Genomic DNA, 249,752 nt, shown 5'->3' with positions numbered 1-249,752 from the left:
TTGTGTTGTAAATCTACAGTATATTAAATATTTAAGTATACCAAGTTTTGGTTTAACCTGCTTGGTTAAGAGGACGAAGAGACTTGGATGAAAATACTTGGACCCCCCTTCAGAGACTGGACTTAACCAAGAGATAGCTGGAAGGTGGAGATGGGATGGAGGAGGAGTGCATGCAAAATGTAAAAAGAGGTGTTTGAGAGAGATCCTTCTTTAAACAAACACTTAAAAATATTCACTAAAAGGAGTGATACATATCTACCGTATTTGTGCTGCAAGAGTTAACCACCTACTAATACAAGCTCCATGGATGTAACTTGTTCTTCCATTTTATTCTTCTCCCCTCTCTCTGTTGTCATTTTAACTATTGCAACAAATTTTGGTGGCAGTGGTCTTAGGAAGGACAGGTTGGGGAGACAAGTTGACTTGCTGACCATTTTACTGCCTTTATCATCACACCAGGGCTAGTCACAGAGCAAGTAAAGTTAAGAAGGTAGAAAAAGCAGCCATCCTCTGGATGAGGACTGTTCCTTGGTGAAATGGAGGAAAATTGCAGGAAAGGGTGAACCTGAGGTAAAAGAGGAGAGGTCATGGAGACAGTCCAACACCAAGGAATGCAGACTGCTGCACAGCTCCTGCCTCCTCCCCTCAAGTCCCTAGTCTCTGAGGGAAACTTTGAAATTCTGGAGTTGAACTAATTGTAAACTGAAGAGGTCAGTGGTGCTGTACATAAATAAATAAATGTCATCTCCATGTTTTCAAGTATTTCAATTAACAACATTTACAATAAATATGACTTTACCATATACAATTCTGATAAAATTACATTATAGTATTTTTTTTATAAACTATAGTTTTTATATTTTGTATAAGCAATGCAAAATTTCCAGTCGTTCTAATTTTCTTTTATATGATGCCTGTTTCATTGGAGTTGTTAATAAATCTGGAGAGCACTGTAAATTCAAGTAAATAATTGCCAATAATATTATCACTTATTTTTATCATACATTTGTTAGAACACTATAGAGTTAAGAACGAATAAGATTGAAAACAATTCCCATTTAATTAATTGCATCCTATAAACCTTTATTCACCTAACAGATTTTGATTAATTATTATACAGCTTATATTGCTTTATTATTTTCTATTGAAAACCACTGTCTTTCAACCTTCAAACTTTCTTTCAACCTTCCTGCCATCATGTTGAATATATTTCAACAGTTTGGGGCAAAATGGGAAGTAACCTGAGTGTGCATTTGCAGATTTCATGGTTTATACAGTATGGGATAAGAAGCACTTGAAGATAGTGAGGATCCTGGCAGCAGCACTAGTATCTTGTAGCCTGATCTTGTAAAATCTCAGAAGTTAAGGCTGGGAATGCTCTGTAGGGTGACCTCTTAGGAAAACCTGGTTGCTGTTGCAAGTAGTGTTGATTAGTCAGTAGATGGCACTCTTTTTACTCTACACTAGAATTTCCAAGAAAACAATGCCTCAGTATGGTGGGGCTCTGTTCTGTACAAGGTGTCAATTTGATTTTAATAGATTCAACACAATTCCAAATACTTTATTCATCCCTAAGGGGAGTAATTTAAACTGCATGGAGTGCATATACAACATGTTCTAAATAAAACTAGAAAACAAAAAAATAGTAACAACATGTCTAAGAAAAAAAAACATTAACAGCAAAAGTCCAATGAAATGATTACAAATGTAAAGTGTAATTTTGCATTGTAAGGACTCTGTCCTATACTGCAAAATAAAATAATAGTGAATTCTTTATACATTTAAGAAACTATTTATGTACATGTACATTTGTAGAGATGTCACTATATTAAAGTGATCATTATTGATAAAGGTTCTTTGCAGTCATTGTTTATGAGCCTGCTGGCCTTTGGAACAAAGCTAAATTTTGTAGACACACTATAGACAACGAAAACGTCTATCTAAAGGCAATAGATCATAAAACTGATGAAGAATATGAGATAATTCTTCTGTCACGATTGTCATCCCTCCTCTAGATATTTCTAGATATTTTCATTTCTAAGTTTCTTTACATAACAATGATTTACTCTGCCTAGTTTACTTTATTAAAACTTGTCAGATAGCCTTTTCCAAGAAGTGTGTATGTTTACAACACGGAAATCTTTTGGGGTGTGTCTTATTATTCTCATCATAATTACAAAGACACATAAATGACTTATTACTAACAATGTTTGTTCTGAAAAACACTAGGAAATCCTGCATCCTGTCCTACAACGGTTTTTTCAAAGTTATCACTGAAACACTTAAAGGGGAACTGCAACACTATTTTTTATTTTGGGGTTAGAAAGAATTGGCATTGATGAGTGCATTTCATACCACAATGAAAGTAAAATGTACACAGTAACATGTACAGTAAAGCCTCCAATTTACATCACAAAAAAGACAAAAATGTCCAAGATTGTGCAGCTCCATATTCTGCTGTTCAGAATGTGGCAACAATTGAGAATGTACCAGTAGCCATATCACCCTGCAACTCATAACTGGCAACCCACTGAAGCTAAGCAGGTGTGAGCCTGGTCAGTACCTGAATGGGAGATTTCCTGGGAAAAACTAATGTTGTTGTTTTGTTGCTGGAAGTAGTGTTAGTGGGAGCAGTAGGGGGTGCTCAACCTGTAGTCTGGGTGGGTTCCAATGCCCTAGTATAGTGAGAGGGACACTATACTGTAAAAAGGTGCCGTCTTTCTGATGAGATATAAAACCGTTGTCATTAAAAATTCCAATGCATTTCTCAAAAAGAGTAGAGGTAGTACCCCTCAAGGAAAATCAAATTACTTGTAAACTCTGTATCCAGATCATGTTTGAACATTTCCATTGTGAAATGTCTGCAGCACAACCAGTACCTATCTGCTTGCACATTGCATTACATTAGACAGTGACAGTGACTAAAGAGAGGAAGAGCCACTTCACATCACATCCAAACTCTTGTTCTTCCCCCTGTTGAGACCGAGGGTTTTCGACAACATAGTGACTATTCTGTACTTTCACAAAAATTATGATTTTGTGCTTAATTCGGAATTTGTAAAATTCTGCGATACCGTCAATTAATTTAATAACCAGTCTAAGAAATTGGAACTGCAGTTCCCCTTTAACATTTTCTCCTTAAAAAACTACATTACACAATCAAAAAAAGCTGTGTTGATGTACTTGAAATACTTTATTCCATGTTAACATATTAAAAAATTTAATTTAGGGTTATCCGATGCTGTGATGAGAACTATTGATTTACTAAGAAACAAGATTGACAGTTAGACACATCTAAAAACCTCCGATTCTATCATCATCCATATGAGTGAAGACCAGCATTGCTGGAGGTAATCCTGTGATACAATGGCGTCCCATCCATTGGAGGATTCACAGTCCCTTAGAACACTTATTATTAGTAACCAGGATGAGCTCTGGCACATGAGCCAATGTGCTCTGCTATGGAATTTGCATGTTTTCTTTAGTTTTTCAGATAACAATTTTAATATTGACTTACTATACGTTACTACAAGGTGTCCATAACAATATGAAATAAAATTGGTCAAAACAGAACAAAAATATTCAGTACCTCCCAGAATTTTTCATACCCCTCTATGAATGTATTGATTTTGTTAATTTAAAGTAACCTATTGAAGTAAAAATTAAAGACACAGTGTAATTGACATTCAGTGTGAAACCATTCCACAGGTGAAAAAGAGCATGTTTGATTGGCTCTGTGGATAATTGGCCACTGTCCTGGATTAATTAAAAATGGTGTACTGTATATTGGAAACCAGGAGGACAATTTAACATCTGGCAGGAGTAGATGAGATTGAGTTTTTAGAATGGACTGTAAAGAGTCTAGATAACTCAAATGTGGTCTTTCAGGTCCTGTCTTTTACCACAAGCAGAGAGGCTTGTATTTTGTGTGTCAGAGAGGGTCTAATAGAAGTGAAAGTGTGAGGGAAAGGTTGATTTGAAGAGTGGAAGAATTAAAGTGAGCGTGCTACTGAATGGTTCTGAAGAATGAATGACTAAACAGTGGACTGCACATGCTTCGTCAAAAGGGGACAACTGGTACATACAGGAGCCTGGAGTGGGTTCTGTCCACAAGACTGTGACATACAGTAACACACTTCAATGTGTTAAGGTGATGACATGGAGTTACATTTTCTGGTTTGTGGTGCTTCACTCTGAGCTGACACTCATTAAATAGGAACAACCAATAACATGCTGTAGCAGAATGCAAGATTGCATTATTTGTCCATCCATCACATTTTTAACTGCTTTATCAAATACAAGGTAATGGGGAAGATAGACCCTATACCAGCAAGCAACGGGAGCAAGCAACTCAGGATACACCCAGTGTCCGTGAGTGCCAGTCCATTGCAGGGCACAGACAGACACACACACACTCACTCATATAAGGACCAGTTTCCCCAGAAGCCAATTAATCTGTTAGGTTATTTTAATGTATTTTAACTGTGGGATAAAACCCATGTGAAAATTGAAAGAACATACAAACACCACACTTGTGGCACTTCAGGAATTGAACCCAGTGCAGCAATGCTGTGAGGTAGTAATGCTATCCACTGTGCCACAGTGCCTGGATGTCTTATTTAAAAATATATCTGTTAGTCTGTAATTATTATAGCATATCGCAGAGTACACTTGTTTTAAACAATCAAGTTCAAGTTCAAGGAAAATCATTTTTGCAATAAACAACTACCTTCCAAAAAACAAGACCGTGTTACATTTACTCACACCTGTACAAATCCTTTCAGATAATATACAAAAAAAACAAACAAGTAAAAAAGCCTCTGGAACCACAGTGTAAATAAAAAGTCTAGAAAGTCTAGAAAGTCAAGTTAGTAGCCTAACAGCCTGAAACCATTATTCATTATTTAATTTATCTTTCTCTATTTAATGCTGAAGCCCCACTTCAACAGCATTATGAAAAGACATTTCATAATGTCCAACAGTTACTGAAGTGAGCAGCACCAAGAGTGCACAAAACCATTTCAAGTTTATTTCATATGCTTATAATTACATCAAACAACCATATCAGTTTAATTCTGTCAGTTACACGCATCTTGGTTTGTTGGTCTTGGTTGTTTAGATTTTAAATCTGTAAGCAAAGAAAAATGTGCACATTTAACAAAATTGTTTCTTCTTACATTTTGTAGCAATAACAGTGTTGTATCAATAGTAGTATACTGTACAACCAAATATATTTACAAAAGGTACCAGGTGTAGTTTGTGATCCAGCAACATTCTTAATGGAACACACTGGTCTTTGATCAGACAATGTCTGTAAAGTAAAATACTGTACACAAAAGTCAGCAGTGACTCATAAAAGAAAATGTAAACAAAGTATTTCAAAGTTCCATGAAATAAATGACAATAAAAGTGCATACTTTATGTCCATTTTCCAGGTATGCTGCTGAATCTGTTTCCCAGAAAACAGAAAAGACATGAAATGGAAAAGCCTGTATGTCCTCAACTGGCACATATAAAATCTGTGCCCCCCCCCCAAACTAGAAGCTAAGAGTTGTGAGGGGTGAACCCCACACACCTCAGAAACAATAAAGTTGTAAATGAGACCAATTTTTCACTTTAGGAAAATACCACATATCAATAATCTATACTAGAAATAAAAACAGAAGAAAAACTCATTGCTTATTTGAAAAATAAAGATGATCACACAAAACAGTACAGTCTGGAAAAAAATACTGATTAAATCTACAGCACCAGAATTTCATTAGTAGTCTCATTATTTACATGACACAGTTCATATGTTGTATGTGTCATGATTGTGGTCCTGCTGCATCTCTAGGCTAGCAGTTGCCCTGGGAAACCCTCAAATTCTCGCAAGGGCTCATGGTTTTCTAGGGCTTGCTGCACATATTGGATCTCTTTCTGGTGATCCACCTTAATTACCAATTATCCCATTACTTAATTTCTCTTTCTCTATCTAATTCAGAAGCCCCAATTCAATGGGGCATTGTCATTAGAAATTTCACCCATCATGTTAGCACCACTGCTTCCTGATCTCCTGTTCTCCAGGCAGGTGCCTCAGTGGCTTTTCTGGGTGCTCATCTCACCCTGGAATGCTAAGCCCATTTTGCAACCCTTTCCTTGGTTCTCAACACAAGTATTCCACTACAAAGTCAAATACCCATTATCCCTTGGGACTCAGAAACTGGATTTTGCTCCAAGACCCAGATTCCCAAACATCCTCCTTTTGTCTGGGAGTTTGGCACTAGATTCCGCTCCAAAGCCGAGGCTGTTCAGTTCCTGTCAAAGGGCCGATTGAGGTTGAGATCTCCAGGCTTGACACTGACCACCCTTGCTTCTCCTCTGAAGGAGTCTGTTCTGACTCAAGTCCAGGATTTCACGTCATTCTGTACTGCAGCACTCCGTTCCAGTCTGCCTCGACTCCAGTGCAGGACTTCAATCTGCACTGCAGGTCCTGTACCTGACTACACAGTGGCTCCTGGGCTGTGCTCTGGAACCCTGGACTCTTTTCAGCTGACCTCTTTCTCCTGCGGTTCTGTCCCAGTTCCAGGAGGCAACTTCCATCATCCATCAGGACTCCAGAGCTCTCCCCATACTGCCTTTTTTTCCTATGCCTAGCAGCTCCATTTTTGTTCTATAGGGTCATATCCTCACACTTTAGTTTTATTCTGTTCTCTTTCTGATGACTTTCCAGCTTCTCTTGAGGAGGCTTTTTCTCCTTTTTCAGGGCTCTTTCCTTTTCCTCACACCTTTGTTTTAGGCTGTCTGGGTATTTTCTTTCTCTTTTTCCCCAGTCATGTTCCAGCTTCCCACCAGAGCCTTGTGTTCCTTCCTAGGAAGCCAGGAATCCTGTTTCCACTCTGATACTTTCAGAACATCACTCCATTAGCCTGAGCTCCCTGAGGACTCTTAGATCTCGTACTCTGACCGGGACTACTCCCTGCAGCTATCCTGACCCAGGGCTCTGAGAATTGAAAGGGAATTTAGGACAGGTCCATTGCCTCCCATCCTTCACAGATATGTCCTCCAGTTGGTCCAGAGAGCACCTAGGTATCCAATTCTATTCACGCCTGGATGCCTCCATCAGAGAGTTGAACGTGGGAGACCGAGCTGACAGGGCATGCCTGGCTTGGTCTCGAAGGAGAGCCTCTATAAGGGCGTGTGCCTTTAATTACCAGCTCCTGGGCCCTCTGACTGGACCACTGAGTAGGGGTTTCCTGCCTTGCCAGTTTTTAGTGAGAAACCTCCTCTCAGTTAAACATACGGGGCAAAGCACAGCTCTGCTCTGAGGAGTCTCCTTTTCTTTTCCTTATTGCGCGCGTCAACCTGTGGGCTTGCCAGCCTGCATCTGTGGTAGCTTAGAGGGCTGTCTCCGGGAGCTGTGCGGCCCCCTTCCTTCTTGGGGCTTGGTGATTGGTTACATCCAGAAGCCAAGGGTCCAAGATTCCGGTCAGCGTGCTGGAATGAGCAGTTTAACTTGGGGCTGGCACTTTATCGTGTCAACTTGTCTCTTTAGTCACCAGGGATGCAGCATCTCCCAGACCATCACGACTCACTTGTTTTCTTTTCTTGCTGACCTGCTGGGGCAATTCTTGTTTTGTTGACCAGCTGTTTTAGTTTTCTATTTTCCATTTTCCTCAAGGGTGGTATGGTGGCTCTGTGGCCAAGGATCTGCACCTGTGGCTGGAAGGTTTTACAGTATATACATCTGACAAAGTTATGTCTAAAACAATATTAGGACTGAAGAGGTAAATGTTACAGACATTAGAAGAACTTAAATAAATCTTCAGAGCCTGATGGTATTTAATCAATGGTGCTTAAGGATGTAAAATATATCACTCAACATTTACTCAGGAAAAGAGTACTGCACTAACAGGAAAATTGCTAGTGTTAACACCCATTTATAAATCAGTAAACTAATTAATTAGAGACAACAAGACAGTAAGATAATAAATCTTAATTCTATTAAATGTAAGATTATGGAAACAATAATTAAAATCAATCTATAGAATCATCTTTATGGCAACAGAATTCTTAACTAACTTCTTTGAAAAACAACAGAACAAACAACATCAGAACATGACATAATAACTTTAGATTTTCAGATGCTTGAATTAAAATTCTAAAATTGCTGTCTGTTGGCATCGAATGAAATGCAGTCAATCGTTTTGAGAAATGATCAATGGATAGATAAGGGCTGAATACTGGGATGGCACAATTAGTAGTATACTAAAGGGATAATTTAGAACTCTTCCTATTTTTTTATAAAAATGAATATAAATCCTAGTATTTTTTTTATTTTGAAAATCTCCAGAACATCACAACAGGGAAAACCCATATTTTAATAGAATAAAAAAGATGCCAATAGAAAACTCCACAAAATCCAAATCATCAGTTTGTTTGGCTCTTTAATTTTCCGTTCTCATATTATTTAGCATATACATTTCAAATAGTAAAAAACTTTAAATGTTAAACTGTTGTTTATTTGCAATTGGATGCTCAAGACACATTTCTTCTTAATGGAAATGTCTTCTCATTAAGGTTGAGAGTGAGATTTATGCACATTACTACAGTACCTTACCTAGGGAATGCTGTAGAGATATGAAATTTAGAACCTTAGACAGACCACGAAAGGTATTAAGGTTATTTAAAGCTATAAAAGCTTCTTATTAGCATATAATTATTATCATGATTCTGAGAGCATTTAATAGATATCAAGAAGTTTCTTACAGATCACTTGGACTGTCTTTTTTTGCATGAGGTGCCTTGTGAATGGTGTACAGTATGCCTTTTCACCCTTTGCCTGTGTGGCCTTTGTCTGGGTTTCTTTCCACCTCTCAGAATGGCTATTCTAAGTTTGAATATGGTTCAGTGATGTGCCCTGAAACTCTCTGTACATTCTTGCTTCCTTTGTTTCAAGGACAGGCTTTTGGTTCCTCACCATTACATGTGGCTTTTAGATGCTGATTGTATGCAAGATGCAAGATGCAAAATGTTTAATTCTCCACATCAGCTCCCACTGTAATTTACTCTCTTTGTTCTGTTGAATTTCATATTGTGTCATACTGTATGTGGTCTCTTTCTAGTGTTTACATATTATTTATTCTGCCCAGTTTACTTTATAAACTTTCAATTAGCCTTTGTTTACCAGTAACTATACTAGTGCTAAAAAAGACCAGGAAAGCTGCATCCTTAAATACAATGTTTATTTCAAAGTTATTGTGAAAACATTTAACTATGTTTTCTTCTAAAACAACTATGTTACACAATGCTAAGATAAACAAAAGCTCTGATGATGTACTTTAAAGACTCTATTCCACATTGGCATATTAAAATATTAAAAAATAAATCTCAGGCTACCTGACATTTTGACAAGAGCTATAATAATTAAAATACAATAATTCAAAATAAGTGACAATAGACTCATCTAAAAACCTCCAATTCTATTATCATCTGTATAAGTGGAGACCAGCATTGCTGATGGTAATCCCTGTTATAGAGAGGCTTCCCATCCAGTGGGGGTTTCACAGTCTTTCAAGCCACGTAATGCTACAGTAACCAGGTGCTCATGAGTTCAGGCACATGAGCCACTGTGCTCTGGTATGGAATTAATACAGTTCAGCTTTGCATGACTGAGAAGTGACTCCTAGATTTTAGATAAAGTATGTGACACTGGGAAAAGGAAACACTTCTAACTTGAAAGCAAAGAGGATGTTTGCTGAGGTCTGGGGGGTCAGTGAGCAGAAACAATAGTAATGTTTATCTTGGTATGCCTAGGCAAGTTCCTGATTAGGGTGCATCTTATAGATAGGGATATAGGCTCCCATTTATTTTATGGCATCCAGGGTGCAGAGAGAGAGATTTAACTGTAGGTTGCTTTGTATTTAGTTAGAAGGCAGCTCATCTCTTGTGTGGCCTCTGTAGGCATATTAACAGTTTAGTGTTTAGTAGCAGTTTGGGGTTTTCTGGGTGACCAGAATGTTAGGCCACTGAAACGCCTTGTCTATAAATACTGTATATAATGTAACTTTGTGTGTTGTGTGTAGTGTAGTTTGTGTTTTGTGATTGTAATAAATATTTGTTTAACTATGTGTGCCTGGGTTATTATTTGTGTACATGTCAGAAATCCAAAGGTTTGTGCAATGGTGTGACAACAATAGCCTAATTTTGAATGTTAATAAAGCAAAAGAAATAGTTTTTCATCCCAGAGCAGTTTGTGATCACTCACACATAGTAATCCACAACAAATCACTCAGGTTGATTCATATACGTATTTAGGAGTACACATAGACAGTAACCTGTGCTGGACTACTCATGTTGAGAGTGTTTGCTCCAAAGTTCAGCAGCGCTTATATTTCTTATATAAGACTAAGAGTGTTTGGGGTTCTACAGGAAATAATGCTACTCTTTTACCATACTGTAAATGAGAGCATTATCAGATATGGTATAACAGTGTGGTTTGGTATTTTATCAGTTCAATTAAGATCGCAATTTACCCATCTCATCCAAACAGCTTTGAAGGACATGGGTGTGAAACAGCACCCCTCCCTGCAGATAATTTTTGAAAAAGCCATAATCAAACAGGCAGAAAAAATTATTTCAGATCATTCAAACATGTTTCTTCTTTGAAAAACAAAAATGATCACAAAAACTATTGAAAACTATAGCCTGAACAAAAATGCTGATTAAAATCTAAAGTGCATACTGGCCTTACTGTTATTTAAATTACATTTAATTTGCTACATATAAGGTATACCAAAATTCTACATAAAAATGCCTTAGGATATAAATAATTACCTCTTCAATCGAAGAGTGTCATTCTAATTTTTTCCTGAATTGTCTCATCTCAGAATGCTTCTGCAAGCTTTGCACTTCAAGAGGAAAGTTCTAGTTCCAGATGGACACAACAGATTTTTAATTTTCTAAATCAGGAAATGTACTCTAGAATTTACATTAGAAGAACTACATACTGTAACTACACTTTGACAGAAAAATTGCTAATTCTAACACCCATCCATAAAACCACCACAAAATTACAGACAACAAGACAAAAAGATAACAAATCTTACTTCTATAACACATAAAGTTATGGAAACAATAATTAGAATAAAAATATGGAATAATTTTAGAGCAATAGAACTAATCAACATTAATTTAGAAAAGCCAGAATCAAAATGACTATTATTAAGTGAAGTGGGACATGTATACATCTCACTTATCCAGCATCACAATATCACCACTTAAGCACATTGTTACGTCCCAGTGTGTGTTCTGTGTGTGTTTTTTCTGTTATGTCCACACTGCTGACCCTTGATTGTTCTCCCTTCCCCTTTGGCCCACCATTACACCACACTTTCAGTATGACGTCATCATCAATTAGCTCTCAGCCAATCAGAACACATCTTATTTAGCATATAACAGGGAGGTTTTCAGCAAGAAGAGGCCTTTCGTTTGACTTCGGTCCTGTTTGGTTTTGGTTATTGCTTCGCTTCACTTTTGGTTATTGCTTCGGCTTCATTGGTTTGTTTTGCTTTGTGTGTGTGTATTTTCGTATAGCTTTGGCTTTGTTGTTTTGTTGGTTTTCTGTTTCTTTGTACTTTCGTTTGTGTGTTTATCCTTGTTTTGCCATTACCTTGCCCTAACGTGCTACATGTTCAACCTTTGTGTTCTTTTGTACCCTGTTCCTGTTGATTACTCTTGTTTTCCCTTATTTGTATTCCTGGTTCACTTGTGTTTTTGTGTGAACTTTTGTATATAAGGTTAGTTTAGGTTGTTGGGTACACTTAATACACTTACAGATGCAGCCATTCAAAGTGCGCGGCACAGACACGTACCGGGGGTTATTGGCTACGGCCTCTCGCACCGTGACGCGCGATGACGGAAAATACCGCGGTACGTGATTGGTTGACCAACAGGGGCACTCGTGGTGCGTTGGTCGGTCGTAGAAAGATTTAAATGTCTTTACTGTGCCCATTTTAGTATTTAATATTTATATGGAATTTTACCACTGAAGGGAAATCTTAGTAGCTGAGCATAAAAAGAATAGGAGCATACTGTAACGCGTGTGAAGGCCATAAACAATATTAATTTTGGAACATAAACATACAGTATATGGCTGGTCTCGGTACTTTAAAGAAAACATACACACCAGTATTCCATTTCTCCCTAAACATTTTAAGCATCGAAGTCTTTAACTAACCTGACACCAGAGTCAACAAGCATACTTTTAGAATTTGATTAAAAGGGAATATAATATGGAATCGCGTATCTAAAGAAATTAATAACGATATAATTATATTCATGTACCGCAACACAAGAATTGTACACACTGTACGACGTCTGTTGATAATGTTTTGTAGGGCTTTTTCAACACTCCTCATGTGACCTCACCAGAGGCGCTGTGGGTTAGATTCCTGACTCCCACGTCACACGCTGGGTGTTCGAATCCTGCTGGAGCCATGACTTTTTTTTTAACAAACATTTCTTTGAAAAAATAAAACGTTTCCCTGGCTCAGAGATTAAATAAAACTTCACTCGCACCAAACAAATTTATATTTCTAAATATCACAACATGATCGAATTTAAGTCATTTTAATAACAATGAATAGTCACCTAGGCGTTACAATATAAACATTTATATTGATTTAAATCGCGTTTAAATCGCCTTTATTTAAAACCCATAAATAAAGCTGATACTGTTTAGACTTTTAATGATTTAAAACTGTATTACAGCAGCACAATGCACAATGCAACATAAATCGCTATCTTTGTCTTCTGCTTAATAATGTTCACCTCTCTGTCCAGCAAATTAACAATAGTAATAATAATGAACTTTATTGTATATGGCGCCTTTAAAGGTGGCTCCTCAAAGCGCTTTACAGGATAAAACAATAACAACAATACTGTTAGGCTGGCCAACGATTTTTTTTTTTTAAAGAAATACAAAATGAGATATAATGATGTGTTCCGGCTTAGACATTAACGAAGAGCATAACACGTGGGCGGCGTAGCGGTCGGCTCTGGCTTTCCCATCTATACCGATGCACTGCAAGTACAACCCCCCTCTCTGCGGGAGTGCTGGCTGTGACGAATTAAACCGGTTTCACAGGTATTTTCAAAGTAGAAGGGGGCGAGATTTCCAGCGAAAGACACCTCCCCCCCTCCAAAACCACCCAGTAAGTACAGTACTTACTAGTTAAGAAAGCTAGGCTCCTCAATGAAATCGCTTTAACATGCTAATGCGTTGGTGTAACAGTCCGGGCGTGGCAAGCTTCTAATGTCAACCCAACTACGGCGAAAGGAACCCTTCTTTCATTGGAAGACAATGAACATATTCTAGCCCTAAATTAATTAATAGCAAACATGGTTTACATAAAAGACATTTTTCCAAGAAAGTTTAGCCTTTGTCACTAATGAAACCACTAAATAAAGACATAAATATAGAAATCTTAAGATTTTTAAAATACATGACTTTGCTAAAATTTATTTAAAAATAAAAACGATTACAAATGCCAGCGGAGAGAGAGAACAGGGGAGGGATGTTGGTTTTGCATAAGGGGCGGGGCTATGGAAATGGGGTCTATTTGGGAATGTGGAGTTACATGTTCTGGCTGTTTGTGAATTATCGTTGTTGAGTATGGAGTGTTGAGGTATTGATTTTGTGTAATGCTTTATAATGAAAATTGAGGTGGATTTTGTTTATGATAAAGAGGATAAACTGGGATGGGAGGAGGGTTTGGTTTTGCATAAGGGGCGGGATTATGATAATTGGAGGAATTTGAGAGAGTTTGCGGGCTATTTTTGGTTTGTATTACGAATAATTCGTACAAGATATTGAGATTTGTTGATAATTGGAGGACGGTTTTGCTTTAATGGTTAGATATATTTGATTTTGTATTGTGGTTGTTATCTATGTTTTTGGTTGGTATTATGTTTATATGGTTGTTTTTGTTGGTTGGTCGTTATTATGGTTATTATGTTTATTGTGTCATTTTTGATTATTGGATGTATTAATCAAAAGAGAGAGAGAGAGAGTGAGTGCCTTCTTTTTACTTTTGTAGCCAAAGGGCCTTGCAGATCAGATTCCCTTCCCCTACGGAAAGACAGACACATGTTTTCACAGTTTAGAAGCCACTCTTCAGACGCAGGCGAGCGAGCAGCCCCTAGATAAAACATCAACTTTATTTAAACTCCAACGAAAGTATTAATGGTTTTTAATTACCGTACTCTTATGGAACATGCCACCAGCCATCTGCATTGAACGATTAAAAATAAAAACGATTACGATTGGCACTCCTGTAGCTTTTTCACGAAACCTCCTTTTTCACGAAACTTCCAACAGAGCTGTTCAACCGGTTTTTATCAGGCACCTCTTATGTCAGGCGTAAGCGATAAATATACAGTATTTAGCTGAAAAGCTGTACAACGCAAGACATTTCGTTACTCTAGGAGGTTTCGTGAAAAAGCACATTGTGCTGCTGTAATAGTTTTAAAAAAAGTCTAAACAGTATCAGCTTATTTATGAGTTGTAATTTTTTAAAAAATCCAAAACCGCACTCAAAATGCAATTTAGCGCTTTCTGGCAAGAGGAGACCCCCAAATTAATAATGTAACATTATTACTATTGTTTGTGCATGAACATAGTTACTGTATACTGTTATTTCTTTAGATACGCGATTCCATGTTATTTTTTAATCCCTGGCGGGACCGGGAGTCCATAAGAATCGAGTAATAGGTTTTATTGCGCTTTGACAGACTGTCTTTAAATCAATTATTGATTTAAAGGTTGACAGTAAATGTTTATATTGTAACGCATACTGTACAGCCTCTATTTCTCTATAAAAATCTAAAAGATCGTTTGCGCAGCCTAAGAGAGAGGCGAATGCACTACAATAGATTAGCATACTGTAGAGGAACACAGTATAGGCATCGTTGATATGAGGACTTTTGAAACCAAATTTCCCAAATGTAATATGTGCTTTTCTATATTTATTGTCAATTGATTGTCCATAATATTGCTATTCTAAGCAAGGAGCGCTTCACCCTACCTGCTGTGGGAAGAGTTGGCTTATTCCTTCCCTGCCTTGTCGAGGGCAGACCCTGCCAGGCCCTCGTCGACACCAGTTCGACCATCACCCTGCTGCGGCCTGGTGTCCTGCTGGGCACCGAGGCAGCCGGACCCCCAGGGCGCTCACCGTGCACTTTGGGGCTGCGAGGGTGAAACACCCCTTCTACCTTGCCCCAGTCCGTGTGGACTGTATCCTGGGATTGGACTGGTTGCAGCAGGTGGGTGGTTGCCTCGACTTGGGTGTGAGGGACGGGGTGCTGCGCCGGGGGTGGCGGGTACCCTCCAGCGGCGAGGTCAGGTGGCAGTTTGTGGTGTTGCAGTTGCTCTGTGGGGCAGTTCTCCAAGCGGTGCACGGCCAGCTGGAGGCTGCCAAGCAGTGACCTCGCCGCTGGAGGGCACCTGCCACCCCCGGCGCAGCACCTCGTCCCTCACCTCCAAGGCCTCCCAAAGTGCACAGAGTGCCTTACAGACCGGGTAGGGGCAAGCTTATCTCACCATACTGGGAGTCAGCTCTGGCACGCTCGCCCCGACACCTGCGGCTCCGGCAGGCCCAGGCGACGCACGCCGCTGCCACCTCCGCTTCCCGCTCCGGTCATCCCACACACCCCGGACACCTCCCACCCCGCCCACCGCGAAACTGATTCGTTACCCCTGCCCCACCAACTCTCGCCAGCCCAAGTCAAGGCAACCACCCACCTGCTGCAACCAGTCCAACCCCAGGATACAGTCCTCACGGACTGGGGCAAGGTACTGTAGAAGGGGTGTTTCACCCTCGCAGCCCCAAAGTGCACGGTGAGCGCCCTGGGGGTCCGGCTGCCTTGGTGTCCGGCATGATACCAGGCCACAGCAGGGTGATGGTCGAACCGGTGTCGACAAGGGCCTGGCAGGGTCTGCCCTCGATGAGGTAGGGAAAAAATAAGCCCCGGCTGTGGCCAACCCTTCCCACGGCAGCAGGTGGGGTGAAGCGCTCCTTCTGGCTTTCTGGAGTGGGGGTAGAGTCGCTCAAGGGCGGCCTTCCCCTCTTTAGGCCACCCCACTCCCGTTTCCCAATGGCCTCTGGAGTCCCCGGGGCTCCAGCGCCCGGTACTCCCGTGCGATGTGTCCCCTCTCCCCACAGTGGTGGCAGATGACCAGCCATCGTCGCTCCCCCAGCATCGCCACGCTGGACGTCTCCTCCTCCCCATCTGATTCCCCGTGCGCCCCTCCGTTGGTGCCCACCGGTCTCCCCGAATACAGCATCAGCCTGCTCAGCCAAAGCCAGGGCCTGCTCCAAGAGGACCGGCGTGGCCAGCATCACGTGGCACTGCACCTCAGTCGTCGCCAGGGCCCAGAGGAACGCCTGGAGCGCTATCTCCCGGTGGGCCTCCTCCGGGAGAGTAGGGTAACCCTGGCGGGCTAAGTAGGCCACGTCTGCGGCTGTTACCTTCACTGTTACCTGGATACCTCTTTATTTAGAACTCACTCTTCCCCCTGCCTGTCTGGCTTCTTTTAATCCTTCTGTGCCCGGATTGCAGCGGGTAAGATATTTTTCCAAGAAAAAAAGAGAAATTAAAAAAAGAGAAATTTCACCAGAGCCCCTTCTCGTGTCTAATTTTTAGTTTAGAAGGATTCAAGCAGGATTTTGGATGAAAGGCAGCGACCTTAATCAAGCCCAAATCATAACTGAACCCATTCAGAGCCTACATTACATTTTAGCGTTTCATTCTGAGCAAAAGACCCTCACACCTGAAGAAGGCTTGCGTTTTCTCCTCTTTTAAGCATGTGTACAATGCTGTAATACAATTTAAAATAATTAAAAGTTTAAACAGTATCAACTAAACTCCATTAATATAAGTATCGAGTGGTATTAAATAAATACAGCTTTTTAGTATAGATTACACTTTTCTAAAATGTATTTAAAAAATAAAAGCGATTACTAATCTAATCTTTCCACGTTTGATCCCAAAATCCCAAGAAAAATAAATCTAAACGAGGAGAAAGCTATGCTGAAAGTTTATTAATATACTTAGAAGACAAAGATAACAATTTATGTTGCATTTGTCTGATTGTGAATCAAAAAATACATTTAATTAACTGCTCTCAGTGACAGCTGACAATCCTCCATACACTAAAGTGAAAAATTAGTAATGCCAATATAAACATCGTATTTACAATTTGTTGATAATAGAAATATTACGTTCTCTAAAGCTTTGTGAGGCAGCAAAAGGCAGCAAAAGATTCGAACACCCTATATTGTAATGAGCTGCTGAGCTGAGAATGGGTTATGTTCCTGCTGTCAGAGGGGATGGAAAGTGCCCTCGGTCATTTAATTAGTATTACAATTCGCACTGATTCCCTTGCGAAGATATGGACATAAGAATATTCGTGCGTGGTCAAAAAATGGCATTAAGCACTTAAAATTAATACGGTTAATAAGAGTAAACTGTAACATGCTGTAACAAGATCGGCTAAACTGTGATCTATCGCTTACGCCTGAAATTGGAGTCGCAGTGAATAGCGACTAATAAGACTAATAAGACTGTTGCTTACCAAGATAGGCTCTGCCCCTCCCCGGATAATGTGGTTGCAAAATGGATGGATGGAAAATAAAATTAAAACTGAATTCAATTAATAGAGCAGAGAGTCAGCAGCTGGCTCAGTCACATTAATTGTGGGCAAATGCAGCTGAAACTAAACTACATAGAAACTATGTATCAGAGACATACTGTATTCGAGTCATTCCCCTCAGAGATCTGGACATAAAGAAAACACATCATGCACATCAAGTTATCCTTTCCTAATCAGTAGCAATCTTTGAAAGAAATGCATAAATTCACCACTTCAGGTACTGTATATGTTATTTTAGCAGATCTCCAGCTAACTCTGAAGGATTTTCAAAATTTGAAACAAAAGTTGTTTGGTATTGATTAAAGATCTTTATTTTACATCTTAAATATACAAAAACATTCCAGTCTCCAAATAAAAATGAGATAATCCACATTCAAAAAAGTTAAATCAAGATTGAAAAGTCAGACTGGTTTGAAGAGAGCATGATGAGAGAAAATAAAGTAATTGGATCCTAAACTATTCAGTGCTTTAAATGTTATTAATAGATTTCTGAATTTTTCAGTGGGATGTGGGTGTGTAAGCAAAGTACTTCAGACACTTTACTTCAGTAATGGGTTGGGTTGGCACTGCTGCTTTATTTGGTGCCCTACTGGTTTCATTGTAAAAGGATAACATTTAAATTAATTTAGTCAAGCTCCAGGAATCTTCTAATAAGACTATACAAAAACAAAATTGTTGGCTGTAACTGCTGAAATGGTAGAAAGGCCTGTCACTTGTTGAAGGTATCATTTCTACATGCACGTTAAATATGCAATTGTCTGGTTTTGTAAGGATATGCTTATGCACTCACTAACAACCAATAAATAGTAAGTATTTAGTGCTACAAATAATAAATATTTATTTCAATTACCTACAGAAGAAACACCTTAACAATGATAAACCACAGTAACTATTTAAAAAGGCCTTTAGAGTAGACATTTAAACAAGTATAATATTTTAAGGACATAACATCTGTATACTCCAGCTATCTCTGAAGGTGTGTAGGAAAATGCTGAAAATGTGAAAAAAAATCAAAAAGTCCTGTATAGAACAATAAACCAAAAAACATGATAGAACAAAACACGGCAATAAAAAAAACTCAATGATCTATACATCAGCTTGTTTGGCACTTTTCATTTCCTGCTGGCCTCTTTTTTAGGGAGTTGTTGTGTGTGTGAGATTTCCATTTCAACAAGTGTGATATTGCAAATCGTTAAATTGCAACAGGATACTTCAAACACAATTCTAAATGGAATTGTCTCCTCATAAATTTTAAAAGCGAGATTTGTGTACATTACTAACTTACCTAGGGAAAGATTTAGACATACAGTATGTGATTTAAAATCTTAAACAGATTAAAATTATTTAAAGATATACAGAGTCCTTATCAGGACATAATCATTCTCATGATTCTGAGAGCACAGTATGTTCATAGGTAATAAGAAGTGAAGGGTGCCTTCTGTGTGGAGTGTAGTAGGCCTTTGTCACCTTCTGCTATGTGTAGGCTTTGTCTGAGTGCCCTGGTTTCTTCCCATGTTCCAGACTGGCTACTGTAAGTTTCACTATGGGCCAGCGATGTGTTCAGAATCTGCTCTTGTTAATTCTTGCTTCCTTTGCTTCAAGAACAGCCTTTTGCTTCCTATAACACTCACCAATACACAAGGTTTTCAGATGCTGGCTATACATACTATAGGCAGTAAAGATGATTTAATTTTTCACATCAGCTCCCAGTGCATTTCACCTTCATTCGTTTGTTGAATTCTGTACTGTATCATATTATAATAATTCCTTACACTCATATAACTCTCTTCTGGACACTCCATTCTCAATTCAGAGCACTTTACAGGTAATGGGTTCTCCCCTCCACCACCACTAATGTGCAGTATCCATTTGGGTGATGCAACGGCAGACATATTGCGCCAGAACGCTCACCACACATCAGCTATCAGTGGGGAGGAGAAACAGAGTGATGAAGCCAATTCAGAGAATGGGGATTATTAGGAGGCCATGATTGGTAAAGGCCACTGGGAAATTTGGCCAGGATGCCAGGGTTACACCCTACTCTTTTCGAGAAACACCCTGGGATTTTTAATTTTAAGACCCCTACAGACAGCCACAATACAAATAGCCATTTCCAGTTATTAATACATAAAATTTAAAAGAACACAGAAAATAAGAAAAACATTGAATTAAGTCCATCTGTTATGCAAGAGAAAAACACAACCAGAGTACACAAAATAATTTCAAGTTTATTACATATGCATATAATTAAGTTGAATAAGTATATAGGGTATAATCTGTCAGTGATATGCAACTCAGTTTTCCTTTAGATTTTAAACGCTTAAGCAAGGAAAAATGTGTACATTCAATAAAATTGTCCCTTTTTACATTTTGTAGCACTAACAGTCTTACTTCAAGAATAGCATAAATCTAAATACATTTACAAAAAGTACCAGCTGTACTGTGTGAAACATTATTAATGGTACACACCGCTCTTGTCCCCAGACAAATTCTGCAAAAAAAACACAAAAAGGTCAGCAATAACCAATAACAGAAAATGTATAGAAAGTATTTAAAAAATAGACATATACTGTATAATGAGAGGAAAGTAATAAAAACACATTATGTCTATTTTCCTGATGCGTCACGTATTCATCCAATACTTCAGAAAGTGCTAAGTCTCTCCCCCAGAAATAAAAAATGACATGAAAGGAAAAAGTCTCTGAAAAAATCTGTGAAGTCCCCCAAACTAGTTGTGATTGAGAAGCTTTGACACCTCAGAAATAACAAACCTGTGAGGGAGACCCCTAGACAAAAACAAAAAAAATGTGACTGTCCCATTTTTCAGCTTAAGAAAATATTACTATACTGGAAATAAAAACAAAAGAAAAAATGTGTCTTATTAGAAAAAAAAATCTCAAAAAGACGTTGAAAAGACACAAGACACAAATGCTGATTAAATCTAAGGTGCTAGTATTTCCTTAGCAACCTTACTGCTATTTACATTAAACTGTTCATTTGCTGCGTGTCTAAAGGATATAACATAATTCTATAAATTAAATGCTTTAGGATATAAATAATTACCTCTTGGTTCAATCAAAGGGTGTCATTCTCATTTTTTCTGCAATTTCTTGTCTCATCTCACAATGTTTCTGCAAACTTTGCACTTCAAGAGGAAGGTTCTGGTTCCAAATGTACATAACAGATTTTTCATTCTCTAAATCAGGAAAACATTAAAAAGAACTCTCATATACTCTGGAATTTATATTAGAAGAACTATATACTGTATATACATAAATACACCTTGACAGGAAAAATACTAATACTATCCATAAAACTTAACCACAAAATTACAGACAATAGATACAGATAACAGATAAAGACAATAAGATAAAAATACTACTTTAGGTGTAATGAATCATGGTGTGCATTTACTTTTTCACAAATGTTGGCTGATTTTTTTGTTCAATAAATAATGCCAAAGTAAAATTTGTGTGTGTTTTGTGTGTGTCACATTAAGTTAGATTTATCTACTTTTAGGACTTTTAGACTAGGTGAAAATCAGATATGTCTTAATATGTAAAACCACAGAATCTTAAGAGGGTGAACTTTCTTTTTCACATCAGTGTATATCACTAATAATAGTGTATTCAGTTTTGGTCACCACACAACACAAACAATACAATAGGTAACGATAATTCTTAGTCTGATATCTCAGAAATGTGTCTTATAACCTGAGAAAGAGTATAAGGAATAACATCAGGGATCCAAATGTTCCTGGTTTTAGGGGATTTATTCAGGTTACAGGACTTGAATCCCTTCAGTCTGAACAAAGAGATTGAGAGGAGTTTTGATCCAAGTATATAAAGTTCTAAGTGATATAGATGGGGTGAACCTAAGGGGCTACTTGACTTCTTCCGACTTAGAAATACAAACTCATTGGCAAAGAAAATCCATAGAGAATAAGGAATGCTTCTTTACACAAAGAGTTCTGGGTATTTGAAATGGGCTTCCCAGCCAATGTTTGAGGCAAAAATTGCTGGATAACATTTTAAGATCATTCTAGCTTGCAATCTTTCTTATATCTGTATGTTCTAAACAATTAAGTTCCAAAGAATTTTTGGTTTTCCTACCATGTTGATGCTTGAATTGTGCTGGAGATGTTTCATAAGGTCTTCCCAAAACTAACACTATGCTTCTGGGATTCATCTTATCTGTGGAAAATAAGAAAGCTTTGTTACTTTTGGCAATACTTTTGAAATATTTCTTTCTAAATACATTAATAATTCTACCCACACCATGTTAGTTTCAGTCAGCCCCCCTATTCAGAGTACTTTATATTGTTGGTAAAGAAATTCATATAAATCTAGAATGATGACAAAGTTTCTCCCCTCACTCCTTTTTCAAATAATTCCTTTCTGCTTAAGTCATTGTTTAATGGTAATTTTTCAAACCTGTAATAAATAAGGACATTATTATATATGCCCATAATTTTCAAAATAGTTATAAAGGCCACAAGACTTTACTATAGGCATTTGGGAAATTATCTTATTATGAAAAGGGATGGGACGGGTGGAATACAAGATTGTATAATTCTAAAGAATTAACAGGTATAATCTCTTCGTGCTCTGCAAATGTAGTGAGAACTACAGTATGCAATTCCAAGAAATGAAATAGAAAACTACTTCTGTGATGACAGTCATAAATATTTACATTTGTGTGTTATGTCATCACAATCTATCACATAGGGGTTGCTTGCTTTTGGTGGTTGTGTGAGCAAGATAAAAACAAATTCTTGGTTTCTAATGACACAGGGAAGATGAACACTTTAAAAACACTTTTTTTTGTCGTTACTTAGTTCAACATTGACAATATACAAAACGTCATTCTGCAAATCAAATGACTTAAACTGAGCAAAATTAGATTAAAAAAAAACAATAAAAGAGCAAAACAATTAACCAAAGGTTTTCTTATCATGTAAATAGCAAGCAGCCAGTATTCCTCTGTATAAATGTATACTGGTCACAAACAGCACTCTCCTAAAATGCAAAGATGACATCACTGTGAAGTTAATTCTCAATGTTAAAGAATATTTAGTTGCCTCAATAAATGATTGAATATGTCATAAAATCTTTGTTCAGAATATTAACTAAGAATTTAGATTTTTTTTTCTTTTATTACTTATATTAGCTTGTATACAGAGCATGTTAGCACAGTGGTTAGCATTGCTGCCTCACCGTGCTGGGGCCCTTTGTTCAAAACTCTAGTTTCCTTCCACAGTCCAAAGATATACTGGTGTGTTTGTGTCTGCATGTGCTCTGTGATGGACTGCCATAGATAGTAGATGGGTTATTTCAAGGACGAAAACAAGTCATGCATCTCCAGTAAGACACTGAGATTTCCAACTGTGAGCAACAGCAAGATAAAAAACCTAACTGGAAGCAATGAGAAACTCCAAATTTTAGAAGTGGGGTAAAGTATTATAACTTTAGACCTTGGCAGCACATCACTCCAACACTTAGGTCTCTACATATGCCTATAAGGTCACAAATTCAATATAACATCATAACTGACTTTCAAGGCTCTAAATAATCTGGCTCCATCATACTGCATAATTCTGAACTCCTGAACTATGTTTACACTTCCGTTGCCTCCGTTCAGCTGAGGATGGTCCTTTGCTCACTGTACCTAGGACTAAATCTCTGACTTTTATGACTGTTCCTTTTCTGTTGCTGCTCCATTGTGTTATGGAATGCCCTTCCTCTGACTCTTAGAAAGACATTTTTTTTTACTTTCTTCAGATCACCAAATTACCTTTAACCAAGGCCTATGTCTGTTTTACCTACATTCTATCTCTATGAGCATGTATGCTCTTGTTTATTTCTTTTTCTTGTACTTTTTTAGTCTTTTTCCTTGTCACTAAGTACAGCATCATTCAGTTTTGAAAGGCATTTTATGACTAAAATATTCTCATTCTTACTCATCTGGGTCTGAAATGACAATAAAACCTGAAGAACTGACTTTGTGTTTGGGTTTTTTATCACAGAATATGAGAACAGTAATATACAGACATGTAAACAGTAGTAGAGGAAGCCATTATGCTGAATTGTGGTGAAGATAATAATTTAGACAAAATGTCTAATCACATACCAATCTGAGCCATTGCCATGCTTCTTATAGATTCACATAAGTCAGGAATCACTCTGATAGGCTGGCGTGTGGATAGGTCCACAAGAATCATATGTCCTCCCCTCGTTCCAATCCACAAAGTGATGTTTTGCTGTAGCAACAGTGTTTTCACTCTCACAGAAAACAGATCTTCAGCAGTGAATTTCTTATGAGGTCTTTTAGTTGATCCTTGTCTGCAGAAAAAAAGATAACCCATTGTAAAATTCAGTGGTAAATAAGACACATCATTTGAAATAAAATAAGAATACAAAACACCCACTTTTAATGATGTCCATGGAGTGTTTGTACTCCTTGTTCATAAGATGCATGAACCTACAGTAAGCAACAAACAGATGACCTGCACTGCAATATGGAACTGATAGAACTTTGGGAGTTATATAACAAGCCCCATTCAGAGTTTGTGTGCACAACATGATGGGAACCTTCAGACCAGATAAAAATGTGTTCAACGGGCCACATGAAAGACAAAATGGTGCAGTGGTTAGCATTGGTGCCTCGCAGTGCTGGGGCCTTGGGTCCAACTCCTATAGTGCTATCTGCATGCTGTTTGTATGTTTTTCTCATGTTTGTACAGATTTCCTCCTGGTTATCCAGTTTCCTCCCAGAGTCCAAAGACATGATGGGATAGGTTAACTGGTTTCTGTAAAATTGGCCCCGGTGAGAGTGTGTGTGTTTGTATCTATTTGTACTCTGCAGTGGACTGACATCTAGTCCAGTTTGTATCCTGCCTTGTACTTAATACTTCCCAGGATAGGCCCCAGGCCAGTGTGACCCATCACATGATGTGATGTGGAAAAATACTGAGGATGTATATAACTCAAAATCTGTTAAAGTCCAGTTGTGCACAGGTACTAGTAACTTATTTTTATATAAAGAACTTCCATGCATGAAATGGGGTGACAAATGGGCTGAGGAGATGGACACTCTGGGATATTTCAAAACAAACTAAGAATTACTTAGTATATAGGAAAATGAAGAGACTATTCTTGACATTAAGGGTTGCAGGAGTATGGAACAGGGAATAGCTAGAAATGCCAAATAACCTCCTCTCATTTGTAACTGTTCTAATTTTCTTACTTACCTTTCTGGTCTTCTAAGAAAAGAAGTACAATTGATTCTATTATTGAATTGATTGATTCTTGAGTCATACATATAGTTTGTCTTTGTTGCACAGTTTTCATATTTATATAACTGTGCTGCAAAACATTAACTACTATAAGTCAAACGCCACAAATTATAGTTCACAAATGGTATATACAACAATAATGGGAAAGATGAAAAGCAAAAGATCAGGTTCTTACTTCAGAAAATGTGAACAGTCGATAAGTTCAGTCATCCTTTCAGTCTTCTTGTCCCATATTTCCACCACATGACTCTCCTTCTTTGTTAAGTAGATGTATTTATCAACTGCCATTCGTATTATGTTTGTTTCACTACATGATCTCTGCTGTAGCCTTAAAAATGAGACACATAAAAATTTCAAAATATAGCAGGAGAATCCCGTAATCTATAGCAATAAAAATAAAATTACAAAAAACAAGAATTAAAAAACTGAGACACATTAAATATGATAACTCACTGATAGTTTGGCTTGATGTCTATGGTTTTCCAGATATCATAATCTTTGGTCAATGACACAACTTTTGCTCCACAGCCTGCCCAGATGGTGTTTTTGTCTTGTGAATATGCAGACTCACTCAAACATACTAAAGGAGTGTTGATGTTACCTATCTGCAGAATTTTCTGAGGCTTTCCATTTTCGCTCTGTAAAAAAGCATATTTAATACACCTTAGAGTACCAAGTCTTGAAGAAGCTAGAATAACTATAACTGCTGTATACATGTACAAGGATAATACAAATTCATTGTTACAGAGGATGGGATTCTTTACGATAATATGCATGTTTTCCAATAAATCATTTTGTCACCATAAATATTTGGTATTTATCTTTTGGATTTTGCAATACTTCAGTCTGGTGACATAATTATAGCTAAACAGCTTTGGATTGGGCTGCTGTATAAGACATTTCCATTTAATACAGTATATTATCAGGATGCTGACAATGGCCTAGAAATCTGTTCTTATTTTTTTAAAGTTGTATCAATTAACATATTCATTAAACCCGAAGTAATATATCCAGTAAACATTTCAGAGAGAAGCCTAACCTCATCAGATCTTAGAACGTAAGCAAGGCTCAGCCTAATCAGTACTAGGATAGGATACCTCCAAGAAAACCAGATTGCTATGTCAAGTGTTGGTGGCACTCTTCACGACTATATTTAACAAACCAATGTACCAGTACTGTGACTGAGGACAGATGACTGTAGGAGGTGCCATTCTTCTAATGAGGTTAAACTAAGGTCCTGATTACTGTACCTGTATGCACATTAAAGATCCTTTGGGAACATACAGGAAATTAGGGGTGTTAACCCTGGCACCCTGAATAACCTTAATTCTGGGCTTGTACAATATGCCCTTCCTAATGTTCCATTTTATTTCAGTTTGTGAAGCAGTTTCTCATGTCTTCAGCTGTTCCACTGTGCAGTGGGACTGCTAGTGCTTAATAGCACCCAGGAGGGTGCTGCACTTCATTGATGAATGAAGTGGTCTTCTCCTGTCTTTGAAAAATCCTTTGGAATTAAAAAAAACATTATACATATGCACAAAATTACTATTACTCATATTATATTTGAATTTAAAAACGTGGGCTATTTAATTTTATTTTATTCATCCCTATTTTATATAATATCAAACAAAGTTACCTTTATCAGACAAATGATCAGATACAGACTACTACATGTAATGCCAAAGCCATGATAAAAGTAAACTACTGAGATATTTCTCTTAGGTATGAGGTTACCCAAACAAACTTAACTCTAGTGTGTGTTGTAACTCATGACTTAAACATTGTTCTAGCACTTTTTTTCTGGATGTTTTTGTCAAATACCGTAACATTTCATTAACAGGAATAGCACACTATCCTGGATGTTAGTAATAACTAAAACATAAATGCATTTTATTTGCAAATGATCCACTTTGACTTTGATTAAACATTTTAAACATTAGCAGGGAACATAAATTCCCAGTCTGACTACTTTTTTGTATTTTAAATATGTTCTCATCAATTTACTGCTGTTTTACCTTGATTGCTGTGTCTTCAAAAACTGAGAGGACTCCGTCTGCAGTTCCCACTAACAGAAAATTCTTCTCTTTGCTTAATACAGAAAGTTCACAATTTGATTTTTTTTAATACAGATTTTCTTTAATGCAAAATATCATAAACATAAATATAATGATTGTACAACTGTAAAGAGAAAATGGTTGAAAGAAAAGAAACTGCTGTTATTAATCCCCTATCACTCCTTGGCTGATTACCTATGTTTTGGATAAGAGTGCAAGAACAAACAGGTGACTGCATCAGTCATGTTCTGCAGTGTGTGTTTAGATGCTGTGTCCTCTGTGTTGATGACTATAAGTTTTCCAGAATGTGTACCAGCAACAACCCATTCATCCTTTTCCCCTGGGAAGCACACCATTGTAAGACACAACACTGGGCTGTTGTCAACATCCTTCAAGAGAAAAGGGAACAGGATTAAAAATACTGTCAACACTCTCCTTAAATTTCCTGTACAATAGAGTAATGCTGTATTTTGTCCTGAAGTCTTTTAGGACATAACACATTCTGCGTTTAAAATATATAGGTTCAGAGTTGAAACTTGCAAACATTTTAAATGGCTATTTTCTATGTGACATACAGTACAGTAAATTTAATAAACATACCACTATTGATGAGTTTTAAGTGTTAAGTACATTTTTATCCAAACAGACATGACTTGTTAGAAAATAACCAGAAAAAAATGAAAGAACCTTTTCTCATAAAATATAACATATTTTCAATCTCATTAATGAGGATTTTAAAAATGAGTTTTACACTATGCATCTGGTATATAGAAAATAAAACAAGTGCTTCAAATTGGATTTGGCTTCTATTAGTTCCAGTGGTTACCATAAATATTCACCTCACTTGGATTTTCTTCATATTTTATTCCATTACAGTATGGAATCTTAATGTATTAAATTGGGGGGTTTTGTGTCCACTTATTGACACAACACACTATAAAATCCATAGATCCCCCTAAATTATAAATGTAAAACAAAATAAGTATTCACCATCTTTGCTATGACACACCTAATTATGCTGTGGTCCAACCAACTCACTTTGATTTTTACACGATAACAAATAGTATACACACTGTTGAAGTCAATATTTCGGTATTTCTCCGATTCAAAATAGTTCATGTTTTTTGTTCCAGGTCAACAGGCAATTAAACTAACAGAGACAAAGGAGCTACAGTATAAAGTGAGATGTTCCTTTAATTATCATTAGAAACAAAACTTCTGTTAATGTCAGGTAAAATGGGTTAATAAAGAGGTGCATCTGTTTTGACTATTTTAATGAATTTAACTTTAACTATACTGTATATATATAATAAAATTATATCTACTGATAGACATAGTTCATCTGACTCAAGTCTGATGTACAAAATAAAATAAAGCACCTTTTAGGCACATTTCAAGAGAAGCCACTTCAATGGATTATTGAAAGGATGCTGATTAAACAGATTTTTAAGTTGTAATAAAGGTCAAAGTGTTTTAACTTGTACCTGAGGAACATATTTTCCAGTCTCTAAATCCAGAACTCCAACCTGGCCTGTTCTCCTGCTGCTGCCACTGCCGATCCACACTCTTGGTTTCTTAGACTGACTTGAAACCCCAAAGCATTCAGCGTTCACAGCACCAGGTACGGGGACTTCTCTCATCAAGCACAGCAGCTCCCCAGAGCTCAACCTTTCAAACACCTATTATAGAAATATGTTAGTGAGGGGGGATTGTGTTTCAGGTCAGCTTTCAGCATAAAGCACATTTATTATTATTTTTAACTGTAGATGTTTGGGGGCCAGGAAACACCTAAATACAAGTTGAGAAAACACAAAGTAACTTTATATTCTCTGTGACAATAAAACAAAAGAATTTCTGAAGAACCAATTAACTCTTGCTATGAAAAAAAGAAAACACGTACTGTAGTTTGAAATGCAGTTCTTTGTTATCACACCATAGTCTAGCTACAGAGCTCCGCAAGAAGCTCTAAAGCACGCAGGCAAAGCAGAGAAAGGATATTAACTGTACACTAAATTCAGACACTTAAACCTAAATGCTAATTTCTTGGAGCCAGCTCTTTCAGTATAGCCTAAGTGATGGAAACCTTACCAAATTAGTATTTTGCATAACAAGTGGGAGCAGTGTAACAAATGTTGTTTTGGTATTAGAGCTGCTGCAATGTCAATATGTACAAAAAGGGCTCTACTGATTTCAAGTGCCATGAAACCGAGGACTCCACCATAAAACATTATCTTCCTGACAGATATGAAAACCATAGAAGCTATGCTTGTGCAAGGATTTTGCTGAGGATCCAAAACAGTACTCAAAAGAAGTGAAAATAGTACATTTAAGTCAAATCAAACATATTTAATAGATTAATATTTATAAATAATACACACATTGAGAAAATAGTATTTCAGCATATAAACAATTTGAAATATTTCAGGTTTACAAATGAAACAACACATTAAAAGAAAATTAGACCAATAGAGTTGGACACAGCTAAACAGTGAGAAGTGACCTTTTATTATCCTTAGAAACTAAACTTGTTAATGGCAGTATGTAAAATGAGTTGTAAAGAGGCAAACAATGACATACTGTAGGCACATCTGCTTTGACTTCAGGATGATAATTAGAATTCACTTAAATAAATATGGGGTTTTCTGAAAATTTACAAAAATTAATCAAACACTGCATAACTTATTTAAAGTAAGGAACATAACCAGCTAAACCCCCACATTTTAAACATAGGTTTTACGTTCAACCAACCAACCAATATTAATTATTTATAATGTTCACTTACTGATATGATTTTTTGTCATTTTAAGCAGCTAAATGTTTCTACTTCATCATTGAAGAAATAAGTTACACTTTATGCCACCTTGAAATCTAAATCTATATAATTCTTTATATCTTTAAAAACACTGTTAGCAGGCAGTTAGAATTTAGAGGTAATGAAGGCATAAAACCACAGTTACAAATGAGATAAGACCATTCCACACTTTTTGCTCATTTAGGAGCTTTCAGGCTTTCAACAAAAATTTTAGCAAGCCCCTTTGACAGTTGAATCTTCTTTGCTGGTCACAGGAGAGTTTTAGCATTTTTTACCTGCCTTTGTCTAACACACTTTTGAGTCCAGAAATTAGTCATGTTACTCTTTTTAAAATTCTCTTGTTTTGACCAAAACTGTCAACTCAAAATGAGGCCCAATTACTGACTTTCATTTATTTGACCTGTGTGTATTTCACTATAAAAAGTGATTATTTTTTCAGGATCTTCCTCATATTGTCTACAAATCTAAACTAATGTGTTAACATAAACTTTAAATATTTTAAGGACTGTTTTCTATTTAGTGACAATTATTTTATACTCATAAAGTATATAAATGAGACATGAATTTGTATGACCAAATCTCTACCTTTTTGTGCTTGTGCAGCCCCTGCTGCTAAATTTCTTTGTAACCTCATCTCTCCCATGTACAGTGTGCATTACATACAATCATATCATCTGCACATCTGACACATTTTTCAATTCACAGATTTGAAAGGTGCTGAAATAATTACTCCACTGATCCCTGTGGATCACTCTAATTTGTTTTCTCAGTTTAATCCTACTAACGTTATGTTTGTCAAAGTACTGTCTCTTACACTTTATTTTTGTTACTTATCCAAAGAAGAGTAATATGATAGGTGGACAAGTCTTGCCTTTAAAAATATGTGTCCAGTTTCATTAGAGAAAAGTTAGGGAAATTACTGATCTTCACTTTCTATTTCTACTACTTTACTCACAAGCACACTTTCACTCTGTGTAATGGGCCTATTATTAAGTAAACTTCCTTAATTACAAGATTTTTAGTAAATTTTAATAAAATATACCTATAATACATTTTTTTTCTCTCAGGGGCTCTTTAGAAAACTTTCAATAAGTTCTTTATGTTTTTTACAGAATCAAACCAACTATTTTGTGGATGCTTGATGCTGGATGTATAGGGACTATACCACTACCAGAAAAAGAGAAAGTGCAGAAGAACTGCACACATTCTGTACAATAAAAAGGTCTTTATATGAAGGAAAAACAGGAATTTAGGCTACAATTATGTGATTTCAGTTATGTGAAAATATAAATTAGTGATAACAGAACAGAGTAGGACTTACATTTGAGTTGTGGAATGTGCCTTATAAAAGAGCTAAAACTGTTCCAGGTTTTAACCCGACAACTCTGGTGCTTTCAGGAAGTATATGAACAACATGCTTTGATCAATTATTTAATGACCAAACAGGCCAAATTAATGGCTTCCTCTTGTTTGCTAACTGTTTTTACATTTCTTAGAGAAACAGTGTACTGTATCTACATTTAGGGACAGTAACATTTAAGCCTTATTACAATACTGTATATGGAACATCATAAACATAAAAAATGGACATTAACAGAGGACATTAACATGTGATCTCAAATATTTAAGCTGTTTATTTCATTTTCTCTGTCATATTACTGTCTGTTTCTGGATTGCAGAATGAACTATTCCTACCTGTGATGAAGTAGGCCTGTCTTCTGGATTTTCTTTTAAGCAGTGCTTCATCAAACTCTCAAACCCAGGCCATGGAGAACAGTTGTAGTGTTTCACCGGATCTAAAGCATAAAAAGAACTGATGTTTCTTCTTTTTCTTTCTGAATCAAGCATTTTAAATCTTTTAGATTTTGTTTTCATTTTTGGGCAAGAGCATTTCATCAATGATACTGAGTCCTCCAGCTCTTAAAATAATGTAAAAATAACCTGTTGCCTCAAAATGGAGTAAATTACTTTATATAATGTCAATTTTCTTTATGCTTGCAGAGTTTCACCCATATCAGAGAATACAAGTCTTTTTTTTCCATTTTCAGTTTCTGTAAATTACCTGGCAGTTTTCCTTGCACAGCTATCTCATCAAATTCACTGGGAAACTTCATCCCATCTGTGATACGCTCACCACCAGTTAGAAGGTCATAAAGAAGCAGACCAAAGGAATAGATATCAGCCTGTTGATTGTAGATTACATTTCCTCGAGCAACTTCAGGGGCTCGAAATCCTACAAATCAACAGAAGCCATTAAAGATTAAATGTGCAGTGTATTGAGGGACAGATGACCTCACTTGGTCTTTCAATACCACCTCCGTAGCCAAGAAAGCACAGCAGCGTCTCTATTTCCTGTGGTCACCGAGAAGGGCAAACCTTCCCCCAACCACTTTCTACAGAAGCACCACTGAGAGGACCTTGGCCGGGTGTACAGTATCACTGTTTGGTTTGGGAATTGCAACGCTTCAGACCGGATGAATTGTGGAAACAGCTAAAACAATCATTGGAGCCTCTTTCCCTTCCATTTCTGTCACCTATCATAAACGCTGCTTACACAGGGCCTCCAGTATAGTAGATGACCCCTGCCACCCCTCCCCTAAACTCTTTGTCCTCCTACCATCTGGGAAAAGATATGGCGGTGTACAGGCTAGCTCCACCAGACTACTGTATGTAACTGCTTCTTCCTGCAGGCTGTCAGGCTCCTCAACACCCTGGAATCTACTTGCACCCGCCCCAATTCCAGAAAGAGGGTTTAAATCCCCCCAGTGTGTTGTGTATGTTGTATTATGTATTTACCTTGTAATTTTCACCATCGGCACTTTGCACTCTGTCTCTCCTGTCTACAATGTCTATGTCAGTGTCCTGTCTGTATTTGCACCGTGGACCAGGAGGAACGATATTTCGTTCCACTGTATACTTGTACATGGCTGGAATGACAAATAAACGTGAACTTGAACTTGTATGCTTACTTATGTATGGTATGCTTGCTGATGTAAAAACAAGCAGCATGTATATGTATAGTATAATGTCTTTTCTTCACATCCTAAGAGGTCTATTAGTTTAAAACAGCGGGTGTGATTAAACAATAAGAAAAAAATAACCAGATTTTACCAGGTGTTCCTTCGGACGTTTTGATTCCCATGCTACAGCAGTACTGTGCTATCCCATAATCCGCTATTTTTGCAATGATGTCAGAATCCGTCTTTAGATTAAAGAGGAGGACATTGTGTGGCTTCAGGTCCCGGTAAACAACCATAGAAAAATGAAGATACCTGCCAAAATAATACTTGTCATAATCATTATCATTAAGATGTTAAAATTTCATATATATTTTCATAATCATATTGTAGTACAGTAATCAACAATGACTTAATATAATACATCATTTAATGTAGCTGAGTAATAATCTTTTCACATTTTTTTCTAATATTCACTCTGCATTCTACTGTAAATCACCATTTTCTAGTTCACAGTGACATTCATTCTAATAACTCCATTGCTGTGTTAATTAAAATACATTTTTACACTGAACATACTAGAAAAATGTAAGTGTTTTTTTAGGATTCCTAGCTTCTTGCAGGTGATAATACAGAAAAAGCAGTGGGAATATCTTTGCCTTAATCCATCTGCGACATGCAGAGCTATCCTGTGTTGCAGTGTTCTGTTGAGAATCCCATTTTTCTGCTCAAAAAGGCAGTCAAGTGAGCCCCTGGGTGCCAACTCCATGACCAGCATTCGTGGCTGAGTTCCAGCAGCCAACAGGGAAATGAGGCTGGGGTGATGGAGATGACTTAGCACTGCCAGTTCCTTGCAACATGAAAAGGAGAGGAAAATGCTTATTAGACTGACGGGAGTGCAAAAGTAAAATGACTATTGATGCTTCTTAATATGTACATAGTAGCACAATGAGACACTCCTTTAAAAATATTGACTTAATTTGTAAAATGTAATAAGTATTAGAATCATACACTGATCAACTGAAAGGTTATGTTAGTTATATGAGGATTTAATGTGCACTTATAATACTTGAAAGCAGTACTCTAAAAGTCAAAATTGTAATTAAAAAATTGTATTTTACCTAAAATAAGGCCTTGGTACTGCAAATGTCTTGCATTTTCTTTATCTTTGATTAAGGGTATGTAAAGAACAAATACTTCCTCTTTGCTGTACTTGGAGATACACCAAATCCAATTACTTATAATTACTTATTCCTGTTGCAAAATTGTGAAGTCATTTGTGGGATATTTCAGTAGTTAGGAAACTATTTGGATGCTTCCAGTGCTTAATTTATGAAGAATGACAATGACAATAATACTGACAATAAATAAATTATACATATATATTCATTCAATAATACTTCAGAACATGCATATTAAAAATCATAAGCTTATTTAAGAGAATACTGTGATTACTAGTAACATATATGCAAACTGAAAGGAGGCACCGGACACCAAAATAACAATATTCTTGAATTGATTCTCTAGCTACAGACTCTCTTTTTCTTGTCTGACACAAGTACGAGCAGCGGCACAAAACTTCTCAGCTCTTGTAAGAACTTCACTGCCATCACACTGCCTTTCCTATGAACACACACAAGAACCTGCCAAACGCGTCACATCTTGAGAAATAAAGAAAACATACTTGAGTGCAAAAAAAATCTTCTGACTTTCAGAACTGAAGCTACAAGGTCTAAGGGGCTTTATGTTCTACAGAAGCAATCATAAGGACTAGTATGAATTACTGTAGACTCCATCATCTTAAGTTTCAAAGAAAAAGAATCTGCCAACACAGGACCTACAGATAGGATCGTCCTTAATTGGAGCTCTTCAGTTCAGTGATGTTGTTTTTACATTTGTATAATATTGTTGTCTTTTTAAACTAACAGATTCAGTGTTTGCTACTGACAAAGACACCTAAAAGATTGTAACTGGACATTGAGTCAGACCATAGTAAAGGGTTTGCTTCACCTGAACAACAGAATAAACCCTAAAACACCTAAAACCTAATAAAGGTGTTAAGATTAATAACATCATAAACGAATCCTTGAATTTACTTAAATTCAAGTGCCAGCTGAAAAGAAGGGCAAAACAGCAGTAACAGCATAATCACAAAACTGTACTACATTCCTCAATTAGGACAATTCTGTAGTTCTAAGTATCAGTACCTGACTGCATGTGTGACCCACACTTCCAAATTACATTTTTTCTAACAATTATGACATTCACCTTCCAATAATCTCTAATCTAAAAGATTATGTTCTGTTTAGCAAATGCCTGCTACTTTAGCTGTCTGCCATCAGGTGACACAACAATGCTGCTTTTCACCCAAACCATAATCTTTGTATATTTAAAGGTAGGCTGGCTGCTTCACTGGAATATATTCAATTCAAGCTTTATTATGCTCTGGGGGAAATTTGTTTTATGGGACAATCCATTACAGCAATACAAAGACAAACAAGCATTACCACAGGGAAGACATACAACAGTGTTACAGGAGATAAGAAACTTACTTTATATTGTTTGAGAGAGATATTGTAGTGTGAATAGAAGATTTCCTGAATGTATTACTTTTGTACCTAGGGCCAAAGAGACATCTGCCAAACGGGAGTAGTGTTAATTCACAATGAATGGTGTGAGACACACACTCCATAAATCTCTTGAATTTCTTTACAAGCCTCTGTTTGCTGACAATATTTACTATAAGTTGATTTCATTTGACTCCAATTATTTTGCTACTTACTTTCACTAAGTTCCCCAACCTACTACAATTAACAGTACAGATATTGCCAGCAAGTAAAACTTTATATTAAGACACTTTCAATAAATGACTAGGTAAGTGATTAAATAGTTCTATCTACTTTAAAAAGCTAGTTTAAAAATATCTAATTTCCTTAGAGTCTCAGTTGGCTTTTTTATTTTAAATGGTACCACAACATTTGTTCCCTCTCAGGTTTTTTGTCTATGCTTAGTCCTAGGTACTTGTAGTCATTGACAATTTCTACAGTCTGACTGTTAATTAAAGTAAGTTGGTGGGATGTTCCCTTTTTCCTAAAATCAATGACCAGTTGTGTGATCTATTTACAAATATTCTAGATTTATTCTTATAAAAAATACATGTTTTAACAAACCACTTTTGTAAATTATAAGTTTATACTCCCATACCTATTTTTACAAAAGTAGTTTGTTCCCAGAAACCCTTCAGTATAGTCAAACTTTGTAAAAATAAAGTCCTATTTATATTATTTTTCACAGGGAAAAATTACAATCTGTACCGAACCCCAAAAATATCACCCCTACTTTTACTTTTTCACCAAAAAATATCAAAAGTAACAATAATAACTAACATTCATACTGTGGTTTGTGTTTTAGTAATAAAAATACTGCTTACCTACAGTAGTTAGACATCATTAATAAACATAAACAGTAACCCCTTAATTTACTTTTTGTGTAATTACGCATACTCACAATTTTCATTTTCTTGACACCTTTAGGAACTATAATAAAGTCTAAACCACAAATATTCTTATGAAAAGTAAGAGTGGACACAAAAGTGAACAACACACGAAGCAAGACAGGGTAAACTGTGTCACACATCTCTCATGCCACTCTGAAGGCTCTGTGCTAGCTCTCACCCATAGTAGTTAGTGGAATGTGATGCATACACTTAATATGAAACAAGTCGCATGATGCCTTCCTCTTAACTTTCTACATTTGGCAGAGGTTTTGCAATTTTCCCAAATTATTATTATAATGTTCTGAAGAATATCGCTTCTTCATAGTTTTGAAGTTGGCTTTCGTTATTCGAAATGTGGGTAACAATTCACATGCTAGATAGTAACACATTTTCATAAAAAGACCATTCGTAAAAAGAGGTACGGGTGCACTTTGATTACAAACTGAACTGTAGGCAGAAACAAGGTGGTTGCAATGAATAAACTAATTTAATTCAGTAAGATCATGTAAAATATTAAGATTTATACAGTACTAATCAAAATGTTTTATTTTATATTTTGAATTAGTTTTTTATCAGTAACATGTAAGCTTTTAGGAAAAAAACATTAATGGTTTTCTTTATATTCTTGAATCTGTTAAACACTGTGAGTGTACCTTGTTATACAATAATATAGTACAATAAACAGAATTTAGACAATATTATTTGTAAAATATATAGCAGTAAAGAGCTAAAGTCAAAATTCCATAAATCATGTCATTTGCTTATATTAGCTAAGATATAGTTCAGCTGACTGAGGTCAGTTTCAGACTCTTGTCCACATTTACTCTACATCTCAGTTTTAATTTGTTGAATGGGTCAAATAAATTCAGGTGCTGTTTCCATCTTAAACATCTTAAATCATACCTCTAGGAAAACCTAAAGTTAGATTTGACATGCATATATTTAGTATATTATTTTTACCAACAACTGTAAAATCATTAAAATATCACATGAATAAGAAGAAAACTTATGTTATACAAATCATAAGCTGAAATTTCAGAAAAAAAAATGCATTGGACAAAATATGCTACGTAAACATTCTATTAGACTCAACAATGCACTGAAGTCATAATAAAATGTGCAATAACTATAAATACAGAGGCTTGTACATTTATGTACAACTGTATATGAAATTTTATATAGACTAACAGTGCTTACAGGTATTTTATTATTCTCTTGCTCCACCTAATGGTAAAAGTTTAAACACTAACAATAAAGCTTATAGTGAAAAATCCCTTATTACCTGTCTCATCAGTCTATGGAGATACATTTCTGATGCATGCTTGATAAAAATTTTGACAGCAACATCTTCATTTTTATATACAGCACGATAAACAGATCCAAATCCTCCATCGCCTTAGTGGGACAAAGCACAGATATTATTCATTAATATTCCATCTATACAAAATACCTGTTCACATTTTGAAAAAAAATCATGTGTACTTGCCCAGTAAATACTCAGATGTCAGGTCCATCTCTAACTGGTCACTGTTTAACATTATGTTTGCAGGTAAGTCACAAAGAACCAAGTCTGGGGCTATCTGAGAAATGGGAATTGTTGACCTTGGGTCCACAGGGTTGACTAAAAGGCACTCTAAGAAAAGAAAAATCAATTTACATTAGACTTATTTTTTTTTCTCCCCACAACAATAAAATCTGTTTTTCGAAAATTCCATTATTTATAAAATCTCAAAGGTAAAATCAAAGCAAAAAGGTGTTAAGTGCCTTGCCCATTACAGTAAAACATGTGAGTGGACCTTTATCCATTTGTTCTAACAGCTCCTCCAGCAATATTCTTCGCCATCCCTGGCCATCCTCAAAGCTGTACAGAGCCCACTTCTTCAGGAGAGTCTCCCCGTTGCCATGGACGTCTGTTGTCAGGAGGCCTGGAAACCACTCCTCCAGGAGCGAGTCAATATGATCTACGACCTGTCCCAGCAAAACACGGCCTGCAAAATCAAAAGCGCCACGGATACATGTCCATGAACTAGTGTTATCCTGCAGTTTTTACCAGTTTAACCAAACGTTTTCACTTAACAAGGTTGTTATATTGCAGATTTAATTTGTCTATCCATCCATTTCTAACCGGTTTATCCAAAATAGGGTCGCTGATGGGGCCCGAGCTTAAGCCGGCCTGTAATGAGTACAAGACAGGATACCGTCACAGTCACACACAGACACAAACATGCACACAGTCTTACCAGGTCCAATTTTCCTAGAAGCCAGTTAACCTACCAGAATTTCTTTGGACTGTGGAAGGAAATGGTAGCACATGGGGGAAACCCACATGAACATACAAACTATAGGCATATAGCACACCTGGTTTTGAACCAAGGGCCCCAGTACTGAAAGGCAGCAATGCTAAACACTGTGCCACCACCTTTTTATTTCCAAAAGCCACAGATTCACTGTTTACAGACATTTTATCACATTATTTTTTTACTGATAAAGACACCTTTCTGTGATTCTCACGTAATTAACCTATTCTTTCCATTTTGAATTTGCTCTGTAGTGTATCGCACACACTATATCCACAACCTGTGGCTTAAGTGTGCTTGTTCTGAATATGCATGAGCAGAATTCTTATAGTTAGCAATTATAAAATACAATCACATTCCCCCACACAATTTGTACAATTACAACATCTTCATTCAGAGCATTTTCAACTGGTACATTAATAATAAGTTTTATTTTTTACTTTACTTAATGTTAAATTATCCTCCCTATGTAGTTATGTAAGCTCCTTAGGCTGCATTTTATAATTAGAAAGAACATAATTAAATCCATATATTAAAACAGGGCATACAAGGCACTGAAAGATATTACACTGAATTAGCGAATGCTTAACTTTCTCTTTATTATTTGCTATTCTTAATTCCTCTTTTTGCTGCCTAAGTCAATACCTTATTTCCAATACCTAAAGTCGATCTTAAATTCTTTCCACTTCCAAGGAGTCCTTTTCAGGACTTTCAGGACCTAAATGTTTTTAGGAAGCATGTTCAATATCCAGTCATTATCACTCCTCCCTGTTCAATATCCAGTCATTATCACTCCTCCTTGTAACAGTTAATGGCAAGCACACTAATGAAAACAGTTTAAGTTTTTAAATCAATTATATTTCTTTTACATTGCTTGAGGGTCAGTAACTGAAAATTGGTATTATTTAGCTATGAGGTAGGGAGTTTGTATTAGATTCCTTCACATAGGATAGAATGTAGGTCAGTATTTTACAGACCAAAAGCCATATTCAAGAAATTGTATCAAGTTTTTGAATTAAACATTTGAGCACACATAATGTATATCAATACATAGACTGAATATATTGTACTATACAAATAAATGTGTATACACATCATTTTCTTTTTCACTATTACCTTTCTGAGAGCATGGAACTGTGATTTTTACAAAACTCTCAGGCACATTATCCATCGTGGTAGATTCTACTAAGCAGTAAGCTTCCGGAGACCAGTTAAGATATATCCCTTTTCTCCAATACATCCTATTAGGACGAAGAGCTCTTTCTGAAAAAGACAGGGTTGCAGCACATTAGTTTTACACAATCTTCTGAACTGGCAGAACCTTAGTGACCTAATGTACACTACTAATCACTATTCTGATTTAAAAGACCTAACTCTCCAGGGAGTATTAACATGAAAGACATAACAGAGATGGCATATGAGGAATGTCTCTTCCCATATCTTGAAAAGTTTCATTTTCAAACCAATAACATTTTCTATGAATTTTAACAAACAGCACATAACCATTTAAAAAAAATCAGAACAATTTAAGAACAGCCTGTTATAAATTATAAACATTTTAAAAATTTAATCGGGCTAACTATAGTTTTATGCTATGATTGTGCTTTAATTTTATAAGATGTGTTATTTTAAAACAGAACATGCACCTCACAGTGAAGGACACACAGACATACAGCAAGTGCAAATACAGGATAAAATAACCAGAATGGATTAAAATTTAGAACAGATATACCTCTTCCATTTAGCATGAACATAGAAACTTCAAGCAAACGGTTGATTAGTCTGGACCAGAAGCCCATGGGAAAATAAGGCATCTCATAAAGCCGGACAATAATCTCTGAGTTTTCACAGTGTGGAAGTTCAATAACTGGCCTGCTGTCAGCCAAACTACAAAAGAAAAAAATACACAAAATTCAAAATAAAAATGAGAACCAGTAAATGCCTTTCTTGCAGGGTTTTATTTGTATTTTCTCATCTTTTCTACATTTGGTGTTTACCTGCTAGGAATAAGAAGCTGATCTTCTCCAAAAGGCAGTGCAATCTGAAACTTCTCAAGCAGCTTGAAATATTGAGTAACATAATTTCTGGGGAAACTCTTTTTTTCAAAAAGGAAGTTTTCCACCACAGAACGCTGAACAATGCCTTTTGGATATTTTGACAATCCTTCTCCATTTAGAGTTAATATCTTTAAAACAAACAAGCAAAAAGCAAATGATTAAAAAACAAATTTCAATATGAAGAAGCTCTGCTAACTTTACTTAAATAACTGTTACAAATAACAAGATGGCTTCTTAGAAATGAGACCACATTATACAGAGGCCTCAAGTACACTGATGCCACTTGATTCTAATTACTGTAAATAAGTATAATAGTACTTTAGCAAATCTAAACCAAAACCCAACAATATAAGTGTACCATTACAATGTGATGGCAGAGTCACAGAATCCATACTAATAAATTTCATCTGATTCCCAAATCACAGGATTGTCACAAGATTTGTTGCCAGCAGATGATAAAGGAGGATAATTAATATTAAAACATATATTGTTACGCAAACATATCCCCATTTAATGCTATGTCTTTCATGTCCAGTATTATCCTGATCAGGAAAATATGATTGCTGTGTTGTCAACGTTACAGACCTACACTTGTTTCAGGTGGAAATAGAAATGGGCAAATCTACAATTAAATGGACCAGAGCAAGTGGAAGGGACCTTGTGTTTAAGTGTGTGCTGTGTTTGTTACTGGGGTATTTAAGAGTTGTTGGGGACTAACTGTAGAAATAGATGGAGTATTATTGAATGGTTAGTGGAGATGTAGAAGAATCACTTTTGTTTTGTTCTGACAAACTACTGTATCATTAAACACACATAGTTTTGCACTGTTTCAAAACTCATTACAACATAAAATCACATTCAAAAACTTTCCTAGAGAAACTGCAAAATTACTCTGAAACACGAACTAGGTGTTAAATATCCATTTCATGTTTTGGTAGCAGTACAGAGGAGATAGTAAAGAATAGTAGCAATTTAAAGATGGTGGGTTTGTCCTTTGCTATAGACACTTCTGTAAAACCCATGAGCAGATTTCCCCAATTGCTCCAGACCATCCCATTATAGATAGGATAAACCTACAATGGACTAGTGTCTCATCTATACGTTTGTCATGCACTTTCAGTCAGTCCACTTAATGTAACAAAAATAGACTAATCACCAGCCTGATGAGCCTTTAACCTCGTATGAGGACTTTACTTTCTACTATCAAACAGTAATTTATATGCCACTATCCGGAATTTGCTCATAGAGTAGTTTCATATCTTCTTTATCTTCTTATTGTCATTTGATACTTCAATTTGGAACTTTAGCATTTTGTTTTCACTGGATTCTAGGGATTCCCCGTAGTATTAATTTACTCACAACAAACAAGAGACTTTTGAAAACAGGACTGATTGAGTACCTGGGAAATTATGTTACACAGCCATTGTGGGTCAACAAAGTACAAGTCCCTCAGCTGAAGTGCAGGATCATCAAAGTGTAGGAGGACGCCTGAACATGCAGAAAGCAACACAGGATGAATCAAGAACTTTTGTAAGAGTCAATAGTCACTGACACTATCTCACACAAAGGATTTCTTTCACATCTGATAAATCAATATCTCATCAACTAGTGTACAGTAACTTGACAACACTCCGTCCTAGTCCATCAAACAAAGTTAACTTTCTTTTATCTTAATCTGCTGTTAACAGAAAAATCCTAAATGTTATTTGAAAGAAATAATGGAAGGCATGGGCTGAAACACAAAACACCTAATTGATGAGTTACTCACAATAATGCTTGTTACATTAAGTACCCCTGAGAATTTAATTCACCCAAGAAAATCAGAAATTCCACCTTTACTGGGTAATTATTCCATTTACAGGAGATAAAAGCTAATACTGTATAGATTGTTTTATTCACTTCCATGAGATATTCTCTGAAAACCAGCTCTTACCAGATTCACTGAGGAAGTGAATAGCATGAGGAAGTTCACTTTCATCAAGATGAAGTTGATTTTCCTGAACTATATCCAGTAAGCGTTGCTGGCAAATGACCGGAAATTCTGCTGGCACCCTCTCACGTTCCTGAAGGATTTTTTTCTCCAGCTCCAAGTAACTGTCAGGGATCAGTTGACCAATGACTGGCTGATCTTGAATCTTTGTGAGGACAGAAAATAGTCAAATGTTTTTGTATTAACCAGTCAATACTCAATAATTCACCAATAAAGTATTGATAAATCAATGTATAAGGTGTGTTTTACTCATACTAAAGTATTAGTTAAATAATATAATAAAAGATAATAAAGTTAAAAATCCACTTAAGTTTTTATAAGATTTTGCTGGTCTTTTCAAAATGCGCTCACAATGAAAAACTTCAACTTCAGTACATGTTGTTTTTTTAAGAAAAATATAATCCATCTATCCATTTTCTAACTCTTTCATCGAGTACAGGGTTGTTGGGGAGCAGGATACTATCCCAGCAGGCAAAGGACTCAAGGCAGGTTACACCCTAGACAGGATGCCAGTCTAATGCAGAAATATAAAATATACACTATACAGTATAAATCTATTTATTCTTTGAATTTGTAACTTTGTTACTCTGACAGTATATTGCATTAGTTTACTCAACTAAGATGTGTTCGAACATTTTAATGCTGTTCAAGTACACTAAAAATATTTACACGCAGCAGGTAAAATAAGTGCAACTTTCAACATCCCTGTCACATTATCATTTTCGACCATACGGTAGGGCTATTAAATTGATTAATTCTAATTTAGTTTATGAGTTTAATTGTAATTTAGTTTCACTTACTAGTCTACAATTTCAATCTGTAGCATCATCACAAGCCATATGCTTGTATGGACAATAAACATACACTAACATAAATCACAACTACATTTGTCAAAGGACCGCTGAAATGTACAGAGAGGCTGGGAGAGCTCTATTTCACTGCAATACTGAAATCCACAAGTATATTTGCCTCTCTGATCAGGTAAGTGTCCTTTTTATAATACTTATAATAGTATAAAAAACATTTATAATCTCTTTAGAAAAAAATATTTTTGACCAAATATGCACAGCATTCTTTTAAATAATTTTAGATAGTGTAGATGTAGTTTTGAAAAAAAAGGCCACAATCCATATTTCCTGTGCAAGATCAGAATTTGTGCCAGAACTGATCTTAGTTTGAGCACTAATCTGTTTACCCGAATTAAGCATGCTCATAATAAGATTATGATCAGAATTGGATGTACAATCAGGCTCTGGTGTGCTACACAGTCATTTGAAACCTGTCCTCATGTATCCACATTTCAAGCCACAAAGTGGATTCATGTTTCCAGGACTTTTAAAAGCACTCAGCAGACTAATGTTTGATACAACTGAGTAAGGACTTTAAAAAAGCATAACATAATAATCTAGAGAAGTGAACAACCACACTAATCAGGACCAACCCCAGCATGGTAATGGAACCATGGAAAGAAACTGATCACGAAAATGTATTAGTATACTGAATTCAAACAACATTTGTACTTAAATGAAGGCAAGTGATCAGAAACCAAAGGCAATGAAATACTGTATGAAGCTTCTATGTAACATAAGCTATGTAAATAAACATAACAGATACAGCACCCCATGTAGGAGCTCCATTGTTATGACCATATACTGTCATATGAGAGTGAATAAGAGAATGAATACAGGTTTTCTCTTCCATTTACTGACATTACACATCGTGCAAAAACTGAATTTGTTCCTTTAAAAATGTTGCTTCTCATCACTGATCTAGACATCTAGACATAACTTAATTTGTATTGTTATTGCACATTTTAGGGGACAATTTGGTTTTGTATTTACAAGACAAAAAAATACTAAATAAAAAATAAAATAACACCTGTTGGTAAAATGTGTATTTGATCAGGAAGGTATAATTAGCCCTTAACTTACAATCAATTGCCTCATGGAATTGTCACCTGGATACTACAAAAAATAACTTGATCATCATTAAAGGTTTTCTTCTTACTCCTTCATCAGTTCACATTAAGTGAATTAAGTGTAACGCCATTAGATCTCATCAGCTTTGTAACCATGTTAGATTTTCATCTGGCTCATCCCTTGATGGGGATGGCAGAGAACACAGAGTAGTTCACTAGTGGGTAAGCCTCTGAACTCACAACTGACAGGTTGTTGGCTCAGGTCCGTGCTGGAGACACTTCTGTTGAACTTTTGATTTACCCCCACTGCTTCAGCCACCCAGATGTTTAAATGGAGACCATTATTCCCGTGATGGACCCAAAGTCAATCTGGTGTGGTGGCAGAGGTGGGTCAGGTCACAGGCTCTCAGTCTGTTTAATAACACTATCTAGGATGAATTCCAGCCAGATGGTGTGATGTTACCTTTATTTACCATTCCCTGTCAATCTTAACTATCTGTTATAGATTACTGTCACAATACCTAGGAAATATTCAGTTATAAAATAAAATAAACCATAAATGAAAAGAAAAGTCAATGTGTTACCTTGAAGTTCATGACTTCTTTCACAATGGCTTTGCGCAGTTTCCCAATGGAATCAGAGTCCTCGGTGGCTGTGACAATATGACAGTCTCTAATGACAGGGAATCCTTGGTGATTCAGAAGCTCATTGCTGATTTTCACAACACAGGCCTGAAGATGCTTCTCCTCTGTCACATCCATGTGGGTGCCAACCAGTATCACTGGAGAAGATGATGCTCTTGCCTTAAAGAAATCCAGCATGGATAAGAGGGAATGACTGGTCAAAGTGAAACTCGTTTAAAAGATTATACTTATTCATTTAGTCATTGCTGGTTCAGGCCAAATGCACTGCATTATAAAAATACATTTTTAAAATGTATTCCCTAGTAGATGGGAAAAAGTCTAACTGAATTGACTCCCATATTTTGATATTTTTTAATATAAAGAAAGTTAGAATACAGTACAAGAAATAAAAATGCCATATGCAAAAGGATTACTCAGAAATGAATAGATCCAGGACAATCCAATAAAAACATTAGGAAAATACAAAACAGAACTCTGTAGTTTCCATGAGTAATTCAGTTACCTGACCCCCTTTCTGTTTTCCTGGCATTATATTCACTTTTGTAAGGGTGTTTTGATTTATTTAAATCCTTACCTTAATGTTGAATAACCAGGGTTTAATAGCGTCAACTTCAGCTGCTCCTTTGCTCAGATCATAAACCACTAGATATAAAGCTCTAGGAGTCAGGAAGTGAGTGTGAGAACCATAAAACTCCTCTCGCCCTTTGTAAAAACATGGAATACAATTTGTTCAAGTAAAACCAAAAACACTCATGGACATAAATATAAATATTCTAATACACATATATTTGTATGCATTTGATATCTAGGAAACATACTGTAACATTTTAAATTAAAACATTAATACATTTGGTCTATGTAAATTAATGTTTGTTTTCAAACTTGCTTATTTCAGTATCAGTAAACGTGCATTCTAATTTTTAGCATACCAGAAAAGTCCCAGACATTTAAAACAATGCTCTTTTTTCCTTTGTCACGGATGGCCCAGTCCTTAACATCTATTGCCACTGCCATCTTTTCAGTACGACACTGTGAGCGTTTAAGTTTCATGAGCTGGTTGAGCAGCGCAGTTTTACCACTTTCAGAATTGCCCACTACTATCAGTTTCATCCTATAGTAGGGGACGGACTTCTTCAGACGTTGCTGGAGAAATCTGACAAATGGATAAATGAATATGAAGAGCGAATACATTTTGACAACACACTGCAGATGGAATCAAGTGAAATGTCAGCAAAGCCATGGAAAGACAAAAAAAAATAAGATATATTTTAAAAACTATTTTTTTCCAGTGTTCCCATTCTGACTAAGCAGATAAGGCACACACTTACTGCATTTCCAAGTCACGATGGATGCATCAGTTAAATAAGAGTTTAATACTCTTGCAATTCACAGTATGCATCTAATTGATATATAACTTTCTTTTACACAAAACAAAAGATAAATTGCTTCAAACTAGTTACTGCAAATAATTTTAATGTTAATTTAATGATAAAAATTATATAAAACATCATGTAATAAAATGACAGGTATAATATCAAAACTCTCTGAAATGGCAAGAGACAAAGAAAAGATTCTTCTTATTAAATAAAAACAAACCAATTTTTACCTTATTATGTCCTTTGTTTTGCTACCTATGTGTTTCAGATCTAGGTCTAGCTGCAGCTCATCTAAAGGCAGGTCCCAGAGTCGCTCCAGCTTGCCCATTTCATTTGGAAAGGACCTTAGGTCACTGTTTTTACTGACATCTAAGGACGTCACATTTTCAAGGAGTCCGATCTGAGGAGGAATCTGGGAAAAACAGAACAAACAAAGGGTTTCCACATTTTGAATTTTATCACCAGATTTCTTTTAATAGGTCAGATAGCTTTTTGAAAGATACTAAATATTTTTATTGTTCATTTTAATAATTTAATGTCCTACAAAATTTGAAAATATTGCTCATGTCCATGCAATACTATAGATTTTCTGGAACATCAGAGGGTTGAAGAAAACTACCTATAAAAACAATAAAAGAGAAAACTTCAAGGGGACCTCAAAACTTGACAGACCTCAGGCCTGACCATTACCAGTGTAGACAACCCCAAATGGACAGAGAATTATCTTGAAAAAGACAGACAACCCAAAGACAAATTTAGCCCATTATAGTATTGTGCAGCCTTAAGGTGACCCTTAAATGTTATATGACACCTTGCAGTGTATATTAAAGTATGTTTCAAACCACATATTAAATGAAAATCAAGGTTTGCATTAAAAAAAAAAACATCTCATTTATAGAAGTTCTGTCTATTAGAAATATTTATTTACCTCCTTCAGCTTGTTCTTGCAGAGATGCAGCTTTTCCAGTCTGGCCCACTTGTAGACTGGTCCACTAAGGTTTAACTCACTGATCTGGTTGTGGCTGAACACCAGCTCTCTCAAATTACTAGACTCCCACTCTGAGGGACTTGGGAGGACTGTGATTTGGTTGTTTCGCATGTCAATTGATCGCAGACTGCAGGTGAAAATGTATACATTAAAAACAAAAGTCAACTACAGTACATGTACATACTGTATACGAGGCAAATATTTTAAAATAAAATAACAATTTAAAAAATAAACTCATTTTGAGTTTCTTAAAAAATATTTTCATTTTCTCAGACATTTTATAAATCAATAGCTAACAATAAGCAAGTACTGAAAGACTGCTGTGATGCAGTGAGGAAAATGTCTCAATATTTGTATGCAGAAGATGATGTTTTCACATAGCCTTTTTGTAGAAACAAACTATTCAGTACTAAAATGTGAAAACTGTTAAAAATGGTACTTACTAGGGAAGCTTAACAATTGCATCTGGAACGCAAGTAAATTCATTGTGAGATAATTTTATTGTTGTTAGTTTTGATGGCAGATCAGGCAAATGTCCTGTCAAAAGTATTGAATCAGTTGTTATGTGGTGACACTACACAGAAACATAATGTCAAAAAACATATCCTTTCTTTTATTGTATTGTTTTTGTGTCTTGCACTTTAAATAGAGAAGGAACACATTTAAGACTTGCGAAACAAAATGAAATCTGTGGAGTACACAGAAATACAACAGGGTGATTAATGAGCACTGCTTTAAGTGCATCAATCTCTGATGAATCAAATAAGCCTCAGTCTGTGCTGCCTCATTACAATGTGCTGTCAATGGGAACGGTGTCAGTGTGCACCTCCACAACCTTGTGGAAAGTCAGGGTTTTTTATATTGTCTAAAAGCCTGGCTATACAAACAGTGGTTGTGGTTGCAAATGAAATGTTCTATACTGTACTTCAAATTATTACTGAAAATATTTTAAAGGTATGAATTACTATATAAAAATATAATTTTAGTAGCCATGTAACAGCCCCAATTTTTGTTTTTGGTGGTCATTTGTAAGCGGTTCTGATGCTGAAACATAGTATTGTCAACAGTGTAGTCACTTCCTCACTGGTATCTCTGAACAGCACAGTGAGAGGCCAGTACATTATGTACTATATTTGTCTGACATGTGTCCTGGTCCAAGGCATCTGTGCTTGTTGCTGAAGCACACTTACTATCAATGCTCCTAGACTGTTGTCATTCTGGCCAGTACTACAGATGATTATATCTTTTTCAAGCACTTGCAAATATTATCCAGCTTTGTGTCCCTGCAGAATTCTTTATTCCCTTACACAATGTATGCATATATTTTGTTCAGAGAGGGTTCTTTTTAATATTGTTATACATGCTGTCTTTCATTCCTAGATTTAATTAGCCAATCTAATAATTAGAAATTAAAACACTATTATCAACCTGGCATGTCCAGTTATTCAAAAGCAGCTATATTCAACTATAATCATATTTATTAAATTCCCATTTGATTCAGGCAACCAAATTGAATACCTGTGAGTGGAAGGTCACTTATTGACTGGAAACCTTGTAAGGACACAATGAATACCCCCTCTCCCCCCTCCACCAGAGAGGTACTTGATCTTAGAAAAGCTGTAATGTAACTGTGATGTAACAAATGTTTTTTGCATGAACAGAAATTAAAAGACGCTGCTAAGCTGAAAAAGCTAGCACATCAATTTAAACAACAATGGCATTTAATTTTGTTGTTACGAAATTGACAAAGAATTAAATGGAACATTGAAGTACAGGAGCTGTACTTACTGAGTTTGTTCATAGAAACATTAAACGACTCCAATTTGGGGCAATCAGAGAGAAAATTCTCACAAATCTCCATAATATCATTTTTGCTAACATCCAAGACCCTCAACTCAGGCAAGGGGAGTGGAGAAGTTATTTCTGCAATTTTATTCCTAAAACAACAAGTGATGGGGGAGACAAGCAACATAATACCTTAATACATTTCTGTCTGCTTTTCTTCTTAAATACACAATTTGTAAAATGTAAAATAACACAAAAAATAGCTCAAAAGAATGGTATATATGTTGTATATATACTTTCCAAAATAAAATATGTTTAACCCTCCAAGCTTCATCAAACATAAAATAAAATCAATAAATCAATAAAATATTTATGTAGTGCTGGGATCAACATGAAATTTCCATATTAGGAAAAACAGTAATTTAAGATACAGATATATGCTTGCATATTCATGTATGCAGCGTTATGGAAGATCATGTGAAGAAGTAAAAATACTGTTTAGGTTTTAAGTTCAAATTTACTTTTTTCCATCCCCTTCACTACTTAAAAAAATATATATTTTAAAATATATTATAGATCTATGGCACAGATACTTGCCTACATGTTACAGTACATTTTCTCAAAAGCTGATGAATATAACATTTCTACAATATATTGTATAGTCATGGGTAAAGTTTCCACAGTGTATGTGATGATATGACAGCACAAATAAAATCAGATCTTTACCAAACGCTACTGAATTTCAGTACTTTAAAAAATTCCTAATACAAATAATTAGTTTTAATTTGTTTTAGAATGAGGCAATAATAACCTATTTGCATTTAAACATTTTTAAAGTTTATTACTGCAAATTATTAAACACTCGGGATGACTAATATGACATGGCTTCACATTTGTCTTTATATTATACAATTCATATTCTCTTTCTCTGGATGCAGGAGAAAAAATGTATGCATCCTTTCTACCATCCTTCCTGATATTTAACTTCAGCAGTTACACTTTTAAATTTTATTAGCCAAATATGTATTCTACTGGGAAGCTGTTTTCTGTATTTTCAGTTTACCATTTTATACAGTACTTCTTTTTTTCACTTCCAGATGCCAGCAGAAGAAAGCATTTTGCTAGGCAGACAGTCTCCTGTAGCTTGGCGTTAGTCTCAATTATGTTTAAGACATGAAATGGCGTGCTGTACTGGCTACATCTCTGTACTCGAAAGAGGAAATAACTTAATTCTGACTGTCTTTTGTGCATTTGTAAGAAGTCAAAGTTATCAATTACTGTAGATCTACTGTAAAGGACTTGAAAATCCTTTCTATCTATTGAATAATTAAAATCAACATGAATATTTTAATTTTACCACCATAAAGAAACCTAAAAATATTTGGAAAACTTGGATATCTGTGCCAGTGCTATATTTAATTGAAGGGTGAGAACACTAATGAATGCCACTGAGCATAAGTTTAACTGAAATATTCTGTAACTCAACAGAAAAATAAAAATACTGTGACAGTTATTTTTCAACAAAAATGTGTCAAAGCTTTTTTTCTTACCTCTGGTAGTTTCTGAGGTTTCTGCATTTGCAATATTAAAATATGTAAAATAAATCTCTGATGTGTACTTTTGGTTCTACTTACCCTTCAAGGTACAGTTCCTCCAACGTTTGTATAACTTGCCCAAGGTGGTCAGGAAAAGAAGAAAGTTGGTTATAGGACAACACAAGCTGCTTCAGGTTTGAGCATCTTATCATGGGGTCCAGTGACAGGCAAGGGCCAATGTCATTCCTTGACAAATTGAGAACCTTGAGGGAGAGCATGCTTAGCACACCAGTAGGCAAGGACTGGAACTTATTGCTGTGTAGGTCCAAGTGAGTCACACCTTTCAGAGTCTTAAACATAGGAAGAAAGAAAAGGTATCCGATGTATCAGTGAATAATAAAAATATAATGAAAAACTCTAAACATGCAACAAATGAGGTTTGAAACCAATAACACTTTTAATGACTCTTACAAAGAACAAAGGACAAAAAAATATTTTAAGCAAATTTGTATCATCCTGAAAATTGAGTTTGGATGTACACATATAGCAGGATGTTTTATTTTCAAAATGTAAATGATTTGAAGACATGGAAATGTAATATGTATGTGAAACGGTAATAAGTAAACCTGACCACATTTTGTAACAAAATTAAATAATTTTGATTTTTTAGATATAGTGGGGTCAATATTTCACCCTTAATCTCTTTTTTCCTTTACTCTTATACCACTAGACCACTAGGCCTGTTATTATGCCCCATTTAAATGTTTGCAAAATGTTTAACAGTTAGGTCTAACATACAAGAAAGCAAAGGAATAGTATACATACTTCACACAGTGTCAGAGAAAATTCTGTCAGGTTGTTCTGATTCAGCTCCAGCCTTACTATGTGTTCCAAGTAAGCTGTGATCGAGTTCTGCCCAGCAATGGTGTTTAGACTGTCTAATTCATTCCCAGAAAGGTCAAGTAACTTAATACATTCCTTGTCCACGTAAAACAAAGATGAATGCTCTGGTGATGTTAGAATTGAAGAAAATCTACCTGTTAGAGTGACAAAAGTGCATTAATATCATGCAGTTGGGAACATTATATTGCTGGCTGTTTATTTAAACAATTACAATGTTCCATAGTTTTCACTAGATTATCATTACATTACAAAAATCTTTAGAAAATGAATCAGAAAGCATGTTATCCTGGTGAAGGGCATGGGAAGCTACAGCCTATTCTGGAACCAAAGGGCACAAAAAGGACCCAGAGCATGCACTCCCACTGTAAGGAATACCAATCCTCTGCAAAGACATGGGGAAAGGGACACTTTAGAAAAGCTATCGAAGATAGGGGAGAAAATTAAGACCCTGGCAAAAACTAAGGCAAACTAAAGGAGAACATGCAAACCACCCAAGCATTTGGATACCGGCACTGGCACGGGAAGGTAGCCAATTCAGCAATTTCAGAATAAGTGAAACATTAATCACTAACTTTTCTGGTTTGACGACCTCCTGCTCAACCTCTGACGATGCACCTCACTTTGCTCTGAATCCCCACTTTCTCCCTGTACAGAAAAAAGAAAAGGGTTGTTTCCTTTATCTCTTTAACTTTCAACTTCCATAAAAAAAGAAATATGGCTTCGCTTGTTTTTCAGTAAATATAATTTAACTGAATTGTTCTGCAGGCATGTTTATAGTCTCCTCCATACACATCATGCTGTACCAATCGATCTCTTTGTTCAAATCCCCTAGAAAATTTAGAACAACCCAACAGACCCCTACAGGTAGGCACAGCATACAAACTGAAAATGGGCATTAATAAGAGGTGGCCTATTAAAAAATACAAAAAATATTTTATAATCTCATTTTTGCGACTTCCAAATTATTGGAAACCGGGTGGGGTTAGTGTACAGTTAAAACTCGACTTGCAAATGTTGCAATGACCCGTAAAGAGGGAGCTCTCTTCTAATTTTATTCTTGCTTAATTAGATTTATTGATGGAAATTAAACTTGTTCAGTCTTAAAACTAAAACAAATACATGACTGCTGATAGTAAAATGATTTGCTGTCATGTCTGCAGTTTTGGTTAGAAATCTGTTATTTGGTAGAAGGCAACCTGCAGGGGAACCAAATTCTCTCTGTATGTCAGATTGAGAACTCTCATCCCTGCACACAACTTTGGTCAATTTTGGCCCCTACAATGTAGCTCTTGCTTGTAACCCTATTGAGAGTCTATTTAGGCAAGACAGAACAACAAACTATTGAAAAAAAACTATGCACAGAAAATGTTGATGAAGGCTTCACAGATCAAAAGATGAGGAATAATGTATACAGTACATCAAATTTAAAATGGTACTGCAGAACGGAATTAAATCAAAACTTCAGCCCATCCTTAGTTTCAAACTCATGGGAGTTTGATGGGAGTTTTTTGTCAGAGCCTTCTTCCTCTTACCTCATGAAACCATATCCTGAAAGTTTTATTTACAGGGAGGATAGAGAGTTTTGATGCTATCCAGGCCATGGCTGGTTTTCTAAAATATGTGATTTATACAATTCATTATTTATTTTTGACTACAGCAATTCACATGGCTGCCTTACATTTTAATTAGATTGGCTATATTACTACCATTTATGGAAAACCTTCCTTAGATAAAAAATAATCCTACCTCAGAACTGGGATGTCTATGTCTTACTTTCTGAGCAGTTACAAAACTTCCACGGAATTCCCCAGAAAGATCAGACTGAGATATCCTCTTTATATGAAGTATCCCATCGCTACCTGTTAGATTTTAAGACATAAATAACATATTATCAGAAACGTTTTTTAACAAGTTTACTGTGGAATCAGTGGTTTCCAACAATTATTCCAAGTGAGGACTAGCTAGTGTCAAAAATTTTCCAAAATGTTGTTTTTTCTTGCTGGTTTCTACAATACCTACAGTATGATACATTTAAAAAAATACATTTCTTACATGTATACTGTATTACAATTGAGTCAGAAATACTTAAGAAAAAATGTTAACATCAAGTTAACAATATACTTACTGCTTTTTACTGAGTTACTGTATTATTTTTATGGAAGAGCATTTAAGAAACGTTGCATTTACAAAGGAATTCAAAAAGAAGCCTATAGGCTTGAGTGCTGATTTCCCATGGTTAAGGGTTCTTGGAGCTCTGGGTGTGGGTTGCATTCTCCTGGCATGGTGTAGGTCCACTCAACCCTTCAAGTGTAAGGTAAACGCCAATAATAACAAAGCCATTCTGAGCGATTACATTCATCCTAGGGTGAAGCATTTTTATCCTGAAGAGAGTGGATTCTTCCACAATGACAGAACCCCTATCCACAGGGTATGTGGGGTCACTGATTGATTTGATGAACATGAAAACAATATAAACTTTATGCCATAACTGTCCCAGTTACCAGATATCAACCCAACTGATCACCTGAGTGGCGCCTGAGGCTGTATTTCACACAACAAACAATAAAACACAAAATGACGGAATTTCTTGTGGAAGAATTGTGTAGCAACCTCCCAATAGTGTTCCAGACTGAGTTCGAGACTGAGTCTGAGTTTTGTATGTTATGTATCATATGTGTTCTGTAGTTCAATGAATTACTTATTTAAGGTATTGCATATTTATTTTTACTATTTTACTGTTAATTTAAGTCAATTACTTTGCATGGGAATATGTCTATTATGCATTTAAATTTGTCTAGAAATGAAGAGCATGCTAACATAAATGCGGGACATTGAGTACTGCAATACGTTAAGTTAAGTTAAGGCTGTTTTACATTTTGCATTTCCATGTAGTCCAATGTTCAGTGTGATTAAACCTGATTGCATGCAATCAATCAGAAGCAAGAGCATCTCACAGCCAAGAGATTGCCATGTGACTCGTCACTGCTCACTGACTGGATATTTGTCCATGGTGAACTTACAGTATCTGCTCACAAGGAAATAGAGCTTCTCTTCATAGCTAGTGAAAGCATGCAATCTGATCAAGATTGCACAGTGCAACAATGTGATCTATGACAAAAATGTGATTGCAAGGAGTGTATTCCATAGCTGCCTTTAAACATATGACATACTTTTTTTCTAGTTATCTTACAAAGACTGATTTTGAACTGCTTTGAACCGTGGTTGGTAACCCCTAACTTAAATTATTTATTGTAATCACAGGAAACATGAAAATACCAATGTGCAAATTAACACCAAAATCATCCCTACCATCACTTTCTATGTCTTCATTTATAAAAGCACTGCTGTCATCCTGAGGTAAAAACACCCAGTCTTCGGTTTCATCTGATGTATATCCCGAACTGGACACATCAGAAATGGATCTCTGAGACTTCAAGGCAGCCTGTCGTTTCTGGTATTTCAAAATGACTCTAGATAGCGAAATCCCTTTGCCTGTACATGGAACATAAAATGAAATAATTTCTATAATTAATAAATTTGATGTGACATTTAAAGAAACAGATATCTAAAATGTATTCAGCCCAAGGAAAGCTACACAGGACAGTCAAGAAATAATAACTCATTTTAATAGTGTCATGTGTTAGACATAGGCATGCAAGATGGTTTGTTGTTTTGCCCCTCTCTTGTTTCGGAAAACACTGCGTCACTGAAGTTCCTTGATTGAAGAGGTAAAGATGTTAAGATTGTCTTTACAACGCAGGGTATTTTTGAGAGGAAATTCCAGATGTTTGACACTAGATTTCTTCTGGATAATATATGCAAAGCTCATTTTGCGTGATACTTGAAAGCTAGACCACAAAGATGAGAAAGGAATGGCAAAGGTAAACCAATGAAGACAGAAGTGATTGAATTCTAGAACTTTACACATAAGCACATAAGAACAATTACAAATGAAGGAGGTCATTTGACACATTTACTGAAGCTGGTGTCAGGACAGACTTATACTTGACTATAATCTATATAGTCAAATATATTTAATGCATGTATGTATTTAATGCAATCTTTTATGAGAACAAATGAAACATATTACACATATATCTTGCATATGCCTGTGTATAAATCAATTTTGCAGTATTCTTTGAAGAAAATGCAGAATGCTGTTTTTATTACAGACTCCAGAACATGTATTAACAATGAAGAGTGAGTAAATGAATCCTCAGATTAGGCCCACTGACTAATTAAAGTTTAGGTAAGAAAATGTTATTTTATAGCAGAAATGCAGTAGCTATAACAAAATACTTGCTACAACAATATATAAATCAAACCTACTTGTTCTTCTTCGAAAACTACAAGTTCTGCGTTCCAAAAACAATGGACTTAACCAAGAGGATTCAATGTGTCCGAGTCTAAATCCACCCAGACAGATGGCATTGTTGGCTAGATCGAGCCCCAGTTTCTTCAACAGCAAGCTAATAACAGGACCATCATGCTTTCTGATGCTGATGTTCAGGGCTTTTCGAATATGCTGCTCATGTGTTCCACTTTTTAACAGCAACTCCACCAGTTCTGGACAACTTGTTCTTTCACATACCTGTCCAACAGAAAATTATAGAAGAGCAATAGCACAATGCCAGTAGGAGGAGATGGTAGACAACATTCTGAACCCATTAGTTCATATTTTTCATCAGGTAAAATAAATGATCAGTAAAACTGTGCAGTAATATACCACACCTCCTTTTTTCATGCAGTTACAGAAAGAAATAATATCTCTCTATATACCCATAAATATCACTTTAGTCAGGATAAAAATGTGTACTTCATTTTTTTCTTACCTGACAAATCAGGGATTCCTTCTTTGTTTTCTTATTTATATCAGCCCCAAGCTGAATCAGGCATTCAGCCATAACTATATCACATACTGCACAGGCCTTTTCAAGCATGCTGTATTTAATGTCACTGTCATGTGCCATTTTTGAAAGACACATGCAGCACAAGTTCAGAACCTGAAAAACAGAAAAGTCAAAGTCTACAATTGTTTGCAAAACTATGAAGCTTAAAAGCTTTTGTAGGTTAAGAAAAACTTACTGAATTGTTTTTCTGTTCAAGAAGACAATTGTTCATCTGTTGAAAAATCACTGTGTCGAAAGACTCCTTTGCAAGCTCTTCAGCAGCAATTGTAGATAGATTGAGTAATTTCCATGCAACTTGAAGTCCCTAAAAGCAATAAGAGTATACTTGACAAAAAAAGGCACTTCATACTTCAATGTAAAATTAAACTACCCACCAGCTGCACAGAACAATGGTTGCTTCCTAAAAATAAGTAAACATTGACAGAGTTCTTCCCAGCAGAATTCTTCAGATTGAACACTTAAAGGGGAACTGCAGTCCTAATTTCTCAGGCTGGATATTAAATCTAAGTAATAAGATAAGTTAATTGATGAAAATTTTATGAATTCTGAATTAAGCACAAAATTGTGAACTTTGTGAAAGTACTCTATGGTCACCATTTTGTTGAAGACTTCTGGTCTCACCGGCAGCTGGAATAAGAGTTCATGAGAATTGTGACAAGAGGCGGCCCTTCCTGCTCATTAGTCACTGTAATGACTAATCTAATTTGTAGCACGAGCGAATAAATACAGATTATGCAGCAGACATTTCACCTCAGAAACATTTCAACATGATTTGCATGCAAAGTTAACAAGTAGTACAGTTGGCAAAACCAACTCGAAGTCGAGAGCAATATTTCTATTGGATTAAAAGAGATGAATTCACAAGCCTGCTTGTTTACAATACAATAGGGCTGCTTCAAGTCACCAGAAGTTTTGTTGCCTCACTCCAAATTTTGGACAGTGATGGCACTCCAGGCATCTGGAGATTTCCTCTAAAACTGGAGGTTTTACATCTTACTTTGTACATTTTACTTTCATTGTGATCTGAAATGCACTCATCAGTGCTGATTCTTTCTAACCCCAAAATAGAAAAATAACGTTGCAGTTCCCCTTTAAACAAGAACCAGAAGGCACAAGTGAAAACTATGTAGAAATGTATTTTAAACCGAGTAAAGGAGGCACTTTTTACCCAAAGATTTGTGGGAGTATGCAACAAGCAGATCAGCCATGTTGTTAAATCCATGGCTTCTTTCAAAAAACTGCTGGAGAAGATCTTTGGGTTAATAAGCTACTAACTACCAAAGGGGCTACATGGGCCAAAAGTCTTCCCCTTGTTAGTAACCTTTCTTATGTTCTTAGATGTATAATGGGGTTGCACATTTTATGGCACAACATTATCACTTTTTCCTTTTGTAATGAAAGATTATCCCACAGGGGGCAGCATGATGGTGTAGTGGCTCACAGCACTTGGCCCTGGGTTCAATTCCTGACATATGGTGCTATCTGTGTGCTGTCTGTATGTTCTCCTCGATTTTGCATGGGTTTCCTCCTACAGTCCAAAGACATAATGGGGCTTCTGGGAAAACTGACCCTCCTGCAGGTGTATACATGTCTGTGTTTATTTATGCTTTGTGATGGACTAGTGTCCCATCCAGGGTGTACTGTCCCTTATGCCTGTTGCTTGCCACGGCAGGCTCTGGCTCCCCCATGACCCTGAATTGGAATGAAGCACTTAAAAAATGAGTATTATATGACACTCGATAGTGCTAAAAACACAATCTCTGTCAACTGTGCTGTCTGTACGTATTTCTGAAAAATCATATTCAATTCAAATAGGTTTTTATTATTTAGCTTCCAAATACTGGGATATCAGCTGGAGATACATCCTAATTTCTACTATGACTTAAGAAGGTTCTCTAAGGTTCACTGACAGTGAAAATGATTATTTTTTATTCCATTTTCCAGGACATTTTTCACAATTTATGTGAACTAAATTCCAGTAATCCTGTATACACTATAGAGGACCAAAGTGGAAAGCAGTGTATGTGGTCATTATCGCTGGGTTCAAGCTCTTCAATAAATGTAATAGTAGAGATCTCTGAAATAGGAGCTGAAAAATGTATGAAAGCATTTTTGTGTCTATCAAAATATGCTTATGAAATTACTTATGTGGTAATAAAGATCTCTTCAACTATATGAAAATGTTTACATCTTGTATTCTAAATAGGCATCAAAAATTATTCAAATGTGTTGTAAACTGCACAGTATGAGATGTTTCTGACTGCATGAATACAAACAAGTTAGAAATTAAATTATTCAAAAAATACCTGGCCTCAAATGACATTACCTTGAACTGAACTTCCAGAATGTCATGGTATCGCTGTAAAGATTTCATAAGAACAGATGCCAAAACAGGGACAGCTGCTGGTGACATTTTTTGCTTTGAGATAAGTGAATGAAGCAGATTGAGTGCCAAGAAGTGTATTTCTATTATAAAAAAAGAAAAAAGACAATAAATGTACAGAAGACAATAATTTTCTCATTGTGTTCCCTATAATCCCTATGAACTGATACTTATACACTGCATTTCTTAGGTGATACACAGTGTTAAAAGCCTGAAATTTATTCTATACTTGAACAATAAAACATATTACCAAACATTAATGGGCAGTGCGGTGGCTCTGTGGCTAAGGATCTGCAAATGTGTCTGGAAGGTTGCCGGTTTGTATCCCGCATCCGGCAGAGGAATCCTACTCAATTGGGCCCCTGAACGAGGCCCTTAACCCCATCTACTCCAGGGGCGCTGTATAAATGGCAAACCCTGCGCTCTGACACCAAGCTTCTCTCTCTGTCTGTGTGTCTCATGGAGAGCAAGTTGGGGTATGCAAAAAGACAAATTCCTAATGCAAGACATTGTATATGGCTGATAAAGTGATCTTATCTATTCAGTGAGATTTAAAGAACTAGTTATCTGTAGTGTTTTTGTGTTTTAAATCCTGTTAGACATGCTATTACCACTTTATTACTCTCTATGCTATACCTTATATTTACCATTTTAATGAACTACTGTGCACTGTACACACATTATTCTGAAATCAACTATGCTGTAATGAATGTAATCAAACAATATCAATAAGCATATTAATGATACAAAGGTAACAGAGTACAGTGCTAATTTCCATACCCTTTACACATGTATGGCAATGTAGATTTAATTAGCAGTTTTTGCTGAAAAAATGAATTAACAAGAGCTAACGAACCCCAAGTCAGAAAAAATGAAGAAGACAATCACAAGATGCAGGTCATAAGCAGGAACTAAACCTTTCCTCACCTTTTTCTTCGGGAAACATCTGCAGAGTGTGCAGCACTGTGTCTAATGCTCCTTGCTGAGACATAAGCTCCAATGCACCCGAACTTTCAGCCAGGGCAGAAAGCACATTTAGGCCACACTCCTGAATGGCTGGACTGCCAATGAACTGACAATTCAATACAGAAATCAAATTAAATTAAATATACATGCTGACTTAAAAGTAAAGAATTTTCATACTTGTGGATAATCGTAAGCACATCTAAGATAGAAAACAGGAAAAACATGTTTCACACTTTACACTTTATTTGTAGCAGCATTCGTAGTAGTTGTACAATCATCAAAAATGAGTACAAATACATGGTATGATGAAGGGTCACCGAAAAAGAATTTCTCCTTGTGCTGTTTTTTTTCATGAAAAAGATTTAAACATTTCTTCTTTTTACCATATTTGTATCCTTATTAAAAACACTATAAATGGAATATCCACAAAAAGACCCCAGCAAATAGAAATCTCATGAATGGAGGCCAAGTTACGAATGAGGAACAACCACGTTTAGTCCATGTTCTATAGCATATAAACATAAAATAACTGAATATCAACCTAACTAATGAGAACTGGTAGAATCAGAACAGTACTAGCTGATCGTTTCTCCAAATAAATGGTATCCACACTGTTTAGACATTCATGTCTATGTTTTTTATGTACTGTATGAGTGCCGAATAAATTACCCTATTATAAGATGATGCTCACTTGGGCAGTTAATACTAAAGGAAATTGTGACAAAATGTCACAAATGAGAGGAGGCCATTTGTCACATCCTGCAGGTTTTGTAACTTTGCCTGAGTGTAATTTAAATATTAAGCCACAACAACAGTATACCGTAACATTCAAATCCACTTTTGTTTCTAAACTGATTTATTGTTACCCATAATGTTTATGTGAATCGAGAAAGAATTAAAAATATAAAATAAATATGTATATGTGTTTTGTATATTCATGTTTTATGTACATACAGTATGTTCCATACAGTATATTAAAGAATTAGGCTGGGGTCACTTTCTTAAAATTTTGTTTCACAAGCATTAAATTACTTCAGCTTCTAATCCAAGAAATTACCTCTTTCAATGAGATAAAATAGTAAACTAGGTTTTATGCTAAGGTATAAAAGGTATACACACTTTTGTGTGTGTGTGTGTCTGAAGATACAAAATAATCTTTAATTGCAATATTACAAATTACAAACAAATTCAAACTAAATAAAATGTTGTTTTTTATTTCATAGCCTAATATATTTGTGATTATACCAAAAGAGTATTCCTACCTTGTTCAATGCTTCTAAAAACACAGTGTGGGCTCCCTCTAAGACACATTGATTTTTAAGGACTTTCAGAGTAACATCTACCATGTCAGGATCACCTACAGAAGATCCATGCTCTTTCAGTCTTCTGTCTAAAATAAGAAATATCCACTAAATCATTATACCTTGAAAATTAAACAATAAAAAAATAAGTACCTAACTACTATAAAGCTACAAAACACTTAGAATTTACCTTTGATTCAGTGTTCTTAAAAATTTGAGGACAGCACTTTGTTTTTTTTATATTTCTGCATCCTTTATAGTCTACACTCAGCTTTCAAAATGCATACAACATAAATAAAACAATTTAATCCTTAACAGGATTAGAGGCCACTGCGACTGCTGCTTTCTGTGAGGAATTTTTAATAAATCTGTGAATACATTTACAGTAATCTTTTTTACATTTCTGCATTTCACTGATGCCTTTATCCAAGATGACTTACAACCAAGAATCCCTAATATACTAATAAGGCAAAACACACAATACAGAGAGATAAATAAAAAACACACAACATAAAAAATAGAAAATACAAGGTTTTATATTATTAGCATGTTTTTCTATAGCATACTTACAGTATGCCAAAAACCTAAGGGGATATGAATACAGAGACACAACATTGTAATGGGGTTATTATACCACACCTCTTGAAGACTTATAAATATATTTAAGATTTTATACACATATTCTTCAAGAAGTCTGCCATGTATGCCTGTAATCTATTGAAAATGTTTGTCTATAGGGTGAAATCACCATGACATTCTATGTAATCCACAGAAAAGTAAAAATCTTAAAATGAAGATTTTTATTTTGCTTTTTCTTTCTGCCAAAGTGTTTAGGATGAGATTGCTTTATTAAACAACATTTTTGAAAGATTCTACTGCTGACCACTCACCTGGATTAAGCAACATCAAGCTAGCTCGAAGTCCCTCAAGTTGAACTGAAAGCACAGAGTTATGGGTTTTCATGGCATTTAATATCTCAGCCATGGCCATGGTCACTTCATCAAGGGTTGTCATTCTGAAATACAGTAATATAATATCTCAATCTCAATGTATGTGGCACTTTCACTGATTCAGAGGACATAAAAAAATAAATGGGCTGTAAAATCCATTAAACAACATACTATGTTAATTATTTTCTAGACTTGTTAACATATATTAACATGTATTTTCATGTGTCTAATACAAATAATTTAAAGCTGTACTTTTTTATTTTAAAACTGAGCTGCCAGTCATTTCACCTTTTTAAACATTTGTAAATGAACAGGTACAGATGTTGTGAAAAAGCTCAGTAATGGGAGTAGGGTAAGACCAGTTCTGGGGAATTCCATGAGAGAACCACACAATTCTGTGGTTACAGCCTTCCTGTGTGGGCAGACTTAAATTTTACTTTCAACATGAACCTCAGATACATTTACAGGGATTAAAAAAAACGTTAAAGTGATTAAAAAAATACTTTATCTCCTTGAATATTAGAATTCTATTTCCAAGCTAACCACTGTCTAAACAATCTCAAGGTTTAGTTGCAGTACCAAGAAATATCTTGAATAATTTATTCCAAGACTTGAAATTGATAATAGAGAGTGTAAATGCAATATTTTTGTTTCCTATAAGAAACAAACATATTCAATAAGGACTGAATGTTATACAAAATCTTATTGGCTTAATAAATTATGTTCAACACAGTCATGAAAGTCGTGACTAGATTCAAGATAAGTGAACACTCATAACTGCAAGCTAATACAAGTCATAGACAGAGACAAAAGGTTTCTCTTTGTGTGATGTGTCATTTTAAAGGAACAAGGAAAGGTTAATTCCACACTGAAAAGCCACAAAACTCTTCATCTATGGAGACTTCTGCAGGTGTGAGTGAGAGACAGTAAGGTGGCTGGAATACGAATCACAGGAGATCAAAGGACAGAGTAGGTGAGGACACACACAGGTGAGAAAGAGTGTCCAGAAAAAGGGAGATCTGGGTGAGAGGTGTGAAAAGCAGAAATCTGTACATGAATGGATAGAATTTTAAACAAAATATTTTTTAAAATGGTGTTTTAATGAGTAAACATCTAATTACCTATTTGTTTCCTTTCAATTTTTGATATTTCATATTTTATTAAAGCAATGTTGTGGTGGCATACCAGTAATTATTAGACTTCAGTATGCAAAACAATTTAAAATATATATAGTACAATGAATCTTTACCTACCTTACTTGGAAAAGTTTATAAAGCAGCCTACATGCACTCTCTGCAACATCAGGAGAAGTGGAGTGTTTTTTCATCATATCAATAATATTAATGTGTAACCCATTTGACAACAGTAGAGCTCTTATTTTACCTGGACAACAGAAAAAATACATTTCATAGTTAATACTTTTTAACCCACACCTTTATAGTTTTCAATAAATATTGTGTTAACAGTGAAGACAAATTTGTCAGTACAAACAATATTCTATTACAAAAAACACATATTATAAAAACTATAATACAATAAGACATATCATTATTTTACATCATGCCAGTGTGAAATTTCAGAGGGGATAAACAATGTCCTAGATCTATAACCCTTACTCCTTGGAACACAGTGCTGTCTCCCATATGGGAGTTGTGAAAATTTACACTGGAGTGATGCTGTGGCCTTCTTTAGAATCTTGTAGATGCTTGTAGAAAGCATTTAAGTTGATCTGATATACCCCGATGATTTTGATGTTCACTATTTTTCCAAACCAATTACAATTTGCAGTGCTGATGTTACTATGCCAACAGAAAAAAATGTTAAAACAACAAATAAACAATGTTAAACACTCCTAATAAAAGATTTCTAGAAAAGTGTTAAAATAGTTCTCTGCACTTTAAAGAGGCAAATCATCCATAGAAAAAAGGTCTATTGGCCTTTTTTATAAATGGTCTCCCAACATTTGCTCCACCTTAAATTTTTATCTATGATCAAGCCAAAATACTTGTAATGTCAACATGTCTACAATCTGACCGTGTATAAAAGTGGGTTGGAGGGGGACTACCAGTACCTTTGTTCCCCAAATCAATTAGTTATTTTGTTTTCAAAACATTCCACATCCAAGAAAATTAAGAAAACTCATTGTACCATTCAATAACATCATTTAAAATGGGCCCATGATGACACCAAGCTCTGTAATAAGCTGACTAAAGCTGTGTCACCAGTAAATTTAACAAGATGTGTATAGATGACTTATAGGTTCTTACAATCATTAGTGTACAAAAAAAGTACAATAAAGAGGACAAGACACATCTAACAGAAGCGCATTGTACATTAGATAAAGATTTCCCTACGTCTACCTGTTGAGACCCGTTTGTTAAATAAATTAAAACCATCTAATCAACAGTTTAATTTTAAATCATTTCAGAGCTTCTGTGCCAGTAATATTAATAAAAAGAAAGGTAAAAAGCAAAGAGAAAAATCAACAAAGTTCTAACAAATGACTTCTTTGTAAAGATTTTCCTAAAAAATTTTTAACAAAAAGAGCATTGCATTATCTACTCCCCTGCTTTCATTTCATTCATCCACCTATTTTCTAACCATTTCTTCCAATTCAGGGTCACAGGGAGATGAAGTCTATGTGGGAAAGCAACAAGCGCAAGGCAGGATACACCCAGTCCACTGCAGGTCAGACAGAGCCATGCACACATTCACACCAGGGCAAATTTTCCCAGAAGCCAAGGAAGCTACCAGATAAGCTAACTTGTTTATACAGCCTCCATTCTGTTGAAACCTTTCTTATGTACTTAAAGGAAATTGGATAAACCCAGAAAACTATTTCACACTCAGTAAAGACACAAGGATACAGGATCACAACAGCAAATTAAAACACAATCCATTCAGGACTGAGAATAGGAAATATTTTACATAATGAGTTGAAGATATCTAAATAAAGGTTTCCCAGCAAGCAGCTTGAGGCCCACACTCAGGGCTTCTTCAAGAAACATGTGGATGAAATTTTAGATTTCCTTAGTTACTCAACTACCAAATAAGCCGCCTATAATTTGCAGCCTTTTTTTGTGTTTTTATGTATTTTTATGTTTTCTGTCTTTATCATGTTGAACAGATATTTCAGCTTAACTACTTCATTAAAACCCTTTGACAGTAAATGTGTCAATGAGTGTAAAAACACATCCGCACATCATTCGCCACAGAATCAATTTATTATTTTAAAGCCCTTTAATGACAATTTACTTGTTAAACAATGTTCTGGGTGTTAAAAAAATAAAATAATATTTTTTAAAAATCCAAATCTTAAAACATAATTCAGCTACATACAGTCACTACAATACAAAATTATCCTAAACACATTTGAGGTAGATTTCTATAAGGTAAAGATGTGAGTGACGGAGAGCTAAGGGTTAGATTACTTACCGTTCTGATCAACCAGTGTTGCTAATGTATTAGCAGCAGCTTGGAAAACGCTTTGTGAAGATGAATGCAAAAGCATGGAAGCCATCACCTGCCTATGCACTGGGTACCTGTAAAAAGTAGGGAAAAAAACTCTGAGACTTCCCACAGAACTAACAATTGTACTAAAGATTTGGATTAACTACTAATAAACATTGATATCACTGATATCATGATAATCAGAATTTGACTACAATTCATTCAAGCAGCACCTACAGCTATTACTGAATTCTACAATTCCCCTATCAAAAGCATGATGTGCAATAAACTCATTAAACCATTTACCTTATGTAATGCTTTAATGGACAAAAACACTAAAGCAAGCCTGGGACTGCTACACCTAGTAACAAAACAAACTAACTGAGGTTTAGGTTTAAAAAATAATTAGAGCATCCAACTATTGGAGTCTCAGCAAGCCATTATGCTCTGAGGCAGAGTTTTAGTTGGCCAAGCAAAAACACTATTATAGCCTCCTGTTATGGACGTGCATCAGCAAAACTGCAGTCAATAATATGGATATTATGAATATTACAGGAAGGATAATTAACAGAATCAATAGTCCACATTCTACTTTAAGATATAAAAATGGAGTCCAGATATGTGCTTGCCTAGATCCAAATCCAATTTATTAAATAAAATAAAAGACAAAACTGTTACCTCCCCTCATCATCCCCAAACATTTCGTGAAGCTGACTTTCATACACCAGAAGGTTATTCAGGGCCCAGCAAGCAGCTTCCTGGTTTAAAAATTAAAAAAAATTAAATAGTAAAACCTATTTTCAAACTGAGCAGCATCTGCATGGGAAGAATCTGCCATTACACACCTGGACCACTGCATTGGCTCTGTGTAATTCCAGAGCTCTGCAGCAAGAGTCCACCCAGCAGATATCGTCTTCCTCTTTCCATTCATCCAGGTCCTTGTTTAAAATGATTGTTTCAGCTGTAATGAGAGGAATAAGCCATTAAGGTGTCTCCAGTTTCCACTGGCAATGGAAGCAGTTTCAAGGTTTGGGATATGCATGCAGTAATGACAAATTATCTACTGTACAAGAAAGATTTGTGAAGTGGACTGGTTGTCCCCATCAGTGTTGTTTTCTGGCTTTGGGATTGCTTAAAAAGCTTAAGTTTTGTTCTAGTGAAGTTTAAATTAAGTGATGTTAAAAATCAATCTGCATACAATCTAACACAACTGCAGCATTACATAGGAGATGATATCGTATGTCACTAGACACACAATAATATTCTTTGTCATTAATTCATCAGTCCTAATAATAGCTTTACCTCAAGACTTTTTGACTTCCTACATTTTACTGCATTCCTCTACTTTATAATAAAATACCACACAAGAGAATTGTATCATGCTTTACATAATGTTTTTTCAAAACATCATAGTACTAAAAACTCATATTAATATTTTCGTGAAAAACAGCATTAACAATGCATACAAAAATTATTATGCTTAACTGGGGAGAAATCACATTTTTCATACTTTGTTTAGAATAACAGATCATTTAGAATAGCTCAGTTTATATTAAAGGAATAAACTAATACAACTATAAGTCAGCAGAGGGTTTCAGTGAGACCTAAAAGAGACAAAAGGATTCAGCCTCTAAAACAGAATACTGTACTTTTCATTTCCCAACAACTTTGCAGTTTTTCCAAACCTTTGACTGTATATACTGTATAGTTTACAAATAATTATGCAAATAATACAACCTCATAATAACAACTTTTTGCTTTTTAAAGTGTTCTGGGTCCCAAGATGCTCTATCTATAGGAAGAACCCTTTTCATCTACCACTGAAGTGTACAGTAGCACCCACCTGAAAGTGAAAGTTTTGCAGTCCCAAGGAAGAATTACTTCACCAATTAAATTGGGAGGAAAATCAGGTAGGCTAAACTGAGCAAGCACAAAATGGCAATCAGCCAGGATACCACGGTACTGTACCTCTACTCCTACATACAGTGCCATAGGATCTCTAATGCCTGTCGTCATGATCTTGTATACAGTACATGTCTCCAAACAAATGATCAAATACCTTACTTCAGCATTAGAAACACAAACTGGTAATAGTTTCCCAATATAAATACAGTAAATGGTAAACTATACAATAATAAGGATAAACTACTTTACTTACTGAGGGAAGCCAAGCAAAACAGAGCAGATGCCTGCAGGCTGGCATTCCTTGGATACATCTCTGATGCCTTTACAATGACTTTATGTACTCCATTTAATACAAGGATGTTATAATAACTCTCTGAAAAAAATACATAGCATTCACAAACACAGAAAACTCAAAGTGCTTCTTAAAGAAGTTTGTATAAAGATACTTATAATTACAATTATTTCAGGTAAGTAAGAATCAATGAATTAATGTTTGCATGGATGGAGACTTGTGGTTCTTAATTGTGGATAAAGGCATCACACAATTCTTGATTTTTCATACTTTGGAATATGGATTGTGAAAAATAACTATTTACATTGTGAGTAGCAATTATAAAGGAATGTATCTGTAGCAGATACAACTATGAGTCAAAAGATTGTTTAACTGGGACTTCAAAGAGAAATATAATTCAACATGTAAAACAGAAAACAGTAGATTATTACTGGTCACCATAAAATGCACCCCTCATTTCTGTAACCTTTCCATAGAATACAATAAAATCCACAATCCGAAGCCTTAGCTGCAGTGTCCCACATACCTGATGTAAATTTCAGGAACAAACGACAACCAACTTCTTGCAGTTTTTCATTATTTGGATATGATCCCATAGCACACATTATCAAACTATAACATCTTTCATTTCCTGACATAAGAACTTCAATGTTGCTGGCTGAAAAACAGAAAAAAATATATTTATTATCCATGTTTTAGATGAAAGTGCAACAAATAGCAAAGTGTATTTAAGTTAAAACTCTGGGTACTGTACATGCATTCAAACCTGAGAACAGGAGAAACTTTATTAGACAAAAGGCTGCAGGGGTATGAAACAAGCCATGTTGTTGAGGCCGATACCCTGGCTCCTTTAAAGAAATGGCTGGATAAGATCCTTTGCTCAATGAGACACATTTCAACCAAATAGATTCCTCTTGATTCTTAACATTCTTATGATCTTAAATTTATTCCCAAAGAACAAACATTGGAAGATACATTTGGGTTTAAATTCATAAGATTGTTTCTTATCTTTTTTGAGATCTTTATTGTTACACATTTTATCTAGACTCATGGAGGTAACATTTAGAACATAATTTTGGTTAACAGTCATTAGTATAGGTAAGACATTCATTAAAATAATACTGTTGCACTTTCAGGTTCACGTGGGTATGCGCCTTCACTGCTGCCGCCTCAGGTCAGCCCCCCACTGCTGGGGGCTCGAACCCGGGTCTCCGGCGTCACTCAACAGGGAACCCGCCAGCTGAGCTAAAGGGAGATCTCAAATACTCAATTTCTTTTTCTATGGGCAAAGTCCAAGATCATCCATTTTTAGTAATTACTTTATACTCAGAGGGGCCATGGGAAGCAGCCTAACCCAGAAGTCACTGAGTGCAAGATGTGAGCACACCCTGGATGCAACATCGGTCTATCACAGGATGTACACACACCTAAGGCAAGGCAATGTAGAGACACTAAACAGCATGCCTTTGGACTGCGGGAGGAAACTGCAGCACACAGAAAGTAAAGTGAATGAAAACAAAAAACGTAGAGCCAATGCAAATCTTCAGTGCAGACCTATTGGTATAATATACAGTATATATACTGTACAGCTATATAACTGCACATCTTGTCAGCCTCATTCAATCCCAATTAGAGCAAACCAGGAAAGACATTTGGTCGATGCCAAAGACATGCTGTCCCATAGATGTCAAAATACAAAGCATAAAAAATCCCCCACATGCTAGAGTTCAAAACTGGGAGCTCAGCCATAAAATGTGCTTCTCGAAGCCTTACCAGGACCGGCCAAAGGAAGTAAGACCCTCAGTGCATGCAGAACAGTGTCTTCATTGTCTTGGAATTGCCTTGCAGCATTCAGAATTGCATTGTGATCTTGAGTTTCCACAAATTCAATTAAGTGAACATCTGGAACTGAAATAAATGTTTAATTCAATCTAAAACAATTAACATACTTTAAAATTATCTTAAAATATTTAATAGGAATTAACAGAGGGTCTAAAGCAATGCCATCAGATGGAGAATGTGTATTTATATACAGTATATTCTTTATTTATTCTAACACTATATGTGTACAGCATTTGCCTTATTTTCTATATGCATTTCTAGGATATGACATGAACGTCTGGAACAATTATGCTTTTACCCTTTTCTAGAAGCAGTTGTAATGATTTACATCCGTAGATCTGGATTTCCTCATTTGAGCAGAAGACAGTCATTGCATCAACAATCAAAAGGAAGACATCAACATTTTCCTCTAAGATCATTAACAAAATTGCATCTGGAACAATGAGAGAATCACATAATTAAAAATCTAAGCACGTTACTTCATCTAAAATTATTACACAAACAATACAAGTAATGTAAAGAGAGTTCATTATCTAAAACATCTTCCACAAGAGGGTGCCTAGAGAAAAAAATGTATTCCAAAGTACTAAAACATTCAGAATTACACGTATATGGTTCTAATTAAAACTTATACAGTACATGAAATGTTGACTAATAACACATATAACCATTTCTGAGTTATATGCGTATACAGTACATCAAATTGGGATAAAACTTAAACAGCTCCAACCTGACTCTAAAAGATGCGATAAAGCTCTGAGTCCAATCATCATCAGCTTTGAATGGCCATTGTGCAAAGACAGCATCTTCAGAATCTGCCTTTGTAAAAACACATTGTGACAAAAATAAGAAAGACTGACATGCAACCTAAATGAAAACAGAAAGGCTTATCTTTTTTGTATTTTTCAGCTGCTTCATACAGTGTGCTAAAAGCAGACCCAATTAATGGCACAAACAAGAAAAAAATCACATCCTCTTGTTAACAAAGGCCTGTTAGCAGTTGTGGTTCTCAAAACTGCGGAGGAAGTGACTCAACATCTTATTGTAAAACTTGCAGACCTGCAACCTAGGTGTCTCCTTTCTTGTACTGTACATTAAAGAAAGAAAATTAAGGAAAGTTAAAGTTCATGTCATCCCAAACAAATTTTCCCCAAACACCCCAGTCACCTCCTTCCTTCATTAAGCATCTACTTAAGTAAAATAAACATTCAAGCTTGATTTATTTTTAATAAAACCCTGCAGGAACATAAATGCCAGTGGACTGTGGTCATTTCAATTCCTTATTATCACCCAAGCCCGCAAACTAACAGCTTCACATCTAGAAACACAAAACATAAACATGAAAGTTTACATCAGTTTATGAATTTGCAGATGAGATAAACATGCATACTTACTGGTGTATTCCCAGTACTTCCCAGTCTTTTTCAACTTGTGGAGCTGATACCTTTTCCAAAGTAGAAGGGCAAACTTCCATCAGTCTGCAGAGCAACGACCATCCCACCTTAAGATAAAACCCATTACGTTTTAGATCAGTACTGTTGATTTTTTATCAGAAAAAAATTACTAAGACTTCAAAGAGTTCATCAGTTCTTAAAAGGCATTTCAGGCTATTTGGAATGGGATGTGTTCGAGTTACTAAATAAAGTAAGAATGTATTACAACATCAAGCAGTAACACACCCTAATACCACTCATAAAATGCAATGAAAACTGCTTTTGGGTTAAATATTTAACTTAGGCTCTCTTCCTCCATTCCCAAGAACAAGAAACCAGAGGCTCAGGCATTCAAACTTAGATCCCTAAAGCTGTTCACGGACATGCTACAAAAGCACTTGGAATTCCTGTAAGGCAAGTTTCCTATGTACAGTAGCCTCGGTGTCTTTCAGGTTGGGCCTATAACTTTTAATCACACTTAATTTGTTCATAATCACAAAAATGAAAATTGTTGTATACATAATTTAAAACAACATTTATAAAGTAAGCACTTTAACTTCCATGGGCACATTTCTTAAAAATAAATGTATAAGAAAAATATATAAGACATTTCTAAGACATAGTATTACTAAAACTTGATACTATTAGAATTGTTATATTATGGAGAATTTCAATTTTAATGTATCTGTTAGGATACAGGATACAGCAATTAGGATAGAACTCAACAATACTATTCAGAAATATTAAGGTGAGATTTAATAAAAAGAGGACATTAAAACATTACCATTAATTAGAAAACGATAATGCATAAAATAACTACTGTATATTTTATGAAAAAGGTAACTAAACACGTTTTCCCCAGTGAACATTGCACTTTTTAAATACACCCTTGCAATGAGAAATAGATTTTTTATTTTTTCCAAAACCGTATCATCTGGTGCTTGGTCTTAATATATTTTCTAAAACCACCACCATCGCTAAAACGGCATCAGTAAATAATACGCACTGACCTCTTGTACAGCATGACTGTCAATGTAAGAAGCTAAGACCACCATCAAAGGCAGGTGAACGTCTTTATCTTCAAATAATTCTGTTGCTGAAAACAATATACAGTATTATCAGTAATTCCTTTTTGAAGTAGATACGATGTACAACGATAACTGATTTACAATGATTTGCAAATATACTGTAGCTCGGGAAACCTTTATTTTTATAGCACGGAGTGTGAAGAGGCAGGGGTTAATCGTAGTTCTAAAAGTAAAATTAGTTTATTGTTCTATAATTAGATCTGCCTAAAGTATGTTTTCTAAAGGACAACATCGATATAATACTGTATCTACCATCTACTTACCACAGTCGCCAGCAAAAGTAAGGAAGAGTAAATCCTCAAGAATCTGAATAAGTGTATCCAGTTGCTTTCCTTCTTGGACATTTTTTAACCTCACAATTAATTTTTTCAGCTTTTCTTCTAGTTCCTCCTTATTGGCCATGTTTCACAAGTCACAATCTGTTGAATAAAAAAGAGGGGAATAATGATTACTTATGGAGCCATGTTGCCCGTAAAGCTGTTTTTCCACTGTGCTACAGTAAGTGCAACACACTGGTAAAAGTGACATGCAGTACAGTAGTGACAAACTTTTTCACACCGCAGTACCACATGACGTACAGTATGTAGCTAGGTTGAAAGAAAAAACATTGCAGGAAGTCCTCCTCATTCATAAACAAAACAGTTCAAGCTTTGAAGCAGATTAGTAACACGACGTATAGTTTTTTATTTTTAATTAAATATAGAAGGTAAACATCGTTTCTGCTTCATTCGTTTTAATAGCAGTGCAATCACATGACTTTTCGTAGATGAAGGCTATCTGTTTTGTTTCCTCCATTGAAATACACAATTCTGAACAATACAGAAGCTCTGTTCTGTGGTTCGACTTTGCAGGCCTTCTTGTTCAAAAATTAACTTTGCAAATGATAGCTTTTAACTTAAATCGCATTAAATTGCTCTACGTTTCTTGATCAGAATATTGTGAAATCTGAAACCCAAACATAAAGACGTAATAAAAACGAATTGCTTTACGGTAGAACGTCCGAGTAGTATTTTTGGCAGGACCGCAGACGACAGTCGTACTTTTCTGTTGTTTTACTTATAAACAATTTAGATTAGATTAGGTAGCCTCGAAATATCACGTAAGAGTTTGCAAGACTTTCTAATGATCTAGTCAATGCGACTGAAAGTTTTCCTACACAACTGTACGTTGATCCAGGCTGTATCCCCATGATTTTAGAGTTATATAAGTCTCCTTGTTGTATTTTCTAGTCTTTTATTTGCAACCGAGTATATTTTGATGACATCTCGCCATGGAAACTTTCCCTCTTTACTAGCGGTCACACCACCTACACAACTTCAACTTCTTCATATTCTTTCAGTAATAATACAGTTTAAGCAGTGCATCCCTTATATTTTTGTCAAATCTGTGTAAGCTATTTATTTCCGCTACTTCCACTTTCTCTATTGTCAAACTAATTGCAAATGTCAAGCTAGTTCTTAATTACATTCAGGGAAACGCGAGTGTTTGGATTAAGAAGTGGTCATTTAATAGAAAACGGTACAAATAGGGCATGGATACTCAGACTGGGATGAAGTAATTAGTCGAGTACCACGGGCATCTGTAGCAGGACTGTAGTGTTCTTCGTAAACTTTAGTGGAGTTTGCAGATGATGCCAAATTAGGAGGATTGGCAAAGATTGCAGAAGCGGCAAATGAAATACTGTACATGACGATTTAGTAAAAAGAAAACACGACCGTGCACGTTGTGTTTAGTGTACACAAGTGCAGCGTATGGCATGCTGGTTGTAAAAAAAATATAAACTATAACTACAAACTATAAATAAATAAAACTATAAATACAAATATTCTTAGAGGTTTAGGGAAAAGACTTAGGTGTTTATGTTTACACATCATAGGCATCTTCTAGGCAGTAGAGAGAAGAAATTAAAAAGGCAAATAAAATACTAGGATATATAGTTAAAATGTAGAATTAAAGGTTGTTATTGTAGTGCCCTCGCCTGGCGTTGTGGCCGAAGAGCGCCCGGGTGGGTGCGCGGCGAGGTGCAGGACGGGAGTAGTGGTGGCCAGGGCTGGGACTAGGAGTGCCGCTGGCCAGTGCGGCAGACCAATGGCGGAACCAGTGTATACGGTCGCGAGATCGCCCGGATTTATGTAAATAGGTTCCTTGGTTTTGGACCCCTTTTATACATGTACCCAATTACCACCCTATACGGTGTCACTGTACCCTATTTGATCCCAGTGTTTTGTAGTTTATTATCTTGTATTGTTGGGTTGCTGTGCTGGATGCACATCGGATTAATAAAGATCACTGCATTTTCAGTTAAGAGCCTGAGTCACTGTATCGCTGCATTGGTGTTCCAGATGGCAGCCTGGGCAAACAGCTGGACCCAGGTGGAGATGGCAGGCCAACTCGCCCGCAATCCTGAAGGAGAAGGCCTTTTTTGAAGGCACCAGGGACAGCCAGGCGCTGCTGGATGTCCCTGATGAGCAGCGGTACAGCTACGCTGCGTTGGCGTCGCCCCTCATGAGGCAGTTCAGCGGAAGAGGGGAGGTGCCGGGACTGCTGCTGGCAAAGCTGGCCCAACACTGGGAGAGTTACTGTAGTCAGTTGCCGCAGATGTGGCCTACTTAGCCCACCAGGTTTACCCTATCCTCCCAGAAGAGGCACACCAGGAGATAGCGCTCCAGGCGTTCCTCTGGGCCATTGTTCCAACAGAGGTGTAGCGCCACGTAATGCTGGTTGCGCCATTCTCTTTGGAGCAGGCCGATGCTGTGTACCAGGAGACCAGGTAATCAGACAGGGAGGAGGAGACGGTCAGCGTTGCGACGCCAGCATAGTGGTGAAGGCCGGTCATCTGTCACCACTGAGGGGATGGGGGGAAGGCCGCCCTTCAACGACGCTACCCCCGCTCCTGAGAGCCAGGAGGAGTTCTTCACCCCGTCTGCCGCTGTGGGAAGGGTTGGCCACAGCCGGGGTTTGTTTCTCCCCTGCCTCATCTAGGGCAGACCCTGTCAGGCCGTGGTCGACACCGGCTCGACCATCACCCTGCTGCGGCCCTTGTCCTGCAGGGCACCGAGGCAGCTGGACCCCCAGGATGGGAAACCACAAGCCTGCGCCTGAGGACGGTGATGGGGCAGTGCGCAGAGTCCTTGGCCAGCGGGCACTCACCATGCAGTGGAAGAGGAGGCAGAGGCACGAGTCTTGGGGTGGCCGCTGGGGGGAATGCGAGGAATGCAAGGGCCAAGTAGAGGGCAGAAAACAGGCGTGCTGTGGGGGAGCTGTTGCAGCGTAGCAGCGAGGGCCTCACTCGAGACCAGCAACAGCGGCTGCGGTCTCTCCTCGACGAGAAGGAAGATCTGTTCACGGCAAGGGATAAGGACTGCACCCACACAGCTCTCACGCAGCATTAAATCGACACCGGGGATGTGTGGCTCATTCGCATTCTGTCCCGGTGGATGGCCCACGTCAAGCGGGCGGCTGCAGAGCAGAAGATTCGTGAGATGGCTGCGGCGGGAGTGATCGCGAGCCCATGGTCTTCTCCGTTCAATTTAGTCCAGAAGAAGGACGGCTAGTGGAGGTTGTGTGTGGACTACAAAAAGCTGAACGAGGTCACCTGGATGGACTCCTATCTTCTGCTGTGGATAGATGATGCACTGGATTATATTTCTGGGTCGACCTGGTTCAGTTCGCTTGACCTCCGCTGCGGCTACTGACATGCTTGTGCATGCTCGGGATGTTGAGCAGGCCCTGACGAACCTCCAGTTAGTGTTGGCCTGCATCTGGTGGGTCGGGTTGAGGCTCAACCCTGGGAAATGCGAGCTCCTGAGGCGGGAGATTACCTTTCTGGGGCATGTGGTTGGGCCATGAGGGGTGGCCACGGACCTGGAGAAAGTCGCTGCGGTGCGCGACTGGCCAGCGCCCCGCACCATAGCGGAGCTCCGCAGTTTCCTGGGGTTGGCATCTTATTATTTGAGGTTCGTCCGGGACACGGATTGTGAGGCAGGCTTCTGCGGGCTGCGGGAGGCGCTGGTGGGGGCTCCTGTCCTGGCCTTCCCAGATCCGACGCTGCCCTATGTGCTGAATACAGACTCCAGTGATACGGGGGTGGGCACAGTGCTAGCACAGGAGGGGCCAGACAGGGAGAGGGTCATTCCGTACCCCCTGGAGGTAGTGGGTGAGAGGAGAATGGTGTCCAAACTAGAGGCCATCATGGACAACGTCTCCCATCCCCTCTATGACATGCTTGTAGAAATGAAGAGCACTTTCAGCAATAGGCTGATCCATCCACAGTGCGACAGGGAGCGCTACAGGAGGTCATTCCTGCCTTCTGCCATAAGACTGTACAACGCATCCACCTTGCATCTGGGCAGAGGCAACATTGACAGTGACCTGTTTCTGGACTGAACAGTAAACTGATACATCTGTTCTTTTTCTTTTTCCCGTTTACAACCGTTTTGTGCAATATATGCCAGGGACCTGTGCAATACATTTATATTTATATTGTGCAATACGACTTTTTTGTGTACTGTTCTGTTCTGGTTTGTTCTTTGTGTGTTCTGTACTGTGAGGATCTCTTCTTAGTGCACTTCTCACTGTACTGATTGTATTGTATGTATTGTATTATTATTATTATTTTATCATTCGTTACACTGTTGCTGTGTTGTCTGTGTTAAGCTGCTGTTGCACTGCAATTTCCCTCACGGGATCAATAAAGTATCTATCTCCTATCCCTACCATATCTCCTTATGTTATTGTGTAAATCTTGTAAATTGTATAATTTATTGTATTCCACTTGTAACCTTAATTCGATCAACTTCTGTCCTATCTCTCCTTGCAAGCTTGTGGAAAAAGCATTTAATTGCCGACAACCCCCCGCTGTATGCTGTATTGTTGTGCAATTGAGAAATAAACCTTGATTGATTGATTGACATTGTTTTTCCCTTCTTTAAGGGAGAGTGAGGAGGATTTTAATAAAAATCCAGAGTGAAAGCATAACATTTACCACAAGTGTGTACACAGACCTGAAAAAATGCTTTATTCATGTAAGTAAACTGAAATAAAGTGAGTGACACATACAGTACTTTGAGATTAAATTAGATGTGGCATATGAGAAGTGATAAGCCCTCTAAAACAATTTACATTAAGCTTTTTTTCAAATATCATTAGGGGAATTAGAACCCACACAGATCAGAGGGTGAGTAATCACCCTCTTCTGCCTACACTAACACCTCTTTCAACAGTAGCCTTAGTTTTCCCCCAAAAGGTCTCTTATTCAGGTGCTGACCAGGCTAATACCTGCTTAACTGCAGTGGGTTCCCAGTTGTGAGATGCAGGGTGATATGGCTGCTGGCAATACTGATATAATATGTATGTATTACAAAGTAGAGTTGCATAGGCATGCGAGCTTTAAAGAAACGAGGTTAAGTTACTATTACAGTAAAACATAGAAGAGAAGAAAGGAAACAACATTTCGCCCTTGGAACTGAGATTTACATTTTATACTACTACATATTTTTCGTACTGTATACTCAGAAGACAGCAAATATTCAAAACGATAATAATGTATAATTTACATAAACTTTATGAAAAACAAATATATTATTAGTACATATAGTGAAAGAAAACCAATGAGCTGAGAGATTAAAATTTTGTACAGTACACGCAATTCAAATTTATGAATGTAACGCAATATTGCGTTATTTTCATTTTTGTCAACAGAGGGCACCGAGCAAGAAGAATTTAAGGCCAATGCCAGTCAACTTCATGAACTCTAAAATAGGGAAGCGCTTATAGAAATCGAAGCTGTTTTTTTTTTGTCAGTTTAGCGCGAAAGCTGAAACGCCCAGTTTAACAAGGCGCTTCCTCTGTCGCGATAGGCCACTCCACTTTGTAAAAGGAACAAGTCACTTGATAACTTACACTATAGTACCTGTTTTGGAACTAGACATACTTGATTTAACCATAAAGGTTGTGTATGCTGGGCTCTGAATAGAGGCATGCTGCAGAGGGAATCTAGATACAATTTATTATTGATTAGAAACGTAATAATTCCATTTACTGTTTGCATTTTAAATAGAATTTACTCTGCGTGCTTTATACAGTATGTCCTGGAAAGGGCGCTACTACCCAAGTAATTTAAAAGCGTGCACTGTGTTATCTCTTAGCAAGAGTGTTCATTTCGATGGTTGTCTCTTTACAGATAACATTACAATGCACATACTAGCTTATCGTCGAGTTGGCATGTTTCCAAATATTAAAAAATAGAAAAATCCATATGCCTCTCACACACCCGCTTAAGACATTTCGAAAGGGGAGCGTATTGTGCATTCGAGACACCCGAGTCTAATACAAGTCGTTGAGTTACTGAATCTGGAAAACAACAAACTCTTTGACGCTGATGGTGTTATTTTACATTTTGGTACAGTACACATTAAACACATTTTCTCCCCCTTTGCTGCATTAAAGATAAACCAATCCTTTCATGTCTGGAGATACCACAGTTTAACAGGCACGCTTGGTTCTATGGCCATAACCACATTGAAAAAACAATATGGCTGATATTCTTCGGTATTTTTCGCAGAGTTTCGTGCACTTCCGAGGCAAGAAAAGTTGCACCGTACCTTACCTGTTGAAGTTATGTTTTTTTTTAACTCGCAGGTTTCGTGTTCGTATTTGCAGGAATTATTGTAGTAATTGATGCCAAAATGTCTTTCTTCTCTAAAATAGTAAGAAACGTAGCAGAATAACTACGGACCACATACTAGAAAAGATACAAAAATGTACAAAATAAACCCACCCCGTTCGTACGTTGAACAAGTGCATTTTTAAAATATTTTTACATTAGATTTTGTTTATATATACCGCACGTATGATAATTTTGACAGTTTTTGTGTTCTGTTTTATTCACCAAGTCAAAATTCGTGCTAAACTGTGGATTTCCATCCATCCATTTTCTGAACCATTTAATTCAGTACAGGGTCTCATCTCCCTATTGTGAAATTCATGTTTCTGTTTTACGTTCATAGAATACATTGCAATGCAATATTTTGTACAGGGCTTCTGAAGAAACTTAGTAATCATTATTTCACCAAATTCACAAAGTAATTGCTAGGAAAAAAACATTTTTTGTAGCATGACATTTAATATGATACAGGCAAGTTCTTTATGCTGAGTAAGTGTTATTAGAGGGTTGTTTAACAGTGGGTCTACAATGAAAGTCACAGAGTAGTAGCATGTGTGACCACTGTTAAACATAAAACAAGCTGTACATTAGTGATGTGTACTCTGCTTCAAGACGTGGTATAGTGGGATTTTGTTCTCATTCCTCTGATAGGCCACGGACATGCATCTGCCTTTATATTATTCTTTGAGCCCCAGATGACCCATGTCATTCCACCATATTATATTAAACAAACGTTCAATGGGGCTTAAATCTGGTGAGCAGGGCATCCTTCCATAGCATGTGTTAGTGTACATTCTCATCTTGGGAGAAAGGTCATTGTTACATGAGTAAGATGAGAATGTGAATTTCCCTGCTGAAATTTGGTCAGGTCAGGATGATCCTGCAGAAGGGACAGTAAATAAGATCTTAGGACTTGAGTGACTCTTCTACTCAAATGATCACACTTGAACCTTTCCAGCAATTGGTGTGTTGTATACAACAATTCACTCAAGTTGGTACTCTAGCTGTGTCAGCATGCGTAGGCTGCAAGGGAACAAGTAAAGGTTTATTCTATGTTGATAAAGAAGTCATGTTGACATGTTTCTTTTCTTCTCTTTTCAACATGGAATAAACCTTTACTTGTTCCTTTACAACAATCAGCACATTTTTGCTGTACTCTTTGATGTTCATCTATGCAGACTACACAAAACCTTGATGAATCACTAATGTGGACTTGGTTCTAGAATCCTTTTGAGACTTTGGTCCAGCGTACAAAATGACACAAAGGTATTATTTCATTGATAACTGGGGCATATTGATTTCTGTGTTTTTCTTTCCTGATTTTCACCACCAGTGAGCCGATTCACTGCACATGGGATTCAAAGTCACTTGAGTGTGTCGTGGTTTTTCATAAATGATCAATTAATCCAAATAATGCCTAAACATTTAATCAATATCTAAAATTCATATTCTTAATTTTTATAAAAATCTACACTATATATATATAGTGATAAGTGTAAATTGATATTCAGTTTATACAGGTGAAATATAAGATTTGAAATAGATATACACTACTGTGAATAGTCCAATTTGTCTTTCTGCATTTGTACATTCTATTATTGCACAATACAGTCTTATAGTTTGTATTATCACTTACATGCAAAAACATAATTCACAGAAGTAAAAAAAGTTAGCATGCAGTAATGTGATCATAAAGCTGGATTGTAAAATCAGAAAATTAGTAGTAGTTCAGTGAGAAAAAGCATCATCACATAACTCGCCTATATAACTAGGAGATTAAAATGCATGAATTCAATCAATTTAGGTAATACGGTTGGCTGGTCCTGGTTTTATGGTCCCCCCCTTAGATCATCAGTTCACTTGATGATACACTTTGAACTATATTGTTTCTAGCAATGAAACAGGTTATTTAGGTATAAAATCGTCTGAAATGTAAAATGTAGCACCCCGTAGCTCTCAGGGACTAAAATGGTCTATTCCTGATTTCAAGCAGTTAACTTGTTAAATTGATCTAATCGCTAGCTTCAAGTCTTAAATTGATGTTTTTAACGTAAGAAACCAGCTCCATTGTGGCACTCTGAGCGAGGGTTGGACACTGATCTTGCACAGAACAATTACGAAACAAATAAAAACACAAAATGACCCGTTGCCTCGAAAATCTGCGTAAACCTCTAGAAAATGTTATAAACATAAAATACGTCTATCAAACCAGTGTTCCAATGCGGTTATCGCCATTAAACCAGGCGTGTTTCTACAGATACCCATGTGGCTACATACTCCCTGTGACGTACAGAGGTGACTCCTCCTTGAGCTGCTCTCTGCTTCTTCAATGTTGTTCTTTCAGCAGAGAACTCACTCGTCTGTATCAGTGAGGAGGGGATTTGAGTGTATTGCGCTTGTGCAACTTTATTTTAGAAGTGAAACTATCAACAGATATATAGCTACACTTGAAGGTCTTAAAACAGCTTTAAATATTATGAAACTCGTTTGATGTTTGTTAACATTTTATTGCAAATCACATTTCATTGTCTGAACATAGTTCTAAGAATTTGGGTATTGTAGATTCCTTATGTCCCGAAAATCCAGCGATAATGAATATAATCTTAGGAGCTTAAGCAATCTGATGGGGGAGAGAAGAAAGAAAGTCAACGACGATGGAGAGAGGAGTCTCATCAAGGCTCCCTCCAGCTCCAGTATCAACAGCCAGGGCTCGACCGCAGCTGCTACGGGGGACTTGGAAAGAGCAGCTCGAAAGCAGTTCCAGCAAGATGTGACACCTGGGTTCGTGTATGTCCTGGCGATCTTCTCTGCTTTGGGAGGCTTCCTCTTTGGCTATGACACCGGAGTTGTCTCGGGAGCGATGCTCCTGCTCAAGAAGGAAATGAATTTGAGTGCTCTCTGGCAGGAGCTTTTGGTCTCTAGTACTGTCGGCTCGGCGGCTGTGTCTGCTTTGGCTGGCGGAGCTCTGAATGGGGTATTCGGGCGCAGAGTGTGCATCTTGTTGGCTAGCTTCATTTTCTCCGCCGGGGGAATAGTGCTAAGCGTTTCCCCAACGAAAGAGATTCTTCTCGTTGGAAGAGTTGTGGTTGGACTCGGAATAGGTAAGTTTATGAGTCCCAACTGTGATAACTTGGGCTTGCGATATGTCTGATTTGAAATGTACCTGTATGCCCACAGACACTGTATATCCGAATTGTTAAAACAAAATCATAAACATATATCTTCTGGTTTACAGCTCACGATCCGTAAATCAGTTTGTGACATGTACTGACAGTTTCAGAATACCAGATCCACGTGATACACTTATTTATCACAGAACAGTCTTGATGTGACGTTACACTTGGTCTGACAGTGACAGGTGATGAACGCGTTTCACAACTTACACTTACAAATAATATTCACGTTGCAGGGCGTAGTCGTTGCAATTGTTGTGAAGCATATCACGCAACAAGGATAGAGTTACAGTAAAATGTGATTTTTTAAATACAACAAATCTGAATGTTGGAATTCCTGCCGAATGTTACCTTTCTTGATCTTTTTGTTTCTTTCAACGTTATGAACTTAGTTCCAAATACGGTACCTCCCTTCACCCCGTTTTCGAATGTCGTTGCCCGTTTAACCCAATCGACCTAAATTTTATTTACGGATTATCTGTCTGACAAGTGGCAGTACATCATGTAATTTGACTGCGGCCATTATTGGCAACCTTTCAATATTGATTAAGCTTTTTATTTTTTTATCTGACTCTAATGTACTTGATGTAAACAATTGTTGAAGACCTCGACAATTAAAATATTAAATGTAACGAAAAACGACAACCTTCTCTTTTATTATGGCAAGTCACTCGGGTAAATGTAGGGAAAAAAGCAGTGGTCTGATTGCAGTGATTTGTTTCTTTTACAACCTAATGTTGGCACCTTAAATTGCACTATCCAGTAAATAATGGAGTGTATTATCTGATCTACTGATCTATCTGGTCCGACACCAAGTACTGCTGTAAGATAATCACCTGTACCTGTTTTCCTTGACACAGTGTATCCCCCACTCACAACATAATTATCTGGGGCTGAAGTATTGTGCGTTGTAGAGGACGTTTTTCGACATTATCATAGAATAAACTAAATAAAAAACGATAGACATTTAATCAGGACACATGCTACTTGATGTGCATTCAAATCATTAAACTACTGTATTTAGTGTTCTGCTTTTCTTGTTTTTATGCTTTTTATTTCCAGGAGCGCTTGCTTAAAGTTAAAATTTCTCTTTAGCAGATGGCGTTGCCCTGTCCTTTAGTATTGTTTATTCCATCTAAAGACTACAGTGAGGTAGATACGTTTTTTATCCTTGTAAAATCATTCATCTAACATTTTTGTTCCTTTTGATACTTTTTAAAATGAACAAAACGTAGATGTGTAGAATGATTAAGAATTAAAATATAGTACATAATAAATGTACTATAAGGCATATAAAAAGTTTCAGAACCCTTGCAGGCTAGGCTACTGCATGAGTACAGTAGGAGGTGACATCTTCTTTAAGCTAATGCTCATCAGACACTGTTGTTTCTGGTTCAAAATTTATATGGTTCCGAAAATGCATCTTAAGAAAACACTTTGGATTTCATGAGGGCTTGGTCAGTGGGGAAGTGGAGTTCAAAGTTATTGGGGTAATCACATTGAAGATTTGAAACAGGGGTACCATATAAATGATAATTTGTAACTGAAAAAACTGGAGCATGCAGCCTTGAAGGATTCCTCTTTGCTCCCTACCCCATGTACTGTAACGGTGGGAATTGAGGTTCATACAGGGCTACCATTTCACCAGACAGTATGTGATCTGTCTTATCCCTTCACTGATACTAACAGAGTATGAAGTTAATTGGCCAAGCAGACCTTGAACAGTAGCACTTTGTTTAAGAAGCTGCATTTCATCTAGCAATCGATAAAATGGCCTGCTGTGGGTGTGGAGATTATCTCAGTAATGAGTGAGGCACAGCCTTTTGTTCATCAAATCCAAAAGGTTCGATTCAGTTAGTGTAGCACCTGTCGAGGCAGAGGCAGCTTGTGAGAGAAAGAAATGGTGGCATGGTCGCTAGAAAGATGCTAGTCATGTTAACAGTTAAATTAGTTTAATTAGAAATGGGTTTTAACAGCAGGAACTAGTGTTATGGGCCATGTGGGGAAAAAAAGAAATGATGGTTTGACAGCCATTTTGGTTTGCAGGGTACACTGTTTTTACATACAATATATTCATTCTATTGGTGGTATCATTGTTCTTTTAAAGTTTGGAGTTAATTGACCAGACACAATTTTTGTAGAAAAGGAGCTAATGTTAAAGGGCAGGTATCTCCAAGCTTGTGACTACCAGGTGGAGAACTCTGAAGAATAGCTGCAAGCTGTGTCTTCTACTAAGTTTCAGGTCAATTACTGCCATGGTTACCAGGTTATGACAGTTAAAATTGTTACAAAAATGCTGTCTCTAGATGTCTTTCCACTAGAATGATCCCTTCCAAGTATGGGGTTAATTGGCCAAGCAGTCCTTCAAAGAAAAAGATTGCTTTGTCTCACCACATGGTTAATAACCCACCAGAGCAAATAATAATCAAAGCTAGATGGCTTGCAGATCAGAAGCAGATTTGGTTGTTCATGTAAACTTCAGAGTTTCACTTCAATCAGTGTAGCAATTATCAAGAAGAGGCATCTTGTGTGTCCACAATGGTTCAGGCAAGAAGTATCGCTTTGTCAGGTGTTAGTCATATGCTGGGTAATTGTCATGACTTACTGTAGTTGGACAGGCATATTTATAATATTTTATAAAAACAGCCGGGGTTAGTGTCATAGGCCACATATCGGCAAGGGGGAAAAAAGAAAAATCTATCCATTTGTTCATCATGGCGGTAGCAATATTTTACTACTAAAGTTTGAAGGTAATCAATAAAACAATTGCTAAGCAGGAGCGGTTGTGGTAGACTGCGTTTGTCAACACCACTGTTTATTGAGCATTGTTGGTGCAAAAACTAACATGGTGTTTAATTTACAAAGCTGTGATTCTTGATGAAGTCTGCAAATCGGCAGCGCCTCATGACAGCAATATTTTGGAAGGGCTTATAAATATGCATGTCATGTGACCATATTGGTTAATGCAGAACTCAGTTTGTTTTGTTGAAAATGTAAGGGCTTGAGAGAGTCTTCAATAAGCCCACAGTTTCATTAGTGGGAAGACTGTAAAATTCACCATACCCATTTTTTTAATTTTTAAATTTTGAATGTTTATTTAAAGCTTTGTTTATCACATCAAAATGGTCTTGTTGGGAAAAAAAGGTGCTGTCCTTTAAGAAGAGAAGGGGAAGCGACCCTTTTCAAATAGAAATGAAGTGCTTCTGATTCCCAGCGTGTTGTTAGGCAGACATACCTATAAACCGTGACTAACAAGGGAATATGTGGGAATTCCAGCATGTTGTTATGAGGCAGACATATACTGTAAATGAACAAGTAAGGCTGATTCCACAGGAGAATACACTGTGAATGACATGCAACAGTGCAGGAATTTTCTTTCACAAATGAGCATTCTCCTCTGTGTACAGTGATATATTTGTATTCATAAAATGTTAAAATGCCCATTCCAGTTAAACCATTTAGTTTAGCATAAAGTTCAGGAAACGTCACTGGAGAGGACATACATTTTTAATTGCTATTCATGTTGCCATTTGAAACACTGCAGAGAAGGAAATATTCTGAAAGTTACCACAATGAAAGCTGCATTTACTCTTTGTCTCAAAAGATTCTGAATATGTAGTATTTAAAAATAAAATGTTTTAATCATAATGTTTGATCATAATGTTGCTCGGCAAGACAAGATACTGCATCCATGGAAGAGAAAAATACATCTGAAATGTTACAGCCTACTAGTAATAGTTTTTTTTTCATAAATATTTAACGGTCCTCTGTTAGTGCTCTTAAATGAGTATTATGAAAGTGGAGTAATGCTTTTGGATGTGTCTGACCCTTGAGACCTATAATCTGGAGAAAATCTAACCTTAGTATGAATTGTTTTGTGTATCCCTGAATGACATTGTATTCCGTGTTTTGTTCTTTGAGCAGGAGATTGCTTTACTCATTATACAAGGAATATAGTATACCATGATTGTTGCATTTCCTTCAGTGTAAGTGAAAGTTAAACATTATTGCATATGATGCTTGAGTAAGGTGTGGTTAAATTTTTTTACCTTCCCTATAACTTTCACATAAGAACTTAAAGAAGGCTCGTAATGGAGGGGAAGAAAATGATCCAGATAAACCTAATGGAAACAAACATCAGTCCTTATTTAGAAAGTCCATCCTTCCATTATGCTTTATGCAAGACAGGGTCACGGGGGAGCTGGAGCCTATCCCAGAAAGCAATGGGTGCAAGGCAGGATACACTCCGGATGGGAGGCTAGTCCATTGCAGGGAAATGCCTGAAAGTAGTCAGCTTCTTATTAATTGAATCTGCTTCACTTGAAAATGGACTTAATGAGTTGGCAGTTATTGTATTTATTACACATACTGTACACATTTTGCAGTAATAAACAATAATGGTGTGACTACATTTATATATGCAGTAAATCGGTGTGCATCATACAGATTTTTAAGAGATGTTCTGTATACATTAGAGTATTTTTATCTGTACCTAAGTTATATTAAACTGTACATAATATTTTTTTGTAAAGAAAATAATACTTTATCACAGTCTTTCTCTGAGCTTTTGCTGTTTACAATTGGTTAACTTGTAAAAGAAGGGTTGTATTAACTATTTGTAAGCAACCAACAATATCATTCTTTTTATCAGAATTTTTATGTTGTGAATTTTCTAGATGCCTTTAATCACATTTTGAAAAAAAAAACACTTTGATTGCTTTTACCTCCACATAGATCCATTTAAAGATTTATGAGACCTTTTCTTTTTTAATGTGCTAAGCTCTGTAGACTTCTTTCTCTCTGTCACGAATTTGGTGTTACAAAGAACTGCTTAAAATATGAGGAAGCACAATTTCTACAGTCTGGTTATAGAAAGCTATTCTGTACAATTCCAGATTCATGTGACAAAACGTTTTGTTCCTTCTTTTGCTTTTGTCTTCCTGATTTGTCTTTCTACAGATGACAAGGAAGAATCGTTCTGAACTTTTCTGAATTCACACACACTGCATATCTACACCAACATACATGACACAGGCACTGAAAGGCTCTGTCTCGATAGACATCTTGAGATATTCTGCCACACTACAGAACCTTTCTGATTTTCTACTGATTCATCAGGTGAAACAGCAAGAGTGGTGTCACACTTCCTTTTACAAAGTGCAGCAAATGTCTGTTCTTGCTCTCAGCCAAGGCTTTCACTTGGCAGCTGTTATGTAATCAAAAATAAGCTTGAAACTTTCTTCCAAATAGAAATGGTATACTAATAATAATAAAAGTATTTATAAAAAAAACAACTGTATGTACACTTTTATGTTTATACAAGCCTTTTTTCTTCCACAAAAGAAAGGTTCTTAGCTCTTTAGAAATTCTTAGATGGTGAAAGTCACAGTACACCCATGTCCATTGAACACAAGAAAGAGGAAAAGATTAATAACAATTTCAACATTAGGTACAGGGGGAGAAATAATAACACTGATGCATCACTGTGTTGTGATAAATATTTTCTCTGGATGCATTAGTTCTGCATCCCAACCCACAAAATGATGAGTGTCTCGTATCATTTCAGAAGTGCTAGCAATGTGGAGAGCTATCATTAAGGAGAAATCTCAGTTTCCGCAAGATAACATCCACACGAAAATAAACTTGCAGAAGTGGCTCATGCAGTGAGCAAAATTGCTGCTTTGATTGCAAAATGCTGCATTAAAAGAAGCTGTCAGTGTTGATGCAGGAAATATTTAAGTTTCAGTAACCAGGATTGAATAATGGTGTATAGAAGAGCGTTAGTGTGGAAAGTATTTTCTTTTTGTTGTTGCAGTAGTGGCTGCACAATGATGCTGCTCTGTCTGCATCTGTACTATTGTACAGCACAGGAAGTTTTTCATACTGAAGTGCACTCCACGCTGCTGCTTCCATCATAAGACCATTCTTTCCATTTTTCATTTTGTTCGAAATTCAGTAAAAACTAGGAGAAAATCCTAAAGAAATCCGTTTCACGTAATAGTTTTTCCTTCTTGTTCATGGTAGGGGTAAGGATTGCATGGGAGACAACTTGAGAGTGAAATCTTTGCAGAAAGATTTCTTAAGTTGTATACCTGATGTCTCCATTAACAAGGGAGCCTTTTAGTTCAGGTAGTGTTGCTGTACAGTATGTACAGTATGTTTGAGATCAATGTGGGATGTGTGTATATTCTACAGTATATAGAGCAGCAAAAGAGACTTATTACTTACAACTACAGTAAAGTCACAAAGTAATTATCAGGAAAATTATGATCTTTTGTGTAGCAGGTGCACTGACATTTAAGAGAACAGGCATGACAGGGAAATTCATTATACTAATAAAGCTTGTTATGAAAAGGCTCTGTTTTGAAACTCACAGGCTGGTGGCCTCCATTGGAAGCAATACAAGCTATACATCTATGACGCTGGCTTTGCACCAGGTTGGAGATGCTGTCTTGTGGAATTCTGTCCCATTGCTTTCTTTGGCATGTGCCTGTTCACTGGTCTCTGAGCACAGGATGCCACACATCATCCCAGGTCATCCCACACATGTTTTGCAGGTGGTCAACTCTTACAGGTATTGCATCCACAGCATTCTTATCTCTCACGAAAGTGAGAATTTTGTTACTTCAAGATCTCTCAGGAAGGGCAAGAAATAAGGCCCAAGACCTGGCCAAACAACAGTGTAGTGCCTTAGTCCACCATACTGATGACACAGTGAGTTGTTCTCTGGATATATTATTTTCTCTTGTATTTTCTTTATTTTGTTCAGGCTTGATCCTCAGCAGGTTAAATCATCTCATCACCTATGCCAAACAGCTCTCTCATTAAAGAAGTGATTTCGTGTTTCTGTAACAGTCCTTAACATGCATTGTGGTTAGTCATGAATGACCAATTAACAAAATGACACAGAAAACATTTAATCAGTGTTCAAAATCTGTGTACTTTTTAAAAATAACAACAGGAATAAAAATCCTTTTGATGTTCAATATAAAAATGATCCATATCCTCTATTTCAGTTGGTACATGACATTTATTTTGTAAAGAACTATTCTACATTCTGAAAGGACACATTTATAGTATGGCAAGAAATGGCTTATATTAATCCTAAAATCCATTGTACTTTGTGCAAACTCATTAGTGATTTTGAACGACTGTACAGCATACATAGTCTATGTTACATATACTCATATTTTGAAATACATGACTTCTGCTGAGATTATTTTCAAAAGCATTAAGAGTTTTCAGCATTTTATTTCCTGTTTATTATGTGCTTGATTTCTTTCCTTGCTCTCTTTTACATCTGGTTGCTGTCATTAAAAAATAACTATCTGACATTATCTCATTTTAGTAACAGCATCTTCTGTAGCTGCATTAAGGTTAGAGGTATAGGGTTATTTTAATGGGTCATGCTTCAAAGCAGCTGGCAGTTGTCTGAATTGAGTGCTCTGAGGCAGCCTAACTGGTTTTACCAAGATGCTGGCTTAACAACATGGTCAGAAGAATATTTCAGCAGAAACTGCAGCAGTGTACAAACCCACAGACATGTCACAGAGAATTTAGTTTCCATAAATAACAGCTTAGTTTTAGCAAACCAAAATCATGTTAGTATGTCAAGGCCCTTTAACATCTACAGCTCTGTAGCTCTGGAAGTACAGTACAAATTGTAAAATACTTTTTTTTGATAACTTGATGGAGAATCAGATTAGTTGCTAAGCAAGTGTCATAAAAGAAGACTTTTCCCACTCTTCTTCTTAGTTAATGTCAGTTGTCAAATACTTTCACTTTCTAATGGACTGCACATTTCATTGCAGCTGCTGTGCATGACCAGTGCACCTACATTTTAAATACTGAGGTTTTCCATTATTAGTATACACTGTATACTCTGAGTACTTCAGAGAATCAAGTCCCTCATTTATTTGTCCAGTTACTGTGTCCTATTTTTACAAAAATGGAGGAACATTAAATGGTTAATGTGATATTAGGAAATAACTGTACACTATGTTTATGTTCAGTAAAAAGTGTTGAATAGAACGCTCACATATGAACGTAACCTGATACTGTATGCTTTTTCTGTAATCATGGTAAATCAACAGTAATTTACCTGAAAGCATTGTTACATTAATAGTATAATACTACATTTTATTTTTTATTTGTGTTCAAGATAGGATATTGTTGTTTGATTTTTATAATTTGTTTTTTAGAGTGCTCCACCTGTATTGTAGGGGTTAGTTTGCTATATGCTCACTGAACCATTTCATATCTTGCAGAACTTAAACCTCCTATGCACATGCAGTACATCTTGCTTAAAGGGTGTAGACTCAAAACTAAACCAAATTAACTAGCAGTTGCAAAGGCATGTGGATGATGTGTTTTGCTGGCCAGACACAGTAATAATGAAAGAATGCTTTCTGGTTCACAGAGCAACATTTTATATTGAGGGAAATGGTGGTTAGAAAAATGGTATGTTTAACCAATACTGTATATCTTTTGTATCACTAGGTACAAATGTGGAGATGTTTAATTTCGTGATGAAAGTTAGGCATAAAAGTTCACCATTTAATTGATAAAAATTGTATACACAGTGGTGTAGACAATAAACATGTTAAGGAGGGTGTTCACTCCCAGAGATTTGTTTCAGTACATGACTTGCTTTACTGTGCCTGTTCTGCATACATTAGAGCACCAACCTCCTGGTATTCTGTTTTATCATAGAGTTGCAGGGCTTAAGGGTTAACTAGCTTAACATTAGTTTTAACAGCAGTTCATGCTCTGTGAGCTGTACTTTTTTAAAATCAATGAGCATATTATTAAGAAGTTAATCTTTATTTAACTGTTAATTACTTTTTTGTTCCAGATTAGTATCCATGAAGAGATGTCATTTACATAAAAATAGGTTAATTTACCACTTTTGTTTTCCATATTTATGCCATCTGTACCCCAATTTAATCAAATCTTTGACCCACCAGAACATCACAAATTATAATAAAATGGTATATTTCCACTGCGTATAACAAAGGAGGCTCTAGCAACCGAGACCTATTAAATAACATACCGTCCTTGGTTTCATAGTTTGCAACATTGGCAGTATGGGTTGGGGTTGAACTTGTCAATCAGCCGATGAAAGTACTTGAAGAATACAATATCAGATTAAAAAAAATGAGGAATATGTTTCTATAGTTTCATGTTTCCTGCCAAGTGTTGGAATGAGAGAGGCTCAAGACAGGCAAAAATGGCCATAGGATTTTGTTGTTTAAACTATTGTACTGTATTTTTAAGTACCATTCTTTAAAGCAGAGGTTTTATAGTAAGCCATCATCATAAAGGCTCATCACATTTAGATTCAGTAAATTAATTCAACAGTTTCTGTGTAGCAAAAATAAAAAAAAATAGTGTGGTTTCACTCATGTATCAGACTGAGCATTAACTGAGTAATCTGTCATGGAAAAGTGCAGGTTAAGCCATTTGATGAGCAGAAGACATTTTTCTGAGCAGTACCTACCGATGGGTGAATTGCAAATGAGATAATAATTCATAAAAGAGACGACACTTATCCTCCTAACTAAAGACAATGATTCTTATGTCAGTTACTGCTAAACTAGAAATTACTCTTGGTGTTTTTTTACTCAGCATATAAAATGTATGCTCAGTTGGATTTTATATTCAGTTTGTTAATTGGCTTTTCAGAGTAAAGGAAGAATATTACATGGTACCATATACAATAATGAACAAACATGAACAATCATCATGGCATGACTTTGTACCTAAACAAACTGTGCAAATTCAACAATGAGATAAAAACAGGAGTAAAGGAGTAATAAAAAGGAAACCAGAGACTGTGACAAGATAAACAAATGAAAAAGGAACAAAATTTTAAAAAGTACTGAAAGGACAGAAGAGGGAAGCCACTGTCTAGTCCATATGTTTGGGCTGAGCTGCAAGATCTTGAAGTTTAAAAAGGGTTGCCAGGCAGAATACAATTTTGCAGCTGAGCCACAGAGGGAAAGCCTAATTTTTTCAAGGTGGAGAAAGTATGTCACATCCCTTTCCCAGTGAACGAAGGTGGGTGCAACCGGTCGTTTCCAATGGAGCAAAATCAAACATCTCACTAGTAAAGTGGAAAAGGACTGGATTCTAAATAGACAGTAAATTTAAATCTATGGCTTGATTTGACTAATCTAAGACTTTATACTTTTTTATCCTGCTTAACTCCTTGATAGTATTGACTGCATTCTTTGGATCCTTGTCAAGCTGCATGGTGAAACACCATCTAATAAAAGCAGAAGGAAATTGAAAGGAGATTATGTACATCCAAGTGTACAGTATATAATAAAATAGACACAAATTTCGTCCCAAAGGATTTAAAATGGGAATTTGGTTAATATGGAAAATAGGAAATAATTCTTTGCACAAAGAGTAGTGGGTATCTGAAACATTCAGAAAGATGTTTTTTTCAAGAAACAACTGGACTAAAGATTAATAATTTATTTACTAATCTACCAAGTGAGCAATAAGCTGAATGGCTTCCTCTTATTTTCAGCCTGTACTGTATATGTTGCATTATGATATGTTCTTAAACACAAATAAGTTGATGTGAAACTTCTAACACTAGCAGGAGAGAGACTAATGATATACAGAGCTAATATTTCTTTGTGTACATTAAACTCTGGTAATTTTTTAAATGTTTCTCATGTTTACATTTTTGTCTTTTGCCCCTTGGTTTATAGATATACTGTACATATTACTATATTTCTAGCATTTGGAATGTAGTTATACAATTGCTGTTCTTGAGTAGGGTTTATTTCAAGTAATAATTTAATCTTGACTTTCCTACTCTCCTTTAAACACCTGTCATTAACTACCATGAAAGGCAGTTTAAACGAACAACAATATGCTGGCAATATAATTGTTTTTGTTTTGGAAAATTTAATTTGTCCCATTTCACTGAATGATAGACTAGTGTTCCTTAATAGTGGTAACCTTGATTGGTGGGGTTTTATTAAAAACTACAGCCCTAATTAGTTGCAAATTACCAAACGTATTAATGGTGGGATTTTTAGCTGGGTGATATTTAAATAAAAGAAGTTGTGGGGTTTATTTAATAGCCTCCTGCCCACACGGAAGGCCATCTTTATTGCTTTGTGGAAGTTAATTGAAACCTTCAAATCACAATAGAAACACATTATTTAGAAATTCCATCCATCTTCCCGTTTTCTAACTGCAACAAGCTCAAGACAGGATGCAACCTGGAGGGGATGCCAGTCTATTGCAGGGCACACACAGACATGCATACACTCACACAAGGGCCCATTATCGCAGAAGCCAAATAACCTACTAGGAGAAACTGGGGGAGAAAACCAAAGCATATGGCAGAAATCCACGCAAACATGAGAACATGCAGAACATGCATGCAGGTAGCACCCCAGGTCTGGAATTGAACCCAGGGCTCCAGCAGTGTGAGGCAGAGCAATGCTAACCACTGCACCACCATGCTGCTCATTATTTAGAAATTCACTAAGCTAAATATTAATGATAAATACTTTTAATTATTGAAGTAGTAATATTGTGTCACTTCTTATTCATTTTCAAAGAACTGTCATTAACTATCTAAACAGACAAATCCCTTTTTTTATTTAGAAATGTTCTTAATAAAAAAAATCAGATTTATGTTTTTAAGCAGTACAGTATATACTCTTAATGCTTTAAATTGATAGACTCAACTATGTAGTTCTTTGCAGACATTATATTGTCTCCCTCTACTTTCTTGCTTCACTTTGCTGTTTTCATTTCCAAGTCTTGTTTTTTTTTTAAAAAAACTTTTTTTTCCTTTAGTTTGCCACTTATTTTTGTTGTTTTCAGCTATTGTCTGTGTTTGAGGTTCAGGGAATCTCCTATTTCAGAGTGAAAGTGAAAAATTAGCTTACTCGAGTGTGTGCTTCTATTCTCTTGCCCTAAATGACTTTCAGCACTTGCCCTGTTAATAATTAAAGTTAATATTTACATTTTATTTAGTCATGCATAAACAATTTCACCATTTCATGAAACAGGGTTTTTCCAAACAGATTTGCACACCATGGCCACTGAGAAGTAATTTTCCTATGATTTTTGAACAACTTGGATTAAAAAGCATATGAGAAGTGCTAAGAATAAAACAAGTTCTGGTATATTTTAGTAAAAAATTGTAGCGCTTAAAAGTGCCATACCTGTATGTTCTTCAGGAGTAAATGGAATTTTTGTTTGATAAAGCAGTGAGTACACTATTAGTATACCCAAAAGTTGAACTAAAACTGCAGAATTGCAGCAAATATCAAAGTGTGCACTTGTGCAGAAGGCAGACAGCCCTTGCCACACACTCTCATCCATATACTCAAAAAACAACTCCCATTGCCAGCACTACCAAACAGAAAGCGCAGGCAGCCACACACATGGTGAGATCACAAAACACAATAAGGGGAGTGAACACCACAAAATACACTACAATGGGAAAGAAATACTATACTGTAAGTACTGTAGATTACTTGGTCTCATTTCATTGACAATCCTGTCTATGTTACAGTATATCAGTCCCTGAGGCATTACCATATTTGGTTTAAGGCATTTTAGAAACTTTTTTTTTTTACCAGAGTCGTTCCTTTTTTTATTGCAGGTATCTGTACCTAAGTCAGATGCTTTACATAATTATACCACAACTGAAAAATAATGAGATCAATGTTAAAATAATATTTTTCCTGCATAGTTTGGTATTTGAAAGTCTTAAGGTATTTGTGAGATCAGGTTAATTTTGTTTTATATAATGTACAAAACTGGTTGAGCTGGTTTGGTGTACATGTAAATGGCCAAGAGAAATACAAAGGAATAATCTCTTGTTTATAATGTATTTAAATAAAGTAAAACATACAATTATGTCTTTGTGAAGGAACTGCAATGCACAGGAAATGTATCGTATTAATAGGATAGCCATATCTTAAAAGGCCCAGCATAGCTGAGATAAAGAGATACAGACCTATAGATTGTATCTGTAGATTAGCCTGATGTAAATTTCTAGGGGAATTTCATATCCCGTTTGCCTTGTTTCATATGTCTTAATAGTGGGGAAATATTGTTATGTTGTATTATTGTTTGTTTGGGGGGCTTTTTTTGGTAATGCAATTTAATCCTAAAGTCCTCTGGAGTTCTATACAGGCACTTAGTCTAATCAAAACATTAATCATCTCATCCATCCAATAAACTGTCTTATTAGAAAATACCCCTTATTATGAGGAACAATAACCACGAACACAGAAAACGTTTATTCTACAGTTCTACAATGTGTGTAATTATCACATTGTCTGTTACTCTGATACCACATGTTTTTTTAAAAGAAAATAGCCTATATGCCTGGAGTATATTCAAAGGTTGGTTCGTACAGTCTTTTTTTTGGCAGTCATTGTCTGCTAAATTATATACAAGGTTTTTATGTTTCCTGTAAATCAGAAATGGGAGAATGTGATATCTGAAAGAAACAGCAATTAAATTTCTTTTAAGGAATTTTGGAAGGAGACCTATACCCCAATTTAACAAAGAAGACTAAAAGGTATTTGCCTGTTATTACAAATCCTGTGGATGTTGAATATACTACATATGGCTATGTATGATAATATATTTTATTCAAACTTAATACAGAGTTGTTACAAGCGTATTGAGTTGTTTTCATAATTATGTAAATCTATTATATAAAGCCCATCCTATGTTAAGAATCTAGCAAATGTCCTGAATTATATTTCCTTGGCAGTTCCGTTCAGGATCAGTGCCAGAAATGAGAAATTTATTTGTAGGCTACTAATAGGTCAGTTGTAATAAAACATATGTGCTGAATGCTTTACTTCTTTTAGTAATTAAGCATTTTTTCCAAGTAGTTGGAGAAACAATGGATTAAAAAGAAACAAAATAAAAGTAGGCACATACTGTACTATATGAGGGAAACAAATACACACACTTCAGGTTTACAATCCTGAATTGTAAATATTTACCTAGATGTAAGATGTGTCAGTGTCACTATATGCCTGGTGAGAATGGGAGGAGTAACTGCAATAATTAAAGAAACACTAAAAATGTGTTTCATTAAGCTATTTTAAACTTACCTCATTAGTCTCTTAAAGCTGGTGAACTGAAATTATTGGTTAAAGTAAACAGGTTGTAAAAAGGGTACTGCACAACCAATAGAATTGTGTGTGGGAGACATAGATCCATGAAATAATCTAGGGTTAGAAATAATATTTCATTGTGTAACACAGTGAGCTGTTTTAAAATAAATAAGATGAGGAAGCTGAGATTTATTTTTTTTAAAGCCCAAATCCTGCAGGCTTCTTTAATCCATGAACTGTTACAGAACTGGAAAAGTTATAAGTGTGACAGGTAGATAATTAGTCAAGGACTAAAAGTAGTTGTACTAAATTTTGTACTTTACTGTAGTTGATTGAAACAACTAAACCAGGAAGAAATGACAAAATCCACAATTTCCAGTAAATTATATTATGTATTGCCTCTCACAGCTTTTTTGTCTAGTCAATAGGCTCTAGTACTGGAATTTAAAAATGCTATACTCCTGGAAGAGGTATTAGTTTATAACATGTATTACAACAGACCATTTTTTCCTTATGCTTATTTGTCAGTGCTGTCATTTCTTTTTCTCTGACAGGTCTAAATTCTGTCTGAGAAAAAAACTGGAAGAATAACAGAAAATGTAAGAATTAAAAAAAAAAATTAATAATTTTAACAAATTCAACAAAAAACATGTAAAACGTTCTTTTTATATATAGTATTTTAGAAGGGGCAAATGATCATTATAGAAAATCTTTCTTTGAACAATATCATATTTAAAAATCTTATCTTAAAATATCCTATTTTCGAATCCAGTTAAACAAGTCACCACCATATGTTTTGTTTTTCTTAGTTATCCTAAGAAAATGTGCATTAAATAGGTGAATCATATTTGAATACAGACCATAAATGTCTAATATAGTCGGGAAAGGTTTATGTTAACATGTGACTATATTCCTTTAGTTAATCCATATCCATTATCTGCCATATACTGTATATACTACACATTATATACTGTATAATCCATATCCACACATTTGCCAAAGAATTAGTGTTCAGATCGTATTTCTGCATTCATTAAGTCTCTGATTAGGCTTCTGTTTAGTTTTAATACTCTTCTATCATTTTTTGTGCTTTATTTCACCTTCATACTCTGGTGTTACATTTTTCTTGTGAGCTGTCTGTGCCCCAGTATGGGACTCCAGGAAGCTATTAGTTTTTGCTCTCTTTTCATTGGGGAAGACTGAGACATTCTTGCTGACAGCCTTCCTCATTTTCACCTGAAAGCATATCTATTTTCCCAGGCATTTAAGGGATGGAGCTGTATTTGGTGTGTGAAGTTGTAAGGATGGTTTAAAAATGATACATTAAGAGGATGCAGAGCAGAATTATTTTTATTTACAACTGAAAATAGTACAGTGTACCTCCTTTTGTAAACTCTGTACATACTGTAGCAGAGAAATTCTGCAATCAACCACCTGCGTAGCAGTATGATATAATCAGAAAGGTGCTTCTTCTGGAGGTTTTAACACATCCAATTTACTAACTGTGTTGAAAGGACATTTTCAGCAGCTTAGGTCCTTTAGCATAATTTGTCTTCTTCCTGTAAACCGCTTTCAGGTTAAAATTTTCATGATTCAAATTACATACCTTAGACTTTTAAATACATCGAAGTTGTTTAACATTTAGATTCATATGCAAAATACACATAAATGTATGCTTAAGATGTAGTCATTTTTCTGTAGAAAAATACATTTTTATGATTCATAACACTTAATCAGAGCTTAAGCAATCAGTTTTTTTCTTCCAATAAATACAGTTATCATGAAACTTGGTTTGTTCATTTTTTTACTATAGGGTTATACTATAAATTGTAGTGGTTTAATGTATTAAAGTTATTTTACTTTTGAAAACTGGAATATCTACACATCATTTATTTCTAATAATAAATCTATCCATTATTAGAAAGCACTTTATTCTTCGTAAGTATAATGGCAAGCCATAGCATATACAGAAATCTAAGGGCTCAGGCCTGAATGGAATGTCATTGTATGTTACATATTAATACTCAGAAAAATGAAAAGAAAATTCTGGATTAAATTCATTTTCCCAAGTAATATGTAATGTTTGATTACAAATGGATATGATCACTCTAATTTTATGTATACTAAATATAGGATATTTTTGATCAGGAAGTTGAAAAGGTTTTGAGTGTGTCAAAACGTTTTAGAGAGGTTTGTGTGTACTGTATGTTAGTAGAAAGCATCCTTACTTTTGGTATCACAGTGTAATATTGTAGCCTGAGTATTAAGAGAAAGGGGAAATTGGCCAAAATTATTAACACTGCTTGTTAAATAATTGGTCGACCACAGAAATAGCTTAAAGAGCTGTATTATACTGCAGTTCAAAGGAAAACTCATTTTATTGGTGGTTGAACCCTACAACCCTCTTCATACCGATTTTCAACTGCTACTATCAGGGAGGTGTTATAGAATACCTATAGCCAAGATAAATGTATACAAGAACTTTTTTCCCCTGTGCTGTGGGTATATTGAATGGAGCTAATTGATTATTTCCTGTATGAAGCTATCAGATTAATGTAATGATGGTGTAGTATGGGCAGACCTGGATGTGTGTATGTGTATGTGTGTATTGTTGCATGGCTAGGACTATTGTTTCTTTTTAACATAAATTTATTTTGTGTTGAGTGTTATTTGTTTTTTCAATTGTTTATGGCTAAGACATATTTCCACACTTTTGTATGGACAATACAGTTATAATGTTAAAGGTATAACAATTTTATTATTTGATGTTTATACTAATGGCAATAATTAGTAAAACAATCTTTAGTTCTTCATGAGTTATATGGGTGGAGGGGGAAGGTAAAGAAACAATCTTTCACTTCTGAGCTGACAGGAAAATAATGAGATTTTCACTTTCCTCTGCCTGAGACCTTTATTGTTCTCTGCTCTCATCCTTTTCCTCATCTCTTGTCTCAGACAAACTTTTCTGTTATCAGTCAATCATCCAGTCTTTGACTAACAATGCATGCAGGCTCTTTCCACCTTCTCATTTCAGTTGATGACTTTACTTCCTTCTTCTCCACCGATATTACTGACATCCGCAAGATATTAACCTCCATCCTCACCACCCTATTCACACTTTTCAGCTACTAATTCTGCACCCTCTCAATCCTACACTGCCCTCCTTTCCTTCAGATGTTTCTGTGACACATCTCTTCCATGCTCCTGGCAATAAAGCTACCACCTACAGTATGTTCAGGATTTTCTCTTTACCCACCTCTTCCAGTCTCCTGTCTCTGATTTCCTTCTTAAATCTCTCTCTTCAACTTCACTATTCTCTCATGTTGTTTTCCCAATTCCTTTAAACAAGCCTCCATCACTCCTGTCTTAAAGTCAACCTTTCTAAAACCCTCATATAGGCCATACATGGACAAATCTCTGCTTACCTCTGTCAACACTCACTGCTTGTTCACTACCTGTCTGACATTTGCCTAACATACTGATCTGAAACTTTTCCTCTCACAGATAACTTTAAACCAGCTTGTGCTGCTTCCCTCTCATTGGCCTTATCTCTGCTTGTCTTCTCTGTTGCCTTTGACACTGGATCACATTATCCTTCTGTCAGCTCTTGGTAATTTCGTATTCTTGACTCTACTTTTGCTCTTTGTTTTTCACTTACTCTCCATTGATGTCCTTCAAGGCTCTGTTCTACGTACCCTGCTGTTCTCACTTTTCATTATCTCCCTACTACCTTTTCTTTCCAATTACGGATTTTTATACCACTTTTTTGAGGACGATGTTCAGGTTTTCTCTTATAAATGGCTGTCTTTCAATTTTCTCTTCCTCAATGAACTCCCATTATTTCTAACTAAACCTCTCTAAAATGACCGTCTGTTTTCATTGTTCTTCTCATTTACCTCTCCGTCTTTAATTGCTCTTGACTCTTCCACCCTCTCCCCTTCCTCCTTTGCCTAGAATCACATTTGTACTTTGCAATAGTCCTGTCCCTTCTTTCTCAGCAGTATTGACAGGATCAGTTCCTTCCTTACTAACTTTTCTACACAACTTTTTGTTCAGGCCCTGGTGCATTTCTGCCTAGACTATTGCAACTGTCTCCTGGCTAGGCTCCTGGCCAGAGCTATTCACCCTCTCCTACGAGTTTAGGATTCTACTGCTCACATGGACTATTCTCTCTGTCCTTTCTCCCATGTCACTCCCTGCCTCCAGTAGTTTCCTGTAGCTGTACACATCAGTTTTAAAACTCTTTGTGTTGCCTATACACTGTCTTGTCTACTCTGACCCAGTCCATATTCTGTGCTGTACCTGCTCCCAACCTCTAAGCTCCCCTTTCTGCGCCAGACCATCTGTTTCTCTTCTTTATTTCCTCCACGGGAACCTCTAGGGCCCCTTTATTCTTGTCCCTGACTCTGCAGTGGTGGGTTGATTTACCCATTTAAATTAGAACAGTTCAGTCTCACATCATCTATCAATGTCTTCTCAAAGTTCATCTGTTTAAACATTACCTGTGATTTCTTTCATACAGCTATGAGCTAATACTGCACTTTGCTCATGGGAAAATTTCACTACGTAATCAATTATTTCTTACTGTAAGAGCTGTTGCTCTGAGTGGACTTTGTCAATTTAGGCATCTAAAGAACAGCTTTAATGTTAAGGTTAGAATGATGTAAAGAACATTGGTGTAAACATTTGCACACAGATTGAATGCAGATTTACAAGACGTGGCAGGTAAGTAGGTTAAAGAAGTCATTTGAGTTAGATCATGGTTAGGTCAGTTTCCCAGTTAGAATGTTCCAGTATTTGATTATACGATAGGATGGCAGGTTCAGAAAGCTTTGGGGAAGGACCTCCAACTCTCAGGTACTGGGCCAAGTGGAAGAAGACAATATATTGGATGACATTTAAAAGCTATGAATTGGAGACTTCCAGGGTTTGTCAATGTGTGCTCTCTTTATAAGTTACAGTATGTGCCTATACAAGAGGGAGAGAAGGAAGGAGGGTTTCCATCATCCAGCTAGCTGTGGGATCATGGTATTGTGAAATTGTGTCAGTTTTGTTTGGAAAACACTTTGGGAGAGAGGCTTGACTGGGATGTCAGTAAGCTGATTAGCTTTCCAGCTACTTATAGAGCAGGATAAGAAAAATAATAGAACCAGTGTTTTTTATGGTTGAGTTGTGTTTCCTCAGTGTATTTCTTTTTATTTTATGTCTGCTTCTTGTGTTTTCTCTGAGACCTGCCTTTTTAAAGATCCTGTTATGTGCACACCATATTGTATTGTCTTGATAGGTTAGAAATTGGTATCTGTGAATGTTCCAGAAGTACAGACTTCAACCTGCTGATGAAAAGAAGTCATTATCCTTTTAATAAGCATAAGCAGGACATATTAATACTTTTTTTTTTATTTGTACCACTCTTAAAATTCAACAGGTAAAATCACCTCATTTAGTGAGGAAGATGCCGGATCATTATATCTATAATGGTTTTAAGCATGTTTTCAGAACCACTCGTTGCAGCTCACATCCTGACTAAGCTCCTCACTCTAATCTTATATTTAATTAAGTAAATGATTATTAATAAGTTATCACTGTTTCATGACACCGAAAGCAGAACTTTCTAATTAAGTTTTGCATATATGAAGTCAAAGTTAGTTTGCCACAAGCAGGCCATTAATAAGGGTGAGACAGCTGTCCAGCTAAAGTTTATATTCTCATTAGTGGGGATTAGCAAACTTTGACCAGTTAGTTAATGGGTGTATACAGTATGTGTGTTTTCCAAGGACCAGCCTTCAGAATTATGATGCTTTACAGTATGTAGTGTTGTGAAACCACAAGACTTTAATATATATTCATTCATTCATTTCAAAGTGACTGTTTAATCATATAAAATACCATAACCCTCAAAGGTGTTTGTTGAGAAAGGAAGAACCACAGCTGGAACAAGGTCTTGTAAAATTCTTCCTTAAACATCTTCGTTTTTGGCATTATTTTCAATTGTTTTGATTTTGTTTTGGTTTTTTACAGGAGGTCTACTTCTTGGACTTTTTTAGTCTGTTGGAATCTGGCTCCTTATTTCATTGTTGTAGTGATCTGTTCATTTTGCTATGCAACTGTAGTGTAGTGTATTTCCCCTTGTAGTGACTTCACTTACATGGCATCATGTACTCTTGTTTGTGCTGTAACCCATTTATTTGTCCTTCTGTCTCCTCTTGTTATTGCAACTATATATCTTTCCATGTATTTCCATGTAGCAGGGCCGTTTCCATTTTGTATCCTTTCTTGTCCTTATTTACTGCATATAGGAATGTTAAGATGCTACTAAGGTTCTCAATACAAATTAGAATTGAATTCACAGTTTAAAATAAGGTTTTAATTAATAAAATACAAGAAAAAGTGTATATTACGATGCATTAAATCAGCTCCTGATTTAATTTACAAGTTGTTGCGCTTCACACACTCTTGTAATCAAAGAGGGTACTGTATGAGGAAGTAATATGGATAGCAAAAATAGTGGAATACTATTCTTTCGTTCTGTGCAATTAAAATTAAAATACATTTTAAAATTAAAGTTGCATTTGTCCTCACCATTGGTTGAACCTACAACCTTAAAGATGGTCAGAGATTCTTGCTTAAATATTAGTGTTGATTTTTATTTATATTGTAAGATTTTTTCAGCATTTCATAAATTAAAACATTTCATAAATTAAAACTCAATTTTGTAATAATGTGCTTTTAATAAGGTGTTGTATACAGTAAATACTAATACGATTAATTTTTACTTCACCTGAATTCTATATTTCTACTGTTTTCATTTCAGCCAGGCGTATTAAGCAGCTGTAAACTTTGCACTTTCTCTACACTGTAACTGTGTAAATTTGTGGATGTAAAATCTATTGATTTATGTAGATATATTGAGACTTGTTCAGTTCCCAGTCACGGAACAGTCAAGTGCATGCAGGTATTGTTTAAATCTTTGCAGCAGTACTTATAAAAATACCATTATTTTTATTTAAATAAGAAAGCTTTTAATATTTTATTGGTAACATTAATATTTTATTACCTTGTCATAAACCATTTAGTAAAGATTTCCAAGTTCCAGGTTAAATTGTTTTAAGTGAAACAGGCAGTGCTCAGCATTGAACACTATGTTGTCAGCAGTATCTCTGAACCCATAGACTGATCTGTCACCAGGCTTCTGCCTGCAGACAAACCTTCATCTCCCCTTCATCTTCCCTGATGTTTACAATGTACTTTGTTCATGTAAACCGGCTGGTATTTTCCTGACCTTTAAAAGCATACCCTCATAAACATTCACCAGCATACTGCATTAACCCATAGCAGTTTTAGGAGAAGACAACCTGTGATCAATTTAAAATTATTTTTAAGGAAAAGTTAAAAAAAAAAACTTTGATTGAGGTTATAAACAGTCTTGATATTTTGTATTCTGATACAGAATATGCAATCTTAAAAAAGTGGTCTTGAGTCCGTTCTCTACTGAGCACACAAGGAACCTTCAAAGAGTTCCGACACTGACTGAACCTATCCCAGATAATACAGGATATTATAAAAAATACTAAACACCAACATGAAATTGTACAAACAGTTCCCTTCTTTTTAAAGCTGCCAAAACAAATATCCTTGTTTAATACTGTAGGCATACTATAATTCAACGGTAATATCACAATGCATCCCAGAATGCACAACTTTCTTTTTCATTTCTATAGAAAACACAAGTGACTTCTGTACCTTTCTCCATGCCTTAAATGCCTTAATTCTTAGTTAATTCTGTCCTGAGCCTTATGATAGCTCAATTAAATTCTCTGTCAGGATCCTGATTTTCACAATAAGTTTAAAAAAGACGAGGACACTATCCACTCCATTTAGAATTTTTATTTTGTTTCTAAATGGTAGCTAATCGATCTGAGGATCTCATTGAGCCATTTCTTGAAGCAAGGCAGCTTCAACAACATAGCTGCATAGTTTGTTCCAGACCTCCACATATCTTTCATATCTTTTAGTGGTACACAGCTGCCATTGTGCACCACTACATAACAGATTAAGTGGAGAAGAAATTGCTTATCCAGGTGAATTGCGAGAGAACTTTAACAAGAACATTTTAAATACTCTTCCATTTAGTTTCCAGTTGTGTTCTTTGGTTTGCATTTCTGATTCTGACTATATCCATTTAGTTGACTTGTCAGTATTTTCAGGATTATGAATACTTAAAAGTCATCTGTAACAATACGCACTTGTCTGTATTAAATAGCATCTGCATCTTTTCCCTTTCTAAAGTTGTGTCTATTTGTTCTGAATTTCATTTACAAGTCCTGCAGTTAACTAATCCTTCTATGGTAAATGACATGCATTGTCAGGTACTTTACTTCAGAATCAAACCCACAATGACAAGAATAAGAATAAGAATAATTCCTTGCACATTTTTCTAGTTCTTGAAACACATCTTCGTCTTCTTTGTCAGTACTATTTCATATAGAACTTTGTTTTTGTTTTTGTTTTTAATTTATTATTTGGTGAATGGTGAAGTAAATTAGTAAAGAAATTAATTCAGTATATGAGCCATTTCCCTTTCCCTTTAAACATTTCCATTTTTATCTTATACACGTACAGTAGTTGTGTCCTTTACTGTTTTTGTTCTGTTTTAACACTTAAAAAGTGTCAATTTTAATGTTCTTTTCTGTCCCTCACACTGACATATCATTATTTTTCACCCATGCTTTCAGTAGGTTGTACTACTTTCAAATGGTTATAAATTGCTTTATTTCTTCTTATGTTTTTCCTAATTGATCTATTAACCTTTTTGACCTCTGCTTTCTAGGCTTTCATTTACTTAGTCTTAAGATGAATCTATTATGCACTTCAAACAGAATATCTTTAAGCAGCTCCCATGTGTTTCCTATTGCCTCATACCTACCTTATCCCATTCTACTTCTCTTATGCTCTTCTTCACTTCTGTTTTAAAAGAACACTGTTGTTTTTTATTACATACTGTTATCTTCATTAAAAAAAGATTGATAAAATGTTTTCCCTGTAGTATATGTTCTGTTAAACTGAGTAAGCAAACAGCTGTTAGCAGACCTACCTTTTCCATTTCAGCTGACATCCCTGATGAATTTCCCAAATTGTGTGTGGGAAGTTGAAATCTCCCATAATGAAACATTTTCTTTACAAATACACCCTAGATTATTTTCTCTACAAATACACCCTCTTCCCACCACTGTACTGTATATCCACTGATACTTTATTTGTCACCATAACTCTCTGTTTCATTAAGTACACTTACGGTATGATTCCAATTACAATTCCAGTACCTTTTACAATACTCCAGGCATTTAGGTACAACCATTCACCTATCTTTTGACATTTTGTTTTCCTCTTGGGTTTTTCTTTTTGACCCTACTACCTGTGTACCTTCCTTGTAGTTTTCTTTGTATTCTCCCCCTTGCTACTGTATGTCAATTTAGATTTAACATAATGTAAGTATTTTAGATTATTTTGGTAGACCCTAGCCCCTTGCCAACTGGTGTCTACTAAGTGGGATTTGATATATCATGACTGTACAGATAGCCTTTGCCATAGAAAGGTTTTCAGTGGCCTAGAAAGCAGAAACATTCTTCTGCACACCATTCCTCAGGCATGTGTTTATTAACTAGCATTTACATTGGTTTTAAGTTCTTAAATGAAGTCTTAGGTCCATTAAAACTATAATTGCTATCTTTAGACTTTTTATTTTGTAATATGGCTATGTCTTGTGCTCCCCTGTACTTCAGTTATTGTGATTCAGTATTTATACTGCTTGTAATACTGTGAAAACTATGCTCTATGTGCATGCTTCATAAAATGGCTTTAATTGCTTGCATAGATTAGGCTTGTCATACTTTGAATTAAAAGATGTAATAGAGCAGCATGGTACCAGGAGGATGCCACATGCATGAAGCTCAAGTAGCAGCTTATGGTGATATTTTACAAGCCTTTGGACATTTCACTAAACATCTGAAAAGGGAGGTTATTAAAGTGAAAGACAGTGACCTTTAGACCCTGCTTTTTCAAGGTCCTGAACATCACTAATGAGCCCAGTCTTATTTATGTTTTTGAGACTGTGGAAAAGCTGCAGTTAACATGTGGGGATTACTCTTTCATTATACATTTTCACTTCCTCCCACTGCTTTCCTGTGGATGACCACTTGTTTGCATCAAAGTACTGAAGACTTTTATGTTGTTATGAAAACTGTTGTATTTTAATTTGTTTTAGTACATCAGAAAGTCTTTCAGAAGGCCATTGTTATGGTGTAGAATGATGTGTTGTGCTGATAAATTTACACATTTATTTCATGTGATTTGTAGAAGAGAAAGTATATATATCAGTATATAATAAATAAATTTACATAATAAATCCTATATAATAAATACACCTTTAAAAGTGGCTTCTCAAAGCGCTTTACAGAATGATAACAACAATAAAAAATACATAAGATATGCACAATGAGAATATACAATGAGAGGAGAAAGTAGATGTGAGTACTGATATGGTAGGAGCAAAAGGGTTAATAATAGAACCAGTTACATAAAAACCCTTATAAAGAAGAAGATTTTGAGCTTAGATTTGAAGGGGTTTTTGGACGACGACAAAGACAAAGGTGTTGCTCGGCTTTTTAGTCACTGTTAGCGATAACATAGGACTTAGACTGGTGATATTTCTGAAGTGAAAGAATGATGTTTTGACAATATGTTGCACATGTGGGTCGAACGTCAAGCCAGGTTTAATATGGATGTAGATTTGATTATTGTCAGCATAGAAACGATAGTTGAGGCCATGTGATCTTAAAAGCAGACCAAAGGGAAACATGTAAATGCTCTAATGTAGGGGGCCCAGTATGAGGTAAGACTTGAACCATTTAAGAGCAGTGTCACAAACTCCAAACACAGTCTCAAGACGAGAAAGTAAGATAGCATGGTTAACAGTGTCAAAAGCAGCACTGAGTTGCTTTGACCTATACCAGGAATAAACAGCTGTCTGTTAATTGATGGATGGAAAAGCATAACCAATATTATGAACTATTAGTTTCTCAAATCTCTAAACATCAGGGTCAAATCTGTATTATTAGGCTTCTACATTAAAAAGCTGAAATGCTTCTCACTTTATTTATATCCTAGCAAGTGTTAGCAGGTTTAGTCAATTAAAGAAAATAGACAATAGTAATAGGAATACTTCTGCAGCTCCATAGAAACCTTTCTTTCTATGTTTGCAATTTTCAGAGGAAAACAACATAATTTATTCCAAGCCTGTTTTGTAGACAATTTTAGCATTTTTTTTAATTTAGCTGTGAAAGTGCTTCCTGTTAACATCATGTGGGTTTTCTATTTATGCTTTGGAATGTTGATCTTTGACCAAGTTTAGATCAGGTTTAAGTGTCTACAGTATATCATTGTTCACTTACCTAAAATAGACTAGTGGTATATTGTAAAATCCAAAATAGCTGTAATAATGTCTTTTTTGATTATTGATCAGTAGAAGCTTAATGCATGTCTTTCAAAAGGAATATTTCCATAGCAACAATTAAATCAATTCTACATTACTGAATGCAGCATGCTATATATACATGTAGACATTTGGCCAACAGTTATGAGTGTTTCATTGTTTGTCATTCGGGTAGCACCTGTGTTTTGTTTAGTTATGTAAGTAAAACATAGGCTGCTTTATTATACCACATAATGTACTTTCAGCATCCAAAAATACTGTATATGGTGGACATAATCTTGAAAAAAGTCTGAACTTCATACATTAAAAAGCCTTTGAGTTTAAAAGTCAAGAATTGGATTTACATATCCAAGAAAAAAGAGCTCACAAAGAAGCTTGATTCCTGGTGATATCATTGTTTTTTACATGAACAAGATTGCACCTTCTTTTTAAGATAAGCTTATTTTTTCATTTACAAAATGTTTCTAATGTTACATTTGCTCTTGGTAAAATACCATAAAATAATTTTGTGTACTGGGCAGATTCCACTTTGGACTTGCTCAATCTGGTCTACATTGTGTACTTTTGCGATACTCAATGATGTGGAATGTTTCATAAGATGTACACCTTTCAAAACATAAGACTTATTCTGTAGTAAAATAATAATTTTAATACAAAATAATGATACCTGTAGTTTTATTTAAAAATCCAAATTGTAAAGCATGTTTTGATTAGACTTGTATTTCAGAAGTATATAATAGAGGGTTGTAATTTTGAATATTTTTGCTGCACTAATGTATCTCAGGATCTATCTCAACCAAGTCATGGTCTTAGAGTTAATTTGTAGAAAATTGTGAGCTTGAATACAATATTGGATAAATATCTTTTGCTGTCTTAACAATGAAAGACCTTTAACTAAGAATTTAGAAAACGTAATTTTCTTTACATAGAGCTCTTCTGTATAACTGTCACATTCTAATCTCTATAGAAAGAAAAAACATTATTTTACAAGCAACATTTTGTTGTGCTGGAATGTTTGTCATGTGAAGTGGAGCCCAGAAGAAGGGCAGCAAGTGAGGTCCCAGGACTTGATCCATGCAGTGCTAAGCAGTAGCATTGCCATCAAACACTACAAGTGGGGTCTGTAGCTCTGTAGCTGCTAGACACTCTGTTACGACCCCAAGTGTCTAGGGGTAAAGGGGTGTAACATTTAGGATAATTCTTTTGGAAGCAGGGGGATTCTGGTGAGGGACTAGGAAGCGTGATAACAAGGGTAAGGAACTAGAGTGGTGCCAAAGGAAAGAAAATAACAAACAAAATGGAGCTGGCTAGGACAGTGAGGGAAAGCTAATCTGACTACAAAAGAAAACCCGAAACACATGGTCTTCGGCGTCTTCAACACCCTAGCTAACCTGCACTGACTACCCAAAACCATACAAGACAAATGGCACTCACCCGTACTAACCTAGTGTACTAATACAAAATCAACTAAGTGTGTAAAGTGTACCCAACAACCTAAACTAACCTTATATACAAGAGTTCACACAAAAACACAAGTGAACCAGGAATACAAATAAGGGAAAACAAGAGTAATCAACAGGGGCAGAGTACAAAAGAACACAAAAGTTGAACATGTAACACTGGGGCAAGGTAATGGCAAAACAAGGATGAACACACAAACAAACGAAAATACAAAGAAACTAACAAAAAAAACCAACAAAACAACAAACCCGAAGCTATACGAAAATACACACACACAAAGCAAAACAAACCAACAAACAAAGCCGAAGCAATAACCAGAAGCGAAGCGAAGTGATAACCAAAACCAAAAGGGACCGAAGTCAAACGAAAGGCCTCTCCTTGCTGAAAACCTCCATGTTATATGCTGAATAAGATGTATTCTGATTGGCTGAGAGCTAATTGATGATGACATCAACTGAAAGTGTGGTGTAATGGTGGGCCAATGGGGAAGGGAGAACAATCAAGGGTCAGCAGTGTGGACATAACAGAAAGAACACACACAGAACACACACTGGGACGTAACACACTCCTTATCCAGACCATCATACTTGGACCTCCTCACTGGTCTTGACAAGGTGTCGTAGCCCATGGATTTCCAGATTGTGATGTGTAATTGACCAAGTTCTTTGGCTGTAAAATCTTGTAAGGCTAGAAACTGTCAGGAAGCATTAATTGTCAGAACACTCTTAGACTGTTGCTGATTATGTGGTGGCCAATCAGAATCGGTTTACTGGTCGCTTCCTTGTATAAAAGGTTGATTAACCCTGTATTCGGGGCTCAGCATTGTCAGATTTGTAACATCTCCGGTGTCAGGTTGTACAGTTGGACTTGCTCCAGTACTTAAGCTTACGGTTTCCTGGTTGTGGATCTTCGGCATAGACTCACGGTTATTCCTGGTTCCGGACTTCTTCGTGAATTCTTCTCCCTGTTCCTGGGTTAAGAAGTTCCTGGTTTACCCCATGGGAATGGCCTCGTATCCGGTTTCTGGTGACAGATGCCTTCCTATGGAGCAGTGCTGGTCTTGGGATTTGGGTCTCTGTATTTGGATCACATCGTGATCGCCAAAGTCTGGTTTTGGAGGGACTCAGTGTTTTGTCTTACGCCTGTTAGACATGTCAGGACTTGTAAATCCTGATATCCTATTTGCCTGATATCCTTGACCTTAGACTGTGTTATAGACAATGGTATAGTGTTATTTCCCATGGGTTTGTTATTAAAACTTTGTATGTTCAAATGTAACATTTGTATGTATGTATCAAATGTATGTTCAGACTGTAGTTTTGGTTCTTGCCCTTTAAGGGCTTCCGCTGTGCCACACAGGGTCTGTTTAACGTCTTTAGCGGTTTTTAATAATGTGGAAACCGTAAGAGAAACCTGCTGGTTGTGAACAATGAGTGAACAATGTGTTCTAATGCACGTACTTAGTCCAGTCATCAACACAATGATTGTACAAAGGTGATGTTCTCTGTGACAAGCAGGGCATATATTTTCCTTTCTGTATTTGTCTTCGTTGGTTTTCACCAGGCTTGACATTAAGCAGATCAAATCACTTCATTATCTGTGCCCTTTCAATTCTGTCATTAATGAGGTGATTTACTGACTACGCAACAAAATCACTCAAGTGTATCAGTCATTTAGGAGCAATTAATCAAAATGACACCGCAAAACATCCAATCAATATCCAAAATAAAAAACACTGGTTTTAAAAAAATATACATATATAGAGTGCTAAGTCTCTTACGGCTTACAGTTCTTTTCTCTTTTCTTAAAAAATGGTCGTGGCAGGACTTAACCTGAGATCTGTCATTAATACACTGGTGGTTTATGTGGTACAACTGTGTGTTAAGATTAGAGTGTTAAAAATTGAGCATTCTCAATTGTTGAGTAGCTGAGTCTCATATTTGGGATCATAGCTCAGTTCCGATACTGTAGCTCTACTTTACCATGGCACTGAATGCTGATAACAGTTCTGTATGAGGTTATAGTAAAATGTTTTAATAATGTGGTAATTGATGTCAATACTATTTCAATATCAAAACAATCAGGAGATTGGAAACAAATAAATTCAGAACTTTTTTGGTTTATGTTTCTCGTAACTGGCTAGATTCTTTTATATGCTGACTGACGCAGTTGTATGCATCAGACAGCATGTTGTCTATTATGCTGACGGTGTAATCCCAACACAACCACAGGAGCTTTCATCAGGAAGGGTAAATACACAAGAAATGAAATCCTTCCTGAATAATGACTTTCATTTTGTGTTGTACAAGATATAAATCATATTTATTATCTGCTCCGGGCTACATAAACATTACTGATAGATGTTAACATTGTATCCTTCAAGTGCTTTAATATTTGTACATTAGTCCATTAGTTTTATGGATGATAGTTATGAGTCCCTAGCAGGTTTCAAGAGTGAATAGATGATCTTGCAAGCCAGTGTCAGTATCAGTTCACCTGTATATTGAACTTGCTTTGCTAGATTATTACCCACCATAGAAACACATAAGTACAAAATACTATTGATATGATAATATTTATGAATATTTTAGTTAACATGCACTCCTGCAATGTAACAGTAACTGTAAAAACTGAGACTGAAATCTGGGTCTAGCAAATGAAAATATTGTATTGTGATTTTGTGAATATTTTGCCTGTAAACTGGCAACTTGCTTGTGGAAAAAATACATCACTCTAAAACTGAACAGCTTTCCCAGTAATTTTTCTCTCATTTTAAACACATTAAGAATTAGTTTATGTAAACAGTATTTGCATCATTTAATTATTTTATATTTCTCAAGAAATATGCTTATGAATTTGAAAAAAGCATAATAGAAAGAGGTAAATGGAATAAAATATTAATATTTAAAACAAATTATCATGTTAGTTATAAGAACATATGAAAGATTACAAATAAGAGCAGACTATTCAATCCATCTAGAGCATTTCTTAGTAGTTAATTGATTCAAGGATCTCATCAGGATGCAAAAGTTTGCATTAAAATCTATATAGAATTAAACATTTGTTCTCATGAAAGTATTTTCTTGGTTTTTTTTCCCCACAGGTATTGCTTCCATGACAGTACCAGTGTATATTGCAGAGGCTGCCCCTCCTCAGCTGAGAGGACAATTAGTGACCATCAACACCCTCTTCATCACTGGTGGACAGTTCATTGCAAGTGTCATTGATGGGGCTTTCAGCTACCTTCCAAAGGATGGATGGAGGTATGAATCAGGTGGAAGCACATAACAATGCACTGTTTAACAAAGGGTGTATGTAAGTATCACTTAAAAGAGCATTTATCAGAGCTCCTGAGTGGCACATATTTTAAAACTGCTCGCTCAGAGTAACAGGAGAATTCAGAGACCAGGTGAACTCAGTGGTTCAAGCCCGGGTTATGCTGAGTTTGGGATCCTCTGTGCAGCAGCACATAATTATACAGTAAGAGTGACGTCAAGGTACAGAAGGCACTAGTTGCACATCCTTTGGCAAGACAAATCCTTTGACTTGCTGGGTGCCTGCAGACTTGCAGTGATGTCAGTAATAGATCCACCACTCCCATAGTTGGCAGCAGTTCTCCTTGTGATGTCACCCTTTAATCTTTGTGTTGATTCTATTGCCTTATTCACTGTTAACTAAAGAGGATGTGTGGCTTTGAAAACAAGGGGAGTGCGGGCCAGATGTATTCATTACATAATCCACACTTTCACCAACTTAATCCACATTCGGGTACATACAGTATTCCAAATTTAACTAACAATCTAAATCCGAAACAGTTCATCATCAACAGCTCATCAACAAACTAAACTATAGATTTCTCATGTGTAAATTCAATTGTTCGTTGTGAACTCGTACAATTATTATTAAAAAATCAATTTGTACCTTTGTTATTTTCAACATCATTAATATTACAAAGTAGAATATACATATATATTTGCATATCGTATTAATAAATTGAAAAATGCAAAACAAAAGAAACTATTTGAATGCATCAAGCCATACATTTTCTGTATTTTTCAATATTTTCCAATCCAGTGGCAAAGTAAATTCCATTTACATGTCACCCCTTCTAACTTTTACATTTATTTTCAACATTCACAACCTACAAAGCCGTCAGGGTAGTGTTTCACAGCAGTAATATTCTGCTTGGTTCATTACAGGACCATTCGTCCTACAGGTTTAAAGGCTATCTTTATATTTCTTCCATTTAGCCATGTTTCAAATAAATTTACAGTCCATCTACTCTTAGCCCAAAGCTGATGAAAACAGCTCATTAGCAAAGACAGTGATCATCTGTAAATGGTTTAACATTTCCAGCATGTGCAGCCTTGCACATAAGTATTTTCTTTGTGCTGCATTTTTAACTTGTACTTCCACTTTCATGTAATTCCTCTTCCATGGCTAAAATGTAATCTTTGCCACCACAATTTTGTGAACATTTTTATTTAGATAGACAGCTGCAGCAAATAAATCTGGTTTCTCTTGCATTTACCCCTTTCATTAAAGAAAATAACTTTCATTGAAATACCTTAGATTTAAAATGAAAGTACTGGTCTGATGACTTAATCAGCTGCAAGATCAGAGGGTGATGTCACAAGAATGTATCTACAGTATTGGGACACAGTTCCAAGTGTGGAACTGGCAAAGAATTTATATTTTCTCGTGTCTGATGGCACTCAAAAGCTGTGAATTATATGACTGATTCAACATTTGTCATGGTTTATACCTTACAGTATATAAGGCACTGTGGAGCTTGCAGGATGCCAAAAGATGAATGACTAAAGGGTGGGTGTGTTGGAGGAGCATGGCTACAAGTTCTCGTTTTTTCTGTGCATCGTACAGGAGTTGTTACCAAGAGCAATTGTTGATACCAAATTGTGTGGGAATAAAATATTATTTCCATGTTTAAAAATAGCATTTTTATTAACTTTAATCTCCTTCTTTATTTTTCACAATTCTGTTTCTGAGTTCTATGTTGTTTCTAATAGCTATATATATTTTTTAAACTTTCAAGGAGTGATTGTTAGGATTTTTCTTTTTTCACTTTTGATACTGGCTGTGGTCAAAGACTGGGTTGCTGGGAAAGTTCATCCTGAAACAAACAATCCACTAAATTTTCAACAAAACCTATGGTCTGATATCAACCAAGATGATTGGATATTGATCTTGTATTAATGATAACTACATAGTTTGTTTGGTGGTTTTATTAGTCTTATTTAGACCATATGTTTTAGAGAACACTGAATGCTGCTTTTATGGAAAAATATCTGTTGTAATGGAACATTTGTGAAACACTCTACTGCACTCAAACAATAGCTTTGCCTTAGCTTTCGATCCGATATCATGCCCACATTGTTAAAAATGTTTGAAGACTCATGATGTACAGCTTGACCATTAAGATGTCTTTTTGGTTGGTAAGGCCTTAATAATGTAAGTGAGGAATGCTGCAGAACATTCTACAAAAGGGTTATTTTGTTTCTGTTTCTTTTTGCTTACAAAATTAAAAAAAAACAAATCAGAAAGAACATATATCCAAAGTTATTGTTTTGTTGCCCAGCCAAAATAATTAAATGAGCTAGGTATATGTACTCTACATATTGTAACGCATACGGTCGACATTACAGGTTGTGCGAGCTGGCTTACCAGCACGGTGACGTCACCGCCCTTCCGTGTGAATAGCAGGGACCTCAGCCGCCAGGCTGACAGGAGATTTCCCTTTAGCTCAACTGGCTGGGTCCCTGTCGAGTGACGCCAGAGGCCCGGGTTCAAGTCCCCATTGGTGGGGGGCCGATCTGAGGCGGCAGCGGCGAGGGCGCATACACACGTGAACCCGAGAGCACTACAATGTACACAATATGTGTGCATTACGTATAGCACATTACACTTTTCCTATTCTTCCATAATTATTTCAAATGCTGTGTATTATAAAACTGCTTTAATACAATTAAGGAATACATTCAGAGATTATGGTGAAATTGTACACATTTATTTCAATGGAACAGGATATTTAGCTTAAACAATTTATGGTAATAAACCTAAGCAAACAATATAATCTTAATAGGATGATCCATATGAGCTGTAGTACATGGGGATTTCAGTAACATTTATGTGGCATTTCATGGATAGGCTTGCCCTTTAGCTATGAGCTCCTACTATGAGTGATAAATACGCATCAAAGTTTCTGCATTAAAGAATGATTGGCACTTTGCTTGTGAAAAAAAGAAAGAACAGGCAATTTGTTAATTGATGCAGAATTGCAAGGATTTAATCAGCTTCATCTGTCAACACCCTTAAAATGCCAGATTAGTTAAACTAGAAAAAACTCCACAGTAGGTATTAAGACAGTAATTCAAGGTATGGAGTGACTTGCTTTGTAGACCACAACTCTTGATGTGAAGTCAGTAGTATGCTTTGATTTTATGCAGTATCGCATGCTGTGAGAGGGAGGCTTTTTTCAAAACCTTATTAGAGCCTGCTTTTGTAGAGGAATATTATTTCTGACGACAGTGACTCATGCTACAGAAAAATGGCCATTGCTAGAATTGAAACAAATTCTTTGAGTCGCTCGAATACAATTAATGTTGTAATAATACAGTTTAGTAGTATCTTTAAAAAAAAGTGAAACAAGGACAAAAATTGAACGTATCTTATAGTTTGAGGTGCTGGTCGTAAAGCCATGAGTAAGAGATGACAATGATATATTAGAATAGTGTGTAATTAAATTTTGTTATAATAATGTCAATATCATATACATAGTAATAGATCATTGATAGCCACCACAGTCTGTATCCCCATTGATCTTTTATTACTGATAACTGCATAGTTGATAATCATTTTTAATAGGATATTGAATGCTGCTTTTAAGGTAAAATCTCTATTGTAAAGGCACATTTGTGGAACACTCTACTGCACTCAAACAATGGCTTTGACTTAGTCTTGGACCCAATATCATGTCCATGTTGTTAAAAATGTTTGAAGAGTCATGATGTACAGCTTGACCATTAAGATGTATTTTTTGGTTGGTAAGGTCTTAATATTGGGGAATGCTGCAGAACATTCTACCAAATGGTTATTTTTTCCTTATTAATTTTACTTATACATTTTTTAAAAAGAACATATATCTAAAGTTATTGTTTTGTTATCCTGCCAAAAAGAATGAAATGAACAAGATGTTCACACACACTACTTCATATTAATTTATTGTCCACTGTCAACTGTTTTACACACAAAAATCTTCATCAGGATGTCAGCATGTGGGCATGCACTCCTGGGTGTACTAGTCACCTTTATTTAGAACAAGTAGTTCTGGTGTGATGGACAGTTCAAGCTGCACACACAGCAAGCCCTGGTAACATTTATATAAGTTGTTTTTGCATGTAGTGAAACTAAATTTTTCCTGTTATTTGAAGTTTGTGGAAAGTTTCTGCAGTAAGTCCTAAGAGGAAACATGATAGCAAGATACTAGTAACAGAGAGAAGCAGGTTACTTATTTCTGTAGCATTTTTTGCAAAACTTATTTTAATAGGATAAGCATGTTTGTCCAGGGTACTTTTGGGATATTTCCATTTGTTCATATGAAATAGAAACAAGACGGCAAAGCTGGTAATACCCTAGTAATACCCTGTCAACTTACTGTATTTCTGGCATTTTAATGTCATTGAGAGTTGGAAAGTGTACTCTTAAAACAAAGTGGAAAAACAAAGTACAAAGTAAACAAAGTACTCTTAAAGCAATGTGGACTAGTGGTTAGTACTCTAGACCAGTAACTGATAGAATGAAAGCTGAAATCAGGGTGTGGCACTGGTGTTTTACTTGAGGTACAAGTTTTGGCAATGATGGCTTTTCCTTGGAGTTCCCTACTAACACTACCGTAGACACTGTTGCTCATGAAACATCAGTAAGTTGAGCAGTCTTGATCACTGGTCTTGGTAAACATGCCCTGACTCCTCTTGCAGCCATGCTAGACATACAGTACTGTAATTGTAGGCAACCAGACCCATTTGTATGATTGACATCAAGCATCCCCTGACATAATGGATGGTTTTTGCTTACTTTACATGTGTGTCATACCTACAGTATGTGGAAACCTTTGCTTTCAATATGATTCGGCATACAAAAGCCTTCAGGAAATAGACACTTGGTAATATAACCAAACATTCCTTAGCTGCATGATTCCATGTGAGAAGAAGCCATATGTATAATCAAACATTCCTGAAAAAAATCCATAGTACTAATACTATTGCTATATAATGAATTTAAAAGTAAATAGACATGAACCAACATATACTGTATACAACAGTGTTAATAGCAATCAGTACCGAATTATTTATTCAAATAATTATAAAATAATTATCTAATATATCAAAGGTAGATCTATTTATTCAAACAACTTATTAAAATATTTTATCAGCTTCAATTGATAAAATTTCAAGACTAATTCTATATTCAATCTATAAGGTATCATATAAGGGAATGCTTCCCTTTTCAAACGTATGTTATTAACATATAAACTGATAAAGGATTTTCCAAATATAGTTTTCTGCTTATTTTTCATTCAAACCATATATACCATGAAATACCTACATAGTACTGTTTTCATTCTATCTTGTATTGCACAATTTAACTATTCCTGCTGTATATCTTATTAACCTAGTCAGGGACACAGCAATATCACAGTGCCCCCAGTTAAAGGTCAGAGCAGTCTACTTCTTTTACTGTTTTTGCCCCAGCAGTAAGTAAAATAGCCTGTAGGACATTAGTAAAACTACAGTTTGAATTAAACTGGTTGGAAAACCCCTGAGATATAAACTTATCTGATGGGTATGTTCGATTTACTGAAGAAAATATCAAACACTTTTTGGGGATTTTTCTCACAAAAATATAATCATTGTAAGTTAAAAGGACAAATCATTAGACTGTTTTAAAAAAGTATTTAAATAATGTAGGACATTAAAAAGTGCCATTATGGCCTTACATTGATCTTGAGTCTTGAAACCTCTCTTGCTACCTTCTTATGGGCTAAACTGGGCTCAAGAGTCAAGTTTCTAAAAGCAGACAACACAAAACCTCCCCACAACTTCAAAGATATTATATGCTACACGAACCAATTCTGGTTGAGCCTCCATCCACATCAGGTAGGTATCACATTCAACAGTTCAAGTGCCAGCACAAACATGTACAGTATAATAGTATCTACAGTACCTAAAATAACAGTCAGGAAATGTTGATTAAAAATATTTTTTGTTTTAAAAACCTGAATGACTAATGGTAAAAAAAATAGACGCATGGTAAAATACGTTGTTAAAGCACAAGAGAAATCTTCATAAACGTCTCTGAAGAACCTAATTCCAACAGAAAACCGCAAAAGACTTAATCATAACATGATGTCAAAATCAAAATGCACTGTAAAAAATGATACTACTTATTACTCTTTACTATTTTCTATGAGTTATATATGTTTGTGTACCTTAATCCCATCTAACATAGTTGCTAAATAGCTAAATGATCCAATTCCATCTTACCATCTGTTGAAAGAAGCCAAGGTTTAGTCTTCACCAGTATGTTCCCTACTCCTTACAAACTTTTTCTGGTAAAAAGGTGCTTCCTGTTCTTAATTTTAAAAGCACGTTCTACTTGTATCCCTCAGTCCATGTTTCACTACTTAATTTGAAGAAATTCATAGGGCTTTTAATGCCTTTGAGAATTTTGAACACTTGAATCTGGTCAATTCTTAGTCTTCTCTATTCAAGACTAAAAAGGTTCAGGTTTTTTTTTACCGTGTCAGTATAGGGTAAAAAACATCCCTTTGAGTCCAGGAAGGCATCCTGTATCTTTTTTTTGGATTGATTCCAGAGCAACTTTGTAAATTAGGTCTTTGTAGTGTATTTTGAAAGCTTAACATAGCATTCCTTTATTTAAATGGTACTCTTGTAGCCATAGTGTCTTGAAGTATTCAGACCCTTCCTCTGGTGTCCATTTTTGTGAAATTATAAAGTTCTACATACACATTACTTTACAACTCAGTATTTTATTTTAAACATCATGAAACCTTAAGCGTCTGGAACTTCAAAACATGCTGTTGAGAAACATAAGGAACATAATGCTGCCACCACCATGCTTTATGGTGTTATCTAATACACAATGCTTGAGTAAGATAGAAAGCTTTGCATTTAAAGCAAAAGGTTCTAATTTTGTCTTGTTTGACTGCAAAACCTTTTGCCAGTACATGTTTGCAGTATCACTTTGGTTATTTTTACAATTCCCAGGCAAGATTTTAGATGTCATTTTCACTCCTTTGTGGGGTGACCGGAATATTGGTGGCCTTTGGACAATTTTACCCATTTTGGCCACTGAATGCTATAACTCTATAACTCAAAGTTAATAAATGTTAATAAATTACTTATTACCTTCAAAGAGATATTTAAGGGTCTTTGAAATATTTTTATACCCTTCTCTAAGACCACCTTAGAAACAGATGTGTTTATTCTGCAACCATGTGAACCACTATTATTACACAGAGACAGAGGCAGATAATTGTGTGGCTCATTAAAGTAATTTTGTTCACCTAAGGTTTGCTTACCTAAAGTTTGAAATACTTATTGAATCATGGATTGTAAAATTTCATTGACATTAATAATTTCTTTCCATTTGGTTTTTGCTTTGAATGTATGGAGCAGCAAAATGTGTAAACTGTGCTAGGGTCTGAATACTTTTGCAAGGCACTGCATATAATGTAATATTGTTTGCCTTCCCTCTGTTTATTGCTTCCTCACATTCACCTTTTATTGCTTCCCCACATTGTCAAATAGATGTCGATGATGTGTTAACACCTAAGTTTTTTTCATATACTGTATACAGTAGCTTCTTCAGATTTGGGTTGCTGTAAATTAGTGTTGTGCTTTATTTTTCTTGGAAACAATGTCCCTATCATTTCTACACATTGGAAAAATCCTGAGAGTGTGTTATTTTTTTTTTTACACTCAACCTTATGTCTGCCCAGATGGCATCATTTGTCAGTAGGAGGTAATGAGGTGAAGGTAACACTCTGTCAGGAAGAGAAGTAATTTTTCCTGACATGACCACAAGTAAGAACTGACTAGTAGAAAAAATCCCCCTTCTAAAAATATTGACAGTTCTGTCTGTACTGTGTAGTCTATGGTGGTTATTCCATTAATTACTGCTTTAGTCAGTAAAAATGTAATTACGGCTCTTGTCACTTTAATGCAACTACAGATGCCTGTTTACTCTAATAATTAGGGTCTGTTGTTCAGCTAAATTAAATGTTTTTTAATCATAAGACTAGTCATGAATTCATATTAGGTTTAAGTAAATAGTGATAGCAGTACAAATACCTCTGATCAGATGAATTCTGTATACCTCTATAATTAGCAAATCATTAGAAAATGGAATTATTGATAGCATTACTTTTTTCCAGAATATGATCTGTGGTTAAGACAGAACTATTTACCAGTCTTACTGTGTTACCAGTTAAACATGTTTGGGAAGGACAATTTATATACAATCTACTGTACATTTTAAATATATATTTTTTAACATTAGAGTGATGTCCTGATATACCAATAATTTAATTTGCACTCTTTTCCAAAAAGGTTTCTGTACAATTATTGTCTTACTCTGTTTTTCCACTGCTCTGACTATATTCTAAAGCTAGTAAAAAAAAGTATTTTTTACCAAAATGTGCTGGGTTTTTTCAATGGTTTTGCAGTCTAGTAATGTCAGTTCTTTGTTTTCTTTAAAGTTTTGTGTCTGCACATCTCTACCCCTTGAGATACTGAAAGATCATTTCGTCTTTCTTTTGCAGATACATGCTGGGTCTTTCAGTTGTCCCAGCAGTGCTGCAGTTCCTCGGGTTTCTGTTTCTTCCTGAAAGTCCACGCTGGCTCATCCAGAAAGGAAAGACTCAGAAGGCCCGTCGGGTTCTCAGCCAGATCCGGGGCAATCAAAACATAGACGAAGAGTATGAAAGCATTAAAAGCAGCATTGACGAGGAAGAGAAAGAAGCTGGGGGAGGTAAGCTATATACCAACCTACTGTAGGAGCTTCATTTTACTGAAAATAGACTTTGAGAAAAATAATAGCTAAGTTACATTATCCACCCCCACAACCCATATAAATAGCCACTTCCTTTACACAGTGTATGAAGAACACTGTGGTAAAATCTTCCAGATCTGTTTATCAAAGTGAAATCGATAATACAGAATTATTTGATATACTGTAAGCAGTACTGGTTGTATCTCCCTGTTTTTTTAATGGAATTTCAAATAAGGCAATGGACATCTTGGTTTTGCTCCTAGGTTTGTTAATGGTAACTAAAACAATAGAGAACATTGACCATTTTGTAGCAGATTCACATTGCGTGACTTGAATTGTGGATTTCCTAATCTTTCTTCAGCAACAGTAAAGAGCACCATCCAAACTTCTTTGGACGCAATCTAAGCCATCAATATAATCTCAGCTTTTGAATATTTAGCATTATTGAGTAACTTATTAATGGGTTTTTAATGTTCTTCAGTGCATTGCAGTGTATTTAAGTTATTTTATATACTCTTTTGTTTTACAATTTTTACATGTGGGGAGCTAGTTATTTCTGTACTGTATTTTAAAGGAAGAAGAATGGACTCTGACTTAATTGGCTTTTTTCAAACACTTAACATATAACATATTGGAATACTATTAAAGAATGTTTATTTTTGCATTGACAGTTATAACGTGTTACATTATACAATAGTTTAGTATAATAAAAGTTTCATGAAGAAATCTACTATTAATTAACAATGCTTAAATTACAGCAGTATTATATTAATTTAGAAGGAAACAATGGAGAATTAAGTGCATACTTATTTCACAGTTAGTTTTTAAAAAAACAAACTCAAAATCCTGTTATTCCACCTTATTGATGAAAAAGAACAAGGTTGTTCTCCTATAGCACTGGTACAGTAAGGTAGCTGTGAATTTCCGAGAAAATGAGCAGACTGTAAAGTGTTATTTGTTGCATGTCAGTTGTGATGTTAACTTGCTGTGTCTCTCTCACCTCAGCTGTGAAATTGAGGAGTGAGAGTTTCATTGAAGTCTTGAGTAGCTCACAGTTGCCTCAGGTGTTACTCTTGTAAAACAAAGCACTTTTCTTTCTTTCTCTTTTTGTACACCAGAATAAAAACTTAAAAGCTAAAGCTACCTGAGAAAAAAGGTATACACTTTACATTCCTTGAATCTGTTGGCAAAGTATGTGCTGAACAGTACCAAAGAAATATCATAACGTGCAGCTTGTGTTGCTGTCCCTGACAGATGAATTACAGTTAATAAATCCCATGCCTTCTCTCTTATCAAAGATTGTAGTACTGTCTGAAGCACATCTTAAGATATTCTCTGGTTTATTACATTATGAAAATTAATATGAATATTTAGTAACATTAAAACAAAGCTTTTGTTTTGAGTGGTTACATTCCCTCACCAAAATAAATGCCAGTATTGTTATGCTTCTTGATAATTGATAATGAGTACTGTATATATCAGAATGCGTAATGTAAAAGTGTTCAAGGTGCAAATGGGATAAGTAGAGCTTAATTCCACACTAGAAAGTGAAAAAAATCAACATTTTGCCCGTAGAGCCTTCAATAGTTGGTAACTTTATGTATAGTTGCTTGAACCATGATTCAAAAGTCTGTTTTTTTGTAATCCTTTAAATGGAATATCAGTGTTGTAATAATTATTTTATTATATGCTTTTCCTTTAAATTAACAAATAAAATCATTTTCACAGAAGTTGAGATGTTAGAACTGAATCTTATATTTGATCTGTAGCCAGCTGCAAGAGATCTCCATTTCCATTTAAGCATTATTTGTATTTTTGTTTAATGTCTAGATTTTAAACTTGTTTTTTCTCTGATGTTTCATGATTGACTGTAGATATTCCTCTTTAAATTCTTCTGATGTCTTTCTTCTTGCATCAAAGCCAAATAAAACAATTTTGTATGCTTAAAGGAGCAAGCTGAAAAAATTGGCCTTTTGGACATTTTTATGCCCCCTATTAATAGTACTTCAGGTTAGATGCCTTAATTACTGTACCTTTTTGCTGTAAATTTTGCCATTTGAAATTAAACACCATTAATAGATAAACTACCCACATTTGGGTTATTATTATTGACAAATCAAAAATAATACCAGTTGCAGATGAACTACTGCTGATAATAATAATCACAAAACTAAACAATCAAACATTTAAATAGTGGATTTCAAAGCCCAATATTAATTTTCGCACTTAATTGGCTTCCTTTCATTTATTTCCTTTAACTGTGTTTGTTTAAAAAAAATCTCTACACTTTCAGTGTGATAGTCTGTTATTTTATCACATGAAATCAGGTTGTATTCTTAGGTGAATATGAGTGAACAGTGTGGGTGGATGTAGTTTTTCCAATCCTGACCACTTAGATATATTCTGTGATTTTCTGAGACTGTGATTACAAAAACTGCAGACTTTAAAAGCTTATAATAAATTTACGCTGAAGATCTTGAATGTTGTTCATTGAGTCGGTATTGCTGAATTTACTAATATTTTTTATCTGTAATCTAAACTTGAAATATTTTATATTTACCAAAAACTACATTTTCTAATGCAGAAAGCATAAGTGATTGTTAAATATGGATTCAGGTTCTGGAGACACAACATTTTAAAATATTTTAGGATTGAAGTATTAAAAAAGAACATTGGTTGGTTACATACTGTATCATATTGTAAATTAATCACTTGATATCAAAATATGACAATATATAATATAGACAGTATAACCTACACTTTTTAATCATTTACTAGTTTCCCAAATAATATCCAAATAACTGTTGTTTTGTCTTGTGGTTCTGGCACATTTCTTGATGACACTGGTAATGCCTTGATACTGCACTCATTGCTTTTTCTCCTTTCACAAATCTGCCAGAAATACCTTACCAGAAATTGAAACAACTAGATTAGGTTTTAATGTTTATTTAGATTTAATGTCTTCTTAATGCTTTAGATTCTACAGGCTTCTGTTTGAAATTTTACATTTGAAATATAATTGATTGGTTTCTATAAGATATAATTTATTTCCCCTGTGTAGCTCCTGCCATATGATATGAGCTTATTATGTGCAAATGAATGAACAACAATGACATTGAAATGTTAAAAAAATCTTTATTATAAATAACAAATAATTTTCTTAATACTGTCTGGTTAACAAATAATTTTCTTAATACTGTCTGGTAGCAAAGGTAATAACAATGCCTTTTTAGTTGAAGTTTTAGGAGTGCAAGGGCCTTGTACTGCACATTAGTCATACTGTTAGTGTGTATTCACCTAACCAGAACACAAAAAAGAAGAGACTTCAATGTGTGATATTGTGGAAAGGAAAATATATGTGCCTTGTGAAATTGTTCTGAATCAAGGCTAGATATTGTTCCTGTGAACTGTAACTCTTGCATCTTAAGTGTATATTGAAATTGGTACACATTTAAATATGTATATATGTAGTTTTTCTTAATCTTCAAATCAACAATTTAATAATAAAAATTATAATATTAAATCTTTAATAATAAATAGAAAATCTAGAAATGCTTGAGTAACTGTTTTTATCAAGCTATACCCAGTATGTATTTAAGATAACAAGCAAATGATGATTACAGACAAATAAGTTCGAAACATTGTTTTATTGTCAAAATAAAATGAAACTGGCTTGTTGCAACCACTGAATAAGACCCATGTTTCCAAGAAAAATAGTTTTTAAATATTTTCTTTCTAACAAGAGGCCTTTGTATATGTAATTAGATTTCTGTTTGGTTTGCATTTGGTCTTGCTTTAACTTAAGGTATCTTGAACAGACTTGTAATTAGTTTTTTGGTCACCTATAAATGCCAAAGCAGAATTAAACAGTCTATGATTGAATTTCTTTCTATATGTAAAAAGCACATTTATTTAGAAGTCTAATATATTTGTAAGATTAAAATATATTTTAATATATAAATATATTTTATATATTTTAATATATAAAAAATATTTTTATTTCAGAACTGCTTAAAGAATAATCATCTCTAACAGCAGGAAAGTGAATATTAAAAATGGTAGAAATTAAGTACAGTATATGATATTCAGGCTGCAGTATTTAAATCAAATGTATGCAGTGTTCATATTCCATGACCCACACACACTTATCTAGAAAGAAGTAGGGATTTATTTGATTTTTTTAGATTGACATCACACAATACAGTATATCGTTTATCTCTGCAAATAAATTGACAGTTTAATTCCTGTCAGATCACTCAGTAGGTCTTTTAAAATGCAGATGGATATATTAACTTTTTTCTCAGTGTATTTACCTTTGTGTCTACTTTATGAGTGATGTGTAAAGTACAAATTTGATGTTGGTTACAAATAATGGAAATGTAATGCCTTTCGATTGACAGCTTTTGAATTAATACACTGTACAGATCCAGCCATTCAGAATGCGCAAGGGATACTGCAGTAGTTTGCGGTTGAGCGGCTGCGCGAGATTACGGTAGACTGCGGGAGACCGCACATTTTAGACATTTTCAGTAATGTGACAACAGTTCTTTGTAAAACCGCCAGGTGGAGCTGTAAAAGCTTAACGGGGCACGTGATATTCTGAATTTGTTGATGAGCTGAAAAAGCTATGTCATCAGCAAACATAAAATGTCTAACTGTGTGTTTGCTCTTTCAATTAATAGTGTACAAAATACACACTAAGGGACAAGACAGCCCTGTGGTCAGCCAGTAGAAGTGCATCATACATCAGATAACAAAAGTAAAAACCATTTTCCCACTTCTATATGCTAAGACCTGTTACTTAAAATGCATATAAACAAGTTGCCATTTATTTTTAAATTAAAGTTTGGGTGGCGAGAGAATGGTAAATCATTTTAAAGGCAGAAGAAATATCAACAAGTAAACTATTAATAAATCACTACACGGTGATTTATCAAGATGTCGATAAACTTTGCTTAACAAGGTGAGTATTGTTACAAAGGGGCAGTTAGAAAAATGGTGAATAACAGTAATTGACCGAGTGGGTTAGTCCATAACTAAAAAAAGCTAAAAAAACACCCAACTTGTAATGATTGTCCTTTATAATCATAGCTATTAATTTTTCTATCCACACATTTTATAAGTAGAGGTGTGATAGCCACTGCCCCGTAGTTGTTAAGTTCATTCTTGGGAGGTTTTTGAAATGGGGGATAATAGATTTCCTCCACAATGAGAAAAAAATTGACTAAAAATGTCACATAGTTGATGTGCACAAGATTTAAGAACTCTGCCACACACATTATCTGGAGCTGCACTCTTTCTTGCAATTATCCTGCCTACGCATCTCTTCTGTGTCAATCTTATTAAACTCCTCAGATTCAAGTAAGAGAGCATTGTTTTCGGTGGTAGTTGTAAGTTTTAATTCCAAATGGTTATACAACTAATTTAGATAACTTGCCAGCTATTGGACATGCCATTTAAAACTTGTAAATATTAGCATTGCCCTTCTCAGAAATATTGATCATGGATTTAATGCTATGCCACACTGGTATCACCCATAATCATGGTAAACTATTTTACTGGTACTGGTCTTTATTTTTGTTATGTTTATATACTGTATATATTGTTTATTATTTTTGCTTAAGAGTTAATGGAAAGTTACAGAAGTACATTGCTGCCATCAATGAAAAAAACAATTACTGAATTTTCTCATAACTATGAGAAAATTATCACATCATTACAAGACAGCAAATGATCTCGTAATTACAAGATAGTACATTCTCACGTACCTTAAGTGATCATCACTCGATAGCACAATTGTCATGCAATACCTACATTATTGTTAGATGACTTCTAATTTTATGCAGTAGAATATATTCCACAGAACATTCATTTTTGTTTAAGGATACTTGTGAATGTCCTCATGGTTAAAATTGTTCACATTAGGTACAAATTGTAATATTTATTATGGATAAACCTCTGTGGAAAGTACATCCATGCACATTCTACAGCATCGCATGTTGTCATGAACATTAAACCCACAGTTCCAGCAAAACTATCTGTAGCTTCTAGGTGCTGTCATTGCGGAATGTAATAGGTTGTTCATACACTCAAATGATCATCTTGTAATTGCAAGATCATCTGCTATCTCGTAATTATGAGATAATTCACTATCTCGTAATAACAGATTTTTTTTCCTTGATAGCAGCAATGCGCTTCCATAGAAGGTGGATTGGAAGGGCCTGAAATTGATTATCTCTGAGTTAGAAGGATTGATAGTGTGGGTCAGATGGAATACAGTAAATCTCTGGATTCTCACTCAAGACCTCCGTTTTATAGAAGTTGAGGATAAATTTGTCAGTATAGCAAATATTGGTAAGTGAGCAAATAGCTTGTAGAGCTCATGGTGGAAAAATAGACATTATCTCAATAATCTACATTAGATATCAAACTACCATAGTTTTATGATAAATACCACAATTGCAGTAAACAATGCAATCTATTTTTTATTTTACTTTTACCCATCCCGTATATTTTTTTTGCTGGTCTCATAAATGAAGACATAAATTTCACTAGTTACTGTATGACACCATGATAATAATAGCTCTATCAGGGCACCAGTAATAGCCTCTTGACATGAAATTCCAAATATTATGCTTGACTCCTTGTGCTGTTATAGGAGACATCACATGGAGCCAAGACATAAAAACACAAATGCAATGGGTATAATTAGAAGAACAGATAAAATAAAGTGTTGCTTCTTTTATATGTTTTCTGATTATATTAGGGAAAAAATATTGGATAGGAAAAATATTAGCTGGTTTATTAGACATAGTGGGTTTTGCCAAAGATAATTCTTAATCACTTGGCACTTGTTGCTACTGTTAACATTTGCTAAAGTCATTCTCTAGAGCTTTCTATGTGAAGTCTTGTTGCTCTTTATATTAGTGGATATCCATTGTCAATGAGATAATGAAGCAACTGGATTCTTCCTAGCTGATTCCATTATTTTGGTTAATGGTGTGCCATAAAACAGCTTCAGAATAAGTTTTTTTTCAGACAGATGCCTTTAGTGTTTTTGTCTACTTTTGACACTACATCTTTTCCTCTTAGAAGAAATGAGGAATAGAAAATTAATCAGATTAGTGGCATTCAACCGTAGATCTAGGTTTCTTTAAAGATAATTTCCTAATGTCATACTTACATATATTTCACCTTAGTGAATATATAGAATGTCTGTAGGACAGATGAGTGCTGGCAAACAATCAGATCATATATGAGAAAAAAAAAATCTCATTCTAATAGTTTTAGCACATAAATTCTTATTACTTTTATGATTAAATAAAACATTATATCCTGAGGCAGATATATTTAATCTTTTGGGGTCCAATCCAATTAAGTTCTTGGCGGAAAGAGAACAATATAAAGTTTATGCAATTAATTGAAAAATTGAAATTTGCTATCGGCATTTAATTAAGGATTTATCAGTGATGGGTAATGACCCTTGGGCTCAGATGAGGTCCCATCTTTTCTCAGTGTTTGTCTGAAATACACATTAGTTATTTTTCATGTGTTTTGGAGCAATTATCATCAATGTCCATCCACTTGGAATGCGAGCTCTACAATATAACATGATTTAACATGATTTAATTGACCAGCTAATGATTTGCACCGAGGGCTTCACAAATATATGTTTCCTATTCTTTTCTATAATTTAATTTGAAGTTTTAGCTTTTAAGCCCTTTATGGCTTTTCATTTATTTTGCTCTTTGGCATATGTTGCCTTAATTGATGATTACGGGTTTTCAGTTCTTTGTCTAAGGAATTAAAACGTTAATTAAACATTATCATCCTTGAAACAACCTCTTCTAATTTAATTCAGTTAATCTTGTTTTAAATTGAAATAGTCTCATCGTAAGCAAGGTTTTTGTTTTCCACAAGGGAATGCCACAGAAATTTACATGGTAAGTTTTTGCACAATTAAAAACTTATTCTGTACTCTAAAATAAAAAAAAACTTAAACTATACTATTTTTGTACATGTTTAAATGGAATCTGTTCCAGAGCCTTTCCGTTATTCTTTCCTTGTGCCTTTTCTTTTAATTTATCTTTTTCCTCACTTGTAATAGCCCCCATTTGGAAACTCAGTGGATTCACCAAACTCTATATGCATCATTTAAAACATTACATGTATGCACACAAAGTACTTTCAGATTTGATGTAAAGTTCTTAAATTGTCAGACTTTAACTTTGACCCTGCCTTTGCGATTGTGATAACCACCTGATAAAACACCCCACACCATCATTTTAAATAGGAGCAGTGAATATGAAATAGGAGCAGTAACATGAAAAAGCAGAAAAAAAACTTCTTTAAATGTGTCTTGAAGGCACATATACCGACCCGTTTTATAGTATATGGGAATTTTCAACACATATCCTTTTAGTATTTGAGCACATTAACGTTGTTTATAAAAAGAAAGGATTTTATAACTAGGGAAAATAGTTTCAGATGTATTATGAGAAAATTTGAAGAAAGTCAATGTATTTCTTCTATTACTAAAGCAAAAGACCTAATTTGATCATGGTAGTAGTGTGTCATAGGGATAACAGAGTAGAAAGGAGGAAGAGATGAAGCATTCTTGTACATAGTGTCCATAACTTAAGAATACATTTGTTTACTAATGCAAAATATTAAAAGCAAACATCTTAGGTATAAAACCTACTGTATATAGACTTGTGCCATATACAGTGTACCTATTTAGTCTGCACCAGGGACAGCTGCAGTTCTTTGAGAGTTTGATCCTTCAATTCATTTCTAACTTTGAAATCCTTTGCTAATTTCTTACCTAATAATTATTTGTTTTTTTCCAGATGCAGAACAATTCCATGAATAAATATTTAAAAAAGTAAGCTTCCGAACACCCTTGTGTACTACCTTTTTGTTACAGTATCTTGCCTATTTTCTCAGCCATTTAAGGGAACAAACTGCGTCCTAGAGCGGATGTTAGAACAGATTATTTTGGTAATGAGTTCATTATATTCAAGTCTATTTTTGCTATGCTTTTCTGAGACATTTCAATATTATTTTTCAGTTTCCTAAGTGTGTCATTTGAGGTCTTTTCTCAAAATAATTTATATCTTAAAACATCGTGTGAATATGAACATTATTGTTAATAAACAATATTAGACTTTGCAGTTTTGGTTAAGTCACTAAAATGTTTCATAAAAATTTCATTAAAATGTTTGCATATCTAGATTCTGAGACTGTAAATATATCTGTTCAGAAAGACTGAGAAACAGAAAGGAATGATGTGAAGAAACCCCTTTGAAAATCTGAAGATGATATAAAATCACAATATGGCCTAGTGATCACTAGTACTTAGGGATTTTTACTGTATATTTTTTCATTCTGTGGAAGGCAGGTGTGCATCTTCAGACCCATGAATTTTAATGATTGGATCCATTGGAAGGTCAACAAAATTGCTTTTGAATTAGATTCAGGAAAAAAAAAAATCCAGGAAAAAAGGGCAATTTATTTGGACACAAATTGGTTTGGAGTGCAGTCAGATACCTCTTGGTATATAGCAGGCTCTTTACTGGCATAAAGAAAAGGACATCCCACTGAAGCCTCTTCTGACCCTTCTGTTTTATTAAAATTTAACAACAGATGATTACTCATTCTATATTTTGAAAATTGAGCTTCAGATTAAAGCAGAAGCACAAGGAGGTCTCTCGGACAAAATTTCTTGTTACATGTTCTGGAGTAATTAACATGTTTTACCCATTGTCTTTTTCCCTTATAAGACGAAACGTCATTTGTTTTTTAAATGGTTCTTAGTCTCTCTTATGTATTTATGAGATGAATCCATATGTCACTAACAAGCCTTATAGAATATTAATTTTACCATAACTTATGTTGTTACATGCTCTTACATCTACAACATATAGAACTACTGTAGTCTGGTATCTATAGAATGTCTGAAAATGGTTGACACTGAGAATATGAAATGCAAGAACAGATTTGTAAAGTCAGCATCACTTATGATAATATAAGTCAAGAATCTAAAATTGAACAGTATCTGGTTCTTTTTCTTCCATGTGTGGTGCTGTAATAAAAGTAATAATTCTGTCTTTTAAACTAACCTGTTTTTATTTGTTCCATACCTGAGCTATAAGAGCTACTGTATAAGTTATTAACCATATTGATTGAGCAGTATAACCCAGAAATAACAGAATTAAAAACACAAATCAATTTTTTGTTGTATTTTTCTTTCCCTCATTTCTGCGCTTTCCAATAGTCACAGCTGTTGAAAAGCATTTAAGGTTTGGCAGTTTAGTGCAATATGCGCTACTATCAGTGTTGTCCTTGGCAACCACAAAATGTAGATCAAGAACGTCAGAGTAGAGTGATCAGGACACAGTGCTGACAAAACACAAGTCATCCACAATAATATTGCAGCAAACCGATCCCAGACAGTTTGAATAAAAACGCTGTCCTGTCTTGTTTTTTTCTCCTATCAAAGAGGTGGATCTCCTAAATGCAGAGAAATCTGATGAGTCATTTGTTTTAATAGATTTACTGTATTACCTTTATCTTACAAGATTTTTATGGTTATTTTACCTGCTTGTTTACCTAATGTTACTTAAACCATATGGTTCATAATGCAAAAAAGAAGTAATCAAAAAAGAATCCATGAGTTTGAAAACTATTAGCAATTAATTACTCTTGAGTAGCCAAATGTGACACAAAAAAAGCATTGGAAACCTACTGTACATTTTCAGACAAAAACACATTTAAGAAATACCTGGATATAGGGGAAAGTTTCTTTTTATTGCAGTAGTAGTGAAAACAGTATTACAACGTGAATCTCTGTAAATATCCTCTACATACAGTAAGATTAATGTTTTAGTGACAGTTTTTAGAAAGGTCATATGTGCTTAAATGCACCTACCAGGGACTTCACACTGTGTTTAAATATAGCTTCAGCTTTTGTAAACAACAAATATTTTTATATTTGTGTGTTCAATATGTCCATTGGTCTGGTCACTTTTAAAGTTGGTCAAGAAATTTAAGATTTTCAAACTTAATATAATATTTTATACATTTTATTAGTATGCATGATATATCACTGAATTTTAATACAGTATGTATTCAGCATTCAAAAAGCATTTTGTTAAAAATTATCCTAGTAAATAACCTTTAATAACCAGTCTGGAGTGGGGAGGAACAAGTAGAGGTTAACTCCATTCTTGAAAGTAAAAAGCAAGAAGAACAAAACACCACCTTTTTGCTGTTGATTTAAAATAGTAATTTAAGTAACAAATTGAAGTTTATCACAGGGGACATTGTCTGATCCCATTTCCTCTTGCTTGATATTCAAACAAAAATATATTTCCTGTCATTTTAGTTGCAAATAGGCCTTGTCAATTCTACTAACAGAATGCATTTTTACTAACAAGCATTTACTAAACTGAAAGTGGGATGTGGCATGGATGGGCAAAGTTAAGTCTGAAAGAAACTTATTTATGATAATAACATTGATGCTGAAAGGTATTTTTACAGTGATTGTTGCATTTCCATGTGACTGCTTATTTACTGTCTGAATTGTTCTTCCAGTGTCAGTTGGCAGCAGATCTGAGAATACCTGCTTGTTATACAGTATATTCTGTAAGTTTAGATCAGTTTAGAAGGAAGTGAAAATTCAGCATCACATACAGTAAATAATTAAAAACAATGGTGAGTTTAAGTCTTAAAAGAACACCACTATTGAAAATTTTACAATATTTTACAATAGAAGTGCACCCTAACTGTGATAAATGACAATCAAGATGTTAGAGACATTTCATGACTAATTGTATAATTCCCAGAATTTGTGTTATTACCACAAAAATAGGAAGCAACCTCTGATATATTTCAAAAGTGTACTCTCTTAAGAGGGTTATACTACCCTGTGTTCGGTGCTTCAGTAGCATTTTCGTCCCATCTTGATGCTGGCTATAGTATGGTTTGCTTTGAAATAGCAGCTGCAGTTCTTGTGAATCATTAATGAAAAAAATCATTTTACAACTTGAAATTGCTGTGATTTGTACAGATCACATCTGCATATAATCTGTTACCAAATGTTTTTAAAGTAATATTCAACAGTGTCAAAATGATCAAGTAAAAATTAAGACCCAACGTGAGCTTAATCACAATTTATAGTTTTTTTTGACACATGTGAATGTGTTGATCGGGTTTGTACAATGCATTATTAGTCATGATCTGTGTGTGAATTTTCTTTACATTTTTAGTGAGGAAAGAAGCGGTAAAAAAATAACATGAACAGAAATGTATCCCAGGTGATAACACAGATAAAATTGAAAGATGTACCCAGCAAATTAGAGCATAAGTGAATATCCTGGAATGTGCAAAGATAATTTGTCTTTCATGAAATCTGTCGGAGCGTGAACTCCCAGATCAGGCTAGAGCAAAGAGATGACTTCTAGGTAAAAGAACTGCATTTTGAAAAAAAATGCAGTTACAAATATCATATTATTGTTGTTAATTTGAGTGTGCTTTGCCACCATTGACCATACTGTGATCATTAAGAAATAGGACCAAATCATAATTCGCATTAAAGGAAAAGCCTGAGTTAACTAGATCTTGTGAAGGAATGATTACAGTTTTTTTTTTGCTTTCACAGAACAGTAGCATCAGCATCAAACAAACTGACCATGTGCAATACGAATCGCCAAAAATGGTTTGAATTTTGGTTAAAGATAAACCAGAGGAATGTCATGATTTAACTGGAATCCAGCACTTGCTGCCTGTTGAGGTTTATCTATAATTATCTGGATAGAGTATCCATATCATTGACTGCATGCCATGAGCCCACTTTATGCAACACATCAGTTTACTTCTGTTTGCAAGTGGTTATGGGCAGGTAGGTGGTGTTGAACTGTGATACTGATGAGAAGCTGCCTTCTGACCTGCAGCTTGGGGAGGAATGTTTCATTTCAGCAATGTTATTGAAAACCAGTTCTACTCTAAATGCTCTGCTCCTTCCTTGGGGAAAAAAAATCAGTTCCTGTCAAAGAAGCCGTTTGTCAACAAACCATGGTGAATTGTTTTTCATGTTCAGTAGGCTTGTAAGCTACATGTTTTAAAAGGATTATTGTAACTCATATTGTGTCTTGCACGGCATGTCATTATTATTGTTTGTTGTTGCTCATATTTTGACACTGCAGAAGGGCTGTATATTGCAATTACTAGCTAATAGAAATACAAGATTTGTTACTGTAGTGTTTCTAAGAGAAATTGGTGAAATCTTGATAAACGTTCTGGTATAAGAGAGACTTTCTTTAGAAAAGAATGTTTTTTAAATTTGGCGTATTTATGTAAAATGTTTTTTCCAAAATATTTTGAAACGTGTTATTAATCATTTTTAAAAAATTAAGTCAGAAGAATTGTAGTGAAGTGATTATGCTTTAATTGCATGATGTAACATCATCCCAAACAATTCCCAAAGCTTAAACAACAACAGATGGTAAACTGAACCACTTTTTTGTAAAGCTGTGGGAAAAAAAAGAGCAAGTGGACTTGTTCTAATCAGTCTCCTTCATAACATGACATAGTAATAAGTGAGTTCTCAGTGCACAGCAGCAACCCTAAGTAATTGGGTTCAGAATATTATTCAATACTTGATTTTCAGATGTACAAGTACTGTTTCTGAAACTGATGTGAAGTGTTCTGAACTCTTTTGTGATCCCAGAAACTTAATTTGAGGCAGCCACTTTGAACACTGAACACAGGCTGCAGTGGTGGGAATTTTGATGGCCATAGACAAGGGATGTACTGTACTAGTTGTTTTTAGCCTGTCAAACCTGTAATCACTGGACTTGCCTTTTTTTAATGAATTTTGTAATTTAAAGATCGGTCTTAATGCAAGTATTCAATACAATGGATCTTAATTCTGATGTGCAATTAAACAAGATATAAGGAATCATAAATTGAAAAGAAGGTGTTATTGCAACATTCTTTCACAATGTATGTAAGAAATTAATAAAATTATGTGCAGTGCTAACTACAGAAAAATGAAAAGTTACAGAAAATTCATTAATTTCAGGAAATTATATTAACAGAAAAGTGTTTTCACATAACTGATTTGCATTGATGTGATGGAAATCAAGTGTTTTTTTTAATGCAAGCTGCTTCTTTTATCTTGATGTACAGTATTCTTGATTAGGATTGTGGGGGTCTGGAATAAGCGACCCAGCTGTGTTGTTGAATGTTGATACCCTTGCTTTTTTTCAAGAAATAGCTTGATAAGACCCTTGAAACAATTAGATACTTCTTATCAAAAGGCATCCGATATTTTATTTGTTCTCATAAGTCATTGTATTTACACTTTGTTACTGTGTGTATTCTTAAGTATGGTATATTATTTACTGCATGGCTGTAAATACAGTATAACACAAGAGATAAATAACCGAAGAACAAGCTGGTTTTGATTTACAGTATATTGAACAATTTTTTTAATGATTATTTTTCTTATGGAAGTATAGTGAATGTGTAGGTCTCTTAGGACATGGTGATTTAGTAAAAACATAATATTTCAAAGTATGGACAATGCAGAAAGTGTTTGATGCATTAATAATAATAATAATAATAATAATAATAATAATAATAATAATAACATTATTTATATTTAAAATAAAGATTTTTTGTCTCTCCTAAAAATAACAACCTAAAATCAGTTAACAGTTATTCAGTTAAGACCCTGTAGTTATACATACAAATACTTACACATGTATTATATATATATAATCAAATCATAATTTCAGCTATTTTTCCATTTCAAAGTGGAAACACACACATTGTCATTTGCCATACTGTAGGTTTAGAAAAGCCTCTATCTGAAGTGAAGCTGCGATAGTGCTGTGTAAAAGGGTGTAATGAACATGAAATTCAGCTTTTGTGTTGGTACCGAATACACATTATCACTTAAACCAGTCTAATTTTCAGTTCTGTGTGGGTTTCTATTGGATTATGACTTGAAAAATACAGTTGTGATTTTCCAAACTTTAGTCACCGTAGTCACTTCTGTACTGCTTTTATTTTTTTCTGTGCCGCTTCATATTGATGGATAGCAAGGGTTCAGAATTCCTGTCTTTTCAGCATTTAGACATTTGCAATAGTATTTTGCCTTTTTGACAGTGATGGAGCCTCATATGGCACCAGCAAAGCCAGTTGCAGATGAAGACTTTGGATCTCAGAGTTTGAATAAATGAGCTGCTGCCGCATTTTGTTATGAAGTTATGAAACTAACAGTATTATTTACACATAAGTGCATTAAACCTTATGCACATTCCATGAAAAAATAGTTTTATCTAAATACTGCACATTTTCAACTGTTAGTTTCTGGTTCATGAGATATTGCAGAAGTAACAACTTACTGTAATTTTCCATCTCAGGAGAGAGAAACTGATTTAGAAGATGAATTCTACCAACATTCCTCAAAGCTTTCCTTCTCATTTTGTTTTTAATGGTACAGTATGTGGCCGAATGTTCATTGACCACCATGATCAATAGTAGGCTTGGTGACAATATGAAGCACATTATTATTGCACTAGTGCCACATTAACAGACACAGTACATACAGTACTCACTGGTAGAAGTTTTAAGTGCTTTAGCTATGCTTTTATTTAATTATTGATTATTTGATGATTATTTCTGTAAATGTATTAAGAAATATTGTGTGAAGTAGTGTGTGAATATAGCTCCCAACTTGAACCTTTGTTAAAGTAGTGATGTGTTATTAAACAGCTCCAGTAAGTAAGGTGTTACAGTACTTTAATTTTGATTAAATTAAGCCATGTCTCAATATTTTAGTGTTACAGACTCCAAAGCAGTGGTCTTGACTGAGCAGTGCTACACAGGAGATACGTAGTGGCAATCCTAACATGTGTATAAATTATAACACAGTGTCGATAGTAACACCAAGGTTTCTGATTTCCATGAGGGTCTTGATTTAAGATGCAGAGTTTGACTATAACACACTTGGCTGAGGCACGTATAGCCTGGCCATAAGGATGAGACCATTGGAACCCCCCCCCCACCGTCACCCCCACCCCTGGGTGACTGAGAAAGGGATTAAAAACAATGAGCTAGGAAAACATATATTTATGTATGTTTTTATATTTGGTTATATTTATATTTGGCTAGGCATGGCAGAGAGTTAGCCCATTGCAAACATTGAAAATAGAAAAGTCAGGGCATAACTGTTCAATCACCTAATTCATGAAAATGTTACATTGCATCATGCATTCATTATGACCTCAGGAAAATAGTCATTAATGCTTTTTAACATATAAGCCAGAATTTTAAAAATGACTCTGTGTTGTCTGTGATTGGATTTCCACGTTGTATTAGACAAATGCATGATTACAGACTGAGTAAAATTAACTTGGCACCGAATAAATAAACTGCACATAAAAAAGATTTAGATTTAGATTTTCTCCAAATTAATAGTCTAATAAAAATGAGTACCACGTATTCTGATAGAAAAATAATTTAGCAAATGATACAAAATTCTGCATTTGTCATCAGTTTGGACATGACAAATAAATTGCTTTTGTTTATCCAATCCTCTCTTTTGGGAGAAAAGAGCATAATTAGTTGTTGACAGCTTAAGAGAGGTAACCTCTTGCATCCTGCATCCTGGCTATAAATCATTGTATTTCCAATTATTTGCTTTATCAGTAGCAGACTCAGGTGCATTTAAGGGTTTCTGGCCTTAATGCTGTGTCGTTTGAGACTCATATACATCGATTTTATACAGTAAGACGTTGTTTGAAACACTAGTTCTCCTAAATAAATGAGTATAGGTGGCCATGAAATGTCAAAATGTTTTGGAAATGAAATAAATTTCCATTCAAGCTCTGGTGTTCTGAATTCGTGTTTGTTATGGGATGTTTTTCATTTGAAAACAGCTTGTTCCAAATATTTGAAATACAGTATTCTAGCTTGTGCAGACCTTGTCTCGACTACCTCTCCTTCTGCACTTCATCTTAACTGCATTTGTTGTCATGGTGATACCATACAGAGGTTATCCCATAGGTTAAGGATTTCACCTTTTAAATATTTAAAGGCATAAATGTCAATGTCTGTCCTCTGATCTCTTTGGTTTTAATTGTATCCCTGACATGGTCTTTTGTTTAAATTAAAGCATGAAGAAACCCAGAGTCAGGGCCTGAAATACTGGCTGGGAAGTATGTTCCAACCGCAACTCTTTGTGTGATGAAGTGATTCCTGTACTCTATCCTGAATGCATTCCTTCCTCGATTCCATTTTTGGCCCCCATGACCTTGATTTGCAACAGAGTTTGAAGTAGTCATCTTGCCTGGTTCTGTTTTAGGATCATACTGTATACTTGGTTAAAATCTCTTGATGAACACGTAGAATTATGTATACAAACGTTCAAATCTATTCCTTACATACTGTGCTATTACTTTCCTGCAGTTCATACTCATCAATATAATAGGTATGGTAGCTTTTCCTGATTTCTGGGTGGATTGGTTTGCCTGTGTCAACATGAGGTTTCATTTACCAAGTGCCTGCCCAATCCATAATCTGGTCTAAGCAATTTTTAAGACCCTTACTGCTTTTTCTGTTTTTGGCACTTCTTATATTTTTGTATAATCTTATAAACTGGGTTTTAGGTATACTAGCATCTATATCCTTGATCTAGATCAGAAAGAGCAATTACTACAGATAATGAAATGTTTCATGCATAAAACCAGTGATTTAAATTAAGGTCCAAAAAGTATAGTAAGGCATCCAGATATGGCATATTTTATTCAGGGACCTCTGCTTTATGTTTTACTGTCACAATAGCATGTACCACTACCGCCTGAAGACTGAAGCCACGTACAGTATATTCCCGAGAAAGCAACCCTAGGAACGGATGTTTTCTGTCTACTTTATCATGACATTTTATATTACCAGTGCCTGTAGATTCATAGTGCCAGCAAAACATCTTATGTCAGAATTGTTAATGACAGCAACCTGTAGAACTACAGTATAATAAAAACTACATTTCACACTTGCATGGGATCTGTTTATTGTATGGCCATAATATACTGTAACGCAACGGGGGCTCAGGCGGGCGCCCTTGCCGCATCAGGTCGGCCCCACACCGTCCGGGGCTCGAACCCGGGACTTCCGCGTCTCTCTGCAGCGACCTAGCCCCATGAGCTAAAGAGAGATCTCTCTACAGCCCAGTAGCTGTAGTCCTGCTATCACAGGGAAGGGCGGTGACGTCACCTGCTCTGGTACGCCGGCTCTTATACAGTGCCTGTCAGCCGTAAGCGTTACAATACATTTCAAAGAATTTAAATTTAAAATATAACTAGTTTTCTAACTGCCGTTTTTTAGCTGGCAATCATTTTAGCTCATCTTGGCATTTACAGTATTCTAACTAATTGTTATGTACACATGCCATATGTTATTTTTTCTAAATGGGTAGACTCATCATAGAAGATACCTGAGACTTAAATGTTTTATAGTCTACCCCCAAAAAATATCATTTTGGTTTTTATCTTAAAATAGGCACTCATTTGAGTCACCATACAAAAGTGATGTACAGATTAAATATAAACAAATATTCTGTACACACTTATATGTTCCCATTCCACAGCAAGAGGATACAACAGCTACAGTTTTAAAAACCTTCTGTCTGATTCTTAAGTACTGTAAGGCAGCTATAATTACTTATATTAAAAAAAAAATTGCATCAGTGGTCTGATGAGCCTAGAAGGCATAATGTTATACATTACCTTCAGAGTCTGTCCCTTGCTGTCAAAAAGAGAAAAGAATGAGATATACTGGGATGATATACAGTACTGCACCTCACTAGGGTTACAGTTTATTGGCAGTAAAAGTGATTTGTTTGTTAACTAATGATGCTTAAACTGTAATGAGAACAATAAGTCACACTGAGTTTTTGCAAGTGAAAGCTCAGTGCTACAGTATGTCACCATTGAATTGATGAAATATATTTTAGATCACTAAAAAAGAAGTTATAATCACAGAATATTTGTTCATTTTGAAAAGATAATTGTTAACGGGACAGAAAAGATTATGAAAAGGGAAAAGAGATACACAGATGTCCATGTCATTTATGCTAAAGTACATAAAGAAAAGAGCCTTTGTAGATTGTGAATGTTTGATGCAAAACATATTTTCTCATTATTTTTGCTGTGTTCTCTCTCTGGCCCTAGTGGCCTCAGTGTTCACCCAAAGGAGAAAGGGCAGTATGACCCTTGTTGAAAAAGTCTGTTACAAGGCCAGACAGAACAGTTAAATTTATTCCTGTCCTTGTTGTTTCATTTTTGTTATTGATTTTAGGTGTAATGCTAGACTTGCCAGACCATCAGTCAGTCCTCTCTTTTGAGATGAGAGGAATTTCGAGGTTGTTATTCCAATTCTATGAAAAATCAGGGAATAAAAATAAAAGTAGTGCTCAAACAAGTATTTTTTGCACATTGATGCATTTTAATAATTTTGTGTGATTTATTCCCAAACACCTCATACAGTTTTATCATCTCAGTATTCTGCGTTTGCTTGTTGGGTGTCCCAATATATGCCTGATGAATGGCTTCAGGAGAAACAAATGAATACAAAAATATGAAGATTATCAACTCTTAAGTGATTGCACAGGTTTTCTGCACACTTATCCTCTTTTCCTCCTTAAAACAAACAGGTCGAACCCAATGATTGTATTCAGAAGTTCCTTCTTTCCTTTGATAACTCCTAGGAAAATAATAATAATAACTCATATACTGTAATGGATGGTAAAAAGTTGTATGAGTATGCAATAGTAAGATCAATAAATGAGGTTTTGCACTGTAAATCAAAATAACCAGAAATAAGGTATACATTTTTTTAGTGAGCTGATAACCAGAGGGTATTTTAGATTTTATTTTTATATACTGTATTTAAAATATATTTTTCACATTTTAATACATAAAATTATTGTTCAGTATGGTAAGAATAGTAATTTGTTAGGAAGCTATCATATTAAGACATTTGCTTTATTTTTTCATTTTCAGTTTTATAGGTGAAATAATGAAAATGCAGGTAGCTTAGATTTTTTTTTAAATATAAGAAATTAAAGGGTGTCAATTTGACGTATTTACTATATTTGTTTAATTGAGTAGGTAAAGGATCTAAGGATCTTCCCTTCCTTATATTAAAATAAGCCACGGTGTCAGCTTCAACAACATGGCTGGGTAATTTGTTACTGTTGCTGGTTCATTTTTTACTGTTGATACTTGGATTCAGTTGACTGTTCAGCTTCAGCAAAGTACAACTGACTTTGTCAATGCCTTTCAGAATAAAGTCCCCACATAATCTTCTCTGTCCGAGACTTAAATATCAGTGTAGGGCATTAACTTTAAACCTTGAAATGTATCTTCACTTCTCTGGACCAATTCCAGAGCTGCAATATATTTTTTGTAATTCTTTTTTGAAATTGTACATCATAATCTAAATGATGTCTTTCTTATTCATTCTATGAATTCAGCATAACATTATTTCTATGCAATTAAAAAAATATCGTAAGATTTAATGTTTCACCATAAAGATTTAAATGTAAATGTTTTTTTTCTTTTGCTGCAGCTGTTTGCTAATCCTCCTATTTTGCTATTATCTGCAAAAATGATTAGTTTACTAACTGTACCAGAATCTAGATAATTGATATCAATTAGTCCTAATACAGATCCTTGTGGTACTCCACTAATTACATCATTGTTATTTTTATCTCTATTAACCAATTATTTATCCATTATATTACATTTTTACATTCAATATGTGTAACTTTTCTAAAACCATGTTTAGTGTTCTTTATAATCTTATTGCTGTACAGATTATCCTGTAGATTAGTTATAATAAGTGTTTCCATAATTGTGTATGTAATAGATCTCTGACTTGTTGATACATTAGTGTATAAATACATAAATACATTTTTTCATTATTTGCAAGGATTAGATATACATTAAAAATGTTTCCCAACACTGAGTATTGCATTTGTCTTTAGAGACTGCTTGAAGAGTTTTAATACAGTCCAGTGAATAACATATCCTTTTCTCCTTCAGTACAATTGGTAGAATACCACTGAGCACTGGAGACTTGCTTGTCATAAAAGCTTCTAATACCTGTAACACCTCTGCCTCTTCTATGCTAATATTATTTAATATAGAACTCATCTATAGGCATTTGCATTTTGTCTGTTTGTTCTTTAATAAGCACTTGAATTAATCATTTTTTATACCATACTTTCCCTGTTTTCATTTATAACTTTCACATTTCTCTTTTAAATACTTCATCGTTCAATATTATTTTGTTCTTACACAGAAAAAAATATTTATTCATTTAACTTCCTTTGCAATATCTTTTTATTTCCTTCTGTATACTGTTTTAAGGACTTTTTTTCCTTATATTATTCTTATATGAATTCTTTAACTATTTGGGCCACTTCTTTTTTATTTTTGATTTGTGGGATCAATCTGTTTTACATTTCAAGCAAAATGTTTGAGCTTTTGTCTTCAGTCCTTCATCATCTGGATTCCTGTTACCATAAACCTTTATTTTGTACTTTACCTGCATGGTTTCAAACCATATTTCAAAGCTTACCTTTCATGATCACAGTTTCCTAATTGTTTTCTTCACTTTTAACTTTTGAAAAGAGTAAATCAATTCAAGGATTAACTCTAGTAGATGCTCTTAAGCTCTGTACTGGCAATGCTTATTCGGCCTATGTGACTCCTAGGATTCCTATTTGTTTTCCTTAATATGTGCAGTAAATCAAAATTTCCCATGAAAATCACTTTTTCCATTACATCATGATTTCATCATCTAAAACAGATCTGTAATCCATATATGAATCTGTGGTATAATCATAACACAATGCCCTTTTAATGTGTGTTTGAAAGTTTGACCCATTCAGTATACTGTATGTTATCTTTCTATTTTATTTATTTAACCATCATACTGTTGTCCATACTGTCAGTGATCGCCAAGCACCTTGAGAGAGCTTGAGAAAATTTGTTAAGAAGAATGGGCAAAAATTGCCCCAAGCCAGTGTGCAAAGTTTGAAAAGGATTATTCAAAAATAATTTAACTATCTCCCAGAGGTGCTTCCATCAAGTATTGGATGTATTATTATGTATAACATTTCTGAATATTTATGCAACAACCCATTTTGTTTTTTTCTCTTTAGCTTTTGCTGACATTAACTGTAAGACATCATATCTGTAAAGTTTGAGCATTCATGTTTTAAAAAAAAAATAATTTAAAAAACATGCTTGCATCTATTTGAAATTTAATTGGATTGGATTAATTCTTTTGGAAGGCACTGTATAGTGCCACTCTTCCCTCTTGCATTGTTTCTGTTTCCTGTAATGTTGTATTTATCACCAAAATTCTCTGTTGTCTGTGTCTGAGTGATTCACATTACATTGTAAGTGCATGCTAAAGTACCTATTTCTGTTTCTTGAATTTTCTTTTATAATACTCCTTTCATTACATTATAAACAAATACATACAGTATACAGTACCTGGTCCTTTGATACTCCCCTGTGGTTTTCTTTTTGACTGATCTTCCCGTGCATCTCCTTTGTAGCATTTTCTTTAGTTTCCTTACCATTTTCAATTTCTAATCTGGAAGCGGATGAGGTCTTCAGAAATGTCACATTACTTTAAAATGATTGTATTATTAAAGAGAAAGTAAGCTGTGTGTGAAAATGTTGTTTGTAAATAGATCCCATCTCTCTATATCAAGCCACAGGTGGAAGTGTTCAGATTGAGAATTCCCTGGAGATGAAATGAAAACTTTGAGATCTAGATCCATTATACAGCTAAATGTTATATATCTGAGGCTTCTTATTATGTAAGTTAAATGAGTTTTTTAAATATTTCATTATGCATGATCTCTAGTTTGTTTAATGTACTGTATAGTTTATGCCACTGTATACTCCACTATAATCTTTTCTGGCTCCCTATTGCTGTGCTTTGGAATAATGCTAGCTGAATTTAGCTTTGTTTCTTATGGCACCTCAAAGAGTTGAACATTCTAGAACTTTGTACTGCTGGGCTCATTTTGATTTCATGTGGAGAGCAAAACAGTGAGGTGGACGTTAAATTAATTTTGTTGGACCACCTGTCATGGTGGCAGGTGTGAGCCTGCAGTATGAATGCAGTAAAGCAATGTGCTCATTGGGGCTTTAAATGTTTAACATGAAAGTAATACTATGTGTCATTTCTCTTGTTTACTAGCAGCACCCATTCAGAATCACAAAGTTACTCTTGTATCAGGAGAAAACTGCAGGTGAAATGTTAGATCATTTTCAAGCTCTTCTTTTAATAAATATTGCTCTTTGATGTTGTCAACATTTCTATCAATTTTCTTTTTTAAGGATTTCATAAAGAATTATTTTCTCAGAACACTTCTAAAAAGTACACAAGATTCCTATAATTTATCCTCAGCTTTCATATTCTCTCGGTGCCAACTTTCCGCATCTGAGAACTGGAAACCCTTGCAATGACGTTAGTTAACATAGCAGTTAATGTGGAAGTTAATAACCTTTGTGCTGTTTGTGCAAGAAAGATTCCTTACTCCCATTTAAGTCGTCATTACCTGGGTGAGATTGCTAGAAGATATTCTGGAGAGGTTTCTGACTGATTACTGGTTTAGGAAAATAAGAATGGTAAAAAATAAAGGAGGCTGCAAATGAGCCATTTAGATCATCTTGCTTATTTGGCACAAATATTTTTTCTCAGAAACATGGAAATATGGTGCACTTTGAAGACTGGGCTGTCATTTCCTGATGTGATTTTTTAAGTTTTACAGTGCTTAGACATTCCTTTAGGGCCCCTGTAGTGGATAAGATTATATGTTTTCTGGCATGTCACTAGCCAACTGTAAATGGGGGGCATCTCAGTGCTTCTGGAGGTAGGACTCTCTCGGCTTCCAGTAAATCTACAGTGGGTGCATGTGGGCTCTCTGTGGACTCAATGAGGAATGCACCTTTCCCATCACCAGTTCTAAATCTCCTGTATGACGCTGTGGAGCTCATGTCGTGTCACGATGAGTGGCTCAATGGCTATGACTCCATGCGAAGTCTGAATGTGCTTCCTCATTCTCTCCATGTAGGTAGAAAGGCCATCACTCTTAAACTGAGATTTAAAGTCAAAGGCAGTTCCAAATTGAATATTCCAGATTGAGTAGGTACAGTATATAATAAAAAAGGGTACTCTACAGTGGACGTAGAGTGTTTATTTACTAAATTGCAAACAGCCAATCCCTACAAATTTATAGTTTTGATCTATCCATCATTTTTTGTCTAATACCAGTGTTCTTTAAAAGCACACTTTTCCTCATTGTTGGTATGAGATTTAAGGATTTATAGTATCTGTGTAAATATCTCATATATATATATTTTCAAATTTGCATATTAAGCAATCTGTTTCTGTGAATGAACATGTATTCAAAGTAAAGAAAAGAGCTGTTGTAGAGACATGATGCAGAAAAAAGCTTGCTCTTCAGCTGTGAATAGTCTTGATATTTAAAATATTAATGTAATGTGAAATAACATAAGAACTAGTTAATTTCAGTGTGCCTGGTTCGCTTGTGAATTCAGCTTTTGATTTAATGCATTTGGGGCTGTTTATGTTTGTTTTTGGTTCTCTGATCTATCTGAAATTAGTGTTTGATTATGAAAATTTCACTTGACCGGTTTTTCGTCAGCTAATTAATGTGCTAAAAAAAACAAAGACCCTGGGGCAATGACACTCGAAATGATTCAGACAGCATCTTAGCTCAGTTCTGCATTATTTAAAGATTCATTCTATATTAAATGTCACTCTTTCACTTCAGAGTCTCAAGAGTCTCTCTCAACTACACGTCAAACACAAGAACTGTATGATAATATTAGATGAAAAAGCTGTATTTAATGTCATGAAGATATTTCTGTATAAGAATCTTGCATACTTAAATCCATTTGTGTCAAATAATTCATGAACTACACATACTGTTTTTGTTATGGGATAATTCCTATGTCCTAAAGGATGTTGTCACAGATATGAACACTGATACATTCATACTGTATATAATCATAGGTCCAATAAACGGTTCTGTAAATCGAATTGAACCTGCTAATTATATTCTCTCTCTTTTCAGAAGCTACAGTATTGATATAATGGCATATTTCTTATTTTCAGATCAATGAGTCATCTTTTGAGAATATCAGTGTGAGGTACATATAGCTTGAATCTGATATGATGCTGGGTTCCAGTAAAGGTTTTTATTTATTTTCTCAATCAGAAAAAGGCAGTTAATACAAAAACAGCTACAGATATAACACATTCTCAGTGATGCAGTGAACACTATCAGTGATTTCAAATGTCACTCCCTCTTAAAGTAACTGTCATTCTGTCATGTACCAGACTACCATCTTTGTTTCATTAAGAAATTGGAAATTAAAACAACTGTACCATATATAGTTGTACAAACTAAAGTACACAAATCTCAGTCCAACATACATCCACATTTTTCCAAAAAGTATCCCTGTTTCTTACATTATTCAACACCAACTGAAATAATATACACTGTATTAATACATGGAAAAAAACAGAAACCAATTTACATAAATGCAGATAACTACTTTTGGGAATATTTAAAAACCTTTTAAGGTGAATGCAAATTGTTTGATAGAGACCATATTAAAAAAAACATCAAATTTCAGTTCTGTCTTTTGGTAGGTTGGACATACAGCTGTGCTAGAAAGTTTGTGAACCCTTTAGAATGTTCTGAATTTTTGCGTTGTTTTGAACTACAGTGTGATCAGATCTTCATCTAAGTCATAAAAATAGATAAAGAGAACACAATAAAACAAATAACACACAAAAGGATATACTTTTTCATTCATTTATTGATAAAAATGATCCAAATTCTACATAGTCTTCAGTTTGCATTTGGTTTATTGATTTTTTTTTAACCACATTGTTAATATTTGACGTAAGTCCAGTGATGTATGGGAAAAATTTAAGATTTATCCTATTGCTTCTCTATGCTGCATCACTAGATCATCTTGATTGTGAGCTTTGTTGGAGCAAAATAGGTTTGCATTGTAAATTAGTGGAAATGTTATACAAATAGTTATGAGCTAAAAAGAAGCAAATAGCAAAGCCTGGTGTGGCCTCTAATATTGTCATGCAAGTTTGAATGTTGAGTCTAGATCAAGAACTTAAAATTGTTTCTGTAAAATAAGGTCAGCCTGAGCAACGAATCTTCTAAAATGTTCTCCTTATAAAGCAGTATCACTATAATTCATAAATTCTTTGTAAAGTAATTGAGATATTTTAAAGTCACATACATTTCCAGTTTTTCCTGTGTAAACTGGAAAGCTGTAGCGAATTGTTTCTGCTTGGAAACTGACTGCATTTGCCATTTCATAGTATCATAGTTATCATTACCTGAAAACGTCTTGCAAAAGCTAAAAGTTGCATCTCTCAGCCTGGGTGGTAATATTTTAACAAGCTTATTCATATGGTCAGTGCACGCCGCACACAGTGGACATTGCACCTCTTTGCATAAAGTGAGTGACACTGGTTTTTAAATCACTGTCCATTACCTCTTAATTTTCCGCTACCACTTGATTCCTCACATTAGTGTTCAGTGTATTTTTTAAACTATTAAGTAAGCAATATCGTGTTTAAATGCACCAGATAAAGATATTGTAAATTAAAGTACTGCCTGTGTTGTTTCATTTTTTTAGTCTATAAAGGTAGACGTATTGCCCGATCAAACAATACTGTGAGGAGATGTGTTCACTGCTGCCACCAATGTGAAGTTATTTGCAACATGGTATGCCAATAAAGAATAAAAATACAGGGAATATAATCTTTTCACTGTCATTTTAACTCTCTCTGTCACTTTCAAAAGACCTTATATTTGTTTTGTTTAGAAATTAAAAAAGGCTTCCCAAACACAGGTCTGAAAACAAATACACACAGCCCAAATCAGAGACCTAAAATAGTACTGTTACAATACAAAGAAGGCAGAAGTAGAGGATATAAAAATGGCAACACCTGTAATTGAGGGACACCAAGTATATTGAAAGTAAGGGCTTCCACACAGGTGTGCATACAGTATGTGTATATTGGGCAAATAAGTAAAATACAGATGCAGCCATTCAAAATGCGCGGGCGATACCGCATTATTTTCCGGTACGCTGTACGCAGTCTACCGCGAGTTACCGGTAAATACCGCAAGTTACCGGTAAATACCGCTAGCAAAATAATAGTATCCGGAATTTCCGCAAGGTGGAGCTAATAAAGCTCAACCTCTCATGTTTGAGCTGTAGCCATCAAAGTCTTTAACGAAGATATTACTAATAGTATTAATAATAAATGACCTTGGACAAGCTGTAAACTCAAAGTATTGCCCTGGTCCACATTCTTTTTTTCATTGACCGTCTTTGTAAAAGTAACACCACAGCATTTCGCAATCAAGCATTTTTTTCCAATCATGCAAAGTACAGTAATTTTTGAGAATCAATTCACCATGCCTTACACATGCTCATAAAAGAGATTGATTTAGGAACATAAACATATTACCGTATGCAAACTGTACTGTATACAGTATGTATATGTATATTTAATGTCTTAACTGTGCCCGTTTAAGTATTGAATATTTATATGGAATTTTACCACTGAAGGGAAATCTTAGTGCCTGAGCATAAAAAGAATAGGAGCATACTGCAACGCGTGTGAAGGCCATAAACGATATTAATTTTGGAACATAAACATACAGTATATGGCTGGTCTCGGTACTTTAAAGAAAACATACACGAAACATGGTTTCATTATGACCAGAATCGGTCTTGAGATATTTTTAACTTGATTAACAGTATTTGAGAGGTATGTCTTGACACCGATACTACGTAAATACTGCTCACGTACTGTATATGTTTCTAGGTTTATATTATGCATTTCATACGGTCAAATTACTTTTGAGCAACTGATAAGAAGCGCGAAACGGTATGCCCAGGGCGTTTTAGTTTCGTTCTGTGCGGGGACTGCTTTAACTATATCGCCGTGGATTGATTAGAGATATCAAGTACATACAAGTCATTTTTTAAATGTTGTAGTTTGTCTTGTAAAAATGTTACGAGAACATCATCTGTCAACAATTACACAGGTTCTGTTTCCATATTGCGGATTTTGGTTACGTAATATTATTTTCTAATTTCACGTTGTGAATATATGATTTGGGCAAACAGAGCCGCAAAAAAGTACATTATGGGTTGTTGTTTTTTTTTGCAGTTTTATCTAGAACAAGCGATGCTTAAACCTTTGTCTGATTCTTGTGAAACTATCCACACGACAGTTACCTACAGTAGGAGTTGACTTCAGTGATGTCACTGATGGGATGTTTCTAAAAATCCATCCTCTGTAAAACGTCTTCTCTAGTTGTTCTGCATATGTATTCGCTAATGAAGCTGTGTGTTCTGAGCCTGGATCTCTACATTTCTGTATGAACCAGCTTAGAGGGCTAAAGACAGCTTGTGTTTAAATTGAGTGTAAGGTAATTTATGCTTCTAAAGTCATGGTCAGCATTTATTATTGTACTGTGCTGTAAACTTGTTCTGTGCCTAGTCACATTATTTTATAGCGTTTTTATAGCGTTATCAAATCTGGTGGCGCTGTGTGTTAGTTTCCTGACTCCCATGTCACATGGTCTGTGATTGAATCCCATGGAACTACTGTATGACTTTATTTTTTAACAAACATTTCTTTGAAAAAATGAAACGTTTCCCTTGGTCAGAGATTAAATAAAACCTCACTCGCACCAAACAAATTTATATTTTTAAATATCACAACATGATCGAATTTAAGTCTTTTTAATAACAATGAATAGTCACCTATGCGTTACAAAATAAACATTTATATTGATTTGAATCGCGTTTTGATTTAAATCGTAAACCCGTGTTTAAATATATGTGTTTAAAGGCGATATACTGTATAAAAGCGCTGATTTTTATGGAGTGTGTTCCGCCGTTGAAACCGGTTTAATTCGTCACAGCCAGCACTCCTGCAGAGAGGGGGTTGTACTCGTAAAGTAGAAGCAGGCGAGATTTCCAGCGAAAGACACCTCCCCCCCGCCCCTCAAAAACCCAGCAAGCAGTAAGGCTTTATGTTGAAAATTGAGGTGGATTTTGTTTATGATAAAGAGGATAAACTGGGATGGGAGGAGGGTTTGGTTTTGCATAAGGGGCGGGATTATGATAATTGGAGGAATTTGCGAGAGTATAATGGTTTGATATATTTGATTTTGTATTGTGGTCGTTATCTATGTTTTTGGTTGGTATTATGTTTATATGGTTGTTTTTGTTGGTTGGTTGTTATTATGGTTATTAATAATACGATCTATAGTTGAAATCTGAGCCTAAATAAAAAGAAAAAGCAAGTGATTAGGTTTATGAGCAATCTAATTACTTATTCGTTTAAAACGCTATATAAAATAAAGTTTATTATTAATTTGCTGGACAGAGCGGTGAACATTATTATGCATAAGACAAAGATAACGATCCTGATCAGTTTAGAAATCTGTGTATGCTGAAAGGTTTTTACTTCTTAAACTTTTAAAATACACGTTTCGAATAGAAAGAAATCCTCTTCCTGGTACAGTCGCATGAAGAGGGAGGCGAAACAGCCCTACACAGCCCTGTCGCAGTACACGAATATAATCATATCGTTATTAAATTCTTTAGATACGCGATTCCATATTATATTAGCAGAAAAGCTTAAACTACCACTTTTTCACACGCTATTTCACATGTTAGTTAAATTTAATTTATTTATATATTATATATTTATATCTCTGACCAAGGGAAACGTCTCATTTTTTCAAAGAAATGTTTGTTCACAACGGCGACTGTCAGAAGATAGGACACAGCGGCTCAGGCACCCGCTGAATGGAAAAGGGGCACTTTAATGTTCTGTATGGCTAATACTAAAGCCAATACTAATATTCAATACTTTAATATCCTTTTCTGTATGTTTAACAATAGTGGGTACTGGCCTAATTCGTCCCTGCTCCCGTTGTTAGGTGTTAATGTGTTGTTAAGTGTGAATTTGTACCTGTTTCCCTGAGGTCTGGCTTTTTTTCTGGAAAACCATAACTGGTCTTGTCCAGATTGACTGTCGGCGCCCAGGTCTGACAGTGCTGCTCCAGCAGTGCCAGGTTCTGGCGCAGCCTCTGTTCTGTGGGCGACAGCAGACCAGGTCGTCTGCACAGAGCAGGAACTCGATTTCCATAATTAATGCAGATCAGTAAATCAAGGGACAAAACAATTATTGCGCCCGGGTCCTCAATGGGCTTTGACGTGCTAATGTGTTGGTTTAACAGTCCGGGTGTGGCAAGCCTCTAATGTCTCCCGACTTTGAAAACCAAGTAATAACTTAAGTATATGTGCAAACGTTTCATATGTTGCTGTTGTGGATGCCTGTGGAGTGTATCTTATTTGCCGCGCGCCCTCCCCCCCTCTTTCCCTCAATTCAATTCAATTCGATTCAAGGTGTTTTATTAGCATGGCAGATGGGTTCAATCAGTGTTGGGTATTTACTTTCCTTTGAGATTCCACTTTTAAAGGTGATATATAAATTTTTGACTAAAATAAATTGATATCTTTGTCTTCTAAGCTCTCTGTGTACAGTGGAGCCTCCTTTCCAGCCAGCACATGTCCACAGACATTCACAACAGCGACATATCATAAAACGTTTGCACATATAGTGTGCAAAAATGCACTTTATTTACTAAAAATAAGACAGAGATACTGTATCAATTTATGTTGCATTAGCCTGATTATGATTAAAAAAACACATATAATTAAACACGCGTTTGCGATTTAAATCAAAACACGATTTAAATCAATATAAATGTTTATATTGTATCGCATACTGTCCAGCCTCCATTTCTCTATAAAAATTTACTCTATTACACACACACACACACACACACACACACACACACACACACACACACACAATAGAAGCAGGAAGCAGAAGCAGGGACCGTTGTCAGAAGGGAAGAAGGTGACTATTCATTGTTATCAAAAATGACTTAGAATCGATCATGTTGTGATATTTTGAAATATAAAAGTCAATTGATTGTCCATAATATCGCTATTCTATTTTTTCGAAGAAATGTTTGTTAAAAGAAAAGTCCAGCACCAGCTGGATTTGAACACACAACCCGTGAGTTGGTAAGCGGGCACGTAGACCAGTAGGCTACAGGGGAAGTTGCATGAAGAGGGAGGCGAAACAGCCCTACACAGCCCTGTCGCAGTACACGAATATAATCATATCGTTATTAAATTCTTTAGATACGCGATTCCATATTATATTCCCTATTAATCAAATTCTAAAAGTATGCTTGTTGACTCGGTATCTCTTTAGTTAAAGACTTCGATGCTTAAAATGTTTAGGGAGAAATGGAATACTGGTGTGTATTTTTTCTTTAAAGTACCAAGACCAGCCATATACAGTACTGTATGTTTATGCTCCAAAATTAATATCGTTTATGGCCTTCACACGCGTTACAGTATGCTCCTATTCTTTTTATGCTCAGCTACTAAGATTTCCCTTCAGTGGTAAAATTCAATATCTACAACGGGCACAGCAAAGACGTTTACTATAAGTCTTTCTACGACAGACCAATGGACCACGAGTGCCCCTGTCGGTCAACCAATCACGTACTGCGGCGCCGCGCGTCATCTTGCGTCACAATGCGCGACGCCACCTGCGGTACGTGTCTGTAACGCGCACTTTGACTGGCTGCATCTGTATATACCAGCATGCTCAGGGCCATGTATTAAAATGCATGGTTGCCTATAATTATGGTTATCATGGCTGTAAGAGGAGACCACTGTGACTCTTAAAGTGGGGTGATTGTTGGAGTGCTTTTGGCAGGTACTTCAGTGACCAAAACAGGTCACCTTGCTGATGTTTCGCGAGCAACAGTGTCTAAGGTGATGTCAGCATGGAACTCTGAGAGACACCATAAGCAAATCGCAAAAGTGAGAGGACATGCATACTCTGGATTATAGAGTATTGTAATAACTGCTGATACATTGACTGTATATTTCAAACACCATAGGCAATGAAAAACAAAGTGGAGAGATTTCACAATTTTTTACAAACAGCTGAGAGCATGAGTGGTGCCAACCAAAATAATTCCACAGCCTTGAGTGCTTGGTTACAGCTGTGAAGGGTTCTGGTGGTTCTATAATTTCTATAATTTTATGGGATTCATTTTCCTGGAATTCCCTTAGAAGGAATGTTCAGTGCTAATCACCACTTAATGGTGCTGAGTGAACATCTTCAACCCATGAAGATGAACATCTTCGACTCATGCTCTCATGAGTCTTCAACCCATGTTGACACTGATACTGTCCATGCCACCTCCAATAACCAGTTGGGAGTTGAATGATTTTCCAGTGGAAGAATGCTGCTACATACTTCCACATGCTGAAAAAAAGCAGAAACCTGATCATGCCTGAATACTGTCAAATATATGTGTATTATATTAGTTATATGATGAATGATACTCCCCGCAAGGGTGGTAATTTTCCAAAGCAAAAATCCCTTCCTTTAGATTCAAGATTTGGATCCTGTCATTAGTTTTAGTGGTCTAATGTATTGAGATTAAAGATTCTAGAGAATCTAAAGAACTTAAATATTGTAACATAATATATAAATGTATTACCAACCTAAACAGTTGTAACTGATGTCAGTTCACTTCAGTATAGTGTCTTTAAATAAACCTTAAATCAACGGTAGAACAGAGATTTCACTATGTAATACATTTATTCTTTGAAACTCAAAATTCTACCTTTTTGTTGAAGATTTTCTCGTTTCATTTTATTGTTACACAGGAAAACTGTCAAGATGCTATTCGGCTGCCAAAAATTGCATTAATTGTTTATTAATTAAAAAAACTGGTTAGAGCATACTACAGAGTATTTAAGGTATGAATAGAGGTTAATGCCATGCTGAGAAGGGGAAGGAAAAGAGTAAAACGTACAAAGTTTCAGCTGTTATGGCTATTGCCAAAACATTGTGTGTTCTACTTCTACTTTTATTGTGTTAACCTCTGCTTGTTTCTATGCAGAGAGTACACTGCAACAGCTGTCCAGTCTGACCTCCACAGAGTGTTTATATTGGTATTCACTTGAGAAAACACAGCAGACATTTCTCAGGGGCATCAGTAAAACAACGTATCCCAGTCTGTCCATTCTAAAATTCCATGTAGAATACTCTTCCTCAACCATGCAATTTTGAAACAATTAATCTATGCAAGTATTTTTTTTAGCTTTTCATCCCACTGAATACATTTGTTTAGTTAATGTGGTAACAGACATTTAGCTGAAAGAAAATATTACTCATTTGAAAAACATAGCAACACTGCTAACAATTAAAATCCTGAAATTGCTGGAACATAACAATTATCATTAAATGCATAATAAATAAATTAAAGTTCTCGTCAATGTTTTGAAGTTTGGCTAGTGTTGATTTTGTAACAGATAAGATGTCTGCTGTATATTTCTATCACAAATTTCCATAGCCTAAGTTCCATAGCCTAAAAAAACCCATAAGCTTTACTTACAGTATTTCATTGCCTTGGAGTAGAACCTCCCCTACAACAAATCTAGCAATAAGAGGTACAAAGAAAAATAATAAGAAAATTTAAGTTTAAAATATTCCTTTTATATAATTATCCGTCTGGTCTTGGCAGCTTTTCTTGTAGGGTTTGCATGAAAAAAACCCTCAGGTGTCCTCTGATGTTGGTAAGACTTTAATAAAATCCTTCTGCTTTTTTAAGGCAAATAGCATTGTTCTGTGAGTGATTACAGGTGGTGCTCAAAAATAAAAGATACACAGGTGAAAGATTGCAGCTTGTGGGTTTTATTTTTATGACAAACTAAGAACCTTTAAGATTCAGTCATTTCTGCCAAATTGAAAATACAAATACTTGGATATAATATCAGTAAAATGTAAAGAGTGAAGTGAAAAGTGAAAGAGAGAAATACGTTTGGTAGCAATTTATTTGAATGACTTTGTTTTATATACATTAATATTGTTATGTCAACAATTCATACCTAGATTACATACAAGTATGAGTCTAAAGTAGCCTAATGAACTTGTTTGTTTTTACATAAAATATTAGTTTTAAAATGAAAAAAATTCCCTTCATTGAAGTGGTCAACAATATGGGGGAAATTCACTGAATTTCGGCAAAGAAATGGAAGCTATATTTAAATAAATACAATTATTATTGATGTAAAATATTTATACTGGCATTTTGCCTCCATTACGTACATGAGCCTATTATTTCTCTTGACAGAGTTTATGTCCTGATTGGTGTAGTGGCGAATTGATTAATAATAATTATTCCTTACACATTTGTAGTGCTTTTCTGGACACTCCACTCTAAGCGCTTTACAGGTAATGGGGACTCCCCTCCACCACCACAAATGTGCAGCATCCACCTGGGTGATGCAACGGCAGCCATAGTGTGCCAGAACGCTCACCACACATCAGCTATCAGTGGGGAGGAGAACAGAGTGATGAAGCTAATTCATAGATGGGGATTATTAGGAGGTCATGATTGGTAAAGGCCAGGACAGCAGGGTAAGACCCGTACTCTTTTTGAGAAATGCCCTGGGATTATTAACGATCACAGACAGTCAGGACCTCGGTTTTACGTCTCATCTGAAGGACGGCGCCTTTTTACAGTATAGTATCCCTGTCACTATACTGGGGCATTAGGACCCACAAAGACCTCAGGGTGAGCGCCCCCTACTGACCCCACTAACACCTCTTCCTGCAGCAACCTTAGTTGAGGTCTCCTATCCTGGCACTGCCTAGTCTCACACCTGCTTAGCTTCAGTGGGTTGCCAGTTGTGTGCTGCAGGGTGATATGGTGATATGGATTGCTGCCTTGCAGCACTGGAGCCCTGAATTCAATTCCTAGGGTGCTATCTACATGGAGTTTGTGTGTTTTCCTCATTTTCATGTGGGTTTTCAGACATAGTCCAAAGACATACTGGTACCTTAACTGCCTTCTGAAAAAATTGGCCATGGGTATGAGTGTGTGCGTGTTTGTGATGGACTGGCATCCCATCAACGGTATATCCTACCTTTTGCCAGTTCAAGCAAGGTAGGATTTGGCTCCCCTACAAACTTGTATTGGTTAGAAAAGGGAAGGATTAATAGAATATATATTCTATATTCCAAAACCAGAGCAAAGATAAAAAGCATGTGAAACTCTGTAACAGGGCACCTTTTTTGGCTGGACAATCAACTGCTGTTGCTTTTAATTTGCAAGATAAGGCAGGATAGATAGAGCACATAGGGAGTTTCCATGGCTGCAAGGAAGGAGGTGAAATGACTGTGAATCCATAATAATCTTCAAAAGGATGGGGAGTACTGTGAGTAAAATTGCAAGACCATGCAATGTTTTAAGTTTTAAGCACATTATTTGTGTGCTCGTGAGGGAGTCTCTAAATTCTAATAATTAGTGCCCCTTACTTTAGAAGCCTGCCCTTTTCTCCAATCGCAAGCTCTGGGGTCGCTGGGATCACTAACTAAAACAAGTTTTTAGAAGTTTCCACATCTGTGATATCTATCTAGTTAAGAATATGGTACAATAGAGTGGAGTCAAGTGGTTGAATAACCAATCAAACTGCAAATTCATGGAAATGTTCCAGAGGTGACTAGTAGTCAGTGGGGCTTTCTGGCATATTTGAATATAAGGAAATCAGAGTCAGAAGATGGATAAAAATATAAAGAAAAGAGCCGAAGACTGAAACAACCAAACTACAGCTAGTCATCTAACATTACTGGTACTAAAAATTTAATAATGTGAAGCTCTTCCAACAAAGCAACAAGATGGTAGGATTTGTCAATTCATTAATATAGCTGTTATTTTCTACATTGGTTTAATGTGTAATTGTATAGGTAACACTGCTGGCTGGAATCTTTGATACCATAAATCCCAGGTAGCATACATTACATAAAACACTAATAAGTACAGTGCCAGAAGACCAGCAAAAAATATTAACACATTATTTGATTTTACTGTATTTATACTACCAGATTGCTTCTGCATCATATACTGCATGTTTTTATGAAACAGGAGGTAGTTCAAAGTGGCTGACTTTCTTGTTTTGGTTGAAAGCCCAGTCCAATTTATGGCAGATGGGAAAGGACCTATGGAACTTAGCTGAACCTGTCCTGCATATCTGAATCTGCATTTAAAGAAAACCTGCAGAGATTATACTGTATAAAAAAGTAAAGAGGAATTATGAATGGCTTACCAGTACCAGTAGTACCCAGAACATTTAAGGGAGTTTCCCTTTTTTGGGGGGCACAATGTATTATTATATAGCATGTTTTTTTTTTAAATAGCTGCTCAAAGCACTGTATAGAACAACAAAAAATACACATTGAGACAGATAGTAGATGGGGGTATGGAATTCAGTAGGAAAGCAAGGTGGCACACACAACCAGTTAAATAAAAGCCCTTCTAAATAGAAGGTTTTGAGTCTAGAGTTTTTTGGAAGAGCTCCGGGGAAGGTGACTCTTTGATTTACTTAGCGATAGAGTTCCAGACCTTTGTGGCATAGCAGATGAAGGCCTTGTCACCCATAGACGGGCTAGGAGGACAGACAGGAGAAGATTGGGAGGTGGGGAGTAGGATGATGATAACTCTTTCCAATACCGAATCAGAAGCTCTGGAAAAATACATCCAAGACTCCCTGAAAACTGGGTTTATAAGACCATCCACATTACCAGCATGCATAGGCTTCTTTTTCATTGAGAAGAAAGACGGTGGACTATGCCCCTGTGTTACCATTGCTGTTCCGCTCGGGCTCATGCCCTCCGCCACTCCACCCCGCCCGTTTCATCCCGCAACACCTGGGGAGCGAACCCGGGTCTCCGGCGTAACGCAACAGGGAACCAGCCACATGAGCTAAAGGAGACCTCCCTCAGCCAAGGCGGCTGAGGTCCCTGCTGCACGCAGGGAGGGCGATGACGTCACCGTGTCTGAACTAGTTCCGCTACACCTGCATTAATTATTGGGGTCTATGAGATAACAATTAAGAACCGATTCCCCTTGCCTCTAATAATGGCAGCCTTAGAGTCTTTGCATGCAGCCAAAATTTTCACCAAATTAGATTTATAAGGGGTTTCTAATCTAATTCGTATTCGTGAGGAGATGAGTGGAAAACTGCATTTATGACCACTCATTGACACTATGAGTATTTGGTGATTCCATTTGGCCTAGCTAATGCCCCGGCGGTCTTTGAAGCATTCATAAATGATATTTTTGTGATGTGATCCAGAAGTTTGTTTTGGTGTATTTACAGTAGATGATATTCTGATTTTCTCCAGTAACTACCAGGATCATGTAGCCCACTCAAGCTGGGTGCTATATTATCTTGTATGCTGCTATGATTAGTGTATGCTGAGCCCATGAAGACAGCAAGTGGACATACTTTATATCAGGGAAGTACTTTCCCAGTTGATTAAATGTAAATTGTACAATAAACTACGGAGGTGTATATTCCATGTTTCTAAGATACAATTTTTAGGTTATATAATTTCTCCAGCGGGGGTAGAAATGGACTCGAGTAAGGTCACCGCTTTAAAGGATTGGCCAACACCAAGAAACCTCAAGCAGATACAACGTTTTCTTGGTTTTGCAAACTTTTACAGAAGGTTTATTTGGAATTTTAGCTCAGTGGTCGCTCAACGGACTTTTCCATTGAAAAGAGACCTTTCAGCGACTGAAACATCGTTTTACAACAGTCTCTATCCTAACACACACGGATCCATCACTACCCTTTGTGATGGGTGTTTTCCTGGCTATGGTTTGTGTTTCCCCTACTGACTTCGATCCTTGGATTATGGTTTGGACTTGGGTTTATACCTTCTTTGGTTACTTTGACTATTGGCTTTCATTTCTTGGCTACGATTTTGGACTGCGTTTTGGATGTACTTTCACCGATTCCTCTTCTGCATAGGACCCCTAAACTCATCTTTAACACAAGAGAGACAAAATGACAGTGATCAGTGAGGTAAGACTTGAAGGATTTAAGAGCAGTGTCAGAAACTCCAAACACAGTCTCAAGATGAGAAACTAAGATGGTTAATTGTGTCAAAAGCAGCACTGAAGTCAAGAAGTTAAAAAAAAAGGTTGCTGGGGATCTGCGACATCTAGCTTATACAGAAAAGGGTTCCGTCATTGTAAAAGTTTGAGAACCACTGCTCTGAAGGATCACAGTTAGAGAACAAGATAAGTAGAACAGAACAGAATTCACAAACCTAGTCTGGTCAACTGATTGCTAGTTGTGAAAACTTACAGAGCGTGAGGGGGAAGAGTGTGAAACAGGAAAGTCTAGATTGCAGAGAATAGCTAAGTGGTCAGAGAGGCCTAGTTCAATAAATGAGTAAAGTGAGAAACAAAAGAATCACTTGCAGTTACTAAATCCAGGGTTTGTCCTTTGTTATGAGTTGGAACTTTATTCAGTTTCAGATGCAGTAGTTGCAGTGAGGATTACCTTAGGAGAGTTTTGATGGAATCTGGGATGATGCGACAAGAAATGGGAAAGAAATCTTGGACCAGGACAGTAGAAGATGGTTTAGAAATGTTCTCAGTTCAACAGAACAGAGGTGGGTAGTCGGCAGTAGAATCAGTCACTGTGGAATTCCAATTGTAGTGAAAATTGCATAATGAAATGGCTCCAGTTGGTAAATGAAATGATCTTATGGATGTAAATAAGAGAGAGGAGAAAAAAGAAATACAAATAAAAAGTAAAGTAAAAAATGAAAAACTGAAACTGGTGAGAGGAGCAGCAGCCAAATGCGCCTGTGTTCCCTTCACTTAGATCACATAGTTAATAGTGGAAAGAATACGCAAATAATATTCCTTTTTGTGATCTATTAACTTTATATATCTGATTTGCTTTTTTTTCTTCTCGGGAGATTTTAAATTGCTACTCACTGTCCTTGCTGCAAAGAATTGCTTCTCCATGCAGAGAGGGAACTTTAGTTCATTGACTTCAGGAGTGCTGAGAACAATGTCCATTTATAGCTCTGAAATGCATCATTTTGACATGTACAGTGCAGATCACGAAACTCATCTCAGACTCCAGGGGCATGTCACATACCCATGGGCATCCCACAGATATTATCTTAAATCTGTAAAAGCTGTGGTCAAATAAGGGTCACCAAAGTCTAAATTATTAATTGAAAGTCACAGAACACCTACGTACTCTCAAGAGTTTTCTTTAATGTTCCTAATTTTTCAGTCAGTTTTGATTATCATTTCAAAGTCTTGAACAGGTCATTAACAGCCCTTTGCTCTCTGGACAGTTTGGTAGAAATACTGAAGTATTTTTTTTATTTTTAGTTATTTTAGTTGTTATTTATTATTTTTTATTTATTATCTTTGTCATTCTTTGCTACAAAACAATCCTTCCAAACCCCTTTTACCTTGCAATACACAACCGTCCTTCAGAAATGTGCATTCTGGAGTGAATAATATGTAAATATTATCAATTTATATTTTTGTTATTTTTTTCATATAACGTCTTCTGTTTAGCGTAACTAAAAAGAGAAGCTAGACAAGAAAAATGGATTCCTGTATACTGTGTTTTTTAAATCTACCATTCATGATAGACAACACAAGGTTTATGTAAAAGAAGGAATTCTTGAAGACAGTGAAGCCATTGAGAACACAAAGGGCACAATGTTAGATTGCAAATTATTTCATATTTGTACAGACCATGAAACAATATACTCACTCCTTAAGTGAATCCTAGCAACCAGAAGCCTTCAGAGTGTGAAGAATAAATAAGCATCTGCTTTCCCCTATCTGCCGTGTCACTCTCACAATGCACAGGATGTCAGCTTGGAGCATGAATCTGTCAAACATATCTGCACTTCAGACTCTGGCTTTGTACACTATGAAATGGCTAGAAGCCATTTCAGTCAATTTGCTTATAAATGACACATGCAGTGCTCTGGATCTGCAAAGAATGCAGAGCACTGAAGTAGTTTGAAAATTTGCACATGGAAGATAAATCTAAATTAAATTAAAAGGTTACATTTTGCTTCTAACTGATACAAGCTTTTTATCTTGTTCCCTGTGGAAAATAAGGCCACAGCAAGATCTTGCCATACTGGGTATTCTAGAACATACCTTTTCAGCTTCACCTCCTGAAAGTCTTTTGTTTATTTTGGAAGGGTCTGTACCAGGTTGTTTTTATTGTTCTGTTTCTTTTGCCCTCAGCAGTGTGGATGCGGCTGTCTGCTGTACTGAGTACAAAAGCATGCTATCTCAGCAAATGCTCTTTAATTTTCAGGACAATGTGCTTGTGCTATTTAAATGGAAAAAAATGATGCAGCACAGAATTAATTCTTCATATACTATACATATATATTCCTTTATTTTTTGTTATGCTGTATAAAACTGCATTTGATAATGATGTTTAACTTTTATTATTTTATCAAACTTTTGCTTTTCTGAGAGCAATACTAATGAATAGTCTGTTCGGGGTGGGGTGGCATGGGGCAGCACTGGGACCTGAGTGTTATCTGCGTAAGATTTGTACGTTCTCCCTATATTTGCTGGGTTTTCTCCGGGTGCTCCAGTTTCCTCTCACAGTCCAAAAACACACTTATAGGTTTATGGGATTTTTTTGCAAAAATTGGCCCTGCTGTGGGTGTGTGCATGTCTGTGTCTGCTCTGCGATGGATTGGCATCCACCTTGCTCCCATTGCTTGTGGCATTAGGCTCCGGTTCCCCCACAACCCTGAATTAGATGAAGCTGTTAGAAAATGGATGGATGGGTTCAGTGTGATAAACACCGAGGTAAAAGTACACAAATGTTATTCTATAGGGAAGAAAATAGAAGATATAAAGTATGTCCACTTGCTGTCTTCATGGGCTCAGCATACACTAATCATAGCAGCATACAAGATAATATAGCACCCAGCTTGAGTCACATTGATATACAGGATGATTAGATATCACATTTAATAATTTAATGCCTTTTCAACATGTGGTAAACATAATTATTTTATTAATTATTTCTTACATTCAACTAGTATTATGATTTTAAGATTTTTGTAACCTTAAGGCTGCGGATCTCAGTTATTATTACTTTTGAATCTGTAATGCTAAATTCTTGTTCCAATGTCAATTTTAGAATACAAAAGTCTGAGAATTACAAAATTACTGATGCTAAAGGAATAGAATGTTGGATGCAGTAATCTCCACTGTAATTTTTAGACACATCCTCAGTAATGTTGAATTGAGTCACTAGTATTGACATAGTGAGCTGGATCAACAAGCAGGCTGCAAAGGAACAAGGAGAGGTTAATTTCACATTGAGGAAGCATTCTGTTCTTTACCATTTTTGTTACTACTTATTCATTTTTGTTTTGCTTTTCATTATAAAATTCACTTATCCTTCCTCATTCATATATACTTGGCTTATTTGTTAGGTGGAATCAGGACTGACCACTGCACTCTCTTTATAGATCGTATAATCTAATTTTTATTGAGTAATAATTGCATAATAGCATAACTTAGCCTTAGAGGAAACTTATTGATCAAAACATAATGTAAATACTTTATTTTCTCTTAATTATTATAGTTATTGACTTAAAAATCAGCGGGCAGTATGAAGGGGATCATGACTAAGTAGATTGTTTTGGAGCAAATGACTTTAAAAACTGCCCGATAGTCACCAATGTTTTTTTTGGAAAAAAAATTCTTCTGAAAATGGATATTCGCTGGATAAACAGCAGTGCATTGACATTTGTGTGGTTTTTGTTTTAGAAATTTTACCTGCATTTAAAGGGGAACTGCAATCCCAAATTCTCAGACTGGTTATTAAATCTCAGTAACAAAATGAGTTTATTGACATTATAGAAAAAATAATACAAATTTGGTACAAAAGTGTGAACTTTGTGAAAGTACTGTAAGTCGTCAAGTTGTTGCAAACTCTCATTCAAATTCCCACAAATTGTGACATGATGCAGCCCTTCCTGCTCACTAGTCACCGTAATGACTAATGTTATGTAATGTGATGTACTATACAAGTGAATAAGTACAGGTTGTGCAGAAATGTTCCAACGTGATCTGCATGCAGAGTTACCAAGTAAGTAGTATTTGTCGGCCAAACCACCTTGAAATCAAAAGTAATATTTCTATTGGATTAAAAGACATGTCTTCAGAAGCCTGATTGATTACAATGTAATCGCACAATATGGGCTGCGCATTCCTAGAAATGTAATATTTTTTTGTGATGTAAATTGGAGATTTTACAAGTCACCTTGTCCATTTTACTTTTATTGTGGTTTGTAATGCACTCATGCTCAATTCTGATTCTTTCTAATCCCAAAATATAAAAATAGCATTGCAGTTCGCCTTTAAATAAAAAGTATTATCCTTATTATACCAGGTGTAAAAAAGAAAGCAAACAGCATTCCTGTTTTCTTGAATATTTTTGCTTTGTAATAAAATTACACTGTTATGTCTGCTTTTGATATTTAAGGATTTAAAAATAAACTGTGATTTAAAAGAAAAAACCTATGCATGGTTTAATCAAACACTGTGATATAAAAGGAAGAAAGACCTGTGCATGTTATTTACATTCTTTTGTATAAGGAAAGCTGAGAATGGGGTCTCTAATTAGAAATATATAAATTTTAAATTATCAGCTTTACCTTTTACCTGCTGATTGTACAATCTTCTGTAGTTTTAGCAAATTAAATCATCACCTTTAAGGTTGATAACAATAGTAAAATAAAAGTATTAAAACGTGTTTTTTTGGTTAAATACTAAAAGACATCTCATCTAATGTACTGTGATCATCAGGCTGTTTTCTGTGGTCATTGTTTTCATATTCTTCATTATTATTCTAAAGCACCAGCTACTTCTCACAGTTTCTTCTTTTTCTAGACAGATGCATGTTCATTGAAATGTAATTGTAAGAAAAGCCATTCAAAACTGCTTTGTACATGCTTGTAGGGCATTGGTTAAATAAAACTGTTTATTGAATATAATTAAATTACCATTAGTTTGAAAAGATCAATTTACTCAGTGGATTAGGCATAGATATACTAGACCACACAACAGTTCATGAATTTGAATTTGGTTTGTAACACTAAATAACACTAAATAGCAGTCTACTGAGCTTTGTATAATTGACTTTAATACTGTTTGTTCATTTAATGGGTTTTGAATAGAATCCCATGTAACATGTACATTAATTGGCATATAAAATTGTATATTTACCAAGCGATTGTACATGTTTATGAAGAAGGATTAAACTGAATACCTGAAGCTGACTAAAAAATAGGCTATATGAAAGAGAGAGCAATCTACTAGATAATGAATGGTTTAAACCCATATTAGAATATTAAGATTTCATCCTAAACTCTCTGAAAGGATCCACAGAAGAGTTCAAAAAGTAGTCTTGGTTTATGCCATATATTTGGCTGATTTACGGTCAAAAGTTGTAAATCCTAACTGATACTTGATAGCATCTTTTTGCTAGACATTTCTTATTTCTACGTAAGAAGGTTCTACACTGACAAAACTGGTCACGGCTGTGTCCATATCAAGTTTTCAGTGCCTGTTTTTCTGTTTTTCTTGTTGCTGATAGTTCGTGTGACTCAACAAATAGTGCCTTTGCCTTTAAAATATATGCAAGAGTAGTAAGTGGTAATCTCCAGTGTGTTAGAATGACAGCACACACCACTACCAGAAAGAGAAAAATTAGCAAAAAGGACCCTTCCTCCCCCAGGAAGAAAAAAGTGAGTGATGGGACCACTCCTAGTTCAAAAGAAATTGGGACCTCTTCTGACAACCATAGCAGTGCCCTATACTCCCAGCAAATGGTATTTGATAGCTAGATGTGATGCTCAAGTATTTTTCAACAATGGCTCCTTGGTAGAATGGAGCATTGGAAACTCACCCATGAGTACCTTTGTAGATTATTTACAGTAGTAGGATTTTGTAGTTCTCTGCTGGTGGGTGGATTTGGGTTTTGATTTAATACAGGCCTTGTTTTGATTTAGTTCTTTTAGCATAAACAATATTTTTTTTTTAATATGCTCTCAAACACAGAATTTCCTTATGCAATTAATGTGACATAAAGAAAGTTGGTATGGATCTTTTTTGGTGTTTTTTTTAGTATGACTACTGTATTTGAGGTTTTCATCTGCCTTTAAAGTGTACTTCAAGAGTCATTAATGGTCAACTTATTAATGGTAAGTTTTGGCACAAAGGATTATAAATTTCTTCCCACCCTAAAAAAATAAATAAAGATACACTGATGTAAATATATGCTTTATGATAAAAATGTTGATGAAGAAACTGAATAATAATATAATGGACTTGGTCCGAGGTTTGCAGCCAGGGTTGAATGGAGCAGGACTTGGATTTAGGCCTTTCCTCATGTCTTACTGTGTTAATACAGGAGGGCTGTGATCCAGTCCACCTGCATTTGATGGATTCCTTTTGTAAAAAGGAATTTTTGGAAGTCTTGGAGTGGTGGTGGTGAAGAATGGATCCCTTCCTTTTCTTACTTTCTGGGAATTGTTATTGCCAGTACACTGAGCTATAAGTAAAGCCTGGGCATTTGATGGCTGGAACAAAGAGCATCAAGCAAGAAATCACAAGCAAACATAAATTTAAATATTCCTCATGGGTAGAATCAAGTAGCACTTGCTGCAACAACAAAACCACCACCACTAATAATAGTAATTATCATCATAATCATAATAATAATAACAATAATAGTATAGAGACATACTGTACAATACTGTAAAAAGCTGCTTGGTAGTTGTTTATTTGACACTATTTTGACTCCCCACTTCTTGACCTGTTTCACAGTTTTGTTGTGAGTCTTCAGTTATCAGGATGTCTTACTTTCCTATTTTGGCATGTTGTCTGTACTTTAGAGTGGGTTGTAAACCACATGTACATTGCATTGTGGTAGGTTAATATGTGCCATATGAGTAGCTAAAAAGGAAAATGTACTATATTACTTGTAGAGTTTTAGCTATCTGAGTTCCTATTCATAATAGATTATTTTTTAAACTGTAATTGAAAAAGGTGGTCATTATACAAAAGAAATATAGTATGAGTTTCTACTCGTGTCCTCGGGTTTGTTTTTCACTGTTAACTCTAAGTACTGTATGTCCACAGTGTTGATTTTATCAGTGCCTTTGAGTGTTATGAAAACTTGTATACAGAAATTAATTTAAGACTTATTGATTGTGATCATTTATTGTCTTTTAAAATGACATCTGTTTTTAGTTTTTGATATATGTAGGTATGTATGCATCTTCATACTTCATTAGATTTCTATGTAAAACATACTAACATACTGTATGTTGTATTTGGCTTCTTTAAGGTGGACTGGTGATATGGAGGATGCTAACCTATGCCCCTGCTCGAAGAGCTCTCATTGTAGGTTGTGGATTACAGATGTTCCAGCAGCTGTCTGGGATCAATACAGTCATGTATGTATGAATTTCCTTTCCTAAATTACTGCAGCTGTTTATTATGCATGCTCCTTGCATCTTTCATATGAGGAACACGAGTTAGAATATCTTTCATCCCCATGGCTCTGAAGTAAGTGGAAAAACATGTCATCAAGTGCAACCATCAGTCCACTGTAACCCTCAGATAATTTTAGTTCTCTTTCAGTCAGTTTCATGGATTTTAAAGCTTAAAGAAAGATATGGATTTTATATTCAACTGTATTATTAAGGATCCTAGTCTCACCCAAGTTCTTTAACTTCAACTCACAGTACAAAAAGCAGTGCTAAATTGTTGCTCAGTACAGCAGGAATGATGATAGGATGGATTAACAGCTTTGTTGATAAATTTGTTGTATAAGTGAATACCTGTAAGCAAGCAGTATACTGACTTCCACCAAGTCAAAACAGTTTGTGAAGACAAAACTATATTACCTCTTCTGTTCCGTCTTTCCAGGCGGATTGCCACAGTTAGTAGTGATTAGCACAGCTTTGGGGGGAACATGTCAGGCAGGAACCAGGGGTCAGAAGTTCAAACAAATGACCCCTCTAACTCCTGTCCAAATTAATAAGTTCATCAGCAATGAAGGGAGATGTTCAGTTAAAAAAGCTGAAAAAGAGCAGGGCACATACTGTACAATAATAATAATAAATGCTGAAACAGTTGTGGGAGGAAAGCAGTTAACGACTTGTCATTAACCTGAGGTTACACACATTTACCAGTACTATGTTTCTTTAGAGTATTGTCGTGAATGTAATACCATGTACAGTAGTTAACCCAAGGACTGCATAAAGCAATTTGCAATAAATTCTGTGGAGTCTTTTTCAGTCAGTGAGTGACACTTGATCGAAGAACAATCAACGAAATATTAAGAGTATAAGCTATGTGCTAGGCATTGTTTTATTTTTTTATATAATACTATGTAAAAATATACAGTATAATATATATTATATATAATTTATATAATAAAATACTCAAGCATTCTGAATGTTTTTGATGTTGTTTTGAATAGGGAAGTATTTCCTGCTGGCAGTTCTCTGATGTGTATAAATACTGTAGCTGTTTTTTCATTATTTGTATTTATACAGCACTTTTTATCCCAAATGAAGTGCTTTCCTTGATGGGTAATTTCATTTGTCCCACTCTTGGGTTCAACTCTTGGTCCCAATAGGTCCCCGGGTACTTTTCTATCCTACACATGAAATCAAATGAAACTTACATACACAGATGTATGAAGCAATATAGTTAAAAATACTTTAAATACTGTTTAAAATAAAAAATATGTAATTTTTTTAGAATTTGAGTATTCTGAATGGATAGGGAAGAAGGTGACATTAAGATTGTGTTTAGCACTTTATTAGTGTCTTTTATCATTGATGCTGCTCTAAATTCAGATTTCAAGACAGGGATATCTGCATAATTCTAAATAATTTAAAACTGTGCTCCAAAACGCAATAGTTTCCATTCCACGTATGAGCAGAGACAGGGAATTGTTTTTGTATGTGATGGTATTTGTCATAAATTACAGTCCCATAAGAATGTATATACAATGTACAATTTACTAATACAACACTAGAACATGACAAAACTAGAGCGATATGAAAGAGATACTGATCGTTCACTCAGGAATTGCAAAATTTAGATTGAAAAACTTAAGTGTTAACATACTATGTATAGCCTATAATATAACGTGTTATAGTTTAGCTCAGTCTCATATAATTACATCACATTCATATTTTCAGATACAGGTAATGATAAATATGTAAAGGAGCAAGTAATAGTTTTATTCCATGCTGAAAAGAGAAGAAAGTAAACACAATGTTTCGGCTGTGGAGCTTTCTTCGGGTATGTTATTTCTACCCACTTGAACTATGATAAATATGTGTTTATTATCATGAAGTATACAGTCAAACTTGTTTGAAATAGTAGTTCAACTCTCAAGAATTATAGATAGATAGATACTTTATTGATCCCGTGAGGGAAATTGCAGTGCAACAGCAGCTTAACACACACAACACAGCCACAGTGTAACGAATTATATAATAATAGTACAATACATACAATACAATACAAGAGTTACTCACAGTCCGGACGCACAAGAACAAACTAGAACAGAACAGTACACAGAAAATCGTATCACACTCATATCACACATATGAATATAAATATAGATGTAACTATAGATATAAATATAAATGTATTGCACAGGTCCCTGGCATATATTGCACAAAAAGTGGTTGTAAACGGGAAAAAGAAAAAGAAAAAGAAAGAGAACAGATGTAGCAGTAGATGTGTAGATGTGTTTAGTCCAGAAACAGGTCACTGTCGATCTTGCCTCTGCCAAGACGCAAGGTGGATGCGTTGTACAGTCTTATGGCAGACGGCAAGAATGACCTCCTGTAGCGCTCCCTGTCGCACCGTGGATGAATCGGTCTATTGCTGAACGTGCTCTTCATTCCTGCAAGCCTGTCATAGAGGGGATGGGAGAAGTTGTCCATGATGGCCACTAGTTTGGACATCATTCTCCTCTCAGCCACTACCTCCAAGGAGTCCAGGTCAAACCCAATGGCAGAGCTTGCTCTCCTGATGAGCTTGTTCAGCCTTTTGGAATCTACTGCTCTAATCCCAGAGCCCCAGCACACCACTGCGTAGAAAATGGCACTCGCTACCACCGACTGATAGAACATGTGTAGCATCTTACTACACACATTGAAGGACCTGAGCCTCCTCAAGAAGTAGTCGGCTCTGTCCCTTCTTATAGATGGCCTCAATGTTCTTAGACCATTCCAGTCTATCGTCGATGTGCACTCCCAGGTATTTGTACGAGTCCACCATCTCCACGCCACTCCCATGGATGTAGACAGGAGTAGGTTTGACCTTTTTCCTCCTGAAATCTACTACCAGTTCCTTTGTCTTGTAAATAAAGGAGTTTTATACTCAAAAGATCTGTTGGCCAAACATCCTTGGTATGTTTAAACTTCCCTCTGAGAAGACAGAGCTGGCTGGGTTGGTCCATGTCCCAACTTGTCAATTGCTTGCTCTGTGCAGGGAGTATCCCAGTGCAGAGAGAGAGGGAAGAGAGCTTTGTCTAGCATTGCTGAGGGCAGCTCTGCCAGTAGTTAGTAGTGTCACTGAACTTCAGTCTTTAAAAACTGTTTACAGTGCAAGCTAGACAAGTGGGAGAACTTAGTTCATCCCAGCTGGTACCGAATATGCTTAGATATTTAGGATGTCAACAAAAAGAAAGAGTCCAACATTATTAGAAAGATTATTAGAAATTTTAATAACACCTCATTATAAGTGAAGTAATATACCTTGCCTCTACAATTAGCAGCTGAATTTTAATAATTTACATGATATGGACAAAATGGCCATATTATGGTACCAGTACTACCCAATCATTTACAGTATTTCACATGAACAATACAGCTCATTCAATATAATTGAATTACATATTCTGAAAAATATACAAAGCAAAGGATGTTTAAATGCATGGATAAAAAACATGATGACTTACATGAATATAACTCATAGAAATTAAATTTTTAATTTTTTGTTAAATTTTTACATTTGTTAAAATCATGTATAAAAATAACAAAGAAAAATTAGGATTTTGTAAATCTTTGTAAATAAAGATCTTGAGATTAATGTTAGTTGCTAGGCTACCACAAAAGAAAAATCTTTTTAAGATAACACATAGGAGATGTATCTTTATTTCTTTTAATAGCCACAAAAGCCTGTAGCTTTGACTCATTTTTTCACACTTTTAATAATCGGTCCAGAGCTGAGTGTCAAGCATGTGTCAGAATCAAAAATATTCACAGCCTCATGGACCAGAAATGACAAACATGAATCAACTCAATGTTTAGAATCTGGCTTTACTGTAAAGAAAAAGAAACATACATTGTATTTACTTACTGCATCTGGTGTTTGTCAGTGAATTGAAAGACCTCATTTAATTAAGAACTGAACTACTAGAAGTATAATAAAAATGGTATTATGAAACAGCACAGGGTTTTTTTCTCTTGATAATAAACAGTACACATATTGAGCAGCACTAAAAATGAAACAAATGAGTATTGGAATCAATACAATTTGTTGGTGTTTTTAATGAAACTCAATATGGATTTTCTTAAATTCTGAAGGAAGATATAGAAATTAATTGCTAATAGTTCACTTACTGAAGTACTGAAGCCACAAGGTCTTTTATAGTTTCTCTCTTACTAAGATAGCTGCATGCTTATTTGAGATGCATATGGAACTGTCTTAACTTAAAGATGTGTCAGAGATGCAATCTGGAATATGTGAACTCAGCAATGTGTAGCAAAAATTCATTCAGGTTGAAGAATAATCTCCTCATTTGGTTTTGTTTACTATTACAGCTTGAATTGAAAACAAAACACAGGGATATATTCTGTAACACTGACTAAAATATTTTCTAGCTGATAAATGTTTAATTCCCTGCCATTCATACTGCAGATTCACTGGGTGTCACTGAAACATTTTTTTGACTGCTCAGCACCTCAGTCTTCTGCACTGTTCTCCTCATTTCCTAATCTCGGCTACAATGTGTTGTAGCTTTTAGAATGCATTTCTGTGATACTAGCAAAGCCTTCTAGATATTGGAGCAATTGATGACAATGTTGTCATGCCTTTTCACACATACAGGTAGGCCAGCCAAAGGTCAGCCAAAAGGTGAGGGGAAGGAATGTTTTGATACTGTAAATGTGGTATGTTTATGTACAATAACACATATTTAAAATGATAGAAAATGCAAGGAAGTACATTTTATAAAGTTGTTTTGCAGTAGTAAAGAAGTAAGTGATGGAATGAGTCTCTTTATGCCTATTCAGTTGAACCATCACATTATTCTTAAGTGGGTGAAATAAATTAGGACACATCAGGCAAATACTAAATATATTGTACATTTTGGGTAGAACAGGTTTTCTAAATGTTGAAAAAAATACTGAGGTAAAAGGACCAAAACTAAATGTAATCAAACGATTTGTGAAGGCAGTAAATTTAACTTAAGACATAAAAGCAAAATCGTAAACAGATTGATAATTGCAATCAATTGTACTGTATGTCAAGCTGGAAAATGAATTTGTCAATAAATTTCATGAACTTAAGGTCTGTTATACTATTTGCAGATTTTGTGCCTGTTTGAAAAGTTGATTGCACTACATAGCATGAAAGTCAAAATCAGATGTGGACAGTATTTCAGTGTACATTCTGTTTTCATTTATTACCTAATTCTTGATTAAACTATGAATATTTAATTTAAAAATAACACCGAGCATAATTAAAGGTTGTGTTGAGCAGAGACCTACAATGATTTGAATTATTTTACCATAGGTACAAAAGGATTATATTAGAATATATCTTTAAAAACCATGAATTGCCTGAACTTTATACTGTATATACAGTATATAAAGGACATGGGGGCATATTCATAAAACTCTTACAACCTAAAGTTTATACCTGTTAGTCACTAATAAGAAAACACAAAAAGAATGGCTTCTTTCAGATTCTATAACACGAAACATTGTTTTTCTTCTCTTACTTTTTACCATCTCAATAAAGAAAGTTAGAAAATGTATGAATATGGCCCATTGACTGTAGCTGTCCCCAAAAGGTCATACTTGACTTCCTTCACCTTCTTCAGCTTGCTTACTAACAAATACTGAATAGGCCAACATACTTCATTTCCAATTTGTAATCAAATAAAAATGCAGCCTTGGGTAAAAGAACCATTTTGCTATACTCACAATACTTATACTGCTCAGGGCTACCTGTCCTTCAGAAATCTAAAGATGCCTGGATTTTGCTTAGAATCTGTATTAACACTGACTAGGTAACACTGACTAAATAGCAAAGTAGGGAATGATGCTGAAAAGACCAGACTTCTTAGATATACTCCGGATGACTGAAGCTGACTAAAAAATCTCTGCTTGACGGTGTTCTTTCTGAACACAATATTCTTTGAATATTCCATCCCTGTGGTATTTCACTAATTACACATTATATACATGATAAACTAGTTTAAATTATTATTTGTGTAACCATACATGCAGTATAAGTCAGATGTATTGGTCTGTAATTACTTAGTTCAGTTTTGTTACAATTTTTCTGGAGGGGGAATGCATTAGTAATTTTCCAGTCAGTAGATACAGTATCACTTCTGCCTTTTGTGACCATTATAACAGTTTTGCTAATAACCTATTAAAAACATCTTGTTTCTTTAAGTAAAATTGGGAGAATACTATCAGACTCTGGAGATGTGTTTATATTAAGCACTTCTAGTACCTATAATGCCTCTGCTTCTGTGCTAATATTATTTATCACACGACTTTGTCATTCTCAAGGTCTGTTGTCTGTTCCTTCCTTGCTAAACATCTGTGTGATGTATTTATCTCCCTTTCCCTTTCATCATTTAATAGTTTCACATTTTTATCTCTGAGACACTTAACCATTTTAAGTTCTTTTTCTGTTGTAATACTTAAATATTAATTTAAGTTAATGGCAATTTTAAATTAATTAATGTCTCTAGTGCAACATTTGGTTCTGTCCCTATCGTTTTTTCTAATATAATTTTGTGTTTTCAAACCACTGATTTACAAGACTAGCACTTACAAAATTTTGCAGATTTAATCTATTACATGGTTTCTAAGTCTAAATCTTATACAACTAGTGGACGAAACCAATATAAAGTCATATAATAGAGTGTTGGCCCATCACTTCCAGCCAAAACAGCCTGTATACGGAATGTATAGTCTGCCAGCATTTGTACAGTAATTCTGCAGGATAGATGCAGCATCATTCTTTCACAAGGATGTTAATCTTACACACATAGTTGATTCAGGTGGAAAATGCTCTCTCAGTTTTGTTTAAGGTATCTTTACAGAATATTCCATAAATGCTCAATTGTGTTCATATCTGGTGACAGAGAAGACCTTGATATATGTATAACATATACATAGTTATGTTATAGCTTATCGTAGCTTATCAAACCATTGGGTGGTCACACATGCTCTGTGGGTGGGAGCACTGTCATCCTGGAAGACATCCCTCCTGGCAGGAAAGAAATGATGCATCATGGGATTGAGATGATCACTCAGTACCATTACAGTATGTAGAGATTAGTATAGCCTTGCCTTCTAATGTATTAAATGCACCCAAACTATACTGGGTAAAAGTACTCCATAACATTATGGAACCATCAGAATACTTTACTGTTGGAAACAAAATTTGCAGTCAGTCAAATTGCTCTCTTGCTGTCTCTTGCACTCTGAATGAATGCAATACTCTATGATCCTGGATTATGCAATTCCTCCTACTTGGCCTTTTCTGAAGACACCTTAGACACATTTTCTCATGAAACATCAGTAAATTGTGTTGTCTTGGTAGCTGAACATACCCCAGCAATCACAACTCTTTCAAAGCCCCTGAGGTCTCCTCTTGCATTCTAACCGTAATTATAGGCAACCAGGCCCGTGTAGCATTTTAATACATGACCCTAAACATGCTGGAATGTTATTTGCTGAATTAACATACAATATCAGGTACACTTGTGTGGAACCCCCTGCTTTTATTGTACCTGGTATCTCAGTTTACTTCTCTCCTTTGCTGAGGTGTTTCCATTTTTTTACCACTTCCGGTAGATTCTGAGTCCTTTGATTTTATTCATTTTGGTTTCTGATATATGCTTATACTTGTACATTGGTTGCATTGCATTGGTATTATTTGGAAGTGGTAGTATATTTGTGCAATTTTCCTAGGGTACAGGTTAATTAATGAAAGATTTCCTTGTTACATTACAAACAACCAAATGAAATGGTTAAATAAGAGAGACTCCATGCCGTATGCACTGTCATCTCTCCAATTCCACTCCATTGTTCTGTCACGAAATTGTTTTGCTCTGCTTTTTACTAATGAATGCTAAGTAGCTTAGAACTTGAGAAACAAGTTCTTGTTGCTCAACAGTTGCAGTTTACAGTTCAGAACACACATTGGCAGATTAATTGAGGATGTTAATAAGTATGCTAATTATAAAGTCAGCAAGCTGCTAAAAACCACCAAGGATTTAAAAGGTTTTGTAATTTCTTTATAGTTCTGCCATATTTTTGCAAATAATTAATGCCATTGTCTTTACTATTGTTCTTTGGAAACAAATCAAGAGCTACACTGGTAGCAGATACTGTACTTTATATTTCATTTAGGTTAATATTTGCTGTTTGGGCTGATTGTGCCTTCTTTTCACACTAGCATATACAGTATGGTTATCTCTGCAATTATTGATTATACTGTTTTTTTAATTATTCAACTTACTGTAAGTAAACAATTTAATGTTTGTGTTTTTCACATAAATACACACACAATTTCACATATTTAGCATTTTACACCTTATAACATTTTGAAATCAATTAGTCCTACTAAACAAAATAATATTGATGATGAAGATTGTTGAAATAACAACATACTGTCAGATGTACAGTATAACATAATACTGTCTTTATCAATAGGTTATTATTTTGCACATAGGATATGTTCTAAAGATTCACTTATTTTTATGGCTATGTTCCTCAGTATAAAAAATAAAATAAAAATCTATCAATGCCAGGATAAAAAAAAACAAAACATTTTGATTAGAGGCCTATGAAACTCCGAAGAATCAACTGTTATTCTCCAGCCTAGTTTCCCATTTATACTGGGATAACATTACAGAACCCTTCCAATCCATTCCACTTCACAAATTTTGCTGCAACCAGCTCTTTAATTCATTGAGAAGTACTGTAGTAGAATTAAAATTGCAAGTAAATATCTGGCTATATCTATACTGTAAGTAATGACATGGAGCTAATTGGGCCTCATGTTAAAAAGCTGTACTTTAAGCTCTCACACCTCAGGCCCTGGTGCTCAGAAACCAAAGCAAGAAATGTACATTCCATGTTCTGTCTTGAACTCCGGGGCTTTTCCATTTAGTTGCCTTCCATTCTCCTTGCTTCCAAGCAGCTAATCGAACATCTCAGTAATGCACAGAACCTCTGACATATATACTGTTGAAAGCATATCAGTACACTCTTCCCTAATTATTTTAATTATTCTAAATAAATATTGCTGGCAGAGTTTAAAGAAATATAAAAAAATGTTTATTTTAAACATCAGTACAATATTCTTATGTCTGTCTCCCTAAGTAACAAGCTCTTACTCTTTTTTCTCACACGTTGTTGATGTTCACTAGATGTTCTTTTGTTTTTGTTTTTTCATTTAGGCTTCTTTCTAAATTGATTTCTGTTTTCCTTTCAACACAAAGTCATCTCTCATTTTGATTACTATTGTCATATAGTTGTAAGTTTACTATCTCAAGTACAAGAATGGGACATATTTATTAAAATGTGTTCTGCTCCTATCCCATTCAAGCTATGATTAATCATACTACAGCCTGTCAGTTAAATTCACACACTTCCATTTTTATTGAACTTTGTAAAAGCTGTGTGCTTCTAATAATAAGTTGAGTTTTTTTAAATATGGTATTTACCAGCACTGAATACGTGGTTGGACTTTTGCATCTGGCTTCAAGTGAAACTTATCATAATTAAAGATAATTCAGACTAAAAAAGTCAGAAATTCCAGACATTCTGTTTAGTTTAATATATTTTTAGCCTTGTACTTGTTGAAATATACTGATATATAAGGACTCAGTGGCAGCCAGTCTGTTACAGAAGGAAACATCATCCCCATCACATATTAGAACCTGGACAGAGCTGTGATCTCCCATCAAGGAGACCCATTTCTTTGGTGTAGCATAATTTTTTTGCTATGTGCTCTGCTGCGTGGCTCTCAAGCCAGAGTTGTCTGGCTGTGATTGCATTCTGCAGGGACATACTGCACTTTTCACATTAACATGGAAATTTCACAGAGGTGCTCAGTTTAGATTTTTTACACATTAAAACCGCTGAGAATTAAACATATACTGTACCTGTAAATTGAGAGAATGAAAAAAGGCATAGATTATGTAGATTAACCTTCAGTCTTACCTACAGAGCTAAACCCCAATCTGAGACCAATTCCAGTATCTTTCTGCTTACACTCAGACAAAAAAATGGCTTACAATCACTATTTACATTGTCTTATTATTTAAAAAAGGTAATTTTCTGGATGTCATGTTTGCTGCCAAGCAGGGGTAAATCAATAAATATGCCATTCAAATGTGTATGTGAGAATAAAAAAGTGTATTATTGTGTATTTATTTACAGGTGGTATAAGTGGATTTTTTTTCATTAAAACCATTTAACCATACCAATATTTTGATTGAAACGTTCTTTTTCAGCTGGGGTATTTCTGTAGAGCAGATACTTTTTAAATTTCATTTTTTTAAGATTCAGATCTCATTTGGCTGATAAATGTGCTGGGTTTCAAGAATAAAGAGAGGCCCTAGATAGAAGTGCATTAAAGTTGACAGAAATGTAGAGATGTTGCACTTCAAGGGGAGTGAAAAACGTAGGGTGGAGTCTTCTGAGAATGACCTTGTTATAGCTTGTGAGTGGCTATTTTGCAAAAGGTTTTGAAAAACATCTTACTGTAATAAGAGAATCACACAAAAACCACATATCTATTTTTCTCAATTTTTAGACATGTCTATACAATTTTCAGAATATTCAGGAACTCCGTATTGAGATCAGTTCAAGAGAAACAGGTATATGTATGTGTATTTTATATGTATTTATATGTATTTGAAATCTTTGCAATCAAAACCTGAAGTGGAACACTCAGCTGTCTATAAGTTATCAATATGAAAATTAAGTAACCAGTAGTAAAACACAAATTAATTTAGTTATTTACTGAAATATTGCTTTCATTTTGGAAGATGATACACAGCCATCACAGTGGAGGAAATGACATTTTTGTTTCAGTGGAGTCCTGTGATGTGTTGTCTCAGTTTATTGACAGAGCACTGGAGCGTTAATATATACAAACCTTCAGTCATCAGTAGCCCTGTGAGTTACATTAACACCTCTACAGCTCAATCTGGTAAGCCTTATCTATCCTCATCAGTCTAGTTTTTTTGTATGTATGTTTTGTAACAGGCATGCCCTCTGGAGTAGTTCCAAGGATGCAAAGCAGAAATCAGTAGACATCTTGCCAGGTGATCTGAGCCTGTTTGTGTTGTAGTAGCAAGCTCACTAATATTGTTGACAGCCTGTGTACAATCCCTGGCCTTGGAGGCATATGCTATACAATTACAAAAAAATGTATGCATGACAATAACAGGAATCTCGACATGCCATGGCAACAATCTTACCTTTTGATTTTTCTAAATTGTGTTTATCTACAAATAACAACATGGTGGCCATTTAAAAAATACTCTAGCCATATATTTCCTATTTTTATTCCTTGATTAAAATAAAGATCATTTCAGTTTGCAAAGCAAGGACATGTTTAATAATGTGTCTTCAATATATTAAGTGCACATACAAATTGAAGGAAAATGGTTTCCTAAAACAGCCTTAGAAAAAGTTAATGGCGGTTAACTGCTCAATTCAAGTTATTCACCTAATGAAAATGTGGTTGATCTGTAAGCTTAAGATTATGTGTGGCTTGTACTGTATATGCAATGCCAAAATCACTCACTTTAGTATGTTTTGGAGCAACATTTTCTTTTTGTGAGTATTCTCCAACTGCAGCCACTAAGGAAGTACAGTATTTACACTATGTTGCAAAAAAATATTAGCCAGTATCTCTTACTTTGAGAAGTAGCACTAAGCTGCCAAGCAATAATCAATATTCAGTTTCTCTTTTCTGTTGTCTGCCTGTAGCCTCAGACTGCAAGACAGGCCCCAATAACAATTCCCTTTCTATATGCACTTTAAAAACATCAATGCTTAGATAAAAAAAAAGAAAATTCAAAGCCTCAGAAAGTATATGACTTAGTGTATGAAATTATAAAGGTTCATATGTCTTTACTTTTCTTTTTAAATTGTAAGTCTTTAGCAGATTTGCCAATGTCATGTGTTTGTAATGCGATTTAATAGAAATATACAATCTGAACAGCTCTGAGTATTTTTCACTTTAAATGCAGATTGAGATTTGAGATTCTGAGAACAGAGCTTCTGAAGCCAGATATTCACAATTAAGGAGACTAGACTAATGCAAGCTGAATGTAAACCTATATTACACAGAGAAAAACAATACTGTGGCAGTAGGCTGACTAGGTGCATGAGCAAAATAAATTGAGATGACAGTTTTCTGCAAGGTGGATGAACAACAAATTGACTAGGAAGTGACAAACAGTACTTTATACACATGCACTTGGGAGTTGAGGTTGAGCCAGTTGGCTTCAAGGATGTTTTTCAGGCAACTAACATTATGTTGTCCAGTGTTGGAGACAAACTACATCTGCTCTAAAACAAAGACACGTGTCTTCTCTCGCCATTGTGACTTTTTAAAATATGATGAGAAGAGAGATTTTAAAACATAACACAGCCTTCCTGTCTTCTGAACATGATTAAGCTGGATAGGCACCTAATATTTGACAGATTCTGTTCAAGCAACTAACAGGGTAATTTAAGGTCAGTGTTAAGTATATTCTAATACATACACAACACTGGTCAACCTTGGTTATAGTAGTCAAAATAAATATAATTAAATAATTTCTAGAAGATGAATTGCCAATGAAGAGTAAATACACAGAGGTTTAGCTTTTAAGCTTATTATAATGTTACTGTACATCCAAACCTGTGAATCTGTAGTGATTTCCTGGTATATGAAAGGCTCTTGTTATTGAGTCATGTGAAAAAAACACATCAACCCTTCAACCTAGAGATCCACTTCATTCAGGACAGTAACTCTGCAGTGCGGTGTCACATCACTGTTTCTGCTGGTGCAGCCCACACTGCCTCCTACTTATTAACACTTGTACAGCATGAATAACCTACAGTATATCCCCTTTAAAATATTATGTTTCATTCCTAACTTCTAGATGTGAAACCTTCAATATATATCAGTGGTATACTCACTTCTGTACAGAGTATAAATTGGCAAACATAATGGTTTTTCAGTGCTATAAGATCTAAATGCAGATTATATACTGTAGATTGATGAAATCAATATTTTTACAGATTATATACAGTACTGTAATAATAATATAATAATAATAATAATAATAATAATTGCTTACACTTATATAGTGCTTTTTCTGGACACTCCACTCAAAGCGCTTTACAGGTAATGGGTCTCCCCTCCACCACCACCAATGTGCAGCATCCACCTGGATGATGCGACGGCAGCCATAGTGCGCCAGAACGCTCACCACACATCAGCTATTAGTGGGGAGGAGAGCAGAGTAATGAAGCCAATTTATAGATGGGGATTGTTAGGAGACCATGATTGGTAAGGGCCAATGGGAAATTTGGCCAGGATGCCGGGGTTACACCCCACTGTAGATTGATGAAATCAATATTTTTACAGCAACCTAATTGGGCATGGAGCAAATTTCATTGTATACAGTACCTGTGGATTCTCTTCTAGAATGTAAGGCTCTTTCTTAAAAAAAATTTAATTAAGTGGATAACAGAGTATAGTAACAGTAGTAAATGCCTGCTGCATGTTAATTACTCCATTTTACCCACACATACACTCTTCTGCTCTTTTTTCTATATGCTCAATATTACATTCTATTTTTTTTAATTCATTTAAAATTGTATAGGTTTTGTTCAATTCAAGATCTACGGGTGCAAAGAAATGATTGTATTGACCCATGTTTTTCAAAAGCCTAGCTTGATGTCTCCATGCCTGAGCATTTAAGTAATAAACAACATATCAAACAATGCCATTTTAAAGAATGCTAATAAAGCACTATACTTAGTCTTTCAAAAGATATCATTGATTAGAAACAGAAACAAGAGGCTGGGCTCACCAGGTTGTGTTGTATGTCTGTGTGCCTCAGAATTCAGATTGTCTCATTAGTGAAATAGGTCAGTTCCCTAGGGAAATGTGCTCTCATTTTTTTGCTATCTCTGTGTTCTCATATATTCTACAGCATCTCATTTCTATTTAAATAACTGAGGTCAATAGTTTTATTGTGATATTTTCAAAAGAGGGGAGCTTATAAACAGTGGTTTATAAATTGATTTGATATGGCACACTAAGCACAAACCTACATTTTACTATTTTGCACCTTTTCTTCTGTGTAATTAGATTCCTGTATGTCAGGCAGGGCTCAGATGAAGTACAAGTGGAACTGGTTGGTATTCACCAGACCAGATCATTTGTTCACCTCTTAAGTCTAAACAAAAAGTGCAGATGAGAATTTTATAGCTTTGAGTTGTTCATTGAATTATTCAGCAATGCTTCTGGTGGATTCACAAGCCTAAATAATGACTTTTGAGTGCTATAAATCAAGCAGTAAAAAACACACAAAAGCAGCATAGACCTATTTATGGAGTATTGATAATGACGGAAGCAGATGATTTATGACTGACAGCTTACACAACAATTAAAATGTCATTGGTACAGTAATGTCTGCTCTACACGAGCATGTACATTGTTATATTTTGGGGGAATTCTTTGTCAGAAAGCTAATTCTGGGTTTACAAAACAAGAAAGATGGTGGAAATGAGGAAAAAGGTTTATTTTTGTATGAAGGCTGAAATGATGCACTTGATAAAAACAATGACTGAATGCATTTCTGGAAACTGTATTATAGTTAAAAGCCCATAATGAAGCAGCAAATGTTTTGTCCTTTTGAATTATGTATGCCAAAAAAAACAGTGAAATAGAAGAGGATGATTGTACATTTAAGAATCTGATTATGTTGTGAGATAGTAATCTTATAATGTAAGGCCTGACACTATGTACCAACTGCATTATTGAATTGGTCTCTTTTTTGTGGTCTGTTGTAGTCAACAATTACAACTTTATATGAGCAACTACCTTATATTTCCAAAAACTCAATTTAGTGTATACAATTAGATGTGTTGGAATTCTGATTAGATTTTTTATGGTAAATCACATAAGCACAGAAAAGTGATTCTGATTTATTTTTATATAACATACAGTCTTAATTTGTAAAGTGGGCATTATACACACTAAATCTACTATATAGTTGCATTTAAGGAATAATAGTATCATTGCCAATTACAGTAATAGCACAAGAAAAAAACAACAGATGGATTAAAGGTGATGTTATTTTGATACTTTCTGTTTTGAAGACAAAAATATACCACTGTGTTCCTAAATAACTGCTAATTAGCAGTCGAGCAGTAGTTTCAGTGTTGACTCACAGAATGGTGCCCTCTGAGAGCAGGTTGCACCATAATGAAATGCCTCAAGCCTATTTGAAGGAAGTGCACGTAAATGTGTTTCTCATACAGGGGAGACAAAATGAAAGGTCATAAGTTCCCAAGGCCGATGTGATGTCTGTGAAAGGAGCTGAGTGGCCTGGTAAATTCAACAGCGTTTCCAGTACTGAAACAGAAATGCAGACCTGCAGGTGTCAGTCCAAAGAAACCTCTAATGAAAACAGTGATGAAAAAGACTGTCTTTCGAGCAAGATCAGAATCCTGAGGAAATGTGCACGTCTGGCAATGTTCAGATAAAATGTTATACTACAGTGCCAAAGGCATAGTGCACTTTGTGGATTTTGTACTTTTTCATATACTGTAGGATCAATTTAAAATTTGGCTGTCTGTTTTTCCAGTTAGTTTTCCTGTTTATTTTTCCTCCACAAAACAAAATTAGAGAGAAATAAAAAAATAGAGTGTTACAATAGTTTAGAGTGTGAGGTGAACTGTTCTAGTTCAAAACTGGTTTGTTTCTGTAAAGCTAATAAAAAACATTTTTTAGACATTCCTACTGTAAGTTGTGTGAATGATCCAAGCAACTGAATTGTTTTGTTTAAACTCAGAATTTAAATGGTCAGAATGACTGAATAATCTAAATTAATCTAAAGTTGTTATTCAGAATATAATTTATCCATCTTTAAATCCATGACCACAGCTGGAGAAGAAAACACATTCAAAAAGCATCTGACTGTATCTAGGATTTCTTTGTGGATGTGAGGAAAGAAGTGGTAATGGCTTTCTGGAACTCCCCTGTGATCAAATCTTCTGTAGAATTAGCTACTGTATATTTGCACACTTTTTTACGTTTTTCAGTCACAATGTGCTATCTTATTATCCACATTCTAACAAACCCTTAATCTAGTTGCAGGAAGTTGCAGTAGAAATGGTGTAGCCTGCCCTGTCACTGTAGTGTTAATATTGTGTGCACCTAACTTCATGGCTAATAGCTGCAACATGAGAATAATGTTACAAATCAGGGGGTGTGATAAAATTACTAATTAGGGAGGTTCAATCTATACCTTGAATCAATATCAGATCAATAACAAAATCTGGTTCTCACAGCAGTGTGCTGTGCAAGCAATAAAGATTAATGATTTCACCCCCTAAGGTCAGGATTACAGAGTGTTACATCGCACATTACTGTATTCCATTCTCCAGCCAATCAGGCCACATGTTAGACAAACAAGTATTTATTAACACTAAAGAACATCATTATACAACGCACAACTTATAATAGCTACAGTGTGGTAAACAAGCAAGTATACCTCCTTAGGTTTTTTTAGTTTAACGTTTTTAGATTTATTTTATGTTCACCTAGTCCTCAACAAATCCTAACAGAAGATAAAATTAACGTTATTTGACAACACACACAAATTCTACTTTGTCATTTTTATTTTAAAAAACATACCCAGCATTCAATATCTTTGACTGGAAAAGTGAGTGCACCTCTTGATTCAGTGATTGTGGCACCTGCTTTAGCAGCAATAAAGGAGGTCTACTTACAGTACATTTTTAACACACTGTATGTAATTGTGTGAGTTTCAGAGGTTTCCTGTTAATACAGAAAACACCTTAACAGGACAAGGGAACAAACAAACTTCCTAATAAAGCAGAATTTAATCAGAACTTAATACTGTATTTTTTCATAACAGATGCTCACAAGTGAATGGGAACCTATTCTAGCAAAGGCATAATTAAAATAGGAGAGATACAGTATCTTAAGCCTGTAGATTCCACAGTTAAAGGGAATGGAATTTCCAAATAACTACGACAGCAAGCTCTCTTCTGTAATTAAGTTCAGAGTCTGGAACCCTGTCAGCATTCAGTTCACCAGGGCAGAATCCGATTTCTAAGCTAATTTCAAGGTGGGAGCTTCTCATGGCATAAGATTCTTGATGATGTAAATGGTGATGATGTTCTCTCCTAGCTTCCCTTTGTCTGTTCCTGTATAACTGCTATGATCCATTCCTATGAAGGCTGGATTAATGACCTTAAGAATTTTCTGGTGACTGTTAAATATTTGTTTTAATATGGCTGATGTAATGATCAAATAGTGACATAATTTAACGTAAATTATTAGGACTCGTTTTGTTTAATTGTTTTTGTTTTCTGTCTTATGGCCCAAGGACAGCTTCGTAAATACCTCAAACCATTTTCGCATTTCCAAACCTTCTGAGTAAGGAAATTAACCTGAGAAGTGAACATGTTGCTGAAACACAGTTGCCCCCCAGTAACAACAATAACAATATTCACTTCAACATATATTGTTTAAGGATTTTATTAAATTGCTTTATGTTGTGGGGAATTTTTACAATATTACATGTTCTAAGAAGATAATTTTTCATGTGTATATTTTTATATATTTTTTCTTTGCAACAGACGCAGTGATGTTGGTGTATTTTGAAAGTTATTTTGTTTGCAGGTTTGACCCCCATATCTGTCATATAGTAAGACTCTTCATACATTTTACCACTGAAGGGTGTTTTCTGTGATTTATGAATTGTGTCTTTTTTCCTTCTGCCTTGTTTTCTTGAGATTCAGGAGTAGTACTTAAATTGGCAGCTATAAGGTGATGATTAATGTGAGGTTAACCTTCAGGCTGATAAGAGTAAAAAAAAACTGAATTGTACTTTCTGCAGGTATCATATGATATTGTAAAGCACTGGTTCTCAAACTTTTGGGACCAAGTACCACCCCTAATCAAACCAAAGCATCCAAGTACCACCTACAAGTCATCTTCTCATAGGAACCCCAGAAAATCTCAGTGACCAACATGAGCACACGTGCACACACACTCTTACACGCATACAATAAATATAATTAAAAAAAAACTTTATTTGATATAGCGCCTTTAAACGTGGCTTCTCAAAGCAATTTACAGAATGACAACAACAACAACAAAATAAAAATAAACAATAAAAAGGCACAATTTCAGTGAGAGGGATGAGCCTGTTTAGTCGAGCAAAGCAGATGTGAATTCATTTTTGGAGCCCTGATACAATTCACAACAGAATCTAACAGATTTTAAATCGTTGGGCATTTTCTTGATGGCAAAGGTCTCGTGGTGGATGTTGAAATTCGTCCATTCATTTCTGGATCAACCTCTTTAATTCGTGCAACTACACCGCTGTGTCGGCTTGTCATTGCTCTAGCACCATGTGTACAAACTCCGATGCATTTTATCCAGCCGATGCCATTCTCTTCGATAAATTCATTCAGAAACTGAAATATGTGCTCTTCTGTAATTCCTGTTGGTAGCGGCTTACAGAACAAAAAGTCATCATGGGACATGTCCTGAAACTCGTATCTAACGTAAACGAGCAAATTGGCCAAATCGACGATATGTAGAGACTCATCTAATTGCAGTGAAAAGCATCTGCTCATCTTAACATGCTCTATCAGCGTACTTTTTATATAATCCGCCATATCAATAATTCTATGAGTGGCTGTGTCTTTCGGAGGGGGCAGCAGGTCGAGCTGCTAGAGCAGCTTTTTCTTCACACATAATACGTGTCAGCTCTTTTGCCAACGGTAAATAAGGTTCTTCAAAAATAGTGTTTGGCTTACCTGCTTTAGCAATCCGCAGGCTTGCAATTTTCCCTGTTTCCGTTTCAGGAGTCCGTCTCGAAGTTAAAAGAAGTTATTTCATGCGCATGGGAGCGAAACACAGATGTATTTCTTGCTGTGTCGACACAGCAAAACACAGATGCTTTCCTGTGTTCACAAGATTGCCAGCGTTCGTAGTACGCATTTCTATGCTTTCCTGCGCTCACAACATCGGCATTGTTCCAAAATCACGCATATTCTCCTACCTCCCTATTTGCTGGAGATACCTTTTTTAAATACAATTGGTTACTTACTGTACGTTCGTAGCACGCATTCCTATAGAATAGAATATAATTACATTGTAGCTCTTGTGTCCACTCAAGTATTAGCGTGCACTGTATCGTAGTACGTGGGGTGCATACTGTATTCGACACGTGTTAAAATAGAAAATATGAAAACCTGTCCTGATTTTTCAGTGCACACAACAAAGTTTCAGGGTCATATGGCATACCAGCTGGCAGCACTCCGCGTACCACAGTTTGAGAACCACTGTTGTAGAGTAATTGAAGTGGTTAATATCCAGTTGGGATTGTAATCATTTACTATGTGCAATAACAATGCTGGAACTTTCAGCAAAACTGATGAACGTTAATGCAGTAATTATATGCTGTTATATTTATCATTGTATTTGACATGGAAAGGCACAGTGGCTAGCATTGCTGCCTCACAGCACTGGGTTCAGTTCTGGACTTGGTGTGCTGTCTGCGTGGAGTTTGTATGTTCTCCCAGTGTTCACGTGGGTTTCCTACTGGTGTTCCGGTTTCCTCCAACATACCGAAAGATACTGGTAGATTAACTGATTTCTACAAATATTCGCCCTAGGTGTGAGTGTCAGCTTGTAAATGTGTCTGCCCTGCAATAGACTGGCACCCTGTCCGTGGTGTACCCAGCATTACGCCTGTAAGTTAGAGAGTGGATAGATGGGTTATATTTGGCATACAGCATGGGAGGTTACTATTTGTTTTTTAGATTGCATAATGTTGGGCATAAGTGTTTATCTGGGCACCTGGGAGTTTGAAGTATGGCACCATGAGGGTCATTACCAATGATTTGCCAAAAGAGAGGAGAGAGAGGAGAATTATGACTTAGTCCTCTTCAGTTGCCACATATACCAATGAGAATGAAGGGTGATGGTCCTGCTACAGGACAGGAAGGGGAATTCAACCCAGGGCTGTTGTGCCAAGGCTGCAGAGGACCTGAGACTGAGCCAGTTCCTATTGTAGGAAAAGCACAATGAAAGGCACTAAGGACAGTGTAAAAAAAGTGTCAAGGAAAAACAGGGAAGATGACTTGGGAGGAGGAAGTACCAACTGAGCAGTACAGTGCTGATATCAAGGTTAGTAGAGAAAGAGGAAAATGTAACTAGGCAAAGAAAGAAACCAGTAGTTAAAATGGTGTTAAGTTTTATAAACTGGAGATGGAAGAACACTTATCTGGTTAGTCAAAAGTGGGACAGCTGCACAGCTTTGTCTAGAGAGGGATGAAAAAAGTTTAATTGGAGTAAATATGATAAGGTCCTAGGCTCATTTTTATTTAATTTTTTTTAATTTTGATGGATGATACTACAGCGGTGAGGAAAAAGACTGAATAGGGAACATTTTTTTATTTCTCATTTTCTTTTTCTTCCTGTGTTGGTATGCTTTCTTGTGTTCTGGCTCCTCCTGTGACACTCCCAGCAGGAGAACCCCCAGGACATTACGAGAGATATTACAAGAGTTAAAAGACAGTGTACAACTGTTAGAACAGGACATTTTTTTTAACTATTCATGTTATTTAGACTTACAAGGAGCTAATTTTGAAAAACAATTGAAGGAGCACGTTTTCCATACACGGAGAACCATATAGTATACACTTCAATGCTAGATTATCACATTGTACACCTTTTCCAAATTGTTACGAAGGGGCCATTGTATCATTTCAACCCAGACATGGCAGACTGTCATTGGTATACTTCTTCTTGTCCATTCAGAAGGACATAAATTAATATTCAAAGTTGGAGGATGAGTGAATAGCAAATCTGCAATACTCATTCACTGTTAATCTGTCTTAAGTGCAGCTCATGGAATCTGTAGGTCTTCATTGTACTAAACTTTTTAATGTGAAAGACTGTGAAAGGAGCCAGGGTATGCAGATAAGCTGCTCTCTTTTATTATACTACAAGGGAAAGGCAAAATCTAGTTATGCAACTTCATTCCATTAAAGGTTTAGCATTTTATTTAGCCATTTTCTAACTATCTCTTTTTTTACTAGAAATATTACTTTCTTCTAACTGTACCAGCTTTGTCTTTTGTCCTTCTTTACATTCTAAGGCATAAATGTTCGTTCAGCTGATATCTCCAATGGCAAGAACCTTTCTCGTTTCATGGCTCATGACTCAGCAACGTGCGTTTGCATTTGTGGACATGTGAGTAGTTTTGTGCAGTCAGTAAGCTTTAACCTTCAGGAGTATTTAAAAATCAGCAGGAATTAATTCATCCACCCACACAGAAACAAAGTTGCATACCTGGTTTTGTTAGTGTGGAGCAGTTTGCAGATGTAATAATGCAAAAGGACACAATTTTTTTTATTGACATTTTTCTCACCCTATATCAACATCATATATATATACTGTATATATTAGTTCAGGTGAGTAGCTGCGTCAGCATGCGTAGGCTGCAAAGGAACAAGTAATAGGTTTATTCCATGCTGAAAATAAAGAAAACACATCGTATTTTCTTTCCTCTTTTTTCCAGCATGGAATAAACCTATTACTTGTTCCTATATATATATAATTTTAATCTGTGTGATTTTTAATCAGCATGTTGAAAAACTGGTACTATAAGTACTGAGATTTTTCAGATAGTATGATAAAAACCAAATGGGGTACGTTATGGAGTGTACAACAAGCACCTCCACTTTTAAGACGTTTGTAGAAGCTGATATGAAGGCTGTGTGGGCAAAGTAAACAATCGATTGGATTGGTGGACAGAAGTTGTGGGATTATAATCTGTATCTGAAGTAACAGGCAGAAAATAGCTCTGAAATGGTAAGATGATGTGTATGGACAACACAGAGAGTAGAAGAAAGAAGATGAGCTGGGTGGAGAGATGGAAGGGAGTGATTCTGGAATGCCCCACTGTCAAGTCTCCCTGAGCTGTCATGGGCTAGTTGACAAAACAGTGATGAAAGGACGTGCTCACTTGTAAAGCCCTTTGAAGTGTCATTCCAGTTCACTCCATGCAATTGCTATTAACTTGGCAATAACGCGGTCCCTGGAGCTGTTATTTCAGCTAGTGTATGTGCTGATTTGCCAAGGAGGCGCAACAAAGGGTTTTTCAATATTATGACAGCAAAGAATGGCGTTGATTCATAAGACCATAAGTAAGACTGCAAACAAGACAATGCAATTCAGTCCATCTTGATCATTTAGTAATTTAGTAGCCAAATGAATGTAAAATTTCACTTAGGTCTTTCTTAAAAATGTCTAGAGTTCTGACAGGAAAGCCTGGTCCAGACATTCACAACTGCTTGTGTAAAGAAATGTTTCCTGTTCTCTGTCCTAATAAAAAAATATAGTTTCTAGATGTGGCCCCACGTCCTTGTTTTTCTGTTGAGCTGGAAATATTTCCCATGGTTGACCCTCTCTGTACACATTAGGATCTTATACAGTATACTTGAATCAAATCAAATAAAATCAAATCTACTATCAGTCTTTTTTTGCTCTAGTCTAGATTAAGCAGATTGGGCTTCCATAACCTGTCCGTATATGACAATCCTCTGATTACCAAGAATCCTGCAAGTTGTTTTTCTTTATAACAATATTCTAAATATTGTGCTCCCCGCAATATTTCTTTGTGGTACAGTGACCAAAACTAAATTCAATATTCAAATTTTGTTCCTAATGGTTTGCTATAAAGCTTGAGCATAATTTCCCTGTATTTGAATTTCGTACTTCTGCTATATACTTTATTTGCTCCCCACTGTGTCTGGATAAAGCTGCATAAGAATCTACTTCTTATACATCTATACACCCTGATTCCCGTCATGCGTTATTTCCTGCATTGCTAAATTTAAATATGTGTATATGTTTTCTACCAGTCTGGACCAAATTGCGCTAATCAATGTTATTAAATGTAATTTATAAAGTTGTTGACTTTATGACTTGTTGACTTTTTTGTTGAGTTTCTGAGACATCTTTTTTGTATTCTCTGTAAATTCAACTAGTTTTGGTAGCTATAACATTTAATTTATATAATTTAAGAATTTTATTGAGAATCCATCTTTATTGGAGACCTTATCAAAAGCTTTCTAAAAATTCAAATATATGATACTGTATGATTCACTGTTATGTAATCCCTGACATCTGTCATTATTACTTGTTCAAGGGATTCTTAATTGTTATTAAATAACACATTTCCTTCCTAAATCCATGTTATCTGTTTCTTAAAGTGTTTTTACAGTACTTTCAAAGTAATTTAATTTTAGTAAATTTATTTCTACCTTGGCCAAGTCTCACTCATCTCAGCCTTATAGGAAATTATACCTGTGAAGAAATGTTTGAATAATCTGTTAACTACCAGCTCACAGCATGGCAGCATGGGCCTTGGTTTGTGGATGTGTTTATTAATTCAGGAAATTAGACATGTATAGAAGGACAGTGAATTGGCCAATTACTGGAGGTATAGGTCACCAGCACTGAGTTCACTTAGCCTCTTAGCACTTAATTCATTTCTGAATTGCTCACCAACTATACAATTTCTTAATAGGTTTTGAAAGTGATTCTGTTTTGTTACAGACTAGCAATATGCTGTGATGATGTGCTTTGTCACTTGCGAAGGAATGTGGGTGTTTTACTTTCCTTAATGTAGCAAGAATTTCTGAAGGTTTTGCCTTTCAGTTCTATTTTCTGTACGTTAAATCCACAATATTTGAAATAATGCAGAAAATGATGTACAACCCTTCTTTAAGATACTGTGAAAAAAAATGATTTAGAAATTGATTTTTTAAAATGGTTTCTAAAAAACATAAATACATCTCATTATTTTGTTCCTCTTTCTGCGATTTGTTGTAATCTGCATGTCATTAAGTACTGGCCACATTAATATACAGTAGGAATATACATGGTTCTTCAATCTTTTTTCTCCTGAGGGACCATTAAAAGCCTATGCCAGAACAACATAACCCAGGCATGAAATGGTAAAAATTCCCCATTAAGTCCTGCCGTTCTCTGTCAGGAGTCAGCTTGTAGAAATTCTGAGCGGCAGTTCAGTAGTTCAGCACTCATGAGCTTCATGTCCAAATTATCATTATATAATCAGCATATTAATATTTTATTATAGCGTACAGTCATTTTTCTCTTAATGTACTCTTAGTGATGGATATAATTTTGTGTTTAAAAGTAGGATTTTGCCCTTTTCTCCTAAAAGTTTGGAGACCCTTTTGCTTGAAATACATACAGGTACCTGGAAATTTAACTAAACTGCAGGAAGACCGGAAAGAATTATTATATAAGCCCATTATTTATGTCAGATTAGCCACCTGAAAAGAAATCCAATAAAAAAGAAATCACCTGAAAAGCCTGAAAAGATATAAAATCTCCATTTGTTAGCATTCCTTACTGCACATAACATAGGAATTATGTGGAACAGCTTCAGCTGTATATCCGTTTTTGTGGATACATTACAACTGATGTGCCAGCAAGGATAACATTAAATATGAAATGAAATGCCAGTGAAATTACCTATGAATTGACTAAGATTTAGGATAAACCCAATATGACATATTTCTATTGAAAATATCTTAATAAATGTGTCTATATATTGTACATATTTTATTTTCTCTTGTGTAACATCTGGGTTTTTAGCTCCATTCAGAACCATAAGAACATACCTCAACATTTAGAAGAGTAATACTGGACTGGGCAGGTCAGTTCTACAGTATGTAGTCAGTGCAGTGTTTCCCCAACCTTCATTTAAAACCTGGATACTCTACAGGTGATGTACATCATTCTTTCAGTATTTTGCAGTTAATGTTTTTACGTTTTTAAATGTAATTAAATGTTACAAAACTGCAACAGTATTTTCCTTTATCTATACAGTGGCATAGTTATGCTTATGTATTTATATGTTGGTACATTTTTGAAAAATGTACCAGTTCAACATGAAAACCTGATTCGTTTTGGCTGCATTAGTTAACATGGAGGCACTACAGTGGCAAGGCAATTAGCAATTCTACCTCACGGCTCTTGTGACCTATCTGACTGTGACTCAGGACCTAGGAGACCAGGGAACTATCTGTGTGGAGTGTGCATGTTATCTCTCGCTTCCATGGATTGTTTATAGTAATGAATGGCTTATACAAAGAACTATCAACATTTGCTTTGGATTTTTGAAATATCTCATAAAATGTAAAATGGGCTTTGACTGTGCAGTTTTTATAGCTGACATGGCTTACACAAATACTGTAGCAGAGTTCAGAGTGTGTCATTGCTGAAGACAGAAGCTGTAATTACATTCATACCCCTTTCTCCAGGATATGAAAACAGAATCCAGCAATAACAGTTAAACTATATTAAAATTCAAGTAAGTGGTGAAGCAAATGGGAGATGTAATATGAAACTACTTAGCAGGAAAAACCTGCTGTGGCTGTTTTGTTATGAAATACAGTAACACAAATTACATTTCTCATACTACATTTAATTCAATTATGTTTGGTCTCTTTTTTCACCGCTTAGATTTCTGCGCAACAATGATGGAATGATATACTGTATGTCTCTTGGCTAGATCACCATTGTAATTAAGAACTTGTTTTCTGGTTAAATAAAGGACTACTGTTTTAAAATAGTAGGTTTAACTACAGTAGGGTCGCTTGTGTGTTGGATCATGTGTCTTCTATTTAGAGTATCTTGTAAATCATTAGTTTCTTTCAGATGCTTATTTTATAAAGTAGTTTTTCAAGCATGCTAATATTATTTATATCTTTAATTATTCAAAAAAGATACATGCAGAAGAAAAGAAAAAACCTGACCCTAAAATACATTATAACTCAATAATTCCCATATAACTCCTTCTTAAAAACTACATAACAATATGCATAATCCTTTAATACCATTTGTGCAGATGGCATTACATGCATGCAGTATTTGTGATGGTTCATAATAAAACATAATTCCTGAAGATAGCTAATAATAGAACACCAGGTAAAGAAGTAAGGTGATGGAAGACACCAATAATGACTTAAGAACTGATCCTGGAATGTTAATGTGTAACTGTATTATACTACAGTACATGGTTTAAATGCATATCAGTTTATTGTGTCATCTTTATGAAGGAGTTTTAACAGTGTTTTATAGCCTAATTCATATTGTACACACAGGTACAACAGTAATAAATAGCTTTGGTGTACAAAGTCCAGGAAGAAGAAAGTCCACGAAACCAAAAATGTCGTTTTTTTTCCAGTTGACTATGCTTAAAATGATGTACATTTTGCAACAGCTTTTCAAGTATATTATATGTAATGCATACTGTATACTATATACTGTTCATTTTCTTTTTGAAATCAGTAATTGAGTGTCTTAAGCAAAACTGACCTCTACAGTAGCACTGAGATACTGCACCTAAGTAATTATAGAATATTTTTATAGAAAGAAAGTAAACATGCACATGGAACACTTAAATAATATTACAGTAGTCAGAATTCCACAATTAATATTATGTATATCAGCCACCTTGACACAGAACTTGTGCATTTCCCCATCTTTGGACTCTTACAAAACAACATACTGAAAAATGCACCTGTTGTGCACTGAACACCTGCTCTCACTAAAAAAGCAGGACATCCTTTTACAAACTGGCCATACAGTAGTGTGGTCACTAGTGGCCACACATTAGTGAAAACTTGGGATCTTGATATTAGTCTGAACAAAAATAAACTTATGATTTTCCAGAAAGGGACCAGATTGCAAGAGAAGAAATGTCTGTTTAAATAATGCACACTGGAACACACAACAAATTACTGCTATGTGGGCCTATGTCAGCTTCTTGGGGAGTTTCAGCATGGCCTTCAAACACTGACAAAAAAGAGAAGCAGAGTATACAATAATATAATGGCCAGTATCACTTTAAATCGCCAAGAAAAATGTGAGATATCCTGTCTGACACTGGTTCTGCTCATCCTGTGGCCCCACATTAAAACATTGGAAAAGGGTGCAGTAATGGTTCTGAAAAAAATACTATTTTATGCTGATGAAAGTCCCCTGTGGATCACAATGTTGACTACAACTTTTATGTGTTTGATGTATCAATAACATTTTTTATATACTATAATTTATACAAGTCTTAAAGTTAAGTTGTTCTTTCTGAGAATTTTTTTTAAAAACCTTGCACCTTGTTAGGACCTTTTGGATGTGAGTGTAATTTACTTTTTTTAAGTGCTTTGTTAACAGCCTGTGAATAAAATCTTTGTTTCCTTTAGTAAATCTGGTGGAATATCAGGCCTAGAAGACTTCTTAATCTTAAATGTTAATCAAAATTGTGTTTCTTTATGATGAATCCATTAAATATACAGTTTTGTCTTTGCTCAGCCTAAATTGTACATTTTTTTAAACACCTGAGTAAAATTTACATATAAGACATTACTTTTCCTTTAAAGTCTATAGGTTTCTGGTTGGTATCTGTGAAACACTTTACTTTGTGTTTTAATATTCCTGCATTGTTGTAATATTGAAAACAAAAACTTTTAGTATGCATCTTAGCCTTCATTGCAATATTGTTGCAATATATATAATTCCCTTTTGTAGCTATGCTTGCAATGTATTGTAGCCCATTTCTTTAAATTTCCATATTATAAACCAAAAAAAATAATAATCCAAAATCTTTATCCAAGTATCAAAAATAAGTGGTATAAATTATAGAATGTTGTGTTACTGTACAAACTTGTACTGCATTGTAGTGATTTCAGCCACACTTAGTAATATTTTTGTGATTCACTGGGTATGAAAGTTTTATGCTGTATTTTTATAGTGTTATTACCCTTAATGGAGCTTCAATTTCAATTTTCTTACATTGCAGTTATTTTGAAGGTGTAGTATTTTTTTTTCTAAATCTACCCTAATCTTTCAGTGTTTTCTCCATTAATATAACTTCAATTTCTCAGATGTCCAAGCATTCTGATGGCGTTTTCCCCATCTTCTGTTTTCTGGATAAGAACACTCATGAATCACAGAATATAAGAATGGTCACAAATAAAAGGAGACAATTGGGTCCATCTAAACTGTTATGTTTGGCTATTAAAATAAACTTGATGTAAGTATCTAATCCAACCATTTCTAGAAAGAAGCCAAGCATGGAATAACATGGCTGGGTAGATTTTCACAGACACGTCTCCAGGTTTCATCTCAAGCAAAAAAATTGGAATTGCGTATCCTTAGTACAATTTCTGTCCTACAATGTACGATAAAGTACAGTACTTCTTAAATTGACCAGATCTGATCAGACTGATCCTCCAAGAGTACCTAGTGACTCTGGGACCAAACCATTTCAGTTTACTGTTGGTAATAACCATCAATTATTGGGATGACAGGTTTCCATTTTATTTTGTATTCATATACGTTATGTCCCATTTCCTCAGGTGTAACACTTTCTGGAAAGGTTGAGAATTTTGAGAATCATTTTTAGATGCACTTTTAGGTTTTGCTGTCTTCAGCTCAGAGGGTCCCAATAGCAAAACAGTGATGATGCTGTACATTAAGATGATTTGCAGAATGTTAAGCAAAGCGCAAGTCCACTTTTGCTTTAGAGCTAACAAAATTCAAGCCCCGAGAAGAGCTGAGCATTAATTAACTCATGAAAATTACAGTTAGTTCAGAACATGCTGACTTTGAACTTGAGGATGCTGAGATGAAAGGCCTGGAGAAACATGCTTCCTTTATGTGTTACTGTATATGCAGTACCAGAGATTAGTTTTACACTTGAAAATTAAACCCCTAGTTAATTGTGTTCATAGTTCATAGTTCATCAGTGTAAAGAGTTTGTAAACTTTATGTGCCAGTTTATATAAAATTTTAAAAACTGTTTTGCTCTATACAGTGATTTCAGTAACACAAGACAAATTACTGATCCACAAATATTCTTCTCCAGAAGCGAACATTGCCAAGGAGAAAATGTGAAAATGTAAAATGTAATTTAACAACCCTTGCAGGGAAATCATGGTGTGCTTAAGCAGTATTAATTAGTGTTTTCTTTTTATCATTCTTTTGTCTTCAGGGTTGAAAGGTTTTTTACTTTTTCTTTCTTTGCCTGGAGCCCCTTAGAGAAGAGAAAAAAATAAGGCATATTTTTGTTGTATTTGAATTTCTGGATTAATTCCCTGGAGAATCTACTATTTCATACATCTATTAATGTATGAAAGAATAGGAAAATAATACTTTTTGCCACCTCCTTGGGTATTCTTTTCATCCATTCATTAATGAATGGTGGAATTCTCTGTTATCGTGTGTTGAAGGAATGATTTCTGACTAAGTAATCAACACTTGGCCTCACCTGGTATCTGCTGAATAGACAAGAAACTATAAAAACGCTATGTCTCTTATTATTCATGTAAGTTGATCTTATTTGTACTGTATCTTACTAATAGCATATCAGCAAATGGAAACAGACAATTCTGGCAAAGTTTGCAGTAAACACCCTCAGTTCGGCCTTTCGAATGTACACACAGCTTGCAGTGCATTGTAGTGGTAGTGAGGAAGATTAATTGTCAAATTAAATAATTGATCACTTTTACCTCCATTAATGCAATAGAGTGTAAATGCCATTGTACTCACAGTTCGGCAGTTAAGAACTGCCTGTGCCTGCTGCACCAGTTGGGGTTCGGATTGCTGAAAGCTTAGGCTCTTGCCGTTTAGAGGTCCCATGTCTCTTGTTTATTTATTAGTTTATAGGCAACCATGATGGTTGTAAACAAACATGTAAGATAATGGAAGCCTTCAACTATTTGTACTGATCATGAAAAAACTGTTTCAGGTGATTGATGTGGTTTTTCCATACCTTATGGTGGTCTAGCATAGCCATTTTAGATTTTTTTCTGTGATGTATAGTATGCCTCATCTGAGATCACTAGAACTAAGCCCTGGAATATGGTTAATTTTTAATGGAGTGTCAGATCTGCAGAATGTAAGCGGTTTCTTACAGTTTGTATTTACACTAGCACCCCTGTAACCTGTTGCAGTTATTTTGCATTTTTGTTAAATTGCTTTATATAGTGCTCCAGTAATAAGGATTACATTTGAAAAATAGGTGGCACATCTCACCTAACAACTATTGGAAAAATTAGTCATATCTATCAATTGGAACTGGAACTGGAAGAAGCAGATATTCTTACTCTTGTGTTTGGTTTACAGTATGTATATGTTTCTTGGTTTTTACAGCCAAAGTGCCTGAATGCCTTTCTTATACCTGTTCTTTAGCATTCAGTCATAAACTGCTGAACAGCGTTAAGCTCGCTATCTCTGCAAAATATTCTAATGGCACATTAACCATCTTCCAGAGACTACACATTTTGTGACATTTATTTTAAAGCTATAGCCACCCTTAGTTCATGCATCATTTGGAAATTTCATTTGGAAATTAGATTTCCCTTGCTTTTCCAGTGAACTATATTCATGTGAAGCAGAGCTATTGTATATTGAAAGCAAGTTTTGAATATGTCCCATGTAAAGGGTTTTCAAGTGCTGGATATGAATAGAAGGGACATAGCGAAAACTAGTTAACAAAGGATAAGATTGTCTGTCTTTACAATTATCTTCAATCTATACATTGTTTAGGGAAAATTGTCTTCTGATGTTCTAATTTGCACAAATTGCTGCATATATTTTAAGAAAGCTTATTAATTGTTGCAGTGTTACTTCCATTACTGTACATCTGAGAAAAGTTTCTGCCTAAATTGCATTACAATTCCTATAGCTTAGAGACTGCTGGTATGAATCCTGGCTGTGCCACTGTGAAAGGCTGCCCAGAATGCTCTTTCACTGAATTTTCATAGAGGTTGTGGGGGTGGGATGAGTGAGTCAGACGGGTCATCTTCATCTGGCCTCTCAGCAATAATAAATGTGTTACTGGAGGTTTAAATAGGGAGTGGGACCTGTTCTCCAACTGGAGCATGAGTAAGAGCCTTGATTTTGTATCTTAAAGGACAAAGTGTGTGCAAATCCATACAGATAAATCTGTCAAAATAAGATCATATGTAAAGATGTACTGTATACAGACTATTAGGCAATCTCTTGGTGGCTCTGAGATGCAAATCAGTAAGTGAGTGACTTTTTTCCCATTTTAAGAGGAAACCACAGACAGTGCAAATGAATGCTGCTTTACCATCCAACCATCCACCCTTTATTAGAAAGTGACTTCATCCTAATAAGGGTCAGAATCATAGGATCCAAGGCTTCACCACTGATGGGATGACATGTCACCTGAGGAAGACTTACACAGACCAGCAGGACAAGATGCAAGCTCCACAAATAGGATGGCAGTCTGGAATCATTCTGCTTTTCTGCTTTTTCCATTAACATAATTAGAAATTTCCTAGGATATTTATTGCCATGTCATATACTATATATGTAAACATATATACAAAATAACAAGGTGACAGTTTTTAAAGGAAAATTATACTCCCTAAGTAGAGGAGCTCAGATGTTCCCTATGATGATTACAGGGACAGCATCTGATGGATTGTTATTTACATGAAGAGCCTATTAAGTATGATTTAAAAATCTGACAGGCAGACAGTGCCTCTCAGAAGGAAGACGGTGGATCATGGAGAGCATGTGACTTCCCCACAATGGCATTCCTTTTATACTGCAGAAGCAGAATGTTCTATTGGATATTATCGGATGCAAAAAGAAATCCAAATGTCCTTTCTTATAAATTTCTCTTTCAGTGCCATTCAAAGTTCACATTTTTTTTGGCAATAACAGTGTGTACTAAATTATTATCCTGGTCAGGTACAGTATCTTCAGAGAAAGTTATATATTTTAGTTACAGTTTAAAAAGTTGGCAGAGCCGGTGAGATTACCATATGAAGTATACTTACACCTACAGATAACAGCCAATGTGAATATGGTTAATTACAAATACCAATGGCCACAATTAGGCATGTTCAGTGACCGTAATTGATACAGTAAGTTGTATTTTCAGTGCAAAGTTTATAGCAATTATATGGGTTAATTCCATTCAACTTTCATCCAACTGACAACATGAAATTATAATGTCTGTTATTATGTTCTATGAAACTGGCTAACACAAACTGCAATTTACAAGGCTTAAGTTTGGTGCTATTTTTTTGAACAGCTGCAACTTAATGTTGACAGGTTCAAGAATAAATAAAAGCCTAACTGTTATGAGAGATGGTTTCTAATCATAGTTTTTTTTCTTCTTCCAGGTACTACAGTGCTACAATCCTCCAAATGTCAGGGGTAAAGGATGATAAAATGGCAATCTGGCTGTCGGCAGTTACTGCCTTCACAAACTTCATTTTCACTCTGTTTGGCGTTTGGTTAGTGGAAAAAGTAGGCCGTCGAAAGTTGACTTTGGGTAGTTTAACAGGTAAGGCATCAACAAATGAAAATGTTTTAAACAAATATGGTATTTATGGCAACTGCATTATGCAATTAAAATAAAAATCTTTCCACACTTTCTAAAAATTTAGCAGATATAGGCATATGGGCAAAAACAGACTTGTGTCATTGTGCAGGGGTGTCTAAGCATGAAGAACACAAGGTGGAGATTTGATGAGAACAGGTCATTTGGCCTGTGTTGCTTATCTGAGTTAAATGATCCAAGAAACCTTCTTGAATCCTTGAATTTGAATCTCCTTGAAAGCTTTCAATGACTCAGCAATGATCACATAACTTGTCAGTTTGTTCCATATACTTACAATCCTTCTAATGTAAAAAGGTGCCATCTGTTCTTACTAGCTAATTTGCTTGCTTTAAGTCCTCTGATCTCTCTAATCTGAACATGAAGAAAATATATGGTGTAACTCTATCAACTGACTTTATCCAAATTGTCAGAGATTCAATACAACATCTTGGTTTCAAGTCAACCCAAACATGATATATGATATATGATATATATGATAAAGATAAATAATAAAAGATCAAATTTAAAGATGTATCATATATCTTTAACCCCTAGATATGGGTTGCCTTTTTCTGCATTATTTCCAATGGTGAAATAATGTTTTTAAAGGTTTCCAGAAGTGAAGATGAACAAATTCCAATGCATTATACAGTTTTTGCTTTATGTCTCTTATTTCCACTCTTGTTTTGAGACTGCAGTGGAAAGTGAGGTAGTATTCAGTATTTGATAATGGTCATTTCAACACAAGTTTAAGGCCACTTAACTCATTTGTCTCATACATTATTTGATAGATCAACAAATAATCTATTTATATTTTAAATTTCTGACCCATTAGTGATACTTGGCATTTATCAATGTTGTGGTGACAGTGTGAGCTACTACTTGTAATTATGTGGCATCTGTTAATTTCAGAAGATACAGTAGCTAATTCTTGTATATTAGAGTCTTTGTCATTTTTGTAGATAAGAAAGAGAAACAGTCATGCTTAACACTCCTCTTAATACTTCTGCGTAAAGAAAATTTAGCCTAGATCTCTTCTTTGCATTGACTTTTTTACACCATATCTATTGGCTGCATTGTCAAATATGTAATATGGGATCTTCAAATGGTCACGTTGAAAAAAAACTCCTTTTTCTATACTCATGATACTCATTTCCTGCGGTGTATTTTCATATAGTTTTATGTCTATATTATGTTACTATGTTATGATATATTTATTCCATCAGAGATTAGTATTACTGCATTACCATGATATACAGTATGTTAGTCTTGTTTTCAAAATTGATAAAGACCATTTTTACCTCTGATGTTAAATTACTGTAATTAGAGCACTTCCTTTACCTTTACATTTAGAAGTCTTTGGTAAAAAAAAATACCTTGCTATGTTATTCTTATTTTAGTCATTATTTAGTTTTGTTTTTATCTTTTGAATCTTTATAGTTGTTATGTAAACAATATACTGTATAACTTGGTACAAAAATGAATTATATTCTAAGTAGCGCAAAATGTAATTGACTTCTTTGCCCAGATTTCCTGATTTATAAATCAGTTAAAAAAAACAAACAAAACCTGAATAATAAATTTAAAAAATAAGACCAAAAAACATCCTTGACTTAATTTTAATCCAGCATGGAACTGTGATGTGTGGAATAGTGTGAGGATTTAATTATCTGTAACTGAAAGACATGCAGAATCAAAAGTATAAAAGCAAATAAGAAGTACTCACAAAGTAAAGCTTCCAGGAAGATTAAAGTGCATAAAAGGGGTATATTAACATCTTTCAAAAGCCGGCTTCCTGGTTGTTAGTGATATAAGCCACAGAATTGTAGGTCAAGACATCAAGACTAGCTCAGCAGGAGAATACTTAGTAAATAATTAGTCTCAAGACAAGTTAGCAGGACAAGCCTATTTAGCAGTGGATTATGTGTTACAAGTTGTACTGTAATTACCCTGCATGTCATGATGTTCACAGTTTTCCTCTGTAACGATATAAATGAGAAGACAATTTCAAAAACATACATAAATGACAATACAATCTCAAAGGTTACATGGCATGACACTTGTTTAGAGCAGCATGGTGGTGCAGCACTAAGACCCTGGGTTTAATTTCTAGGGTGCTATCTGCATGGAGTTAGTATGTTCTCCCCATATTCTTCCAGCTAGTCCTTTTTCCTCCCACAGTCCAAAAATGCACTGGTAGGTTATTTGTTTTCTAGGAAATTTGGCCCTGGTTTGAGTGAGTGCATGTTTGTGTCTACCCATCCAGGGTATAAAATGCCTTGCAATTGCTGCTTGCTTTGGCTCTCCTGCGACCTTTAACTGGATAAAATGGTTAGTAATGGATGGATGGACATTTGTTTACTAAGCCAATTTATTGAAAGAGTATTGAAATTGAATAGATATTATCCTGCTTATACGGTAGATTCAGAACATCAGTTGCAATGGTTCATTCATCTAATTTTTTCAGAATGTGCAGTTCAGATTTAATCTCATTGTTGCAAACCCCAGTAAAAGCCCCGAAGGCTGGTGTAGTGCTGTTGAAGGCTATAGTCACGTCTCTGTCGACTCAGCTTGTGTAATCATCCCTAACAGGGGAACACTCAAGGACTGGCTTCTTAGACTTCTTCCTCTTAGTCTTGATAGGATTTATCACCATGCGGTTGTAAACCTACAGTATCTTCATACTGTCCCATAGCAGGCAGTAGCTAGTTTACTTCAACAGCCAGGGCTGGGTGGAAAGCCAGGTATAGAAACTGGCTATGATCATTCACAGATGCTGCATTAGCTTCAGGACTACAATTCCCAGAAAATCCACTGGGAGACTTCCTGATGGAAGTCATCAGTCAGGCTTCCCTACGGTGCCAGCTGTGCTGACATCCTGCAGGTCTCTCACAGTGCTTCACCATTGCTGGTCTGTTGTCACTGGCATGAGCACAAGCAATTCGCACAGGATCCCCTTTTTGTAAAAGTTTATTTTCTAAAAAATGAGAAAAAAACAGGGAAGGGTTTCTGGAGCTATTCCCAGGACAGGAGTACTACAGCTGGTAGCAGGGATCTAACTGCCAGCCTGCATGAGTGCACAACTCCTGACTCCTCTGCCGCCATCTTGTCACCAGGTTAGACAGAGAAATGATGGAACCTCAGTTTTGACCAATTTTGTACTCTCTAAATTGCTTTATATTGTTCTGCTGTTTGACTTTGTTTCAAGCAGCGATTTAGCTCTTTGTATTGTTGTTTTTGGAGGGTCCCTAATATTAATCCCATACTTTGAGGCTTGATAGATCATACGTTTGCTCTTCTTTAATTATCTTTATTAATATAGTGTTTATATTAAGGTGTATCAATGACTTTTTTTATGTCCATCAGGTCGACTTGTAATCTTCTTTGGATGTCTTTTCTTGTAGGTACCATCCTGAGTCTTCTGGTCCTGGCAATTGGATTTTTACTCTCTGCACAGCATTCACCTCCTGTGATCCTGCACCCAACAGACCCCTCTACACCCAACTCAACTTGCTCTCAATATGGGTAGGATGTCCAACATGTACACTGTCCAAAATAAATTGATTTACTTGTTTGATTAATGGTAGTGAATCAGGATTCTTATTGTTCAGGTTTTGCACATATCTGTGGTGCAGGTGAAAAGTTAATCAAAAATACCTTTCAGAACAATGAGCAAGTAAATAGGATTTCTGATTACTTCGCCTCCTATCTATTACAAAAATGTGAACTATCTTAGGCAGTTAGGCAGTGCTTAGGCAGTTTTCTGTTTCCTTCTATTGTGCTTAAGTTTTCTTGTAGAGACATCTTGCATCACGTAATCTTCATATCTAATGGATATGAAAAATGTATTTACAGATATAAAGGATAACAGATGATCAGTGACCTCATGCATCTACTGTACCTTCGTTACAATGTCTTGCTTTTGGCTCCTGTCCATGACATTTGTCAAGGTGTGGCTAGAAAGTGTAATCTGAAAAATAAACAAGTGCAACAATAACACACTTGTAATTCAAAGTGTGATTGTCTTAAACTAAAGTTATGAAAAAAACTTTTAGAAATATGTTTACATTTTCAAACATTGTTTTGGTCTTCTTTTCCAAATTCATGTCATATTTTACAGCAATCATACAGTAATTTAATAATAATGCAATTTATTTTTATCAAAGTCCATAAAAATGACTCAATTCTTACTTTACTAATGTAATGCTTATATCTTCACTCTAATACAACATTTTATAGCCTCGCTTTCCTTTGAACTCGTCTTCCTTATTCTTGTAATCTACCAGTGCGGTGCATCAGTGCACCAGTTAGCACAGAGAGCGACTCACAAGGCTGATACATTAACATGTAATTTCTGACTTTTACATTTACTCCGAGTATCATTATGCAGCATTAGATTTTGTTTTCAGGGAAAGATGCATTCTATACATTTGCCAAAAGGCCCTTTCAGATTTATGGGAATCATGATTGCAAAAGAAGAAATGCACTGTTCAGCTTAACAGTACAGCAGGAATCTTCAGTGGACCCTAAAGCGGACCTTGCATTTTTATTTTGATCATTGGAATTTAATTAGAAATCATCAGCTCAGTGGCCTTTTGGTACAATAGACATGACCTATTAAAATAGGATTTTGCTTTTTCTGCATTCTTATTGTAGTTGTATGTGGAGTTTGTAAAGAAAACCAATATACTTTATTTTAACTCTTTAAGTTCAATTGTCTCTAAAGACATCTCATTAAAAGATTAAAAGACTATTAGAAAAACCATTTGTTTGCACAGATGTAAATGGGGATATACTGTTATTCATCACTATAAAACCTATACAGAATTCCTACAACCCTCCAATCATACGAATATGGGTTGATATTGCTTGAGCAATACAAAATGAAATTTTGACTCGTGATTGAGACTGAACAAGAAACTACAACACGATCAAAGATGCACCCACAATTGAATTAACATGAGCTGAAGGATTCGTAATTTCTTGTGCCTACTTCTGAAATGGAGGAAAATTGGATAATGTGAATGCTATTTGTAGATAATAAGTATTTGGACATTTATACTTTAAAATACTGGTTTCAAGACGTTTCAGTTCTCAAAATGAAGTAACATTGCAGTTTGTGGGGAAAGGCTTGCTGTCTTAAAACAACCTTAAAATTAAATAAAATTATATTTTTGTTAACATGTAAACAATGAAAAAAGTGTAACATCAATATTCTAAAACTAGTACTTTTATTATGAATGTTGTGTGTTTTTCTTCATCACTGTAACAATTAGGTATTAAAATTCTAAACAGAACAGCTAACATGCTTTTAAAATGTTCCTTATGAAGATTTTAAAAGAAATACAGTAAAACATAAACCTCTTAGTCTTGGATCTGTAAATGTATCTAAAATTTACAGTATGGTACATTAGGCTATTTTAAACTATTCCGATATCTTGAACACTAAGCAAACAAATTATCTTTCATATTTTAGCAAATTCCATCTGGTTTACAGATCAAGCCATTCAAAATGACCGCGCAGTAATTGTATCCCAAAACTGAGGCGGTCGGATCCAAATTTGTAACCAAGCATTATTGAATGTCATTCATTTGCACGAGCTTTCATCGATGGTTTTGATTTTTCCCACTCATACTTTTTGGCTTGGGGAACATGTTATAATCCGATGCCCAGAGAGGTTCAGATATACCTGTAGATTGCGGAAATGATCAGTTGACACCCCAGCTAGGGTTAGGATTAACATTCACACACTACTTAGAGAATTTTTAAGCTCAGCGCTAGTTTTTGGGGCCCAAATCAGGTTTAGGACGAGTGATTTCTTGCTCCTATCTGACATTTTTTTTTTCGGAACCTCTCTGGGACCTGGATGAAGCAGTGCGCTGTGCAGTTATTGTATCCCAGAACTGAGTCTGTCGGATCAAAAGATGTAACCAAGTATTATTGAATATAATATATTTGGAAGAGCTTTTATCAATGGTTGATTGTTTCCCACTCATACTTTTTGGTTTGGGAACATGTCAAAATCCGATGCCGAGAGGTTCAGATATACTGTAGATGAAACATGGATGGCGCGGTGCATAGTCGGTCGCATCAAAAATTGTAACCAAACATTACAGAATCTAATACAGTAGATTCTGTTTTGGAGAAATTGTGGTTTTGGAATATGTAGTCATGTCATTGTCTTAAATATTGAACCCTGGAATTTCTTTAAAAATACCCTTTGATATTCCATGTTTCAAAGTAGTTAGGGTTTAATACCAGTGGCATGCTGCAGAGGGCTCACAGTTCTGCAATAACATGTGGATTATTTCCTGTGACTAGGTTCTGTGACAGCTGTATGCTGGACCCAGGCTGTGGGTTCTGTTACCAGGAGAACAGTTCCTCCATTTTTGCCTCTTCCTGTGTTCCTGTCAATAAAGCCTCCACTGAAGAAGCCGCATGGGGCAGGTAAGAAGAAGATATACTGTAGCAGTTGTGGTTGTATCACGAGTCTCAGGTTATATTACACACACTTCAAAATTGGGATTGGCATACAGTACATGTAGGTACTGTATACGAGGTTACTTCATCAAAATAAGCCTGGGCTTTTCAATGCATGAGATGATGTCCCTGGGTATTTTGGGACATCTGAAAAATAATTCAGTTTCCTGAAAAAGTCTGCCTTAGAAAAATTTCATTTGGAGGAGTTTAGAAAATAAGCATTTTTCATTAAATGATTTCCAACTGTTTATCTGAAATAGCTAAATCAATGCAGTTGTTCTAGATAAGTAGCTTTTATAAATGTGTGCATAGCATTATGTAAAAACACAACATAAAATCCAATATATCGCTCCAGCTAACACACTGTAAGTAATTGATAATACAATTAAAAGGTTATTTCTGCCTGTCTCTAAATGGAACAATATTTATGTTTGAAACTGTTCATTAATCGCTGGTTGTGTTATTTATGGTCTAATAGAGTTTACAATGTTTTGATAATTCAATTCATTCAAACATGATTGTTGTCATCTCTAGATCAGCATCATGTGTGGTAGTTGATAAAATAATTGCTTAGCTAATAGTGTGTAAATTAGTTCTGTTAATGGTGTGAAAATGAAAATAAATTTATGCAGTTTTATGAAAGGATTACTTTGGTGGAATATGTGTTGTAAATCGTGGAAATATCAATGCACACAACGTTTTTTTAAAAACTGAAACAATTCCAATGAATTTTGTTACATTAAGGTTTAATCAGTTTAAGATGTCATTGATATTTGTAGGCTTTAGGATTTTTGTCAACAACAATGCACAAAAGCTTTAACCTTCATCTTCCTTACCAGTATGTAAGCACTTATACGTTTTGTCTGAAAATCAGATCTGAAATGTTTTGGTTTTCTTTAGGTGCTCAAATGCAACGGTGATGAAAGATGGAATATTTTGGGCTTACAATTACTGTCCCACACCCTATTCCTGGACCGCACTTCTGGGCCTTATTTTATACCTGATGTGTTTTGCACCTGGTAAGATTTCAAATCAACGATTCATTTATTATTGTAAATTCTCTTACTTTCTACTTTATTTAATTTTCTACTAATTTTATCATGCTTTTCTTAGGAATGGGACCCATGCCTTGGACAGTGAACTCTGAAATCTATCCTCTGTGGGCCAGAAGCACAGGGAATGCCTGTTCAGCAGGAGTGAATTGGACGTTTAATGTGCTGGTGTCGCTGACATTCCTTCATGTGGCTCAATACCTCACCTATTATGGTAAGAGTTTTTTAAATTAATAGTTACTTGATAAGCAAGCATGATGAAAATGGTTAATGGTTTAGTAATGATGGAATACTGAAAATGAGTCAGCATTGTATTGAAACTCTTGATATTAAAAATATATACATATAAATATTATAGAATTTTAAAATTCCATAACTTTATTTTAAGTCAAGAAATACATTGCCCATTAGTTGTTACAAACCAAAAAATAGACTAAATTGTATTTTTAAGAGAGCATATTTATTTTTATTTTATTTTAAATTATTAATCTAATTTTAAGTTTGGTCATCTCCAATTTATTATTTTTACTGTCTCTCCCTCCACACATTTGCAGGTAATTGCATTATATACAGTAGCACCTTTTATCCCAAAGGATGGCAGATTGCTTTATGCACAGGAGAGGACCAATTTTAATTCACTATGTGTATCATCCAGCTGAGCGACACACAGTAGCCACTCCACCATCAGCCCTACTACAGAGAAGAACAGGCAGAGAATTGTAAAATTGCTTCACCAATTGAATTAAGGGGGAACTTTTTTTAAGCAGGCAGAGAGCACAAACCCATAGTGGAACTTAGCTAGGACACAGGGGTCAATACCTTCACTCTTACAAACGGTACTATGGGATTTTTCATGACCAAGTAGTCAGGACCTCTGTTTAACATGTCATTCTTCTACTGCACTAAGTGTCCCTGGTCGCCATACTGGGGTATTGGTTTGGAAATTTACTAACAACACTTACAGTGGCAATCTTTGAGGTCTCCCATTTCAGTTTTGACCAGGCCGAGGCTTGCTTATCTTCTGAGCGCAGCTAAGGTTAGTCTAGAAGGCAGTGATGGTGCTGTCAGTTTCACAGTTCTAAATTGTTAATCCATAATTGTTGAAGTAACCTCTACAATCCTCAGACTAGCTTAGGACCGATGAGAACTGTGCCTGCTTTCCTTGAAAACTGTCAGTTTTCCCATATTTCATACTGTAAGTTCCACTATGACCACAAGAGACTTAGCAGTAATTGATGACTGATGATTGAGGATCGGTGTGGCACTCTTTGACATTGTGTTAAGTGGACAGGAGCATTATTTTCCTTTTGAAGGGATGCTACCCCTTACCATATCTAGTAATATAAGTGTCTATTTGTACAGATGTGTGGACTGGAGCTAGTAGGAGTAAAGTACTTTGCTGGAGAATACAACAGTAGTGTTCAGAGAAGGGCCTGAATAGAACCATCCAGCCATGAATCCAGAGCCCTAACCATTACTCTGCCTTGTTCCCCTCCACTGTAGTGGTACTGTACTTCAGTAATTGTGTGCCACATCTTGGCAAACTGTAATGGTATTCCAATGAGGTATCCCAGATTCAAGGCTTTCAAATTTAACCTACTCTCCAAAAAACTGCCTTCACTGACTGAACACCTGTTAGCTTTTGTGTTTTATTTTTATTCCATAAATCAATGAGGTGGTTATTTTTTATACAAAGGACTTATTTTGATTCTTGTTATTGCATGTCTGGTGCCACAGGTAAATGTCTCCCTTATCCTCCACTCTGCACCTAGATGAAGGTGACTTAGCAAGGGCATTTCTTACTTCACCTAGGGACATGGAGAACGATATACTGTATTAGTACAGAAGCACTTGAAATAACACTTAACAAATGAGCTGTACCACAAATGTACAAAAAATGTCACTTTAATGAATTAACTATATTCAATACCTTTGCAAAGTTACATTTAGTTTACATCAAAACCGTTGCTTTTATGTATGTTACCAAGTCAAATCCTATGTTTCCATGTTAAATTATGTTTTGTCATTGTTTTTCAGGTGCATTCTTTCTTTATTCAGGACTTGCAACTGTAGGATTTCTCTTTGTCTTTGGTTGCCTTCCAGAGACAAAAGGAAGACGACTAGAGGAAATTGAATCATTATTTGAAAACCAGTTATGTACATGTGGGGCTTCAGATTCTGATGAAGGTAGACACATTGAATATATTAGGGTAAAAGGAAGCAATTACCATCTTTCTGACAATGATGCCTCTGATGTAGAATAATAATTTATGCTACTGCCTAGTCATTTAGTAATTTAAAGGCCTTCTGGGGATGAGCAGTTATTGGTGACCTCACTACCCTGCTTCTGGTCTGTTTCAGAATTGTGTTATCTTCATTAATATTCCAGTGTACTCTCATATTTGATGAAAAAATATGTTCATTAAACCTATTGAGCTCTTCTTCCGCCAGACAATCCAAGGCATTATTTACATCTTAATTTTCTCCTTTCTCTGTAATGAACCATTCCATGCAACATAATCATTTAGCTTGATCAGATTTATCCTTTTAATTAATAGATGACAAGATTAGACCATAATTTCCTCATCCTCATAAATGACACACAATATTATGAGTGACATAGGATTAAAACAACTAAACCTAAGAATTAAAAAAAACAAGCCTGGACTTTAAAAGAAAATGTTTCTCACAAAGTAATTTAAGTTAGGTGTCTCAACGCCTTATCGCACCTGTACTGTATGTTGAAGTATAGTTTACTTCTGTAATTGAGAACAAAGCACTTTTGATTTTGAGAAATACAGCTGAACGTTCTGAAATAGGCCATATAATGCTGTGCTTTACTTAACATGTCTTTACAATCTCTGACTTGTCAAATGACTCTCAGAATTTTGCTGTATATAATGTTTTAGTTATATTTCCGTGGTTTTCTCTAATTGGTGGTGGCGTACTTATTCCTAACAAAATAATACTTGGTATAATTTACTATTTAAAAATTTATACAATATCAGAATTGTGCCATGTTAAGTGTTAGAATTGGTTCCAATCACTGTAACTTTGCTGCATCCTTATTGTTTATATTTTTAAGCAGAACATATGTTTTGTATACATTTGTAGTATAAAGTATAACATTTATACTATTTAGTATAAATAGTTCAGTGTTATAAAGATGATACTTGATACATTAATTTAAACATAATTCATGTTACTAAGTTTTTGTGGGTAAAGTGCCTTGTGTCAGATGCAGCCTTTAAGAATATAAAATCAGTAAATTATTATTACTAGTATTATGGAATGTATGAATACACTCCTAAAATCCACAGTATTGAATTTTGTAGTTTCACAAGATTACGGGTCAGTTATACACAGAGAGGAGAACACGGGACCTGAAAATGAAATTGCATATATCTGTGTAAGTATTTAAGTGTGTATTAAAAAACTCTTCAGTACCTGTATAAGTTTGACAGGTAAAAAAAAATATTGTAATTGAAAACATTATTTAATTCATTAAACAGCTTTTTTTTTAAAACAATTAGTATAGGGATTCTTTCTTGTCAGTACAATATTTACATTTCCTTCTGACAAAAGTTGTTATAACTCTATTTTAGTATTAAATGTGGTCTAAAACCCAGTATAAAATGCAACCACATATAGCTTTATAATTACGAAGATTATAATTCTTTATGAGGATTCTCTTTATAAATCACAAGAATTAATCTAAATTCAGAGTGAATATTCCTTTTTATGTTGCCTTGTTTAAATCATAATTGGATATGCTGTGCCATGCTTTCATGCTACACACTATGTCTTACCATCATCCGTTTATTTTATATATTATTTTTTTTCATTTCAGTTGAGATTTTTTTTCATGTTTTTCAGCTTTAATATTTGCATAATTGTACCTAACCAAGAAGATGAGTGAATTACCAGAAATATTATTCTCCAGACCAGAAGCAGAGGGTATTTTTGTACACAACATATTTTATTTTATCTTACTTTTAATTTCTGGTAAAATGTTTACAGTTGTTGCATATGAAATGTCATACCAATTTTCTTTTAATAAAAAGGTAGTTGTACATTTTTTGGAGCTTTTATTTGTCTTCCTCTGTAGCCTTGTGTACAAATAAATTGCATATCTTACCTTACATGGCAGAGTGGGATAAATGTGTTATACTGTAAATGTAAAAAATAATGTACTTTGAAAATGTTTTAATACATGGTAGTAAACACAAATACTCTATTTTAGGTGGTATAATAATGTAAACACACCTCTATAGCCAGTCATCCATAGTTTAGAGTCTAGCTGACTGTAGTCAGTTTTTGAGGTGATTGAAAATAAGTTGTGCGTTATCTGTGACAACAGCAAATGACTTCTAACAGTATCAACAGTCTCTTCAGTAGTGTACGTTTCTACTTTAACATCACTGCTACAAGTTAATACTGTTTTGTGACAAATTATGTGTTTACCCAAGACCTGATGTATTACATGTTTTGTCAAGACTTCTGTTTAATACTATAATTCAGTCTAGAAACTGTAAAATTGCAGAACTGTTCAATGATGATTTTGAAATATGTTGTATATTTCATTTTTAAAGTTAATGTAGGCTTGGTTATGGGGGATTCACTTCATGTTCATTAACTGTATTTGCAAAAGAATATTCTGCTGTGGGTTGTCTAGTTTCAGGAAAATTAAGAAATTATTAAGGAAAAATAATGTTTTGATTCATGAAAAAAATTATATATTTGTTATCACACTAAACCAGGTAGTATTGCATCAGTTTTTCTTTCCACAAAATTAGAAAAGCTTTATTAATAGGTCTTTTAATGTGCAAAACATTATCACCTATTAAGACAACATACGTGTACAAATTAAAATGTTGAGTTTATCTGATATGACATGTCGTATGTCAAATTTCTTTTCTTTAAATTCAACATAAAATTAGTATTTATATCTGGTATTTGACTGCAGTGTTGCTAAAGATAACGCTTCCAGCTCTTGGCAAGCCAGGTTTTATTATTTGTCTTTGCTTTAACCACCAGGCAGGGCCTCTTGAGTTATTTATAGTGGATAGGTGCAATTTTCCTATGTGAATCAATTGTAATTGATAAAAGAAAAAATGTTTATACAGTTTATGAAATATAAGAGTGGAACAATACTTATGAATTTTGTGCTGTATAGTTTAATTGGTTATTGTTGCTGTAAAATGTTTTATTAGAGTTTATCTTTATATAAATCTACATATATTCATGAACTTTTATCACTGTAAATGGACTAAATAAAGTTAATTATATAGCAATGTTTGGTGTGTTTTTTTTTCGTAAGAGGTGGAAGTTCTAACAAATATATTGGTGTACATTAATAAATTATTCATATTTCAGTTTTCTGGTGTTGAGGTATCTATATTTTAAAATAAGCAAATAGTTTACTCTAAAAACACTATTACAGGTATTATGAAATATAAACAAAATTTTACTGAATCTTTTTATGTCCTAACATTAACAAAATGTCTGCAATTTCATGCAGTGTCTTCGTCTCTTCTGAATTCCTTTTGACTGTGCTTTCATATTCTTTATCCTTACTGTAATTGCCATTCATATCCACAAAACTGTCAGTTTGATTTTCATCGTACAAAGTTTGGCAAATTGGTATTGCTCCAATTCTACAGGTTTTCAAGTTGAGCTCATCTTTTGTTGACCCTGTTAAAAAAAACATAACATTTTATAAACTACTATGCAACTTGTGATTTTTTAATGATATTTTGTCTTCAAATGTTTATGTGATACAGTAGACACATAATGATACATAAGTGTTAAAATAACTCATGAAACTATCTGATAAACAATAAATGTTTAGATATATTCCAGGAATCCTATTTAGTTGGAAGTCATAATAGATCAGATGTGTGTGAGAGTTAAAGCAGTTCATTGAAAAATCCTAATTTAATCTATAATTATTTTATGCATACAGTATTGTACAATGGTATAATTTTTGGTGGGATCGTTGCTCTTTTGGCAATTGTAAATTCAAATGTGCATAAAAATATACAAAATGAATTATTGTATTGAATAGGTTAGTCCATCACAACTAGATTCAAATGGAAGGGTACAGTATTAATGTAATTTGAAAATCTTAGCTGTCTCATGGACATTTTTAACTAAGTAGCAAGTCAATTGAGAACACATTTTCATGATGATGGCATACACAGCAGGACATTTATTGAACAATCTGAGTAAATTACCTTGCTCAAGGGACTCAGGATATGAACCTACAACCCTCAAGTCAAGATTTACTACACACTGCTTCAGTAGCGATATTATATATGTATTTTACTGTATGCATACTTTAAAATATATTTGTTTTACTAATTTAGCTTTTTTAGATAATTCTGGTTAGATGCATTTTTCTTCTGTCATTACCATTAAAAAGTCTCATGTTGGAGGAGACATGCAGCTGGATGCTCTTGGGATTTGTAGATACACTGCATTTCAGACTTTCAAAAATATCATGTTTTGATTTGCAGTTGGTTTCATTTAAATCAATTAAATTCTTGGTTTCCTTTAAATTGGATGAAATCTCTCCTGAAGCAGTCATGTCATTTTGCTGTTCTTTCACTGTCAGTTTTTTTAAGGTGATATATTCCATTTCAGTATGGACATTCAAGTTAGATGAATCTGACATGGAGTCCATGATCTCATTCTCTGAACTAGTCTGCCCTCTGTTGGTTATTTTTAGTTTTTCAGTAATTGAATTTGATTCCGAAGCAAATCCACAGGCTTCACACAATTTTCCAAGATTGCACTGTGTTGCAGAGTCTGATTTTTCAACATTAAAAATACTGTCAGTTTGAGTTCCAACTTCCATAATGTAGGAAACATGTTTTTTCTCAGTTAACCTAAAGCCATTTGGAGAGTTAAACCTGGATTTCAGTTGCAATTGTACATTTTGACATTCCACATTCTTCCTGTCTTCATTTCTGTTGTGGTCACCTGTTCCATTAGCCTTTGAACACAAAATTTTTCCATTGTGTTTTTTTGTAAAGAGTGCTGCAGGCACAGGTCCACTGACTTGTGAGTTATTATAGTCTTCCTCTGACTGAAAAGATTTAAAAAAGTAATTATTAAATTAGTCAAAATTAGTTAGTTAGTTCATGTTTCATAATTATTTTATAACAGACAACCATACTCGGATTTCTATTTTGGGAACCTATATATTTGATCCTAAAATACCCCATAAGTATGCATTAGTCAAATACACCCATTCCCTGGGTTAAATAAGGATTCCATTCCATAAGTCTTTATGTACTCCCAATTTTTAAATAATTAAGCTTGTGTGATTGAGTAGATTCAGACATACAATGTTTTATAAGAACATTAGTGGATGAGAAGCACGTATAATGTGGGTGATAGACACAGGTCAGTGAACGGGTGGCACCACTGGCAGCTAGTGGGACTAGCTTGAGTTTGGAACTCTGTGGTGGTGTGGTGGGCAGTGGAAGAAGCTGTAGTGACCTGGAAGTAGACAGAGAGCTAGTACTCGCTGAAATTTGCTGGACAGAATGGATGAGGACATATTCCAAGCAGAAACCCCAAAAGAAGAATATCTGTTATGTTCTCAGATTGAAGTTATGGGAGGGAGAAGAGTCAAATTTGAGATTGTCTAAAAGTTATCCAGTAAACTATAAATTATGGAAATTTTAATTCACAGTGTTGACAGACTTTTCTACACAAAGGTAAAAGGTAACATTGCAAACTTACAAAATCAGAAAATGTACTTAAAGAACTTTCCCGAGGAGAATAGCTTTGAGATCCATAGCTCAAGATAGAATCACTGGGTGCTGTAAAATGAACAATTTTAATTATAAATACACTTTCAGATATTGTAATTAAGTACATTATTTTTTTACTTACTCTTACTCCTCCATACAAGTCATTCCAAGAAAACTCAGGACACCTATATGTAACTTCACCACAACATTCTCACACATTTTAATGAGAGCTAATAACTATATTATTTGTTTAGAAAGAAACATCCACTCCCAATTTCCAGTTCGATTATCAGTTTAGCCATTATAATTTATGACATTATGTTTTGAGAAGACCCTTATTTAAATTGTTGTATTTCAGCAGCAGCTTGACAAGAGACAGTTTTACACAGTTATATCTTATATTAACTCTGTTAATGGAGTAAATAACTTTTAAACTTTAAAATTCAGATTCTTGTTTTTAAAATAAGTCAAACATGTTTGTACAATGGAGTCCGATCCCAAAGTCATCCTTTCTCTATACATTGTAAACTATTCTGATCTTACCTAAGAAGCATGAAACATTTAAAAAATATAATGGTTTTGGCTCAGAAGTCCATGCAGAGTTATGACATTCTATGGTGACATCTAATAATTTTCTCAAGTATAACAAACTTTTTACATTTTTACATTATTTAGTAAAATTTTTGCATAAAATGTAAAAAGAGGTGTGTGTCACGATATTGCATAAACAATTTCTCTTTTAATGTTTTAGTGTTAGCAGTCAACAGAATGAAGTTGAAAATTACATCATTTTCAATTAGATTGGTTGTTTCCTTTTAAATTTTGAAAAAATAATGAAACTTACAAGATTGAATTTTGTATCTTACAATTTTGTAATTGATATACTTTTCTAGGCATCATTTAATTTAACACAAGTTCTTACTCTACTTATCAAACTGTATTAAAGTTTGAAACAAAACTTTTTACATGTAGACAAAAAAAAAACAATATGAAAGGTAAAACTTACATTGTCCAGACTCCATTTTTTTAGAAACCTGTTTAAAATATAGATACAAACAGTAATTAATTTTAGTAAGTGATTCCAGCATATTTTGTGTAGGAAAGGTAAAATGGCCTTTTCCCCATTCTCCAGTACTTTTTAACTACATCCATTGATTTGATGGTTTTGCATCCTGTTCTCACTTTCTCTGTGGTTTGATTATGCTTGAAACTACATCTATTTTAAAGCTGTTTTAGTGTTGAAAACCTACATAACTAATGTAATATTAAAAAGACGGCAATAAGTTGAAGCCAGTGCAACACGTGACATCACTACAAGACAAAGCACCTATAATCTTTTTACATTATGATGTGCAAGTAAATTTAAAGATCTAAGAAAAAAAGTGTTTATTGTGTGTGATGTAGTAAAAGTAAGAATGTAGACTTGTGTAAATCAGACTCCAGTAACACCACATTGGAAATTTTATGCATCTGTGATAAGGCGACTCCCTCTACAAATTCAGTTTTTTTGCTCATCACTCATCCAGCATGTCTTTGGAAATTCAAAAGGATCTGGAAAAGATACCTAATGAGAATATAAGGAGAACAATGAAACATCACACAGGAGGTTCCTCTTTTAGTTATCAATTCCTGGTCTCAAGCGCTCAGAGATACTGTAGCAGTACCAACCACCATACCACCATGCAATTTCTGGCTCTAGGTTAGTAATATATCGTAGAAATACTCAATCCCCAGAGAGTGAGAAAAGTCTGTCAGCACTATGCCATATAAGTAATATTCTTACCTGAAACAGAAAGACATCTTCTGGTTGACTGGATTTGCTTTCTTGAAGATTCCTTAATAAAAAGGTATACTCACATGAAAAAACAGCAAACATATATTTGAATCTGTTTTTTTTGTATATTTAGGCACACAACTAAATATTTACTAGCAATTTCTGTTTATAGCTTTAGCAAATTCATATTAATTTACAATGCACCAAAGTTCATACTTACTTGCTGTACAGAGGTGGATTTCCTTCAAGATGAATCTTTTCCTTACAATTCTGTGAATATCCTAATATGACAAATACTTTTTAATGTGTTCAAAATATCAAAATATATTTTCTTTTCATAAACTACAGCACTTGAGCAGCAATTAATGAGTTAATTTACAATTAGTTCATTTACAAGTTATTTAATTTTTATATTCTCTGTAAACACAAATTACAGGAAGACGAAACATATGCAGTTTTTATAAACACTATACCAATTCAAAACATTACTTTCACAACTTGAACAACTTTTAAAAATAGAATATCACATTTTTAAATTTAAATTTTAAAAAAATCTAATAAATTAAAACCTTTGACAGAACAGAAAAAAATACTCAAACTATCTTCTTGAACTCTCATTCTTACATAACAGCAAACTACAGTTCAATAGACCTGAAGTCCCTGAAATATTCTTTATTGTTTTGTATTTAATTACAATAAAAAGTAATGAAGTAAAAATACATTTTAAAATGAATGTACATTGCTGACCTTGACCACTGGATCTCTTTCCATTTTCAAAAACTACAAAACTGTGGTTTTTGTCCTCTTCTTTTTCTTCAATAAAGATATGAGAGTAATCTGCTGTTGGCAAAATGTGACCTGTTGTTTTCTCTGGTTTTCTTAGATTTGTACTAAACATTTCCTCAGGTCCAGTGAAGACACTTTCCAGTTGCCGGTCTTGTTGCAGCAGATGGGCTTCAATGAAAGCATCTGTATCAAAGTAACCTGAATCTTCTTGATTATGAGTAAATGTAGTTCTCTTGTCACCGACGAGTGCACTGCAAATTTCAGATTGAAGACTGTTGAACTACGGTTCCATATCAGAAAAACGTTGTTGCAAGACATGGACTTTTGGTTATCACATCTATATATTAAAAACATATTTATCTTGCATTTAATGAGCAATCACATCTTCCCTTCAGTGACTCCAAAACGTAGGGCTTCCATTTGCAACAGAGCTAACTATAAAATACCTCATGTGTGTAGGTACAGTATACCTAATGTGTGTGTTATGTAGTAAAAGTAAGAATGTAGATTTGTATAAATGACAGTAACACCACATAGGAAATCTGATGTATTTGCGATAAGTTGACTCCCTCTATAAATTTGTTTTTTTGCTCATCACTGAAACTATAGGAGCCTAACCCAGCAAGCAACGGGAGCAAGACAGAATAAACCAAAGGGATGCTGCGAAGGGAGCTGTTTGTGTTTGAGATAAATATACAGTATAGCCAATTTCATATATCTGGAGTTTAGGTACAGCTCTGTGTGACTTGTCACAGTTATTCTGTCACGATTGTAGTCCCTCCTCCTTAAGGGCACTCCGGCTCTTCCTTGTTTGCCCTATTCCCCGTACCTGCCCCTTGTTCCAGTCTCCTTCCTGTTTCCGTTTAAAAGCCAGACGCAGTCGCCAATCGTGGCTCTGCATCTGATTTCCACATCGTGCGAGCCCGGTACCTGGTTGCACCTGGCTTCGTTATGCTTTTAGCTTCCTGCTCCTGGTCCTGTTCCTGTTCCCCCCGCCGGTCCCGACCCGGCACCTGTTTTTAATCCCTTGTTTTGGATGGATTACCCGGCCATGGACTTTTGCTTGTTTTTTTGGATTCTCCCTTGGACTTATTCTTTGGATTGTTTGCCTCGGCCACACCTCCCCGGATCACCAGCACTGCATGGACACGCCCCTGTTTTCATCCCCGTATTCCTGCATGACTTTTTCCCCAGTGTTTCCTCACTTCTCCGGATTGTGTCGTCTGCATAGGGTCCGAAAGAACCGTTCGTTACATATTCCTTCCAAACTTCAGCTTTTAATTTTCACTTAATGGTATACTTGCAGAGATTTTTCACCATTCTTCAACAAATATAATTTGGGTCCATTAGTCTACAGTTCTTAGGTTTCTTACTTGAAACCTGTTTTAAAGTCAATCCACAATATCTAGATGGAATTCAGGGCACTGAAATGGCTGTAACTACAGTATAATCATTCATTTATGGATGAAAATCCTTTGTAGAATGCTTTGGGTTATTATCTTGCTATTAGTTCAACGCTGGATAATGCATGATATATATGTATAATTCTGACAGTGTTGACAGTAATTTTGTCAAAATATGAATTGAATGTATTTGTTATGTGATGCAGTATTTGTTTTATTAAATCTGTAATTCAGACCTTTTAACAGAAAATAGAGATATTACCTTTTTAATCACCCAAATGCTCGTTACTGTAGATGTAAAGTCTAATTCGGGTCTAATAAGTAAAACAAAACCAAATTCAAAATAATTAAATTGATGATAATTATATAAAACTTTATTTTCTTAACAACTTACATGTTTTGCGATTTCTCGAGTGTATATCCAAACTGTGATGTCGCTTGGTCCTGCTGTTGTGTTTCTTTCGACAATGGTATCCAATAATCGTCATTTCTGTCCACTCCTGAATGACAAAAAGGCTGAAACTACCAATACAAACAAAAAATCCTGTTAGTATTTTCATATATTGTATGGAAAAATTTGATTACAATTTTAGAAAAGTTTTGTGCTAATCTTGTTTATGAAACTTTGTGCTGTTTTTATTACTATAAAACTTTCATATGTTTCTGAGTTAGCTATTTTAACACTACACCTTCTCCAAACTGTAAATTTTTAAATAGACTTAATACCTCAGTCTCAGCACAAGATGACTCCCACAGATCTGAGGAATGATATTGTGTCTTCTGTTCAACAGGGTTTTTGGATGAAAAGCAAGACACTGCTCTTGAGCTATCAGGTACTGATTCCTGTTTTTCTATATTGCTGCAATCTGAAAAACTGGATTCCATAACTGGAGAAAGCTAGAAAAAAGGATCATTAGAATAAATGGTGCAAGCAGATACAGGTATGTATACTTTTAAGAAATGTGTTTTGGTACACTAACCATATACTGTATGTACTAATTGCTGTAAATATTTGTAAATATTTATAGCATTTTTTATAATATATATATCAATAATTGTAATATCTGTAATATCATATTAATATATTTCTAGAATATATTGATTATAATATTACTATTTTAGTCTTTATTTTTCTTTAGATTTTTATATACAGTATTCTTTTTATTTAGGCCTTATTTCTCTTTAGCATCTTTAGCATTTCAAGTCTGACGTCTTATAAACATGTACAGTATAGCTTATAACTTTTAAACTGTGAGAATTTCATCTGTTAATCGTGTCCAGATGAGTTTTCATGTGCTTGATAATACCTCTAGTGAGCAACTCTTTATATTTTCCTTTGCTAACCAGGGTAAATCTGGTACAACTATAACTCTTACCTGTTTGTATTTCAGAGTCTGTTTAAGATAACTCTTGTTTCTTAAGCCCAAATCATGGACACTACAAAAATTAAAAGCAATTAGTATTTCACATTTTGTATAAATGGGATTTTTTTATATAAATTAAGGAGTTGTATAGTTTTGTGCAAATCTTCTGAATTATTCCATCTATCCACTGCTTGTCCTTGTGAGAGCTGTTGCATGCTAGTAATAGCAGTATTGACAGATATTAAAATTATTAATTTAAAGATCTAACCAATCTGAACTATAACATAACTAAAATCACCTTCAGGTTCAATGGTATATGTTTCTCATTTTTAAAGATGATCACTCCGTTTCTGCTTTACCACTCCTGTACTTTATAAAATTGTAGAACAGTTAACCCTCCGTTTAACAGACTAATAGGAGAAAAGGAGGGTCAGTTACTGCCAAACGTCCATGAAAGCACAAATGGTGTTTTTTCAGGACCCAAAACACACTATTGCTTCGGGAAAAAAATATTTATACAATATATATGTCTTCTGGATCACTGTAATTATTTTTAGCAACTGCAATGAACACAGTGAATGAAAATTGTTTCTTCGCAAACTCTTTATTTCATGGGTCATGAATATATTGTATAAAATTCATTAACACATACGAAATACATCATACACATCTGACAAACCCCTTCAGGGCACCATTGATTTTCCTGAATTGTAAACGTTTTATTGTTTTTCATTATTTGTACATGTCCCTGTTATTGTGGGGAAAGTCCTGTATTTTTGATTTTACAAACAAAATTCCCCCTAAGCAGATTTTGTCCTTTAAATCTGAAGTCTGTTAAAACAAAGTCCATTAAACCGAGGTACTGTAATTCAAATTCACTTTTAATTTACCTGTATTGAGGCTGACCTTCTTCAAGACACAGTCTTGAAGGTGGACATGGTGACATTGGCAGGTCTAAAACTTTCTGCCTTATAGATCCTTTGTCTTCCTTAATTATATGCAAATGCTTCACTTTTTTTGGTGCGTCTGCAATAAATAATATTGAGCGCACAAAATGTGTATCTCATCTTACCATCATTTTGTAAAAGATGCCATTTTAAATCACTTTAGATCCAAATACAAAATGCATAAATAATAATCATACCAAATATATCCTAATAACTGGTAACTGAAATAAATGTACATAACTGGTATCTGTATCAAAAATTGATTGCTTACCAATAGTTTCTTTCTGTGCTGAAATCTGATTAACAACATATAATGTGACCAGATCCATGCTTCCACCATTATTTTTATGAGTATTTGTGGAAATTCCTAAAAGCTTCTTTTTATTTTGCAGCTTTTTCTTCCCAAAAAATTCCTCGGAAAAGAAAAGGTATTTTTCAATTTGGGAATAACTAAAATATTTTTTTCTGAATGTTAGGTATCCAAATTCAATTATCATAGTACCAAGAATCAAAACATGTTTTAGAATTAATTTCATCCAACTCAACTGCTCAAAGGGCGCAAGACAGGATACACCCCGGACAAGACTCCAGTCCATCACAGGGCACACACAGACATTAACACACACTCACACCAGAACCAATTTTTACAGAAGTCAGTTAACCCAGCAGCATGTCTTTAGACTGTGGGAGGAAAACAGAGCACCCAGAGCAACCCATGCAAAAAAGGGAGAACAAACTTCACACAGATAGCAAGCACTCCAGGTCCAGAGTTGAACCAAGAGCCCCAGCACTACAAGGTAGCAATACTAACCCCTGTGTCACCATGCTGCCCTAATGGATCAAAATGAAACTTATAACATTTCAGTTTAAATGAACAGTAATTATCAAACTGATACACAGTACACATTAGAAACTGCAATTAAAAATTATATTAACAGCATTTCTGATAATCATGGCTCCAAAGTGACATATATAAGAAATGCATTAACAAATATAAATATAAATATGAACAGAACCACCATTGTTATTTAAAAAAAAAAAGATTTTCTTATTAACCAAAAAAATACAACACGAATACAAACTACAAAACTTGCAGACAAATATTAAGTATTATATGTATGCACAATGGAAAAAACATTTAATATCAACACAAAACGGAAAACACTGAGAGGCTTACAGTAGGTGTTTAGGTTGACAAACCATTCACATTAGATGATGTGGGAAAGCAAAAAAGGCAAACAAGATGTTATAACCCTTAAATGCATAGATTTTACATTTAAATTGTTATAACTGTACAATGTACTATTTAGACCTCATTTCAAGTATTGTGTCCAGTTCTAGTCACCATAAAAAACAATACAGCTGCACTGGAAGCATTCTTGAGAAGAGCTACCAGATACATTCCAGTGCTAAGGGGAATGTCCTGAGCGATGCTGACAGGCTGAAGAAATGGACCCCTCTTAGTCTTGAACAAAGATGACTACGACAGATCCGATTCAAGTGCTCAATATTGTCAAAGGAATTTACAAAGTCAACCTCCCCAACAATCAAAAACATCCACCCACACACCACTTGGCACCAGACCACTAGTTATTAACAACTTGAGCACTGCCCAGTGATCAAGAGCAAGACTCTATGTTTCACCTTGATAGTGATCCAAAGAGTACAGTATAACAAAATAATTATTTAAGTAACAAATAAACATTTAATATTAATGCTGCAGCCTTCATGATGTTTGAGTCTCTGTTTAGCAGATACTATATGTATTATAGGGATTAGTCGGTTGTCAAAAGTAGAGCAGCGGGCATGAAATTACTATCCTTACAGTATATTTATAAAGAATCCTTAATGATGTTTGATTTTCTTAATGATGTTTATTCTTCAATATATTTTTTTCACTATAGTACACTATACAAATGTACATTTCCAAATTTAGTTTAAAACAGAAGAATTGAATTGTACAATACTACAGTATATAAACTGTTATTGATATTGCATTCATATTAGCCTTACCTTTTGCTTTTTTATGCCATTTTTGAACATGAATCTGTTCCTGGGGATGAAATAAAACATACAATAAATCATTGTGTAATTCACAGGTTCCAAATTAAGGTTTTGTATTCCCCAAATGTAAGATTTGATGTAAAAGAAAAACCGTAACACCCAATAGCTAATGTTTTATTTTACTGAACGGAAACAGTCTAAAAATAGTACAAAAATTAAAAAGGAACCATAAGCCATTGTGCGGCTATGAAGAAAAAAACCATTCATTTCCACGTACAGTATGAAGCTGTTTAAGGAGCAAGATAACAACTTTGAACATATATTTAATGTAATTCCATTATATGGCCTACTTCCTGATTCAGTGTGGGGGTATTCTACTGTATAGACTGCAGTAAAGCATTCAGTCTGATAAAACTGGTGAGTCTTTCACACTTGCATTTTGTTTTATTCTTCCTCTTCATTTTCCAGCTTAGTTATGGTGGTACATCCATCCATTTTCTAACCATTTTATCCAGTAAAGGGTCACAGGGGAGCTGGAGCCTAGCTCAGCAAGCAATGGGCACAAGGATGGATGCACACTGGACAGGATGCCAGTGCATTACAGGGCAAACATAGATACACTCACATCAGGACCAATTTTCACAAAAGTCAATGAACCTACCAGTATGTCTTTGGACCGTGGGAGAAAACCAGAGGATCTGGAGGAAACCCACACAAACCACTTAACAGACATACAAACTCCATGTAGACAGCACCCAGGGCCAGAACTGAACCCAGACTCCAGCTCCGGGAGGCAGTGATGCTTACCACTCTGCCACCTTGATGCTCTTTGTGGTGGAACACTTTCATCTTTTATGCTATTTGCCCAGCTACTGTATATAGTACAAATTCTGTCCATTCATCATACACATCACACATGCAGTCACACAGATCACAAGTTCCCATTCCTGGTTCTCGTCCAAGGGGACCCACACACATACAGTACTAGTCCCCCCCCTGCAGTCAATTAAATAATTGATCCCTCAATTAAACCTAATAATACATTTAATTTGAACACTTTTTTTCCATTTCCTAGGCACGTGGGAACTTGTCTTTACCATCTTCAACTTAACATCCATTACTACATTTCTGGGCAAACAAAGGGTGCAAGGCGGGGTACTCCCTGGACACGATGCCAGTCCATCAGAGGGTGCACACAGATACAGACACCCACCCACACCCTCACACCATAGCCAGTCTTCCCAGAATCCAATTAATCTACCAGTATGTCATGGGACTGAGGGGAAAAAACTGGAGCCCACAACACTGCAAAGCAGGCATGCTGACCTCTGTGCCACATGCTGCCCCTAACTTTTAAGTAGAAACAAAACTGGTCAGAGTGCTAATCAAGCAGCCTTCTGTTTCAGTTAAGAATTCACGGCAGTAATGAAAACCAGCGGCTGTGAGGGTCCCCAGGAAGAAAGATTGGCATAAGTTATAAACATAACTTAAAGTTAGATACACCACTTGGTTAGAGATTAGGATCAGCCTTTGATGGAGTGTCATACTCTGTGAGAAACTTTATCGTTGATTGTCCCAATAACTGTGCAATACGGACTACTTTCGAATATAACATTAAAATATTTAGGAACAAGTAATAGGTTTATTCCATGCTGAAAAAAAGAAGAAAGAGAACACAACGTTTCGGCCGTGGAGCCTTCTCCACGGCCGAAACGTTGTGTTCTCTTTCTTCTTTTTTTCAGCATGGAATAAACCTATTACTTGTTCCTTTGCAGCCTACGCATGCTGACGCAGCTACCCACCTGAATTAAAATATTTATAATATTTAACAACATATTAAAATGTTTTCCTAAAGTGTACCGAAAATACTTTGTCTATAATGTAGTTTTACATGTAGATGGAAAGAAGCAGACAAATTGTCCATTTTTCTGTGACGCAGCAGATAACTTAATCGATAAAAACATCTATGCGGCTGAACGCCATCTAATCAAAAAGGCTAAGATGAATTTGACTTTTACTTACCTTGTACCTCCGACCCAATTCATCTCAGTTTTCGAAGAAAAATAACAGTCGAGTGTCTCTTACTTTTTGCTTTATTATCGTGCTTAACTAGACAAGAAACTGTGAGCTCATTCACCACCTCCGAAACCTAATAATCAGTAACCTAACAATAAGGCTGAGGAGAAATACAGTACATGTAACCGGCGATTGTGTAAGTACTTATTTGAATATAGATATCCTTCAGCAAAGGATACCCTTTATCGATTTAAAATTTTTAGTTTTTTTCTCTCGCAAGATAAATCGCTCCTCGCAGCTCGAGACTTTTTACCGCGCGCTAAGAGTCAAACTGCTCTGACTGACAAATTCGAGAGCCTCGAGGCCTGGAGAGAGGCAGGGGGCGCACATAACAGGTGCACTATATGTAGGATCCTGCTTTTTCAATTTGAGAATTTAGGGTAATTATTCAAATCAACATGGTGTATTTTGACCAACTCAATTTCAGCATGGATCCTCCCAGTTATAGTAGCCTTCCTTCGAATCTGGACTGGAGACTGGGGGGGCTTTCTTGCGAAGTTACAGTAGCTTGATCATCTCCCTGTACTCGCTTGTGTTTTTTAATTTCTCTGGTTTCCACTACATTACTTGGTGTCTGTAAATTATTGTGTGTGTGCGCGCTTCGTCGGACTTGCAGGTCCCCATTCGTTTCAGCTGGGAGTAACTGAATTTCTGGTCATTTAAAAGCATCGGTAGATTCCAGACGTACTGTATAGGCAATACAGGATATTGGAATTGCGTGCTCTTAATTGCACGTCATACCGTTTAAAAGTGGTCTAAACAAAAACAGTGTTAACTATTTTCACTTGGTAAACTGTTTCTAGCCAGGAATTCTATATATACAAATGCCACATTCAGCCTGAGCATTTAATAATAAAGTTTAAAATATACATTTGGCTACACACATAGAAATTATAAACTGATATTTGTCCAGACAGCCTTGGTACTGTAGTCTTCAGTTTTCTTTCTTTGTACTGATATTAACTAGGTTAAATCAAACTGAATCTCTTTAATAGTGTATAATTTGCGTAGTGTTACAGTGCATAGGAATTCAATCCTGCTTAATGTTAAATTACTATTTGCTGTTTCTTAGGTGATTTAAAAATTACGGTTGTTAAAAAGTATTTTTATTTCTGGGATTTTAGTATTGCGATAGCATATATTGTGATGATGATGGTGGTGAAGATGTAGGAGGTGTTGTTGAATTTTGTTTTATATTGTATTTTGAAATGCATACACAGTACTCTTCATTAATTCAACGTGCTTTTAAAATTCACCGTTTTCATCAAAATAAAGCATGTTGTTTCATATCGACATTTTGCGCGACATTATTTCAAAGTAAGGTACACATTTTACTGTACTTTTCTACTGCCTTATTCCTCTAAGTCGTTTGTTTCATAACTACTGTATATTATGTTGACCACAGTCACTGAGAATCACGTGAACCCTTAGGGTTACGTTTTGCATACACACAGTCTGAACAACGCAGATGCGCATCTCAAACGTTTTACAATCTGTTATTTGCATTCGCTGCAGAAATAACCAATCAACTTCTTCCGGGGGAGTAGCCGAGAAGAAAGACTGCACAACCTATTGACGGAAACACTCCAATTGATACTGTCTAGTGGTGCAGAGGCTCTTAGTAAAAACAATCTGCAGTTGAATTTCCCTCAGTTCTTTCTGGTTGTTTTCTTATGTTTAATTTCGATTTATTGTTTTACATTTTACTGAAGGATATGTACCGAAACGACGTCAGACAGGATTGACAAGTTTATATATCTCCTATTGTTAAAAAAATGTCCAATATATTGCATGCGGCAGCTAAAGTGAAATGGAATCAGTCAGCTGCAGCAAAACGAGCCGCTATTCTCCTGGCGGCCGCTTATGGGGTGAAAACGTTGTATCCTGTCATTTGCAAGCAGATCAACAGAAGACCCGACGATAAGAAGACAGAACCCCTCAAAACTGAAGAACAAAACGGATTAATATTGCCAGGAACGACGGACGTAACGGCAAATAGGTCTCCTGGAGTAAATGCCGAGTTCTTCAATCAGATACTGGAACTTGTAAAAATCCTCTTTCCAAAGCTTATCACCAAAGAGCTCGGATTGCTTTGCTTACATTCTGTCGCCTTGATATCGAGGACATTCCTGTCCATTTATGTGGCAGGGTTAGACGGTAAAATCGTGAAGACAATAGTAGAGAAACAACCAAGAAGCTTCGTCATCAAATTAATGAAATGGCTCCTTATAGCCATACCGGCCACGTTTGTCAATAGCGCAATACGTTTTTTGGAGTGCAAGCTTGCTTTGGCCTTTCGCACTCGGTTAGTCGATCATGCATATAAAACGTATTTCACAGACCAGACTTACTATAAGGTTAGCAATATGGATGGGAGGCTTGCGAACCCAGACCAGTCCCTTACGGAGGACATCATGATGTTTTCGCAATCGGTTGCACATTTGTACTCTAACCTTACAAAACCCATTCTGGATGTGATGCTTACTTCTTACACTCTGATTCAAACTGCAAGATCAAGAGGGGCCAACGCCTCCGGCCCGACCCTGCTGGCAGGTCTCGTCGTGTATGCCACAGCTAAGGTTTTGAGAGCCTGCTCGCCAAAATTTGGGAAACTGGTGGCGGAGGAGGCACACAGAAAGGGTTACTTGCGTTACGCACATTCACGCATCATTGCCAACGCTGAAGAGATCGCCTTTTACAGGGGACATAAGGTAAGACAACAGTGGAGAGTACACTACATGTCAGTCTTAGTTCTGGCTATGTCTCTCCTCAGTGTAAAACTAAAAAATGCATTCCTTTGTAGAAACACGAATATAGTATATCGAGTGGAGCAACGTAACTTAAATGAAATCAGGATTTCAAAACTGAACAATTACACATACTTAATGCCACTTTCATAGTGTGAATAATGTGTCTTCTTCTTCTAAAACAGGTAGAGATGAAACAACTGCAGAAATGTTACAAGGCCCTTGCTGAACAGATGAACCTTATTTTGTCTAAGCGGCTCTGGTATATTATGATAGAGCAGTTCCTGATGAAGTATGTCTGGAGTGGGAGTGGCTTAGTTATGGTGGCAGTACCCATTATCACCGCAACTGGTTTTGCTGATAACGGTAAAATAAAGATTCCTCTAAAATATTTTGAGTTATCTAAGTAATGTAAATTCGTAATACTGGTAAATTAACGATAATTAAAAGTGTTTAATTACTAGTAATACGTTTAAATGGGAGTTTTAATTATTGCCTTTCATACGCATAATAGCAAAATGTTTAAAATGTGACACAGAAATATGCCAGTGATTACAAATGACACCATGTTTTATGTGTTTGTTCGTCTTCAGTTTATTTATGGCAAGAAAACCGTAGCATTTTTTATGTGAGGTTATGGTGTCACAGTCTGTTGCTAAAGGGCCAGGAGTTTTTTGTTCTTACTCTTTTTGAGAGTGCGTTCGGGTGGAAAGAAGGCAATTCTATTATTAGAATTATTATTATTATTAGACGTTAATAAATAATTGTTGTTCCAAATAGAAACACACGTAAATACGTATCAGTTAAGTAATTTAAGTTACTGATTACTTAAATAACTGGAATATCAAAGTAATCCAGACTGGGATACTCAGAAGAATAAATCAGACTCATGTTTTTAAACATGTCACATGCAAGGCTGTTGTCATCTGTTATAGAACCATATGATTTTTTAATTAAAATGGGTGAAAAAGCAAATGGAAGGAGGTTATTGGATGTGCTAGCAACCAATGATTCGACATCTGTAGTTTTCTGATTAAACAACTTCAGTCATTTTTTTATCATGTTGTGTAAAATACTGTAGAATGTAAACGTATGTATTAAACTGTACTTGTTCTTTTCACGTGTCTCCTAAATATAATACAAATTCATTTTGAGGAACACTTTTGTTTCTTTTTTAGAACTGGAAGATGGCCAAACTCAAGTTTTAGTTAGTGAAAGAACTGAAGCCTTCACAACAGCACGTAATCTCCTGGCCTCTGGAGCTGATGCTATAGAGAGAATCATGTCTTCCTACAAAGAGGTGAGGTAAACTTGTATTCCAGAGTGGCTTATTTCATATGTTTTAGATTTGCTTAAATATGTTTAAATGTTTTCACATCACTTCACTGAGTTTAGGAGAATAAAAATGTGTTCACAAAAAATAGGTTTTCACACTGCCTTCCTATTAGTTTATATTCCGAGCATTAAAAAAATATTTTATTTAGTAACATCCGTGACTGACCATGATACATTCAAATAATTGTGCTGTCTCAAGCATTAAGTCAGCTAATTAGCAAAAGATTTAATTGGGCACGGGCGAAGAGGTGATTTATCCTGTTGAACCTAAAACGCAGAAAGGAACCAATATTCCCTGCCTATTAAGAAAGTAGTGCCTTTGTTAATGAGAATGTTGGAGCAACATCTCAACAGGAATCACCACTGATCAATCAGGGTGTTGTATGGAATGTGACACAGAAAAATAAAAAATTAAGCTAGTTGTGTACAGTAGACCAGTCAGTAAGATGGTTCAAGTGCAGATGTGTGAGCAGGGGTGCCTTTTTTGCTACACGGTTGCACTTGTAATGGCAACCTCACTGCACAGTGCTACATCATGTTGCTGTATTTATCACATTCTGGGAATTCACTTTCTGCCCTTCCTGTGATGGCCTTCCATCAGGACAATACAGATCTTTGTGCTGCAAATACTGTATCACCCTGTCTCTCCTAAGAGTGGAGAATGTGAGTTTAATGTTTTAGATGGCCTACTCTTCGACTTCATCCCACCAAACATTTGCTTGGACAAAATGTATCAGCTAGGGCTCAGAGACCTAGAGGTAACGTCTTGTCCAGGCCCTAAAGGAGAAATGGGACAGTCACACAAGACAACATCTGCAACCTGGTGTAAGACAGGTGTCAAAGATGTACAGTTTGTGTCGTGTTCAAATAAAATCACACATGCTATTGGTTTGTGACTTCCTCAGTAGATCCCCAAATACTTAACACTGATAATGATAATGTTTCTTTATTAGCCCTATACAATTTCTCGCATTAGGAATTCGTCTTTTCACATACCCCAGCTTTTCTCCATGAGACACAGACACACAGACAGGGAGAGAAGCTTGGGGTCAGAGCACAGGGTCAGCCATTGTATGGCACCCCTGGAGCAGTTGGGGTTAAGGGCCTTGCTCAGGGGCCCAACAGAGTAGGATTCCTCTGCTGGCTGCGGGATTTGAACCGGCAACCTTCCAGCCACAGGCACAGATCCTTAGCCACGGAGCTACCGCTCCACCCCGTTGATCCCATAATGAATTTACATATGTCATGACTGTTCAACACAGTGTCAGTACACTTGCTACAAAATTTTGTCATTTCCTTAATAATAACTTTAAGAATCTGTGGCTGTAATAAGTGATGGAATTATGTGGAATTATAGTGATGAAATTATCATAATGCTCAGTATGTATTATACTAATTAGTACCTACTACTTTGAAATATCAATAACTAGAAGTTGGAACATGATCGTTAGCAACATGTTTTTCTCTGGAAAGTGATGACTGGTGTCATATTTGCCATTTTTTAAATAAAGAACAGACAATTGGAATCACTATTTTAATTCCTGATCAGTTAAATATTTGTAAACTAGCTGTTAATAATATTTCTGTATTGTATTATTAGGGACAGTCATTTCTGAAGTGACCATTAGCCGACCAAAGGCTCGTTATCTATGTTAGTTATGCCAAACACAGTGCACAAGATCAAACAGATGATTGGTTCAGCTTGTGTTTTTTCCTCTTTGTGGTGTAAAGACAAATTTCTTTCAAGTGAAGATAAGCGCTGAGCTTTGTCTTTTTACCACTATCATCAGAAGTCTTAGGAGATGCAGTGTAACAACAACAGCTTAAAGTTACGTCTTGAGATGTTTGGCAAATGAATTCCTGTTGATCCATGAGTTGTTCTTTTTTTTAGTGATTTTTAAGAGCTGGGTTTACAGTACATTAATTAATGTATAAGGTATCGGGCAGAATGATGTGAAGTATTACTGTATATGAAGGCTGATTTTAATGTTACCACTTTCACAATAATCGCAACTTTACAGCGTTGAGAGCTTAACATGGGCTAGGCCCATTTCAGAGACTGCAGTATTGTTAATTCATAGTTTTAAGAGAGATGACCATCTGTCCAATTTGGAGAGACAGATAAAATGAATAAACCCTCTTACAGGAACTTAATCATGCAGCTGTATTAATGAAGTAGACAGAAATTTCTACTTTGGAACAAGGGGCTGTTCCAAATGTGCTGATTGAATGCAATAATGTACAGTATACATTTCTCCTTTCAACTTTTGCTGCAATACCATGTTATTTATGTGCAGTTTTTTATTTTACCACATTACCATATTCTGTATAGTTGTGACACAATAAATTTTGATTTTTTGATTATTTGGTTGCTGTAGCTGTTAAAGTATTTTGCGTGCCTGCTCAATAGTCTTCTGTCCAGACAAGAGTGCCAGAGTTCTAGGAAGCATGAACACGTGTTTTGGTTAAAACTGAGATTAGATAGAGTGTTAGAACACTGTACAGGCAGCCAGTGCACTGCAGGTCAGAATTACACTATCTGTATAGTTTCCTTTTTCAGCTTCTGTGACTGAAAGCTATTCACCACAATTCATTACTTTCTGCGTGCCAGGGAGCTAAACTTACAGTATGGGTTTGCTATTACAAACGTTATGGTTTACACTGTAAATGTTTCCTTTCTTAATATGGCATTTAAACATTGCATCAGAAAGCACAAGTGAAAGCTTTATGCTTTTGAAACCTCATATTGAAATCACGTTTATGGCATTAGGAATGCTGTAAGGGAAGCTTAACTAGTTGGGCATAATCCACCATCTGCTTAACATTCAGAATGTTTCCCTATTTAACAATTCGTGTGATCAAGTGGAAGTGAACTCTTTTTCTGACACTGGTCAAAGATGCTTTGTTCTGCCTTTTTCCCACTGCATACAGAATCTCTTGGGATACTTCAGTTAAGGGAAAAAGTAGCTTTTAGTAATACATGTATGTATATGAAAAAAGAAAATTTGTATATGAAAAAAAGAAAAAGAAAATATATGTATGATATTCACTTTGTCAAAACCATTGGACAATTTTAAAATTTGAAGGGTCCTGGGTTAAAATAAATGAATCATCTCTCCTGACAATTATAAATTATAAACCAAGACTTGAAACAGTCTTTGGATATTTCTTTTGTCTTTTAATGCCATAACTTGTAATACAACATGTATAAAGTATAGACAGCAATATCTGCTTTTTATTTGAAAAAGAACAAGCATTAAAATTGCTTTTACATGTTTTAGAATTGTAAAGAAAAAAGGCTTTGGCTTGAATTCATAACTAAATTGGTTTACAAAATGAGAAATATGGGACACCTCATGATAAATTGTACATTTCGTTTATTTGTGCCTCATGCTGATTGATGAAAACTTTTGTTAAAAAGGTATTGAAAAGTACCATCCTATTTTAAAATGACAGAGGATTCTTTGAAATAATATTTTTCATTTATTAGGAGGATATTTTCTTATTATGTTATTTTTTGGCTATTCTTATCTCACACAAAACATTATTTGTTGATTGGCTTTGAAACCAGGCTGCAAAGACTATAATTTTTATGTAGTAGACTATTGACATCATTCTGTTTCTTCACAGTGCCTTTGTGCTGAAGCATTTATCCATTCACTTTAACAGGTCACTGAACTGGCTGGCTATACAGCTCGCGTGCACAACATGTTTTTGGTTTTTGATGAAGTGCAGAAAGGAATATACAAGCGTTCCACTGTTACAGCTCCATCTGACAACAAAGGTGCAGCCAGACCTGAGATGCATATTGATGGTCCTCTTGAGATCAAAGGTACTTAAATAAATAAATAAATGTGCATTCATATACTATATATTACTACAGCAAATTGACCCTTTACAGCTACCAGAAAGCAGCACATTAAATACAAGCAGTCTTTTGCTTATACATTATACGGTATTCTAATAAATATCCAAATCATTCGGAACTTTATGTAACATATAATTCTTAGGCAAGGAAAAAGAGCCTCAAGAAGTTTATACAATTTCTACAAGGATAATGTAATAATACATATTTACACCGGATGTATCCACACTACACTCATCTTCAACAAAAGCAATGTTAAAACATTTTCAACCAATCTACAAGACCATCTGAGTGGTCTGAGTCTGAGTGTGACCATCCTGCAGAAGAATGTTTCTGGTTGCCATCTAAATTATGAATTATCTAAATAATGAAGTTACTGTATATTTCTCACCAGACAGTCCTTAGTTTTATGCACCTGCTATTTGCCAGTTACATAATGAGTAAATGCAAGACCCATGTGTGCAGAGACATTCTGAATTTGCAGGCTGTCAAAGTTTTGCTTTAATCTGAGCCTGCACAATGATCCTGTTCAGGAGATCTTTGTACAGGAGTTTATCCACTGTTCATCTAAGGCTATATAGCAGCCATAGATAGTCTATCCATAATTAAAACAGTAAACATGTTTTAGTACAGTAGATAATCGTTATCTGTGTTCCAGTCTTATGTGCCAGAACAATGTTTTTTTCCCACCAATGGGGATTAGCTGCAAACCTATCTATAAATAAGGTAGGCATGGAAAATAGAAATGAAAGGATTGCTTTTTATGTCATTTTTTTAGAAAATGTGGCTGAATTGCACAGAGTTAGAAGAAATGGGAGATTATCCATTGGAATATTTATTTTAAAGCTGTCCTGTACGATTACTGCTTTTTAGAAAGTATTATATATCTTAAAGACTCAGAAGTGTTTATTGAAAGGTAGCTGGCATGTAGCTGTTTTAAAGCTATAGAAGTTATGTTTCAGAGGTACAAGAAAAGAATAATTACAGTTAAAGTAAATAGAAAGAAGTAAGGTATTTTCAAAACGTTTCCTATGTGCAGCCTTCTATAGGTTGTGATTTACACTACTCCTGTGGTGATTCTGTAAGGGATGACTGTTTAACAATTAAACCATAACCCTGTCTAGTCTATTACTCTTTCTTTATTAATGCCACGTTTTTCTCTATGTGTTCCAAGGAAATGTTATTGATGTAGACAAAGGGATTGTGTGTGAGGATGTCCCAATTATCACACCAAATTGTGATGTTGTTGTTTCCTGTTTAAATTTCAAAGTAAGTACCAAAACAGATCACAATTGTTTTATTCAAGCTTTTCTGAAATTCAACTTATAGAGAAAATGTAAACTTTAAATTTTTGTTATTTTCCTCCTTTACATATACTTGGATTCCTAGCAGGTCTTTTTCAATTTTCATGTTTAGTATATCACTGTAGTCCCACATACGTACAGTACATGTGTATTAGAACCACTGTTCTTCACAAGTGATACAAAAATAGTATTAGCCAACACTTATCTTGGTATAATTATGTTTGTCTCACTATAGGTGATTATTTTTAATTTCTTTTGACTTTTATAATCCAAAATGTTTTTTACATGATAAGAATAGCAGAAATATTAAATGCATAGTGTATATACAGTATATAATTCTCAATTTACAGTATATACAAGAGATCCTTATCATGTAAAAAGAGCAGCTTTGTTATTGACATAATCAAATTGTTTCAATGCCAATAATAAAATAAACTTATACCAAAATATCCATAGCCTGAAGCTCAGAATCATGTGTGGCATAGCAAGTTAGATATATTATTTTTAACATAGGCTTGTTAACAGATAACAGAATCAGGAGCTCCTCTTACCTGTATTGATTTGGGCTTTTAGCCAAAATGTCATTTTACCATGTTACTCTTAGCCCTTTCTCTCTGAGTTATCTCAAGGTTAACAAAAGTACATTTTAAAATGTTAGATAACAACATGTTGGAGTAGAGTTTTAACTCTGTCAAACCACCAAATAAAAAAAAAATCTAAGATTATTTATCTTGACAAAAATGTCATTACTTTTTGTAAGTTGTAGTTCCAGAATCAATTAACTTTTTTTTTCTTTCTCCTTTGATGTACATTTTGGGTTTAGGTAGAAGAAGGAATGCATCTACTAATCACAGGCCCTAACGGTTGTGGGAAGAGCTCTCTGTTCAGGATTCTGAGTGGCCTCTGGCCAGTGTATGGTGGAGTCTTGTACAAACCCTCACCACAGCACATGTTCTACATTCCACAAAGGTATGTAAGACATTTTTTCCCCAAAATGGTTTCTTATCCCCCTTATGTATCACTGCACAAACATTGTTCTAACCAGGCAAAATCTCTTCTAAAATCTTCTCCACTGTAAAAATTAAAGAGCAGTGGTTATGTTGGCAGTGGTAAATGTTTAAAACAGTGGTAAAAATGTTATTTTATTGTTGTTTTTATTGATACTGATTGTAACCATAAGACTGGTTGTTCTTACTGATATATGTAGCTACAGCAGCAATTGCTGCAATGTATGTTTTTTTTATTTTATATAAACTTCTTTTAAATTACCATTTATATTTAACGCCTTTAAAATAATTTTCTAGTGCCATCCGAAAGAGTTCAACCTGCACTCAGGCAGGTTCAGTATGTGTAGTGGATTCATACCTGGTTCATGTCACTAGCTGATTGTGATCAGGATTCCCCAAGCAGAAGCACACAGTTGGCTGAGCGCCCCCTAGGGGAGGGTGGAAATAGTCAGCCAGGTCTCTCGTGGCTCTCAGCGACACAGTAAGCTGTGGTCCTGGGGACACTTGCAGGCATGTGGCGAAGCTGGGGAGGGACGTACTTCCCCTCCAGTCGGTGCTGAGACTTAGTGCTGTGGTATTTTAAAAGTCAGGTGGCCTGAAGTTGGTCAGCAGATTCTTTCCATACTTCTTCATTCTCATTCTGTCACAGGGCTTGTAGTTTCGAAGTAATATGTTAATGACATACCACTGATTATTTAAAATTGGGTGGGTATACCAAAATATTCGCAATTCTAAATTTAAAAAATAAGCATTGCCCATGGATTTTCGTGAAAAAATCTGATTTTAAGATTTCTTCTGTGCCTCTTTCAGTTGAATTTTTTGTTTAATTACTGTCATTCACTTCTCTGGAAGACAGAACATCTTCTCTTCTATGATCATCATTACATTACTACAGAGAATTAAAATACTGTTGTGTCAAACCCTTGTTTCTTATTTCTGTTCTTTTATGTGTGTATGTTTAACAATAAAATTAGTATTGTGAAATACCTGTTAGTGTGGTACCATCCAATGAAATCTCAATATTTTAGTAAAGTAATCAATGTCTCCAATGTTTAACAAATTAGGCTTAAGCGATTATCTTAGTAAGTGAATTAGGTGCAGTTAGACCACTGACAGTGTCCTTTTGACTTCATTAAGCTATTTATATCAGACAGTTGATACCGCCAGTGCTTTGGTATTTAAGTGAAAATGAATTTAATATCAGTTCTGCATTGTCTCTCTTGACCTGGACTGAGCCTATTAAATTTGAATTCCTGTCACAGAGCTGAGCACTGCAGCGGGTAATACAATAGGTATTAATTCTGTGTGATTCCACCATGGTAATGATATTTAAGGAAACTTGAGCTAATGTGAGTAAAATATTTAAAAGATCCTACAGGTGGTAGTGCAGTCACAAATTATAAATGTTGGATGTATGGAATAAATATTTTATATGTAAAGATAGCTGTGTCAACAGGAAGATGAAGACTATCTGCAAGCTGGCATAGACCTGTGATATGTTGTTTATGTACCGTATTAAAATAAGAGATTAGCATTACATACACTTCTTTCCAGTTACGCACACACATACAAACTAAGGTTGATTACTTCAGGAAATGTAGTAAGAAAAGTGTGAGGTTTTAATTTTGTATTCTTCACTTTGAGAAGGTGTAAATATAAAGTAATTCATTTTCACTTTTAGTATTTCTGTAATAAAATAAACTAGTTATATACAGTTGATTAAGTTAGGGGTTCTAGCCATAATCAGATGTAAAATTGCACATACAAATGCAAAACCTTAGAAACACACAAATACCAAATTTAAATAAACAATAAATATAATTAAAAGCTAGTCTATGTATGTATTAAGACATGATTTAAAAGTACTGACTAACTTGCAAGATCCAGAGGCAGGGAGATTTTTCCATAGCCTCAGAGCATCAGAAAAGAAATAACATTTTTCCAAAGTTCAAAGCCTAGTTTTGGAAATTAAAGAATGGTGGGTTTCACTTAACAGAATAATGAAATATTTTGGAATAATGAAATGCAGATAAAACAGTATCAATACAAATACGCGCTAAACCTAAGTGTTCAAAATGGTTACAAATATTATAAATAAAAGGGTAAAATAAAAACGTGTGTGTACACATATAGGTTATCACAGTCTATAAAATACAAAAAATAAATAACCTGAATTCTTTCTCAGGTAACCTGATTCTCTCTCTTATAGTTTGTTTTGCAGTCTAGATGATAATTTTTAGATTTTCTGAAAATCAGAAAAATAAGGTGATTTTTCACTTTTTAACATTGGCTACAGTATTCTTCCTCTAGTAGAACTACAGTATGTTATGAAAATCTTTCCTTCCTGAATGCATCTGAAAAATAAAACACCTGTAGTATTACAAGAAACATAATCCTGTTGCAGTACTTAGTCAGCAAAGGATATAATTTAACCTTGCAGACTATATTATTTTATAAAAGACATCTAAAATTGGTTTGGCTGATTAGGTATTTTTATTATTTTTAAATTTGTAACAACACTATTTACATTCAATAAAGATTTCTCAATAAAGATTTCAGCAACCTGCTGTATAATAGATTTTAATAGAGATATATTCAATAGATGAGGCACAAATAATAACTAAAGTACAGTGAGTTTTCAATATACCTATTCCAAAATCTAATTGAACCACAATAGCTACAGTATATTCCCACAATACAAAATGTAATTTAAAAATTGTAGTTATCCTTTTAAATTGCCTGGAACCAGAAGGAAAGGTTAGAGATAAATGCTGCTTTAAAATGCAAATATTTAGGTAGAAAGCTAATAGGTATTTATAGATTTCATTCATTTCTAATGCCCTGTTCAATAATTAAAGGAGAATACAAAGTTACAACACTCAGCAGAAACAGGAGTGATTAATCACTGATATCAAAACTTGAAACTGAAGGCTGATAAATGCATGCATCACTTTTATTTCTTTATCTTTTTCCTGCAGTTGTCTTTGTGTTCATATAGTGAGAAGAGCAATAATGTGTTTTCCTTTGTAGTGAAAAGCAGCAGACAAATTATTCGATTCTGATTTTTTTAGACCTTATATGTCAGTTGGGACTTTGCGGGATCAAGTCATCTATCCTGACTCAGTGGAAGACATGCATGAGAAAGGCTACAGGGACCAGGACCTGGAGGTTATTCTGGATATTGTAAATTTGAACCAGATAGTTACAAGGGAAGGGGGTAAGGCTACTCTCTAATTCCTACTGATTTCTAGAAGACATCTCTCCTGTGTGACACATACTGTATAAGTAACAGCATCAGTATTAGCTAACCATATGCACTACGCATGCATTTTCTATAGACTAGTCTACAACGTCAGTAAGAAATACTTAAACCAATCCTCCAAATTGTCCCTGATAACTAGTAATTCTGCATCTAAACAAAGTAGTAGACATTCCGCACTTTCCCAAAATATTGCATAGGCATTTACAGTGAAAAAAATATGTATGGGGATGGTGAAGTGAAATTTGTCAGTTTTGCTGTGTACTATTGAGATTTGTATTTCAGATCACAGATAAATAAGAGGCAAAAGTACAGAAAGTCATCAGCAATAAAGACCAGTGAGCCAGTTCTAGAGGTGGCCATGCATTCAGAAGTCATGACACTACCTCACCCATGCTGTTCGGATGAGGTGGTGTCCTAAGGATCATTTTCAGTTCCTTTCTTTTGCTATACTTTTGCCGTTCTGCCACTTTGATAAAGATTCACTTTGTCTTGTCTGTCCATTAAACATTGTTCTAGAACCGTTGTTGCTCAGTTTTGTTCTTTGCAAATTCTCATTTTAGTACTAATGAGAGGTTTGCATCTTGCAGTGTAACCCTTGTATTCTGTCAAAGTCTTCTGCACACAGTAAATTGAGACACTTTTACCCTGCACTCTTGAGATTCTCCAATCTCTTTGGCTGCTATTTTGGGGTTTTTCGTCAAAGCTCTAATGATTCTGTCATCAACTGCTGTTGTCTTCCTTTATGCCTTCTGACTCAAAAGGCAGACTCAAAAAGTGAACTCATAAGGTTGGAACCAAGACTATGTATTTATAGCTCTTTTATTTTTCACAATTAATGCAACATGAGGAATTAGAAAGACTTGTTAGCCATTGGTCCCAACACTTAATTTAATTGGAAATGGAGAATTAAACAGTTGAAATTGTGTAACATGGCTAAAGATGTATGCAAAATAATACTCATAAACAAAAGCTGAAATGAAATACATTTACCATATATTCAAATTTATATATAATATATAAATTTATATATTGCGACATAGAACAATTTCATTATTAAACAGCAAAAATTACTAATTTCTGTTCACTGTCCCAATACTTGCTGTTTTCACTGTACATTTACTATACAGCATTTTTAAGTTTCTTTTTATTAAAATGGGTCATGACTAGATTTTGTCAATTTAGTAATAAAAATGTGAATTTCAGCATTCACTATTTACAAGTATAATTAAGTATTTTATATATGGACTAGATCATGTTATTCACTCACTCTGAGAGTATCGGCTGTTTCCATTTAATTCTTGCTTTGTTGTATTTTAAGGATGGGATGCTGTTATGGACTGGAAGGATGTTCTGTCTGGTGGAGAGAAACAGAGAATGGGGATGGCACGCATGTTTTATCACAAGTAAAATAAAAAGCTTTCCTATTCTGTTGTAAACATTTTTGTATGCTCATATTAAACAAATTCTGCACAATTTAACTTATTTTTTCCCCTTAGGCCGAAATATGCTTTGTTAGATGAGTGCACAAGTGCTGTCAGCATTGATGTGGAGGGGAAAATATTTCAGGCTGCAAAGGATGCTGGGATATCCTTGCTCTCTATCACGCACAGACCATCTCTGTGGTGAGTAGTCATTCAGTCATGGTACAGGCCTGATTCTCTTGGGTTTGATGGAAGATATTACTGCATTTGATTCTTTAGGGAGGCACAACAGAGTAAGAAAATTATCAGTATAAGAGATGTTGAGCATTTACAGCATCTGGGTGTTTAAAAAGGTCTTTAAGAACACTGCAATTAAAAAAAAAACTGCTTTATAATATAGCATGTACAGTAGTGTACTTCCCGGGGTCATACATTGAGTTTCATATTTGCATGTAAAGGTTAGATTCCCTTTTTTCAACTTCCTTTTTTTCGTAGTAGCAGACTCCTGTATATGTATGTTTTATATATAATATATATGTTCTATGTACATATACGGTACATATGTACATACTGTATTTACATATTTATTTTGGCAGTTACCTGTATATTTACTTTAATTTTGCAGACTTTTCTGGGAGTTTCAAGGACATAATTTTGGCATATCTAAAACAGACGCTCATTAGGAAAACTACATGACTACAAAAGAAACTTTAAATGCAGAATGTGTAGTATTTTTTTTTATTCCTTGACTGTAAAATCATGTTCTCTGCTAAACATACAATCCTAATGTGTTTGTAGGAAGTACCACACTCACCTCCTGCAGTTTGATGGTGAAGGAGGATGGCGTTTTGAACAGCTGGACACAGCTACTCGACTTTCCCTTACAGAAGAGAAACAGAGGCTGGAATCTCAGCTTGCTGGTATTCCCAAAATGCAACTGAGACTGAATGAACTGTGCAAGATTTTAGGGGAGGATTCTGTTCTCAAAACTACTGATAATGAGAAATAACTTCATTCTCCTGTGCAAGCAAAGGATAATGAAGGAAAATTGGAACAAGTGTAAATGGTATTCTTTATAAAATTAGTATTAACTGATCAATGTGCATTACATTATTTTGGTTTTTCGGTTAGATGTGTTTCTTTTTTCAATTAAATAGCAACACAGTAGGATTTCTTCAGAAATCAAGTAACTGAAGGCTAAGGAAAGCCACTTCAGAAATGTTTTGAGCAATGTGATAACAAAAGCAGAAATGTTTTTAGCACTTTACTACAACTAAATTAGGTTGTTTCCTAAAATAGTATTTAATTCAATTTTATTATTTTAGCAAAATATTGTGAGATTTATGAGCCACTCTTTTTTGCTTAGAAAGAGGACATTTTAACTTGTTTTGTATTTTTAAGGAATGCAGTTTCAACTAGATAAAGCTTTCATGTAAGGTACAGTAATTATTTTTCTTTTTGTGTTTGCCATTTGTAACAAATGTTTACATCTGAGCTCAGAGATCTTTGATTGAAATAGTGTGTTTATGCAAAACATAAATGCCTTCATTTACTTACAAAGCATTATACTTTTTTGCAAACCTTAATAATTCTGTGACTCTGTTTACGTAACACCGTGATCTCAATCACAAGTAAAAATTTAAAAATATTTGAAGAGTGAAACAATCAAATATCGATTTACTTTTTTATGCTAATGTAAAGAGGCAAAAAAAGCAAAAAGGACATTATTTGTAGTTTAATTCATTCCAAAATAAATGGAAAACACTTCAATAGTTACTGTAGATGCAGCAAATATTCTTTAAGAAGGAACAAAGGATTCCTCTGAAAAAAAGGAAATCCAGATCCTTGTACACTACAGTAGTTTGGATATGAAGCAGGGTAATGTTATTTACAATTTTGTTAACAGACGTATAATTGCTTTGATATGATTTGGGTTACTCAGTAGAGTAATGTCTTTGACGTATTCAAATGCTGCTTCAATTCACAGTAATGTGGTCCCAAATTTACCCCCATATGCAAAGAAAACATTGTTTTCTTTCCCTAAATAAATGTGATAACTAGAAGGCTGTTAATAATAAAAAATCACATTAGATTAACTTAACAGTGATCTTTCCCCTGAATTACCTCCATTAGATGAAATATGTCTGTTTTCACTGTTGTCAGGTCAGCAACTAAAATTACCTCACACCCAGAATGTTTAATGATGATAACTAACATTTTTGTTCTTAGGTAAGGAGTGAGTATTAAGAAATGATAATGAGTAATTTAAGAGCAGACCAAAGTGCAAATAACATATTAAGTATGTGAATAAAGGTCACTATGTTTCCTCTGAGTGGGCAGTTTTAATAACAATCTATTGTTCAGACAATGCAGTTCAATAGCTGATCACTTTTTAACTATGTATAATTATAACCTTGCAGGTACAGAGTTAAGACAGTGTAGGCATACTCTTTCAAAGTTTTTAAAGCATACATTTATTATTGCATTACTAAGGGTCTCTTCATGCCACAAAAACAGGACAAAATAACATTTGATTAAGTTTTCAACAGATGTGAACTAAGCCATTGTTGGCAACCAAGCATTCATGTGGGACATATTTCAAAATTATTGTTACATAACCATCATTGTGACTCATTTGGGCCGGAGTCAGCAACTGATAGGATCTAATATCTGGACTCATGCAATTTGTATTTGTTTCTAGAGGGTAATCATTATAATAATTGCATATACAGTATGTAGAATGTTTCATCCCAAAGGACCCTGAAGCATTTTATATACTGTATAGGAGTGGATCCACATCTTTGTATACTGAAATGGAACATTACACAGGAAATCCAGTGGAGAAGGGAGAAATTTCCTCATCAGTTGAATTAAGTAAGAACTTAAGGAAAGCTGGAATGTGCAAGCCCAGAGTAGAATTTAGCCAGGACTAATGGTAGTAGAGTTTGACCTTGGCCTCCCTCAAGCCTACTTTTCTGATGGCACTGGAGCTGCAGTAATCAAACATTTCCTTGGTTTTGCACATACAGTAGCCTGTATCTCTGCTATTTATTAGTTTGAGCCACTGTCCAGAGAAGGCTGGGACCTCCTTTCAGTTTGTTTCCACCAAGTGTTCAAATAAGAAGGGTTCTGACTCTTTCCCTTTTAAGTGTATGAGATTTACATAATGTGATTTCCAGAATGTTCTATACTGCAGACTAAGTTACATAACTTATTAGAACATTCTAATTGTGAAAAAAATGAAGAAAAAATAGCATTTTCCAATACTAAAAAGGGTAATTGTATTATGTAGAACTATGTACAAATGCTGATGGTTTACAAACATAATAACAAATTCCCTGTATACACTGCAATGTTACAAATCTACTTTTCTTCCCATAAAAAGCACAAAAAAATAACTCAGTGACATTTTTAAAGTATAATGAGGTGCTGCTTAGGTGCTTGATTTGTTGGATATCTGATTTCTTTTAAAGTGAATCTGTTGCATTTTCCTTGAATAACGGACACTGCTTAAACAGCTATGCAAATTGCACGATTGTGAAATTAAGAAACTTAAAGGTAGGACAATTGTAATAAAAAGGTACATGTTGCTGCATTATCAGCGGTATGCTCACAAATTTCTTAGTATATTTGTGAGCATCCTCAAATAACAGTACATCTCCAATATTTTTCATGATCATAATATTTTCAGGTGAAAGTAGTAACTAGTAGAAAAGATTACAATAGGGTCTCAACAGCTGCAAATTAAACATTCATTCACTTACGCTTTGGTCTGGCTGCTTATATGGAAGAAGAGTAGAGCAGATGAACTGAAGGTTGTTAACAGCAACTTACAAATTAGTGCAACAGACTAGGATCATGAAATTTATTTAGCTAGTGAGTGAGTCTCTCCCTGCTGCCTGCCCAAATACCCACTATCTAGTATTCTCATCTCAACTTGTCTCGAACTTGTAATGAACACTCCAGGTTGTGTCATCAGTATGGGTAATGACAGCCTGAAGATGACTTTTTAGGCTCACTGACAGTTTTCTTGCCCTTTCTGTTACAGGAGGGCATGCTAATCACGGTGGCAGAGAGACCATAAAACCTGGATGCAGAGGAGGGATTTGTGTTATTTTAGCTGATAACTATTCATTTGTGATTACTGTGATCAATGTTTTTTAAATTAACTTACAGTAAGGCCAAAGCATTGGTGCTTTAATTAACATATAAATAAAGGTCACATATGTCTTTTAAATCATACATACTATACTATAGTATGTTATGCAATGGTAAAAGGTTGGACTTATTCAGTCATATACAGTAATATTCGGTCGGATATTCGATTCGGTCATATCCGAATTTGGCAATTAGTGATGGTTCTCTTTACTGAACCCCTGCTAATGTTGAGACCCTACTGTACTTAATGCAAGTATATTTTCTGTTTGTATGCTGAGCAAGTCAGTCATGAGTCCAGGTGATTCTTGGAGCTGCTGCTGTTTGAAGGCTTCCTTATGATTCTTCTGCAGAGATGTCTTTGGCTATCCTTCTGTAATACATTTTTTTTCATATTGCTATCATTTCGTAAGGGCTTCTTCTTAGCATTTTCCCGGCCAATGGGGTTGCACTTGGGTATTTTCTTTGTCCACTTATGATCCACTGTACTTTTTGCCCAGCCCATTTACACTTTAATCTATTTCCATTTACAAGACTGCTTACAAGTTGCACAGACTAGCCCATTCTTTAGTTTTCTGTCTCTTCATATTATTCCTGGCATACATCTTTCTGCATTTCTTTGGGTTTTCTGTAGGTTCTTTATCACGTTTGTGTTCATGGCCTAGGTTTCAAATCAATACCCTCCTTTCGATGCACAAAAAAGCAATTTGCCTTTTAGTGACACAATCTTCTAAAACCACTTCAGTGCTTCATAAAATAGGTGTCCATTGTTGAGTTTGTTGAGCAAGCTGTCTCTCGCTTTGCTAGAAATTTTTCTACCATTGTATGTATGTGTTCTTATCACTACAGTATCTAGTTCTGCAACCTGGATCTTCTTGGCCCTCTTTGGTTTCATGCACATCCAGCCACAGCCTGTGTTGTTGACATTCCACTCTCAGGGGAATTAGAGACGTGATTTTGTTTGTGTCAATACTGCTGGCAAGAGCAATGATACAACACTGGCCAAAACTTTGGTGAGTTACTCCTTCCGGATTAACCAGGTACCTAACTCAGATGTTTACAGTATGGATAAACCAGCAAGAATCCCAGGGTTTCTCTGTAGTTCTTCTGTTGCCACTTTTTTGACATGTTGACGAAGAGCTAGCAGGATCTTAAGGAGGGATTATATAAAAGTATATAAATCAAGGTTTGAAAATTGTTGCAATATAAGATTACTAAATATAAGGCTCACTTCTGCTTAAAATTACATGCTTTTAGATTTCAGTTACTATAGTAAAATCTTGCCAATTCATTAAAATTATGTTTTGGGGTGATTAGAAGTCCTTATTATTACAGGTGCTGTTCCCTTGTGTATACATTTGGATCCTCAGCCGTGCAATAATATGTAGTTTTAAAATGGGTTTATTACTGGTCAAAGATTATGAAAATCATTGTTTTAAATGAGCAATTACATTGTTTTAGTTGATTCCCATAAATAGAGTGAATGAACTGGCAGACATTATGAATGCTCTTGCAGTGAATGATAGTGGCTAAAGTCATACCCTAACAAACCTTCTCCAAAACAAAAACTCAGGTGTCTGAATGGTGATTGCTAATGTTATGCTGAAGACATTCATGTGTTCAGTAAACACCCAGCGAACTGCTGTCTGTCTTGGACTGTTATACGGTGAATTTTTAGTTTTAGCAATGTCATATGTATGTTTAGTCGAGAATCTTATACTTAAAAAGATCTTTACTGTATTGCTTTTTCTATTCTAGATTGGATTAGGATTTATAATGTTTATGTGAAACAGTGTCTGAATTTGTTATAAGTGTATTGTGATATAGAGTCTATAGATTTTAGTGTAACAAGAATTGCTTTGCTGGTGATGCACCTGTGGTTAGGGTGATTAGCTATATTTATTAGTTTTTCTGTCACCCACTCATTTGCTCTCTTTTCTTTTTTTCCTCCTTCTCAATCTTGAGTGATCTTTGCTAGAAACTAGAATAAAGGCTGTCACTGATGTCTCCCAAATCAATCCAATACAATATGCCCATTGCACACTGAACAGGTTGAATGGTTTGGAGTTCCTCGACATGTCTAGTTTTGGATTGATTTGAATTTTTCTCACAGATTGATTGCCTTAGGGACATAAGGAGTTCTGCAGGTGGAATACTGAGTCCATTTGACCTCAGATCTGCAGTTGCAGTAACTATTGCATAAAAGTAACTTTAAAGTTGCTGGTTTATGGCAAATATTCAATATATAGTTTGTGTATTTCTTTTCTCATATCCTTTAGTTAGAGAAAGCTAAGCATGTGCAAAATCATAAAAAGTTTGCAATTTTAATTAAATGGGATTTAATTGCTTTTCCTAATCTTATACAGTACATCAGGCTGAATTTTAACAGAATGATGCAGATAAAAATAAAAATATGAATGTCTTGTTAAACAAATGTTTGTGAACATGAGTGATTAAAATGATTTTGCATGATCTGGGTAATGGATGTAAACTATACCATTTTTTTCTTTTTTTCCAATTGTGTATATCTCCAGTTCTTGCAGTTGTAACAAGGTGCGTGATCTAAAGAAACTGTTGTACACAGAATAATTGGGAGCTCAGAAGTTGGACAGGTTAAAATACAGCTCCATGTTAAAGAAGGTTTGTCTCTTATTTAGTGGCTGCCCAATTAGATTTTTTTACAGGTCTAATTTGCTGTATTTGTCAAGAGAGCAAGCAGCCTTTTTAATTTTACAGCCTAAAATAAACCCAACTGTCCAGCTGTCTTACCACAGAGTACAAAGTGGATGGATATTTATGTGAAATTCAGGAATTTGAACAATTTATCTCTTCTGAAAACAAATAAAATATGTTTATCTATATATTTCTTATGCATGTGCCTCCTTTTGATTTATTTTTTTCTAGATTTTTTATATGAACTGATTTTAATTTCCAATTACGGTTATCAATATTAAAAAATGCAAATAATTGATTATACATACAGTACAAAATAATCCATTCAATTCATAAATTGATTTATTACGCAGTTTTATTCAATTAATCTACAGTATGAAATAAGTAAATGAAAAATAGAGCATCAATGTTTATTTTGGCAAAATATGGTTTTAATCCTCTGGTTTAATTTGGACATTAAAAATGACATTCCACATCTGCTTCTTGCTTACTGTTGTTGTTACAGTGTATCATGATGTCTTATATTTGATTTAGTAGGATGATTGACTTGCTGTGCTCTCATTTTTTCCAATAAGGCAACATACTATAGTATTTGTGATTACACTAAAATGAAAAATTGGGTTTCAAAACATCATACTTAATTCAATACCAAAATGTGCCTATTGAGACACATGTACAGTAGGTGGGATAGATCTGGAATGACAGCATGCACCAGTCATTGCGAGCTCACAAGTTAATGGCCTGCTCCTCAATAGAATGAGAGGAGGGCCATGGAGGTTTGAGAGAAGATTCTGTGGCCGTGGTACATGAGAAATGTAGATCCATATTATATTCAGAACCTAATGGGGGACTGGCATTGAACTTTGTTGCAGTGCAGTTGTGGCATGTCTTCTCACTGAAGAGTGTTTATTCTGCATGTAAAGGCACAGATTTTTAAAAAGGTGACATATGTATAAGCAAATAGAAATATGGCTCTTTAAGGCAGGTGAAAAGCTGTTTGACCAAAAATTTGGGATCATATAAGATCAAGCTTGAGTAAGTGATGAATATAATAATACTGTATATAGGTGGTTCCAGTTAGATTTGTTTTGTCCACTATTGTATTATATCAGGTTATCACTGACAAATAGCATGTCTTCCTGTAAGTTGAATTTGAATTAATATACTCCTGAAACCTTCAAATTGTATACTATGAAAGACGCAATAACAAAAACTGTCTTTTAGCTCTTGGCCATAATGGGAATGTTCTTAAAGTTTTTAAGTTGTACAGATGACTAATTTGTACCCTTCAAAAAAAATAAATAAAACATGTTCCTTAAATTCTCTGACCTTTTCTTACTACACACATGAAAATCCTTCATAGGAAACTATTTTTTTTAATATCTTTGAGACTATTCACAATTGCAGCAAATACTAAAAGGTATGTAAACAAATGTTTCAATTAGTTTATGGGGGGGGGGGGGGAAGACATTAGTTCCAATTTCTTTTTAGTAGGCCTTATGCTCAAGAAAGAGTAAAGTTACCTCATAATACAGTTTGAGAAAACTGAGAAACAATATAATGCATTTCTAAGTTAAAACATTTAAATCTATTGTACATCATAGATTAAAATAAACTATATGATAAATGTACATTTTAAAACAAAAAGCAATGCTGCAGTAATTCATTAATAGAACCTGGGGTGCGCCCACCATCTTGGGCATGGTCAAGCTCACCCCACCCCAAATTTAACCTTTTTGGGTTCCTCCACACACACACACACCCCTCCACACACACACACACACACACACACACACACACACACACACACGGTTGTTAGTTCACAGCTGCTGGCACACCTGACCCTATGCCCAGCCCAGAGGGCTGTAGCAAGATAACCCTACTCACTTCCCCAATGCCCAATATATTGCCATGGGGAGGGTCCCTCTACCACACGACCCACTCTGGTCCACACACACACTCAGTCATACAGCGGACACCGACAGCCCTGCTCTCACACCCAGGATGCTGTCCCTTTAAGACTTCCATTGATCTCATTAAGCTCCGGTTCTTCTGTCAGTCTCCTCCCACACTGACGTTCTCACTCTTTCCCTCGCAGGCTATTCCTCTCACAATCCACTCCGGGATTGTCGTTCTTCTCCACCCCCTCATGAGATTTCTACAGCGGCTAGTCAGCCTTTGTTCACTCATACCCGGCAGCACGTTCTCCTAACATCACCCTGCCAAGTAACGTCTTACACCCACTACTGTCACGCTTCAGCCTGGCTCTCTCACAGTAGAGCCTCCGCATTGGGAGAGCTACTCTCCCACATCCTCTCACCGCTGCAGCTACAGCTACAGCTACAGCTGCAATAAGACTACAATCCTGCTGAATTTTCCCCTCTTTCTAGGAACTATTCAGGCTGGTTTTAAAACCACTCCCACACCTGCCGCTCTTTCCACTTATTCACGCCAGGTGTGGTTTCCAGGGCAACGCGTCTCCCTTAATCCAGGGCTCCGCCCCCCACACCAAATACTCCCTGTATTGCACCACAAACTGAATTAAACAAGAATACAAAATTACATATGCATTACATAATTAAAAAACGAAAATAACAGAAGAATGATTAAAATCCTAATCCTCCATCATGGACAGTCATTTCAGAAAGAAACACAAATGCTAACTGTGGCACTGAAAAATAACTTCTCTTTGCTACAGTGAGGCCTGATGAATATTGAGAAGTCACTGCCTTCCAGGCTTGGCCCTGGATTCTTCTCCCTGGGGAGAGCTCTCCCAGAGGGCAGGGTCACAGCAGCTGCTAGCAAAGATCTCAGGC

At 35.4% G+C, this 249,752-nt stretch overlaps 4 protein-coding genes across 7 annotated transcripts; 2 read left to right on the top strand and 2 right to left on the bottom strand.

Annotated features, from left to right (window-relative positions):
• Positions 1-19,902: 19,902 nt before the first annotated feature.
• lrrk2 (leucine-rich repeat kinase 2) lies at positions 19,903-73,027 on the bottom strand. 3 transcript variants are annotated; one of them, XM_088923861.1, is made up of 53 exons: positions 72,897-73,027; positions 72,582-72,737; positions 72,241-72,326; positions 71,192-71,298; positions 70,528-70,616; positions 70,096-70,230; positions 69,729-69,863; positions 68,482-68,613; positions 67,917-68,036; positions 66,604-66,719; positions 66,437-66,516; positions 65,744-65,850; positions 63,562-63,691; positions 62,249-62,373; positions 61,320-61,447; positions 60,019-60,163; positions 59,035-59,174; positions 56,884-57,012; positions 56,631-56,801; positions 56,128-56,389; positions 55,108-55,290; positions 53,545-53,657; positions 52,371-52,443; positions 51,721-51,932; positions 50,995-51,245; positions 49,364-49,512; positions 48,019-48,112; positions 47,516-47,702; positions 46,818-46,999; positions 46,141-46,364; positions 45,786-45,913; positions 45,152-45,370; positions 42,593-42,794; positions 42,059-42,147; positions 40,600-40,787; positions 40,335-40,489; positions 39,719-39,865; positions 38,102-38,293; positions 37,792-37,938; positions 37,588-37,700; positions 33,469-33,659; positions 32,964-33,124; positions 31,915-32,085; positions 31,548-31,648; positions 28,525-28,719; positions 27,236-27,429; positions 27,002-27,074; positions 25,440-25,624; positions 25,162-25,314; positions 23,822-24,033; positions 21,805-21,885; positions 20,756-20,888; positions 19,903-20,183 (listed from the first exon to the last, which is right to left on the bottom strand). In XM_088923861.1, the coding sequence occupies exons 2-52, from the start codon at positions 72,718-72,720 to the stop codon at positions 20,764-20,766; spliced, it is 7,566 nt and encodes a 2,521-aa protein (XP_088779987.1). In that variant the 5' UTR covers positions 72,721-72,737; positions 72,897-73,027; the 3' UTR covers positions 19,903-20,183; positions 20,756-20,763. The 3 variants fall into 3 exon arrangements, with proteins under 3 accessions (XP_088779987.1, XP_088779986.1, XP_088779989.1); XM_088923860.1 differs by having other exon boundaries at positions 72,582-73,027; XM_088923863.1 differs by lacking the exons at positions 19,903-20,183; positions 20,756-20,888; positions 21,805-21,885; ... (5 more) ...; positions 28,525-28,719; positions 31,548-31,648 and adding an exon at positions 32,649-32,779 and having other exon boundaries at positions 31,977-32,085; positions 72,582-73,027.
• Positions 73,028-81,290: 8,263 nt separating this feature from the next.
• On the top strand, positions 81,291-212,344 carry slc2a13a (solute carrier family 2 member 13a). Of its 2 annotated transcripts, XM_088923623.1 has the most exons (12): positions 81,291-82,083; positions 112,328-112,487; positions 121,085-121,293; positions 166,833-166,941; positions 199,318-199,481; positions 202,922-203,042; positions 205,840-205,965; positions 206,899-207,017; positions 207,112-207,264; positions 209,088-209,237; positions 210,386-210,459; positions 210,927-212,344. In XM_088923623.1, exons 1-12 carry the CDS (start codon positions 81,552-81,554, stop codon positions 210,930-210,932), a joined length of 1,923 nt encoding a protein of 640 aa, XP_088779749.1. In that variant the 5' UTR covers positions 81,291-81,551; the 3' UTR covers positions 210,933-212,344. The 2 variants fall into 2 exon arrangements, with proteins under 2 accessions (XP_088779749.1, XP_088779748.1); XM_088923622.1 differs by lacking the exon at positions 210,927-212,344 and having other exon boundaries at positions 210,386-210,552.
• Positions 212,345-212,517: 173 nt separating this feature from the next.
• On the bottom strand, positions 212,518-225,136 carry redic1 (regulator of DNA class I crossover intermediates 1). The gene is made up of 15 exons (XM_088922805.1): positions 225,114-225,136; positions 223,101-223,140; positions 221,359-221,500; positions 221,031-221,166; positions 220,153-220,213; positions 219,503-219,673; positions 219,171-219,298; positions 217,335-217,624; positions 216,808-216,868; positions 216,597-216,648; positions 215,820-215,847; positions 214,803-214,882; positions 213,661-214,140; positions 213,465-213,603; positions 212,518-212,744 (listed from the first exon to the last, which is right to left on the bottom strand). The coding sequence occupies exons 1-15, from the start codon at positions 225,134-225,136 to the stop codon at positions 212,518-212,520; spliced, it is 2,058 nt and encodes a 685-aa protein (XP_088778931.1).
• Positions 225,137-226,747: 1,611 nt separating this feature from the next.
• On the top strand, positions 226,748-248,251 carry LOC148829638 (ATP-binding cassette sub-family D member 2-like). The gene is made up of 10 exons (XM_088923463.1): positions 226,748-227,878; positions 228,100-228,280; positions 229,093-229,214; positions 232,919-233,081; positions 234,289-234,383; positions 235,242-235,387; positions 238,497-238,642; positions 240,006-240,090; positions 240,184-240,309; positions 240,907-248,251. The coding sequence occupies exons 1-10, from the start codon at positions 226,943-226,945 to the stop codon at positions 241,115-241,117; spliced, it is 2,211 nt and encodes a 736-aa protein (XP_088779589.1). The 5' UTR covers positions 226,748-226,942; the 3' UTR covers positions 241,118-248,251.
• Positions 248,252-249,752: the final 1,501 nt, after the last annotated feature.

The sequence above is a fragment of the Atractosteus spatula genome, chromosome 8 (assembly GCF_055471065.1).
Source record: "Atractosteus spatula isolate fAtrSpa1 chromosome 8, fAtrSpa1.hap1, whole genome shotgun sequence".
In the NCBI taxonomy this organism is placed as follows: Eukaryota; Metazoa; Chordata; class Actinopteri; order Semionotiformes; family Lepisosteidae; genus Atractosteus; species Atractosteus spatula.
This window is presented reverse-complemented; position numbering and strand designations above follow the sequence as displayed.

What these genes read in the sequence shown, in the direction of transcription:
- LOC148829638 (XM_088923463.1), top strand. Translation starts at nt 226,943, where the DNA reads ATGTCCAATATATTGCATGCGGCAGCTAAAGTGAAATGGAATCAGTCA. An exon ending in TGGTCCTCTTGAGATCAAAG is followed by an intron (nt 233,082 to 234,288) that starts GTACTTAAATAA and finishes ATGTGTTCCAAG; the next exon opens with GAAATGTTATTGATGTAGAC. An exon ending in GATAGTTACAAGGGAAGGGG is followed by an intron (nt 238,643 to 240,005) that starts GTAAGGCTACTC and finishes TTGTATTTTAAG; the next exon opens with GATGGGATGCTGTTATGGAC.
- slc2a13a (XM_088923622.1), top strand. Translation starts at nt 81,552, where the DNA reads ATGTCCCGAAAATCCAGCGATAATGAATATAATCTTAGGAGCTTAAGC. An exon ending in TGTGGTTGGACTCGGAATAG is followed by an intron (nt 82,084 to 112,327) that starts GTAAGTTTATGA and finishes TTTTCCCCACAG; the next exon opens with GTATTGCTTCCATGACAGTA. An exon ending in CTTCCAAAGGATGGATGGAG is followed by an intron (nt 112,488 to 121,084) that starts GTATGAATCAGG and finishes TTTCTTTTGCAG; the next exon opens with ATACATGCTGGGTCTTTCAG.
- redic1 (XM_088922805.1), bottom strand. Translation starts at nt 225,136, where the DNA reads ATGAATTGGGTCGGAGGTACAAG. An exon ending in ATGGCATAAAAAAGCAAAAG is followed by an intron (nt 221,501 to 223,100) that starts GTAAGGCTAATA and finishes TTCTTTTCCGAG; the next exon opens with GAATTTTTTGGGAAGAAAAA. An exon ending in AAGATGTCTTTCTGTTTCAG is followed by an intron (nt 215,848 to 216,596) that starts GTAAGAATATTA and finishes TATTTTAAACAG; the next exon opens with GTTTCTAAAAAAATGGAGTC.
- lrrk2 (XM_088923860.1), bottom strand. Translation starts at nt 72,720, where the DNA reads ATGGCCAATAAGGAGGAACTAGAAGAAAAGCTGAAAAAATTAATTGTG. An exon ending in GAAGTACTGGGAATACACCA is followed by an intron (nt 70,617 to 71,191) that starts GTAAGTATGCAT and finishes GTTTTTACAAAG; the next exon opens with GCAGATTCTGAAGATGCTGT. An exon ending in ACAATTCAAGCATCAACATG is followed by an intron (nt 20,889 to 21,804) that starts GTAGGAAAACCA and finishes TTCCTGATTTAG; the next exon opens with AGAATGAAAAATCTGTTATG.